We start from the raw sequence: 254,221 nt of genomic DNA, 5'->3' as shown, positions 1-254,221 counted from the left end.
GTTAGGCTGGGCTTACACCAATAAAGGGTTAGGCTGGGCTCACACTTGACCAAAATCCCGCGGAATGACCACACAGAAATTCTGTGAGAATTCGGCGGGAGAAATGCAGCTTCAAAACCCGCGGGCTTTCCCTGTGGATTTTGGAACGGCTTTGCCCGCCTGCATTCTGCTGCAGCCATCTCTCCCCATAGGAAGAAGAGAGGCCGCCGCGAAAAAGAATTGACATGCGCAATCTTTAAATGCCGCGCGTTGTGTCAATTTCAGTGCGGCTTGACCGCAGTGTGTGGACGAAATTTTCACAGAGTCCGCACAGAGATTTTCCGGAAATTACGCCCCGTGTGAGCACAGCCTTAATGTTACCTTTGATGTTGGAGCCTACTATGGTTTCGGTATACTGTATATCCTTTACCTTACCTGGGAACCGGTCTAGCGTTCACTCCTCCCTGCATCAATTTCTGGATTTGAAGTATTACTCTTCTATTAAATTGCAGTGAGCTGATTTTCATTTTTGCTTATTTATGAATGTAATGTGACTCCACCAGCAGAATAGTGAGTGCAGCTCTGGAGTATAATACAGGATGTAACTCAGGATCAGTACAGGATAAGTAATGTATGTACACAGTGACTCCACCAGCAGAATAGTGAGTGCAGCTCTGGAGTATATTACAGGATGGAACTCAGGATCAGTACATGATAAATACTGTATATACACAGTGACTCCACCAGCAGAATAGTGAGTGCAGCTCAGGATGTAACTCAGGATCAGTACAGGATAAGTAATGTGTGTAAACAGTGACTCCACCAGTAGAATAGTGAGTGCAACTCTGGAGCATAATACAGGATAGCACTCAGGATCAGTACAGGATAAGTAATGTATGTACACAGCGACTCCACCAGCAGAATAGTGAGTGCGGCTCTGGAGCATAATACAGGATAGCACTAAGGATCAGTACAGAATAAGTAATGTATGTACACAGTGACTCCACCAGCAGAATAGTGAGTACAGCTGTGGAGTATAATACAGGATGTAACTCAGGAGCAGTACAGGATAAGTAATGTATGTACACAGTGACTCCACTAGCAGAATAGTGAGTGCAGCTCTGGAGTATAATACAGGATGTAACTTAGGATCAGTACAGGATAAGTAATGTATGTACACAGTGATTCCACCAGCAGAATAGTGAGTTCTGCTCTGAGGTATAATACAGGATGTAGCTCAGGAACAGTACAGGATAAGTAATGTATGTACACAGTGACTCCACCAGCAGAATAGTAAGTGCAGCTCTGGAGTATAATACAGGATGTAACTCAGGATGAGTACAGAATAAGTAATGTATGTACACAGTGACTCCACTAGCATAATAGTGAGTGCAGCTCTGGAGTATAATGCTGGATGTAACTCAGGATCTGTACAGGATAAGTAATGTATGTACACAGTGACTCCACCAGCAGAATAGTGAGTACAGCTCTGGAGTATAATACAGGATGGAGCTCAGGAGCAGTACAGGATAAATAATGTAATGTATGTACACAGTGACTCCACCAGCAGAATAGTAAGTGCAGCTCTGGAGTATAATACAGGATGTAACTCAGGATGAGTACAGAATAAGTAATGTATGTACACAGTGACTCCACTAGCATAATAGTGAGTGCAGCTCTGGAGTATAATACTGGATGTAACTCAGGATCTGTACAGGATAAGTAATGTATGTACACAGTGACTCCACCAGCAGAATAGTGAGTACAGCTCTGGAGTATAATACAGGATGGAGCTCAGGAGCAGTACAGGATAAATAATGTAATGTATGTACACAGTGACTCCACCAGCAGAATAGTGATTGCAGCTCTGGAGTATCATACAGGATGTAAAGTTTCGTTCACACCAGTGTCGATTTCCACTAGAAAACAGGATGAAATAGCCAGCAGCACTGTAAATTCCAGCAAAATGTCAGACTGCTGGTTGGAAATCAAATGCACCCTATTATAGTCAATGGGGGTCCGTTTGATGCCATTTGTTTCAGTCACAGGAGAGAATAATTTGGCCAGGGGATGCTGTTTTCCTGGTCCCCAAATGGAGCAGGGAAAGGGAACCCTCCTAATGCTGATATGAACAAGTCCTAATTTAGAATCAGCACAGGATAAATAATGGAATGTATGTACATGCTGACTCCACCAGCAGAATAGTGAGTACAGCTCTGGAGCATAATATAGAATGTAACTTAAGGTGCATTTATACACACAGATGATTGCTCAAGATTCATCAGAAACTGACAGTTCTGAGCGATCATAAATCAGCCCTCTAGTGCTTCATTGCATGTATTTAGAGAACAGCGGGTTTTTCTGTGATCACCAGCGGGGACTTTTTAATTACCACCACGGTACACCTGCGGCGTAAATCTGCAGGCGTATCCCGCTCCGTCTGTGGGCATGAGCCCTAAAACATTAACTTTATTAATAAGGTATAATATTGGGGCTACAGGGCAATCAACACCAACACAACGAGGCGTACATAAACCACACACAAGTTGGAGCCAAATGTATATTGTACACTGCTCAACAAGAGGATAATCTTCCCATGCTTCCACTTGTATGAAGACGGAGAGTTTAAAGTGTAAAAGGAACAATCTCCTTGAGTTCAAGCGACTGGAGCCAAAACATCCACTGTGACCAGTGTTATAATGAATCTGCATCCTTGGATGTTAATCAAAAAAGCTCCAAATAACACTCCCAAACCAAAGTGTCAGGCCAAGGGTCACAACTAATGATTGTTACTCAACTCTAAATCAAAGGATAGTAAACTAGGAAGATAATCCCAGTCAAATTTTAGGATTAGTTCTGATAGTTCTCAGTTCCTTCAGACAATTTAGAATCTATTATTTATAGTACACTCAAGACTCCGTCAGAATTTAGAGTAGATTCTGACCGTTCCTGGTACTTTCTGATAACTAAAGATCTGGTTCTGATAGTTTTGTATTCCTCTCAACGCGTTTCACCAGGAGGACCCTCGTTCATTAGGAGCCTGCTGCTCATAAACATTAAATGGTGGGAACCATAAGAAATAGATGTTCAGACCCTCAGTAAGTCACTGCACCCACAAGATCCACAACGTGAAATGAATAACACCATAAGAGATGACTTATCAAAGAAATAGAGGTAATTCAGAGATGTATCTTTTCTCCTTAGAGAGAGCACCTAGACAGTGAGGGAAAAGACTCAAATGGCCATGCACGCTCCTCTGGGTAATATGCAAATAAGGGAGATGGACTGTGAAGGCAGCATTCCAATAGGTGGCACCAAGTAATCTTGTAGATATGATGCCTTTTAATTGCTAACAAAAAGACATGATGTTACTGCAAGCTTTCGGATCCTCTCGAGTAACATAATGTCTTTTTGTTAGCCACTAAAAGGTATCATACCTGCAAGATTACTTGGTTTCTCTTACTGAGAACAATCACATTTTGCTCTACTAGCTAACACCGTACCAACCCCCTTTTTTCATAGTACCTAGTGAATAATGATCTAACAGTATCCTCTGAGCATTGAGATACTCTGATCAATGCCCTCAGTCTACCATCAGGGCTGCCAGCTCGTTTGTTATTTTCTGACATTGTGGCCAGCAGTATGGTTCTCATTGACGACTCCATATAGAACATTTTTATCTCCTGTTTCTTTTTTTACTATTGGTTTATATCCTCTGGTGTGAGGTCAGATTGGCTTGCATCAGATTGTCGTCAGATTGGCTTGCATCAGCAACTTGTGCCAGTTACACCCTTGGGGACTAGGAAACTGTCAGATCCTGATCTTTCGTTATCAGAAAGTACCAGGAGCGGTCAGAATCTACTTTAACTTTTGACTGAGTATTGAGTGCACTATAAATAATAGATGAGTCTGGATTATAGATTCTGAATTATCAGAAGGAGCACCAAAGATAGGTCAGGCCCTATCTTTTCTCGCACCACGGACCTTAGAGGCGAGCTTTGTCCTATCTTAGATTGGTGCGAGTATTTAGCATATCAAAAATTCCTTCATGTGAATGAACACTTCTATAGGAAACCATTGGTTCTAATAGAAGCGCTATTTTCACATACCTCTAATGTGCTAAAACATCTCTTATGTGAACGAGGCCTCATATAGGCAACTGGAGGTAAATGTATATATTTCCCAACCTTCCATTCAAAAATGTCCAGGAGGCCAGGACTGAAGGGTCAGGGCTCTTATTTTGAAGAGCGGCCTATATGTGGAAGTCTGAAAATTCCAAAAAGAACAATCGCTCCACAGACTCTTGAAATTGGATGCACATAAAAAGTCTTGGTTTTTTTGGTATTAAAGGTTCCGCAAACAGATCTAGACAAAGATGTAGCAACATTTCTGGCATCATTCTCTTATCAAGTTATTACAGATTTAGACAAAATATAATGGGGAACCCTGTTAGTGCCTGTCAGACTGGGAAAAATAGGATAGCAATGAGGAAAGTCCCAATCAAGTCCATGCAGCGAGCAGCCTGGGAACATCAGCAAAGTCCACAGAAATAGAAATGACCTGAAAACTAATGAGCGTGTTCCTGTTTAGTTAATAAAGCATCACAAGACCAAGAATTTTGCTGATAAGATTGCAAAATAGAACTCGCTGTCCACAAGATAGATGACAGCCCCAGTCTAAAACACAGGATGGTTTATAAAAAGTAATTTTGTACAAAAATCTAAAAAATTTGATCTACTTGATGATGTTATGTTATGATTACTATTATTATCCATGAATAATAGAGGGTTACCTTGGAAAATTGTCTGTAGCCGTTTCTCCTATTATATGCAATAGGTACACAGGTAACCTACAATAACGCATAAATGACCCCATAATTTTCTTGACATTGGGAAAGAGGGACAGTGAGTTGTGAAGCACATGCTCCATCTGTGTAATAGAGCCCATTATAAAGATGACAGTCATAGTGCCCATATTAAATACCAGTGATATATACATAAGCAATGGCAAACAGGGCTTCCCTTTATGGAGATGAGTTTTGTCATCTGGAACAGTGGGCCACCTCTTTTCCATGACACTTGAGCCAATTTCTAACCCTCTTGTAAGTAAAGATGCAGTTCCTCTGCAGAGTCTTATGTGGGCCACCTAATAGCAGAGGGAATAGGTGCAAAGATAGGGAACCCCCTCCCATCAACGAGTCCATAGCCACCATATGGTCTGTTTCTATGGTACATACACCCTTGTATAATACCAGTCATAATGTCCATATAATACTACCAGCCAATGTCCTATGGCAATTTTAGCCATAACTTCCCTACAGTACCACATTGCACTGTGGGTATTTGGCTCCACCAGAAGAAATTACTCTCAAAACCCACCCTCCATCTATACAGTATATATACTGTACATGGCCACTGTTAATTGCATTGTAAACTTTGTTCTTTGAACACACAGGATGTATCATCTATAAGATCTAATATGATACTTGTGGTCACCCCAGAAGAAATTGATCCTAGATCTAACTCCCAAGATGGTGCATGAAGCTCAAGCTCAGAAATGTGTCTGAAGATGAGAGCATATCAGAAGAACAAGAAAATGCTGGAACTCTATTTCTCGTGGCTTTCTGAAAGAGACTCTTATCAATTTAGTGGCCCCCATTTCCAGCAAGCTAGCTGATATCAAAACAGACATATGCCACATCGGAGGCAATAACACCAGGCTGTCATGTCTTTTAATGAGGCACTTAAAGTAAAGGTCTTCCTGCGATGCGCACACATTAACCAACAAAGAAGGACGTGTAGTTTGTGGGTTTCTCGGAAACCTAAGCCTAACTTTTCCTGCTACTACTATCCAAATCTTCACCAATCTACTGGGTACTAAGATAGTGACGTAAAGAGTCCATAGGGCTTTTTCACCACCTCCTGTGAAACAGGTTACCACGGGAGGTGGTGAGTTCTCCTTCAATGGAAGTCTTCAAACAAAGGCTGGACAAATATCTGTCTGGGATGTGAGCAGGGGGTTGGACCCGATGACCCTGGAGGTCCCTTCTAACTCGACCATTCTAGGATCTACTCAAAATTACCTGCCCAGGGATATCATTTGTTCGTCATTTTATGGTTTATGGCCAAGAAGCATAACAACATCATTCTTTCAGCTATTTCAAGATTTGGTCCCATCTACTGTGAAAAAGTGCCAAATGCAGAAGCCTCTGACTCGCCTCTTGCATACCAGGAAAATCCTGAATCACTGGCTTTTTCAATTTGGGATTGTGATAAAAGTATCTCGATTGGGGAAAAAGATTGTCATCAGGACACTGGAAGACCTTAAATCAGGCTGAGAATATCTAAGTCAGTTTAATAGATAGTATGGCTTGGTTACTCACAGCAGAAGATTATGACCTAACCAAGTTAGCCCAGCCAGACTCCGCGACCATAGTACATAAGCCCAAATTATCTAGGATAAAGAAAATGCAGAAGCGATCCATCAGTACCTGAATCCATATATGATCTTTCTACATATATATCCCCTACTTTTATAATGGTGACATTTTTTCACACTGCCCTAAAAGTCCCTACTATTTGGTAGCCCCCTTGCACTTCTATTGCTGTTATCATAAGCTTGTTTCCTCCCTTTCTCCATACAAGACCCCTTCTTTCCCTTGACAATTCGGAGATGAATATAGTCTATTGCTATGTAGTCTATATAAAGTACATATTTATTGACCTAATTTGTTGGCCTACTATTTTTTGATTGCTACAAATAAAGGTACAGTGTCTTGGTTTAAGGAGGTCCTACACTTAGGGCCCATTTACACAGAAAGATGATCACACAAAAATCGCTCAAATGGCAGTTTGAGTGACAATTTGGGGCGATCATCTTTGCCTAACATTTTAAGTAGCTAATTAGCTACTTAAGAGTTTATCAGCATGTAAATGAAGGTGACCGCTGTATGCAGAAGACAGCGGGAGTGCTGCTTTGTTCTTAAAGCTATCAGCTGGTATCCCGCTGAGTTGATAGCTCCGAGAACAGCAGGAGCGCTGACAGATGTTTTGTTCTTGGAGTTATCGCTGAGAGCTCCCAGCGGGATACCAGCTGAAAGAATAGTATCGAGAACTCAGCACAGGGCGCTGATAAGAGTCATTGCTGACTTTTAGCTTGCTAAAAGTTAGCGATGAAGGAAGGGTGCACAAAAAGTGCGCGATGGCTGCGCGTTAAGACACAACGATTATCGCTCAAAAGATGTCTTTTGAGCGAATTTTGAGAGATAATTGTTGCGTCTAAATGGGACTTAAATTGCTATTTTAATGGGAGGCCTTTCATTTTGGGGGGGTAGAATTTTTTGCATTACCTTAAATCCAATCTAGGACTTTTCAACTGAGTAATCAACCATGTCTTGAGTTATGTTCACATGGTCTTTTTTCAAGTCAGATTTTTCTAATGCAGGTTGTCACGTGTTTGAGCCAAGGATTCGCATGAAGATTTAGCCTAGTCAATGGCAAAATCCACATACCGATTTTCTGATGGGGAATTTGCGCTAAGAAGTGACATGTCACTTGTATCTCACAGATAGGATTCCCATTGAAGTGAGTGGGACACTAAGCTGGAGTAGATTTGATGTAGAACCCAAAGGGATTCCGTGCAGATTTCACATCAAATCTGTGGCAACATTCTGCTGTTGAACCTACTCTTACCATGCTCCTAGAAGTATACATTGTTTATCAGACCTCAGCCTAATCAACATTGTGGAGAAAAGAAGGAGGTGGAGCAAACCCAAAAAGTGTCAAAGGCTTGAGTCCCAGGTGTATGACCAGGATTCAATAAGCCTTGAGGAGGGTTATAGAAAGTAGGTGGTGGAGGTGCTGCAAGCCACATAGACCCACCAATGGTGAGTAGACTAGATATGCAGAAAAAAATCTGGCATCTTGGCACAACTCTCCAATGAAAGTAATGAGACAATATGATGAAATATCCAACTTCTCTTTCATTTAGTGAATTAAAAGGCAGCATTTTGTAGAAAACACCTTTATCAGTCAAGCTGGAAGAAGCCTCACTCTTGGGACTGCAGAGGTATGGACTCAAAGTGCTGGTGACACAAGGAGTGTAGAGGACCAGGGCTGTGACACCAAGAGAAACTCTTTTTTATATCTGGTGGGTCTGCCCTACCAATGTGGTCTTATGGAACTCCACAGAGGCTCATGTTAACAAAATTTGCTTATCTAATATTACTTTAACTCTACAACTAGTAAAGCCCCATTTAAACGCTAAGATGATCGCTCAAAATTTGGCAGAAACTGACAGTTTTGAGCGATCATTTTGCATTGGGTACTAATGAGTTTATCAGCTAACTAGGTTCATTTGCATGTATTTAGAGAACAGATGGTGGTCTGTTCTCTAAATATATCTGCTTTGTTTTGCTGCGGACTGCTGGCTGCATACAATGTTATCAGTGCTGCCTGCGGAGAACACAGCATGTCGTCCTTGTTACCAGGAATGAGAATTTTATGCTGACTTGAAGTCAGTGATAAACAAAGAGTGCCCAGTAAGTGCACGATGGGCGCACATTTACACGCAACGCCTATCGCTCAAAAGCTGTCTTTGGACGAATTTTGAGCGATAATCGTTGCATGTAAATCAGCCTTAATCCTCAAATGACCTGACCCTGATTGTAATTTGTCTAAACACAAGTTAACCTGTCTGCGGCTAAACTGCTTATTCCATCCAAGTGGCTATACAAAGACGTTTCCAATATTCTTCTTTGGATCTCCAAAGTTAGGCAAATTTTTAGGCTAGAGAAACTATCCAGTTGGGAACCAAAAGGCTCTCATACTCATTAGACTTTAGTTTTCCAAATCCACCAATTTCGTAGGAAATGGACAACTTGAATGTGTATGGGTGCTTCTTAACATTCCCCCGACAGATGATGTCAGGGAAAAGAAGGATCAGATGTATTCAATTTCAACATCTAATGCTTTTAACCCCCCTGGAGATAAACTGCTGCCAGAGTTGTTTGGCTGCGGCTTTCTCCATGAAACACAGGAATGTTTGGCTGAGTAGAAGAACTAGCCGTCATAAGAACTAGCTGTTTGGAGAGTCTGGAGAAATAGCTGTTGGTATTGAGAACGTGTGGGCAGCCTAAGTCCCATGAACTTATGGTCACTGTGGATTTCCTGGGTTTCAAGCAACTCATAAAGAGATAAGGCCCTTTTACATGGGACAAGGGTCGAGCAAACGATTTCCGATACTCGTCCCCATGTATACTCGCTCCCATGCTGTTACACAGCAGCGAGTATCGCTGGATCGCTGACAGCATGGCCATCAGGGAGGCTGGGTGGCTGGAGAAGAGTTCTCTCCCCATCCTCCCCCTGCCCCTCTCCATTCACTGTTAGAAGTAGCATTCAGTACTGAACGGCTGCTGTTTACACTGAACGATGTTTTTCGGATTTTAAGCATGCTGAAAACTGAACAACTAGACGATTCTTGTCCAGTTGTTCAGTTTCCATGCTTTTACATGGAAGGGTTATCGTGCAAAACCCTGCGGGAACGAATCATCCCATGTAAAAGGGCCTTTATCCTTGCTATCAAGTTCATCTTGGTTCATTGTGCTAAGAACCATGGGATTATACCTATGTATATTCATACGGCGATATTCAAAAAGCCTTGCATCATATTCCAGTTTATTGTACTTGACTGAATACCATGTATCACTCTCTAAAAGCTCCTTACACTACACAGCCCAATGATTGGACACACGCATTCGTAGGAACGTTTGTTTGCCCACTCATCAGGCCATTTGACGCTGCACCCAATCAGCCGACAAATGGCCAACTGCTCATTTTTTTTGCCAAGTGTTGCTATTGTGCAGCCAAAAAAAATAATTGTTGTCAGCAACATAGACCCATGTGTAAATGGAAGATGTGCGGCCAACAATGAGGTTACCTATTCGAGACAAATGATCGCATCAGCCATCCTTTGTTGGCCTGTGTAAAGATGATTTCAATGAGCTCTGATCTTGCTGATTGGCACTCACCAAATGGCTAGTTTCAGCCCACGTAGAAGGGCCCGAAGTATCCTATTCCTCTTATGTATCTGGTCTAAAGGAAACTGCTTTCTTCCAGGCCTTACCTTGTTTTCTATTTGCTTGTTTATTAATAATTGAGAATGGACGCCCCCAGTTTCTTTCTTCTTCTATCAAGCTGGACTTTATCCCATCACATTGTAAAGCCGATTTACAAACTATTGTTCTGGTCTGATAATAAACCCATCAAAATAAAGATTTGATTATAAGATTATCTTGCCCAAAACCCTTTATTCTTCAGATAGCTTATCATCCCATTCTAGGCTGCAGCTGAAACCTGTTCTGGGCCATTAGTCTCAAGTATCAAGCAGTCCGTTGATCTCCATAGAAAAAATATACTGGTCACAGTTGGCTCTTGAGTGACTAATAACAACGCCATGACCACTTGGAGGCACATATGCCAACTAGGAAATGACTTCAGGGAGATACGGTGGGCTACAAATGTTCATACATATGTCCTGTCCTTTAATATATAGGCCACACCCTTAATGCCCTTCATTCATAATCATCAGAAAATGTCGGGTCCAGCTTTCTTTCCTCTAGCGTACCACTTCCCGCCTCCTTACCCAGCTCCTCTTAAATATATAGTCTCAACATGAAACGTTAACATATAACTTCAATAAATAATAATATACTACACTCCCCTTACATGCCAATAAAAAAGTATGCCAGCTAACATTGGCCCTAATCAGGGGCGTAACTACAGGGGATGTGGTTGCACCCGGGCAAAAGACCCTTAGGAGTTCCATGAGGCCTATCTTCTCCATATAGGGAGCCTAGTAGTATGAATAAAGCATTATAGTTGGGGGGCCCAATTACAGATTTTACATTGGGACCACAAATCTTCAAGTTACGCCTCTGCCCCTAAAATAGTAATAACCGCATTGCTCCCATAAGTTTTCCAGCCACAGCGTCACCCATAATGCCCTATATAACAGGCAGTGCCTCTAATTTTAATGCCAGCTATATAGTACCCTTTTAAAGTACACCCCATCCTGTGATCCAAATTGGACCACTGACCATGCTGTCTGCCATCTTTCCTTTGGTCTTTCCTATGATCCTGCTGCCAAGTCAGCAAGGCCTTAATCTGAATTTACAATTACCAACCTCTACTGACGGCACCATATTGGTCTGCTTGTTACCAATCATCTGATGCCTACCTGGTGGCACATCACTTATATTGCAGATATTGAGGACTACTAAATATTGGCGTCCTATATGAGTACCTGTGTATGAAATAACCTTGGCTAGAGGTCTCGATTCGGATAGGTTCAGGATCAGTCTTACCTGTGGGGAGTTAGCAGAAGTGGCGGAGGCATCTCTTCTTAGTACTTTCAGCAGTTGAGGAAATTGGTCACAGGGTTACTGGGGACTGAGTCAGTACCAAGAATGATTTTAATACAGAACCACAACAATTATGAACAGAAACAGCAATTTGGAAATGTAGTGACCCAGTACATCATCCTGGTCTCCTCCATAAATGTCATACATGTTTGTCTTATGTAGATGCACTGTGCAAACCTGTCTTGTCATTTCCAGTGTGTGTGTTGCACAGCTGCAGCGCTTGAGAGGTTAACCTCTGAGACTTTATCCTGGAGTTACTCTGACCCTTTGTATTGGAATACTGGGATTCCAATTTCTCCTTTCATTTTATGGGAGAGCAGCAGGCTACGCCTGGACAACCCCTGCGGACACCGCTGAGGAGACTTGCTGTGTCCTTTCCAACTGTCATGGACACTGTATCAACTTCTTCTTCCACCAGCTCCATGAGACTGGAAGAGGATGAAGAACCAGCTGCAAGTAATCACTCCTTAATGGCTGGATCTGGTACGGAAGGTGAGAGCAGCCAGTGGTTTGAAAGTGTTGCCACCCAACAGTTTCCATTTTCAGTTCTAAAATGGACTTTATACAAAGAGACTCTGTACGTAAGAGACATTGTTCCTGGTCCCCAGTTAAGCCCTTTAACCCCTTCCCGCCCCATGACATAAGGGTACGTCATGGCAGGGTGGTACTTCCCACAAAATGACGTACCCTTACGTCATAGGAATAGCAGAGGATGCAGAAGACAAGCGGGGTGCCCCTGCTTGTCTTCTGCATCCAGCTGTTCCCTGCTCCGAGCGCCCAGCTGTTATACAGCCGAGTGCTCCGAATGGAGGATGCAGAAGACAAGCGGGGTGTCCCTACTTGTCTTCTGCATCCAGCTGTTCCCTGCTCCGAGCGCCCAGCTGTTATACAGCCGAGTGCTCCGAATGGAGGATGCAGAAGACAAGCGGGGTGTCCCTACTTGTCTTCTGCATCCAGCTGTTCCCTGCTCCGAGCGCCCAACTGTTATACAGCCGAGTGCTCCGAATGGAGGATGCAGAAGACAAGTGGGGTGTCCCCACTTGTCTTCTGCATCCAGATATTTTCTGCACTGAGGAGCCCATGCCCCAGGAGCCCATGAGCCATACCATCGTGTAGCGCATTCATGCCTTCCTATTCACGTACCGCTTTACTATATGTAAAAGGTGGGGGCTAAAAATGTATACTGCTCATTTCTGGGCAGCTGAGCACCCAGGAGGATACAGCGCTAATATATTTGTAGCATTAATAGTCTCATTGGACATCATCATTTTAGAGCACAACATATTCTTCCCCCAGCCGGGAGTATCTGAGGAGCTCATTCCAGCACCTCCACCCTCTGTATTGGACACTGGAGCCAACACTGATGTCATGGAGGTACCAGAACATGTTGGTTTAGTCTCTCTCTACTAATACACCTTCATTTCGATTTGAGTGTCCCCTATAGAAGTTGCCTCCACTTGCTATATAAGTACCCCCTATGCTGCACACACAGTATGTGAGTGCTGGGTTGTATGTTGCTGGGGATGACATGTGCAGGATGTGGGAGTGACCTCCTACATGTGCATTGTATCATAAGTTGTCAGACCCTGCAGAAGTCACCGGCAGTCCAACAGTCAGGATGAAGCTGTACATACGCTGGAAGGGGAGTCTACAAATTGTCATCCTCCTGCTCAGCGCAGGTAAGAACAAGGAATATGCCACAGTCCTGGAACTTGCAAGACGCCTTAAAAAAAACTTATAAATTACTGCCGTTTGGTTTAATTTCTAGGCTATTTATTTATATCATTGGAATGGTCACTGATGTAGCAGAGCTGAATTTGTTATGTTACCTTTTCTTGGTTATTCTGTATACAATGATATCACTCTGAATACGTTTAGCTGTATATAGAAGCATAGATCGCACTGTCATGGTGTAATTGGCTGAGATTGGCATACTCAGCTCTGCTACAGCTCTACTGTTTTGCATTATTTGTTATACTGTCAATTGACATATCCCTACACTTAATGACTTTGGATGGTAATTTAGTGTAGCAGAGTTGAATTTGTCATCCAACTTTCTTTTGCGACTCCTAAGTAATAAAAACAGTTTACTCAAGTCTAGATGCATGAATGGACTCAGCTCTGCTACATCTGTATATGTTTTGCTTGACAGCGTAATTAAATATTTCTAGAAGTCAAACTTTTGGAACGAATGATAATAGTTAAGAACTAGACTCGGGAGCCTTCACACAGGATGGAATTATAATTCTGATTTTGACGCGGAAGTGTCAGCAGATTTTCTGCCATTTTCAATTCCACATCAAAATCCGCATGTTAGACATATAGGGACTTTGTTCGGATTTTTCTTTACAGCGGAGTATTCTGCCCCGAGTGAAAGCACCCCTAATGTACTGGCACCCTGACCTGGGGAGGGACCCTTTGGGTCAGGATGCATGGTCTGCCAAGAGACATACGAAATGTACTGAGGTGTGCGCAAATGTGAGGCACTTTATATTAAGGGCGCCGTCAGACGGATGTATTTGCATGCATATTTGAACACCACATACCCCATAGATGTCTATGGGAGGTATGCAAATGCACACATTTGCAGAAAAGGCTTGTCTGAAGCTGCCCCAAGGGCTCCTTCAGACAAGCGTATTCCAAAATACGTTCGCTACTGCACAACTTTTTTGCCGGAGAATGTGCGTACTTTGCGCTTGTGACTGCGCAACTACTGTGCGTATTTATGCAGGCACCGCTAGTTCACATGGGTGGCGGAATCACCCACCCTGATGTAAATGGCTATTAAGCCGAGCGACATGCCAGTGTTCATGGGTATGCGCATTTGCACATCTCCCATAGACCTCTATGGGCCTCTTTGGTGCGCTAATGCGCACAACATCGAGCAGGCCCTATTTTTTTGCGCCCGTGAGAACCACGCCCACAAAAAAATATGAGAATGTAGCCATTGAAAGCAATGAGTTCTATTCTTCACGTTTTGCATGCAGAGTTTTTCCGTGCGCAAAAACACGCTAAAATATGCTCGTCTGAAAGAGCCTTAAGGCCGGTTTCACACGGGCTACAAAATCACACAGTAATCTGTTCACATGCAAAGGAGGATCTCTGTGCAGATTTCCAGCTCCACAGCTGAAAAAAATTGCTGACTGCTTATCCTGGATCTAAACCTCGTGCGAATCTGCTGTGGATCTGCTGAGTGTCGGTACAGACATCCAAGTGTCAACCTCAGAGCTCTGCTACACATGATACACATCGGACTCCAGATGCAACCTCAGCCTCCGCACTCCGTTAGAGCTACGCCCATGTTGCTCAGCACGTTGTCTTGGTATACAGAAAGAAATGTTAAATGACAAATTCAACTCTGCTACATCTGCATTCAGATTTGTTTAACCCCTTAAGGACATGGCCTATTTTGGGCTAAAGCATTTTGGTTCAGTTTTTTAGCATTTTTTTAACGCTTTTTTCCATGCACAGTCAAAAGCATGTGCAACTTATTGTACACGTCGTTTCGGATGCGACAATACCAAATATGTGGGATTTTAATTTTTTTTACCTTTTTTATGCTGATATGAGAAAAAGCATAAAAAAAGGGTTTTTTTTACATTTTTCTTCTTTGTTTGTTTTTATTATCTTTTTTTTTTACACAATTTGTGTCCCTCTGGGGCACTTACAATACAGGACGGATGATCCCTGTGATAAGGCATTGCAGGGCTACTGCCCTGCAATGCCTTATTGCTTATACAGCAATCACAGGCTATAGCAATACAGGACACCAGTATTTGGTGTCCTGTTGCCATGGCAACCAGCTGGGCTCTCTGTGATTATATCGCGAGAGCCCGGAGACGTCACAAAGGGAGCGCGCTCCCTCTGTGAACCCCTCCCATGATGCGATCTACATGGATCGTGGCAGGGAAGGGGTTAACAGCGGGGGGCGCATCTCCGATGCACCCCCACTGTTGCAGCGAGAGGCCGGTTTGACTGACAGCCGGCTCCCGCTGCGATATGGCGCAAGATCATAAGTGATCTCGCGCTATCCCAAGGACGTAAGTTTACTCCCTCTTGCGGGAAGTACCCCACTGCCAGGACGTAAACCTACGCCCTGGAGCAGGGAGGGGTTAAATTCTATCTGTCACAGCAAATTGTTTTAGGGTTTCCACAGATGAATATATGCGCAAATATGCTCACTGCAACAAAGCATATTTACACATGAACAAGGGTTGTCCGCAGGGTCATGCCTTTCACCTTGATTTTTTAAAAACCTGCCATAGACTTCAATAGCAGCTTTCTGTGTAACATGCAGAGAGATAGGGCAAGGCCTCATTAGAGCTTCTGCAGATATTTGGGCGATTCCTAACATTTGACTCACGCTAGATAGATAGATAGATAGATAGATAGATAGATAGATAGATAGATAGATAGATAGATAGATAGATAGATAGATAGATAGATAGATAGATAGATAGATAGATAGATAGATAGATAGATAGATATGAGATATATATGAGATAGATAGATAGATATGAGATAGATAGATATGAGATAGATACATAAATAGATAGATAGATATGAGATAGATGGATAGATAGATAGATAGATAGATAGATAGATAGATAGATATGAGATAGATATGAGATAGATATGAGATAGATATGAGATAGATAGATAGATAGATATGAGATAGATAGATAGATAGATAGATAGATATTAGATAGATAGATAGATAGATAGATAGATAGATAGATAGATAGATAGATAGATAGATAGATATGGGATAGATAGATAGATATGGGATAGATAGATAGATAGATATGGGATAGATAGATAGATAGATAGATAGATAGATAGATAGATATGAGATAGATAGATAGATAGATAGATAGATAGATAGATAGATAGATAGATAGATAGATAGATATGAGATAGATAGATATGAGATAGATAGATAGATAGATAGATAGATAGATAGATAGATAGATAGATAGATATGGAATAGAGAGTCTTATAGCAGGCTTGTAATAATAATGTTAACTTCTGTTGTGCAAGAGAAAGAAGCAAAATATTGGTCGGGGGCCATACAGGAATGTGTAATTTGCAAGGAAAGGGGGCAATGAGATAGATACATAAATAGATAGATAGATATGAGATAGATGGATAGATAGATAGATAGATAGATAGATAGATAGATATGAGATAGATATGAGATAGATATGAGATAGATATGAGATAGATAGATAGATAGATATGAGATAGATAGATAGATAGATAGATAGATAGATAGATAGATAGATAGATAGATAGATAGATAGATAGATAGATATGAGATAGATAGATAGATAGATAGATATGGGATAGATAGATAGATATGGGATAGATAGATAGATAGATAGATAGATAGATAGATATGGGATAGATAGATAGATAGATAGATATGAGATAGATAGATAGATAGATAGATAGATAGATAGATAGATAGATAGATATGAGATAGATAGATAGATATGAGATAGATAGATAGATAGATATGGAATAGAGAGTCTTATAGCAGGCTTGTAATAATAATGTTAACTTCTGTTGTGCAAGAGAAAGAAGCAAAATATTGGTCGGGGGCCATACAGGAATGTGTAATTTGCAAGGAAAGGGGGCCACAGTGAGGGGGTCTTGTGTTCCGGATAGGGGGATCTGGTAACAGCTTGACTTCATCACGCTTATGGGGGAGCTGGAATGCATTACTGACCCTCAGGGAGCCAAAAGGTTAATGTGCTAGAATTTGGGAGATGCAGATATATTGCAGTCTGGGATATTTCATGGACAGATGTAGCATAGCTGAGCTTGATACTTGACATGATGTGCAGTACTAGTACAGTTTATTATGTGGGGCTTTGAAGTGAATGGCCTTCAGTTTTTGGGATGTTGAGAGGTTTCATAACTTTTCGGATGAGTTGTCTCTTCTTGGAGGAATCTTAGTTCACACATTTGTCTGAATGATAACTGTTCTGCATAACAATTCTTGTTGCTAATGTATCATCCATGGAGAGTTGGAACGACTAGGCAATATAGTGGGGGGTCAGTTAGAATGCAATCAGTGTTCAGGGCAGCGGCATAAGATTTTGTATCTTCTTCCTTCATTCCGCTGGTTTCTGTAAATGCACATTCCCTCTCTCCATGCCTGCTGAGTGGGAGAGCTGTTGTGTGTCCTGACCAATCAGATGACTCCGCTTAACCATTCCCTATCCCCTTTTACAACATTTAGTCTCTCACTTAAGGTACCTTTACACGGACGATTATTGCCCAAATACTCATTCGAAAATCATCCCGTGTACACGTGGCCACCGACAGGGCAGTGAGCAAGAAATCGCTCATTGTCAGACCATGGACACAGGAACAGCTCAAGGTTCGAGCAAGTTTTGTTTATGGCGGCGACACACAAGCATATTGCCAATTACGCTTACTCCTGCGCAGTCAACAAGGGTACTTTGTGCGCATGCCTGGTCCTATTTTTGGCAGGTGTGCAAAAACACATTAATACTGTCCTTACTGTAAATGGAGGCTGGCAGGCTGGAACGATTCCCAGCAGCTCCACCACAATTTATATGAATGGAGTCGGGCAGTAGTATGTGGGAAGGCTGACAGTCATCCTGTGTAAAAGTACCTTTAGGACTCTATTACACGAGCGTGTTTGCGCAGAGAATAGATTCCATTATTTTCAATGGGTTCTTTCTCACTTTCGCTTTTACGCGCATGCTCTATTTTGCTGCGCATTTGCACACCAAACGAGTCTATGGCGTCCAATCCCCGCAGAATTGCGCAATTTTGAAGTAAAATTGATAACACCAGAGACTAGTTAGTCTGCACAGCCTTTTCAATCACAGGGCGGGTGTGTCCTGCATTGATGTGAACGGTCTCCGGCAGCGCACAAAGTACAATAAACAGCAGAAATATGTGTGCGATAGCTCAACCTTCACAGCGCAAAAGGTTGCGCTATTGCAAGTATTTCTGCGCCAAGGCCACCCCATACCCAGTGGCTACATCTGGAAGCCACTGCCAACTATCACAATCAAAGTTAGCTCCGATTGGAGCAGTTAACTATTTAGCTTCCACAGCCGAAACTGACCTGCGTGGAAACAACCAGCCAGAGGAAAACCCATATTAACCCCTCCATCCACTGTGATGGAATCGCAGGGTGCCAATGAGTTAGCATCAAAGGCCTAGTGTAGGCTTCCAGGGCTGCTAACCATGGATACCTATTAAGACCTACCTGTGGAAGGGCTTAATAAGTAACCATGAAAATGACTAAACACTGCAATACTGAAACATTGTAATATATAGTGCAATCAATCCAGTGATTGCAAGTTCAAGTCCTTTACGGGGACTAGAGAAATGTAGAAAAAGGTTTTAAATAAAAAATTAAAACAGTAAAACTATTTAAAAGAATATTAAAGGTTCAAGAAAACCCCTTTTCCCATTTTTCAAGTATTAAAATATCGCATAGTCATCTAGCACAGTGAACACCATAAAAAGAAAAAGTACAGAATGTCCGAATTGTGGGATTTTTTTGTGAGCACCTGCTCTCAAAAAGACTAAATAAAAAGTGATAAAAATGATATATGTACCCCAAAATGGTACTACTAAAGATTACAGATCGCCATGCAAATGACAGGCTCTTACATACCCCAACTGTCATAAAAATTTAAAAAGTTATGGGCCCCAGAATGGGAGGTCAAAAAGCAATTTTGACTTAAAAAAAAGTTTATTATGTTCACTTCAATTTTACTGCACCTTGAACATCGTAAAACTAACCTCCCCCATCAAAAACAATTGCACTTTACCATCACTTTTTAAATTTTTTTGGTACATTGTATGGCAAACCAAATGGTACCATTAAAAAATACAAGTTGTTCTGCAAATAACAAGCCATCATGAAAATGTCCGTCAACAGAGATATTAAATAAAGTCATGGCTTTTCAAAAAAGTGACAAAAAAAAAAGAAAATGAAAAATCTCTGGTCTTCAAGGGGTTAAGTGGACTTCTTGATATCAATATTGCTCAGGTCTCTCACCTCTTGACCCTTAACCCAAAGCTACAACCAAACTGCTAGCATGTGACAAAGTTTCTCTCAGATCAGGTCTTGCGGTCGCTGTTACTGTCGAGGCATTTTTGGCTTTTTTTTTTCTTTTGCAAATTTGTGAAATTTCCTAAAGGAAGTGAATTTGCTGATTTATACTTTCTCTTCTGCAGTATCCTCCCCAGGAAGTTGCTTTATTCACACAGTAGCCATAATGGAGCCACGATTCACTATGTCTTCACACTTTGTCACTTAGATTAGGTTCCTGTTTTTAAAATTTTTGGTTTTGAGATAATAATATTGACTATTTACAGTCCTCATTGTCCTTTATCTCATGATGAGCTCTATCATTGATACCATTATTTTGAATTTGGTTGACTGATGGATCCTATTATGACAATTTAGATTGTCGTACAGCCAAAAATGTAACCGTCACAGAATGATCATAATACTGGCCAAACATACAAAGGTCTAAATTGATATTCTGGACCAAATGATTGCAGTAATATGTCAATTGACCCGGCTGTATCCCGCCAGGAAGAGCACTGATGGGTGTGAGTACTATGGAGCTCATTAAGATTTTCTTAAGATGTCTTGTACTATTTTACAATGGCAGATAACATAAATTTCCAAGAGTTTTGTTTGAAATTTTGGAAAATCCAGTCACCTTATGATCAAGATTTACTTTTGTGACTCTCACCAAATGATGCTCCATGTCAGGGATCATGCAATAACTTGGCTAATCACACAAAGGTCTAAATTGATATTTTGTATAACTGCCTGTAGTTAGATGCCTATTGCCCTAATCCCTTACCATCAGGAAAGCGAATGATGGGACTCAGTACCATGGTGCTCGTTAATGAGAGGTTGATTACCAATTCAAGTTGGGCTCATGCCCTTTTACTATCCAAGGATTTAAAGCAGAGGTGTAACTTGAAGCTCCCGGGCCCTGATGCAAAACTTGTAACAGGGCCCCTAACTATAATGCTTTACTCATAGTACTGGGTTTCCTATATGGAGAAGAGAGGTCTTATGGGCCCCCTAAGGCTCCTGGGCCCGGGTGCAACCGCATCCACTGCATCCTCTATAGTTACGCCCCTGATTGGAAGGAAGGTATGAGGACCCACTAATGCCATCCCTTTTACAAGAATTGGAGGCCATACTGGGTATGGCTATTATGTCTTGGCACCTGAAAGTTTGGTGGCCAGTTAGCTTATTGCCCTGTAAAGGTGAAACTATAAAACAGTACTACCCATTTACCAAGATATTTTTTTAACTTCTCTTTCTTGCAGTGACTGTGCTATGTCAGAGAACAGTAACCGGAATCGAAGGACAACCCATTACTTTGCCATGTTCTTACACAGTTCGAAGACCCAGCGATCTCACCAGCATGTGTTGGGGACGTGGAAGTTGCCCAAGTTCAAAGTGCAGTCAAGAACTAATCTGGACGGATGGTCATAAGGTCACCGTTCAATCATCTTCACGCTACCAGCTCAACGATGCAATTACTGAAGGGATAGTGTCTCTGACCATAACTTCGGCAAGCCTAGAAGATGCAGGGACATACTGCTGCCGCATTGAACATCGGGGGTGGTTCAATGATGAGAAGATCAACATAAACCTGATGGTGGAAAAAGGTGCCTGTAAAAAATGTTAAAAAATTAATCAATGGGATTGATAGTATTGTATTGGAAATATAGGCTTGTTTTTGAAAAGAAAAAATGCCAGCTTGATTGGCTTCAATTACTCAACCTTTGGAACTTTCTCCTAAGGTGATGCAGAAGCTAATCTAGTTTCTTGGCTGATAACAATTCATATAATGGCTTTGATTAATGCAAATTTACAGCTTTTGTCTCTGGGACAATTAGAAGTGTCTAATGTGAAACTGTTGGGCCTCAGTGCAAATTCTCTAACAGGGCCCCCAATTATAATACTTAATTTCTAGGACTGGTCTTCTCATTTGGAAAAGAGAGACCTTAAGGGCCTTGTAAGGCTCTAGGCCCGTACCCTCTGTACCCACTATAGTTACGCCCCTGGAGACATTATGGTGCACCACCCCCAGATCTTGGAATCTCTGGTAGCCACCAATAAAAGTCAGTGGAATTGGCAACAGAAGAAACTGCTATTTTTTTTACTGGTTATCATTAGAGCTAGTCCTGCGATGTAAATGCATTTGCCGTGTCATACAGTAAATTACATTTAGAGTCCTACAATAATGTAATGCAATTTTTTTAGCACCAACAACAACAACTGTGAGAACTACTCTGACAACTACTACTCCAGTACCTACCACTATGAGGACAACTCACGCACCTACAACTGTGAAGACATCTACAACACCACAACCAGTTCAGACCACTCTAGAGCCTTTCTATGTCTGGACCACTCCATTAACTACAACAGTGGAGGTAACTACTCAACCACCTATATCCATTACTAATAATACATCACCACCACCAGTTATCTGGACAGAGACTTCACCATCTTCAATTGCAAGGTCTACAACTTCATCCCAAAATATCTTCCCTGCTGAGAACGCAGATTTAACAACACAAAGTGCAGGTAAGACCAGCAATATTTAATACTTCGCATGATAGTATATAGTTCATGGTGCATGGATCAAGAGGTTTATGACTATGTATACTCTGAGTTAAGGTACCTTTACACTGGCTGACAGTGACCCGAATAGTCCTCCCAGACTTTGTTTTGGAACGACTACCACCTGACTCTGGTAGCCAATCCTGGCATGTACGCTGTGATGCTGTGAATGGATATGACAGGAAAACGGCATCTGACTGCTCTGATTGGATGCAGTCGTTCCAAAACAATGACCAGCAGTACTTTGGGGCTGCAGCCCTGGATTGCAGGAGCTGAGGACTGGTAAGTACCGCCTTTCATCTGTCATCACAGTAAGGGTGGACATCCACTGGCGTTTTTTTCTATCTTGCGCTGCGAGAGCAAGTGAAAACACTTGCCTCGCAACGCAAGAAAAATGCTGAAAAATCGCTGGAACATCGCCTGTGACAGCTGTGGCAGGAGTTTTCTTTATCCCCGCGGGGGCCGCGGAGATGAAAAAATCTTCTGCCACAGCTGTGACAGAAGTGCTGCATGCTATCCCATTGCTTTCAATGGGATCGGCACTGCTGCCGGCCCCATTGAAAGCAGTGGTTTGGGGCAAGCCCCACATTATGATTTTCGGGGAAGGGCTTGAAATATAAGCCCTTCCCTGAAAATCATCCTTAACTGGTTAAAAAAAGAATTAAAAAATGAACTCACCTCTCCGCCGCTCAGACGCATCCTCCGGCTGGCTCCCCGACACTGCTGTCCAGCACTTTCAGCAGGCGGGGATTTAAAAATCCCCACCTCCTGAAAGGGCTGTGCTGATTAGCTGAGCGCTCAGGCAATTACAGCTAGTGCTTAGCTATTCATGAATGAATGAGCTGTAATTGGCTGAGCGCTCAGCCAATAGCTAAGCACTAGCTGTAATTGGCTGAGTGCTCAGCCAATCAGCACAGCCCTTTAAATCCCCGCATGCTGAAAGTGCTGGACAGCAATGCCGGGGAGCCAACCGGAGGACGCGTCTGAGCGGCAGAGAGGTGAGTTCATTTTTTTTTCTTTTTTTAACCAATTAATGATGATTTTCAGGGAACAGCTTATATTTCAAGCCCTTCCCCGAAAATCATGCTGCGGGGCTTGCCACAAACCACTGCTTTCAATGGGACCGGCAGCAGTGCCAATCCCATTGAAAGCAATGGGATAGCATGCTGCACTTCTGCCACAGCTGTGACAGCTGTGGCAGAGAATTCTTTCATATCCCCGCGGTCCCCGCGGGGATGAAGGAAACTCCTGCCACAGCTGTCACAGTTGTGGAAGAAGTCCGTGGCATTCTCCCTATGTTTTTAATGGGGCTAGCGCTGCTGCCGCTGGCCCCATTGAAAACACTGGCGATGTTCAAGCGATTTTCCAGTTTTTCTTATGCGCTGCGAGGCGAGTGTTTTCACTTGCTCTCGCAGCGCAAGATCGAAAAAATTGCCAGTGGGTGTCCACCCTTAAGGAGTGTAATTTCTTTCTGTGTTGAAAATGTTAATTTGAGAGAAAAGGGGAAATATATAAAGGCACAGTGCAATGACTCCCATCAGTGCAGGATTCCCAACAGTGATAACTGGATATTTTTTTTATTTTTGCTTTATGTGTATTTTATAGTTTTGTATATTTTCCCTTTTTTAGACATTCCTGGGTCTTTTCCTGATGACGAAATAATCACTTCTACTGAATCAAAAGCTGACGACGAAGAACACACCACACATTCTCTATGGAACGCAAGCCTTTCCCCAAATAATAATGGTAACATTATGCCCAGAGTTTTTGTGGTGATAAGGGCTTCATAGGGGACAATCAAAAGTGTTTCTATTTTTTAGTGTGTTCCAGGCATTTAGTAAAGTCAGTGCTGGCAAGATGGACATATCCAATCATACAATAGAGCTCAACGTTAGTGTTTACTGAGTAACATCTACAGTTCATATTCTTGAGTTGGCATGGATTATATGAGGTTACTAGTTTTTGGATTTCTCATTGAGATTTATTGTAATATTTGGTCACTTCACTAGAGATTATCCATATATAAATAATGCCCCGCAGTCGCAGTAGCTGATCTGATGTTTCCATACTTTTGTTTTGGACCCATGCCAATGGGGAACGACTGGTTTAACTCAGGATTATTTTCTTCATCTAATGCCAGGTAGCTTTACGGTGGCTTTAAACATAACAATTATTGTCTGAATAGTGTTTTTACAGAGTGATTGCTGTTGACTTGTTTTTCAATTTCGAGATCGGCGAACGACTTGTTAGAAGCATTTACACAAGCCAAAATATCGTTCATCGACTAATTAAGGGGTGTGAGGTTCTTTGGTGGGCGCATATCTGAAACTTCAACCACTCCCTAATGTTAGTTCATTGGTTGTGCAAAGCACATAAATACATGTAAGCACTGTCTTCGAGTGAACACTCACTGCTGCGGTCTCTCGCTTGTTCGATTCAACAGTCGGTGCTGCAGTGAGTGTATCTTTGATAACCAAAATTAGCAGGGAATGTTCACTCAAGAATCACTTGGACATATTTACATCTTTCAGGAACCAATGAGCATTAAATCGGGTGGGGGGGGGGGCAAAATGGACAAGTGCATATCTCCCTGCAAAGTTTCTGGCTAGTCATTGAAATACAACCCTTACCTGTTTACACCACATGCTGACGACAACCAGATCTACACCTCTTCCCGTGACATCTCTGCACCCTTCCTCCAAAACATCACTGACTGTCTCTCCGCTGTCTCTAACACTATGTCCTCTCTACCTAAAACTAAACCTCTCTAAAACTGACATACTGGTATTTCCACCCTTCACTAACCGACCTCCTCCTGACATCTCCATCTCAGTGTGTGGCACCACCATAACGCCCAGACAGCATGCCCGCTGCCTTGGGGTCATATTCGACTCTGATCTATCATTTACCGTCTACATCCAGTCTCTGGCCCGAACATGTCAGCTGCACCTCAAGAACATCGCAAGAATCCGCTCTTTTCTCACCGTGGACATGCTAAAACTGCTTACTGTTGCCCTCATCCACTCTCGGCTCGATTATTGCAACTCGTTGCTGATCGGCCTCCCCTACACCAGACTCTACCCTCTCCAATCCACCCTGAATGCGGCAGCCAGGCTCATCTTCCTGTCCACACGCTACTCGGATGCCTCTGTCCTGTGCCGGTCACTGCACTGGTTGCCCCTTCAATACAGAATTCAATTTAAACTCGCTACCTTCATCCACAAAGCCCTCCACAGTGCAGCGCCCCCGTATATTGCCTTCCTCATCTCAATCCATCACCCAGCCCGGGCTCTCCGCTCTGCTAACGAAACCAGACTGAGCGCCTCTTTAATTCGAACTTCTCATTTCCACCTCCAAGACTTCTCCAGAGCAGCACCTGTCCTCTGGTATGCACTACCAAAGGCTACCCGGGCAATCCAGGACTCGCAGAACTTCAGGTGTGCTCTAAAAAAGGCACCTCTTCAGGGAGGCATACCGCATTCCCTAAACAAACCCCTCTGTACTCCGCCTGATAACATGCTTCCTGACCTACTGACTGCAATCCCTGCTAGCCATCATAAACCACTCCTGCAGTCATACCGTTTCTGCCGTCACACGGCCAAATGTCTGACCATTGTCTATGTGTATAGCACCCCTCACTCTCCACCTCGCCATACCGTGCACATCTCCAGCCCTTTACCTTTCGTATCACCCCACTACTTGTAGTATGTAAACTCGTTGGAGCAGGACCCGCACCCCTATTGTTTCCATCAACTGATTACTATGTAACCGTGGTTCTGTAATTTTTGTACTTTTGCCTTTCTGTATTCCCCCTGTCTATGTAAGCGCTGCGGAATATGTTAGCGCTATACAAATAAAGATTATTATTATTACATGCTAATTAATCAACCAGCGACTAATTTAGATGAGCTGAAACAAAATGACTATCGGACACATTCTCACTCATCACCTGGTTGGTGGCCGTGTTTTACATGGAACAACCGTCACTTAAATTCGCTCAATTGAGCGACTATTTGGATAACAGTAGTTTCACGTAAAGCCACCCTCAGGTATCCTTGTTTCTCCAGGACATCTGGACCCTTGATCCAAATCAGAGGTATTCTATTAGGAAGTGCAAAGGTTGTAGCCACCCGTGGTGTCTGAGAGCCCTCTGAAACATAAGAGGACACTAGTAATGTAAATAGACCGTGATGGTATATTGTAGATTTTGCCCTAATACCTGAAAACTCAACATATTGTAAGCTAATGTAGAGAACAAGCACTACGTGACAGATTTTTATAAAAAATAGATATTTTTTACTTGTGAATTTTGTGTTGCCGTCCCATTGATTATTTTTTTACTTGTAGGAATAGCAGATTTGTTTCAAGGGAATGACACAACACCACTGATAAAGGTAAATCCGAGGGGGAAATTATTGACTATACAGAACTTAATATTATTCCAATAATCTTCAATGAGACAAAAATATCAATCCATACCGGATTGTAGTATAAACTACCTGATTGCCCCATGCTGGGACCTATACCTCTACCATGACATGGTGACACAACTCTACTGTCAATTTATGGCCACCATTGACTTGCTGCTAGAGATGAGCGAGTATACTCGCTAAGGCACATTACTCGAGCGAGTAGTGCCTTAGCCGAGTATCTCCCCGCTCGTCTCTAAAGATTCGGGGGCCGGCACGGGTGACAGGTGAGTTGTGGTGGGGATCGGGGGGGGAGAGAGGGAGAGAGAGATCTCTCCTCCCCTAAGTTTGGAGTCAATTACTTTGCAATATTTTTTCCACAGCAGCCTTAAACCCTAAGACTGGGTTCACATGGGGCGGATTTGCCGCGGAAATTCCGTGTGGAATTTCGCCGCAGCAAATCCACATGCGGCCGCTAATCCCGGGATTAGCCAGCCATGTGGACGAGATTTCTCAGAAATCTCCTCCATACGGGACAGCAAATCCGCTGCGGCTAAGCCAGCAGAAGCCGCTGCTGCGACGCGGATTTGCCGAACGCAGCATGTCAATTTTTTTTTTCCGCTGCAGCCACGCTCTCCTCTATGGGAGCGCCAGCCGCAGCGGAAGAGCGAGCGGCCGCGCCGCTTCAAAGCCGCCGCGGAAAAGGCCAAACCGCGACATTTCCGTCAGGAATCCGCCCCGTGTGAACCCAGCCTTACACAGTACTGTATATATGTATCTGTATGTATGTTTGCCTAATTGTGGTATTTCAATATCCGTTAATCTTGAATTTCTAACAATTTGGCGCCTTTGCATCCTTAAAGATGCCAAAGCATTGAAATTTCACCCAATTTAACATCATTCTCAAACAAATACCATCTGGAAATTCCAACAACCCCTATTTACTTCATTGGGACCTCATTGCAGTTCCAACATGACGCTTGGCAGGAGGTGTTGGAAAAAAAAGAGTAGAGCTCTTTTAAACTCAATGGGCGCCTACCAACTGGGATCAGACACCGATGGCAGAGATAGTCAATATGCCATCTAATCTTATTGTACGAAACCCCATAAACTAAAATATCTTTGGGTTTTAATGTTTTTGATGTACCAAGTGCACCAAGAGAGCCAAGGAAGCTTTGTACTCCTTAGACCATTGTTCTGACATGTCTTTCTCTTTTAGGATAGAAGTAGCATCATCATTGCTATTACCTTAACTGTAGTTGTGGTAGTAGTGATCTGTGTGATACTTCTGCAACTGAAAGGTGAGTCAAAAAGATGTAAAGTGGTTGTCTGGTTTAGAAAATATAAAAGGGGCTGTCTGATTTTTTTAAAATTTTTATTTCTCACCCCAATGCCCTAAAATATATATTTAATAGTATAGTTACTGTGGCGCTGTAGCACCACGGCATGTGACCCATGACGTCACCAGGTCTTCTAGCCTAGTGACATCCCATAAACATGTCACTTGGGCTTCTAATGCAGAGGTTCCGGCAGGTTTTACTGATGATGTCCATGTCGGGGTTTCCTATTGGCTGCAGCGATCACATGATTACACAACCACATGACCGCTGCAATGGATGTAAGCAGAAGACCAGAGCAGTGGCGGGGAGCAGAGCTTTTTTGTGCATGTATATTATATATATATATATATATATATATATATATATATATATATATATATATTTCCCCTGCTACTAATCCTATCATATACCGGAAAATCCTTTTAAAGTGTTTTCCACGACCAAATCTCATTTTCCCATAGAATTACACATTGGATTAAAGGAATTATCCAACTTTTTTTTACATGGCTGCAAATGGGGTTAAACAACAAAATAAACACTGCTCACCTATTCGTTCCTCTGCGCTGCAGCTCCCATGGCCTTCCCAGTATTTGTTTAAATTGACTACCACCTGACCACTGCAGCCAATCAGTGGCCAAAGCAGTCACATATGCCTTACTCCTGGCATCAACACTCATATTAGGAGCAATGAATCGAGAAGAATGGCACCTGACTGTTACAGACACTATTTTTTTTTTAATCTTAAGAGTTGGATAATTCCTTTAGTACACACTTTGTAATATACTTACTTGAAACTCAGGCAATTCTCCTCTCCACACTGGTCACATGATTCCAGACCCCCCTGACTGCTTTCATAATGATCAGATACAATGCTTTTGCAATCTAACTGATCATTAGGACCACCAACCCCCCACTAGGAAGTACTTTTTCTCATACCATAGCTCCTGGTCCAGCTGCCGCTGATCAGAAGCTGTGCCATATGATCCCCCCCCCCCCCCATGTCTGCACTGTGTACAGGACATTTGGTAATGCAGACGCTGGGGGGAAGGGTCAGAGTCTCTGATAATCAGCATTGGTTGGAACAAAGCTATGGAGTGAGGTAAGGTACTTCCTGGTTGGGTTGCTGCCCAGTTGGAGGCACTATTACTGGGGACCACTATTACTTCTGAGACAACTGGGGGCACTATTACCAGTGGGGGCAACTATTACTACTGAGGTCCACTTTTATTACTGGGGGCACTATTACTATTTAGGGCACTATTACTACTGGCTCCACTGGGACTCCTGGGGGCTATCCTAACTATTGAGAGCAATATTACTAATAATACCACTGGGGGCCACTATTACTGGGACAACTGTGGGCTACTATAACTACTGGGAACACTATTACTACTGATACTACTGGGGCCACTATTATTACTGGGACCTCTGGAGGCCACTATAACTACTTACCATTACTACTGGGGCCACTCATGATTAGTATAGGGCCCACTGAGAAGTGGAACAATTACTATAAGGCCACTGAGAGGGGGCACAATTACTATTGGGGCCACTGCAGCTATCCAAGTCCACTTGAGACTAAATCCTCCATTTCGTTAGTCCATCATGGTTGTATTAATTAGTATGAAATATCTTTATTCTATTTTCTGTTGTCCTAAGCTTGGGTGCATCTTATAGTACAAAAAATATGGTACTTCCATTTATGAAACTGAACATGATATATGTGAGGAATCAAATGCTCAAGTTCCTGATTTACTATAAGTTATTTATTTAAATGGTACCTCACCAAACCTCAGATAGGGAGGAAGAATCTCCCCACTGCAGGCTTCAGATGGATGCCCGTAGCTGTGCCCCTCAAAATCTAAATGGAAAAGCAATTTCTAATTATGCAACTATATCAAAAATTCTAAAACTTCTTTTTTTCTCTTTTAGGCCAGAAAAGAGGAAGTCACATTTTTGGCATGGACCCACAGTAAGTATCCGCTGAGAAATTGTGTTTACATTTTTACGGCAAAATGGAGAGTCCATGGGAGATGTTCTGGACTATCAGATAGCCTGATATACCCTGAGAGTAAATCCCTTCTGGATTTAAATTTAAGATTATGCTAGTTTATAAAACAAGAAATTACAGGTAATACCTGGGGAATCCAGCAGTGGGACATCATGTGATCATCTTATTGTTAGGGGGCCATATAATACAGAGGGATTCTTCAAAGTGAACAAGCATTTTAAACAATAAGGGAGCGAGCTGGAATAGCAAACCAGTGGGACTAGTGGGCGCTATTGTAGGTTGCAAAAGTCAATCCGATATTTGGTCATTTTTTCTAAAGGTATGGTATGAGATACTTTGTCAAATGCTTTATTAAAGTCAACATATACTATATCTACCTCATTTACCTGATCAACCCAGTCAGTGATTCTGTCATAGAAGGAAATTAGATTTATCTGGCACAACTTGTGTTAGATTGTGCTGCTGGGATCTGTTCTATGGATTTCCAGGAGCGCACCTTCATAGGTGTGGAATAATTGTGCTGGTTGGGTGTGGATTTCCCCAGCCAGCCAATCTTCACTGGTCTTCTGCATATATATATATATATACACCAGTCCCTGGTATCCCTCCGCTCTAGGGCTTGGTTTTCTTGCATGCCTGTTATGTGTTCTGTGTATAGGTGTAAACAGTGTCATGTTCAGTGTATATGTGTGTGAACAGTGATGTGTTCTGTGTGTCTGTACAGGTGGCCAGACATTAGGTATGAACAGTCCTTTTCTGTGTTGCATGCTGTGCCTAAGTGTGTTGGCGTGAACTGCGTCCTTTCCTGCTTTGGTTCGTTTTCCACCCTGGACAGTTAGCTCTATGGTGTTACGTCTGCTGGGCACACCAGGGCACCAAGCTTCAGCACGCACACAAGATGGTGTCCTAATAAAACTGCAACAACTCTTATAATGTTGCATAGACCAATTGCACCACTCCAGGCAAAGATAGAAAGATACATGTCCCTTACTAATCAGGAAAAGTGGGGAACCCCTACCTAAGGGCGCCCACCCACTGGCGTTTGCGATTTTCGTGCGTGAAAAACGCTGCGTTTTCACGGCGTTTTTCCCGCGTTTTCCGCAGCGTTTTTTGCAGCGTTTTCACGGCTTTTCCATTAATTTCCATTGACTTTCATGGGTGCATTAGGAGAAAAATAAGGACACATATGCAACTGACAGTTCCTATGTTAAAAATCGCAACGCAACGCAAAAAAAAACGCCAGTGGACAGGAGTACATTCAATTCTAATTGCTCTTGAGAAAAAACGCAAAACGCGAAGAAAAAAAAATCGCCAGTGGGTGGGCGCCCTAAAAGCGGGGTTATTCTCCTGATAAGGACGGTACTACTGTCTTCATCTGGGACCTCGCTATCCCTGATTAGGAACCTGGAGAGATGCACAAAACACAGGACATGACATGGTTCACACACACTGAACACAGAACACGACCGTTCACACCTCATGTCTGGCCATCTGCACAGACATACAGAACATGTCGCTGTTCACACCAACACACAAGGTAATGCAAACCACACAGAACAGGACCGTACATAGAGCACATGTCTGCCAGCTGCACAGACATACAAAACACGTCGCTGTTCACACCAACACACAAGGTTATGGATACCACATAAAACAGGAACCCCACCCAGAACTCACATACAGATAGTAAACCATAGCTAGTCCAAGTGTCCTGACACCAAAGGGGTAGAGAGATAGCCACCAAGCTGACATACAGGGAACAGTGTCAGGCATCACCCATCTACACACACATAAGATGTCAGACATCTGGAGGCCACACCTGCCAAGGGACAGAAAGAAACCTGCGGGTGTATGTTCCTGTGCGGTCACTATACTACACACACTACTCGATGCACGCACCCCAGAATGCAAGGAGGGGTGGGACAACAGGTGTCCAGACCATCTTCAGGGAAGGTAAGAGAGACACTTCAGACAAGCATGCATAATACCAGAATGCAAAGATAAAGATAAAATGACCAGCATTATCTCACAAGACAAGCTGGTATGTATGTGCAGCAGACCAGAGGGATTGACTGGTGGAGATTACTACACCCAGCCAGATCAATTAACCCACAGCTAAAAAGGTGTGCTCAAGGAATCTCATAGAACTACAGATCTCAGATGTTCCAGCGCGGGGCCATCCTTATTGGGACAATCGTCCCACTTGCGATGTCAGTGCTGATGCTAGGAGAACGACTGGTGATCCGAGGCTGCAGCAGTCATCTGACTTCCAGAGACATGATATGACTAGAATGACCTTGCACATGCATTAAGATTATGTTGGTATGAAGTGATTCAACCCAAAAAGTGTTATGCGTGGACTTTGAGAAATAAAAGACTTTTGCATTTCAACAGGATATTGGAAAAATGTCTGATCACTGGGGATTCAACTATTGGGACCTCCAGCTATCCTGAGACAAGTGTACCCAAATGCCCCATGTGAATGAAACAGCTGCTATAATCAGAGTTCAACGCGCTCAGCAATCTCCCTCTGTTCTATAGTAGTGAATGGAGTGATTGGTACACATGTGCACCGCCACTCCATTAACGTGAGGCATCCAAGTGTGCCAGTTTCTAGATTGTAGCGGTTGCACTTCCAGTGATAACACATTTATCCCTTAACCACAGAATGTCTTTAATAGGAAATCTCCTTTAATAAGGACTTGATTCCACTAAAGAGAGATAGCGCTCATGCCTGGTTCCAGTAATTGTGAAACATGGTTGGGAATGATTGTAGGGCCGTTACTATTTTTGAAGTCACAAAAGTCCAAAGTTTTTTAAAACTTTCCTCAAAATTTTGACGTCATAGGGTTACAGGTGCTAAAACATCCATCAATCACTAAAACAAAGGGAAAGAAATGCTCATCTGAGCGCTATGCCCCATTGGCTGTCCTTGGAGACAGTAAACGGGCTCAATAGAAAGTCTGTGAGTCTGTACAGCACTAACTGGGTGCAACCAAAGGGGCACACCACTCAGTTGAGCACTACAACCCATTTGTTTAGCGGTCAGTAGGGGTCTCAACACCAGGACCCTGACTGATCAAATCTGACATATCTATATGACATGCCAAATGTTTGATAAAATAGAAAAGTCTGTATAACTGTATACTGATTCCTTCATGTCTTGTCCTCAGTCTTGAACTTGTCACCCATGCTGAGGAACCAATGACCGAACTACAGGTTGAAGCAAAAGACCCCAACAGAGCGGAAGTGGACAAAGCTGAAAGCAAGCCTAATGCATGTACTGTTGGAAATACAATAAGTGAAACCAAAGGCTGATTCATAACCACTTTACAGGCCACTCTTCTATGGAAATCAACCACATCTTGGTTTCGTTCACCAACGCTCACATTTACGTCCAAGTTGGATCATCTGGAACCATAAAAAATCTGGGACATTCAATATGTACCAAATTGATTACCAGCAGCTCTGGTTAAATATAAACATTTTTCTACATGTGCTTTTTCCTAAGTAACAGTTTTATGGTTGGTAATATTAGTTAAAAGACTGAATGTGATCCCAAAGAAATAATACAAAATTAATTACTGGCCAGTAGGGGGAGACAATGAGCACAGAAAAAAGCTAGGTTAATAAGAATATGAAATGTATGCTCTATCCTGAGGCACCATGGGAATGACTTTCAGATTGTACAAAACAGTATATACATTTTTTAAAGTGCTTTTCATATAATGCCGGGGCATGTATAATTCAGTAGAATTGTTTATTGAAGGGATTGTCTTAAAAAAAAACATTTTTGAACAGAGTTTCCTGTCCAGGGCCCTAAACTACTAACCAAAAAGGCACAAAGAGTGTATCTGGCTTTGCAGCACCCAGCACATATATGCATTATATGGAAAGTCCTTGATTTCAATAGGAATTAGGTAATACTTTATTTCCCCTCTGGGGGCACTGCAGGGAAATTGAACCTTTTCTGGTGGATAGATTGCAGCTGATCATTGGAGGTTCACTAGCAGGACAGTCAGTGATCAGCTTATTTTTGGGAGACCCATGAAACGAAAAGGGATTATTTAAAGTGGACTACCTCTTTATAGGAGACCTGCTGACTGTACATATAGTGTATAAATCTATTCTTCAGGAAGTCCAGCCAATAGAGCCATGAATGAAACATTGGAAGTGCTTTATCTTCCAATACATTTATTAACCACATAGATTTTTTGCTTTTATTAGCTATAATCTAGGTACATTTTTTTAACATATCACACTGATATAGCAGTAAATGTATAATGCACACTGCGATGTCACAGCCTAAAGATAGTACACATGGTAGTGTCACAGTGAATGGATCATTGACTCCTGAATCCTTGCATTGGAATTGGGAAGTAATGCCACAGTACATGGATGATACGGACAATGATGGCTCAGTACATTCACAATGAACACTATGATGTCACAGTACAGGCATAATATACACGGTGATGTCACTGTACATGGATAATGCACATACTGATGTCCCAGTAGAGGGATAATGTATACAGTGATGTCATAGTACAGACATAGTATACACAGTTATGTCACAGTATAGAAATAATGCACATAGTGATGTCACAAAACCAGGATAATGCACACAGTGATATCACAGAACAGGAATAATGCACACAATTATGTCATAGTAATAATCTTTATTTGTACAGCTTATTACTATGACATCACCATGTGCATTATCCTGGTATCTGCAGAATAATGCACACAGTGATCTCACGGTACTGGAATAATGCACACAGTGATGTCACAGTACAGACATAATGCACACAGTGATCTCACAGTACAGACATAATGAACACAGTGATGTCACAGTACAGACATAATGCACACAGCGATACCATAGTACATGCATAATGCGTACAGTGATGTCACAGTACAGACATAATGCACACAGTGATGTCACAGTACAGACATAATGCACACAGCGATACCATAGTACATGCATAATGCATACAGTGATGTCACAGTACAAGATAAAGCAGATAGTGATGTAATATACAGGAATAATGCAAGAAGTGATGCCACAGAGGGCTCCATGACAAAACTTAGAATAGGGCCTCACTCCTTTTTTGTGTGATTAGGATGCTTTTTTTTTTGCTCCCAAAGAAAATAATAGTTGATATTGCCTCAAAATAGGACATGGTAAGATTTCTCTATCTTGAACTCTAGGTCTGAGAGAAAATTTGCCCATGAGTATAAACACATAAAAAAACAATGGGTTATTGTCTCGTGTGAGTTCCGTCCATATCGAAATCAGACGGAACTCGCGCAAGGAAGTCGCCCATGTAAATACAGCAATCCACCTTTGAGTGCAAATCGCCCCCCAAGCCCAAATTCCTTCGTTGTTTAGCCCAAGAGCATCTTCTATGTTTGCTATACTTGTAATGCATAAAACTAACAAAGCTGTTTTTAGGGATTGGCAAAAAGGGCAATTGACCAGGGTGCCATCTGCTAAACCCCCCAGACCACTGATGTGGCCACTTGAAGCAAAGCACATTGACCTCTTCACAGCTCTTGGTTGACTGAGAGTGGACAATTCAAACGAGAGTTATAAAACAATGCAGATGAGAAGTGGAGACGTTTCTTGCCGCAACCAATCACATCACTGCCAATTTCTGATCTACCACTGGAAACATATTTCTTTAGGCATTGTTATAATAATCAAGACATATCCTTGCACTGGTGAAATTCTGCCCCTTGTTTTCTAATGTATTCTTATGAATGTTATCGTTAAAATGAAGTATTAGAAGTAACTTTTTATAAAAAAAATTCTGATTAGTAATCCAGGCTTAGACATGGTCTAAATCAGTGTTTCTCAACTCCAGTCCTCAGGGACCACCAACAGGTCATGTTTTCAGGATTTCCTCAGTGTTGCACAGGTGATGTAATTATTGTCGGTGCCTCAGACATTGTCACAGGTGCTCTTACTATAGGATATCCTGAAAACATGACCTGTTGGTGGTCCCTGAGGACTGGTGTTGGGAAACACTGGTCTAAATCAGTGGGCTGGCCAACTGTTGCTGAACTGCAATTCCCAGTATGCCCTGACAGCCAGAGACCACAGGTGGAGGACCACTGCTGCCAAGCTAATTTCCCTCCATTGTCTGGTCAGTCACTGAGTTTTATGACCGTCTGGTTACTAGGGGTTCACTGCCTAACAACTACAGCATCTTAAATAATGTTGTCAGGCAATGCATCCATAGCAACCGGTTTGTCTAAGGGCTCTTTTACATTGGGGAACCTGTTGGATGCAGATGCCCGGGAGGTCGTCCCAGGATTGATCACTCTTGTGCTTTAACCCCTTCCTGCTCCAGGGGTACTTACCGCAACAGGGCGTAAACTTACGTCCTGCGGATAGCACGAGATCAGAAGCAATCTCGCGCTATCCGGCAGCGGGAGCCGTCAGTCAGTGATAGCTGGCCTCCCGCTGCAACAGAGATGCGCCCCCGCTGTTAATCCCTTCCCTGCCATGATTTATGTAGATCGCTGCATGGGAAGGGTTCACAGAGGGAGCGAGCTCCCTCTGTGAAGTTGCCGGGCTCTCACAATATAATGGCAGAGAGCGCGGCTGGTTGCCAAGGCAACAGGACGCAAGATACCGGCGTCCTGTGTTGCCAGTGCCTGTGATCGCTGTAATAAGCGATAAGGCATTGCAGTCCTGCAATGCCTTATCACAGCGATCATCAGTGCTGTGCTGTGAGTCCCCCAGGGGGACACAAATAGTGTAAAAAAAAAGATAATAAAAATGTACAAAAAAGAAAAATGTAAAAAAAAAATGTTTAAAAAACCCTTTTTAGGTGCTTTTTCTCATATTAGCATTAAAAAAGGTAAAAAAAAAATTTAAATCCCGCATATTTGGTATCGTCATATCCGTAACGACGTGTACAATAAGTTGCACGTGCTTTTTATTCCGCACGGCAAAAAGAGTTATAAAAACGCCAAAAAACCCAGGCAAAATGCAAATTTTTAGCATTTTGCCTCCCATAAAACGCAATAAAAGTGATCAAAAAAGCCGTATGTACCCCAAAATGGTATCAATAAAAACTACAGCTCGTCTCGCAAAAAATAAGCCCTCACAGCGCTCCATACATAGAAAAATAAAAAAGTTACTACAGGACTTTGAAAGCAACGATTTAGAAAAAAATTTTAAGATTTTCAAAAAAAAGGGTTTTTTTGCAGAAAAGTGGAAAAACCTCAAAAAAATATAAGAATTTTGGAATCGTTGTAATCGTTCCGGCCCGCAGAAAAAAAGGATTGTGTCATTTATGCTGCATGATTAACGCTGTAAAAAAAAAAATAAAAAAAAAATCTATGGCTGAATTGATACGTTTTCTCTCCCTGTTATCATACAAAAAATAATAAAAGTTTTACAATATAGTCTATGTACCTAAAAATGGCACCAATAAAAACTACAGTTCGCCACGCAAAAAACAAGCCTTGATACGGCCGCGTTGAAAAAAAAGTAAAAAAGTTATGGCTTTTAAAAAATAAAGATGAAAATCCGCCAAAAATCGTTGCGTCCTTAAGCCCAAAATAGGCCATGCCCTTAAGGGGTTAACACCGGAGTGATTCTAGCTAGAGAAAGGAGGCGGAGCGAGACTGGGATTGTTCCTGCCCACCTCCAAACACAGTAAACAGGTTGTTGTTTATAGATGACTGCCTGTTTACGCGGCCCGATCGGTCATTCAGTGTTTATATGCAGAAATTGAACGACATATGAATTTATCATTCGTCATTCAGTCATGCGTGTATTTAGTCCGAACAATAATTGTTCAGAATCTCGCGTGAATCTGAGCGTTTTTTCAGTCCGTGTAAAAGAGCCCTAAGGTTAATAAGCTGTACAGCTACAGGCCAAATTGTCCATGCAGATTTGCCCAGCCGAAATGTCACTTATAGCCATATGTAATCAGAAAGTGGACAATTCCTTAAAATTCCCGGCTATACAACCTGTTGCACTGAACATATCTCTTGATATCTTCTCCATTTTTTACATTGCTTATTGTAATTGTTTATGTTATAACAAAGCCGATGAACATTAAAATGTTGTTTCTAAGAGTGCAGTTCCTCATTCGCCATAACTACCTTAAAGCACACTGTCCAAATTTTTACGTTTTTTTACTGGGGAATGCAAGAAAACATCACACATATTTTAGCGGACATCCCCTTTCACAAACTATGTCCTCTTTTTGCAGGCTATGCCTCCTCTAAATGTACATTCGGGGACTAAGTTTGGTAATGCGATATGTTGGCGGCACACATTAATCCTTTCCAATCCACTGTCTGACATCTAAAGACATTCTGATTGAAGGCTGTACAGCTTTGATGCCTGAAGACGTCCGACAGGGTATTCTTACTGTAGATTACTGGCGCTTTGTTGTCAGGTCTTCTCCAGAATGTCCCATACCGTAGTACTGGCTCTAGCCAGCAGATGGAGGCATTGTATAATGGCAGAAAGAGAAAGCCCCCTAGGAAACCCTGAATCCAAAATTGGATTGCAAAGGGTTAAACATTCATGGAGCACTTATTCTAGGAGACTACTGCAGCGACTCAGAGATTTGCCAACTCTTCCAGCAGAGTGACAAGAGACTGAGAGCAAATAAGCAGAAAATGGTGGTTATCATGCACATAAGATGCAGTGGAGTTGGCAAAAAATAGACAAGTTGTGCTCGGAAGAAGTGGTCATGGCCGTCGAGGTCAGATGGAGAAGAAATGGAAAAATGAACTATTCTAGATGGAGAAGATGCCCTCTGTGATCAGGGGAGTGTACCAGCCAGCATTTCTGAGGAAGGGGTTGTGTCCCCAAAATGCATCAACATTTGCTGGTTTTAAATAAAAGAGAAGTCAGGTTTGACTCCCTGCTTATTAAAAGTAAAAAGGTGGCACCATTCCCCAGCATTGTGCACTGTTTCTTGCGTGTGTCTGATGTCTTTGCTGATGTAGTAGGTTCCGGGATAATAAAATATCAGGCAGTAAGTGCCTGGGCCACTGTCTACAATACTTTATAATTCCATGTCCCAGGGGCCAGGATCGATATCTGAGGGTGGATAAAACAGCAGTGCCACAAAGAATTTTTGCAAATAAGGAAGATGGAACAATACCTCTGCAGCGCCACCTATTGGATAACAGCATTCCTTCAAATCAATGTACGACTGTTTAAAATGTCAGAGTCCAACACATTTAGGCTGCCTGTCCCCGGGAGCAGGAGCCAGCAGACAGATCTCCGACGGTCAGCCTATCTGACAGAATCGCGGCAAATCGCAGCATGGACAGGGGGGAAGCGCTCTCCATAGCAGACAGGGTGACTAAAAAAGTGCATTTCTGGCGGGGTTTTTTTCCAGACAACGTTTACCACTGGGGGGTAAATAATGCGCTACTTTGATAGATCGGACTTTTACGGATGCGGCAATACCAAATATGTACTTTTTTTTTTACAATTAATAAAACTTTATTGATCTTATTTTGACTTTTTTTTAGCTCCCCCGGTGGACCACAACTAGCAATGCTTTGATCGCTCCTGCAGTATTATGTAATACTATAGCATGACATCATACTGCAATTTGACAGGCAGCCTATCAGGCCCTCCCACGGGGACGGCTTGATAAACAGTCTACCGAGACCCCGGCTGCCATGACACCAGTACAGCTCCCTGCGATGCATATATCTATATTCCACAACACTTCTGCTTGCACCAATCCAAACAACCAATCACTGTTAATCACCCAACCCAAACAACCAATTGCTGTTAATCACCCAACCCAAACAACCAATCACTGTTAATCACCCAACTGCTATGGAATCACCCAACCCGAGATATATGCATATGCCCCTGCGATCTCATGCGGGGTGGGGGGGCGTACGGGACCCCTGAACATCGTTCGAGGGATTTAAATGCTGTTGTAAAAATTTAAAGGCTTAATAGCTGCAATTGGCCACGCGGCTGATTGCAGCTATTGCCCGTGGCTATTGCGCCGCGATCTCTCTTCATACATACACCGATGTTGCAGGATGTAAATGTACGTCCTGGAGCGGGAAGGGGTTAAACACTGATTTTATTAACCTTAAATCCATACATACAAGTGTAGTAGAGATGAGCGAGCACCAAAATGCTCGGGTGCTCGTTACTCGAGACGAACTTTTCGCGATGCTCGAGGGTTTGTTTCGAGTAACGAACCCCATTGAAGTCAATGGGCGACCCGAGCATTTTTGTATATCGCCGAGGCTCGCTAAGGTTTTCATAGGGCAGGCGAGGGGCTACATGTTGGGCTGCATCTCAAGTTCACAGGTCCCACTATTAAGGCACAATAGCGGCAAGAGTGGGCCCCCCCCCCCCAACAATTTTTACTTCTGAAAAGCCCTCATTAGCAATGCATACCTTAGCTAAGCACCACACTACCTCCAACAAAGCACAATCACTGCCTGCATGACACTCTGCTGCCACTTCTCCTGGGTTACATGCTGCCCAACCCCCCCCCCCCCCCCTCACGACCCAGTGTCCACAGCGCGCACCAAATTGTCCCTGCGCAGCCTTCAGCTGCCCTCATGCCACGCCACACTCATGTCTATTTATAAGTGCGTCTGCCAGAGGAACCGCAGGCACACACTGCAGATGGTTGGCACGGCTAGGCAGCGACCCTCTTTAAAAGGGGTGGGGCGATAGTCCACAACGCTGTACAGAAGCAATGAGAAATCCAATCCTGTGCCACCTCCATCTGGAGCTGCACACGTGGGCATAGCAATGGGGAACCTATGTGCCATACACTATTCATTCTGTCAAGGTGTCTGCATGCCCCAGTCAGACCGCGTTTTTTTATAAATAGTCACAGGCAGGTACAACTCCGCAATGGGAATTCCGTGTGCACCCACAGCATGGGTGGCTCCCTGGAACCCACCGGCTGTACATAAATGTATCCCATTGCAGTGCCCTGGACAGCAGAGCTAACGTCAGATTAAATGCAGGTGGGCTTCAGCCCACACTGCATGCCCCAACCGGAGCAGGGTTTTTAATTCATAGACACAGGCAGGTACAACTCCCTATTGTGAAGTCCCTGTGGACCGACAGCATGGGTGGGTGCCAGGAAGCCACCGGCGGTACATAAATATATCCCATTGCATTGCCCATCACACCTGAGGGAATGTCATGTTTAATGCAGGTGGGCTTCGGCCCACACTGCATGCCCCAGTCAGACTGGGGTTCTTTAGAAGTGGACACATGCAGTTACAACTCCCTGTGGACCCACAGCATGGGTGGGTGCCAGGAAGCCACTGGCGGTACATAAATACATCCCATTGCATTGCCCAACACAGCTGAGGTAACGTCAGCTGTAATGCAGGTGGGCTAAAAATTAATTTGATTACACTGTAGGCGAGGGCCCCCAAAAATTGGTGTACCAACAGTACTAATGTACCTCAGAAAAATTGCCCATGCCCAACCAAGAGGGCAGGTGAAACCCATTAATCGCTTTGGTTAATGTGGCTTAATTGGTAACTAGGCCAGGAGGCAGCCCAGTTAAAATAAAAATTGGTTGAGGTGAAAGTTTCAACGCTTTAATGAGCATTGAAACGTATAAAAATTGTTTAGAAAAATTATATGACTGAGCCTTGTGGGCCTAAGAAAAATTGCCCGTTCGGCGTGATTATGTGAGGTTTCAGGAGGAGGAGCAGGAGGAGGAGGAGGAGGAATATTATACACAGATTGATGAAGCAAAAAGGTCCCCGTTTTTGATGGGGATAGAGAACGATGCTTCCATCCGCGGGTGCAGCCTACGTATTGCTTAGGTATCGCTGCTGTCCACTGGTGGAGAAGAGAAGTCTGGGGAAATCCAGGCTTTGTTCATCTTGATGAGTGTTAGCCTATCGACACTGTCGGTTGACAGGCGGGTACGCTTATCCGTGATGATTCCCCCAGCCACACTAAACACACTCTCTGACAAGACGCTAGCCGCAGGACAAGCAAGCACCTCCAGGACATACAGCGCAAGTTCAGGCCACGTGTCCAGCTTTGACACCCAGTAGTTGTAGGGGGCAGAGGCGTCACGGAGGACGGTCGTGCGATCGGCTACGTACTCCCTCACCATCCTTTTACAGTGCTCCCGCCGACTCAGCCGTGACTGGGGAGCGGTGACACAGTCTTGCTGGGGAGCCATAAAGCTGTCAAGGGCCTTGGAGAATGTTCCCCTGCCTGTGCTGTACATGCTGCCTGATCTCCACGCCTCCCCTGCTACCTGGCCCTCGGAACTGCGCCTTCGGCCACTAGCGCTGTCGTATGGGAATTTTACCATCAGTTTGTCCGCCAGGGTCCTGTGGTATGGCAACACTCTTGAACCCCTTTCCTCTTCGGGTATGAGAGTGGAAAGGTTCTCCTTATACCGTGGGTCAAGCAGTGTGTACACCCAGTAATCCGTAGTGGCCAGAATGCGTGTAATGCGAGGGTCACGAGAAAGGCATCCTAACATGAAGTCAGCCATGTGTGCCAGGGTACCTGTACACAACACATGGCTGTCCTCACTAGGAAGATCACTTTCAGGATCCTCCTCCTCCTCCTCCTCAGGCCATACACGCTGAAAGGATGACAGGCAAGCAGCATGTGTACCCTCACCAGTGGGCCAAGCTGTCTCTTCCCCCTCCTCCTCATCTTCCTCCTCCTCCTCACCGCGCTGAGATATAGACAGGAGGGTGCTCTGACTATCCAGCGACATACTGTCTTCCCCCGGCTCCGTTTCCGAGCGCAAAGCGTCTGCCTTTATGCTTTGCAGGAAACTTCTCAAGAGGCATAGCAGAGGAATGGTGACGCTAATGATAGCAGCATCGCCGCTCACCACCTGGGTAGACTCCTCAAACTTTCCAAGGACCTGGCAGATGTCTGCCAACCAGGCCCACTCTTCTGAAAAGAATTGAGGAGGGTGACTCCCACTGCGCCTCCCATTTTGGAGTTGGTATTCCACTATAGCTCTACGCTGCTCATAGAGCCTGGCCAACATGTGGAGCGTACAGTTCCACCGTGTGGGCACGTCGCACAGCAGTCGGTGCACTGGCAGATTAAACCGATGTTGCAGGGTGCGCAGGGTGGCAGCGTCCGTGTGGGACTTGCGGAAATGTGCGCAGAGCCGGCGCACCTTTCCGAGCAGGTCTGACAAGCGTGGGTAGCTTTTCAGAAAGTGCTGAACCACCAAATTAAAGACGTGGGCCAGGCATGGCACGTGCGTGAGGCTGCCGAGCTGCAGAGCCGCCACCAGGTTACGGCCGTTGTCACACACGACCATGCCCGGTTGGAGGCTCAGTGGCGCAAGCCAGCGGTCGGTCTGCTCTGTCAGACCCTGCAGCAGTTCGTGGGCCGTGTGCCTCTTATCTCCTAAGCTGAGTAGTTTCAGCACGGCCTGCTGACGCTTGCCCACCGCTGTGCTGCCACGCCGCACGACACCGACTGCTGGCGACGTCCTGCTGCTGCTGACACATCTTGATTGCGAGACAGAGGTTGCTTTGGAGGAGGAGGAGGAGGAGGAGGGTGCTTTAGTGGAGGAAGCATACACCGCCGCAGATACCACCACCGAGCTGGGGCCCGCAATTCTGGGGGTGGGTAGGTCGTGAGCGGTCCCAGGCTCTGACTCAGTCCCAGCCTCCACTAAATTCACCCAATGTGCCGTCAGGGAGATATAGTGGCCCTGCCCGCCTGTGCTTGTCCACGTGTCCGTTGTTAAGTGGACGTTGGCAGTAACCGCGTTGGTGAGGGCGCGTACAATGTTGCGGGAGACGTGGTCGTGCAGGGCTGGGACGGCACATCGGGAAATATAGTGGCGACTGGGAACTGAGTAGCACGGGGCCGCCGCCGCCATCATACTTTTGAAGGACTCCGTTTCCACAACCCTATACAGCAGCATCTCCAGGCTGATAAATTTGGCAATGTGCACGTTTAACGCTTGAGCGTGCGGGTGCGTGGCGGCGTACTTGCGCTCCAACACTTGCGCTAGCGACGGCTGGATGCTGCGCTGACAGACATTGCTGGATGGGGCCGAGGACAGTGGAGGTGAGGGTGTGGGTGCAGGCCAGGAGACGGTAGTGCCTGTGTCCTCAGAGCGGGGTTGGATCTCAGTGGCAGGTTGGGGCACAGGGGGAGAGGCAGCGGTGCAAACCGGAGGCGGTGAACGGCCTTCGTCCCACCTTGTGGGGTGCTTGGCCATCATATGTCTGCGCATGCTGGTGGTGGTGAGGCTGGTGGTGGTGGCTCCCCAGCTGATCTTGGCGCGACAAAGGTTGCACACCACTGTTCGTCGGTCGTCTGCACTCTCAGTGAAAAACTGCCAGACCTTTGAGCACCTCGGCCTCTGCAGGGTGGCATGGCGCGAGGGGGCGCTTTGGGAAACAGTTGGTGGATTATTCGGTCTGGCCCTGCCTCTACCCCTGGACACCGCACTGCCTCTTGCAACCTGCCCTGCTGCTGCCCTTGCCTCCCCCTCTGAAGACCTGTCCTCAGTAGGCGTAGCAAACCAGGTGGGGTCAGTCACCTCATTGTCCTGCTGCTCTTCCTCCGAAGCCTCTGTGCGCTCCTCCCTCGGACTTACTGCCCTTACTACTACCTCACTGATAGACAACTGTGTCTCATCGTCATCGGCCTCCTCACCCACTGAAAGGTCTTGAGACAGTTGCCGGAAGTCCCCAGCCTCATCCCCCGGACCCCGGGAACTTTCCAATGGTTGGGCATCAGTCACAATAAACTCCTCTGGTGGGAGAGGAACCACTGCTGCCCAATCTGAGCAGGGGCCCAAGAACAGTTCCTGGGAGTCTGCCCGCTCCTCAGAATGTGTCATTTTCATGGAGTGAGGAGGCTGGGAGGAAGGAGGAGCAGCAGCCAGAGGATTCTGAGTTGCAGCAGTGGACGGCGCAGAACTGTGGGTGGACGATAGATTGCTGGAAGCACTTTCTGCCATCCACGACAGGACCTGCTCACACTGCTCATTTTCTAATAAAGGTCTACCGCGTGGACCCATTAAATGTGCGATGAATGTGGGGACGCCAGAAACGTGCCTCTCTCCTAATCCCACAGCAGTCGGCTGCGATACACCTGGATCAGGAGCTCGGCCTGTGCCCACACCTGGACTAGGGCCTCCGCGTCCTCGGCCGCGCCCACGTCCGCTAGGCCTACCCCTACCCCTCAGCATGCTGTATTACCAGTAATGCAGAAACAGAGCGCTGTAATTAAATGTGCCGCTTATTGGCCTGTGGTTGGAGGCTGACTTCGCTTACGGAATGCCAGGAAATAATTTGGCGCAAGCCTGCTGTAACACTTAGCTGGCTGCGTATGATTTTGTAGAACTACTACACCCAGCACACACAGACCCAGAACACTGAGCACAGTGACAGGCAGGCCAAATAGATTTTTTGCCCAAATTTTTTTTAGCAAAGGCCCACTGCCTATATTCAATCAATAATATTAATATGTCTTCTGTCCCTGCCTACGCACTTCTGTCCCTGGAGTATTACTGCAGGGCGCAATGCTCTGCACGGCCGATATACAAAAAAAAAAAAAAGTGCAACACTGCAAAAAGCAGCCTCCACAGTACTGCACACGGTTAGATGTGGCCCTAAGAAGGACCGTTGGGGTTCTTGAAGCCTACAATAACTCCTAACACTCTCCCTATAGCAGCTCCAACACGATAGCACTTTCCCTGATCTCTGTCAGAACGCATCTGTGGCGAGCCGCGGGAGGGGCCGATTTATATACTGGGGTGACACCTTATCTCCCCAGCCACTCACTGCAGGGGGGTGGTATAGGGCTTGAACGTCGCAGGGGGAAGTTGTAATGCCTTCCCTGTCTTTCAATTGGCCAGAAAAGCGCGCTAACATCTCAGAGATGAAAGTGAAAGTAACCCGAACATCGCGTGGTACTCGTTAAGAGTAATGAGCATCTCGAACACGCTAATACTCGAACGAGTATCAAGCTCGGACGAGTACGTTCGCTCATCTCTAAAGTGTAGTAATACATGACCCACTCTAACTACTTCCAGGTCACAAAGCTCCTGGCCACATGTTATGATATCATCTACATTCCTGATGCTACTACAAGGCCTTTGATCATTGCTATTGTCTGTCCTTGTGTGTACAGGAGAGGACCTGCACCCCAGGGGTGGGGGAATATGTGAGTGATCTCCAGTGTTATCAGCTGGAGGGGACTGATCCAGCCGGGGAGAAGGAGGACTGTGCAGCCGTGGTACGTATGGCTGCAGAGTTCTCCCAATGATCAGACAGTACACTGCCTGATGATTAAGGCAGGGGTCAGGGGTCTCTGGATCAATCAGACCCCCCTGCCTCTAGATGATAGACGATGTAAGAAGTGTGTTGACATCAGTGGAGAGTATGTGGAATAAATGTAAAGTTTCATCTTCCTATCTCATTTCTTTTTAGGTAAAGCCAAAGGGTTATCAGCAGCCCCTCGTATATACTTGCCTGTCCGCCACTGCCTTTTCCCTTGCAGGGATGAAGAACACATCTGCCACATGTGGCAGATGTTTTCTTCATCCATGCAGGGAATAAAGAATTCCCTACCACAGCTGTCACAGATGACAGCTGCGGTAGAGGATCTAGCTGCCAGCACCCCTTAATTGCTTTTCAGGGAAGGGGTTTAAATATAAGCCCTTTCCTGACAACGAGCCAAAGTAGTGTAAAAATTAAAAAAAAACACACCTATCTTCAGCTGTCAGTGCTCAGCCACATCCTGTTTGCGCAGTCCCTGACTCAGCAATAAAGTTTCTTGAGCAGGCTGGGAATTAAAATCCCCGCCTGCTGAAAGAGCTGCTTCTGATTGGCTAAGGCGCTCAGGCAATCACAGCAGCTCTCGCCTGTCATTCATTCAGCGAGAGCTGCCTGTGATTGGCTGAGCACCTCAGCCGATCAGAAGCAGCTCTTTCAGCAGGTGGGTATTTTAATTCCCCGCCTGCTGAAAAAACTTCAGTGTAGAGTCAGGGACAGCGAAGACAGGACGAAGCTGAGCCCAGGCAGCTAAAGAAAGGTGAGTATATGTTTTTTTTTATTTTTTACACTACTTTGGCTTGTTTTTGATGGAAGGGTTTATATTTAAAGCCCTTCCCTGAAAAACAATTAAGGAGTGCCACCATCTGGATCCTCTAGCCAGCTTCCATGGGGATGAAGAACTCCTTTGCCACATCTGTCACATCTGTGACAGGTGCAGCAGGGAATTCTGTATTCCCTGCGGGGATGAAGAAAACATCTGCCGCATGTGGCAGATATGTTCTTCATCCCCGCAAGGGACACGGCAGTGATAGATAGGTAAGTGTACACATATATATATATATATATATATATATATATTTTTTTTTTTTTTCCCCTACACTAAAATGGTTGATTTTTCAGGAAAGAGCTTATATTTAAAGCTTTTCCCTGAAAAACAATTAAAGGGTGCCGGCAGGTCATTGCTTTGTGCGATCATTTTGCATAAACTATTAAGTAGCTACTCAGCTACTTAATAGCTTATTAGTGTGCAAATAAAGCCTTAGCTGAATGCAGTTAAAAGCTGGAGGGCTCTTATGCTCCATGCAGCTCCTTTGTTCTCAGAGGGGTTAAATAGCTGAAACAATACTATCAGCACTACCACAGAGAACTCAGTGTGCGGTCCTGATAAGACCACACAATGATTTTTAGGCTGGCTTGAATTTAACGATCAACTAGCAGTGCACGAAGAGTGCAAGATGGCTGCACGTTTAGCTTTTGAGCGATTTTTGAGTGATCATCGCTCCGTGTAAATGGGCCTTTAGTGTGTCCTACACAACAAGAAACTAAGTTACCAAAAAATTACTTTTACAGGGTTCCTTTTTAGTTCATTGTGACTACTGAACAAACTGTCCAGCAGAGGGCAGACTTGTTCATACTTGGATTAAAAGGGTATGCACATCTCGGGAAATTACAAAGCAATGCACGCATTAGAGGTTTATTTCCAAAATGCTCTGTTCTCCAGATATTGTAGCTATTGTTTATTGCTCGTGGCCATGGAAACAGAAAACCTCTATTACAGACAGAAATGGCTGAGGGGCATAGCAACCTCGTGGCATGGTGGCTTCAACACAGGCCAAAGACCTGTTGTCTTGTTAAGCAGGCTAAAGGTTTATGCACCATGTACTGGGTTCTGCTGGGGCTGTCTACCTTTGCTGCATGGAAGTATGCTGGCTTAGCCATGCCTGGGAGTGGGCTAGAGGTGTGCTTTGCTATTTATGCTGCCAGTGTTCAGGTGCAGAGGAGCTATATATTCTATTGGAGTTTGGAGCTCTGCTGTGCTGGATGTTTCACAACCTGCAGATAAGTAGCTGCTGGTTTCCTTTCAGTTTGTTTTGTTGCTTTTCATTTCTGTTGTTTTGCGTGTCGGTGCATCTCTCCTAGGATTCCTATAGGGACAATCAGGGCCCTGAAAGAAGACCGCTGGGCCGCCTTTATCAAGGCGATGTCCCCGCTTTAGGCAGGGATCCATCCCCTCCCTGCTAGGTTAGGGCCAGGCGTCCTTCTCTCACCCTGCGTCCGTGCTGAGCTTAGTGCTCGTGTGCTGCACGGACGTGACACCAGGATGCTACTGCACACTGATAAGGGGCAAAAACCCTGAAATATCTGTCTGTGTATGGATTCTGGCTTGGTTTTAAATTCCCAATCATTGCTCTACAGACCTGTATAAAGGGTCATGCATTGATTTGAAATAATGCTGCCATCCAATAGTTGGCGCTGCAGAGGTACTGTTCCATCTCCCTTATTTGAAATAAATATCTTATGGGTGAGTGCATTGATTCACGATTTAGAAGACATTGAAATAGGATTCCTTTGATGGGAATACCACTTTAAAATGCAGCTCGTTATCTGGTCCCAAACACCACCATCAGGACTGCCTCTAGGTGAACTACAGTACTGTATTTGAGTGCTTCAGTGACAAGCTCATTGTGGGCCCTCAGCCTTTTCCACTCTATGCTAAACTAACATTAAGGCCGCCTGCAGACGGGCGGAAATTCCGCAGCAGGATTCCCCGCAGAATTTCCGCCCCTGGACGCCTGCATAGGATTGCATTACAGCACGCAATCCTATGCAGACGGCCACGGTTTGTCTGCGCAAAATCACACGCAGCAAAAAAAAGGGGCATGCTCTAATTCTGTGTGGGGCTCGCACAGCCCCGCCCAGAAACGTCACTTCCCGGCCGCCGGCTCCGCTCTGCGCATGCGCCAGCTGCCTGGCAGCAGGCACATGAAAGAGCCGGAGCTGCGGGAGCGGGTGAGTTCCTCGCTGCTCTCTGCAGGCGCTCGGGTCGGGTCCCGCTGCGAGAATTCTCGCAGCCGGAACCGACCCGGCCGTCTGCAGGCGGCCTAAAGGAGTTGTCCTGTGGAATTTATTTTTCTTCTACATGCTTGCATAGCTATAAAATAACAAACTAACCCAGAGGCGTAACTTGAAGCTCCTGGGCCACGATGCAAAACTTGTAACAGGGCCCCCAACTATAATGCTTTACTCATAGTACTGGGTTCCCTATATGGAGAAGAGAGGCCTTATGGGCCCCCTAAGGCTCTTGGGCCCGGGTGCAACCGCATCCCCTGCATCCTCTATAGTTACGCCCCTGAACTAACTGATACTGACCTTCTTAAGGTCATATTGTTTTGGTCCCTGTTTGTCTGCACTTTCGGGCAGTTGATCATGTAGCATCTAGAGATGAGCGAGCACCAAAATGCTCGGGTGCTCGTTACTCGAGACGAACTTTTCGTGATGCTCGAGGGTTCGTTTCGAGTAACGAACCCCATTGAAGTCAATGGGCGATCCGAGCATTTTTGTATATCGCAGATGCTCGCTAAGGTTTCCATTTGTGAAAATCTGGGCAATTCAAGAAAGTGATGGGAACGACACAGCAACGGATAGGGCAGGCGAGGGGCTACATGTTGGGCTGCATCTCAAGTTCCCAGGTCCCACTATTAAGCCACAATACCGGCAAGAGTGGGCCCCCCCCCCCCCCCGCCCAACAATTTTTACTTCTGAAAAGCCCTCATTAGCAATGCATACCTTAGCTAAGCACCACACTACCTCCAACAAAGCACAATCACTGCCTGCATGACACTCCGCTGCCACTTCTCCTGGGTTACATGCTGCCCAACCCCCCCCCCCCCCGCACGACCCAGTGTCCACAGCACACACCAAAGTGTCCCTGCGCAGCCTTCAGCTGCCCTCATGCCACACCACCCTCATGTCTATTTATAAGTGCATCTGCCATGAGGAGAAACCGCAGGCACACACTGCAGAGGGTTGGCAAGGCTAGGCAGCGACCCTCTTTAAAAGGGGCGGGGCGATATCCCACAATGCTGTACAGAAGCAATGAGAAATCCAATCCTGTGTCACCTCCATCAGGAGCTGCACACGTGGGCATAGCAATGGGGAACCTATGTGCCACACACTATTCATTCTGTCAAGGTGTCTGCATGCCCCAGTCAGACCGCGGTTTTTTATAAATAGTCACAGGCAGGTACAACTCCGCAATGGGAATTCCGTGTGCACCCACAGCATGGGTGGCTCCCTGGAACCCACCGGCGGTACATAAATATATCCCATTGCATTGCCCATCACAGCTGAGGTAATGTCATGTTTAATGCAGGTGGGCTTCGGCCGACACTGCATGCCCCAGTCAGACTGGGGTTCTTTAGAAGTGGACACATGCAGTTACAACTCCGTGTGGACCGACAGTATGGGTGGGTGCCAGGAAGCCACCGGCGGTACATAAATATATCCCATTGCAGTGCCCAGCACAGCTGAGGTAATGTCATGTTTAATGCAGGTGGGCTTCGGCCCACACTGCATGCTCCAGTCAGACTGGGGTTCTTTAGAAGTGGACACATGCAGTTACAACTCCGTGTGGACCGCTAGCATGGGTGGGTGCCAGGAAGCCACCGGCGGTACATAAATATATCCCATTGCATTGCCCTGCACAGCTGAGGTAACGTCAGATAAAATACAGGTGGGCTTCGGCCCACACTGCATGCCCCAGTCAGACTGGGGTTCTTTAGAAGTGGACACATGCAGTTACAACTCCGTGTGGACCGACAGCATGGGTGGGTGCCAGGAAGCCACCGGCAGTACATAAATATATCCCATTGCATTGCTCTGCACAGCTGAGGTAACGTCAGATAAAATACAGGTGGGCTTCGGCCCACACTGCATGCCCCAGTCAGACCGGGGTTTTTAATACATAGACACAGGCAGGTACAACTCCCTAATGTGAGGTCCGTGTGGACCGACAGCATGGGTGGCTCCCTGGAACCCACTGGCGGTACATAAATATATCCCATTGCAGTGCCCAGCACAGCTGATGTAACATCAGCTTTAATGCAGGTGGGCAAAAAATTAATTGGATTACACTGTAGGCGAGGGCCCTAAAGAATTGGTGTACCAACAGTACTAATGTACCTCAGAAAAATTGCCCATGCTCAACCAAGAGGGCAGGTGAAACCCATTAATCGCTTTGGTTAATGTGGCTTAATTGGTAACTTGGCCTGGAGGCAGCCCACTTAAAATAAGAATTGGTTCAGGTGCAAGTTTCAACGCTTTAATGAGCATTGAAACGTATAAAAATTGTTTACAAAAATTATATGACTGAGCCTTGTGGGCCTAAGAAAAATTGCCCGTTCGGCGTGATTACGTGAGGTTTCAGGAGGAGGAGCAGGAGGAGGAGGATGAATAGAATACACAGATTGATGAAGCTAAAAGGTCCCCGTTTTTGATGGTGATAGAGAACGATGCTTCCATCCGCGGGTGCAGCCTACGTATTGTTTAGGTGTCGATGCTGTCCGCTGGTGGAGAAGAGAAGTCTGGGGAAATCCAGGCTTTGTTCATCTTGATGAGAGTAAGCCTGTCGGCACTGTCGGTTGACAGGCGGGTACGCTTATCCGTGATGATTCCCCCAGCCGCACTAAACACCCTCTCTGACAAGACGCTAGCCGCAGGACAAGCAAGCACCTCCAGGGCATACAGCCCGAGTTCAGGCCACGTGTCCAGCTTCGACACCCAGTAGTTGTAGGGGGCAGAGGCGTCACGGATGACGGTCGTGCGATCGGCTACATACTCCCTCACCATCCTTTTAAAGTGCTCCCGCCGACTCAGCCTTGACTGGGGAGCGGTGACGCAGTCTTGCTGGGGAGCCAGAAAGCTGTCAAAGGCCTTAGAGAGTGTTCCCCTGCCTGTGCTGTACATGCTGCCTGATCTCCGCACCTCCCCTGCTACCTGGCCCTCGGAACTGCGCCTTCTGCCACTAGCGCTGTCGGATGGGAATTTTACCATCAGTTTGTCTGCCAGGGTCCTGTGGTATATCATCACTCTCGAACCCCTTTCCTCTTCGGGTATGAGAGTGGAAAGGTTCTCCTTATACCGTGGGTCGAGCAGTGTGTACACCCAGTAATCTGTAGTGGCCAGAATGCGTGTAACGTGAGGGTCACGAGAAAGGCATCCTAACATGAAGTCAGCCATGTGTGCCAGGGTACCTGTACGCAACACATGGCTGTCCTCACTAGGAAGATCACTTTCAGGATCCTCCTCCTCCTCAGGCCATACACGCTGAAAGGATGACAGGCAAGCAGCGTGGGTACCCTCAGCAGTGGGCCAAGCTGTCTCTTCCCCCTCCTCCTCATCCTCCTCATGCTCCTCCTCCTCCTCCTCCTCAACGCGCTGAGATATAGACAGGAGGGTGCTCTGACTATCCAGCGACATACTGTCTTCCCCCGCTCCGTTTCCGAGCGCAAAGCGTCTGCCGTTATGCTTTGCAGGGAACTTCTCAAGAGGCATAGCAGAGGAATGGTGACGCTAATGACTGCAGCATCGCCGCTCACCATCTGGGTAGACTCCTCAAAGTTTCCAAGGACCTGGCAGATGTCTGCCAACCAGGCCCACTCTTCTGTAAAGAATTGAGGAGGGTGACTCCCACTGCGCCTCCCATGTTGGAGTTGGTATTCCACTATAGCTCTACGCTGCTCATAGAGCCTGGCCAACATGTGGAGCGTAGAGTTCCACCGTGTGGGCACGTCGCACAGCAGTCGGTGCACTGGCAGATTAAACCGATGTTGCAGGGTGCGCAGGGTGGCAGCGTCCGTGTGGCACTTGCGGAAATGTGCGGAGAGTCGGCGCACCTTTCCGAGCAGGTCTGACAAGCGTGGGTAGCTTTTCAGAAAGCGCTGAACCACCAAATTAAAGACGTGGGCCAGGCATGGCACGTGCGTGAGGCTGCCGAGCTGCAGAGCCGCCACCAGTTTACGGCCATTGTCACACACGACCATGCCCGGTTGGAGGCTCAGCGGCGCAAGCCAGCAGTCGGTCTGCTCTGTCAGATCCTGCAGCAGTTCGTGGGCCGTGTGCCTCTTGTCTCCTATGCTGAGTAGTTTCAGCACGGCCTGCTGACGCTTGCCCACCGCTGTGATGCCGTGCCGCACGACACCGACTGCTGGCGACGTGCTGCTGCTGACACATCTTGATTGCGAGACAGAGGTTGCGTAGGAGAAGGAGGAGGAGGAGGGTGGTTTAGTGGAGGAAGCATACACCGCCGCAGATACCACCACCGAGCTGGGGCCCGCAATTCTGGGGGTGGGTAGGACGTGAGCGGTCCCAGGCTCTGACTCTGTCCCAGCCTCCACTAAATTCACCCAATGTGCCGTCAGGGAGATATAGCGGCCCTGCCCGCCTGTGCTTGTCCACGTGTTCGTTGTTAAGTGGACCTTGGCAGTAACCGCGTTGGTGAGGGCGCGTACAATGTTGCGGGAGATGTGGTCGTGCAGGGCTGGGACGGCACATCGAGAAAAGTAGTGGCAACTGGGAACCGAGTAGCGCGGGGCCGCCGCCGCCATCATGCTTTTGAAAGCCTCCGTTTCCACAAGCCTATACGGCAGCATCTCCAGGCTGATCAACTTGGCAATGTGCACGTTTAACGCTTGAGCGTGCGGGTACGTGGCGGCGTAGTTGCGCTTGCGCTCAAACAGTGGCGCTAGCGACGTCTGGATGCTGCGCTGAGAGACATTGCTGGATGGGGCCGAGGACAGCGGAGGTGAGGGTGTGGGTGCAGGCCAGGAGACGGTAGTGTCTGTGTCCTCAGAGGGGGGTTGCATCTCAGTGGCAGGTTGGGGCACAGGGGGAGAGGCAGTGGTGAAAACTGGAGGCGGTGAACGGCCTTCGTCCCACCTTGTGGGGTGCTTGGCCATCATATGCCTGCGTATGCTGGTGGTGGTGGCTCCCCAGTTGATCTTGGCGTGACAAAGGTTGCACACCACTGTTCGTCGGTCGTCAGGCGTCTCTCTGAAAAACTGCCACACCGTAGAGCACCTTGACCTCTGCAGGGTGGCATAGCGCGAGGGGACGCTTTGGGAAACAGTTGGTGGATTATTCGGTCTGGCCCTGCCTCTACCCCTGGCCACCGCACTGGCTCGGCCTGTGCCCACACCCTGACTTGGGCCTCCGCGTCCTCGCCCGCGTCCTCTAGGCCTACCCCTACCCCTCAGCATGGTGTATTACCAGTAGTGCAGAAACAGAACGCTGTAATTAAATGTGCCGCTTATTGGCCTGTGGTTGGAGGCTGACTTCGCTTACCGAACGCACAGCAGAGCCAGGAAATAATTTTGCGCAAGCCTGCTGTAACACTTAGCTGGCTGCGTATGAATTAGGAGGACAACTACCCCCAGCACAGACCCAGTACACTGAGGACAGTCACAGGCAGCCCAAATAGATTTTTTTCCCAAATGTTTTTGGAAAGGCCCACTGCCTATATTCAATAAATATGTCTTCTGTCCCTGCCTAACCACCACTGCTGGCCCTGGACTATGTATAATTACTGCAGGGCGCAATGCTCTGCACGGCCGATATACAAAAAAAAAAAAAAGTGCAACACTGCAAAAAGCAGCCTCCACACTACTGCACACTTGAAGCCTAAAATACTCCTAACACTCTCCCTATAGCAGCTCCAGCATCAGCAGCACTGTCCCTGATCTCTGTCAGAATGCATCTGTGGCGAGCCGCGGGAGGGGCCGATTTATATACTTGGGTGACACCTGATCTCGCCAGCCACTCACTGCAGGGGGGTGGTATAGGGCTTGAACGTCGCAGGGGGAAGTTGTAATGCCTTCCCTGTCTTTCTATTGGCCAGAAAAGCGCGCTAACGTCTCAGAGATGAAAGTGAAAGTAACTCGAACACCGCGTGGTACTCGTCACGAGTAACGAGCATCTCGAACACGCTAATACTCGAACGAGTATCAAGCTCGGACGAGTACGTTCGCTCATCTCTAGTGGCAACCCTATTCACACGAGCGAAAATGAATGATAATGATATAATTGTTCAGTGTAAACACAACCGACGATCAAAACGATGAATAAATTGTTTGCTTTTCATTCATTGGTTCGTTCGCTAATCGTTTGGTTTAAATGCCGATCGTTCATTCATTCTCATTCACTGGTACAATGAACGATTTCTCGTATGAACGAGCCAACGATGTATCTACCTGTATTATCAGGCTGCCTGAGTGAATTCTGACATTGTTCGCTCATTCAAATGACGAATCAGCAGGTCTAAATGAAGCCCTAGAGGGTTTTGCATTGGGGCCCAGAAGCTACAAGTTACGCCTCTGCCATAGTGTATCAATTCTGCATGGAGAATTCCTTTACGTGGAGGTAATAAACTGCCAATTGATGTGTCTCACCAACCTCCAGCTACGTATGTTCTCTCGATTCACTCAGTTGCTATATATTTGGTGTTACGGAAGTCAGATTCTAAAAGTCATGAGATTCTCGAGGTTTTCTTAAGAAACTATGAAAGCAGTAAGCCCCGGCTGAGTCACTTTGCAACCAAACATTACCACAGACTTCCTTCTGAAAGTAATACTTAGACATGGCAAGTATTACAAAGAGTAGTACCCGATTATACTGTCTGCATGCAGAGGACATCTGGCTGTTAGGCTGGATTCACAAATGCATTTTTTTTCATTCATTTTTTTTTAAGGAGTTTACTGTTCCTTAAAGGTGCTTACAGGATTCCAAAATGGGACTACTTTATTCCAAAATGGTGCCACACTTGTCAATAGGTTGGGGGTGGTACTGCAACTAAGGCCTATTCATTTCAATAGAGCTCAGTAACATTACCAGAAGCAACTCATGGTCTGGTGTCCTGCTGTTTCTGGGAGAAAGAAGCAATATCTAAGTGCAAAATGGTAAAGTGACCCTCCGGCCCTGGACAAACAAAGATGGCCGAACTTCTTCTCTGTATTTGAGATGCACACTGTGTATAAGCTTGTATCATTAGTCTAAGCCACTACATGCTGCTGTCATTACCAGTGCTGCCCACATGATCAGTGCTGACCAATCAGAGCATGTACTGTCTTAGACTACCGCTGTATACTAATACACAATATACATCAGGTAGTCAGGTGGTTTGGCCATCTCTGTTTGCCCACGATCGGAGGATTACTTTCAGCTCACATGACTACTGAAGTTTATTTTGTAGAATTGTACAGTCTGTGGGCCCCAATGGGGACAGAAAATATCAAGGGATGTACAGCGCTGCAGAATATATATATATATATATACATATATATATATATATATATATATATATATATATCAGTTACATAAATCTTTCAGCATTACATGTTAACAATCCCCTTCTACTTTACATCGTCAGCAGTTTTCCTTAATTGTTTCCCACTCTATCTACGACAGCAAAACGATTGAGCAACAACTTTACAAAGAGTGATTCCATCCACAATGTACGAAGGGGTGTCCTTCTGACCTGGTTGGGGAAGCTTGCATTTGGCTTTGGTGATTTTTTGTCAACAAGTTGTTCAGTTTTTCGCCTGTTTTGCGATGACTGATTCATATGAACAACGAGCACCTGTAAAATTTAGTTACCTTTTCCACTGCTCAAAACACAGAGTACGATCGGGTGAATACAGGGGGTGAGGCAGGGGTGTCATGGCATTTTTAGTCAGAAATTGCTTAACACTCAATAGTATGTGGGCAAACAGGTGACTGGTTCTTATAAAGACATTCAGAAGAACCAGTCACTTGTTGGCCCACAAAGTGTTAAGTAGTTTGCCAAAAAACGTCATGACACCCTTGCCTCACCCTCTGTATTCACCCGATCCTGCTTCATGTGACTATTCTTACGAGTGCTTTGAGCAGTGGGAAAGGAAATAACATTTCACAACTTAGTGAAAAAAAAACACTGGAGCCGAACGCAACCTTCCCCAACAATGTTGGCTGGTGCACCGACTCAGAAGGGTTCCATAGAAATTCACCTAGCAACAAAAGCCCATACTAAGAATGCCCTACCCACTATAAGAGTTCTGCTTCTTTTGAATACTCCCTCGTATTTCTGAAGGAATGCAATCCTACATAGTCAAACAATGCCATGAAAAAAGGATCTCCACTAGAGATGAGCGAACCTACTCTGCCACGCCCCTTTTTTGCCCGAGCACCGCGATTTTCGAGTACTTCCGTACTCGGGCGAAAAGATTTGGGGGGCGGGGTGGGTGAGTGGGGGGTTGCAGCGGGGAGTGGGGGGGAGAGGGAGAGAGAGAGGGCTCCCCCCTGTTCCCCGCTGCTACCCCCCGCTCCGCCACACCTCCCCCCGCCCCCCGAATCTTTTCACCCGAGTACGGAAGTACTCGAAAATCGCGGTGCTCGATCGAGTAATTACTCGAAACGAGTATACTCGCTCATCTCTAATCTCCACCTTTCTGATTTCTTTCATGTTTGTATATTTGTCACAATTATTCCAGATCTTCAAACAAAACCCTAGTATGCACAAAATACTGCTTTATTGAGGGCAAAAAGTTATCCAACACCAATGGCTCAGTGTGAAAAGGTAAATGCCCCCTCTAAAGTTAACACTGCGTGTGTCATGTTTTGCAGTAACAGCTACAACCATATACTTGCTTTACTCTTTGCAGAAATTTTTGAATTTAGTCACAATGTTGGGCTATTTGTATCAACAGTTCATTTAAAGGGAAAGTTGACTGAAGTCCATTTGTGAGACCCTGGATGGGTAGATTAAGAGACATTGTACACGTTGCAGTACACAGTCTTTATTTGGCATTTGAATTAGTGGTACAGTTACTCTTTAACTTTGCACACAGTTTCAGTAATTGGCAATGCTAACTCTAGAACTTGGCAACACAGTCCTGGCTTATCAGCCCTTGCGGGATCAAGATACAGGCCCTTTAAATGCTCAGCAGGCCTGTCGTGGCTCAGACTGAACTGTTAACAGTAGTACACACTCACAGTCTCTATCGTGTGAAGTCTTCTCTCTCTCAGCAATGCAGCAGGTCATTAAACATCCCTGATTGAGGGCACTCTCAGCTCCAATCAGGAGGCTTCAGGGCCTTCTCCCAGCTAGCATTTCCGGGCTGCACCCAACCTCTGAGCAATCTCCAGGGCTCTCTCGCAGACTGTGGCCATAAGACTTCACGCCACACCCAACCTTACAAGACCTCTCCTACTTGCTTGCTGGTCAAGCGTTGCCATTTGTACCAAATACAGAAACCACCCTGTGGGGCAAGACATGCCCTACCATTCATTTACATGCCTTGGCCACTATGGTGACCAGTAGTGTAAGCCCTAAAGTGGCCACTGAAGGGATGGAGACCATGAACACAGTGTCTACAGGGGCCGAGTCAGTGGCTGTTACATCAATTAGACTAAACATTTACATAGTAAACATTAGCAGTTCTGCAATAGGCATCAGCAACTACACAATGTTATTATTTTCATCCTCTTTACATCTTGGCAATAAGCAAATGACAAAGTATCACCTTGCTGGAACCTCTAGTGATCAGCTACAATCCATGGAGAAACCTGTCAGCAAGTGTTTAATATCCCTGCAGCACCTCCACAGGTGGAAATAAGTATTGCACAATGCTCTTTGAAATCAGTGGTCCACCCATGTATTACATGGATGTGTTGGGTCCTCCAGACAGATACTCTTTGTAGCACCTTTTTCATTCTATAATAGACAACCCAATCTCAGACTCCCCTAATAGCATTTTTGAAAATGTGTTTTCTTAGTATGAAGAACCTGTTAATACTAATGACACGTATACCTGCATTGTGACAGTCTGTATGTGACACTCACTATAGTTTTTGTTTTATTATTGAGGTATTTTTTAATGTCACCCATGTATTCTTTTCTTTATTCCAGGTGACATAAATATCAGTTCTCAGCCTTCTGTTAGAGAATGAGCAAACAGTGCGATAAGATGATTCATGTGTTTATTACACAGTGGTTACTGATGATCGTTAGAACTGAGAACATTTGCGGGGGGGGGGGGGGGAGTTTGGTAATTATGGGTACATTTCCAATGTCTTTTGCAATAGTTTATTTTATAAATGAGCCCTCACTGTTACCAAGCAAAACAAAAAAGTTTGCCAAATAGTCTTACAAAGAGAATTTTTTTTAGCAGACTTGTTTCTTAACCCCTTAAAGGGGTTCAGTCATAAGAAAAAAGAAAATTCAATATTCACCTATTCCTCCCCAGGCAGTCTTTTTACCAGATCTTCTCCTTGCTGATCTTCTCCTGTCTCCTGCAGTCCCCGGGTCACCTCACCTCCAGCCTCTTCTTCTTCCTGTGCTGAAGCATACATTGCCGGCATTCTCCTTCCTGCAGGGCAATATACGCTACGTTACTAGTGTATGTCACATGCGCAAAATACGCAGTATACAGCAGATACACATGTAATATGTACATTTGCTGATATGTTAAATCCCCATAGCTTACATAGGTGCTTAGTACTCACTAAAATAGGACATGTGTTTTTTTTCACACACATAATTCATGCGTGAAAAGGATGTGAGGGGCCCAATTGAAAACAGTGGGCTTTTAGCAGCGTATTACGTGTGCATAATACGCAGTGACAATACAACCGTGTGACTGAGCCCTAAATGATGGATGGCTCTAAGGACAGATCAGGAATCTATTTAGTTGATGTAGGAGGAAAGCCCAGCAAACTGTGATAGAGCGAAAACCTTGTTGTTCCTTGAGCTAAGGTCTACTATCAATTCTATAAGTTATATAGTAAGTGAAGGCTATCTGGTGAGAAGTGTCAGGCTAAGATACTGAGAAAGGTCACACTTACGGTGCATTGACATCGCATGAGCAGTGTCAGCGGCAACCAGTGAACTTTATCTGAAAGCACATTTATGTAGGTGGAAGGCTGCTGAAACAACCCACAAACCCGAGCGTGCCGAATCGTTAGTGGTTACCGTTCATTAATGCTCCACCACAGAATGTGTCTAAATATCTGTTTATTTTCAGGTATGAGTAATCATATATATCTACATACACGGTACATACAGAGGCCGATATCTAGAGGAGCGAAGCTGTGATGTGTTCTGTATTCATCACATAACTCGGTGGGTTTCTCACGGATGGTTAGTAGAGTTCTCCTCTGGTCACTGTGGAGATTATAATCTACGTGATTTATTTACAAGAAGTTTCCTTTCATTTCCTTCTAAAAAAGCAGAACCATGTAAAGGCGTCAGCACATATAGGAGACCAGCGGAGAGGTCAGATGTACTGGGCTGCAGGCAAGAAATGAGACACTTGTGGAGAAGACTCGGCTTCTATGTCCTACTAGCCACAGGTCTGTAGCTGCTCGGACTCCATGTATAAAAGGCTATTTGGATTATTTAGTTATCTATCTATATGTAATAATTTATCTCTCTGTCTTTATCTATCTAAGTATCCTATATCCGTCTATTTATCTGTGTAACTTTGTATCTTTATATCTCCAATGTATTTAATTATCCACCATATGTACATAAGAGTGAATTTTCCCAACCCTTTTCCACTTTATCCATATTGGGTGATGCTGATCTATCTATCTATCTATCCATCTCATATCTATCTATCTCCTATCTATCTATCTATCTATCTATCTATCTATCTATCTATATCTATATATCTCATATCTATCTATCTATCTATCAATCTATCTCATATCTATTTATCTATCTGTATCTCTCTATCTCATATCTATCTATATCTATCTCATATCTATCTATCTATCTATCTCATATGTATCTATCTATCTATCTATCTATCTCATATGTATCTATCTATCTATCTATCTATCTCATATGTATATATCTCTCTATCTCCTATCTATCTATCTATCTATCTATCTATCTATCTATCTCCTATCTATCTATCTATCTCCTATCTATCTATCTATCTATCTATCTATCTATATCTATCTCATATGTATCTATCCCTCTATCTCATATCTATCTATCTATTTATCACTCTCATATCTATCCGTCTATCTCTCTCTCATATCTATCTCATATCTATCTATCTATCTCTCTTTCATATCTATCTCCAATCTATCCATACCTATCTCATATCTATCTATCTATCTATCTCCTATCTATCTATCTATCTATCTATCTATCTATCTATCTCTATTTCATATCTATTTATCTCTACTATCTATCTATCCATCTATCTATCTATCTCCTATCTATCTATCTATCTATCTCATATCTATCTATCTCATATCTATCTATCTATCTCTCTCTCATATCTATCTATCTATCTATCTATCTATCTCTCTCATATCTATCTATCTATCTATCTATCTATCTATCTATCTATCTATCTATCTCTCTCATATCTATCTATCTATTTCATATCTATCTATCTCTCTCATATCTATCTATCTATCCATCCATCTATCTATCTATCTCTCTCATATCTATCTATCTATCTATCTATCTATCTATCTATCTATCTATCTATCTCATAACTATCCTAGAATGTACTGTACAGCGTGATAACTGGAAATCTTCATAGTTCTGTGTTTTCTGCTGTTATCACTGGCGGCTGTCTTCTGTAGATGTAGGGCTGCTGACAAGCACTTATTTTGCAGTTTGCTCCCTGTTAGCGACATGCTGCTGCCTCTTCTGTTAGTCCTGTATCTGTGGATCTCCAACATCCTGCTCACGATTTATAATAATTTATGTTACTATATCCATGATAAGATGTCATCTGGCCACCCCTGTCCATGTGAGTGAAGTATCCTGGGACATGTAGTTTGTGCCAGTAGACTGTGATTCCTACAATCAAGATGGCAGACAGTAGCTGAAGTATTCTCTTATAGAATGGGCCAGGATAGGGGGTGGTAGGAATTATTTCATGTTCTGCAAGTCTTTCTTCGTGAAGTTATTAACAAATTTCTATTTTTATATGTATTCTTATATTGTCTCCACAATTTGCAGGTCTGGTGGCACCAGCAGAACCTGTGACGGGTCCACTGAATGGCAGAGTCACATTACCTTGTACATATTCTTTAGCTCCTACCTCAATGTGCTGGGGACAAGGCAGTTGTCCATATTCTAAGTGTAATGATGCGATCATCTGGACTGATGGACACAAAGTGACCTGGAGGAAATCGGACAGATACGAGTTATTGGGGAACATCAGCCATGGGGACGTGTCTCTGACCATCACCGGGGCCACCAAAGAAGATGAAGGAACTTACTGCTGTCGTGTGGAGATCCCTGGATTGTTCAATGACAAGATTAAGGAAGTAACAGTACAGATACATGAGAGTGAGCAGACGTTTACAAGCAAATAGTCAAATATGTTCCACTCACATAAAAATAATTGTCTCATCGCAGGCAACCCCTTTAATAATGACGCTTTCCTGAAAGCCTCGTGTTACCTTATAGTTCTGCTGTTGCGCCTACTGTAGGAGAAATGTAGTACTGCATTTAATGGTTCTTTACTCTGACTGCTTTAGGTAGGTCTACAGTGGCAGACCCCGCTTTATGATGTCCATATGTCTTAATAGCGTATATAGCGGTTGTTTCCCCATTGGAACAATCCCTTTAAGGAAGTATTAGTGCACAGAATTCACACCTCGTTGTTTTGTCTATTTTCACAAGGATAAAACCAAAGCGAAAGGATATTTCTAGAACTGAAAAACCACATAATGATTCGACATGAAAAAGTCACTATTTCTATGCTTTGCAATTTACTCCATCAACCCGTCCCGACCCACGATGAACATGTACATCATAGGAGGGAGGGGGCTCCTGCAAAATGCTGTACATGTAAAGTAGTGTTCAAAAAAAGTAGTATGTGTGCCTCCACCATTCTGCTCCCAATGCCTTTCGCTTACTCCCAGGTTGACCAGTGACATACCCTTCTGAGGCCAGTGATTGGTCACAGTAGTCACGTGCTTAGACTGACACATGACTGCTCAAATTGGAAGCAAGCAAACTCCGGGGGACAGCCCTATGGAGAGTGCAGACTGCTAGATTAGGAGAGTTTGAGTTTTTATTATATCTTAAAGTAACCCTCCGATCCCGGGACCGGAGGGGTGAGAGTATATTACCTGCAGTAGCTCTTATCCTTTCGATTCACCGGTTCCAAGCCATTCTTTTCGGTCATCCAAGATGGTCACCACAATTTTTTAAGTGCCTAATGTAAACTGTGCAGTAGCCTGTAGTGTCGGAGACCTTTTTTGTCAGAGTGGAAGACACATTTGAGGTTTTATGTAATAGTATATGAGTAAATTGAGTCAGCTAATGACTATATGACTGCTGTTAATTTTGTAATTAGAGATGAGCGAGCGTACTCGGTTCGGGTGTTTTTGCACTCGAGCACCGCTTTTTCCAAGTAACTGACTACTCGGACGAAAAGATTCGGGGGGTGGCGTGGTGGAGCGGGGGTAGCAGTGGGGAACAGGGGGGAGCTCTCTCTCTGTCTCCCACTCCCCTCTGCAACCCCCCCGCTCACCCCCGGCGCCCCCCCAAATCTTTTCGTCCGAGTAGTCAATTACTCGGAAAAAGCGGTGCTCGAGTGCAAAAACCCCTGAACCGAGTACGTTCACTCATCTCTAATTACAAAATTAACAGCAGTCATATAGTCATTAGCTGACTCAATTTACTCATGTACTATTACATAAAACCTCAAATGTGTCTTCCATACATAGTTGTAATGTTTTTTGTACTGTACGTACAGAAATATAAATAACAAATAATATGGTTATGGCCGCCTGCACACGAGCGGGTCGGATCCGGCAGCGAGAATTCTCGCCACGGGACCCGACCCGAGAGCCTGCAGGGACGAGCGTGTACTCTACCGCGCCTGGCGGCCCCAGCTCTTTCATGTGCCGGCTGCGGCGCAGCCGGCACATGTGCAGACCGGAGCCGGCGGCCGGGTGAGTGCGTGCCCCGCACAAAAATAGGACATGTCGCGGTTTGTTTGCCGCGCGAGATATTGCGCAGCCAAACCGCGGCCGTCTGCATAGGAGTGTGTATCGTAATGCACTCCTATGCAAACTTTCAGTGGCGGAAATCCCGCGGGAAATCCCGCAGCGGGATTTCCGCCCGTGTGCAGGCGGCCTATGATGTTTCATGTATTTTGGTTTTAATTAATAATAAATAACAAATAAATATGGTTTCTTTTATTTTGGGCATACAATAAATAATAAACAACATAAATAAACATAAAATATGAAAATTATTGATACAAATATAATTTTTCAGTGTAAATAGGGAGGTGTTCTGTTTTTTTAGAGAATTTTTTTTCGTCTTGATTTTTTAAAATCAGCATACTCGATTACATAACACCTGAAATGTGCCTTCTATTCAGAGAAAAAAGGTCTCTGCCACTACAGGCTACTGCACAGTGCTCTGTGATTGGCTAGTACTGATCACATGAGAAAAGCTTCCCAATCAGAAAGCTGGTGTAGTGCATTGCTAGTTTAACACCTACCAATATTCTGTGCGGATTAGGCAGTCTGAATGGACTGCATTGGGCGACTGAAAATGGAAACTGGAACCGGCAGATCAGAGTTACTTCAGCACAGACAACCAACAGCAAGAAACATAACTGGCCCCTCCCACTCTAAGACAAAATTTTGTCCAAGGACTGGAGAGTAGCTTTAAAGACACAAAACTGTTTTTAAAACCCCTTAGACAGGCCATCAAAGTTACCTTTAAATCGTATTCGCTTCATAGGTCTTTGTTACTCAAAGAGCTCAAATGTTTTTACTAAAGTCTGATTTCTATTTTATCCGCAGCTACAAGTCCTCCTGAACCCACCGACCAGCCATTTCACACTCCTCATGGTAAGTCAGAGGTGCTAAATTAAACCACGAGCCAATGGGCATAACTAAAAGATTAGACACAACGGGTGCTGTGGGACCCTTATCAGGGCACATGAACGTCATATTATAAGGAACCCCTCAATGATCCACGGAAAGAGAGCTGCTCCCAATTTTTGGAGGACTCCCGGTCTTGTATGGTTGCTGTCAGTCTAGCTACATTTGGAAAATGACTTAATCAGACAGGATCAGTGGCGTACATACCATAGTAGCAAGGGACATGACTACTATGGGGCCGTGGTGGGAGGTAGCCCAGCATTATACAGCTTCCTATGCTTCCAATGACATTATCATAACAGCTACCTGCAGCCACCACTAGCAGAGCTCACCGAATATAAAAGGGTTTGTGCCATGTTTATAACTTATCGCATTATCCAGAGGGGTCTAGTTAGGGGTCTGACAGCTGGGACCCCACTAATCATGAAAATGGATGTCCTGCGAATAAACAGAGCAGCTGTCCAGATATGTACACTCCCGCTCCATTCATCTCTATAGGACTGATGGACATAACCCAGTACAGCGGACAGCAATCTTTGGAGTGGCAGCGCACATACTTAATTGATGATTAGAGATGAGCGAACGTGTTCTTCCGAGCTTGATATTCGTGCGAATATTAGGGTGTTCGGGATGTTCGTTATTCGTAACGAACACCATGCGGTGTTCTGGTTACTTTCACTTCCTTCCCTGAGACGTTAGCGCGCTTTTTTTGGCCAATTGAAAGACAGGGAAGGCATTACAACTTCCCCCTGTGACGTTCAAGCCCTATACCACCCCCCTGCTGTGAGTGGCTGGGAAGATCAGGTGTCACCCGAACATAAAAGTCGGCCCCTCCCGCGGTTCGCCTCAGATGCGGTGTGAGTTAGATGAGGGACAGTGCTGTTTGTACCGGAGCTGCTGTAGGGAAAGAATTGGTAGTTAGTGTAGGCTTCAAGACCCCCCAAAGGTCCTTATTAGGGCCACTGATAGCTGTGTGTTGGCTGCTGTTAGCAGTGCCATTTTTTTTTTTCTCAAAATCGGCTCTGCAGAGCGTTGCACCCGGCATTAGGGACAGAAGTGCTGCATAGGCAGGGAGAGTGTTAGGAGTGAGTGTAGCCTTCAAGAACCTCAACGGTCCTTTCTAGGGCCATATTTATCCGTGTGCAGTACTGTCCAGGCTGCTGTTAGCTGTGCTGCATTTTTTTTTGGCTTCTCAAAATCGCCTCTGCAGAGCATTCCACCCTCCATTGATACTGCAGGGAAAGAATTGTATAGGCAGGGCCACAACACAGTTATTATTCATAGAATATACGCAGTGCTGCCTTTTGCTTGTAAAACAAGTGAAAATAATTCTATTTGTCCTGCCTCTGTCCGTCCTAAGGGCGGTGGACACGTGTCGGCTGCGTCTGCAACCTGTAAAAATCATACGCACCCAGCTACGTTTTACTCCTGGCTTCGCCATTTGCTTTCCTTAATTGGGAAAAAAAATACCTGCTCTGCCACAGTTAATAACTCTGCTACCCTCACGTTCTGTGACACATTAGCAGGAAAACAGCACAGTTATTAAACTTCTCATGTTCATAGAATATACGCAGTGCTGCCTTTTGGTGCAAAAAAACGGAAAATAATTCTATTTGTCCTGCCTCTGTCCGTCCTAACGCCGGTGGACACGTGTCGGCTGCGTCTGCAACCTGTAAAAATCATACGCACCCAGCTACGTTTTACTCCTGGCTTCGCCATTTGCTTTCCTTAATTGGGAAAAAAAAAACCTGCTCTGCCACAGTTAATAACTCTGCTACCCTCACGTTCTGTGACACATTAGCAGGAAAACAGCACAGTTATTAAACTTCTCATGTTCATAGAATATACGCAGTGCTGCCTTTTGGTGCAAAAAAACGGAAAATAATTCTATTTGTCCTGCCTCTGTCCGTCCTAATGCCGGTGGACACGTGTCGGCTGCGTCTGCAACCTGTAAAAATCATACGCACCCAGCTACGTTTTACTCCTGGCTTCGCCATTTGCTTTCCTTAATTGGGAAAAAAAATACCTGCTCTGCCACAGTTAATAACTCTGCTACCATCACGTTCTGTGACACATTAGCAGGAAAACAGCACAGTTATTAAACTTAGATTATTCATTCACTAGAGGCAGTGGGGCCTTTCGTTTTCAAAAAAGGGAAAAAATTATATTTGGCCTGCAGTCTTGCACCAATTTATTTCCTGCCTGTGAAATCAAATCACTGGTAATACAGCATGCTGAGGGGTAGGGGTAGGCCTAGAGGACGTGGACGCGGCCGAGGACGCGGAGGGCCAAGTCAGGGTGTGGGCACAGGCCAAGCTCCTGATCCAGGTGTGTCGCAGCCGACTGCGGCGCGATTAGGAGAGAGGCACGTTTCTGGCGTCCCCACATTCATCGCCCAATTAATGGGTCCACGCGGGAGACGGTTATTAGAAAATGAGCAGTGTGAGCAGGTCCTGTCCTGGATGGCAGAAAGTGCTTCGAGCAACCTATCGTCCACCCGCAGTTCTGCGCCGTCCACTGCTGCCAATCCGAATCCTCTGTCTGCTGCTCCTCCTTCCTCCCAGCCTCCTCACTCCACTACAATAACACCTGCTCAGGAGCGGGAACACTCCCAGGAACTGTTCTCGGGCCCCTGCTTAGATTGGGCAGCAGCGGTTCCTCTCCCACCAGAGGAGTTTATCGTCACTGATGCCCAACCATTCGAAAGTTCCCGGGGTCCGGGGGAAGAGGCTGGGGACTTCCGCCAACTGTCTCAACAACTTTCTGTGGGTGAGGAGGACGATGACGATCAGACACAGTTGTCTTGCAGTGAGGTAGTAGTAAGGGCAGTAAGTCCGAGGGAGCAGCGCACAGAGGATTCGGAGGAAGAGCAGCAGGACGATGAGGTGACTGACCCCACCTGGTGTGCAACGCTTACTCAGGAGGACAGGTCTTCAGAGGGGGAGTCAAGGGCATCAGCAGGGCAGGTTGCAAGAGGCAGTGCGGTGGCCAGGGGTAGAGGCAGGGCCAGACCGAATAATCCACCAAGTGTTTCCCAAAGCACCCCCTCGCGCCATGCCACCCTGCAGAGGCCGAGGTGCTCTAAGGTCTGGCAGTTTTTCACAGAGACGCCTGACGACCGACGAACAGTGGTGTGCAACCTTTGTCGCGCAAAGCTCAGCCGGGGAGCCAACACCAACAGCCTCACCACCACCACCATGCGCAGACATATGATGGCCAAGCACCCCGCAAGGTGGGACGAAGGCCGTTCAGCGCCTCCGGTTTGCACCCCTGCCTCTCCCCCTGTGCCCCAACCTGCCACTGAGATGCAACCCCCCTCTCAGGACACAGGCACTACCGTCTCCTGGCCTGCACCCACACCCTCACCTCCGCTGTCCTCGGCCCCATCCAGCAGTGTAGTTCAGCGCACCGTCCAGCCGTCGCTTGCGCAACTGTTGGAGCGCAAGCGCAAGTACGCCGCCACGCACCCGCACGCTCAAACGTTAACCGTCCGCATAGCAAAATTCATCAGCCTTGAGATGCTGCCGTATAAGGTTGTGGAAACGGAGTCCTTCAAAAGTATCATGGAGGCGGCGGCCCCGCGCTACTCAGTTCCCAGTCGCCACTACTTTTCCCGACGTGCTGTCCCAGCCCTGCACCACCACGTCTCCTGCAACATTGTACGCGCCCTCACCAACGCGGTTACTGCCACGGTCCACTTAACTACGGACACGTGGACAAGCACAGGCGGGCAGGGCCACTACATCTCCCTGACGGCACATTGGGTGAATTTAGTGGAGGCTGGGACAGAGTCAGAGCCTGGGACCGCTCACGTCCTACCCACCCCCAGAATTGCGGGCCCCAGCTCGGTGGTGGTATCTGCGGAGGTGTATGCTTCCTCCACTAAAGCACCCTCCTCCTCCTCCTCCTCTGTCTCGCAATCAAGATGTGTTAGCAGCAGCATGTCGCCAGCAGTCGGTGTCGCGCGGTGTGGCAGCACAGCGGTGGGCAAGCGTCAGCAGGCCGTGCTGAAACTACTCAGCTTAGGCGATAAGAGGCACACGGCCCACGAACTGCTGCAGGGTCTGACACAGCAGACCGACCGCTGGCTTGCGCCGCTGAGCCTCCAACCGGGCATGGTCGTGTGTGACAACGGCCGTAACCTGGTGGCGGCTCTGCAGCTCGGCAGCCTCACGCACGTGCCATGCCTGGCCCACGTCTTTAATTTGGTGGTTCAGCGGTTTCTGAAAAGCTACCCACGCTTCTCAGACCTGCTCGTAAAGGCGCGCCGGCTCTGCGCACATTTCCGCAAGTCCCACACGGACGCTGCCACCCTGCGCACCCTGCAACATCACTTTAAGCTGCCAGTGCACCGACTGCTGTGCGACGTGCCCACACGGTGGAACTCTACGCTCCACATGTTGGCCAGGCTCTATGAACAACGTAGAGCTATAGTCGAATACCAACTCCAACATGGGCGGCGCAGTGGGAGTCAGCCTCCTCAATTCCTTTCAGAAGAGTGGGCCTGGTTGGCAGACATCTGCCATGTCCTTGGTAATTTTGAGGAGTCTACCCAGGTGGTGAGCGGCGATGCTACAATCATTAGCGTCACCATTCCTCTGCTATGCATCTTGAGAAATTCCCTGCAAACCATAAAGGCAGCTGCTTTGCGCTCGGAAACGGGGGCGGGGGAAGACAGTATGCCGCTGGATAGTCAGGGCACCCTCCTGTCTATTTCTCAGCGCGTACAGGAGGAGGAGGAGGAGCATGAGGAGGATGAGGAGGAGGGGGAAGAGACAGCTTGGGCCGCTGCTGACGGTACACCGGCTGATTGCCTGTCATCCTTTCAGCGTGTATGGCCTGAGGAGGAGGAGGAGGAGGAGGATCCTGAAAGTGATCTTCCTAGTGAAGACAGCCATGTGTTGCGTACAGGTACCCTGGCACACATGGCTGACTTCATGTTAGGATGCCTTTCTCGTGACCCTCGCGTTGCACGCATTCTGGCCACGACGGATTACTGGGTGTACACACTGCTCGATCCACGGTATAAGGAGAACCTGCCCACTCTGATTCCCGAAGAGGAAAGGGGTTCGAGAGTGTTGCTATACCACAGGACCCTTGCGGACAAGCTGATGGTAAAATTCCCAGCCGACAGCGCTAGTGGCAGAAGGCGCAGTTCCGAGGGCAAGGTAGCAGGGGATGTGCGTAGATCGAGCAGCATGTACATCCCAGGCAGTGCAACAGTCTTTAAGGGCCTGGCCAGCTTTATGGCTCCCCACCAAGACTGTGTCACCGCTCCCCAGTCAAGGCTGAGTCGGCGGGAGCACTGTAAAAGGATGGTGAGGGAGTACGTAGCGGATCGCACGACCATCCTTGGTGACGCCTCTGCCCCCTACAACTACTGGGTGTCGAAGCTGGACACGTGGCCTGAACTCGCGCTGTATGCCCTGGAGGTGCTTGCTTGTCCTGCGGCTAGCGTCTTGTCGGAGAGGGTGTTTAGTGCGGCTGGGGGAATCATCACAGATAAGCGTAGCCGCTTGTCAACCGACAGTGCCGACAGGCTAACACTCATCAAGATGAACAAAGGCTGGATTTCCCCAGACTTCTGTTCTCCACCAGCGGACAGCAGCGATACGTAAGCAATACGTAGGCTGCACCCGCGGATGGAAGCTACGTTCTCTCTCACCATCCAAAACGGGGACATTTCTGCTTCATCAATCTGTGTCTAATATTCCTCCTCCTCCTCCTCCTGCTCCTCCTCCTGAAACCTCACGTAATCACGCTGAACGGGCAATTTTTCTTAGGGCCACAAGGCTCACTCAAATAATTTTTCAGAACAATTTTTATAAGTTTCAATGCGCTTAAAAGCATTGGAACTTTAACTTGAACCAATTTTTCGTTACACTGGGCTGCCTCCAGGCCTAGTTACCACTTAAGCCACATTAACCAAAGCGATTAATGGGTTTCACCTGCCCTCTTGGCTGGCCATGGCCAATTTTTGGGATGTACATTAGTACTGTTGATACAGCAATTTTTGTGGGCCCTCGCCTACAGTGTAATCAAATTAATTTTTAGCCCACCTGCATTACAGCTGACGTTACCTCAGCTGTGTTGGGCAATGCAATGGGATATTTTTATGTACCGCCGGTGGGTTCCAGGGAGCCACCCATGCTGTAGGTGCACACGGAGTTTTTAATACATCTGTACACTTCTAAAGAACCCCAGTCTGACTGGGGCATGCAGTGTGGGCCGAAGCCCACCTGTATTACGCACGACATTACTACCTCAGCTGTGTTGGGCAATGCAATGGGATATTTCTATGTACCGCCGGTGGCTTCCTGGCACCCACCCATGCTGTGGGTCCACAGGGAATTATAAATGCATCTGTTTCCACTTATAAAGAAACCCAGTCTGACTGGGGCATGCAGTGTGGGCCGAAACCCACCTGCATTAACCCTTTCCAGTCCACTGTGTGGCCTGTGAAGACATTAGGGTTTAAGGCTGTACAGCTCCGTTGTTGGTAGACGTCCGTCGGGGTTCTCTTACTGTATATTGCCAGCCTCTCTGCTGTCGGAGCCTATCCTACGTGTCAGCTCATGCAGTACTGGCTTTAGCCAGCATATAGCGCCGTTGTATAACGGCAGAAAAAGAGTAAGCCCCCTAGGAAAACCATATACAAATTGGATTGGAAAGGGTTAAGCACAACATTACTACCTCAGCTGTGTTGGGCAATGCAATGGGATATTTCTATGTACCGCCGGTGGCTTCCTGGCACCCACCCATGCTGTAGGTGCACACGGAGTTTTTACTACATCTGTACACTTATAAAGAACCCCAGTCAGACTGGGGCATGCAGTGTGGGCCGAAGCCCACCTGCATTAAGCACGACATTACTACCTCAGCTGTGTTGGGCAATGCAATGGGATATTTCTGTGTACCGCCGGTGGGTTCCAGGGAGCCACCCATGCTGTGGGTCGACAGGGACTTCACAATAGGGAGTTGTACCTGCCTGTGTCTATGAATTAAAAAGCCCGGTCTGACTGGGGCATGCAGACACCTTGACAGAATGAATAGTGTGTGGCACATAGGTTCCCCATTGCTATGCCCACATGTGCAGCTCCTGATGGCGGTGGCACAGGATTCTATTTCTCATTGCTTCTGTACAGCATTGTGGGCTATCGCTCCGCCACTTTTAAAGAGGGTCGCTGCCTAGCCGTGCCAACCTCTGCAGTGTGTGCCTGCAGTCCCTCGTCATGGCAGACGCAATTCTAAATAGACATGAGCGTGGTGTGGCATGAGGGCAGCTGAAGGCTGCCCAGGGACACTTTGGTGTGCGCTGTGGGGGGGGGAGGGGGGGGCGGTTGGGCAGCATGTAACCCAGGAGAAGTGTCAGTGGAGTGTCATGCAGGCAGTGATTGTGCTTTGTTGGAGGTAGTGTGGTGCTTAGCAAAGGTATGCCATGCTAATGAGGGCTTTTCAGAAGTAAAAGTTGTTGGGAGGGGGGGGGCCCACTCTTGCCGGTATTGTGGCTTAATAGTGGGACCTGTGAACTTGAGATGCAGCCCAACACGTAGCCCCTCGCCTGCCCTATCCGTCACTGTGTCATTCCCATCACTTTGTTGAATTGCCCAGATTTTCACACATGAAAACCTTAGCGAGCATCGGCGAAATACAAAAATGCTCTGGTCGCCCATTGACTTCAATTGGGTTCGTTGTTCGAAACGAACCCTCGAGCATCGCGGGAAGTTCGTTCCGAATAACGAGCACCCGAACATTTTGGTGTTCGCTCATCTCTATTGATGATCTATTCCTTCAGCGATACAGGCGACTCTCAAACTTGTGACCGGTGGGGGTCTAATTAGTTATACCTAACATATACTTATGCTCTAACATGTACATAGGAGACAAATTTTAAAATTCGCACAATCCCTTTAAATTCAATACTGCCTATTCATTTAGCGCCCTCTAGTGGTGGCTACATGTAACCAAAATTGTATCATTTATCAAACTCCTCTGGATAGATATAAAATAAATCCAAATAGATTTTTTTTACCTAAAAACTGAACAGTAAACATTAAGAAAGGTGTGGTGCATATCTATTAATTGCTTTGTGTGTCTCTTTAAAGAATTCCCCTTACCGACGGGCTCCGAATCTCCATTTATCAACCCAAAGACAACTTCTGCTAACCTTATTCCCTTCACCACGGAGCAAGAAAATCAGGTACAGTACATTCTGGTAACATTTTAGTGGAAAACTTCTTTAATCCAGCATCAAAGGAACTTGATGGATGATGAAGTATTCTGGATTATGAGCGGCTGATCTCTGGAGGTTATTTCACAACTAATCTATTACTTCTTCTTGTCGTTATGACCCAGGTGTCATATTCCAAACCCCATAACTTTTTTTAATGCTTCCATTGATGGCGTTGTATAAGCACTTTTTTTTTGTTTATGGGCGAGCTATAGTTTCTACTGGTACCGTAATAGGGTGCAAAATCTCTTTTTTTTCAATTTCTTCTGGGAGGTGTGACCAAAAAAAAACACAAATCTGTCATTGTGTAATTTTTTTTATTATTTTTATTTTTTACGGCATTCACCGTGCAGGATAAATAATGTGATATTTTAATAGGTTGCATTTTTACAGACACAATGATGTAATTATGCTTAATTATTTTATTCTTTAGTGTTATTTTTCAATGAGAAAATGATTTAAAATTTTTAAAGAGTTTTTATTTATGTAATATTTAAAAAAAAATTATTACATTCATTGTTACAATCTTTCTTAGTCCCCCTAGGAAAACTTAAACTCGCTATAACAATATACTGCAATACTTATATTTCTGTAAATATTATATATTGCAATATATTATACTTTTCACGTTCGTCTATTAAGCCCCGCCATGTGTTCTTTAGGGCTAAATAGGCTTGATTTCATGGCAGCCCAAGGAGCCTTCACTAGGTCCCGGGCTGCCGTGGGAACCATCGCCTTAAACCGCATCTAATGGGTTATATGGTCACAATCAGCGCTAGCACCGATCATAGCTGTTGTGATTAGCTTTGCCCCGTCTCACCCACTTCTATTGAAAACAGCCGAAAGTGTAGGAGAGAGGCAGAGAGACGGTGAGGGGTAGGGAAAGGGGGAACTGCTCAGATGGAAGCGTATATCGGCTGTCCGTGAAAACGCTGGTCGATATACGCTTGTGTAAATAAGCCCTATAACTGACACACTATATAGTATATTTCCTATGTGTACATGAAGCTGCTGAAAAAGGGAATATAATTCATGGTTTTTAACTTCTGTAGAAACTTCTCTCGATCAGAAACTATGCAAGGTCTGAGTATGTTCTGATCTTGGTTAACCCTTTACATCAACATTTTACTATTTCCTTCCCATACCTAGCTACCACACTGTAGTAACTGAAGGGAGACAACGTCCATCTAGTTCAGCCTGTTTCCACCCCCACTTGTTGATCCAGAGGAAGGCAAAAAAAAAACCAATGAGGCAGAAGCCAATTAGAACATTTGGGGGAAAAAAATTCCTTTCTGACTCAATAATGGAAGTCAGAACAATCCCTGGATCAATGTTTGAGTTCCTACTTTACTCCAAGACCCGGATTAACAGCCAGCTGGTCACCCAATGTCTATATCCTGTAATATCATAGCGTTCTAGAAAGACATCTAGTCCCCTCTTAAACTCCTCTATGGATTTTGCCATCACCACATCCTCAGGCAGAGAGTTCCACAGCCTCACTGCTCTTACAGTAAAGAACCCCCTCCTGTGTTGGTGATGAAACCTGCTTTCTTCTAAACATAGCGGATCCCCTCTTGTTACCGTCACAGTCCTGGGTATAAACAGATGATGGGAGAGATCCTTGTATTGTCCCCTCATGTATTTATACATAGTTATTTGATCGTCCCTTTGCCCTCTTTTTGGGTAAATAATACCAATTTTGAGAGCCTCTCTGGGTATTCCAGTCCCTTCATTCCATGTATTAGTTTAGTTGCCTTTTTTGAACTCCTCCAGCACTGTAACATCTTTCCTGAGCACCGGTGTACAGAACTGTGCGCAGTATTCCATGTGAGGCCTGACAAGTGCCTTATATAGTGGGAGGATAATGTTCTGGTCCGGCTCCCCTATACCTCTTTTAATGCATCACAAGACTTTATTAGCTTTTGCAGCAGCTGACTGGCATTGGTTGCTCCAGTTTAATCTACAAACCACTAGTACCCCCAGGTCTTTTTCCATATCACTTTTCCCTAGCAGTACCCCATTTAGTGTATTTTGGTGACATCCGTTTCTCCTGCCCATGTGCAGAACCTTACATTTATCGGTGTTGAACTTCATTTGCCATTTTTCTGCCCAAGCCCCCAGCTTATCTAGGTCCGTTTGTAGCCGCACATCTTCCTCCATTGTATTAATTATCTTGTATAATTTTGTATCGTCTGCAGATATTGATATTTTACTGTGCAGTCCCTCTATCAGGTCATTGATAAATATATTGAACAGTATGGGGCCCAGTATTGAGCCCTGTGGGACCCCGCTTGCGACTGTGGCCCAGTCAGAGTACTATCCATTTATTACCACCCTCTGCTTTCTATCTCCGAGTCAGTTCTTTACCCATATACACACGTTTTCACCCGATCCGAGCTGCCCCATTTTGTATATCAACCTATTATGCGGCATGGTAACATAGTACGTAAGGCCGAATGAAGACAATGTCCATCTAGTCCAGCCTGTTTAACCTCCTTGTTGATCCAGAAGAAGGCAAAAAACCCCAAGAGGTAGAAGCCAATTAGCCCTTTTGGGGGAAAAATTCCTTCCCGACTCCATAATGGCAATCAGACTGTTCCCTGGATCAACCCCTAATAGTTCCTACCTGTCTGTAGACCCGGATCAACAACCCACTGGTCACCTAAAATTTATATCCTGGAATATCCTTACGAAAGACATCTAGTCCCTACTTAAACTCTTCTATCGATTGTGCCATCACCACATCCTCAGGCAGAGAGTTCCACAGTCTAACTGCTCTTACAGTAAAGAACCCTTTTCTGTGTTGGTGATGAAACCTGCTTTCTTCTAAACGTAGTGGATGCCCTCTTGTTACCGTCGTAGTCCTGGGTATAAACAGATCATGGGAGAGATCCTTGTATTGTCCCCTCATGTATTTATACATAGTTATTTGATCGTCCCTCAGCCGTCTTTTTTCCAGGGTGAATAATCCCAATTTGGATAGCCTCTCTGGGTATTCCAGTCCCTTCATTCCATGTATTAGTTTAGTTGCTCTTCTTTGTACCCCCTCAAGCACTGTGACATCTTTCCTGAGCACCGGTGTCCAGAACTGTGCTCAGTATTCCATGTGGGGCCTGACTAGTGCCTTATACAGTAGGAGGATAATGTTCTCGTCCCTCGCCCCTATACCTCTTTGAATACACCCCAAAGTGTCAAATGCTTTAGAGAAATCCAGATATATAAGATCAATAGACTCCCCCAGATCCAGCCTAGAGCTTACTTCATCGTAGAAGCTGATCAGATTGGTCTGACATGATCGGCCCCTCATGAACCCATGCTGATGAGGGGTTATGCTGTTGTTTTCCTTGATGTATTCCAGGATGGCATCTCTCAGAAACCCCTTGAATATTTTTCCAGTTATTGAAGTAAGACTTACTGGCCTGTAGTTACCAGGCTCTCTACTTAACCCCTTTTTGTATATTGGAACCACACTGGGAATTTGGCAATCCAGTGGTACAACCCCGGTCTCAATGGTGTCCCTAACTATAAGAAATAGCGGTCTAGCTATCACGTTACTTAGTTCCCTTAGAACCCTTGGGTGTATTCCATATGGGCCCGGCCATTTGTTGATTTTAATCGTTTTCAACTGGCTCTGTACTTCCTCCTGCGTTAGACGGGTGATATTTAGCGGGGGGTTCGTTTTATTCCCCTGCATCTCGTGTGACATTTCTTTTTTATTCGTGAATACACTTGAGTGCCTTATACAGAAAACGTAATTTCACTTTCTCATTCAAATATGACTGTCATTGGTTTACATGTTATCACATGGGGCCCATGTTAAGAGGGGCCCAGTGTGGAACTGCTTTCCTTGCTATTCACCACAGCATTTGCCTGCAGTCACCACTAGGGGCAGTGCACAGCACACAGATTTTACAGTTCCACTAGGTGTAGTAATCATTATGCCATTGGTGCTGCCAGAATGACACTTCAGCTACGCTCTGTTTTCTGTTCCTACATAACAACTAATGTCTTTTGTCCTTCAGAAGAATAATGAAATTGAAGACACCTTTACCAAACCTGCCTACATTGTCGCAGGTGTCGTCGCCGTCATCATCCTGATTTCATTGGCTGCACTTTTATATAGTTGTAAGTTGCTTTTAATATCATCATTACTTATACAGTTCCTGCACAGTCATAGAATCAGCTACTTCAGATCATAACATAATCAGAATCAGCTGCTGTAGAACCTCATAATGCACACCTCAGCTGCTGCAGAACCTCAAAACACACCATAGCTAGTGTTGAAGACCATTTAAAAAACCTTTCTGCGGAACCTAATAATAGACATCTCAGCTGCTGCAGACATTCTTTTATTGAAGGTGAGTAAGAATCTTTTCTCCAACAAGCAGCTGCTTATATCATAAGGCATAATGTGTCCCTTATTATCAATTATAACAGCTATCAGAAGTCACTTTAGTGTTGTGTGATTTGGAGAAAATCCTCATGTTATTACATGGTCACAGAACCCCTTAGTGATCTCTAATGCAGTATTCCTATAACTTATAATAAGGGGAGGAGGCATTACTCCATATGTATAATGTACAGGTTATGTAAAGCCCGCACAGTTCCACAACCTTCTTCTTGTATTTTCAGACAGACATTGTAAAAGGAAAAATAAAGACATATCAAGGTCAGTAATAAAACTGCATAAACTAATTAAAAGCTGGTCATAGAATGAGTTTGTATGAGCTTCGTGGAGCTGCACGCTCTGGGTCCAGTGAGTGTTCCCTGTGAAGTGTGCTCTCCCGAGTCCCTCTCTTCTCTCCCCCAGTCCCTCTCTTCTCTCCCCCAGTCCCTCTCTTCTCTCCCCCAGTCCCTCTCTTCTATCCTTCAGTCCCTCTCTTCTATCCTCCAGTCCCTCTCTTCTATTCTTCAGTCCCTCTCTTCTCTTCCCCCAGTCCCTCTCTTCTCTCCTCCAGTCCCTCTCTTCTCTCCACCAGTCCCTCTCTTCTCTCTCCCAGTCCCTCTCTTCTCTCCCTCAGTGCCTCTCTTCTCTCCTCAAGTCCCTCTCTTCTCTCCTCGAGTCTCTCTCTTCTCTCCTCCAGTCCCTCTCTTCTCTCCCCCAGTCCCTCTCTTCTCTCCCCCAGTCCCTCTCTTCTCTCCCCCAGTCCCTCTCTTCTCTCCTCAAGTCTCTCTCTTCTCTCCTCAAGTCCCTCTCTTCTCTCCTCCAGTCCCTCTCTTGTCTCCCCCAGTCCCTCTCTTCTGTCCCCCAGTCCCTCTCTTCTCTCCCCCAGTCCCTCTCTTCTCTCCCCCAGTCCCTCTCTTCTATCCTCCAGTCTCTCTCTTCTCTCCCCAAGTCCCTCTCTTCTCTCCCCCAGTCCCTCTCTTCTCTCCCCCAGTTCCTCTCTTCTCTCCCCCAGTTCCTCTCTTCTCTCCCCCAGTCCCTCTCTTCTTTTCGCCAGTCCCTCTCTTCTCTCCCCCAGTCCCTCTCTTCTCTCCTCAAGTCCCTCTCTTCTCTCTTCCAGTCCCTCTCTTCTCTCCCCAAGTCCCCCTCTTCTCTCCCCCAGTCCCTCTCTTCTCTCCTCCAGTCCCTCTCTTCTCTCCCCCAGTCCCTCTCTTCTCTCCTCCAGTCCCTCTCTTATCTCTCCAAGTCCCTCTCTTCTCTCTCCCAGTCCCTCTCTTCTCTCCTCAAGTCCCTCTCTTCTCTCCCCAGTCCCTCTCTTCTCTCCTCCAGTCCCTCTCTTATCTCTCCAAGTCCCTCTCTTCTCTCTCCCAGTCCCTCTCTTCTCTCCTCAAGTCCCTCTCTTCTCTCCCCAAGTCCCTCTCTTCTTTCCTCCTGTCCCTCTCTTCTTTCCTCCAGTCCCTCTCTTTTCTCCTTCAGTCCCTCTCTTCTCTTCCCCCAGTCCCTCTCTTCTCTCCCCCAGTCCCTCTCTTCTCTCCCCCAGTCCCTCTCTTCTCTCCTCCAGTCCCTCTCTTCTCTCCTCCAGTCCCTCTCTTCTCTCCCCCAGTCCCTCTCTTCTCTCCCCCAGTCCCTCTCTTCTCTCCTCCAGTCCCTCTCTTCTCTCTCCAAGTCCCTCTCTTCTCTCCCCCAGTCCCTCTATTCTCTCCCCCAGTCCCTCTCTTCTTTTCGCCAGTCCCTCTCTTCTCTCCCCCAGTCCCTCTCTTCTCTCCCCCAGTCCCTCTTTTCTCTCCACCAGTCCCACTCTTCTCTCCACCAGTCCCTCTCTTCTCTCCACCAGTCCCTCTCTTCTCTCCACCAGTCCCTCTCTTCTCTCCCCCAGTCCCTCTCTTCTCTCCCCCAGTCCCTCTCTTCTCTCCCCCAGTCCTTCTCTTCCCTCCTCCAGTTCCACACTTCTGTCCCCTAGTCCCTCTCTTCTCTCCGTCTCTTGCTCTCACACGTAATAGCCGCCTACATTAGAACTACTGTAGTTTAAGAAACCCTTGGCACTTTCTAAAGATCTCCATTTATCTGTCGACCGGACCTGCTTTTACACGTAGGAAAGTCCCAACGTTCACAAATATTTTGGCTCTGAGACAACCTCAACAAAAAAAACAAACAATAAGACACCAGAGAAAACTCCAGCGGGTGGCTTCAACGGTTACAGACATAAATGTCTATGTTGCACTATGATTCGTTTCACCACTGCATTTAGAGGGGTTGTCCGGGACTTCTACTATTGATGATCTGATGACCATTTGGATGCCCACTGATCAGCTGATTCCCAGCACTGCTGTCAAAGCGGACAGCACAGGAAGCAGATAGTGCTGTCCATATTGCAGTGGCCTGGTTTAGTACTGCAGGCACAGCTCCCATTTACTTCAATAAGTGCCTGTACTACCAAACCATCCAAATCAGTTGATCTTCAGGTATCCCGTGCGGTGGAACCCACCAATCAACTACTGGTGACCTAACCCAAGCATAGGTCATGAGTAATAAAAGTTCTGGACAACCCTTAATGTCCAATATGGGAGACAACTTTTTAAAGTGGTTTCCTGGGACTAAAAAATTGATGAGTCATCTTCAGGATAGGTCGTCATCATCCGATCAGTGATAGGTCAGCAGCTCGTAACCGCTGTTTGAAGAGTAGGTGGCGCTCCAGCGAGCTCTGCAGCTTCTTCTCAGGCCAGTGACGTCATGTTCATTAGTCACATGACCTCAGATCAGATCAGTCCCATTCAAGTGAACACAGGCTGCTATCAGTGAGGATCCCAAGCACTGATAGCCCCACTGATTGAGTAATGATGACCAAGTCTGCAGATTAGTCATCAATATTTTGGTCTCAGAAACCCCTTTAATGCAAAATATCCCCTTAAATGCAGCCATAAAGGGGTATTCAATCTTGGCTTTTTATGGCTGAGATGGGAAACCGCTGCTATAGTTTCTGACCATCTGGCTGAAAAATACAAACGCACCCGAGTACTTCATTCACTTCAATGGGAGCTACGGAAACAGCGATGTGTGCCGTGCTACGTTATTTCCATCGCTCTCATTCACTTCAGTATGAGCTACACAAACAGCGCAGCGCTGAAGCACTCGGCCGTTTCTGACAGATGGTGGGAAACAGAGGAGCCATGAAAGGCCCAAATGGGAACACCCCTTTAAGTATATAATGTATTTGATAAAATGTAAAGCTGGAGTTCAGTATACGGACCACACCAGACAGGAAGTGAGTCAAAGTTTAAATAAACGGAGATACAAAATCAAAATTACATTTTTCGGAACATTGGGGCACATTTATGACGCAGTCTTTGTTGTCTGCAACAACCAATCACGGTGCTCCTTTCATTTTGTTAGAGCACTCTGTGAAATGGAAGCTGAGCTGTAATTGGTTGTTATGGGGAGCAAAGACAGTTTCTCTTTTAGACAGTTTCATGAATTTGCCTATAGAGCTGCAAGATACTAATGTCCACAAAATGAAGTATACCCTCTGACTATAATTGCAGTTGGCCACATTTCCCAGGCCGTATATAAATGGTTCGAATCGCTAAAATGAAGTAAGATTTATTGGATGCATTGGCCTCTGTTCACACGTCCGTCGTGGGTCCCATCAGAAAGGACAGAACCAGAAAGGAGTTCGCCATAGTCAATGGATTCTGTCCGGCCGCACTGGTTTTGGATGCAGTGAGCCTTGTTTTCTGTTCCTCTCTTCCATAATGGAACAGAAGACAAAAATTTGAACAGAGCCGCAGAGTATGATCACACATAGTGGAAATGCTGCATCAAAATCTGCACCATTGGTGTGGATTATGACTCGGATCTGCAGCTGATTTCAGCTGTAAGTACAGAGTGCTGCCAGTAGCAAGAGCGCAGCACACACCATCACAACCGCTACTGAGCGCCGCCTTCCTTCATTAGGTGATGTGCAAGTAGTCTGCCTATCACCCAGGGAAAGATGACAGCGCTTAGAAGCGGTTGCCGGTGTCCGCTGCGCTCTTTGTACTGGCAGTGCTCAGTATTTGGAGGTGAGATGAGCACCATGCAGGCTGAAATCAGCTATAGATCCGCAGCTGAACCCAAGTCAGAATCTGCAGAAATAGTGCAAGTTTTAATGTGGAAATGCTGCAGATTTTGCCAATGATTTTTCACTGCTGAATATCTACAGCATTTCCATAACGTCTGATCGCACCTTCAACAGTGTTTTAAAAACTATCTTGCAAAAGTTTTCTTTGAAGAAAAAAGCTCCCGCGTGCCATCTTGTGGCCATTACCTAATACTACAATCCACCAATTATACTGTGCATTAAAGAACACTGATGACCTCTAGCGGAAGTTGCTATATTGATTTATATGTAGTGAATTAAGGGTACCTCTAGTGGTTAAAATCTACCCAACTTTCGCGACATTGAAAAGTGCCTTTTAATACATTGGATTTCTTGGCTATGTGCAACATATTCACGAACTGAAAAAACCCTATTCCCTGTGTATCTCACCCCTTCCTTGGGCTTTTTTTGCCCATAAATACGCAGCATATGTACGTGCACAGAGGCGTAACTTGAAGCTCCTGGGCCCCAATGCAAAAGCTGTAACAGGGCCTCCAACTATAATGCTTTATGCATAGTACTGGGCTCCCTATATGGAGAAGAATGGCCTTATGGGCCCCCTAAGGCTCCTGGGCCCGGGTGCAACCGCATCCCCTGCATCCTCTATAGTTACGCCCCTGTACGTGCACAAAAAGAAGGGCGCCCCTTTTTTATGCACAAATACAGGCGCTCCGCAGTCTCCGGGGCAAGAAATGAAATGAATGGAGCCACGGTGTGACCTCCCCTCCATTCTTACAGAGGCCTTCGGGAACCCAGTTCTCAGGATCACAGGAGGTCCAGATGGTTGGACTTCCATCAATCATAAAGTTATTCTCTATCCTTAGCTTTATATCATGGCACTGCCCCTTTAAATGGGTCCATTCCAAAAGATTATAGCCTAGAGTGAAAATGGTTTGTAAATCTGTTTTAGATGCTATGGGGAAATAGTTCTTTCTCTAAATATCTTTTAAGAGTTTTAATAGTTGTAATTTGGTCTAATGAGTATCTATACCTATCAAACAAAGTAAAGGTGCAAGACCATATGTGAAATCCAAAATGTATTATGCCTTATCAAAAATGAAGCTGGAAACATAGAGATAAGACATTAAAAACAACAAATAAGGCCGAGCTCACACAACACCTCCCCGCATGAGACACAGTAATAAAGCTCAAATAATACAACATTCCAAAATGGGACCTTAGAAATGAATACCAAATAATAATAAATAATTGTAAATATTTGTTATTATTTGGTATGAATTTCTGGATTTACATTTTTGTATTATTTGGGGTGGTTTCATATCTGCCCCCGGGGTTTCGCTTTCCTGCTCCATTTCAGGATAGAACGAACAGCACTGAGCGGCCGCCATTAAATATAATGAGGTCCGTTCGGTTCCGCTCAGCTGCCCGGCTTCTGGACAGAAGGAAAAGTGCGTCATGCAATGATTTTTCTTCCGGTAATTTGAGCCGGATCTGTGACAGAAGCCGCGACCGGAGGGTCCAACGCAGATGTGAAACCATCAGGGCACTTTATTTTTGTGCCTCATGCGGAGAGGTGTGGTGTGACCCATCTTATCTGTATGTTTCCAGTTTGTTCTTGATAAATCCGGGCGCCTTAGGTACGTAATTTCATCTCCCCTCACAGCTATGATTCGTAAGGGGAGACGAAACTTAAACTTTTTTTTACACTTCTTTTTTTTACTTTAAATGATCGCCGTTATCCGTTGCATAATACATTAGGGATTTTATATATGGTATCTCTTGAGTCTTGCGCCTTTGGTTTGTGTGTGTGTATATATATATATATATATATATATATATATATATATATATATATATATATATATACATATATACCCTGTGTTCCTGAAAATAAGACATACCCTGAAAAATTTTGGGGATGCAAAAGGATTTTTCAGGCTTTTTGAGGATGCTTGAAATATAAGCCCTACTCCAAAATTAAGCCCTGCTAACAGTTAATTTTAAAAAAGTCAATTTAAATAGTGTCCAGGCGGCTATAGATGTAAAAAAGTTATATATGTGTATATAGCTATAATTGGTGCTTTTTGACTCCTTATTTTTGGCCTTCATATTGGTACAAATTTATTGGCCTGATAAGTTTTTCTCGGTGACCTATAACCTTTGACCTTGTAAACTTTGGTTGACCACCAGGTACCCCTATAGAGTTATGACTGCAACACTTACCTGTTGAAAAATCGAGTTCCTATTTGAAACATGTTGTAAAGGGAATATATATATCTAAAGACTCATGTCATGGGAAGAACCAAATTGTTGGCGGTTAACACGAATCTACACTCTCACACGACGACTTGGCTGTAGTAACCACATCCTGACACAAGTAGGTGCCATCAGGTGAACACAAATCCTGCAGACTCCGTCACTGGAAAAAAGAGATACAATAAACATGACTCCTTACTACCAAAAACAGCACCACTCTTGCCTGTGCAGCTCTGTCCCGGCCCCATTATAAAGGATGCAATACCAATCACAGCCTCTGGAGAAGAGTGGCACTGTTTTTAGAACAAAGTAGCTATTTTTTCCTACTCTCATACAAGCCCTTTAAGTAAATACTAAGGTATCAGTCACATGGTGATTTGTGTACTTATCGTTATGTATATAACCCATGTTTTAATGTGTTTTACAGGAGTCCCGCCATCGTATCACTGGAAGGCCTGGAAAGAACTCAGGATCGAACAGAACCAAATATTTATTTGATAGATTAGCTTTTGTATTGGTATATATAAATATGGCCCTAAATCAGGGGTGCAGAGCATGCGTTGTCTCCTCCTCTCTGGAGGGCTGATTTGGGGGGAAGTGATCCCTATTCTCCCAATAGGTGGGAGTCCCAGGAGTGGAACTTCGATTTATTATGGCATCTACTAAGGATAAACCATTAATGTCCTAGATGGGAATACACTTGTGACCCTTGGAAGAGGTTCAGTATGGCAAAGTGGCCCTCAGACTAGAAAACGTTGTGTACCCCTGCTCTAAATCAGTCCATTTGGGGACATGCTGATGATTCTTCATCTGCACATGACAATTCCATTCCTACAGAACTAGTGGTCGCTACTAGGATGTAGCCGTCTCTTACACACTCATCCTCAGGTTAATTTCACAAGGGCAAGCGAGATATAGGGCCGAGAAAATCGTCCCGATATCACACTTGTCAATGAGCGCTTTTACACACATGTGAGGCGTTTTTAATTAAAAAACACGTTGTATCACTTCTGTGAAATTGCATTCCTCAGGTGCGTGTTTCATATGCGCATGCAATCCCACTGTCCCATGTCACAGTGTAATGCAGCAGTCTCTATAAGGCCTTGTCTTTACCCAGAACGTCACCTGATTGCATTGGAAATGGGGTTCACTTGGAGTCTAGCTGGCAAATTTTAGACTTGTGGCACTGGCCTATGAAGTGATGAAAGCTGAGGAAAGGTATCCTGAGGCTTTCCATTCCAGGAACCACCTCTGAAGAGTGAGAGAAGAAAGGAGTCCACCGTGCAGTGTTCATGCTACAGAGAACAAGTTAGTGTCAGTGGAGTGTTCCCTTTCCCTGTCCTCTTCTAGAGTTTTCTCTTTCCAGGAGTGGAACCTTAGAGATAACTTAGCCTGAAGGTCCGATGTCATCCTGTGTTATCCTCCCTAACCTTGCCTAAATGTAATTCCTGCATCAGTGTGTGAAGCTTACTTTTGCAAGAATTAAAGTTCCAGTCACTGCCCGTTCTCAGTGATTGAGGTATTCAAAGTTAACTGTGTGTGGACTCCCTGATTTACCCGCCGGAGAATCATAAGTGTGGACAGAACGGTGGCGTCACGCGTGACAACTTTAAGTACACTACACTTGTTCAGGTAACCGCCAATCGGTGTTGCCTGGAAGAGGCCTAGCAGTGCCTTGCCGAGGTTCTGTGTGTCCCTCTGGGAAGGAGTCTGGTAGAGCCACCGTGACAAGTGACACCTCTATCCCCGTCAGCTCCTCAGCATGGACCTCGTGTCTTGGTCGCCGTGGGGCACCATGCCAGCACTAAAACGGACCCGAGTATATAAATCCAGAACCAGAACCAAGAACTATATTTCTTTCTATAAAGCCATTTTCAAACAAGTGACCCAGCCTGACTGCGGGTCTACAGTTATCAAAAATGTACTTGAATATTACCTCTATACGGTCATAGTGATTACAGTGCAGTTATCACCAGTGATCACAGTTGATGTCTCTTTTTGGAGCCTTCATTTTTCTTGTCTCTGGTTCCAGGCCACCGAAATTTCTTCAAGCCCTGACTCGCTTTTGAACACTCTATCTATCCTGCTTCCGCAAGCTCTAATGATACATCCTTATAGTTCTAGTGCCCTCACTGTTGTCCCACCAAGCAATAGTGCCTCCGTGGCCGTCCCACTAAGTAATAGTGCCCCCGCTATGGTCCCACTAAGTATTAGTCTCCCTGCTGTGGCCCCACATAGTAACAATACCCTCTCTGTGGCCCCAATTAGTAATAATGACTCTTCTGTAGCTCCAATAAATAATAGTGCCTCAATAAGTAACAGTGACCCCTCTGTGGCCCCCATTAATAGTAAGACTGTTCTTTGGCCCCAATTGTTGCTCCAATTAGTATCAAAACTATTCTGTAGACCAAATTAGTAATAAGGCCTCTGCTGTGGAACCAAAAACTATGGGTGAACCTTTTAGACCTCCAATTAGTAGGAAGATACCCCTCTATGCTTCCTTCCAATTAATGTAAGACCCCCTCTGTGCACCACAAAATGCAGCAGCTGGCAAGTTTACACTAGCTTCTTAACATACACACAGCACACTCCCACAGGACCTTACGTACAATACTGTATGTGCTATTGTCATGCAGCATAATCTCAGAGCCGGGGGAGAGGTGAGAGGTTATACTATGTGAGGATAGCGTTCGCAGCATCAGACGTAAGGAGCGCAGCTGGATTGCTGGTTTACCCCTTGCGTTGTCGATGAGGTATCCGACACCCAAACAGAATGAGTAGTGTGTAGACACATAGATTCCCCATTGCTATGTCACTCGCAGCACCTTGGGCCACACAAGGTGTTTGCTGGGACAGAGGCTGACCCAGGGCCCGCTCACATACTTCCCACACAGAGTATTGCTGCATTGTGGAGATGTGTAGAAGTGCTGGGCTGGCACCTGAGTCCCCTTTATGCCCATGTTTGCAGCTCCTGACGCAGGTGGCAAAGGATTAGAATGAAGATGGAACGTCAATCTATTATCAATTCTCAACAGCATTGTGGGCTATCACCCACACTTTCAAAGAGGGTCGCTGCCTGGCCCTGCCAACCCTCTGCAGTGTGTGCCTCCGATTCCTCCTCATGGCAGACGCACTTATAAATAGACATGAGGGTGGTGTGGCTGGGAGGGCAGCGTGTGGCATGAGGGCAGCTGAAGCCTGCGCAGGGACACTTTGGTGTGCGCTGTGGACACTGGGTCGTGCGGGGGGGTTGGGCAACATGTAACCCAGGAGAAGAGGCAGTGGTGTATCCCGCAGGCAGTGCTTGTGCTTAGTTGGAGGTAGTGTGGTGCTTAGCTAAGGTGTGCCTTGCTAATGAGGGTTTGTCCGAAGTAAAAATTGTTGGGAGGGACCCACTCTTGCCGCTATTGTGGCTTAATAGTGGGACCTGGGAACCTGAGATGCAGCCCAGCATGTTGCCCCTCACCTGCCCTATCCGTTGCTGTTTCGTTTCCATCACTTTCGTAGGTTTTGCAGATTTGCACAAATGATAACCTTAGCGGAACACCGGTCATATACAAAAATGCTCGGGTCGCCCATTGACTTCAATGGGGCTCGTTATTCGAAACGAACCCTCGAGCATCGCGGAAAGTTCGACTCGAGCAACGAGCACCCGAGCATTTTGGTGCTCGCTCATCTCTAGTTCTCAGCCTTCTGTTAGAGAAGGAGGAAAAGGTGCGATAAGATGATTCATGTGTTTATTACACAGTGGTTACTGATGATCGTTAGAATTGAGAACATTTTTTGGGGGAAGTTTGGTAATTATTGGTACATTTCCAATGTCTTTTGCAATAGTTTATTTTATAAATGAGCCCTAAACTGTTACCAAGCAAAACAAAAAAGTTTGCCAAATAGTCTTACAAAGAGAATGTTTTTTAGCACACTTGTTTATTAACCCCTTAAAGGAGTTCAGTCATAAGAGAAAAGAAAATTCAATATTCACCTATTCCTCCCCAGGCAGTCTTCTTACCAGATCTTCTCCTGTCTCCTGCAGTCCCCGGGTCACCTCACCTCCAGCCTCCTCTTCTTCCTATGACGAAGCATACATTGTCGGCATTCTCCTTCCTGTAGGGCAATGTACGCTATGTTACTAGTGTATGTCACATGCGTAAAATACGCAGTACACAGCAGATACACATGTAATATGTACATTTGCTGATATGTTAAATCCCCATAGTTTATGTAGGTGCTTAGTACTCACTAAAATAGGACATGCTGTGGTTTTTTTCACACGCATAATACATGCGTGAAAAGGATGTGAGTGTGAGTGGCCCAATTGAAAAAAGTGGGCTTTTAGCAGCGTATTACGTGTGTATAATACGCAGTGACAATACAACCGTGTGACTGAGCCCTAAATGATGGATGGATCTAAGAACAGATCAGGAGTCTATTTAGTTGATGTAGGAGGAAAGCCCAGCAAACTGTGATAGAGCGAAAACCTTGTTGTTCCTTGAGCTAAGGTCTACTATCAATTCTATAAGTTATATAGTAAGTGAAGGCTATCTGGTGAGAAGTGTCAGGCTAAGATACTGAGAAAGGTCACACTTACGGTGCATCGAGATCGCATGAGCAGTGTCAGCGGCAACCAGTGAACTTTATCTGAAAGCACATTCATGTAGGTGGAAGGCTGCTGAAACAACCCACAAACCCGAGCGTGCCGAATCGTTAGTGGTTACCTTTCATTAATGCTCCACCACAGAATGTGTCTAAATATCTGTTTGTTTTCAGGTATGAGTAATCATATATATCTAGATACACGGTAGATACAGAGGCCGATATCTAGAGGAGCGAAGCTGTGATGTGTTCTGTATTCATCACATAACTCGGTGGGTTTCTCACAGATGGTTATTAGAGTTCTCTTATGGTCACTGTGGAGATTATAATCTACGTGACTCATTTACAAGAAGCTTCCTTTCATTTCCTTCTAGAAATGCAGAACCATGTAAAAACATCAGCACATATAGGAGACCAGCGGAGAGGTCAGATGTACTGGGCTGCAGGCAAGAAATGAGACACTTGTGTAGAAGACTCTGCTTCTATGTCTTACTAGCCACAGGTCTGTAGCTGCTCGGACTCCACATATAAAAGGCTATTTGGGTTATTTAATTATCTATCTATATGTAATGATGTATCTCTCTGTCTCTATCTATCTAAGCATCCCACATCTGTCTATTTACTATGTAACTTTCAGTCTTTATATCTCCTGCGTATACAATTATCTGCCAAATGTACATAAGAGTGAATTTTCCAAACCCCTATCTATCTATCTATCTATCTATCTATCTATCTATCTATCTATCCATCCATCTATCTATCTATGTATCCATCTCATATCTATCCATCTATCTATCTATCCATCTCATATCTATCCATCTATCTATCTATCCATCTCATATCTATCCATCTATCTATCTATCTATCTATCTATCTATCTATCTATCTATCTATCTATCCATCTCATATCTATCTATCTATCTATCTATCCATCTCATATCTATCTATCTATCTAGCTATCTATCCATCTCATATCTATCCATCTATCTATCTATCCATCTCATATCTATCCATCTATCTATCTCATATCTATCTATCTATCTATCTATCTCATATCTATCCATCTATCTATCTATCCATCTCATATCTATCCATCTATCTAGCTATCTCATATCTATCTATCTATCCATCTCATATCTATCCATCTATCTATCTATCCATCTCATATCTATCCATCTATCTATCTATCTATCTATCTCATATCTATCTATCTATCTATCTATCTATCTATCTATCTATCTATCCATCTCATATCTATCCATGTATCTATCCATCTCATATCTATCTATCTATCATCTATCTATCTCATATCTATCTATCTATCTATCTATCTATCTATCTCCTATCTATCTTCTATCTATCCATCTCATATCTATCTATCCATCCATCTCATATCTATCCATCTCATATCTATCTATCTATCTATCTATCTCATATCTATCTATCTCATATCTATCTATCTATCTACTTCTATATATCTCATATCTATCTATCTATCTACTTCTATATATCTCATATCTATCCATCTCATATCTATCCATCTATCTATCTATCCATCTCATATCTATCCATCTATCTATCTATCTATCCATCTCATATCTATCTATCTATCTATCTATCTATCTATCTATCCATCTCATATCTATCTATCTATCTATCTATCTATCTATCTATCTATCTATCTATCTAGCTATCTATCCATCTCATATCTATCCATCTATCTATCTATCCATCTCATATCTATCCATCTATCTATCTCATATCTATCTATCTATCTATCTATCTCATATCTATCCATCTATCTATCTATCTATCTATCTATCTATCCATCTCATATCTATCCATCTATCTATCTATCCATCTCATATCTATCTATCTATCTATCTCATATCTATCTATCTATCCATCTCATATCTATCTATCTATCTCATATCTATCTATCTATCCATATCATATCTATCTATCTATCTATCTATCTATCTATCTATCTATCTATCTATCCATCTCATATCTATCTATCTATCTATCTAGCTATCTATCCATCTCATATCTATCCATCTATCTATCTATCCATCTCATATCTATCCATCTATCTATCTCATATCTATCTATCTATCTATCTATCTCATATCTATCCATCTATCTATCTATCTATCTATCTATCTATCCATCTCATATCTATCTATCTATCTATCTCATATCTATCTATCTATCCATATCATATCTATCTATCTATCTATCTATCTATCTATCCATCTCATATCTATCCATCTATCTATCTATCTATCTATCTATCTATCTATCTATCTATCTCATATCTATCTATCTATCTATCCATCTCATATCTATCCATGTATCTATCCATCTCATATCTATCTATCTATCATCTATCTATCTATCTCATATCTATCTATCTATCTATCTATCTATCTATCTCCTATCTATCTTCTATCTATCTATCTATCTCATATCTATCTATCCATCCATCTCATATCTATCTATCTATCTATCTATCTATCTATCTATCTCATATCTATCTATCTCATATCTATCTATCTATCTACTTCTATATATCTCATATCTATCTATCTCATATCTATCTATCTATCTACTTCTATATATCTCATATCTATCTATCTCATATCTATCTATCTATCTACTTCTATATATCTCATATCTATCTATCTCATATCTATCTATCTATCTACTTCTATATATCTCATATCTATCTCATATCTATCTATCTATCTATCTACTTCTATATATCTCATATCTATCTCATATCTATCTATCTCATATCTATCTCATATCTATCTATCTCATATCTATCTATCTATCTATCTATCTATCTATCTATCTATCTATCTATCATCTATCTATCTGTATGCATTTTCACTTGTAATCCTGTATTTCATGTAACTTCTGTCTCTTGGGTTTCAAAGTTATAAAATATTAGTCAGAAACTACCTGAACCATAGCGTCAATCCTATAATGTACTGTACTGGGTGACAACCGGAAATCTTCACAGCTTTGTGTTTTCTGCTGTTATCACTGAATCTCCAGGAGGCTGCCTTCTGTAGATGTAAGACTACTGACAAGCACTTATTTTTGCCTCTCGCTGCAGGGAGTTGCAGTTTGCTCCCTGCTTGCGACATGCTGCTGCACAGAGCGCAGGCTGCTGCCTCTCCTGTGCCGTAGTACTCCTGTATCTGTGGATCTCCAACATGCTGCTCAAGTATTTCTTCTTGAAGTAATCTTTAACCCTTTCAGGACCAGAGATTTTTAATTTTCTTTTTTCGTCCCCACTGACCAAGCTGTATGAATAATTGTTTTCTTGCAGGATAAGTTGTATCTAAATTGTACTTTTATGCACCATATAATGTACTGAAAAACATAAGTGGGGTCAAGTGCAAAAATAATTGTGCCTGTTTTTGAATGTTTTGTTTTTACATTGCTCACGCTACAGTAAAATTAGCATGTTCACTTTACTCTGCGTGTCAGTACAATTATGGCAATACCAAATTTACAACTTTATATAGTTTTCTATATCGCACTTCTTAAAAAAAAGTTAATTGTTTGGTTAAAAAAAATAAATATATCTTACCGCTATATTTTAAGACCCATTACTTCTTTTTAATAGACAAGACTGTGGGAGGGCTTGTTGCTTGCATGGCGAGCTGTTGTTTCTATTGGTACAATTTTTGGGTACATATGACTTTTCAAGAACTTTTTATTCAATGTTTTTAGGACACTGGGAGCCCAAAACACTGAAATTCTGACATTGTGATTTTTTTCGGTTAGAGTAGTCACCATGTGGGATAAATTGTGCAATGTTTTACTAATTTTAAATTCTATCGCTATGACAATGCCAATTGTGCTTTTTAATTGTTTACATTTTTAATTAGATAATTTGGAAAGAGCAGCTTTTTAAAACTACTATTTTTTTTCATTTTATTAAACCCAATGTCACATCCTTTCTAGTCCCCACAGTGGGCATGAACTTGAGATTATTTGATCATTTGTACCATATACTGCAATACTTCGGAATTGCAGTGTATAGTACTTTTTATTGTTGCCCATTAAGCCCTGCAACCAGCATGGCTTGACCACTGACTGCTTAGAGAGAGAAATCAGTATTGACCATAACATCTAAGTAGTTGACAGCTATCGACAACTTTGGACTTTGATGACAGCTGACATCCACGGGGCATGGAGTGGGCTTGGCTCCTGAGCCAACTTCATACATTCTTCACTACTACAGGACGTACATTTATGTTATGGAGTCGGGAACGGGTTAAGACTTATTTAGCATGTCATAACACTGATTGGGAAAGGTGACACCTACCCTCAAACTACCTAGATGCAGCAGTTAGTACTGGCCACAGCATCTAAGCAGTCAACGGTCATGACTGGAGCTAACAATGACTGTCAACTTTTTCAGTGGCTGTCAGCTGTTGAAAATAGCTGACACCTACTGGGTATGGAATGGGCTCGGCGTGGAACCACATGACGTATATTTATGTTATGCGGTCAGGAAGAGGTTAAGACTTATTTAGCATGCCATAACACTGCTTTGATTAATCATTAAACAAGTTAACAAATTCCTATTTTTACATATATTCTTATATTGTCTCCACAATTTGCAGGTCTGGTGGCACCAGCAGAACATGTGACGGGTCCACTGAATGGCAGAGTCACATTACCTTGTACATATTCTTTAGCTCCTACCTCAATGTGCTGGGGACGAGGCAGTTGTTCATTGTTGAAGTGTAATGATGCGATCATCTGGACTGATGGCCACAAAGTGACCTGGAAGGAGTCGGACAGATACCAGTTATTGGGGATCATCAGCCATGGGGACGTGTCTCTGACCATCACCGGGGCCACTAAAGAAGATGAAGGAACTTACTGCTGTCGTGTGGAGATCCGTGGATTGTTCAATGACAAGAAAAAGGAAGTAACAGTAGAGATACATGAGAGTGAGCAGACGTTTACAAGCAAATAGTCAAATATGTTCCACTCACATAAAAATAATTGTTCCATCGCAGGCACCCCCTTTAATAATGACACTTTCCCAAAACCCTCGTGTTACCTTATAGTTCTGCTGCTGTGTCCACCGCAGGAGAAATGTAGTACTGCATTTAATGGTTCTTAACTCTGGCTGGCTTAGGTAGGTCTACAATGGCAGACCCCGCTTTATGATGTCCATATGTCTTAGTTAGGCATATAGACGGGAGTTTTCCCATTGAAACAATCCCTGTAAGGAAGTTTTACTGCACTGAGTTCACACATTGTTGTTTTGTCCACTTCCACAAGGATAAGACCAAAGCAAAACGATGTTCCTATAACTGCTCCAATGGAAAACCACATCACGATTTGGCATGAAAAAAGTCACCATTTGTATGGTTTGCAATTTACTCCATCAACCCCGTCCCGACCCACGATGAACATGTACAGTAGTGTTAAAAAAAATAGCATTCCAACATTATTAACCTGATAATTCACTGTTTTTGGTAGAAGTAATATTTCTACACAGCAAGTAATTTCCTTCTAAGGTCACACTCACACACGCATTCAGAAAACACTGCTTGAAATCGAGGCAATTTTACCACACTCTTCAGCAGCATTTTTGTACACGTTACAGCATTTGACTGCACTTATTAATGCACCCCATCATTGTGATGGGCGATGAGGAGCTAAAATGCGTGAAAATAGAACAGGTATAGTACCTGTATAGTATGGGTATAGGTGAGGGAGGCCTGAGCTGAGTTTTTGCACCTGGGTCCCTGAGCCTTTAGCTACTCCCCTGGTTGCAGACAAAAAGGATTGAGGTAATGGAGTGACCAGCCCAATCCCTGACCTCAGTCCCATAGAGAGCTTGGGTGGTAAAATAAAAAATGCCATCTATGAGGCCACTTAAAAAATAGTGAACCAAGATATTTTAATTTCTCTGCTCCCCATGTTCTTCTCTTACTTCCAGGTTGACCCACACCCTTCTAAGGCCAGGGATTTGTCACCTGCTGCTCAAATTGGAAGCAAGAAAACACTGGGGACAGCCATATGGGGAGTGTAGACTGCTAGATTAGGAGAGTATCAGTTTTTATTATTTCTTGAAGTAGCCCTCCGATCCCGGGACAAAATTCCCGGGACTGTAGGGGTGAGAGTGTATTACCTGCTGTTGTTCTTGTCCTTTCGATTCACCGGTTCCAAGCCCTGTTTTTGGTCATTCAAGTTGATAACTGCAATTTTTTAAGTGCCTAATGTACACTGTGCACTACTCTCTGATTGGCTAGTACTGATCACATGAGAAATGCTACCCAATTAGGAAGCAGGTGTAGTGCATTGGTAGTCTAACTGCAGATTGGGCAGTCTGAATGGACTGCATTGGACGACTGAAAATGGGAACTAGAACCGGCAGATCAGAGTTACTTCAGCACAGACAACCAACAGCATGAAACATAACTAGCCCCTCCCATTCTAGGACAAAATTGTGTCCCAGGACTGGAGAGTAGCTTTAGGACACAAAAAACTTTGGGAATGGAGGGGGTAGAGGTGACAATATGGGGGACCCACTGATGACAAACATGTACTGGATCACAAAGGTATTAATGAATTAAAAAGCCCTGGGATAGGCCATCAAAGTTATAGCCCTGGTAATACCTTTAAATCATATTCACTTCATAGGTCTTTGTTACTCAAAGGGATCAAATATTTTTACCAAATTCTGATTTCTATTGTATCCGCAGCTACAAGTCCTCCTAAATCCACCAACCAGCCATTTCACCATCCTCAGGGTAAGTCAGAGGGGCTAAATTAGGTTAAACCACAAGCCAATGGGCGCGAATAAAAGGTTAGAAAACACACCGGGTGCTGTGGGACCCTTATCAGCCTACGTCATATGGGGAACCCCTCAATGAGCCAGGGAAGGAGAGCTGCTCCCAATCTTTGGAGGACTCCCAGTCTTGTATGGTTGCTGACTGTCAGTCTAGCTGCATTTGGAAAATGACCTAATCAGACAGGATCAGTGGCGTACATACCCTAGTGGCAAGGGACATGACTACTATGGGGCCGTGGTGGAAGGTAGCCCAGCATTATACAGCTTCCTATGCTTGCAATGACATTATCATAACAGCTACCTGCAGCCACCACTAATGGAGCTAACTGAATATAAAAGGGCTTGTGCCATGTTTATAACTTATCCAGAGGGGTCTAGGTAGGGATCTAACCGCTGGGACCCCACTGATCATGAAAATAAATGTCCTGTGAATAAACAGAGCAGCTGTGCAGACATGAACACTCCTGCTCCACTCATCTCTATAGGACTGACGGACATAACCCAGTACAGCGCTCAGCAATCTTTGAAGTGGCAGCGCATATACTCGAGTGATGCTCCATTCATTCAGCGATGCAGGGGACTCCTGATCTCGTGATCAGTGGGGTCCCATTAGTTATACCCACGCCCATAAGACACTTATTCTCAAACCCGTGGATAGGAGACAAGTTTTAAACTTCACACAATCCCTTTAAATTTACTACTGGCTGCATATATCCATATACATTTAGCGCCCTCTAGTGGTGGCTACATGTAACCAGAATTGTATAATTGATCAAACTCCTCTATATAAAATGAATCCACATAGAATTTTGAACCTAAAAACTGAATAGTGAACATTACCATGTAGGGCATATCTATTAATTGCTTTGTGTGTCTCCCTTACAAATCCCTTAAGAATTTCCTTTACCCACGGGCTCTGAATCTCCATATATCACCCCAAAGACAACTTCTGCTAACTTTATTGCTTTCACCGTGGAGCAAGAAAAACAGGTACAGTACATTTCGGTAACATTGTAGTGGTAATTTTATTTAATCCAGCATCAAAGGAACTTGATTCCGGATTATGAGTAGTTGATGACTTGTTGCTGGAGGTTATTTAAGAACTAATCTTTTCATTCTTCTTGTTGTTATGACCCATATGTCATACACTGAGCCCCATAACTTTTTATGTTTCCATTGATGGAGTTGTATAAGCGCTTGTTTTTTGGTTTGAAGGCAAGCTATAGTTTCTACTGGTACCGTTATGGGGTGCACAATCACTTTTTATTCATTTTCTTCTAAAAAGTGTGATTAAAAAAACCCGCAAATCTGTCATTGTGTAATTCTTTTTACGCCGTTCAACATCCAGGATAAATAAATGAGTCAGAGTTGTCTCATTTTACATATTAGCCTATCATGCGGCACAGGATCAAATGCTTTAGAGAAGTCCAGACATATGAGATCAATAGACTCTCCCAGGTCCAGCTTAGAACTTACTTCATTGTAGAAGCTGATCAAGTTGGTCTGATATGATCGACCCCTCATAAAGCCATGCTGGGAGTTATACTGTTGTTTTCCTTGATGTATTCCAGGATGGCGTCTCTCAGAAACCCCTTGGATATTTTTCCAATAAGTGAGACTTACCGGTCTGTAGTTACCAGGCTCTCTTCTTGATCTCTTTTTGTATATTGGAACCACATCGGCAATGCGCCAATCTAGGGGTACAACCCCGGTCTCAATAGAGTCCTTAATATAAGAAATAGCGGTCTATCTATCACGATACTTAGTTCCTTTAGAACCCTTGGGTGTATTCCATCTGGGCCCGGCGATTTATCGATTTTAATCCTTTTTCACTGGCTTTACACTTCCTCCTGTTAGGCAGGTGATATTTAGCGGGGGGTTCATTGTATCCCCTGCATCTCGTGTGACATTTCTTTTTCATTCGTAAATACACTTGAGTGCCTTATATAGCAACATGTCACTTTCTCATGCAAATATGACATGCTATGATTGGTTTGCATGTTATCACATGGGGCCCATGTTAAGAGGGGCCCAGTGTTGAACTGATTTCCTTGCTTCTCACCACAGCATTTGCCTGCAGTCACCACTAGGGGCAGTGCACTGCACACAGAATTTACAGTTTTACTACCGTAGGTGTAGTGACCATTATGCAGTTGGTGCTGCCAGAATGACATTTCAGCTACGCTCCATTTTCTATTTCTACATAACAACTAATGTCTTTTGCCCTTCAGAAGAATAATAAAATTGAAGACATCGATCCCAAACTTCCCTACATTGTCGCAGGTGTCGTCACCGTCATCATCCTGATTTCATTGGCTGCACTTTTATATAGATGTAAGTTGCTTTCAATATCATCATTATTAATATAATTCCTGTGATACATCTGCACAGTCATAGAATCAGCTGCTGCAGATCATAACACACATCTCAGCTGCTGCAGAACCTCATAATGCACACCCCAGCTGCTGCAGAACCTTATAATGCACACCTGAAGTGCTGCAGAACCTCATAACACACCATAGCTGGTGTTGAACACCATAATATACAACTCTTCTGCAGAACCTCATAATAGACATCTCAGCTGCTGCAGACAGTGATCTCTAATATTCCTATAACTTATAATAAGGGGGGGGGGGGGGCATTACCCCATATGTATGATGTACAGATTATGTAAAGCCCGCACAGTTCCACAACCTTCTTCTTGTATTTTCAGACAGACATTGTAAACGGATAAATAAAGACACATCAAGGTCAGTAATAAAACTGCATAAACTAATTAAAAGCTGGTCATAGAATGAGTTTGTATGAGCTTCGTGGAGCTGCACGCTCCGGGTCCAGTGAGTGTTCCCTGTGAAGTGTGCTCTCTCTCAGTCCCTCTCTTCTCTTCCCCACTCCCTCTCTTCTCTCCCCCAGTCCCTCTCTTCTCTCCCCCAGTTCCTCTCTTCTCTCCCCCAGTTCCTCTCTTCTCTCCCCCAGTCCCTCTCTTCTCTCCCCCAGTCCCTCTCTTCTCTCCCCCAGTCCCTCTCTTCTCTCTCCCAGTCCCTCTCTCCTCTCTCCCAGTCCCTCTCTCCTCTCCCCCAGTCGCTCTCTCCTCTCCCCAGTCCCTCTCTCCTCTCCCCCAGTCCCTCTCTTCTCTCCCCCAGTCCCTCTCTTCTCTCCCCCAGTCCCTCTCTTCTCTCTCCCAGTCCCTCTCTTCTCTCTCCCAGTCCCTCTCTCCTCTCTCCCAGTCCCTCTCTCCTCTCTCCCAGTCCCTCTCTCCTCTCCCCCAGTCGCTCTCTCCTCTCCCCCAGTCCCTCTCTCCTCTCCCCAGTCCCTCTCTCCTCTCCCCAGTCCCTCTCTCCTCTCCCCAGTCCCTCTCTTCTCTTCCCCACTCCCTCTCTTCTCTCCCCCAGTTCCACTCTTCTCTCCCCAGTCCCTGTCCTCTCTCCCCCAGTCCCTCTCTTCTCTCCCCCAGTCCCTCTCTTCTCTCCCCCAGTTCCTCTCTTCTCTCCCCCAGTTCCTCTCTTCTCTCCCCCAGTTCCTCTCTTCTCTCCTCCAGTCCCATTCTTCTCCCCTCCAGTCCCTCTTTTCTCTCCTCCAGTCCCTCTCTTCTCTCCCCCAGTCCCTCTCTTCTCTCCCCCAGTCCCTCTCTTTTCTCCCCCAGTCCCTCTCTTCTCTCTCCCAGTCCCTCTCTTCTCTCTCCCAGTCCCTCTCTCCTCTCTCCCAGTCCCTCTCTCCTCTCTCCCAGTCCCTCTCTCCTCTCCCCCAGTCGCTCTCTCCTCTCCCCCAGTCCCTCTCTCCTCTCCCCCAGTCCCTCTCTCCTCTCCCCAGTCCCTCTCTCCTCTCCCCAGTCCCTCTCTCCTCTCCCCCAGTCCCTCTTTTCTCTCCCCCAGACCCTCTCTTCTCCCCCCCAGTCCCTCTCTTCTCTCCCCCAGTCCCTCTCTTCTCTCCCCCAGTCCCTCTCTTCTCTCCCCCAGTTGCTCTCTTCTCTCCCCCAGTTCCTCTCTTCTCTCCCCCAGTTCCTCTCTTCTCTCCTCCAGTCCCATTCTTCTCCCCTCCAGTCCCTCTTTTCTCTCCTCCAGTCCCTCTCTTCTCTCCCCCAGTCCCTCTCTTCTCTCCCCCAGTCCCTCTCTTTTCTCCCCCAGTCCCTCTCTTCTCTCTCCCAGTCCCTCTCTTCTCTCTCCCAGTCCCTCTCTTCTCTCTCCCAGTCCCTCTCTCCTCTCCCCCAGTCCCTCTCTTCTCTCCCCCAGTCCCTCTCTTCTCTCCCCCAGTCCCTCTCTTCTCTCCCCCAGTCCCTCTCTTCTCTGCCCCAGTCCCTCTCTCCTCTCCCCAGTCCCTCTCTCCTCTCCCCAGTCCCTCTCTCCTCTCCCCCAGTCCCTCTTTTCTCTCCCCTAGACCATCTCTTCTCCCCCCCAGTCCCTGTCTTCTCTCCCCCAGTCCCTCTCTTCTCTCCCCCAGTCCCTCTCTTCTCTCCCCCAGTCCCTCTCTTCTCTCCCCCAGTCCCTCTCTTCTCTCCCCCAGTCCCTCTCTTCTCTCCCCCAGTCCCTCTCTTCTCTCCCCCAGTCCCTCTCTTCTCTCCCCCAGTCCTTCTCTTCTCTCCTCCGGTTCCACACTTCTCTCCCCTAGTCCCTCTCTTCTCTCCGTCTCTCGCTCTCACACGTAATAGCCGCCTACATTAGAACTACTGTAGTTTAAGAAACCCTTGGCACTTCCTAAAGATCTCCATGTATCTGCGGACCGGACCTGCTGTTACACGTAGGAAAGTCCCAACGTTCACAAATATTTTGGCTCTGAGACAACCTCAACAAAAAAAACAAAACAATAAGACACCAGAGAAAACTCCAGCGGGTGGCTTCAACGGTTACAGACATAAATGTCTATGTTGCAATATGTAACACTACTGCATTTAGAGGAGTTGCCCAGGACTTCTACTATTGATGACCTGACGACCTATGCTTAGGATAGGATAGGTCATCCGTAGTTGATCAGTAAGGGTCCACCATTTAGGATGCCAACTGATCAGCTAATTCCCAGCCCTGCTGTCAAAGCGGACAGCATAGGAAACAGATAGCGCTGTCCAAATTGCAGTGGCCTGGTTTAGTACTGCAGGCCCATTAACTTCAATAAGAGCTGTGACTAGAACTACCAAACCGTATGCTGCGATGTTGACAGCACTATCGGCTTCTAGCACTGTGCACATTGACAGTGGTGCTGAAAATCATCTTATCGTTAGGGATCCCGAGCGGTGGAATGCACCAATCAACTACTGATGACCTAACCCAAGAATAAGTCATGAGTAACAAAAATCCTGGACAACAATGAGAGGCAAAGTTTCTAAAGTGGTTTTCTGGGACTAAAATATTGATGAGCTATCTTCAGGATAGGTCGTCATCATCCGATCATAATAGGTCAGCGGCTGGTAACCGCTGTTTGAAGAGTAGGTGGCACTCCAGCGAGCTCTGCAGCTTCTTCTCAGGCCAGTGACGTCATGTTCATTAGTCACATGACCTCAGATCAGCTCAGTACCATTCGAGTGAACACAGGCTGCTATCAGTGAGGATCCCAAGCACTGATAGCCCCACTGATTGAGTAATGATGACCAATTCTGAAGATTAGTCATCAATATTTTGGTCTCAGAAACCCCTTTAATGTAAAATATCCAATTAAATGCAGCCATAAAGGGGTATTCCATCTTGGCTTTCCATAGCTGAAATGGGAAACTGCTGCTATAGATTCTGACCATCTGGCTGGAAACAACGAACACAGTCTCGGAAACAGAGGACTAGGTTTTATACCTTTTGGCCCTGAAAGGCCCAGATGGGAACACCTTTAAGTATATAATGTATTTGATAGACGGTAAAGCTGGAGTTCAGTATACGGACCACACCAGACAGGAAGTGAGTTAAAGTTTCATAAACTGAGATACAATATTAAAATTTCATTTTTCGGAACATTGGGGCACATTTATGACGCAGCCTTTATTGCCTGTAACAACCAATCACGGTGCTCCTTTCATTTTGTAACAGCACTCTGTGAAATGGAAGCTGAGCTGTGATTGGTTGGGGAACAAAGACAGTTTCACTTTGAGACAGTTTCATGAATCTGCATATAGAGCTGCAAGATACGAATGTCCACAAAATGAAGTAAACCTTCTGACCATCACTGCAGTTGGCCACATTCCCCAGGCCGTCCGTCGTGAGTCCAATCAGAAAGGACAGAAACAGAAAGAAGCTCACTATAGTCAGTGGATTCTGCCCGGCCACACTGGTTTCGGAGGCAGCATGCCTTGTTTTCTGTTCCTCTATTCCATAATGGAATTGAAGACAAAAACCTGAACAGAGCCGCAGGGTACGTTCACACATAGTGGGAACGCTGCGGATATTTCTGCATCAAAATTCGCACCATTGGTGTGGATTTTGACTCGGATTCAGCGGTAGATCAGCAGCTGATTTCATTCTGCGCGGCGCTCCTCTCACCTCCGAATACTGAGCACTGCCAGCACAAAGAGCGCAGCACACACCGCTACAACCACTACTGAACGCCCCCTACCTTCATCAGGTGTGTGCAAGTAGTCTGCCTATCACCCAGGGAAAGATGACAGCGCTCTGTAGCGGTTACCAGTGTGCACTGCGCTTTTTGTGCTGGCAGCCCTCAGTATTCAGAGGTGAGCAAAGCGCCGTGCAGGATGGAATCAGCTATAGATCTGCAGCTTAATCTGCACCAATAAAGCAAATTTTGATGTGGAAATGCTGCAGATTTTGCCAATGATTTTTCACTGCTGAATATCTGCAGCATTTCCACAACGTCTGATCGCACCCTCAACGGCGTTTTTAAAACTATCTTGCTAAAGTTTTCTTTGAAGAAAAAAGCTGCCGCGTGCCATCTTGTGGCCATTACCTAATATTACAATCCACCAATTATACTGTGTATTAAAGAACACTGATGACCTCTAGTGGTGGCTGCTATATTGATATTTTATGCAGTCAATTAAGAGGACCTCTAGTGGTTAAAAACTACCTAATTTCCAAAGCATTGAAAAGTGTCTTTTTATGCATTGGATTTCTTGGCTATGTGCAGCATACTCATGGACTGAAAAAAACCCTATTTTCTGTGTATTTCATCCCTTCCTTGTGCTTTTTTGCCTGTAAATACACAATATACGTACGTGCACAAAAAGATATGCAGAAGGGCAACTTTTTTATGCGTCTCCAGGGCACAAACTGCAATGAATGGAACCACGGTGCGACCTCCCCTCCATTCTTACAGAGGCCTTCGGGAACCCAGTTCTCAGGATCACAGGAGGTCCAGATGGTTGGACTTCCATCAATCATAAAGTTCTTCTCTATCCTTAGCTTCAGGGGCGTAACTATAGAGGGTGCAGGGGATGCGGTTGCACCCGGGCCCACAAGCCTTAGGGGGCCCATAAGGCCTCTTTTCTCCATATAGGGAACCCAGTACTATGAATAAAGCATTATAGTTGGGGGCCCTGTTACAGGTTTTGCATTGGGGCCCGGAGGTTCAAGTTACGCCTCTGCTTTGCTTTATATCATGGCACCACCCCTTTAAATGCGTCCATTCCAAAAGATTATAGCCTAGAGTGAAAATGGTTTGTAAATCCGTTTTAGATGCTATGGGGAATTCGTTTTTTCTCTAAATATCTTTTAAGAGTTTTAATAGTTGCGCCCGGGGTTTCGACTTCCTGCTCCATCTCAGGATGGAACGAACAGCACTGAGCGGCCCCCATTAACTATAATGGGGTCCGTTCGGTTCCGCTCAGCTGCCCGGCTTCTGGACAGAAGAAACAGTGCTGCATGCAACGATTTTTCTTCTTGTATTTTGAGCCAGATCTGCGACAGAAGCCGCGACCGGAGGTTCCAACACAGATGTGAAACCATCAGGGCACTTTATTTTTGTGCCTCATGCGGAGAGGTGTGGTGTGACCCATCTTATCTGTATGTTTCCAGTTTGTTCTTGATAAATCCGGGGGCCTTAGATACGTAATTTCATCTCCCCTCACAGATATGATTCGTAAGGGGAGATGAAACTTAAACTTATTTTATACTTCTTTTTTTTACTTTAAATGATCGCCGTTATCCGTTGCATAATACATTAGGGATTTTATATATGGCATCTCTTGAGTCTTGTGCCTTTGGTTTGTGTGTGTGTGTGTGTGTGTGTGTATGTATGTATGTATATATGTATGTATGTATATATATATATATGTGTATGTATGTATGTATGTATATATATATATGTGTGTGTGTGTGTGTGTGTGTGTATGTATGTATGTATATATGTATGTATGTATATATATATATGTGTATGTATGTATGTATGTATATATATATATGTGTGTGTGTGTGTGTGTGTGTGTGTGTATATATATATATAGCTATAATTGGTGCTTTTTGACTCCTTATTTTGTAGTGGCCTTCGTATTGGTACAAATTTATTGGCCTGATACGTTTTTCTCGGTGACATATAACCTTTGACCTTGTAAACTTTAGTTGAGCACCAGGTACCCCTATAGATTTATGACTATAACACTTACCTGTTGAAAAATCAAGTTCCTATGTGAAACATGTTGTAAAGGGAATATACATATCTAAAGACTCATGTCATGGGAAGAACCAAATTGCATGGCAGTTAACACGAATCTACACTCTCACACGACGACTTGGCTGTAGTAACCACATCCTGACACAAGTTGGTGCCATCAGGTGAACACAAATCCTGTAGACCCCGTGATTGGAAAAAAGAGATACAATAAACCTGACTCCTTACTACCAACAACAGCACCACTCTTGGCTGTGCAGCTCTGTCCCAGCCCCATTATAAAGGATGCAATACCAATCACAGCCTCTGGAGAAGAGTGGCACTGTTTTTGGAACAAAGTAGCTATTTTTTCCTATTCCCATACAAGCCCTTTAACTAAATACTAAGGTATCAGTCACATGGTGATTTGTGTACTCATCGTTATATATATAACCCATGTTTTGATGTGTTTTGCAGGAGTCCCGCCATCGTATCACTGGAAGGCCTGGAAAGAACTCAGGATCGAACAGAACCAAATATTTATATGATAGATTAGCTTTTGTATTGGTATATATAAATATGGCCCTAAATCAGGGGTGCAGAGCATGCGTTGTCTCCTCCTCTCTGGAGGGCTGATTGGGGGGGGGGGCCCTATTCTCCCAATAGGTGGGAGTCCCGGAAGTGGAACTTCGATTTATTATGGCATCTACTAAGGATAAACCATAAATGTCCTAGATGGGAATACACTTGTGGCCCTTGGAAGAGGTTCAGTATGGCAATGTGGCCCTCAGACTAGAAAACGTTGTGTACCCCTGCTCTAAATCAGTCCATTTGGGGACATGCTGATGATTCTTCATCTATACACGACAATTCCATTCCTACACAACTAGTGGTCGCTACTAGGATGTAGCCGTCTCTTACACACTCATCCTCAGGCTAATTTCACAAGGGCAAGCACGATAAAGGGCCGAGAAAATCGCCCCGATATCACACTTGCCAATGTGCGTTTTTTACGCAGATGTGAGGCGTTTTTAAATCAAAAATACCTTGTATCACTTTTGTGAAATTGCATTCCTCAGGGGCGTGTTTCATGTGTGCATGCAATCCCACTGTCCCATATCACAGTGTAATACAGCAGTCTCCATAAGGCTTTGTCTTTACCCAGAATGTCACCTGATTGCATTGGAAATGGGGTTCACTTGGGGTCTGGCTGGCAAATTTTAGACTGGGGGGCAAGCACTGGCCTATGAGTAGTGGCGCCCCCTAATATGTTCACATGGCAGAATCTGACGAGGAATCTTCCATGCAGATGCCGCCTCTAAAACTACAGCAGAAATCCACATGCAATCTCTCTCACTCTCTCCCCCGCTATCCCCCCCCCCCCCCCCCCCCGCCCCCCGAGCACGCTCGGACCAGTAAGCAGTTAATCGAGAAGAGCAAGGCTCGCTGGAGTAACTGACTTATCTGAGCATGCTATGCTCGCTCATCTCTAATGTCATGTCCTTTATGTGGATGCACTGTGCACTGTGTCTGTTGTAATGTGTATTACAAGTAGCTGGGATATGTCTGGAAGATGTAACAAGTTTGTCCTGCCATGTGATGTGATCAGATAATTGTGATTGCAAGGAGTGAGTCTGGGTCCATTTTCTTCCGGTTGCCTTGAGAGAGAGTGCTAGCCACATAGAGGTACCTTCAACCCTCATGTGGTGAAGTGATGGAAGCGGAGGAAAGGTATTCTGAGGCCTTCCATTCCAGGAATCACCTCTGAAGAGTTAGAGAAGAAAGGAGTCCGCCGTGCAGTCTTCTTGCTACAGAGTACAAGTGAGTGTCAGTGGAGTGTTCCCTTTCCTCATCCTCCTCCAGAGTGTTCCCTTTCCAGGAGCGGAACCTCACAGATATCTTAGCCTGAAGGTCCGATGTCATCTGTGTTCTCCTCCCTAACCTTGCCTAACTGTAATTCCTGCATTGGTGTGTAAAGCTTACTTTTGCAAGAAGTAAAGTTCCAGTGATTGAGGTATTCAAAGTTAACTGTGTGTGGACTCTCTTATTTACCCGCCAGAGAATCATTGGTGTGAAAGGAATGGTGGCGTCACGCATGACAACTTCAAGTCCACTACACTTGTTCAGGTAACTGCCACCCGGTGTTGCCTGGAAGAGGCCTAGCAGTGCCTTGGCCGAGGTTCTGTGTTTGCCTCTGGAGTCTGGTAGAGCCACCGTGACAAGTGACACCGCTACCCCCGCCAGCTCCTCAGCATGGACCTCGTGTCTTGGTTGCCGTGGGGCAGCACACCAGCACTAAAACGAACCCGAGTATATAAATCCAGTACCAGAACCAGGAACTATATTTCTTCCTATAAAGCCTTTTTGAAGTGACCCAGCCTGACTCCTGTTCTACAGTTATCATAAAATGTACTTGAATATTACCTCTATACTGTGATAGTGATTGCAGAGCAGTTATCACCAGTTTATGTCTCTGTTTGGAGCCTTTGTTTTTCTTCTCTCTGGTTCCAGACCACAGAGATTTCTTCAAGCCATGACTCGCTTCTGAACACTCTATCTATCCTGCTTCCACAACCTCTAATGGTACCTCTAATCCTTAAAGTACTAATGCCCTCACTGTTGTCCCACCAAGCAATAGTGCCTCTGTGGCCATCCCACTAAGTAATAGTGCCCCCTCTATGGTCCCACTAAGTATTACTCTCCCAGTTGTGGCCTCACGTAGTAACAATAGCCACATATAGTAACAAGACTCTTCTGTAGCTCTAATAAATAATAGTGCCCCAATAAATAACAGTGACCCCTCTGTGGTCCCCATTAATAGTAAGACTGTTTTGTGGTCCCAATTGGTAATAGGACCCTGTTGTCGCTCCGAATAGTACCAAGAATATTCTGTAGACCAAATTAGTAATAAGGCCTCTGCTGTGAAACTAAAAAGTAAGGGTGAACCTTTTATAGCCCCAATTGTGCCCCCTCCCAATTCTCATGCAGCATAACCTCGCAGCCAGGGGGGAGAGAAGAGAGGTTATGCTATGTGAGAATAGCGTTCGCAGCATCAGACGTAAGGAGCGCAGCTGGATGGCTCCAGACAATTGTTGTGGGCCCGGACCAGAGAACCCATGCCCCCTGCCCAGACCACCCCATTATTGATCAGAAAGACACAAAGATCTGTAACACATAGCAAAAAATATGACCCTGTTCCATAGCAAAGAAATGGCTATGACATAATCAGGGAACCTGTAGGTGATCTGGCCAATTGTTTGAGTTATTGAATGCTGGCGGCATATATAAAATTTAAAAAAATCTTGTTATTTGTATAGCAACTTATTCCACAGCGCTTTCAGGTAATTTATTTATTACCCCCATCAAGCTGGGGACTCATTTTACCAACCTGAGAAGGATGAGTCAACCTTGAGCCAGCCACCTGAACCATGTGGGGATTAAACTTACAACCTTCAGGTCATGAGCAAGAGCTTAGGACTGCATTTCTGCTGCTTTAGCACTCTGCACAACACAGGCCTCTATATATGATAGGTGCTACCAGAGGCCATTATATCTGGAGAGATTACTAGTAGAGATGAGCGAATGTACTCGTTTCGAGTAATTACTCGATCGAGCACCACGATTTTCGAGTACTTCCGTACTCGAGTGAAAAGATACGGGGGGCGCCGGGAGGCGGGGGGAGGCGTGGTGGAGCGGGGGGTTGCAGCGGGGAACAGGGGGGAGCTCTCTCTCTCTCTCCCACTCCCCGCTGCAACCCCCCACTCACCCACGGCACCCCCCGAATCTTTTCACTCAAGTACGGAAGTACTCGAAAATCGCTGCGCTTGGGGCGAAAAAGGGGCGTGTCCGAGTAGGTTCGCTCATCTCTAATTGCTATCTTTAACATTCTGATATCTTGAAGATACCTAACCACCAGTTCTGTATAATATAAGCCTTTATGAATGCCACTCTGAGGGCTCAGTCACACGGGCACCGATCTGCCCATGTTTCTGGACGATAAGACGGACACACTGCAAGTGCAGACGACTCTCTGCACCGGCCGGAAAAAAGAACACATGGCTGGCAATGGAGCCTGTCATGCGGAGATTCGGCCGCACGCGGTGCGGCCATCTTATCGTCCAGAAACATGGGCGTATCGGTGGCAGTGTGACTGAGCCCTGACATTGTGTGCTTTATTTGTAGGTTGAAATCTCTTGCAGTTGTAATACTCACTAAATGGCTGGATGCACCTAATAATTATCTTTTATTTATACAGTGCATATTACACAGCACTTAACATGACTAGATATTGGCTTCTGTCCCCATTCGAGATCACAATATACAAGGGTCACGTAAAAATTATTGGCAACACCCTGCTACATTTGCCATATTACAAAGTCAGAGAAAATGTGGTACGTGATATAAAAATATAGGTCACGAGTGATATGTATAGTGTCATTCATTCTTCTTCTGCCAAATGGAAGCACCCTTCTAATGATGCCGTCTCCCCAAATACCACCCTATAACATAAGTAGGTTTATTTAGTGAAAGTGTGGTGTTCAAGCAGAGATCCGAGGTTGCGGTACAGACCACAGGGTAAACTAGGATGGTTGTCACTGGTGGCTCTGCGATCTCTCCCTGCAATGGCAGAAATGCGGCCGAGCTCGGTCAGCCGCAGTGCAAAAGAACAGGCAAAAGTTAATGGTAACAAAAGTCCTTAATGGTGTTGTCACGTGACGCCAGTACCTCTTCACGAGCAGTCAGTTGCTCAGTTTTAAATAAAGAGTCCACAAACAGAAAAATAGTTTTCAAAACCGGAGGTACAAGGTTTTTTCTTTACTCACAAAATCCACTTTTTTTTCTTCAGAAAAAAAGTACATTGACAGACTTAGACATAACACTTCTGGCAGGCTCTCCTTTCAATTCCACTCTGTTCCACACACACGCTTTCCAAGAGCAACTCTTCTTCCCGTTATCTAGACACTCCTGACCTGGTGGGAAACACACAACTCTGCATTTCCTTACTTGCTAGTTATTCTCTCCAACTTGTGACAGCAGGAACCATTAACTCGGAGCTTCGGTCCCTGGAAGGGATATTTCCCATGGCAAGTGAGATAGGCCCACAGCTCTGTGCAGGCGGAAGCTTCAGCCTCCTGCTGACACATCCTCCTCCCTTGACTACATCTCTGCACTTTTTTCTTCTCTCCCTTCTAACTCCGACCTCCTTTATACCTATTACTGCATCACACACACCAAGTTAGAGGAGACAGACTTACCACAACCAAGCTTGTTAGCACCAACATGTAACACAGACCAACACAAGTGCACACAAAGGTAAAAAAGACAGCTTGCCTAAAACAGACATACACATACTCCTAAGACACCCCAACTCTGGGCCATTACAAAAGTTCAGGTTGCTCGTGGTAGGAATAGACAAAAGCGTCACCAAGGCCTTCAAGGAGCAATTGGGGAACAGGCACGGTCATACCAGAGCGGAGAGAACATTATGTTATACATTTAGCAGTTTTTGCCACACAGGCAAAGTCGCATGAGGTTTTACTGCAAATTGCCATGGTTTGCTGATGTGGCTCAAAAACCCAGACAGGACTGGAGCAGGGCCATAGGCCTTCAGCAGAGGCCCTAATGACAGGGTTGGCAGGCCAGGAACAGGTTAGTTGGAGGTGAAGTTCAGAGCAAAGAGAGGGGTTAAAGGAGAACTGCCTCCCAGTGGGCAGGAACAGCAGTCGTTAGCTGGACAGCAGGGAAAGTGAGAGAGGAATTCCAGCAGGGAAAGTGCAGATTAGACCTCTACACAGCAGTAGGCTTACCACAGCAGAGATCTTTGGCATCTTACAGCAGCTGCAGGCTGCTGCTGGTGTCCTCAGGACTGACTGGCTGAGAGTTCAGGGAGCCCTTACTGGTATGATGGTTGCGCCGCCTACACAAGAGCACCACATTCAGTGTAGGCCTCCAGTTCAGCTTAGCCATGAAGTGGTCCCCCGAACTTGGTGGTGGTCATTGGAGCCCCTCCAGGGGCAGGTGCGCAGCCTACCCTGACGGCAGTGTTTAGGCCTGGTTCCACCAAGGGGGTGGGGCCTGGCACGACCAGGACTCCCAGCGACTGCTGCACAGTGCTCCAGTCCTTGGCATCCTGCATAGACTGCTCAGCAATGCCCTCCATGGCCTCTGCTGTCTCTTGTGCAGCGACCTAGACATGGGCTGCTGTCCACTAGCCCTAAAGCAGCTTCACCTGATGCCTCCAGGCCTAGTTCCCAGGCCTTGACTTCGACTGCTTAATACAGGGAGCCAAATGGGAGTAGGCCTGTGGGTCCAGCACATGACATGAACCAGATCACCGGCAGCAGCATGAACGGGTCAATTGGTCCTCTGAAATCGTTTGAATCTTTGTTCCGTTCTGTCATTCCCTTAGCTAACGAAATTAGAGAGGTGGGTGGGGGTGGTTAGTCAAGATTCAGTTTTCCCTTCATTGGGGGAAAGGGGTAACCACTTGGGGTGGACCTGCGAGGATTATTGGGAAATATCCAGGATTTGCTGGTCCAGTGTGAATGGGGCAACAGTGGGGGAGAGGCAACATCCTCATCCCCTGTAGCGGCTTGGGTGAGTTTTGAGGAGGCTACCACGGAAAGGGGGATAAAAAGGGAGCCAACCTCAAGGGGGACGATCAGTGGCGGGTGAGACCCAGGGGTTAGGTGTGACGGTCGTGGTGCAGACTGCAAAGGAGGTGACAGGATTTGTTTAGACGACAAGGGGTTCAGGGATGCTACGAAAGATTTCCTCATCTGCCAGGCTCTGTAAGGTTTTAGAAGAGGCCAGATTATGCGAGATAGGAGGTGTCCATTTTCGTTTTCTTTACTGCAACGTTTGGGGTTCTGTTGTTCCTTCTATCTTCAAAGCTGTTTTGTTTCGTTTAGTATTTTCATTAGCATTCTTTGGGGTCACCCAGCACCAGAGCAGTGGGGGGTCTTTTGGAAGAGGATGTGGTCTGTTTCGAGGGTAGAGTCGAATTTTGGCTGAGTCGGTCAAAAACTGATTTTTTGGGCGATGATTGGTGGGTTGAGCTAGGTAAAGTTACAGGAACAGACATGTGCCTGGTACAATGTCTAATAGCCTACAAAGCGCTGAGTTCGGCTGGACAAGGCCCGCTATTAGGTCACAAGAACGGGTCGTTCTTGTCACGATACCAATTTATTGTGTTTTTAAAGAGATTCCTATATGTTTATATTGGCGCAGTGATTGAGGCCGCAAGGTGGGGTTTGCGTTCAGAGGTGGTCAAGCAGATTGGGCATTGGGAATCATGGCAGTATTTGGTGTATGTTCATTCGCATTTGTTATAATAGTGCTTGGGGTTATACTGCGGGAGACAGATTTGTTTTATTTGTTGCACCTTATTAGCAATATATTGTTCTGCTGTTTAATTCTAGAGCAGCATCCGGTGCTATTTTGGGTACTCTTTCATACACTAGGGGGACAGAAAGAGCAAGGCTGCATCCTAACGGCAGACAGATCGGATTTGGAGTGTGGCAGTTGTTCGTTGGCTTCGTTTCCAACGTATGATTTGGGGGTTTCCCTGAATTTAATAGCTTTCCAGGGTTGAACAGGCCCACCAATATCTTAGTTCTGCATGCTAGGGGAAACTAATTGGGGGCCAGACCTTTTAGAGAACTCATCAAATATATTAAATTGCACGATGAACTTTAGTTTTTATTGGTAACATTTTTTGGTATATATAATGATTTAACCACGGAGGGACGATGACATCACAGAGGGGGTTAATATTGGGGATCGCTGTTCTTATTGATTCCTGCTGTTGCAGCAGAAGGCCAGCTATTGGTCACAGCTGGTTCCTAATGCAGGATGGAACGGGCTCGCTTCTAACCTCCCACCATCCACAGGATTTAAGTTTACGTCCTGTTGCATTAAGTGAACCTCCAGCCAGTACATAATCTTACATTCTGTAGCATTAAGGGGTTAAAGGAGTTCTTGGCTTTGGCCAACCCCTACTTGTTAGAAGTGTCCCTTCACATTAACCCCTTAAGGACCAGGCTGTTTTGTATCTTAAGGACCAGACACTTTTTAGGGATTTTACCCATGTGGCGGTTTTACTGCTCCAGTTTTTTCCCTTTAGCTACCAAAATTATTTTTGCTGCGTTTTTTTTTCCCGTGACATATAGGACTATTTTTTTAATACCTTTTTCACTGACTTTTTTTCCAGTTTTTTAGTTTTATTGGGGGTAAAATGCTAAAAAAATGATTTTTTTTAACATTTATAGTTTTTTTAAAAATTATTTTTATATTTACACTAAAATAAAGTATGGGAATGGGTTCCTCTATTTGTTTCGGACCTTTTGATATATAGTATGTATGGTTTTGGTTTATAGGGCGCATACGGCAACGGTTTTTGTTGGCATCTGCTTTGTGTTATTCTTTTTCTCGTGTGTATATTGTTGTTTTATTCTGTTATTTTGCTTTACTTATTTATGTAATTGTGTTTTTTACTATCTGTGTCCCCCATGACGTCATATAAGACCTCTGGGGGACATTCACTTTTTTTTTAACTTTATTTGACACTTTCCCGCTATAGCTAGGGCGTCCATAGGAGCCCTAATTATAGGGGAAAGCAACACCTGTGGTGACATTAGTCACTTGCAGAGCTGCCAGGGTCTAGTCTGACCCTCCAGCTCTGCATAGCAGGGAATCCCGGGAGGTCACATGACCCCCCGAGGCTCCTGTACTGAAAGTAAATGTTACTTTCAGTTTCCCCATACAGTGCTCATTGAGCACTGTATATCGGGGAAGCAGAAGGCAGGAAGGGTTAAAAACCCCTCCTGCCTTCTGCTCCGGGTTATCACCTGTCACTAACAGCTGATAACCCGTTCCTGACTCTGACTGATTGCAGAGGCAGGAGGCTTAGAGCACCGCTGTATGTTTACTATCGGCGGTCCTCTAAGCCCAGGACCAGCCGCCGTATATATACAGTGGCTCATCCTAAATGGGTTAAAGGGGTTGTCTCGCGAAAGCAAGTGGGGTTAAGCACTTCTGTATGGCCATATTAATGCACTTTGTAATATACATCGTGCATTAAATATGAGCCATACAGAAGTTATTCACTTACCTGCTCCGTTGCTGGCGTCCCCATTGCCATGGATCCGTCTAACTTCGGTGTCTTCTTGCTTTCTTAGACGCGCTTGCGCAGATCTATCTTCTCCATTCGGCTCGGCTCAGCATCACCGGCATTTTGGCTCCGCCCCCCTTGTACGCGTCATCGCGAAGCTCCGCCCCGTCACATGTGCCGATTCCAGCCAATCAGAGGCTGGAATCGGCACATGTGACGGGGGCGGAGCTTCGCAATGATGCGTACAAGGGGGCGGAGCCAAAATGCCGGTGATGCCGAGCCGAATGGAGAAGATAGATCTGCGCAAGCGCGTCTAAAAAAGCAAGAAGACACCGAAGTTAGACGGAGCCATGGCAACGGGGACGCCAGCAACGGAGCAGGTAAGTGAATAACTTCTGTATGGCTCATATTTAATGCACGATGTATATTACAAAGTGCATTAATATGGCCATACAGAAGTGCTTAACCCCACTTGCTTTCGCGAGACAACCCCTTTAAGCTGATCATAAAGTGTCCCCCCGCTGGGACACCAGCAATCTGCTGTAATTTGTGGGGAAACCTGGCCGTAAGTGTTCAATTTCTCTACAGCACAACCACAAGTGAAATGACGCATTACATAGTGCCCACTTATAGTCAATGGTTTGTTTGCATAATACAGTATAGGACAGGTGCAGCGTCCGTGGAGCAGGCCCACAGCCAAAGAGACAGCGGGGTAAAGAAAAGCCTTGTCACGGGGCTCTACCATATCCTTCACTGGGTGTAGCTCGGGACCCAAGCAAGTTACTGCTGGGGAAAATCACAGTGGTTGTAGCCGTGGGTTACGTTAAGTCCAATTATCACTCATGACGCCACCGTTCCGTCCTCTGAGGCGGATCTTCCAGATGAAATAAAGTAGTCCACACACAAATTTCTGAACAAGAATCAGGAATGGCTTCGTCTGTTTACTGCCAACTCTTGAACGTAATTCTGAACAAACATTCTGAACAAATACAACCAGCCAAAGTGGTGCAACAGGGAGGAATCTCGGGACATTCGGTCAATCCACAGTTCAAGTTATCTGTGTGATTCCCACTCCCGGCAAACTCTCACTCTTTCTACCGGTCAACACTCACTCTGCTGTTTCTGCGTCCTTTTGCTATGGAGCGGTTCCTTTCACTCCCTACGCTCACCAGAATCGCTGAGGATTCCTGGGGTCATTAGGCCTAGGCTGAGCATCCGACCATTGCTCAGCCTCCTCCATGTTACACACACAGACCGACTTGTCTGGTGTGTGAGTGTCAGACTCTCCTAGACTCCTCGCTTCTCTAAGACTGACTAGACTCCCCGCTTCTCTTAGACTTACTAGACTTCTCCGCATTGCTTTCTTGCAAAAATATATAAAACATAGTCTTATGACTCAGAAAACGTTACATTTTTCAGACAGGACATCACATACCAGACATTAACTCTTGCAGTCCTGCAGCCATGCAATCCACATAAATCAAATACACTCCACAATTAAGACGCTGACAAAAATTATTTTTGCTGCATTTTGTTTCCGTGACATATAGGACGATTTTTAAAAATATCTTTTTCTCTGACTTTTTTTTCAGTTTTTTAGTTTTATTGGGGGTAAAAAGCTAAAAAAAGTTTTTTTTACATTTATAATTTTTTTTTTTTAATTAGTACATTTATGCTAAAATAAAAGTATAGGAACGGGTTCCTCTATTTGTTTCAGCCGTTTTGATATATAATATGTATGGTTTTGGATTACAGGGCGCTTATAGCGGCGGTTTTGGTTGGCATCGGTTTTGGGTTATTTCCATTCTTATGTATATATTGTTGTTTTACACAGCGCTCACTAAGGAAGTTTCCCCCGGTTCCTTAGTGAGCGCTGTGTATTCGGGGAAGCAGAAGGCAGAAAGGGTTAAAAACCCCTCCTGCCTTCTCCCACAGGTTATCAGCTGTGACTAACAGCTGACAACCCGTCCTGTCTCTGATCAATTGCAGAGGCAGGAGGCTTAAAGCTCCGCTGTAATTTTACTATTGGTGGGACTTTAAGCCCAGGACCAGGCGCCGTATATTTATTGTGCCTAGTCCTTAGTGGGTTAAAAGAGTGAATATACAGTATATACAGTGTAGTACAAATGCAGAGAACACAAAAAGGTAAGAAGCAAACACAAAATGTGGAAGATGGGGAATCTGAGCCTAAATCCTCAGATATGAGAAGACCCTACCTACCAATTGAGCACTCGCCCTGATGGGGGTGACGGCACATCAGAAACCTGGGGCAACCCTAACGTTCCCAAGATGGTGACAGGGAATAGTGCTAAAGTTAAGATGACACAACATGCAATACCACACGTGTACAAGGGAATGATGTACAAACACCCCAAATTAATAACTAATAAACCAGCAGACTTATCTTAACAGAAATGTAGGTCAGAACCAAGATCCATCGACTGGACCAGAAATACTTTCAGACTGAGTATAACCAGCGTCCATGTAAACGTCAAACTGGAACATGAACACTCTGCAGAGTCTTACTGGTACGTGAACTGCAGAACTGCAAACTGGACACAAAACTCGCCAACAGGCGAACTCAGAAATAGCGGACATAACTCACAGACAGGCATTACACAACAATGACAAACGCTCAAAGCACTCACCTGCATACCTGCACACATAGCCAGATGGAATAACTATAGAATGTATAAGATATTGGTTCATATTTTGGCCAAGATATTTAAGCCCGCAAGCCCAACGTCAAGGGTCCTCATTGTCTTGCGGGTCTCTACACTAACAAGACAACTAACACCAGGAAATCTGCCTGCAATGCGGAGAGATCATCCCAATAGGGTCGACCCCGCGCTGGAACCGAGGGACCTACCTTGTCCTAGATTATAAAGGACCCTCAGCAAGACACAGTTTATACTACATGTACCATAAGCTGCACAGACACGCAGGAGCATGACACTTGTTACAATGAACATCCTGAATGCTAAACAGACACTTTATGTCCAGCCACATGCACAGACATGCAGGATCACGACACTGTTCACACCAGAACATACCAGAATAAAAAAAAGGAGCATGATACAGTTCAAATAGAGCAGAACCCGCACAGAGAAGCAGGAACATGACACTGCTCACACCAGAACAGACAGGAGAAAGACCAGCAGACACTGACAAAGGAGCTGGAATATATAAGCAACGGATCTGTGAGATTGGCTGACTGCAGCAAACCACACCTGTGGAGCTGTGCTGCTAGAAACACTGTGGTGCAACAGATCCTAGCAAGCACAACCCTAACATCCTTTTGTGAGGAGGAGCCGGAAAAAGATATGCTCAGACTGGCTGGCAGGTATAGCCATCTCTGAGCCAACCAATCAGTCCACATACAGACAAATAATGTCTCTATCGGTGTTTAGCGCCACAAAGACCGTGAGCATGCACTGGAACGATGTTGTGTCTGTGTCACCTAGTCCTGATCCCCCCAAATGGCCAACAAGCCCTGACAATAGCATTATGCACTAATCACAGGATAGGGAAAATCATTATGATCGGAGGAGGCCTACCTGCTGCAACCCCGAGAAAATGGGTATGGTAAACTAGATAGTCCATTTAAAGAAACAGTCTAGGCAAAGCTAAAATACTAAATATGGATTCAAATCCAACCAGCAGGTTGTGTGATGGGAACTAATGTGGGAACAAGATTGGTACTGGATTTTTCTAGTTTTTGTCCTGAAGCTGCTATAGATTTTGTAGCATTTTAAATTTTTGGAAAGGGGGAGGGGAAAGCATGGACTATGCATCTCTAGGGACAAGAGCGTATGTCACATGCGTAAATACATAGTACACTGCAAAAATGCATGTAATATGCGTATTTACTACATATGTTATATCCCTGTAGCCTATATTAGTGCGTAATACTGGCCAAAACAGGAGTCTCATTAGTTGATGTAGAAGAAAAGCCAAGCAAACTGTGATAGAGCAAAAGCTTTGTTGTTCCTTGAGCAAAGGTCTACTATAAAAGTTCAAGATAATCCTGGATATATAGTAAGTGAAGGCTATCTGGTGAGAAGTGTGAGAAGTGTCAGGTTAAGATACTGAGAAAGGTCACACTTATGGTGCATCGACATCGCATGAGCAGTGTCAGCGGCAACCAGTGAACTTTATCTGAAAGCACATTCATGTAGGTGGAAGGCTGCTGATACAACCCACAAACCCGAGCGTGCCGAATTGTTAGTGGTTACCGTTCATTAATGCTCCACCACAGAACGTGTGGTACAACACAGGACATACAGAGGCTGATATTTATAGAAGCGAAGGCGTGATGTGTTCTGTATTCATCACATAGCTCGGTGGGTTTCTCACAGATTGTTATTAGAGTTCTCTTATGGTCACTGTGGAGATTATAATCTACGTGACTCATTTACAAGAAGCTTCCTTTCATTTCCTTCTAGAAATGCAGAACCATGTAAAGGCGTCAGCACATATAGGAGACCAGCGGAGAGGTCAGATGTACTGGGCTGCAGGCAAGAAATGAGACACTTGTGTAGAAGACTCTGCTTCTATGTCTTACTAGCCACAGGTCTGTAGCTGCTCGGACTCCATGTATAAAAGGCTGTTTGAATTATTTAGTTATCTATCTATATGTAATGATTAGAGATGAGCGAGTATACTCGCTAAAGGCAATTGCTCGAGCGAGCATTGCCTTTAGCGAGTACCTGCCCGCTCGAGACAAAAGGTTCGGGTGCCGGCGGCGGGCAGGGAGCTGCGGGGGAGAGGAGGGTGGAACGGAGGGGAGATCTCTCTCTCCCTCTCCCCTCTCTCCCCCTCCGCTCCCTCCTGCTGACTGTCGCTACTCATCGCTCCCCCGCGCCGGCACCCAAACCTTTCGTCTCGAGCGGAAAGGTACTCGCTAAAGGCAATGCTCGCTCGAGCAATTGCCTTTAGCGAGTATACGCGCTCATCTATAGTAATGATGTATCTCTCTGTCTCTATCTATCTACGAATCCTATATCTGTCTATATATCAATGTACTTTTCTGTCTTTATATCTCCTAAGTATACAAATATCTGCCAAATGTACATAAGAGTGAATTTTCCCAACCCTTATCTATCTATCCATTCATCTCATATCTGTCTATCTGATATCTACATGTCTATCTCATATCTATCTCTCTGATATCTACATGTCTATCTCATATCTATCCATCTTATATCTTTCTATCTATCTATCTCATATCTATCTATCTCATATCTATCTATTTATCTATCTATCTCATATCTATCTATCTATCTATCTATCTATCTCATATCTATCTATCTCATATCTATCTATCTATTTATCTATCTATCTATCTCATATCTATCTATCTCATATCTATCCATCTATCTATCTATCTATCTATCTATCTATCTATCTATCTATCTATTTCATATCTATCTATCTCATATCTATCTATCTCATATCTATCTATCTATCTATCTATCTCATATCTATCTATTTATTTATCTATCTATCTATCACATATCTATCTATCTATCTATCTATCTATCTATCTATCACATATCTATCTCATATCTATCTATCTCATATCTATCTATCTATCTCATATCTATCTATCTATCTATCTATCTATCTATCTATCTATCTATCTATTTATTTATCTATCTATCTATCTCATATCTATCTATCTATCTATCTATCTATCTATCTGTCTGTCTGTCTGTCTGTCTGTCTATCTATCTGTATGCATCTTCACTTGTAATCATGTATCTCATGTAACTTCTGTCTCTTGGGTGTCAGAGTAATAAAATATTAGTTAGAAACTACCTGAACCATAGCGTCAATCCTAGAAAGTACTGTACTGGGTGACAACTGGAAATCTTCATAGTTTTATGTTTTCTGCTGCTATCACTGGAGGCTGCCTTCTGTAGATGTAGGGCTGCTGACAAGCACTTATTTTGCCCCCGCTGCAGGAAGTTGCAGTTTGCTCCCTTTTTGTGACATGCTGCATGCTGCTGCCTCTCCTGTGCCGTAGTATTCCTGCTGACGAGCGTAGGTGTAGATACACTCTTGATAGATCGTGTGTATCAGCGCAATTTACTGTACTTTTTTCCGCTGCCGAGACAGTTCACGTTCGCACAGGAAACACCCACACCGTGATTTAACGGGCTGTGCAGCCTAATTACTCCCCGGGATTATCGATTTCCCTTCAAAATCACGCAGTTCAGTGCGTAATTTTGTGCACATCCTATGGGGCCTTTGGTGTACAATTGCACACTAAAATAGAACATGTCAGGCATATTTTCGCATGCGAAATTTGTGAGCAAATATGCATAATGTGAAGAAGACCATTGAAATAAATTGGTTCTACTCTCTTTTGTGCGCAGAAATTTGCACACAAGGAAACATGTGCAACTACGCCCGTCTGCAAAAGCCCTAAATTCTGCATCTGTGGATCTCCAACATGCTGCTCACAGTTTGTAATAATGTATGTAACTATATCTGTGATAAGATGTCATCTGGCCACCCCTGTCCATGTATCATGGGACATGTAGTTTGTTTCTTCTTGAAGTTATTATATTCATAATTAGAGATGAGCGAGCACCAAAATGCTCGGGTGCTCGTTGCTCGAGTCGAACTTTCCGCGATGCTCGAGAGTTCGTTTCGAGTAACGAACCCCATTGAAGTCAATGGGCGACTTGAGCATTTTTGTATATCAGCCATGCTCCGCTAAGGTTTTCATTTGTGAAAATCTGGAAAACCCAACCCGGACAAACGCTCATTAGCAAAGCATACCTTAGTTAAGCACCACACTACCCCCAACAAAGCACAAGCACTGCCTGCGGGACACTCCGCTGCCACTTCTCCTGGGTTACATGCTGCCCAACCCCCCCACACGACCCTGCGTCCGCAGCGCACGCAAAAGTGTCCCTGCGCAGCCTTCAGCTGCCCTCATGCCACACGCTGGCTGCATAGCCGCACCACCGTCATGTCTATAAGCGCGTCTGCCATGAGGAGGAACCGGAGGCATACACTGCAGAGGGTTGGCAGGGCCAGGCAGCGACCCTCTTTAAAAGGGGCGGGGCGATAGCCCACAATGCTGTACAGAAGCAATGAGAAATCCAATCCTGTGCCATCTTCGTCAGGAGCTGCACACGTGGGCATAGCAATGGGGAACCTATGTGCCACACACTATTCATTCTGTCAAGGTGTCGCATAGCTCAATCCACACTGCAAGGGGAAAGCCGTCTGCACTCTGCCCCCTACCCAAGTCAGTCAGTGCCTTTGTGCCAGACAGGTCAAACACCGCGATGGGAACTAAGTGGGCACCAACAGCATAGGTGGGTCCTAGGCAACCCAAGACATGAACAATTAATAAATCTGAGCGGCCAAACATGGCAGACTTGCACCGCGCCCACGACATAGGCCTCGCCCTACAGCTTCAGCAATCGTAGGCAGGAAGCGGACTTTCACTGCACCCAGGACATAGGCCTCTGCACAAACCCTCAGCAATCGCGTGCCTACAGCGGACTCCTATGCTAGCGTAGCTGTGCACGTCTCATTAGCGCTGTATTGCTCCTGTAGTTTGTCCCAACGCAGTGCCCTGGATAGTAGAGCTAACGTCAGATTAAATACAGGTGGGCTTTGGCCCACACTGCATGCCCCAGAAAGACCGGGGTTTTTTATAAATAGTCACAGGCAGGTACAACTCCGCAATGGGAATTCCGTGTGCACCCACAGCATGGGTGGCTCCCTGGAACCCACCGGCGGTACATAAATAAACCCCATTGCATTGCCCAGCACAACTGAGCTAACATCAGATTAAATACAGGTGGGCTTCGGCCCACACAGCATGCCCCAGTCAGACTAGGGTTTTTTATAAGTAGACACAGCCAGGTACAACTCCCTATGTGAATTGCGTGTGCACCCACAGCATGGGTGGGTCCCAGGAAGCCATCGGCGGTACATAAATAAACCCCATTGCAGTGCCCTGCACAGCTGAGCTAACGTCAGATTAAATGCAGGTGGGCTTTGGCCCACACTGCATGCCCCAGTCAGGCTGTTTTTTTTTTAAAATAGTCACAGGCAGGTACAACTCCCCTATGGGAATTCCGTGTGCACCCACAGCACGGGTGGCTCCCTGGAACCCACCAGCGGTACATAAATAAATCCCATTGCAATCCCAGTATTAGTGGGATTTCAGTAGTAAGAGTATAGACAGATAGACAACACCTATGTGGAAAAGCTAGTATTTTCTGAGACAAGAGAGGGGCATTTGATTGCAATGAAAAGTATATTCAAGGTACTGAAAGTCTGCACTCCTCCTCATCTCAACCTGAAAAATGGAAAGGCTTCATTCCTACGTTTTCTGTTGTCCATTTCAAAGTGATAGCAAATAGCAATTCAAGTTTCCGGCTACTACCACGCATCTTTCTTAGGAATTACCAAAGATGATCACAAGTAAGGGCCTCATCATCGGTCAGTCCAAAATCATTTAGGGAGTATGTGGTTCTCAGCTGGCCTGCTTCCATCAAGGATCGGTGCCTGCTGCTACTCTGTCCCTTGCCCTGCAGGGATGCTGTGTTTTATAGTCACCTGTATTCCGACCTCAGCTGTACGCTTATCTTTGGACTTAGCAGTACCAACAAGTTGGAAGCCACCATTGCTCTACCAGTCGGCTGAAAGCTTCAGCTAGGGATAACGGACTACTACCGCGGTTTTATGTAGTTGGTTTTTGGAATGTGGCCAGGATGAAGTTGTGGAGTGTGGACATAGTAGCGCGGCTTTATTTAGTTGGTTTTCGGAATGTGGCCAGGATAAAGTTGCGGCGTGTGGACCTATTAGCGCGGTTTTATTTACTTGGTTTTCGGAATGTGGCCAGGTTTAAGTAGGCTGTGGCGGGGGTGGGCGGGGGTGGGGGGGTGGGGGGGCTTTCTTATTGTGTCGTTTAAGGTGAGATTCTTGGACTGCCCCCAGACGGACCACTGCGAAAGCATTTGCCATGAATGTTTTCATTGTTTGAGGAGGAGGAGGGGGATGTTTTTGAGGCAGTACGTGTCGTGTTCACGTGTCCGTGGTTATATGCACGTTCCCAGTAACCGCGTTGCTGAAAAATTGTCGTGCCTGGGGACCTAGTAGCGTGGCCTCGCCGCCATCATGTCTTTGGGAAGCCTCAGTTTCCACAACCCCGTAACATAGCAGTAGCAGCAGTATAGGCAGAGCCCAGAATTAGTAACATTTCAGTGGTAAGAGTATGGACAGACCCCAGTAACATTTCCGTAGCAGCAGTATAGGGAGAGCCCAGTATTTGTAACATTTCAGTAGTAGCAGTTTAGACAGGCCCCAGTAACATTTCCGTAGAAGCAGTATGGGCAGAGCCCAGTATTAGTAACGTTTCAGATGTAGCAGTATAGACAGGCCCCAGTAACATTTCCGTAGCAGCAGTATAGGGAGAGCCCAGTATTAGTAACATTTCAGTAGTAGCAGTATAGACAGGCCCCAGTAACATTTCAGTAGCATCAGTAGGGACAGACCCCAGTAGCATTTCAGTAGCAACTGTAGGGACAGACCCCAGTAACATTTCAGTTCCAGCAGTGCAGACAGACCCCAGTAACCTTTCAGTAGTAACAGTATAGACAGACCTCAGTAACATTTCTGTAGAAGCAGTATAGGGAGAGTCCAGTATTTGTAACATTTCAGTAGTAGCAGTATAGACAGACCCCAGTAACATTTCCGTAGAAGCATTATTGGCAGAGCCCAGTATTTGTTACATTTCAGTAGTTGCAGTATAGACAGGCCCCAGTAACATTTCCGTAGCAGCAGTATAGGGAGAGCCCAGTATTTGTAACATTTCAGTAGTTGCAGTATAGACAGGCCCCAGTAACATTTCCGGAGAAGCAGTATGGGCAAAGCAGCAGATTAACATTTCCGTTGCAGCAGTATAGGGAGAGCACAGTATTTGTAACATTTCAGTACTTGTAGTATAGACAGACCCCAGTAACATTTACGTTGAAGCAGTATAGGCAGAGCCCAGTATTAGTTACATTTCAGTAGTAGCAGTATAGACAGGCCCCAGTAACATCTCCGTAGAAGCAGTATGGGCAGAGCCCAGTATTAGTTACATTTCAGTAGTAGCAGTATAGCCAGGCCCCAGTAACATTTCCGTAGAAGCAGTATAGGCAAAGCAGCAGATTAACATTTCCGTTGCAGCAGTATAGGGAGAGCACAGTATTTGTAACATTTCAGCAGTAGCAGTATAGACAGGCCCCAGTAACATTTCCGAGGAAGCAGTATGGGCAGAGCCCAGTATTAGTTACATTTCAGTAGCAGCAGTATAGACAGGCCCCAGTAACATTTCCGTAGCAGCAGTATAGGCAAAGCAGCAGATGAACATTTCCGCTGCAGCAGTATAGGGAGAGCACAATATTTGTAACATTTCAGTAGTAGCAGTATAGACAGGCCCAAGTAACATTTCCGTAGAAGCAGTATAGGCAGAGGCCAGTATTAGTAACATTACAGTAGTAACAATTTCAGGTAACAATTCCAAGGTAACATTTCAGGAGCAGAAGTATCGGCAGATCGAAGTTACACTTCTGTTGCAGAAGTATAGGCAGACCCCTCTAGCATTACAGTGGGAGAAGCATAGGTAGGCAGAACAGAGTTACATTTCTGTAGCAAAAGTGTAGGCCAACCCCAAACACATTGGTGTACCATGAGTGCAGGCGAAGCCCATAAAAATTACTTGGATTACATTGTAGGCGAGGGCCCAAAAAATTGGAGTACCGGCAATACAAATGTACCCCCAAAACATTGCCCATGCCCAACCCAGGGGGCAGGTGAAACCCAATAATCGCTTAGCTTACTGTGGCTTAATTTGTAACTAGGCCAGTTAAAATAAAAATTGGTTCAGGTGGAAGTTTCAATGCTTTAATGAGAATTGAAAAGTATAAATATTGTTTACAAAAGTTATATGAGCCTTTTGGGCCATAGAAAAATTGCCCGTTCGAGGTGATTACGTGAGGTTTCTGAAGGAGGGGCAGGAGGAGGACGACGAATATCATACACAGATTGACAAAGGTAAAGGTCTCCATTTTTTACGGTGATAGAGAACAATGCTTGCATCCGCGGTTGCAGCGAAAATAATTCTTAGGTACCACTGCTGTCCGCTGGTGGAGAAGAGAAGTCTGGGGAAATCCAGGCTTTGTTCATCTTTATGAGTGTAAGCCTGTCGGCACTGTCAGTTGACAGGCGGGTACGCTTATCCGTGATGATTCCTCCAGCTGCACTAAACACCCTCTCTGACAAGACGCTAGCCGCAAGGCAAGCAAGCACCTCCAGGGCATACACCGCGAGTTCGTGCCACGTGTCCAGCTTTGACACCCAGTAGTTGTACAGAGCAGAGGCGTCACGGAGGATGGTCGTACGATTGGCTACATACTCCCTCACCATCCTTTTACAGTGCTCCCTCTGACTCAGCCGTGACTGGGGAGCGGTGACACAGTCTTGCTGGGGAGCCAGAAAGCTGGCAAAGGTCTTGGAGAGTGTTCCCCCGCCTGCGCTGAACATGCTGCCTGATCTCTGCGCCTCCCCTGCTACTTGACCCTCGGAACTGCGCCTTCGGCCACTAGCGCTGTCGGATGGGAAGTTTACCATCAGTTTGTCCACCAGGGCCCTGTGGTATTGCATCACTCTCGAACCCCTTTCCTCTTCGGGAATGAAAGTGGAAAGGTTCTCCTTATACCGTGAGTCGAGCAGTGTGTACACCCAGTAATCCGTAGTGGCCAGAATGCGTCTAACGCGAGGGTCACGAGAAAGGCATCCTAACATGAAGTCAGCCATGTGTGCCAGGGTACCTGTACGCAACACATGACTGTCCTCACTAGGCAGATCACTTTCAGGATCCTCCTCCTCCGCCACAGGCCATACACGCTGAATGGATGAGAGGCAAGCAGCATGGGTACCCTCTGCAGTGGGCCCAGCTGTCTCTTCCCCCTCCTCCTTCTCAGGCTCCTCCGCCTCCTCAACGCGCTGAGATATAGACATGAGGGTGCTCTGACTATCCAGCGACATATTGTCTTCCCCCGCCTCCGTTTCCGACCGCAAAGCATCAGCCTTTATGCTTTGCAGGGAACTTCTCAACAGGCATAGCAGGGGAATGGTGACGCTAATGATTGCAGCATCGCCGCTCACCATCTGGGTAGACTCCTCAAAGTTTCCAAGGACCTGGCAGATATCTGCCATCCAGGCCCACTCCTCTGTAAAGAATTGAGGAGGCTGACTCCCACTACACCGCCCATGTTGGAGTTGGTATTCCACTATAGCTCTACGCTGCTCATACAGCCTGGCCAACATGTGGAGCGTAGAGTTTCACCGTGTGGGCACTTCGCACAGCAGTCAGTGCACTGGCAGATTAAACCGAAGTTGCAGGGTCCGCAGGGTGGCAGCGTCCGAGGTGGACTTGCGGAAAGGTGCGCTGACCCGACACACCTTGCCGAGGAGGTCTGACAAGTGTGGGTAGCCTTTCAGAAACAGCTGAACCACCAAATTAAAGACGTGGGCCAGGCATGGCACATGCATGAAGCTGCCGAGCTGCAGAGCCGCCACCACGTTATGGCCGTTGTCACACACGACCATGCCCGGTTGGAGGCTCAGCGGCGAAAGCCAGTGGTTGGTCTGCTCTGTCAGACCATGCAACAGTTCGTGGGCCGTGTGCCTCTTCTCTCACAAGCTGAGAAGTTTCAGCACTGCCTGCTGACGCTTGCCCACCACTGTGCTGCCGCGCAACACCGACTGCTGGCGACGTGCTGCTGCTGACACATCTGGATTGCGAGGCAGAGGTTGCGTAGGAGGAGGAGGAGGGGGAGGAGGAGGAGGAGGGGGAGGAGGAGGAAGGTTTAGTGGAGGTGGCATACACCACCGCAGATAGCAGCACCGATCTGGGGCCCGCAATTTTGGGGGTGGGTAGGACGTGAGCGGTCCCAGGCTCTGACTCAGTCCCAGCCTCCACTAAATTCACCCAATGTGCCGTCAGTGAGATATAGTGGCCCTGCCCGCCTGTGCTTGTTCACGTGTCCGTTGTTAAATGGACCTTGCCAGTAACCGCGTTGGTGAGGGCGCGTACAATGTTGCGGGAGACGTGTTCGTGCAGGGCTGGGACGGCACACCGTGAAAAATAGTGGCGACTGGGGACAGAGTAGCGCGGGGTCGCCGCCGCCATCATGTTTTGGAAAGCCTCAGTTTCCACAAGCCTGTACAGGAGCATCTCCAGGCTGATCAATTTGGTTATGTGGACATTTAAAGCCTGAGTGTGCGGGTGCGTGGCGGCGTATTTGCGCTTTTGCTCCAACGATTCTCTTAGTGACAGCTGGGCGCTGCGCTGAGAGACTTTGCTGGATGGGGCCAAGGACAGCGGAGGTGAGGGTGTGGGTCCAGGCTAGGAGACGCTCGTGCCTGTGTCGTGAGAGGTGGGTTGGATCTCAGTGGCAGGTTGGGGCCCAGGGGGAGAGGCAGTGGTGCAACACAGAGGCGGTGAACGGCCTTCGTCCCACCTTGTGGGGTGCTTGGCCATCATATGCCTGTGCATGCTGGTGGTGGTGAGACTGTTGGTGGTGGCTCCCCAGCTGATTTTGGCGCGACAAAGGTTGCACACCACTGTTCGTCGGTCTTCCGCGGTCTCAGCGAAAAACTCCCACACCTTTGAGCACCTTGGCCTCTGCACGGTGGCTTGGCGCGAGGGGGTGCTTTGGGAAACAGCTGGTGGATTATTCGCTCTGGCCCTGCCTCTACCCCTCAGCCACCCAACTCCCTCTTCCAACCTGTCCTGCGGCTGCAATTGCCTCCCCCTCTGAAGACCTGTCCTCAGTAGGCTTATCACACCAGGTGGGGTCAGTCACCTCATCGTCCAGCGGCTCTTCCTCCGAATCCTCTGTGCGCTCCTCCCTCGGACTTACTGCCCTTACTACTGCCTCACTGATAGACAACTGTGTCTCATCGTCATCGTCCTCCTCACCCACTGAAAGCTCTTGAGACAGTTGCCGGAGGTCCCCAGCCTCATCCCCAGGACCCCGGGAACTTTCCAAAGGTTGAGCATCGGTCACGACAAACTCCTCCGGTGGGAGAGGAACCATTGTTGCCCAATCTTGGCAGGGGCCCGAGAACAGTTCCTGGGAGTCTGCCTGCTCCTCAGAATGTGTCATTTTCATGGAGTGAGGAGGCTGGGAGGAAGGAGGAGCGGCAGCCAGAGGATTCAGAGTTGCAGCAGTGGACGGCGTAGAAGACTGGGTGGTCGATAGATTGCTGGATGCACTTTCTGCCATCCACGACAGGACCTGCCCACACTGCTCGTTTTTTAATAAAGGTCTACGACGTGGACCCAAAAATTGTGATATGAAGCTGGGGACCCCAGAAACTTTCCTCTCTCCTAATCCCGCAGCAGCCGGCTGCGATTCACCAGGACCAGGAACTGGGCCTATGCCCACACCCTCACGTGGAACTCCGCATCCTCGACTGCGTCCACATCCTCTACCCCTACCCCTACCCTTCAGCATGGTGGATTAAGAATCGAGCAGACACTGAGCGGTGTAAAAATTTTTGTGAATTATTGCCGCGGAGTTGGTGGCTGCCAACGGTTATACAACGCAAAATGAAGCCAGAGATAAATTATAAGGAAGGATGCAAGCAGGACTAGCTGTACAATATGAAATTGTGATGCACCTGAAGTCCCACAGGCCATGCAGTGAAATGCACTGAGTCACAAGCAGCCGTAAAAAGGATTTCTTTTTTTTTAAATTTGTTTCGGACTTTCCCTCGGTGTCTGTCACTGTACACTGTGCAGGCAGCTGACGACTAACACAGAGCGGTGAAAAGAATTTGTGGTTTCTTGGCGTGCACTTGGAGGCAGACAGCGCTTACGTTACGCTAACTGCACCCAGCAAAAATTTTTTACTGAAGGCTGAACGCAGGCCTTGCTCTGCACTATGCAGTTTTGATGCACCTCAAGTCCCACAGGCCACGCAGTGATATGCACTGGGTCACAGGCAGCCGTAAAAAGGATTTCTTTTTGTTAAAATTTTTTTTTTCAATGCAATACAGGCTATGGAGCGTGTATTGGACTTTCCCTCTATGGGTGTCTGGCACCATACACTGTGCAGGCAGCTGACGGCTAACACAGAGGGGGGGGGGGGGGAATTGGTGGTATCTTGGCGTGCACTTGGAGGCAGACAGCGCTTACATTACACTAACTGCACCCAGCAAAAAATTTTTACTGAAGGCTGAACGCGGGCCTTGCTGTGCAATACTGAGGTACTACAACTCCCAGCAACCACAGAGTTAAATGCACATGGTCACAGGTAGCCCTAAAAAGGACCGTTGGGATTGTTGTAGACAGGATTCCACACTACCACTGTCCCTGCCTCACCAATACTTCCCCTATACTACGTAGTACAGACTGCAGCCTGAGAACGCTATAGCTGTAATGGGGCTGCACGCCCGATATACAATAAAAAAAAAAAGTGCACAACTGCTCCCAGCAGCCAAAACAGTAGTGCACTAGGTGAGCTGTGGCCCTAAGAAGGACCGTTGGGGTTCTTGTAGACACTAACACTCTCCCTATAATAGCAGCAGCAGCACTGTCCCTAATCTCTGCCAGCGTGCATCTGTGGCGAACCGTGGGCGGTGCCACTTTATATACTCGGCGGTCACTTGATCTCTCCAGCCACTCACTGCAGGGGGGTGGGATAGGGCTGGAACGTCACAAGAGGAAGTTGTAATGCCTTCCCTGCATGTCTATTGGCCAGAAAATGGCGCAAATCTTTCAGGGAAGGAAATGGAATTGACTCGAACACCGCGTGGTGCTCGTCACGAGTAACGAGCATCTCGAGTACCCTAATACTCAAACGAGCATCAAGCTCGGACGAGTGTGCTCGCTCATCTCTATTCATAATATAAACCCTTTCAGGACCAAAAATTTTAATTTTCTTTCTTTTCATCCCTGCCTGCTAACAGACACAACTTTTTGATTTTCCTGTTGACACAGCTGTATGAGTTATTGTTTTTTTGCAGGACGAGTTGTATATAATGTACTGAAAAACAAGTGGGTGCAATTAAAAAATAATTGTGCCTTTTTTGAAGGTTTTACTTCTATATCATTCAGGGTGCGGGCAGACGAGCGTAGGCGTATTTACGTTCGCACGAGCGCAACGTATAATCGCCCGAGCGATCGTTTTTCACCGATCACGACCAGAGCTAGAAAGCGTATTTTCGTTTGTTCCTACTTTGCAAACGGTCTTTTCGGCGATCGAATATGCGTTGGCACGTATTTCGGTCGCATATGTTCCGTTTTTTTTCAAATTGCCGTTTTTACGCGCCGTAAAATCGCCCATGTGAACGAATACATTCGAAACCACTGCCTCAGATGGTCACGTATATACGTTTGGTCGCAAAAACGCGCCGTTTATGCGCTCGTCTGCCCGCACCCTCAAGGTGCAGTAAAAGTTCAGTTTTTGCGAGTCAGTATAATTATGGCAATACCAAATTTCCAAATTTATATAGTTTTTATATTGCATAAGTTAAAATATAAATGTTTGCTCTAAAAAATATATATTTTGCCGCCATATTTTGAGACCTATGACTGTTTTATATTTTTATAGATTAGGCTGGGGGGGGGGGGGCTTGTTTTTGACATGGCGAGCTGTTGTTTCTATTGGTATAATTTTTGGGTACATACGATTTTTTCGATCACTTTTTATTCAATGTTTTTAAGACACTGAGTGCCCAATGAACAATTGATGCAATTAATGCAATTCTAACATTGTGCTTTTTTTTTTACCTTCCAGCATTCACCATGTGGGATAAATAGTGTGATATTTTAATAGTTCACAATCCTATGGGTATGATAATGCCGATTCTGCATTTTTTATTGTTTACATATTTAATTAGAGAATTCAGAAAGAGGGATTTTTTTTAAACACTTACATTTTTAAATTTTTTTATTAATCCTGATGCCATGACCTTTTTAGTCCCCATAGGGACCGTATACTACAATACTTCAGAATTGCAGTAAATAGTACTTTTTATTATTGTCTATTAAGCCCTGCAACATACAAGGCTAGATAGGCATCCATGCATGATAGACCTGGGAGCATTCACTAGACCTCGGGCTGCCATGCCAATACACTGACACCCTACGTCCGCATAGCAAAGGAGTACTGATGGGAAGACAGACGGGGGCTACCACCACTGACTGCTTAGATGCAGAAGTCAGCATTGTTCACAGCATCTAAGTAGTTAACAGCTGTGAGTGGAGCTATTGCCAACTTTGATGGCAGCTGACACCTATGGAATATGTAGCCTGCTTCATACATTCTTCATGACCACACGATGTACATTTAAGTTATGGGGTCAGGAAGGGTTTAAGATTTATTAAGTGTGTCTTAACCCTGATTGAGCAAAAGAGGTGGGCAACCTCGCCACCAACTGCTTAAATGCAGCAGTTAGTACTGGCCACAGCATCTAAGCAGTTAATGGCCACGACTGGAACTGACGCTGACTGTGGACTTTGTTGGCTACTGTCAGCTGTTGAAAACAGCTGACACCTACTGGGTATGGAATGGGCTCGGCTCCAAGCCTTCTCCATGCATTATTTGCTACCGCATAACATATATTTATGTTATGCGGTCAGGAAGAGGTTAAGACTTATTTAGCATGTCATAACACTGCTTTACGTAATCTTTAAACAAGTTAAGAAACTTTTATTTTTACATATATTCTTATATTGTCTCCACAATTTGCAGGTCTGGTGGCCCCAGCAGAACCTGTGACGGGTCCACTGAATGGCAGAGTCACATTACCTTGTACATATTCTTTTGCTCCTGCCTCAATGTGCTGGGGACGAGGCAAATGTCCATTGTCTAAGTGTAGTGATGCGATCATCTGGACTGATGGCCACAAAGTGACCTGGAAGAAATTGGACAGATACCAGTTATTGGGGAACATCAGTCATGGGGACGTGTCTCTGACCATCACCGGGGCCACTAAAGAAGATGAAGGAACTTACTGCTGTCGTGTGGAGATCCGTGGATTGTTCAATGACAAGAAAAAGGAAGTAACAGTAGAGATACATGAGAGTGAGCAGACGTTTACAAGCAAATAGTCAAATATATTCCACTCACATAAAAATAATTGTCTCATCGCAGGCACCCCCTTTAATAATGACGCTTTCCCGAAACTCTCGTGTTACCTTATAGCTCTTCTGTTGCACCCACTATAGGAGACATGTAGTACTGCATGACACATATTTAATAATGGTTCTTCAATCTGGCTGGTTTAGGTAGTCTACAGTGGCAGACCCCGCTTTATGATGTCCATATGTCTTAGTAAGGCATATAGACGGGAGTTTTCCCATTAAAACCATCCCTGTAAGGACGTTTTAGTGCACATAATACACACCTTTTGTCCACTTCTACAACGATAAAACCAAAGCAAAAAGATATTTTTATAACTGCTCCAATGGAAAAAAACACATCACGATTTGACATGAAAAAAGTCACCATTTCTATGGTTTGCAATTTACTCCATCAACCCAATCCCGACGCATGATGAACATGTACATCATAGGAGGGAGGGGGTTCCTGCAAAATAGCAAAATGTTTACAGCATGCACAGTAGTGTTTAAAAAATCGCAGTTCAATATTATTAATCTGATAATTCACTGTTTTTCGTAGAAGTAATATTTCTACATGGCAAGTAATTTCCTTATAAGTGCAGTAGAGCAATAGAAACAAACAACAGACCAGCAATTAGGACGAGCCGCTCATTAGTAGAAAGGTTTTTTTTTCCAAAATAATAGCAGTGAGGAGTTAAAGGGGTTGTCCCGCGCTGAAACGTTTTTTGTTTTTTTTCAATAGCCCCCCCGTTCGGCGCGAGACAAACCCGATGCAGGGGTTAAAAAGAAAACGGGATAGTGCTTACCTGAATTCCCGCGCTCCGGTGACTTCTTACTTACCTGGTGAAGATGGCCGCCGGGATCTTCTCCCTCGGTGGACCGCAGGTCTTCTGTGCGGTCCATTGCCAATTCCAGCCTCCTGATTGGCTGGAATCGGCACGTGACGGGGCGGAGCTACAAGGAGCCGCTCTCCGGCACGAGCGGCTCCATTCAGAAAAGAAGAAGACCGGACTGCGCAAGCGCGTCTAATCCGGCGATTAGACGCTGAAAATTAGACGGCACCATGGAGACGAGGACGCTAGCAACGGAACAGGTAAGTGAATAACTTCTGATAACTTCTGTATGGCTCATAATTAATGCACAATGTACATTACAAAGTGCATTAATATGGCCATACAGAAGTGTATACCCCCACTTGCTTTCACGGGACAACCCCTTTAAATTGGTTAAGTCATTAATTCTGTGGAATAACAGGGGTTAATTTTGGACCTTATTATAAGATGGGAGGGAGGCAAATGTCGCACATGTTGGCTATAGTACATTTCCTTCTGAAATACTAGAGAAAATGGGTCGCTCCAAACATGTGCTCACAAGGATATACTTTGATTAAAAAGTTTAATGGAGAGGAAAAAACTGAGAAACGCAGCAAATTCTAGGCTACTAATCTAAAGTAATCTCAAATGTCTTGAAGTGGCATCTCAAATCTGGAAGAATCATAGAATGGTTGAGTTGGAAGGGACTTCCAGTGTCATCTGGTCCAACCTGCTCGGTGCAGGATAACTAGGTTAAAACTAGTAATTATTAGGAAATTATAGTACCAGTGTTTCTGGTGGTGCAATGCGCCACACAGCTCTGGTATATGCACGCCACACACACAGCTCTGCTACATATATTGTTCATCCCACACAACAGAAATTGCAAGCTGCACACCAGAGTCGTGCACACAATGATCACCGCCTGGTCATGTGACCCCGAACTCCTCCCACACAGGTGACTTATGACATGATGGTGGCATCATCACAGGTCCTGTAAGCACATGGCCACTGTCCAACTGAAGCGGCTGGGGTTTGTAGGGAATGTAGTCTGCCTGTAATCTGCACAGGGACCTGTGATGACATCACTGTCATGTGATCAGGGGCAGAGCATGTAACTCACTCACGGACAAGCGGTCGCTAGTATTTTGATTTGCAAAGGAACACATTGACTGACCCAAATAGAAATGGTGCAACATTTCGTGGACCAATGAAAGTAAAATTGTTCTTTTTGGGTCTAGTGGTCGCAGACAGGATGTCAGACGACCTCCGAGAACTGAATTGAAGCCACAGAACACTGTGAAGACAGTAAGGCATGGTGATGCAAAAATCATGATAAGGGGATGTTGCTCATACCCCGGTGTTTGGCCCATGTACCACATACAAGGGATCACGGATCAGTTTGAATATACTGAAATCATGCTGCCCTCTGCTGAAGAAGAAATGCCCTTGAAATGGGCGTTCAACACATCAATGACCTGAAACACACCAGTAAGTGAACAACATCATCTACAGACAAACCGGGAAGGTAATGGAGTGGCCAGCCCAATCCCCGGACCCGAGTCCCATAGAGAACTTGTGGGGTGACATCAAAAATACTGTTTATGAGGCAAAACCCAAAAAATGGCAGAACTGTGGGATGTAGAACAATCTTCCTGGACTGGACTACCTGCTCCGAGGTGCCAGAAGTTGGTAGACTCCATGCAACACAGATGTCAGGCAGCTCTCAGATACAAGGGTTGTGCCACCAAATATTAGTTCAGTCATTCACAGTAAAATGAAATCTTGAACATTTCCCAGTTGATACATTTTTGAGTTTTTATAGAAAATGCTGACACTGCTATTTATTTGAACAGCCAAAATTCCCTTTTCTTTATTTTCATAAAGGATGAACACAAACTGGATGCGTGTTGTTACTGTTTTGATCTGGAATTGAATATGTAGGATTTCCAAGGTGTTTGCATTTATGGAAATCAAAGTTATCAGAACAGTTTTGTTATTTATTTGCTTTTCCAAACTCACTGCTATTTTTTGAACACTACTGTAGATGGCGCCGGCCTAGGAGTTAGTAGTCAAGTAAGCTGAGCATTGTCCAAGGGGGATTAGTCCAATTGATTGTTCATGTGAGATTAGTCTGCGGCATCTACAGCACCTTGGTATGTAAACAGTGGATTGCAGTACCTTTCTCTGCCTGGGTATCTGATAGAAACCCTAACTGACCAGGGTAAAAGATGAAAACTGACAGTAACTTAGGATACCAGAACAAAACTATGTCCCAAGAGCGGAGGGATGAGAGTATATTACCTGCTGCTGTTCTTCTCTGCTTTTATCCCACCAATTCGCGGTTCCAAGCCCTGTTTTTGGTCATTCCAATGGCATAATGTACACTATGGACTGCTCTCCCATTGGCTAGCACTGATCACATGAGTCAAGCTGGGAAATCAGAAAGCAGGTGTAGTGCATTGGTAGTCTAACACTACCAATATTCTGTGCGGATTAGGAAGTCTGAAGATTCCATTAGATGACCGAAAATAAAACCTCAGAACCGGCAGATCAGAAGTGCATCAGGACAGAGAAACAGCAGGAAGAAATAACTGGCCCCTCCAATCCTAGGACAAAATTTTGTCCCAGGACTAGAGAGTAGCTTTAAGACATGAACGTCATAGGTCTCCTTTGCCCCCCCATATCCAATCTCTTGCCCAAACATGCCACATGCACCTCAGAAATATTGCTAAAATACGTCCGTCCCTAACCACGGACACGCTAAAGACGCTCGTGGTTGCGCTCATCCACTCCCGGCTTGACTACTGCAACTCGCTACTCATCGGCCTTCCCCGCATCAGACTCGCTCCACTCCAATCCATACTAAATGCAGCAGCTAGACTCATTTTTCTATCCAGTCGTTACTCAGACGCCTCTGCATTATGCCAGTCGCTGCATTGGCTGCCCATCCACTGCAGAACTAAATTCAAACTCCTCTACCTCACTCACAAAGCTCTGCATGGCGCTGCGCCACCATACATCACCTCCCTACTGTCAGTACACCACCCGGCCCGCTCACTCCGATCGGCTAACACCCTCAGACTAAACACCCCTGTAATACGAACCTCACATGCTCGCCTCCAGGACTTCACCAGAGCAGCACCCATCCTCTGGAATGCTCTACCCCAAGGCATCCGGACAATTCCTGATACACGATATTTCAGACATGCCTTAAAAACGCACCTCTTCAGGGAAGCATACCAAATCTCCTGACCTAGTCCCCTGCCCCTCACTATGGTGCCCCACCCTGTTTGCCTTCTGATAAATGATCTGTACATAAAATTTCCTATTGCCTGTGTTCCCCACCCCTGCACCTCCTGTACCACCCTCAACCCATTTGTGTCTAACCCAATGTACCTTATATTGTAATTGTTGTATTGTTTTGCATTTATCCATGCCTGAAAGCGCTGCGGAATAAGTTGGCGCTATACAAATAAAGATTATTATTATTATATTATTATTATATAGGTCTTTGTTAGTCAAAGGGATGAAACATTTTTACTAAATTCTGATTTTTATTTTATTCGCAGCTACAAGTCCTCCTGAACCCACCGACCAGCCATTTCACACTCCTCATGGTAAATCAGAGGCGCTAAGTTGGATTAAATCACGAGCCAAGGGGCGTAACTAAAAGGGCACATGAACGTCATATACGGCATATCAATGAGCCAGGGAAGGAGAGCTGCTCCCAATTTTTGGAGGACTCCCAGTCTTATATGGTTGCTGACTGTCAGTTTAGCTGCATTTGGAAAATGACTTAATCAGACAGGATCAGTGGCGTACATACCCTAGTGGCAAGGGACATGACTGCTATGGGGCCGTGGTAGAAGGTGGCCCAGCATTATACAGCTTCCTATGCTTGCAATGACATTATCATAACAGCTACCTGCAGCCACCACTAGCAGAGCTCACCGAATATAAAAGGGCTTGTGCCATGTTTATAACTTATTGCCCTATCCAGAGGGGTCTAGGTAGGGGTCTGACCGCTGGGACCCCACCGATCATGAAAATTGATGTCCTGTGAATAAACAGAGCAGCTGTCCAGACATGTACACTCCCGCTCCATTCATCTCTATAGGACTGATGGACATAACCAGTACAGTGCTCAGCAATCTTTGGAGTGGCAGCGCATATACTCAAGTGATGCTCCAATCACTCAGCGAAACAGATGACTCCCGATCTTGTGACCGGTTGGGGTCCTATTAGTTATACCCATGCCAATCAGACACTTATACCCAAACCCGTGGATAGGAGAGAAGTTTTAAACTTCGAACAATCCCTTTATATTCAATACTGGTGGTATATATCCATATACATTTAGCGCCCTCTAGTGGTGACAACATGTAACCAGAATTGTATCGTTTATTTATCTCCTCTGGATAGATATGATATGAATCCACATAGAATTTTGGACTTTAAGGCCTTAGTCAGACGGGCGTTTTTTCGCGCGATTTGCGGATCGCATGACGGATGCGCATCCGCAAATCGCGTGACCGGTGCCCGAAAATCGCCCGAAAATCTGCTCCTAGCCGCGTTTCATTAGATGAGCCAATCAGGGGACAGGTCTGACTCACACCCCCTTCACACGCACTGCAGTACGGCCGCACGGAACTCCGGCTGCCGGGAGCAGGTGAGTATGTATATATTTTTTATTTTAACACTTTTCTGGATGAATTGCAGGGAAGGGCTTATATATTTAAGCCCTTCCCGACAATTCATCCTGCGCACGCCGGCAGCCCATTGCTTTCAATGGAGGCGGCTGTATTGCCAGCTCCATTGAATTCAATGGGCAAACATCGTTCTTCTCTGCCACAGCTGTTACAGCTGTGGCAGAGAAGAATGATTTGTCTTCTATATGTTCTCAATGGCGTCGGCGCTGCTGCCGCCGGCCCCATTGAGCGCATATAGAGAAGAGAACAGGAATCGCAGATCGCAGATAGGTGTCTGACTAAGGCCTAAAACTGAACAGTAAGCATTACCGTTAAGAAAGGTGTGGTGCATATCTATTAATTGCTTTGTGTGTCTCTTTCAGAATTTCCCTTACCGACTGGCTCTGACTGTCCATATGTCACCCCAAAGACAACTTCTGCTAACCTTATTTCCTTCACCATGGAGCAAGAAAATCAGGTACAGTACATTTTGGTAACACTTTAGTGGAAAACCTCTTTAATAGAGATGAGCGAACCTACTCGGCCACGCCCTTTTTTTGCCCGAGCACCGCGATTTTCGAGTACTTCCGTACTCGGACGAAAAGATTCAGGGGGCGCCGTGGGTGAGTCAGGGGTTGCAGCGGACAGTGGGGGGGAGAGGGAGAGAGACAGGGCTCCCCTCTGTTCCCTGCTGCTACCCCCCGCTCCGCCACGCCTCCCCCCGCCCCCCCGAATCTTTTCACCTGAGTACGGAAGTACTCGAAAATCGCGGTGCTCGATCGAGTAATTACTCGAAACGAGTAGGTTCGCTCATCTCTATTCTTTAATCAAGCATGAAAGGCACTTGATGGATGATGAAGTATTCTGGATCAAGAACGGCTGATCTCTGGAAGTTATTTCACCATCTATTCCTTCTTCTTGTCGTTATGACCCAGGTGTGCAATGGAAGCAATACAATTTAAATTGCACATGAACTAGCTTACTAGAGCCGGAGTATGTACACTGAAAATCCTTTAGCCCTTTATACTCCTGAGTAGAGATGAGCGAGTATACTCGCTAAGGCACATTACTCGAGCGAGTAGTGCCTTAGCCGAGTATCTCCCCGTTCGTCTCTAAAAATTCGGCGGGGGGCGGGGAGCAGCGAGGGAGAGCGGGGAGGAACAGAGGGGAGATCTCTCTCTCCCTTTTTCCCCCCCACTACTCACCTGTCACCCGCGTCGGTCCCCAAATCTTTAGAGACGAGCGGGGAGGTACTCGGCTAAGGCACTACTCGCTCAAGTAATGTGCCTTAGCGAGTATACTCGCTCATCTCTATTCCCGAGCCATTCTTCGTATTTGCATTCTCGTTTTTCAAGACCACTTTTTTCTTTTTGTTTCCATCGACATAAATTTATGAGGGCTTGTTTTTGTGAGACAAGTTGCTAAATGAAAGGGATTCTGTCAGCAGGTTCATGAAGTTTGACTCAGAGCTGAGCCCCAAGTCACAAAGGTGGGTCACACCGGCCTCAGGACACCCAACGCACGCAGAATGACAGCGCTCTACACAAAATGGGAGAGAGCAGTCAATCTGCATGATACAGGTGGGGAGAAGTCTGCATGGACCGCCTCCGTGACTCTGAGCTCAGCTCCTAGGCAAATGTTATGAACCTGCTGACAGAATCCCTTTAATGTACCGTATAATGTACTGAACGACTCTCAAATTTTAAATTGCGTGAAATGGGAAAAAAAATGCAGTTTCACAATAGTTCTATGGGTTTCACTTTTACAGCATTCATTGTGGATTAAAATGACTTTTTAAGGTTATTCTACAGGTCAGTGATAGCAAATTGTTATAGTTTTTTTTAATGCTTTACCACAAAAAAACACCTTTTTTTATTAAACAAAATTGCTTTTTGTTTTCATACTGAGCCCCATAACTTTTTTATGTTTCCATTGAGGGAGTTGCATAAGTGCTTGTTTTTTTTGGGGGGAGGGGGGTCAAGTTATAGTTTCCACTGGTACCGTTATGAGGTGCACAATCACTTTTTATTTAATTTCTTCTAAGAGGTGGTGTGACAAAAAAACCCGCAAATCTGTCATTGTGTAAATTTTTTTTTACAGCGTTCAGCATCTAGGATGAATAATGTGATATTTTAATAGTTTGCAATTTTACAGACACGACCATTATGCTTAAAGGGGTTCTCCCGCGGCAGCAAGTGGGTCTATACACTTCTGTATGGCCATAATAATGCACTTTGTAATGTACATTGTGCATTAATTATGAGCCATACAGAAGTTATAAAAAGTTTTTTACTTACCTGCTCCGTTGCTGGCGTCCTCGTTCCCATGGAGCCGACTAATTTTCGCCCTCCGATGGCCAAATTAGCCGCGCTTGCGCAGTCCGGGTCTTCTGCTCTCTTCAATGGAGCTGCTCGTGCAGAATGCCGGCTCCGTGTAGCTCCGCCCCGTCACGTGCCGATTCCAGCCAATCAGGAGGCTGGAATCGGCAATGGACCGCACAGAAGAGCTGCGGTCCACGGAGGGAGCAGACCCTGGCGGCCATCTTCAGCAGGTAAGTATGAAGACGCCGGACCGCCGGGATTCAGGTAAGCACTCTCCGTTTGTTTTTTTTAACCCCTGCATCGGGGTTGTCTCGCGCCGAACGGGGGGGGGGGGGGGGGTAAAAAAATAAAAAAAAACGTTTCGGCGCGGGACAACCCCTTTAATTATTTCATTCTTCAGTAGTTTTTTTAGTTAGACAAGGTTTTTTGGCTCTTGAACTCGCAATAGTTTGATCGCTTGTATAATTTACTGCAATACTTATTTTACTAAAAATATTGTATATTGCAATATATTATACTTTCACGCTCATCTATTAAGCCCTGCCACTGGCTTTGTAGGGCGTAATCATTTTCACTGAGGCAGAAAAAGTCTATTTCTAGAAAGCAGCCCTTCACAGGATAGACGTTATTAAAACTCAATTTTATTTAGGCAATTTAAAAAAAATAGGGCTGAAGACAGACAAGGATACCACATTAATCCTACTCGTGATGGTCAACGACTCATATAGTGATGAATAGAGGAGATACCTGGACAAACGTGTAACATTGATTTTTTGAAAATAGCTGACCCTACACGGACATCCACCAATATGGATTCTCCAAGGTGAATTCAATGAATGACTGAGCACTGCCTCTGATTGGCTGAGCGCTGTGACCAATCACAGGAAGCACTCAGCTATCATTCAATGAATGGTTGAGCACTGCCTGTGATTGGCTGACTGCTCAGCCAATCAGACTAGCACTGTCAAGAGGCTGGGATTTTTAAATCCCCACCTCTTGAATGTGCTTTAGATCAGTGCTGGGATTGTAGAGAGAAGGCGCACAGGAGCCCGGACAGCGCTGCTAGGTGACTAATGTTTTGGGTTTTTTTTTGCCTGTATCCCATTGTTTTCAATTGGGGCCAGCAGCAGCAGCGCTGGCCCCATTAAAAGCAATGGGCACGGAGCTATAGTCACGCACATTTTGCTAATGTGTGGAGCGCTTCTTTTTTGGACACATAGGTGTGCAAAACAAAAACGCTCGCCTGACTGAGCCCTTAGTAAGTGTAGTAACCATAATGCTGTTGGTGCTGCCAGAATGACACTTCAGCTACGCTCTATTTTCTCTTTCTACATAACAACTAATTTCTTTTGTCCTTCAGCAGAATAATGAAATTGAAGACATCGATAGCAAACTTGCCTACATTGTCACACGTGTCGTCATCTTTATCCTGATTTCATTGGCTGCACTTTTATATAGTTGTAAGTTGCTTTTAATATTATCATTACTAATATAGTTCTTGTGATACATCTGCACAGTCATAGAATCAGCTGCTGCAGATCATAACACACCTCAGCTGCTGCAGAACCTCATAATGCAGACCTGAACTGCTGCAGAACCTCATAATGTACATCTGAAGTGCTGCAGAACCTCATAATGCACATCTCAACTGCTGCAGAACCTCATAACACACCATAGCTGCTGTTGAACACCATAACATACAACACTTCTGCTGCAAGAACATGATAATACACATCTTATCCACTGCAATACATTATAATGCACACCTTAGCTGATGCAGAACCTCTTAACACATTGGGGCAGATTTATGAAACTGTCTAAAAGAAATACTGTCTTTGTTGTCCCCAGCAGCCAATCACAGAAAAGCTTACATTCTGTATTCTGCTCTGGTAACTTGAAAGCTTTCTTATGATTGGTTGTCAGGGGCAAATCCAACAATTTTTCTTTTAGACAGCCCAATAAGGGTTCAGTCAGATGGGCATTTTTATGTCTGTATGTTACCTGTGTTTGTGATCCGCATCTATATAGAACCAATGCTTTTCAATGGCAGCGGTCATATGCCCGATATTTACCTGCGCACAAAAACATGCAGCGGTAAATATAGGGCAGTGGATTTTAATTCGCAGGTAACTGCGGCATCCATCTTTTTCTAATGTGAAACCCCTGGATGCAACTTGTGGTCAATCGGGCCGGCAGCAGCAGCGCCGACCCCACTGATAACATACAGTGAAGATCGCGATCCTCTCGGACAGCTGTGGCAAAGAAGCGCAATGTTCTCCCATTAAATTCAATGGAGCTGGTGCTACAGCTGGCTCCATTGAAAGCAATGGGCTGCCAGAAAGCACTGCAGTAATTTTCAGGGAAGGGCTTTAAATATAAGCATTATAAATCATCCCTAAAATATGTAAAAAATAAATATATATATATATATTCACCCCTCTGCAGCTACCGGGGCTCAGGCGCATCCAGCCGGGCTCTTCTCCCTGCACTACTCTGAATGACAGCTGAAAGCTGCCTCTAATTGGTCACAGTGCTCAGCCAATCCGAGGCAGCCTTTTCAGCAGGCTGAAAGCACTTCAAAGCAGTTCAGGAGAAGACCGCGTAGACGCGCTTGAGCCCCAGCAGCTACACAGGTGAGTATATATATATATTTTACACATTTTAAGGATGATTTTTTAGGGAAGGGCTTATATTTAAAGCCCTTCCTTGAAAATCACTGCAGGGCTTGCCAGCAGCCCAATGCTTTCAATGGAGTCAGCTGTAGCGCTGGCTCCATTGAATTCAACAGGAGAACATCGTGCTCCTCTGCCACAGCTGTCACCGCTGTGGCCGAGGATTTCTTCATCTCCGCGGGGAGTCCCCTTGTCACTGGATATTGTGGCAGAGCTGTGGCAGAGGATTGCGATGTTCTCTGTATGTTAATGGGGCCGCCGCTGCTGCTGCCAGCCCCATTGCTAACAAGGTAAAGTCCCTGGATGTGACAGCATCAATGGGTTTCACATCCAAGGAATTTCCTGTCACAGCCGCAGCAATGGATTGCAGGCAGCGCACTTTATGTGCGCAAAAACGCGGCCAAGCGCCTCTTTTTTGAGCGTAACGCCCACTTTGGTCACACAATTTTTTTTTAGGCATGCATTTTTGCGCACATAAATTCGTACATAAAAACGCCTGTCTGACTGAGCCCTAAATCTGTCCTGGTTTACCTGGTGCAGAACATTATAATATACACTTTAGCTGCTGCAGAATATTACAATACAGAATATCCTAATGGAAACCTCATCTGCTGCTGGCTGTCATAATACACATCTTAGCTGCTGAAGATCCTCAGAATAGACATCTCAGCTGCTGCAGAACCTCATAATAGACATCTCAGCTGCTGCAGAACCTCATAATAGACATCTCAGCTGCTGCAGACTTTCCTTTATTGAAGGTGAACAAGAATCTCCCCCTTTTCTCCAAAAAGAGGTTCTACAGCAGCTGCTTATATGATAAGGCATAATGTATCCCTTATTATCAATTATAACAGCTATCAGAAGCCACTAGTGTTGTGTGATTTGGATAAATTCCTCATGTTATTACATGGTCACAGAATCCCTTAGCGATCTCTAATATTCCTATAACTTATAATAAGGGGGGAGGGGAGGCATTACCCCATATATATAATGTACAGATTATGTAAAGCCCGCACAGTTCCACAACCTTCTTCTTGTATTTTCAGACAGACCTTGTAAAAGGATGAATAAAGACACATCAAGGTCAGTAGTAAAACTGCATAAAGGCTCCTGCACACTTGCGTTTTTTTTTCACGCATTATAGCTTGCCTTTTTTTTCACACGATTGTCAATGGGACTTTCTAATGTTAAAAATGCACCAACTTGCAAAGCGTTTTTAACATTAGAAAGTCCAATTGATAATCGCGTGAAAAAAAGGCAGCTATAACGCGTGAAAAAAAGCGCAAGTGTGCAGGAGCCCTAAACTAACTAAAAGCTGGTCATAGAATGAGCTTGTTTGAGCTTCGTGGAGCTGCATGCTCCAGGTCCAGTGGGTGTTCCCTGTGAAGCGCGCTCTCCCCCAGTCCCTCTCTTCTCTCCCCCAGTCCTTCTCTTCCCCAGTCCCTCTCTTCTCTCCTCCAGTCCCTCTCTTCTCTCCTCCAGTCCCTCTCTTCTTTCCTCCAGTCCCTCTCTTCTCTCCACCAGTCCCTCTCTTCTCTCCACCAGTCCCTCTCTTCTCTCCACCAGTCCTTCTTTTCTCTTCCCCAGTCCCTCTCCTCTCCCTCCCAGTCCCTCTCTTCTGTCCCCTAGTCTCTCTCTCCTCTTCCCCAGTCCCTCTCTCCTCTCCCCCAGTCCCTCTCTTTTCTCCTCCAGTCCCTCTCTTTTCTCCTCCTGTCCCTCTCTTTTCTCCTCCAGTCCCTCTCTACTCTCCAACAGTTCCTCTCTTCTCTTCCCGAGTCCTGATCTTCTCTCCCCTAGTACCTCTCTTCTCTCCTCCAGTCCCTCTCTTCTCTCCTCCAGTCCTTCTTTTCTCTTCCCCAGTCCCTCTCTTCTCCCTCCCAGTCCCTCTCTTCTCTCCACCAGTCCCTCTCTCCTCTCCCCAGTCTCTCTCTCCTCTCCCCCAGTCCCCCTTTTCTCTCCCCCAGTCCCTCTTTTCTCTCCCCCAGTCCCTCTTTTCTCTCCCCCAGTCCCTCTCTCCTCTCCTCCAATCCCTCTATCCTCTCCCCCAGTCCCTCTCTTCTCTTATCCAATCCCTCTCTTCCCTCCCCCAGTCGTTCTCTCCCCCAGTCCCTCTCTTCTCTTTATCCCTTCACAGATATAGATTTAAAACTAATAAACTTTATTACAAAAATTCTTAAAAAGACTGGGCTAACATAGAACCCTCACAGACATGGACTAACAAATACTAAAAAATAATACACCGACCCTGGCGAGCGGGTCACTAGAGGTGGCTGGTCCCCTACTGATGTCAGGGGGACTAGATCTCTAGCCTGGTGACAATCTACACTTTGAGATGTCCTCGGAGAGTTAGATAATACCATACGAGGCTCCGAGGTGCCGCTACTCAACAGTAGATGGAGGATGTTGAGTAGCTTAATAAACACTACTGTAACTTTATGCTGTCAAGATGTTCACCCAACCCGATGTTTGAAATGTTGGGTGATGCTGTTGAAGTGTTTATATGGTACAGTAAATGTTTAAAGAGTGCTCGACGCGTTTCTCTGTCCTTATTGCGGACAGTTCCTCAGGAGCGGGGCTCAAGGTTGCCCAGAAGTGTGCTTGTGGATACTAATCACCAAGGTTAATGATTAAAGCATCAGTCAATAGTCAATAGTCCCTTGAACTTTTAAGTAGGACCCAATAACGGGAAGTCCTACCTCTAGCTCAACTCCTGCTAATCATTGACTTCCACGTGAGTCGTTGATTTATTACACAAGGTGGTGTCTTAGCTAGCGTTAACTAACTCCTATTGAAGAAGCAGTACGGGGAACTCGTATTGCGAGTATAGCAATAAGGAGCTCAACCCCAATAATTATATGGGTCGGTGCACCTGCTCTGCAGGTACAAGATAAGGGAAGAGCCGTCCCCCAGTGATAAGCTACAGTGGTGGGGTACAGTATCGATTCAGATCACCCTATGTATTGCTGGGGTGGCCTGATCGACAGGATCGATAGCACCTCAATACAGTGTGCTATCCCGATCGTATTCCTGTATCAGAGCCAAGTCCTCCTTAAGATCAAGCAATGCCGATCTCGGGATGGAGGTGCTGATACCCCCAATGTTCTAGACAAGAGGACAATACCTCATCTTTCTAAATATGCCTGAACGAAAGGCAAGTTAACAAATCAGGAGTGCGTTTAGCACCCTGATTTCTATCTGTAGCTGGGTTAGATAGGAGTAGAACGAGATATAGGAGAAGAGAGAAAGTGCCTGCGGCTCCAATGACAGCTGGCTGCTTACCATTGGAGCCGCAGGCGCTTTCTCTCTTCTCCTATATCTCGTTTGGCGCCTGCGAGAACTTTCCACTGTAAAACGTGGGCATTGAAAGGCATGCATTTTCGAATTTTCCTTCACACTCATGAACATGAATAGTGTATTCCGCTAGTGGAAGAAAAATCGCAGCTCTATTTTACCGCAGAATCCACATCGACGGCCTTCATTGATGTCATTCACATTGCATTCGGGCTGCAGGTACCTGTGTCATCGCTAAGTGGTGGCATCGGAAATACAAATGTGGCAGCCCGAGCAGGAGACCTACCATTGCAGGGAACACCACGGGGAAACTACGATGGCAGTCACGGGTGGCTCTATGATCTCTCCCGACAGCTGCGTTAGCATGGCTTACCTTGGTCATGCGCACAGTGAACATGAACTGAGGATCAAGACTTATGATGTTTCTGACTTTTAGCATAAAATATCACGTGACGCCAACACCTCTTCTAAGCCACTATTCACACGGCACAAAATAAAGAGTGCACAGTCCAAGAGTGAAGTTTCAAGAAAAGAACCAGAGGTGCACGGCTGTACTTTGCTTACATTTTTCTAGCGTTGATTTCCCCAATAAATCACTTGCATAGTACACTTTTTAAGTATAACATTTTCTTTACAAGATTTCATATCTTTTTCGTGCTTTTGTCGTGTCCCAGAACAACATCCTGGTTCCCTCCTTAATAGCTTCCATGTAGGTGAAGATGGAGGAAGAAGAGTGACTACACGTAGCTTCTGGAGAGTGGATATGAGAGGAGTGAGTCTCTTCCAGAGAGAGAGAGCACTACCCCAGTTTTCTAAAAGCGGTACCTATTCACAACACAGGCGTTTTTCCTGTGCGGCCATCCGTCATTAGGATCACCGCACAGAGGTACTTAATTGTGAAACCCACACGGATGTTCTGCGGGGTGCATCTAGGCTAAGCCGTCTTTCTGAGTAATTTGTCTGCCAGAGTGTTTGTGGAGTGACCCCTACCCTTTTCCTCCTCCGGAGTGCTCCCAATTCCAGGACCGGTGACATATAGATAACATGGACTCCCTATCGTGTATCCTCCCTACCTCTGAGCTCTAGCCTGTACTTTCTACAAGTGAAATATACCTGTAATTACCTGGTATACAAAGTTTATGGTAATTTTTGTGTGAGCCTAGTGTTTCTTTTGATATGCATTTTAATTATTTGATGTTACCTTTATTTGAACAATGAGGGCCTCTCACTACAACATATGTTCTGCAATTGAATTGTCACATCTAGAGATGAGCGAACGCGTTCGTCCGAGCTTGATATTCGTGCGAATATTAGGGTGTTCGGGATGTTCGTTATTCGTAACGAACACCATGCGGTGTTCTGGTTACTTTCACTTCCTTCCCTGAGACGTTAGCGCGCTTTTCTGGCCAATTGAAAGACAGGGAAGGCATTACAACTTCCCCCTGTGACGTTCAAGCCCTATACCACCCCCCTGCTGTGAGTGGCTGGGGCGATCAGGTGTCACCCGAACATAAAAGTCGGCCCCTCCCGCGGTTCGCCTCAGATGCCGTGTGAGTTAGATGAGGGACAGTGCTGTTTGTACCGGAGCTGCTGTAGGGAAAGAATTGGTAGTTAGTGTAGGCTTCAAGACCCCCCAAAGGTCCTTATTAGGGCCACTGATAGCTGTGTGTTGGCTGCTGTTAGCAGTGCCATTTTTTTTTTCTCAAAATCGGCTCTGCAGAGCGTTGCACCTGGCATTAGGGACAGAAGTGCTGCATAGGCAGGGAGAGTGTTAGGAGTGAGTGTAGCCTTCAAGAACCTCAACGGTCCTTTCTAGGGCCATATTTATCCGTGTGCAGTACTGTCCAGGCTGCTGTTAGCTGTGCTGCATTTTTTTTGGGCTTCTCAAAATCGCCTCTGCAGAGCATTCCACCCTCCATTGATACTGCAGGGAAAGAATTGTATAGGCAGGGCCACAACACAGTTATTATTCATTGAATATACGCAGTGCGGCCTTTTGCTTGTAAAACAAGTGAAAATAATTCTATTTGTCCTGCCTCTGTCCGTCCTAACGCCGGTGGACACGTGTGAGCTGCGTGAACAACATTGCTAAATCATACGCACCCAGCTACGCTTTACTGCTGGCTTCGCCATTTGCTTTCCTTAATTGGGAAAAAAATACCTGCTCTGCCAGAGTTATAATAACTCTGCTACCCTCACGTTCTGTGACACATAAGCAGGGACACAGCACAGTTATTAAACTTCTCATGTTCATAGAATATACGCAGTGCTGCCTTTTGGTGGAAAAAAACTGAAAACAAATCTATTTGTCCAGCCTCTGTCCGTCCTAAGGGCGGTGGACACGTGTGAGCTGCGTGAACAACATTGCTAAATCATACGCACCCAGCTACGCTTTACTGCTGGCTTCGCCATTTGCTTTCCTTAATTGGGAAAAAAATACCTGCTCTGCCAGAGTTATAATAACTCTGCTACCCTCACGTTCTGTGACACATAAGCAGGGACACAGCACAGTTATTAAACTTCTCATGTTCATAGAATATACGCAGTGCTGCCTTTTGGTGGAAAAAAACTGAAAACAAATCTATTTGTCCAGCCTCTGTCCGTCCTAAGGGCGGTGGACACGTGTGAGCTGCGTGAACAACATTGCTAAATCATACGCACCCAGCTACGCTTTACTGCTGGCTTCGCCATTTGCTTTCCTTAATTGGGAAAAAAATACCTGCTCTGCTAGAGTTATAATAACTCTGCTACCCTCACGTTCTGTGACACATTAGCAGGGACACAGCACAGTTATTAAACTTAGATTATTCATTCACTAGAGGCAGTGGGGCCTTTCGTTTTCCAAAAAGGGCAAAAATTATATTTGGCCTGCAGTCTTGCGCCAATTTATTTCCTGCCTGTGAAATCAAATCACTGGTAATACAGCATGCTGAGGGGTAGGGGTAGGCCTAGAGGACGTGGACGCGGCCGAGGACGCGGAGGGCCAAGTCAGGGTGTGGGCACAGGCCGAGCTCCTGATCCCGGTGTGTCGCAGCCGACTGCTGCGCGATTAGGAGAGAGGCACGTTTCTGGCGTCCCCACATTCATCGCCCAATTAATGGGTCCACGCGGGAGACGGTTATTAGAAAATGAGCAGTGTGAGCAGGTCCTGTCCTGGATGGCAGAAAGTGCTTCGAGCAACCTATCGTCAACACGCAGTTCTGCGGCGTCCACTGCTGCAAATCCGAATCCTCTGTCTGCTGCTCCTCCTTCCTCCCAGCCTCCTCACTCCACTACAATGACACCTGCTCAGGAGCGGGAAGACTCCCAGGAACTGTTCTCGGGCCCCTGCTCAGATTGGGCAGCAGCGGTTCCTCTCCCACCAGAGGAGTTTATAGTCACTGATGCCCAACCATTCGAAAGTTCCCGGGGTCCGGGGGATGAGGCTGGGGACTTCCGCCAACTGTCTCAAGAACTTTCTGTGGGTGAGGAGGACGATGACGATCAGACACAGTTGTCTTGCAGTGAGGTAGTAGTAAGGGCAGTAAGTCAGAGGGAGCAGCGCACAGAGGATTCGGAGGAAGAGCAGCAGGACGATGAGGTGACTGACCCCACCTGGTGTGCAACGCTTACTCAGGAGGACAGGTCTTCAGAGGGGGAGTCAAGGGCATCAGCAGGGCAGGTTGCAAGAGGCAGTGCGGTGGCCAGGGGTAGAGGCAGGGCCAGACCGAATAATCCACCAAGTGTTTCCCAAAGCGCCCCCTCGCGCCATGCCACCCTGCAGAGGCCGAGGTGCTCTAAGGTCTGGCAGTTTTTCACAGAGACGCCTGACGACCGACGAACTGTGGTGTGCAACCTTTGTCGCGCAAAGCTCAGCCAGGGAGCCAACACCAACAGCCTCACCACCACCACCATGCGCAGGCATATGATGGCCAAGCACCCCGCAAGGTGGGACGAAGGCGGTTCAGCGCCTCCGGTTTGCACCGCTGCCTCTCCCCCTGTGCCCCAACCTGCCACTGAGATGCAACCCCCCTCTCAGGACACAGGCACGACCGTCTCCTGGCCTGCACCCACACCCTCACCTCCGCTGTCCTCGGCCCCATCCTCCAATGTCTCGCACCGCACAGTCCAGCCGTCGCTAGCGCAACTGTTGGAGCGCAAGCGCAAGTACGCCGCCACGCACCCGCACGCTCAAACGTTAACCGTCCGCATAGCAAAATTCATCAGCCTTGAGATGCTGCCGTATAGGGTTGTGGAAACGGAGTCCTTCAAAAGTATCATGGAGGCGGCGGCCCCGCGCTACTCAGTTCCCAGTCGCCACTACTTTTCCCGATGTGCCGTCCCAGCCCTGCACGACCACGTCTCCCGCAACATTGTACGCGCCCTCACCAACGCGGTTACTGCCACGGTCCACTTAACTACGGACACGTGGACAAGCACAGGCGGGCAGGGCCACTACATCTCCCTGACGGCACATTGGGTGAATTTAGTGGAGGCTGGGACAGAGTCAGAGCCTGGGACCGCTCACGTCCTACCCACCCCCAGAATTGCGGGCCCCAGCTCGGTGCTGGTATCTGCGGAGGTGTATGCTTCCTCCACTAAAGCACCCTCCTCCTCCTCCTCCTCCTCCTCCTCCTCTGTCTCGCAATCAAGATGTGTTAGCAGCAGCATGTCTCCAGTAGTCGGTGTCGCGCGGTGTGGCAGCACAGCGGTGGGCAAGCGTCAGCAGGCCGTGCTGAAACTACTCAGCTTAGGCGATAAGAGGCACACGGCCCACGAACTGCTGCAGGGTCTGACACAGCAGACCGACCGCTGGCTTGCGCCGCTGAGCCTCCAACCGGGCATGGTCGTGTGTGACAACGGCCGTAACCTGGTGGCGGCTCTGCAGCTCGGCAGCCTCACGCACGTGCCATGCCTGGCCCACGTCTTTAATTTGGTGGTTCAGCGCTTTCTGAAAAGCTACCCACGCTTGTCAGACCTGCTCGTAAAGGCGCGCCGGCTCTGCGCACATTTCCGCAAGTCCCACACGGACACTGCCACCCTGCGCACCCTGCAACATCACTTTAAGCTGCCAGTGCACCGACTGCTGTGCGACGTGCCCACACGGTGGAACTCTACGCTCCACATGTTGGCCAGGCTCTATGAACAACGGAGAGCTATAGTCGAATACCAACTCCAACATGGGCGGCGCAGTGGGAGTCAGCCTCCTCAATTCCTTTCAGAAGAGTGGGCCTGGTTGGCAGACATCTGCCATGTCCTTGGTAATTTTGAGGAGTCTACCCAGGTGGTGAGCGGCGATGCTACAATCATTAGCGTCACCATTCCTCTGCTATGCATCTTGAGAAATTCCCTGCAAACCATAAAGGCAGCTGCTTTGCGCTCGGAAACGGGGGCGGGGGAAGACAGTATGCCGCTGGATAGTCAGGGCACCCTCCTGTCTATTTCTCAGCGAGTACAGGAGGAGGAGGAGCATGAGGAGGATGAGGAGGAGGGGGAAGAGACAGCTTGGCCCACTGCTGACGGTACCCATGCTGATTGCCTGTCATCCTTTCAGCGTGTATGGCCTGAGGAGGAGGAGGAGGAGGAGGATCCTGAAAGTGATCTTCCTAGTGAGGACAGCCATGTGTTGCGTACTGGTACCCTGGCACACATGGCTGACTTCATGTTAGGATGCCTTTCTCGTGACCCTCGCGTTGCACGCATTCTGGCCACGACGGATTACTGGGTGTACACACTGCTCGATCCACGGTATAAGGAGAACCTGCCCACTCTGATTCCCGAAGAGGAAAGGGGTTCGAGAGTGTTGCTATACCACAGGACCCTTGCGGACAAGCTGATGGTAAAATTCCCAGCCGACAGCGCTAGTGGCAGAAGGCGCAGTACCGAGGGCAAGGTAGCAGGGGATGTGCTTAGATCGAGCAGCATGTACATCCCAGGCAGTGCAACAGTCTTTAAGGGCCTGGCCAGCTTTATGGCTCCCCACCAAGACTGTGTCACCGCTCCCCAGTCACGGCTGAGTCGGCGGGAGCACTGTAAAAGGATGGTGAGGGAGTACGTAGCGGATCGCACGACCATCCTTGGTGACGCCTCTGCCCCCTACAACTACTGGGTGTCGAAGCTGGACACGTGGCCTGAACTCGCGCTGTATGCCCTGGAGGTGCTTGCTTGTCCTGCGGCTAGCGTCTTGTCGGAAAGGGTGTTTAGTGCGGCTGGGGGAATCATCACAGATAAGCGTAGCCGCTTGTCAACCGACAGTGCCGACAGGCTAACACTCATCAAGATGAACAAAGGCTGGATTTCCCCAGACTTCTGTTCTCCACCAGCGGACAGCAGCGACACGTAAGCAATACGTAGGCTGCACCCGCGGATGGAAGCTACGTTCTCTCTCACCATCCAAAACGGGGACATTTCTGCTTCATCAATCTGTGTCTAATATTCCTCCTCCTCCTCCTCCTGCTCCTCCTCCTGAAACCTCACGTAATCACGCTGAACGGGCAATTTTTCTTAGGGCCACAAGGCTCAGTCAAATAATTTTTCAGAACAATTTTTATAAGTTTCAATGCGCTTAAAAGCATTGGAACTTTAACTTGAACCAATTTTTCGTTACACTGGGCTGCCTCCAGGCCTAGTTACCACTTAAGCCACATTAACCAAAGCGATTAATGGGTTTCACCTGCCCTCTTGGCTGGCCATGGCCAATTTTTGGGATGTACATTAGTACTGTTGATACAGCAATTTTTGTGGGCCCTCGCCTACAGTGTAATCAAATTAATTTTTAGCCCACCTGCATTACAGCTGACGTTACCTCAGCTGTGTTGGGCAATACAATGGGATATTTTTATGTACCGCCGGTGGGTTCCAGGGAGCCACCCATGCTGTAGGTGCACACGGAGTTTTTAATACATCTGTACACTTCTAAAGAACCCCAGTCTGACTGGGGCATGCAGTGTGGGCCGAAGCCCACCTGTATTACGCACGACATTACTACCTCAGCTGTGTTGGGCAATGCAATGGGATATTTCTGTGTACCGCCGCTGGCTTCCTGGCACCCACCCAGGCAGTGGGTCCACAGGGAATTATAAATGCATCTGTTTCCACTTATAAAGAAACCCAGTCTGACTGGGGCATGCAGTGTGGGCCGAAACCCACCTGCATTAACCCTTTCCAGTCCACTGTGTGACCTGTGAAGACATTAGGGTTTAAGGCTGTACAGCTCCGTTGTTGGTAGACGTCCGTCGGGGTTCTCTTACTGTATATTGCCAGGGTTAAGCACAACATTACTACCTCAGCTGTGTTGGGCAATGCAATGGGATATTTCTATGTACCGCCGGTGGCTTCCTGGCACCCACCCATGCTGTAGGTGCACACGGAGTTTTTACTACATCTGTACACTTATAAAGAACCCCAGTCAGACTGGGGCATGCAGTGTGGGCCGAAGCCCACCTGCATTAAGCACGACATTACTACCTCAGCTGTGTTGGGCAATGCAATGGGATATTTCTGTGTACCGCCGGTGGGTTCCAGGGAGCCACCCATGCTGTGGGTCGACAGGGACTTCACAATAGGGAGTTGTACCTGCCTGTGTCTATGAATTAAAAAGCCCGGTCTGACTGGGGCATGCAGACACCTTGACAGAATGAATAGTGTGTGGCACATAGGTTCCCCATTGCTATGCCCACGTGTGCAGCTCCTGATGGCGGTGGCACAGGATTCTATTTCTCATTGCTTCTGTACAGCATTGTGGGCTATCGCTCCGCCACTTTTAAAGAGGGTCGCTGCCTAGCCGTGCCAACCTCTGCAGTGTGTGCCTGCGGTCCCTCGTCATGGCAGACGCAATTCTAAATAGACATGAGCGTGGTGTGGCATGAGGGCAGCTGAAGGCTGCCCAGGGACACTTTGGTGTGCGCTGTGGGGGGGAGGGGGGGCGGTTGGGCAGCATGTAAGCCAGGAGAAGTGTCAGTGGAGTGTCATGCAGGCAGTGATTGTGCTTTGTTGGAGGTAGTGTGGTGCTTAGCAAAGGTATGCCATGCTAATGAGGGCTTTTCAGAAGTAAAAGTTGTTGGGAGGGGGGGGGCCCACTCTTGCCGGTATTGTGGCTTAATAGTGGGACCTGTGAACTTGAGATGCAGCCCAACATGTAGCCCCTCGCCTGCCCTATCCGTCACTGTGTCATTCCCATCACTTTCCTGAATTGCCCAGATTTTCACACATGAAAACCTTAGCGAGCATCGGCGAAATACAAAAATGTTCTGGTCGCCCATTGACTTCAATGGGGTTCGTTGTTCAAAACGAACCCTCGAGCATCACGGGAAGTTCGTTCCGAATAACGAACACCCGAACATTTTGGTGTTCGCTCATCTCTAGTCACATCCAGTTCCAGCTCATTCAGTTGTCTTCTCCTCCTGTGTATGTTTTTAAGTCTTTTAATACTTTCCAATGTATAAATAAGGTTTGACACTTTATATTTAGCTCTATGTGCTGACCTATTTACTTGATTGCGTTAGAGCACCTCAATTAACCCCTTGAGTGGCACGCCCAGAAATTTTCCGGGACGAGCTCCACTGCTCATAGCGACATAGCCCGGAAGATTTCCGGGCTATGTATCACTATGGGATCTGCAGAGCACAATGCCACAAGCTGTGACAGTGTGCTCTGCCTGCACAGCCCCACACAGAGCAGTGCAAGGGCTTTGAAAAAACAGCAGAAGATATTGCCGATCAGCCGGCAATCTCCTGCTTTGTTTACAGGTTGCCATAGAGACCATCGGCTTGTCAGAAGCAAGCCGATGGTCTCTGTGGCAGGGAGAGCTGGTTGTTAGCTGTCAGAGGACAGCTAGGTACTAGCTCTTACAGCAGAGATCAGAGAAAACCTCCGATCTCTGCTGTGTTAACCCTTTACATGCTGCAGTTTATGTGACTGCAGCATGTAAAGGGCTGTCACTGCAGCATGTAAAGGGCTGTCACCATCGGACCCCCGGAATGTGCGGAAGACAAAAAAAAATAAAAAATTTAAAAAAAAAAGTTACAAAATTATAAAGAAAATAATAAAAACACTTGTCTCCCTTTACTTTGTAAAAAAAAATCAAAAATACAATCACACATGTGGTATCCATGCGTCGTAATGACCCAGAGAAGGAAGTTAATGCATTATTTAACCCCTTAATGACATGGCCCCTTTTTTTCTTTTTTCCCCATTTCTTTTTTTCCTCCCCCCTGTTTAAAAAATCACAACTTGTCCCGCAAAAAACAAGCCCTTATATGGCCATGTCAATGGAAAAATGAAAAAGTTATGGCTCTTGAGACGCAACTGCAAAATTAGTTGAAATTCAATGATTAGACCATTTTAAAAAACCTGCCCTTGTGGGCACGACAGGGTGGTAGGAAACCCGCCACTCAAGGGGTTAATACAGAGTTACGCCATTTTGACATATAGAGTCTTTACAGCCAAAAGGACTTTTAGCCTCTGTTCACACGTCCGTCGTGGGTCCCATCAGAAAGGACAGAAACAGAAAGGAGCTCACTATAGTCAGTGGATTCTGTCCGGTCCCACTGATTTCGGATGCAGCGTGCCTTTTTTCCGTTCCTCTCTTCCATAATAATTGGAATTTATTATTATTTGGTATGATTTTCTAGATTTACATTTTTGCATTTTGTATTACTTAGGGTGTTCCGCTTTCTTGCTTCATCCCAGGACGAAACCGAACAGCACCGAAGGAACCCATTGACTATAATGAGGTCCGTTAGGTCTCCGCTGAGCTGCCCGGCTCTTGAACAGAAGAAAAGGTGCTTTTTCTTTTGGTATTTTGAACCGGATCTGCGACAGAACCTCCGACCGGAGGCTCCAACGCAGATGTAAGGCCAGCCTTAGGCACTTTATTTTTGTGTCTCATGTGGAGAGGTGTTGTGTGACCCATCTTATCTCTATGTTTCCAGCTTTGTTCTTGATGCATAGTACATTTTGGATTTTATATATGGCATCTCTTGAGTCTTGCACCTTTGGTTTGTTTGATGGGTGTATATATCTCTAATTGGTGGCCTTGTTTTGGAACAGATGTATTGGTCTGTTAAATTTTTTTTTGGTGGCATATAACCTCTGACCTTCTAAACATCGTTTGAGCATCAAGTGATCCTAAAGATTTATGACTAAATCTGTGACACTTACTGGATGAATAATTCAAGTTCCTGCTTTTAAAAGAAAGTAGCTATTTTTTCCTACTCTCATACAAGCCCTTTAAGTAAATACTAAGGAATCAGTCACATGGTGATTTGTGTACTCATCGTTATATATATAACCCATGCTTCTATGTGTTTTACAGGAGTCCCACCATCATATCACTGGAAGGCCTGGAAAGAACACAGGATTGAACTGAACCAAATATTTATATAAACTAGCTGATATACCCGGCTTCACCCGAGTTAATTTGGTACTGGTGTTTACCTTTTGTTCGAACAGAAAATTTTAAGGAGTCAGGATTACTTAAGAGGAACCGAGTAATAAAATATGCATACACATAGAGGAGCGTTAATTCTTCTCAGGCTGCATGTACTGATGTCTCAAGGTCCAGATAAGGGTATGGGTACAGATGTAGGGGACCAGCTCAACTTTTGCACCCGGGCCTCTGAGGCTTTTACTTACGACCCTGGTCCCTATATATTTGGACTGGTACTGAGAGTGCACTGTGTAGCCATATCTGGGTCCCCTAAATATATTAGGAGAATAAATTCTCTTGACCCGTTTGGCACTCCAGAAATGAGTATATAAGTTAGAGGCATTATATATGCAGGCAGTTCTCTCTATTGTAGTTACCTCGACATTCATCAACTACAATGGAGAGAGTCTCATGCGTTGTCTCCTCCTCTCTGGAGGGCTGATTGGGTAGGAGGTGACTGCTATTCTCCCAATAGGTGGAAGTCCTGACAGTGGAACAATAATTCCATTCCTACAGAGCTAGTGGTTACTACTACTATGATGTGGCCATCTCTTAACCACTTAACGCTATAGGACGTACAGTTACATCCTGCACGTTTGGAGGAAGTATGAAGGAATATCGTGGGGCGATCTCGCTCCATACAACGCAGGTGCCGGCTGTTTTTTACAGTCAGCACCCGCCCATAACAGCGCCAATAAGCCACGCACCCACCCGCAACAGCTACAATAAGCCACGCGGCTCATCAGAGCTATTAACCCTTTAAATGCCACAGTCAATTCTGACAGCGGCATTTAAATCCCCCGACCGATGTTCCGAGTACCGGTACGCCCCCCCGCGATAAGATCATGGGTTTCTGTGCGGGTATCATGGCAGCCGGGGGCTTTCTGATCTGACAAAAACACATATATGGTATTGCTGCGTCCGTAAGAGTCTGATCTATCAAAATAATGCATTACTTATCCGGCATGGTGAACATCATCATCAAAACAAAATAAAGAAAGTCAGAATTGCGCTTTTTTGGTCACCCCGTTTCCAGAAAAAAATGTAATAAAAAGCAATCAAAAAGCCGTATGTACTCCAATGCTACCAATGGAAACTACAGGATGTCCCACAAAAAATGAGCGATCGCACAACTATGTCGACGAAAAAATAAAAAAAGTTCTGGCTGTCAAAAGATGGCGGCAGAAAATAATTTAAAAAAATTAAATATCTTTAAAAAAAAAATGAAAGTACTTTAGCAAAAAAAAACCTATATAAGTTTGGTAGCGTAGTAATCGTACTGACCCATAGAATAAAGTTATCATGTCGTTTTTGTTGCAGTATATACACTGTAGAAACAATACACACCCAAAGATGTGGGAATTTAGATTTTTTTCATTTTACTCCTCTTAGAATTTTTAAAAAGTTTTTCAGTACATTATATGGTATATGAAATAGCACTATTGAAAAATACAACTCGGCCCACAAAAACAAAGCCTCATATAGCTATGTTTATGGATAAATAAAGGAGATATGATATTTTAATGGGGGGAGGAAAAAACGAAAACGTGGGGAAAAAGGGCTGTGTCCTTAAGGGGTTAAACACTCACACTTGGCCTAATTTCACACGGGCAAGCGCGATATTGGGCCCGTAAAACTCGGCCCGATATTCTGCTCAGGAATATGTGATATATACCCACGGACACGAGGCGTTTTTTGTGTCACTTCAGTACAGTTGCGATTCTCTGACACGGCTGTTTTCAATAGAACAGCTTGCGTGCCCTTCGCACGCAGTGCAATGCATTTACCAGCCCTATGGAAAACAATGGGCGAGGTGTTCCAAGAAAACGCCCAAAGATAGGACACGCCGCAATTTTTTCAAAAGAATGGAGTTCATATTCATGCGAGTTTTGTGCGCCTCGCAGTACACAAATCTCACACGATTTTCTCGGCCGTGTTAAAGCGGCCTCACAGTTATACGGGCAATGACATTACCTGCAGTAATCATGATTTAGTTCAGGTACTGCTCGGCAGTGCTGGCCTTAACTTAGATAGCACCCTGTGCAGAATATGTTTTGGTCCCCCTCATCATGAGAAAATATATGTTGCACTAACAGGCAGTCTAATAGGCTTGTGCAGAAAGCAGTAAGATTGCATCGCACCCAAACCAGAACAGCTCAGTGAATAAATACAGCACCAGAAGCAAGCTCATAACATAAATACAGCACCAGAAGCAAGCTCATAACATAAATACAGCAAAAAGAACAGAGCTCATAACATAGATATGGCACCAGAAGGAAGCACAGTACATAAATACAGCATGAACCAAACTAATAACATAAAGCACCAGAACCCAGCTCATAACATAAATACAGCACCAGAACTAAGCTCATAACATAAATACAGCACCAGAACTAAGCTCATAAGATAAATACAGCACCAGAACTACACTCATAAGATAAATACAGCACCAGAACTAAGCTCATAACATACATATACTAAGCACCAGAAACAAGCTCATAAAATAAATACAGTAGCAGGAACTAGCAATTGTGTTGCATGGGCACTGATAGAGGTACCTCAGAACATCAGAGTGGAGGAGACAGATCCAGGAGGATGATGATTCGTGTATCTCCAGAAGATACTGCCGCACAGAGGAAGAACATCTAGACAGGTGGACCAAAGGTGGGCGATTGCTGCAAGCCTGGTTCTAGCCCTGCAAGCTGGTAGCCGGAGCCCTGTGCTGCACATCTCTCAGGCCAAGCAGCGTGTCAGTTTTTTTGGGGACATTTTTTTGTCAGTCTAGTGCCCTCTGTTGGGGCTTTGTTTTCAAATATCTGCCCAATGTGCTCACCATAGATTTCCAACTCTACACATGTATGGTGGATGATGTGGTCGAAGGGATATACTATACCCCATATACATCAATTTGGGGAGTACCTTGGTTAGCTGAACTAAACTGTCTGTTGGGGTTTGATCAGCTTCAAGGAGAGTTTGAGCTTCCGCATTCACAGTTCTTTAAAGATCTACAATTTAGACATGCCTTTCAAGCTGAGACATTATCATCCAATTTGCAGATGACACGATTGACCCCAGCAGAACTCATAGATGATGCAAGTTTACCAGTGGGGAAGAATCAGCCCTGTATAATCTTTAACTGAATACATTTCTTGATGTGTCGCCCTCTGCTTTGAAAGAATAATGGGAAGGGGACATAGGTCCTATTGAGCGGGCCACCGGATAGAAGTCCTGCAGTATATTCCCAAAGCATCGCTACGTGAGGCACACCATTTACCCGGTCTTCATATGATCCACAGCGTATATAGAACACCAGAAGTTTATATAATATTGGGATGCGAGGTAATCCATCATGTAATTGTATCTCACTAACTCTTAGGCTGTAGGCCCTCTCATCAGACGCTGCACGTGTATACCAGCTTTTCATCTTATGTGTATTGATGGGTTAATGGAATACAATAAAACAGTTGGGGTGGTAGGGTGAGGAGGGGGGTGTTTTGATTTTGTAAACTGTGTGTTTATTGAAAAAGAAATTTAAAAAAAGGTTTAACCAAATTAAAAAAAAATATGCACCTGCCCAGGACCGAACATTGCATGTAGAGATGAGCGAACGTACTCGGTAAGGGCGATTTCGCAATCGAGCACCACGATTTTCGAGTACTTCACTACTCAGGTGAAAAGTACTCGGGATCGCCGGGGGGCAGGGGGAGGCGCGGCGGAGCGGGGGGTAGCAGTGGGGAACAGGGGGGAGCCCTCTCTCTCTCCCTCTCCCCCCCACTCCCCTCTGCAACCCCCCGCTCACCCACAGCGCACCCGAGTACTTTTCACCCGAGTAGTGAAGTACTCGAAAATCGCGGTGCTCGATTGCGAAATCGCCCTTACCGAGTACGTTCGCTCATCTCTAATGTCAATGCTTCAAGACCACATTCTATAGTTGCTGAAAACTAATGGTTTTCTTTCACTTTTGTTGCTGTGCTCTACTTCCATGCAAATAAATTCTGACACCAGAGTTTCTTCCGATGATGTCATCAGGACAGACTGTTTAAACCCAGCTAGGTCTCTCACTCATTGAGTATCGATTTCAATACATAAACTTTATATGTCTATAGTAACTACCTGTTCTTCGTGGGATTTTGAGTACTGCAGTACTCACATCAGTACCAGTCACATTTCCGCAAGTGGAATTTGCCCATTGACACGTCTAATTCCACACGTGGATCTGCTGCAAAAACCACGTCCGAAAGACGCATATTTTGCAGCAGTTTTTAGAGGTGGAATTCATGTGGAAATTTCCGCAGCGAGTTCTGTCGTGTGACAATACTTTAGGGCAGTGATGGCGAACATTTTAGACACTGAGTGACCACACTGCCACCTGAAACCCACTTATTTATTGCAAAGTGCCAACACAGCAGTGGGCGAATCTTATCATGACGTATGATTTTACCCCCACTGATATAAAAAGAACAGGGCCATTTTAAAATAAACAGGGATCAACGACTTGTGCTGAAGTGCCATTGGTGAAGATTTTGACTGGAAATCAGCTGCGTATTCGTAGCTGATTTCATGCTATGCGGCGCTCCCCCTCACCTCCTCTGTAGGCTTCTCCCTCTTAGCGCTTCCCGGATTCTGGTTGCCAGTGGCCTGTAGTGGCCTCACCTGACCAGCGGTGCCTCACTAGCATCACCTCACCTGACCAGTGGCGCTTCACCTTACTAACATCACCTCACCAGAATCATCGCACCTCAAAATCTCAATGTGTCTACCAGTCACTAAAAAGGTTACAAAACAAAGAAAAACAAGCGGTTTCATGTGCAGACTCACTAAGTATAAAAATCCTGCTGTAAGCAAAAAGCTGTTCACATGACCAAATTAGACATTAACTGAAAATGGCTGGAGGCTGTATTGTAGTATACTTTCCATTATTACAAGCATTGTAATATACAGTGGGTATAAAATGTCTACACACCCCTGTTAAAATTTAATTTTTTCTCATATTAAAAAATCAGACAAAAGATTAATTATTTCCACCTTCCATGTGACCCGTTATCTGTACAATCCCATTAAAAAACAAACTGATATCATTTAGGGTGGACAATTAAAAAAAAGACTAAAATAATCTAGTTGCATTAGTTTACACACCATAAAAATAATACTTTGTTCATGTACTCTTTAAGTTTATGACAGCATTCAGTCTTTTTGGACCCTCCAGGTGCTGACTTGGGCAGCCCTTTCTCCAATAGCACAGGGAAGATCAGTTGATGTTCCATCTACTTTCTGAGAGAAAACAGATACAAAATAGGAATTTAAAAGTTCAGCCTTCTCAACATCATTCTTAACCAATTCACCATTTTCATCTTGTAAGCATCCAATAGCATCTTTGACTTTTCTTTTGCTTTTGACATACCCCCTTTTTATTGCTTTTGGCCTCTGTTAATAATTCATTATTAGCTTTAGCTTTTCTGACGCTTACTAAAGCCCAAACTTTACCGCTAGCCGCCAGCAGCAGTAGCAGCTAATATGACATGACTTTGCAGGGTAAAGGACCTTCAATGAAAGAGAGTCACGTGACTGGTCGCGCAGCGCGAATGGCCGGTCACATGACTGTCACACAAGTTAAGGAAAGTCCTTCGGGCCCCAGGAACAGCAGTGCGGCAGAATATTTCAGCCTGTCCTACAGTATATGGAGCCGTGTTAATGCTGCAGTAACATGTATTGCAGGGTAAAAAGATTCTGCTGGGGCTTTTCTTAGGTTCCTAAGTATACAGTATATAGTGCAGCAATGCGTGGGATAATACTTTTTCTAAAAATCTTGCATCCACATTCTGTATCCAAGGGCCAGTTCACACGGACATAAGCACATTTCAGATGCCTAAATATGCTGCATATTTATACGACCAAAAATCGCTTACACCCACGTATTTTGCCTGCTGCAGCGTGTTTTTGTGTGCACAAATACTCCGCACAGGCAAGAAAACCCACCCAAAATCGCATTGATATTCTGCGTAAATATGCTGCAGGTTTTCTAGATCTTTAACGCTTATTTACGCACACCCATTGATATAAAGATAGGCCAAGCCACGCATTTTTTAACACGATGTGAAACAATACACTCGTGGACAAACCCATTGAAATCAATGGGTTCTATTCACTGATTTTGGGGGGATTTTCATCTCCACTTTTCAAAAACCATAACATTTTTATTTTTCCCTCGACATGGCCATACGAGGGCTTGTTTTTGCGTGGCGAAATGTAGCTTTTGTTGGTACCAATTGTGTGTGCATATAATGTATTTTAAAACGTTTTAAAATAATTTTTTTGGAAGGCTTGTAAGAAAATACATCAATACCAAAATTATATTATATTTTTAGGCTTTTCCTTTTATGCGCAATAAAACCCCTTTTTCTTTTTAAATTATTATTTTTTTGCATCGCTGCATTCAGAGTCCCAAAACTCTATCACGGCTTGCTTTTTGCGTATGCGTGACGAGCTGTAGTTTCTATTGGTACCATATTTGGGTACATACTTTTTTTTATCACTTTTAATTGCGTTTATTTGGGGAAGTCAATTAAACAAAAAAAAGTATTTTTTGCAGTTCATAGTTTGTTTAATTCATTGTACGGGTCGATAATACAAAATATGTGGAATTTTTTTTATACCAATATTAGGAAGTCCATAAAAAACTTTTTTTTTTGTTACAATTTTACTTACGTGTTTTTTTTTCTACTATTTCTATTCTTTTATATTTATACTAGCGTACCCGTCGCGCGTTGCTGCGAAGACAGACAGACATACATACATTCGTTTTTATATATCTAGATGACGGCAGCAGCGACCACTGAGGTTTTGTAGGCCGCTGCTTCCCCCTTGCGGGCTGAATAAAATAGCCGTTGTGTGGAACATCCAATTTATCCGGCTGCTGTGGCTTCTTGGGAAGATATCCTAGTACATGTTTGCCCACTTCCAACTCCAATGGAGACTGACTGTAAATGGCTGGCGTGCTCTAGTATTTATGGTTCCAAGCTGTACGTGTCATTGCATACAGTCTATCTATCTATCTATCTATCTATCTATCTATCTATCTATCTATCTATCTATCTATCTATCTATCTATCTATCTATCTATCTATCTATGACATCAGGAAATGAGAGAATTAGATTCCGTACGTAAAATTTGAACGCTAATTCTTTGGCGCTTTGAATTGAATAATCGAGTTGGGACCCATTAACTTTTCCTATTTATGACATAATCAATGCTCGAGCCAAATTTCAAGTTTCTATGACATTGGGAAATGAGAGAATTAAATTCCGTACATAAAATTTGGACGCTAATTCTTTTGCGCTTAGAATTGAATAATCGAGTTGGGATGAGACATAAGGCCTTGCCCATAAGCATTCCCCAACCTCCAAGAACTGAACCTACCTACCTGAATGAGATTTTGTAGGCCGCTGCTTCCCCCTTGCGGGCTGAATAAAATAGCCGTTGGGTGGAACATACAATTTATCCGGCTGCTGTGGCTTCTTAGGAAGATATCCTAGTACTTGTTTACCCACTTCCAACTCCAATGGTAATTGGCTGGCGTGCTCTAGTGGTTCCAAGCTGTACGTGTCATAATAGAGCCTTAATGACATCACAATGCAGCTTATGAGAACATGTTGGGGCATGTTCGCGCGTTGCTGCGAAGACAGACATACATACATACTACGTTTTTATATATCTAGATGACGGCAGCAGCGACCACTGAGGTTTACCGCTGGGGTATGTCACTCTTATTACTAATGGGGGGAGTGTCACTATTATTACTGCTGTGGGATGTCACTATTATCGCTGGGGTGAAGGTGTCACTATTACCGCTGGGGTATGTGTACATGTGGCAGAAATGGGCAGGGCTCTTTCAGAATAGACCGGGTGCAGATTTTGACTGCTTTTTAGGTGCGGAAATGCTGCAGAATTTTCCACAGAAATCTCCGCTGAGGACATTCTGCAGTATTTCCGCGTCCAAAAAGCAGTCAGAATCTGCACCCGGTCTATTCTGAAGCAGCCTTGTCCTTTTTAGAACGACGGGGGTAAAATCATACGTTGTGATAAGCCCCGCCCCCTGACGTGTTGGCACTTTGCGATACATAAGTGGGTTTTGGGTTGTAGTTTGGGCACTCGGTGCCTAAAAGGTTCGCCATCACTGGCCTAGTACATGTTTGCCCACTTCCAACTCCAATGGAGACTGACTGTAAATGGCTGGCGTGCTCTAGTATTTATGGTTCCAAGCTGTACGTGTCATTGCATACAGTCTATCTATCTATCTATCTATCTATCTATCTATCTATCTATCTATCTATCTATCTATGACATCAGGAAATGAGTGAATTAGATTTTGTAGGCCGCTGCTTCCCCCTTGCGGGCTGAATAAAATAGCCGTTGGGTGGAACATACAATTTATCCGGCTGCTGTGGCTTCTTAGGAAGATATCCTAGTACTTGTTTACCCACTTCCAACTCCAATGGTAATTGGCTGGCGTGCTCTAGTGGTTCCAAGCTGTACGTGTCATAATAGAGCCTTAATGACATCACAATGCAGCTTTATAGAACATGTTGGGGCATGTTCAAGGGCGTCCGATGTTGATGACATCAGTGATGACATCACAATAGCAGGTGGCTTACTTATTCGATCTACGTGGGGGGGGGCGTAACTTTCGACGACGCTCGCGCGCCATTTATCGTAGGATATTTGTACTATGCCTATAATCTTCCCAGGAGTGTACTCAACAACTTCCCAAAGTTTCATGGCGATCGGATGAATGGTGTAGTAGCGCATAAAGGACAAACACGCACGCACGCACGCACGCACGCACGCACGCACGCAGACAGACATACATTCAATTTTATATATATAGATATAATCTTTTATATTCTTTTTAATGCCCTTTTAGGAGACTTGCATCAGAAAACCTATGATCGCTATGATAATGCATTGCAGTACTTCTGTACTGCAATGCATTATCACTTACAATAGCGATCACAGGCCATGGCAGGCTCAGAAGCCATTGTCTGGCATCCGGTTGCAATAGCAACTCATCAGCTCTACGCGGTTACATTGCAGAGGGCTGATGACATCACAAAAGGGCCAAGCTCAATGTAGATCACGGGGTAATGACATAGTAGTTACATAGTATGTCAAGTTGAGAAAAGACATATGTCCAGTCTATTATCCTACAATCCAGAGGATGGTAAAAAAAAAAGCCCAATGGGATAGAAGCCAATTTTCTTTATTTACTCCAAGTCTGGAAGGAATTTTTTTGACAGCGGGAGGCTGTTAGCCACAGTCGGCTCCCTCTGCCGGATGGCGTGAGCTGACATCTGAGCCTGAGCCATCCACAGGAAGTTAGTTTATTCCCTGTTGCGTTAAGTACCATGCACCCCATACATCAACTTATGTCCTATGTCAGTGATGGGCAACCTTTTGAGCTCAGTGTGCCAAAATTCAGCAAAAAACCGAGCATAACTCGGTGGTGTGTCACTTCGAGAAAAAAACCATAAATTTGCGATATTTATAGTTTAAATAACAAATATGTATAACTGTAATGTACACCCATAGCACAGGCCCTTCGCCTCCCCCATGCTCCCCTCTCACTTATCTCAGCAGTGACAGTGGCCCCCACAGCAGCTCCCAGCAATGACAGCGGACCCCCAGCAGCGACAGCGCCCCCGCACAGCGGTCCCCCAGCAGTGACAGCACCCCCAGCAGCGACAGCACCTCCAAGCAGCGACAGCACCCCCCACAACGGGCCCCCAGCAATGACAGCGCCCCTCCTCCAGCAGCGACAGTGCCCCCCACAGCAGCCCCCCGGCAGCGACAATGCCCCCCCCAGCGGCCCCCCAGCAATGACAGTGGCCCTCCAGCAGTGTCCGCAGCCCCCCACAGTGGCCCTCCAGCAGTGACAGCGGCCCCCCCAGCAGTGAAAATGCCCCCCACACAGCCTACCCAGCAGTGACAGTGCCCCCAACACAGCCTCCCCAGCAGTGACCGTGCCCCCCGAGACCCATGTACTTACCCCATCCACGTCCTGGAAGGTCTGCTCCTCCGCTGGCCTCCGCGCTGCAAGCAACGATGATCTCCGGCACACACTAACGTCAGTGTGCTGCCATACTCCTGTTCCTCCGGACGCTCTCACGGAACCAAGTGGTAAGAGACGTCGGGGGAGGGGGGAGGAGGATCCTGGCTGCACACTGACACAGTGTGCGTCGGGATCAGCGTTGCTACCTGTAGTAGCGCTGGTTAGTGAATACCAGCAGGGGAGCCACGGCCCCTGCTAGTATTCACTAACGGCTGCGTGTCAGCGACTATGGCCACGCGTGGCAGTGCTGACATGCGTGTCATAGGTTCGCCATCACGGTCCTATGTCATTATGGGGTTAAACCATCTCTGTAATTGCTGGCTTAACATAATGGAATTAGATGTCCAGCATGAATCGTTAAGATGTTAGAGAGGTTTTAGTAAATGTAGTTCCAAGTATAATCACTAGGTGGTAGCAAAATACAGTCTCTTATTAGAGTTAGCAAAAAAGATCCATTAGTATACATCGGAACATTAAATGGAGCGGAGCATCATCCTTTTTATGTTCGAACTCTCTAAGGTTCAACCTTTATAATCTTGGTTTGTAGATAAAGCTGACGAGACATCCAGGAGTTATGTTAATAGCAGTGGAGATTCAATCCCAAACCCTCTGGCTGGAAGTGATCTGCTTGCCGAGTAAGGGCAGCTGGTTTACCAGGGTGTAGACCCACATATTGCCTGAGTGCAGCGTCCCATAGGGAGACCCTGGACACCTGATATACTTGGGATGCTGGGAGGGTAGAGTGCTGGCTTGTCACAGCGGCACTTACCAAACTCCTTCCCGGAGTGAACACACACAGCCAAGGCTAGAGTATCACTTCAGGCCACCTGGGACAACCCTGGGACAAGCCTAGGATAGGGAGATGCCCACTAAACAGAATAACAGGGGTTGTAGTTGTCACGGGTAATGCCACCATTCCTTCACCAACCGATATGACCCTCGGCAGAGAATAAGTGCAGCCACAATCAGTTCTTGAGTACTACTGGTCTCTGGGAATGGTTAGAGCCCAGTATAAACTTTACTTGAAAACTTGAACAGATAATACAAGGCAGTTCAATAAGAGATGTTACAGTGCGGGCAAATGACTTCAAAACGTAGTATCTCCACACGGCTCTCATTAACTCAAAGACCCACATGTGTAAACAAAGATTATTAGCCTGCAGTACCTCCCCCCGACTTGAAGAGGCGTCGGTTTGACAATTAAAGGGTGTACCTCTATGCGATGATCCTGGCTCTAGACGGCCGCATAGGAAACTGAGACGATGAGATTGTATCTCTGCACTTGCCTTGAGAAGTAGTTACTTACAATTGCTCTCTCACTCTTGGAGGCTCACTCCACTAACATCCAAAACACAAGTGGCACAGGAAATCTCTCCTCCTCCTCCATCTTTACCACAAGGAGGCTGATGGTGCCTCCAAGTGGCTCTGTGTTTGGTGGAAGCCAAGATGGAACACAGGTTGATGATGAAGACTCTTTTCCCGCTCTCAGCACACACATTTATACCTTCTCTCATACCACATGACATGACAGATTTGATAGATTTACATGCAGGCTTTGGATTTTATTAAACATTTAACCCTTCTAGCGCTGGAGCTGTGCAACACACACACTGGAAATAACAAGACAGCTTTGCACAGTGCATCAACATAGCACAAACATGTATGACATTTATGGAGGGGACCTGGATGGTGTTCTGGGCTACTACATGAGCATGACAGCGTATCTCACGCTCAGGCTTCCTGGTTAAATTTTCCACTCTGTCGCTGACAATTTCTAAATGCTGAGAGTTGTGGTGTGATTAGGTGAACGGTCGTGTAACCTAAGGCCCTAAAAGTGCTTTACCCTTGGCCTATAAAAAGGCTCTCAGAAGTTTACCTCCACCCAACGGTCCCAGGCTTCAGGACACTTGGGCGTGAACAATTAAAAGAACTTAAAAAGAGTACGCCTGCACTGGGCCTTGTGTAGAAAAGACTTAGGACTGGCTCCCGCTCTCACTCTCTGGGGACTCACTTACTCATCATGCTGATTCTTGCGCTTGGGAAATCTCTCCTCCTCTTCCATCTTCAACACATGAGGGCTGAAGGTACCAGCATGTGCCTCTGTGTTTTCTCTCTCAGATGGAACTCAAGATGGAAGACCAGATTGAAGACAAAGACCCTTTCCCACTCTCAAGCACTCACATTTATACCTTCACTCATTCCACGTGACAGGATAGAATTGTTACATTTACCAGTCAGCTCACACCAGACATTAACCTCTCATTTGCTGCAGCTGTGCAATACACATAACAGAATGACAAGACACTTTTGCACAGTGCATCTACATAAGACATACATGTATGACATTATGGAGGGGGCCAGGAAAGCCTGTACTTTCCTTTTTGTATAGAAAAACCAACAAATTTATAAGCTTCCATGATTGTACCCTACGGGGTGGCTATCACCGAGTCAGGCTCTAAGCGTCTCCAAATATGGTACCCCATTCCAATTTTTATATGAAGTTCACAGGGTATTATTCTGCATCCGGTCCCAGAGTCACATTACTACATAAAATCAAGCCCTAATACCATAAAGTTGGGGGAGGAGATAAAGAGAAAAAGGGGGAGAAAACACACAGAGGGTTGTTGTAAATAGTAAAGGAAAGCGCTGTGCGGTTGTTTATATCAATTTTTGTTTTTTGTATCTGTGCTCCCCTGTTTTGTAAGCGCTGCGGAATATGTTGGCGCTATATAATTGAAGATTATTATTATTATGCATGGGATCATCTGGGACACCAACTTTGAAAGTCTACTATTTGCAGGATCTAGAGACTCATTTACAGTAAATGAAAGACCAATATGTCACAGAATACCAGAGGGAACCTGTATACCTCTATGCCCGCCTGTATCACATCTTGTATCCAAGCTAGAGGCGGTACAACAGGGTACTAGAGCCTGCATGCCGACCTGTATCACATCTTGTATCCAAGCTGGAGGTGGTAGAACAGGGTACTAGAGCCTCCATGCCCGCCCATATCACATTTTGTATCCAAGCTAGAAGTGGTACAACAGGGTACTAGAGCCTCGATGCCCGCCCATATCACATCTTGTATCCAAGCTAGAGGTGGTACAACAGGGTACTAGAGCCTCCATGCTCGCCCATATCACATCTTGTATCCAAGCTAGAGGCAGTAAAATAGGGTATTAGAGCCTCAATGCTGCTCGTATCGCATCTTGCATTCAAGCTAGAGGCGGCCCAATAGGGTACTAGAGCCTCTATGCCTGCCTGTATCACATCTTTCTTCAAGGTAGAGGCAGTACAACTGGGTACTAAAGCCTCCATCCCCACCGGTATCACATCATGCATCCAAGCTAAAGGTGGCCTAATATGGTACTAGAGCCTCCATGCATGCCTGTATAATATCTTTCATTCAAGCTAGAGGTGGTACAACAGGGTATTAAAGCCTCAATGCTGCTTACATAACATCTTGCATTCAAGCTAGAGGCAGCCCAATAGGGTACTAGAGCCTCCATGCCTGCCTGTATCACATCTTTCATCAAAGTAGAGAAGGTACAACAGGGTACTAAAGCCTCAATGCAGCTCATATCACATCTTGCATTCAAGCTAGAGGCGGTACAACAGGGTACTAAAGCCTCAATGCTGCTCATATCACATCTTGCATTCAAGCTAGAGGTGGCCCAATAGGGTACTAGAGCCTCCATGCCTACTGGTATCACATCTTGCATCCAAGCTAGAGTTGGCCTAATGGGGTACTAGAGCCTCCATGCTGCTTGTATCACATCTTGCATTCAAGCTAGAGGCAGCCAAATAGGGTTCTAGAGCCCCTATGCTTGCCCATATCACATCTTTCATCAAGGTAGAGGCAGTACAACAGGGTACTAGAGCCTTCATGACTGCCCATATTACATCTTGCATCCAAGCTAGAGGCGGTACAACTAGATACTAGAGCCTCTATGCCTGCCCGTATCACATCTTAAATTCAAGATAGAGGAGGTATAACAAAGCACTAGAGCCTCCATGCCCGCCCGCATGATATTTTAAAACCAAGCTAGAGGCGGTACAACAGGGTACTAGAGCCTCCATGCCCGCCCATATGATATTTTGAATCCAAGCTAGAGGCGGTACAACAGGGTACTAGAGCCTCCATGCCCGCCCGTATCACATCTTGTATCAAAGTAGAGGTAGTGCAACAGGGTACTAGAGCCTACCTTCAAGTGTTCAGTTTTCCGCAATAAATTCTACGCGGCAGCAAGTGGGTCTATACACTTCTGTATGGCCATAATAATGCACTTTGTAATGTACATTGTGCATTAATTATGAGCCATACAGAAGTTATAAAAAGTTTTTTACTTACCTGCTCCGTTGCTAGCGTCCTCGTTCCCATGGAGCCGACTAATTTTCGCCCTCCGATGGCCAAATTAGCCGCGCTTGCGCAGTCCTGGTCTTCTGCTCTCTTCAATGGAGCCGCTCGTGCAGAATGCCGGCTCCGTGTAGCTCCGCCCCGTCACGTGCCGATTCCAGCCAATCAGGAGGCTGGAATCGGCAATGGACCGCACAGAAGAGCTGCGGTCCACGGAGGAAGAGGATTCCGGCGGCCATCTTCACCGGTAAGTATAGAAGTCACCGGAGCGCGGGGATTAAGGTAAGCGCTCCGGTAAGCTTTCTTTAGGTCCCTGCATCGGGGTTGTCTCGCGCCGAACGGGGGGGGGGGTTGAAAAAAAAAAAAACCCGTTTCGGCGCGGGACAACCCCTTTAAGCCTGGGATGAAACACCGTATATTTACAGTACTTGGTCCTAAATGGGTTACATGTAGAGATGAGCGAGCGTACTCGTCCGAGCTTGATACTCGTTCGAGTATTAGGGTGCTCGAGATGCTCGTTACTCGAGACGAGCACCACGCGATGTTCGAGTTACTTTCACTTTCTTCCCTGACAAATATGTGCGCTTTTCTGGCCAATAGAAAGACAGGGAAGGCATTAAAACTTCCTCCTGTGACGTTCCAGCCCTATACCACCCCCCTGCAGTGAGTGGCTGGGGAGATCAGGTGACACCCAAGTATAGAAACTGGGGCAGGCCGCGGCTCGCCACAGACACAAGCTGAGAGAGATCAGGGAAAGTGCTGCTGATGCTGCTGCTGTTATAGGGAGAGTGTTAGGTGTTATTTTAGTCTTCAAGAACCCCAATGGTCCTTCTTAGGGCCACATCTGACCGTGTGCAGTACTGTTGAGACTGCTTTTAGCAGTGTTGCACAATTTTTTTTTTTTTGTATATCGGGCGTGCAGACCATTGCGTTCTCAGTCTGCAGTCATTTTACATAGTATAGGGCCAGTAGTGGTGAGGCAGGGACAGTGGGAAAGGTGAAAGAGATATACTGTCTATATAGGCAGTGGGCTTTTTCAAAAAAATTGGGGAAAAATACTATATTTGGGCTGCCTGTGACCATCTTCAGTGTACTGCGTGTCTGCTGGGGGTAGTAGTCGTAATTAATACGCAGCTAAGCGTTACAGCAGGCTTGCGCAAAAGTGTTTCCTGGCTCTGCTGTCTCCGTTAGATCACCGCCGTCATAGCGCCAGAGGGAAACAGTATACATAATATACGCTGCATACAAGGTCTGTCTGGTGTTTCAGCTCACCATTTAAAAAATTAGAAGCAAAATACTTAAGGCCTACCACTGGCCTTTGGCCACTTGACTGCTTCTGCGCTGTGAATTCCACTAGCTCAGTCATACGCACCTACGTCTCACTACAGGCGTGCGCAAAATTGTTTCCTGGCTCTGCCTTGCCCGTTACATCACCGCCGTCATAGCGCCAGAGGGAAACAGTATACATAATATACGCTGCATACAGGGTCTGTCTGGTGTTTCAGCTCACCATTTAAAAAAATTGAAGCAAAATACTTAAGGACTACCACTGGCCTTTGGCCACTTGACTGCTTCTGCGCTGTGAATTCCACTAGCTCAGTCATACACACCTACGTCTCACTACAGGCTTGCACAAAATTCTTTCCTGGCTCTGCTGCGCGTTCCGTAAGCGAAGTCAGCCTCCAACCACAGGCCAATAAGCGGCACATTTAATTACAGCGTTCAGTTTCTGCTCTACTCGTAATACACCATGCTGAGGGGTAGGGGTAGGCCTAGAGGACGTGGACGCGGGCGAGGACGCGGAGGCCCAAGTCAGGGTGTGGGCACAGGCCGAGCTCCTGATCCAGGTGTATCGCAGCCGACTGCTGCGGGATTAGGAGAGAGGCAAGTTTCTGGTGTCCCCAGATTCATCTCACAATTAATGGGTCCACGCGGCAGACCTTTATTAGAAACTGAGCAGTGTGAGCAGGTCCTGTCGTGGATGGCAGAAAGTGCATCCAGCAATCTATCGACCACCCAGACTTCTACGCCGTCCACTGCTGCAACTCTGAATCCTCTGAATGCTGCTTGTTCTTCCTCCCAGCCTCCTCACTCCATTAAAATGACACATTCTGAGGAGCAGGCAGACTCCCAGGAACTGTTCTCGGGCCCCTGCCCAGAATGGGCAGCAATGGTTCCTCTCCCACCGGAGGAGTTTGTCGTGACCGATGCCCAACCTTTGGAAAGTTCCCGGGGTCTGGGGGATGAGGCTGGGGACTTCCGGCAACTGTCTCAAGAGCTTTCAGTGGGTGAGGAGGACGTTGACGATGAGACACAGTTGTCTATCAGTCAGGTAGTAGTAATTTCAGTAAGTCCGAGGGAGGAGCGCACAGAGGACTCGGAGGAAGAGCAGCTGGACGATGAGGTGACTGACCCCACCTGGTTTGCTAAGCCTACTGAGGACAGGTCTTCAGAGGGGGAGGCAAGTGCAGCAGCAGGGCAGGTTGGAATAGGCAGTGCGGTGGCCAGGGGTAGAGGCAGGGCCAGACCGAATAATCCACCAACTGTTTCCCAAAGCGCCCCCTCGCGCCATGCCACCCTGCAGAGGCCGAGGTGCTCAAAGGTGTGGCAGTTTTTCACTGAGAGTGCAGACGACTGACGAACTGTGGTATGCAAGGTTTCACCACCACCAGCATGCGCAGACATATGATGGCCAAGCACCCCACAAGGTAGGACGAAGGCCGTTCACCGCCTCCGGTTTGCACCACTGCCTCTTCCCCTGTGCCCCAACCTGCCACTGCGATCCAACCCCCCTCTCAGGACACAGGCACGACCGACTCCCGGCCTGCACCCACACCCTTACCTCCGCTGTCCTCGGCCCCATCCAGCAATGTCTCTCAGCGCAGCATCCAGCCGTCGATAGTGCAACTGTTTGAGTGCAAGCGGAAGTACGCCGCCACGCACCCGCACGCTCAAGCGTTAAACGTGCACATAGCCAAATTGATCAGCCTGGAGATGCTGCCGTATAGGCTTGTGGAAACGGAGGCTTTCAAAAACATGATGGCGGCGGCGGCTCCGCGCTACTCGGTTCCCAGTCGCCACTACTTTTCCCGATGCGCCGTCCAAGCCCTGCTCGACCACGTCTCCCGCAACATTGTACGCGCCTTCACCAACGCGGTTACTGCCAAGGTCCACTTAACAACGGACAGGTGGACAAGCACAGGCAAGCAGGGCCACTATATCTCCCTGACGGCACATTGGGTGAATTTAGTGGAGGCTGGGACCGAGTCAGAGCCTGGGACCGCTCACGTCCTACCCACCCCCAGAATTGCGGGCCCCAGCTCGATGCTGGTATCTGCTTCCTCCACTAAACCACCATCCTCCTCCTCCTACGCAACCTCTGTCTCGCAATCAACATGTGTCAGCAGCAGCACGTTGCCAGCAGTCGGTGTCGCGCGGCGTGGCAGCACAGCGGTGGGCAAGCGCCAGCAGACCGTGCTGAAACTACTCAGCTTAGGAGAGAAGAGGCACACGGCCCACGAACTGCTGCAGGGTCTGACAGAGCAGACCGACCGCTGGCTTTCGCGACTGAGCCTCCAACCGGGCATGGTCGCGTGTGACAACGGCCGTAACCTGGTGGCGGCTCTGCAGCTCGGCAGCCTCACGCACCTGCCATGCCTGGCCCACGTCTTTAATTTGGTGGTTTAGCGCTTTCTGAAAAGCTACCCACACTTAGACCTGCTCGGAAAGATGCGCCGACTCAGCGCACATTTCCGCGCAAGTCCAAGACGGACGCTGCCACCCTGCGCACCCTGCAACATCGGTTTAATCTGCCAGTGCACCGATTGCTGTGCAACGTGCCCACATGGTGGAACTCTACGCTCCACATGTTGGCCAGGCTCTATGAGCAGCGTAGAGCTATAGTGGAATACCAACTCCAACATGGGCGGCGTAGTGGGAGTCAGCCTCCTCAATTCTTTACAGAAGAGTGGGCATGGTTGGCAGACATCTGCCAGGTCCTTGGAAACTTTGAGGAGTCTACCCAGATGGTGAGCGGCGATGCTGCAATCATTAGCGTCACCATTCCTCTGCTATGCCTCTTGAGAAGTTCCCTGCAAAGCATAAAGGCAGACGCTTTGCGCTCGGAAACGGAGGCGGGGGAAGACAGTATGTCGCTGGATAGTCAGAGCACCCTCATGTCTATATCTCAGCGCGATGAGGAGGAGGAGGAGAAGGGGGAGCAGCATGAGGAGGAGAGGGAAGAGACAGCTTGGCCCACTGCTGAGGGTACCCATGCTGCTTGCCTGTTATCCTTTCAGCGTGTATGGCCTGAGGAGGAGGAGGAGGAGGATGATCCTGAAAGTGATCTTCCTAGTGAGGACAGCCATGTGTTGCATACAGGTACCCTGGCACACATGGCTGACTTCATGTTAGGATGCCTTTCTCGTGACCCTCACGTTACACGCATTCTGGCCACTACCGATTACTGGGTGTACACACTGCTCGACCCACGGTATAAGGAGAACCTTTCCACTCTCATACCCAAAAAGGAAAGGGGTTCGAGAGTGATGCTATACCACAGGACCCTGGCGGACAAACTGATGGTAAAATTCCCATCCAACAGCGCTAGTGGCAGAAGGCGCAGTTCCGAGGGCCAGGTAGCAGGGGAGGCGCGGAGATCAGGCAGCATGTACAGCACAGGTAGGGAAACACTCTCCAAGGCCTTTGACAGCTTTATGGCTCCCAAGCAAGATTGTGTCACCGCTCCCCAGTCAAGGCTGAGTCGGCGGGAGCACTGTAAAAGGAGGGAGTACGTAGCCGATCGCACGACCGTCCTCCGTGACGCCTCTGCCCCCTACAACTACTGGGTGTCGAAGCTGGACACGTGGCCTGAACTTGCGCTGTATGCCCTGGAGGTGCTTGCTTGTCCTGCGGCTAGCGTCTTGTCAGAGAGGGTGTTTAGTGCGGCTGGGGGAATCATCACGGATAAGCATACCCGCCTGTCAACTGACAGTGCCGACAGGCTTACACTCATCAAGATGAACAAAGCCTGGATTTCCCCAGACTTCTCTTCTCCACCAGCGGACAGCAGCGGTACCTAAACAATACGTAGGCTGCACCCGCGGATGGAAGCTACGTTCTCTCTCACCATCCAAAACGGGGACATTTTAGCTTCATCAATCTGTGTATTATATTCATCCTCCTGCTCCTGCTCCTCCTCCTGAAACCTCACGTAATCACGCCGAACGGGCAGTTTTTCTTAGGCCCACAAGGCTCAGTCATATTACTTTTGTAAACAATGTTTATACGTTTCAATTCTCATTAAAGCGTTGAAACTTGCACCTGAACCAATTTTTATTTTAACTGGGCTGCCTACAGGCCTAGTTACAAATTAAGCCACATTAACCAAAGCGATTAATGGGTTTCACCTGCCCTCTTGGTTGGGCATGGGCAATTTTTCTGAGGTACATTAGTACTGTTGGTACACCAATTTTTTTGGGCCCTCGCCTACAGTGTAATCCTAGTAATTTTTATGGGCTTCGCCTGCACTCATGGTACAGCAAGGTGTGTTGGGTTGGCCTACACTTTTGCTACATAAATGTAACTGGGGCCTTGTTTATACTGCAACTACTGAAATGTGAAAGAGACTGTTATCTCCCTAAACTGCTGCAACAGGAATGTTACTGTGGCCTGTCTTGACTGCTACTACTACTGAAATGCAACTAATACTGTGCTCCCCCTATACTGCTGCTTCGGAATTGTTACTGGGGCCTGTCTTGACTGCTACTACTACTGAAATGGAACTAATACTGTGCTCCCCCTATAATGCTGCTAGTGATATGTTACTGGGGCCTGTCTCTAATGCTACCGCTGAAATGTTACTAATTCTGGGCTCTGCCAATACCGCTGCTAATGCTATGTCACTGGGGTGTGGAAACGGAGGCTTCCCAAAAACATGATGGTGGCGAGGCCATTTCCCACCAACGTGGTTACTGTTAAGGTGCATATAACCATGGACACGTGGAGAGGACACGTAGTGCCTCAAAAACATCCCCCTCCTCCTCCAACAATGAAAACATTCTTGGCAAATACCTTTGCATTGGTCCGTCTGGTGGCAGTCCAAGAATTTCACCTTTACCGACACAACAAGAGAGCCCCCCCACCATCCCCCCACCACGGCCCACTTAATCCTGGCCACATTCCGAAAACCAACTAAATAAAACCGCGCTACTAGGTCCGCAATCGCCACCACATTCCCACCAACGCGGTTACTGTTAAGGTACATATTACCACTCTGACTGGGGCATGCACTGTGGGCCGAAGCACACCTGTATTGTATGTGACGTTAGCTCTGCTGAGCAGGGCACTGCAATGGGATATATTTATGTACCACCGATGGGTTCCAGGGAGCCACCCATGCTGTGGGTCCACAGGGACTTCACATTAGGGATTTGTACCTGCCAGTGTCTATGTATTAAAAACCCCGGTCAGACTGGGGCATGCAGTGTGGGTCGAAGCCCACCTGCATTTAATCGGACGTTACCTCAGCTGTGCTGGGCACTGCAATGGGATATATTTATGTACCGACGGTGGCTTCCTGGGACCCACCCATGCTGTGGTTGCACACGGACTTCACAATAGGGAGTTGTACCTGCCTGTGTCTATGAATTAAAAACCCCGGTCAGGTTGGGGCATGCAGTGTGGGCCGAAGCCCACCTGCATGTACTCTGACATTAGCTTTGCTGTCCAGTGCACTGCAATGGGATATATTTATGTACCGCCGGTGGCTTCCTGGGACCCACCTATGCTGTCGGTACACACGGAGTTGTAACTGCATGTGTCCACTTCTAAAGAACCCCAGTCTGACTGGGGCATGCAGTGTGGGCCGAAGCCCACCTGCATTAAACCTGACGTTACCTCAGCTGTGCTGGGCACTGCAATGGGATTTATTTATGTACCGCCGGTGGGTTCCAGGGAGCCACCCATGCTGTCGGTCCACACGGACTTCACAATAGGGAGTTGTACCTGCCTGTGTCTATGAATTAAAAACCCCGGTCAGGTTGGGGCATGCAGTGTGGGCCGAAGCCCACCTGCATGTAATCTGAGGTTAGCTTTGCTGTGCAGGGCACTGCAATGGGATATATTTATTTACCGCCGGTGGCTTCCTGGGACCCACCCATGCTGTCGGTCCACACGGAGTTGTAACTGCATGTGTCCACTTATACAGAACCCCAGTCTGACTGGGGCATGCAGTGTGGGCCGAAGCCCACCTGCATTAAACCTGACGTTACCTCAGCTGTGCTGGGCACTGCAATGGGATTTATTTATGTACCGCCGGTGGGTTCCAGGGAGCCACCCATGCTGTCGATCCACACGGACTTCACAATAGGGAGTTGTACCTGCCTGTGTCTACTTATAAAAAACCCCAGTCTGACTGGGGCATGCAGTGTGGACCGAAGCCCACCGGCATTTAATCTGATGTTAGCTCTGCTGTCCAGGGCACTGCAATGGGATACATTTATGTACAGCCGGTGGGTTCCAGGGAGCCACCCATGCTGTGGGTGCACACGGAATTCCCATTGCGGAGTTGTACCTGCCTGTGACTATTTATAAAAAACCCCGGTCTGACTGGGGCATGCAGACACCTTGACAGAATGAATAGTGTGTGGCACATGGGTTCCCCATTGCTATGCCCACGTGTGCAGTTCCTGATGGAGGTGGCACAGGATTGGATTTCTCATTGCTTCTGTACAGCATTGTGGGCTATCGCCCCGCCCCTTTTAAAGAGGGTCGCTGCCTGGCCCTGCCAACCCTCTGCAGTGTGTGCCTGCGGTTCCTCCTCATGGCAGACGCACTTATAAATAGACATGAGGGTGGTGTGGCTATGAGGCCAGCGTGTGGCATGAGGACAGCTGAAGGCTGCGCAGGGACACTTTGGTGTGCGCTGTGGACACTGGGTAGTGCGGGGGGGTTGGGCAGCATGTAACCCAGGAGAAGTGGCAGCGGAGTGTCATGCAGGCAGTGATTGTGCTTTGTTGGAGGTAGTGTGGTGCTTAGCTAAGGTATGCCTTGCTAATGAGGGTTTTTCAGAAGTAAAAATTGTTGGGAGGGGGGGGGGCCCACTCTTGCCGCTATTGTGGCTTAATAGTGGGACCTGGGAACTTGAGATGCAGCCCAACATGTAGCCCCTCGCCTGCCCTATCCGTTTCTGTGTCGTTCCCATCACTTTCTTGAATTTCCCAGATTTTCACAAATGAAAACCTTAGCGAGCATCGGCGATATACAAAAATGCTCGGGTCGCCCATTGACTTCAATGGGGTTCGTTACTCGAAACGAACCCTCGAGCATCGCGATAATTTCGTCCCGAGTAACGAGCACCCGAGCATTTTGGTGCTCGCTCATCTCTAATTAAGATCTATTGTATCGAGAGCGGTTCCGATTTTACAGGGGAATCTGAAGTAAACGCAGTTGTTCTTTTGCGTAAAGCCTTGCATCAGGCTTACTATGTGTAGATTGGCTACAGTGAATGAGGCTAAAATCCGCAGCCGAATCCACATTTCTGCCATGGTTTTTAGAGATAAGCGAGTATACTCGGTAAGACGATATACTTGAGATAGCATCGCCTTTTTCGAGTACCTGCTGGCTCGCCCCTGGCCGCGGGGGGTTGCAGAGGTAATTGGGAGGGAGAGAGAGAGGAATCTCTCTCACACTCCTCCCCACTCCCCCTCGCTGCCCCGCACCACCCCCGACCCCCGCAGCCCCCTGAATCTTTGGGGACGAGCCAGCAGGTACTCGAAAAAGGCGATGCTCTCTCGAGTATGTCGCCTTACCGAGTATGCTTGCTCATCTCTAATGGTTTTCTAATATGAATTACGCCAAGTGAATATAGAGTAAAGGATAAGTTTAGCGGACTGGTCACTATATCATGCTGCGCTCACACAGGCCAGCCAGAACAGGGGGAGCGGTCCTCATTAATGTGTAATAATAGTATTATAACGTCGCTGACCAATAAATGTATGTTCTTGTTTTACAGGACGTTGAAAAGGGCGATGTGGAAAATCATATACCATTCTTGCTGCCCAAGGGGCGCGATGTATTTTCCACATTTCCAGACTTCTTATTTCTCCCCGATATTGTAAGTATCATGTGCTACGTACTTCCTTCTGCCATATTGTATATATGTATATATCACTTCAATGTTTATAACTGGGGATCACTACTTCATAGTTAAACCAAATCAGCTAAATGAAACCCAAGTAACAAGTTGGACTTTACATTGTATCTATCAGTGGAGCCGCTGTTACACGGGGCAGGTTTGCTGTGGATTTGGGTTGCAGTTTAACTAGTCTTTTATCCAATTAAATCCCTGCTCTTTCTGTTCTTAGTAGTCTGTGTTCTTACTCAGTGACTGACAGCCATCTCGGTAGTCACACGGAAGAAGGGATGGCGGTCCATCACTGATAGGACCGCCCACCACTGATAGGACCGCCCACTGGACTCCTAAGGATAGAAAGAGCAGGGCTTTAAATGCATAAAATACAAGTTAGACTCACTCCTTCTTGCTATCCATCTGCTCTATAACATGCCGCCCATAGAGGGCGGATCATGTCCAAGGGGACAGGTTCCCTTTAAGGACTGAAAAGATATAATAAGTGAAAGAATAAACATTACTGAAATATGTTTGCTTTAGTAATCGTTCCAGATAAATCTCTATTCTTCAATCCTCCCAGTATATTGCATGAGGCGTCATGTCATCTGTATCTCTTTGTCTTCTAGCTCTTTGGAATCATAATGTGGAGTATTTTATGTGCCACACCATTCGCATTAACCCTCTACATACACAGGTTTGTACTGGCTGTTTGCTACTTCTGCTTCCTGGGGACATTGGCCATCATGGTGGTGTACACGGTAGGAGCCCACAAGAATTCCAACGTGTGGACGCATCTGGTAAGTCTCTACAATGTAATATTTACTATTCCACAGATATAACAGCGCTAACGTGGATCCTCAGCAATAGGCGGCTGTTGTGAGTGACCACGGAATGGGACTTAAAGCGCAGCACTGATGATCGCTGTGATAAGGCATGCCATGCCTTATCGCTTATACAGCGATTACAGGCTCTGGCAACACAGGACACCGGTATGTGGTGTCCTATTGCCATGGCAACCAGCCAGGCTTTCTGCGATTATGTCGCGAGAGCCTGGTAACTTCACAGAGGGAACACGCTCCCTCTGTGAACTCTTCCCATGCCACGATCTACATAGATCTCGGCAGGGAAGGGGTTAACAGAGTGGGGGCGCATCTCCGATGCACCCCGCTGTTGCAACGGTAGGCTGTCTATGACGGACAGCCGGCTCCCGCTGCCGGATAGCACAAGATCTGTCATGATCTCGTGCTATCCCTATGACGTAAGGGTACGTCTTTCTGCGGGAAGTATCCCGCTCCCATGGTGTACCCTTACGTCATGGGGAGGGAAAGGGTTAACCTGTTTCTCTGTGTTTTATGTTCCATTAGTGTTTGTTATTAGTAATGTGTATCCTAATAGATGGCTAGTGACTCGTATCGGTCACTTTTATCCCCCTTCCAGCTGTGACCTTACTATAAACATCTAGTAAGATAAAATCTAAAGCTTCTGATTTTAGAACCTTTATGTTTCATTCCGGATACAAACTCGTGTACTTCTCTCTCTTCTACTAGGACGTGTACTACCACTTCATAGCAGCAGCCCTGTATATCAGCGCAGGGAGTATCAACGCAATCGGCACGCAGATATTAAAGTACCAGAACTCCCAATACGACGAACTCAACCAAACAGCCACTGTAAGTGCATAAATAACAAAAGCATCTAAGAGAAGTTTTTACTGTGTTTCCCTGAAGATAAGACCCTGTCTTATAATAATTTTTGCCGCACTAGGACATAGGTCTTATTTTCAGGGGCGGTCTTATTATAGTTACCTAGCAGGTCTTGGTCCAGGACCCTCCTGCTGCTCTCAGAGCTCAAACATACTTCCCGCAGTGCTTGGCCGCTGATGCAACATCACTTTCTGGTTATGGGATTCATAAATCCCGTCTCCAGTAGACGATGGCTGTGATTGGTTCTTTGACTGCTGCTCAGCCAATCAATGCAGCGCTGGATGAACCAATCTGATGGCTGTGATTGATTTATCACATTGTAGAGGCGGGATTTATGAATTGTCTGAGTGTGGCCAATCACAGCCATCGCATTGGCTCATCCAGCGCTCCATAGATTGGGCAGCAGTCGAAGAAGCAACCAATCAAAGCCATCGCTTCCTGGAGGTGGGATTTATGAATCCCGTAACCAGGATATGATGTTGTACGAGCGGCTGAGGACTGCAGGAACCGTGCCAAACCACTACAGAACAGCGGGAGGGACCTGGACCGAGTGTTCTAGGTAATGTTTTGATCTTTTTTTAATGTAGTATAACTAGGGCTTATTTTTGGAGTTGGACTTATATTTCAAGCCTCCCTTAAGAGAACATTTGTCACCCATGAATATTCCTTTGCATGAGAAACGTTTGGACACATGTTACATAACGCGGCCTCTACAATAAGAAGTGAATGCTCAGCTATGCTATACAAATACACTACGTTCCTGAGTCTGCTCCATCCAGATGCCTCTTTCTAACAGTCTTGCCGCCCCAATATATGTCTCTGACACAAGATGTTCAGCGCTGATCCCAATCCTTCCAGTGAATTAGGACATAATAGACATAGACGTCTCCCTCATTGTTTGTAATGTTATCCTGTAGCTCCTTCCATCTTCTGGAATAACCTTGTGGTTTTCTATAGGTCCTTGCATTCTATCTGGCCATCTTATATGCTGTGCATGCAGTCTTTTCCCTGAAGAGGAAACTACAAGAGTGGCCATCGGTTGTCCGCTTCCAGAGAGAACAGTAACATCATAAAAGGTTTATATTACATTTCCTGCATTTTAGATACATTTATAGAGTTAATCTTATTTCTGCATCTTCACTCAGACGTAGGGCGCCTGCACATGGCCGTATTTGTATTGTAATCCGGGACCAGTGTCCGCCCTTGGATTCCGCAGCAAATACCTGCTATAGCATGCTATGGCAAAACGCTATTTTATGTCCATGAGTAGAAATTGATTACGATTTTCCGCTCGCAGAGGAGAGATCGCACCATGCTGCGATTCTGTGCGGCTTCCACACAGATGGCCTCCATTGAAGTCAATGGAAAGCGTCTGTCCTGTGGCCCTTCTGCACTGAGCACTGTGCACAGGATCCTCGTCGGCGCAGGTAATCTGTACTGTACATGTGCGACGGCCGACCCATCTGCAGCACAGAGGCCACCTGCACATGAAGATGCCGGATATGTATACAGGGATCACCACCCAGGCACACGGCTGGATTCTGCTGCAGAATCCGATCTGTTCATGTGCAGAGTTGTGTTTCAATGAGAAAACCTCTTTAAGGTCTTTTACCCAGTAGAGTTTATTTTAACGCTGCGATATTGCTGCATTTTTTTCAATGGGACTTTCTAATGTTAAAATCGCATCACTCAAAAATCGTAGGCTTGTGCAATATTTGGGCGATGCGATTTTAACATTAGAAGGTCCCATGGAAAAAAAAGCAGTGATATCGCAGTGTTAAAAAAAACGCTAGTGGGAAAAAGCCCTAAGGGTGGACACAACTATATATATATATATTAGTTATAGTGATGGAAATATGCATCTATACTGTAATCAAGCAGGACATGTACAATGTGGATGATTTGGTAATACGGTATTTATGGATTTCATCACTTATGATTTTATTTTATCTCAATGACAGAAGGAAGATTAGGACATTTTACCATCTATCAACAACGGACCCCGACCTCTTCACTCAAGGACACATTTACTTGCGTATAAGTATAACAGGCTGTGGATTATGGTAGATAGTAAAGTATCAATTAATATAACAATCACTGAATGGATTTGAAGCGAAGCTGTTACTTTGTTGATACTGTGTAATATGAGGGCAGAATGAGGTAGTGACAATAATAAATGTCTTATCTGCAAACCATCATAGGGAGGAGGACAGAGGAGCCGACTAGTGTACAAAACGTATTAAGATCTATTGTATCGAGAGCGGTTCCGACATTACAGGGGAATCTCAAGAAAAAGCAATTGTTATTTTGCGTAAAGCCTTGCATCAGGCTTACTATGCGTAGATTGGCTACAGTGAATGAGGCTAAAATCCGCAGCAGACTCCACATTTCTGCCATGGCTTTTAGAGATAAGCAAGTATACTCGGTAAGACGATATACTCAAGATAGCATCGCCTTTTTCGAGTACCTGCTGGCTCGCCCCTGGCCGCGAGGGGTTGCAGAGGTAATTGGGAGCGAGAGAGAGAGGAATCTCTCTCACTCTCCTCCCCACTCCCCATCGCTGCCTCGCGCCACCCCCGACCCCGCAGCCCCCTGAATCTTTGGGGACGGGCCAGCAGGTACTCGAAAAAGGCGATGGTCTCTCAAGTATGTCGCCTTACCGAGTATGCTTGCTCATCTCTAATGGTTTTCTAATATGAATTACGCCAAGTGAATATAGAGTAAAGGATAAGTTTAGCGGACTGGTCACTATATCATGCTGCGCTCACACAGGCCAGCCAGAACAGGGGGACCGGTCCTCATTAATGTGTAATAATAGTATTATAACGTCGCTGACCAATAAATGTATGTTCTTGTTTTACAGGATATTGAAAAGGGCGATGTGGAAAATCATATACCATTCTCGCTGCCCAAGGGGCGCGAAGTATTTTCCACATTTCCAGACTTCTTGTTTCTCCCCGAGATTGTAAGTATCATGTGCTACGTACTTCCTTCTGCCATATTGTATATATGTATATATCACTTCAATGTTTATAACTGGGATCACTAGTTCATAGTTAAACCAAATCAGTTAAATGAAACCCAAGTAACAAGTTGGACTTTACATTGTATCTATCAGTGGAGCCGCTGTTACACGGGGCAGGTTTGCTGTGGATTTGGGTTGCGGTTTAACTAGTCTTTTATACAATTAAATCCCTGCGCTTTTTGTTCTTAGTAGTCTGTGTTCTTACTCAGTGACTGACAGCCATCTCGGTAGTCACACGGAAGAAGGGATGGCGGTCCATCACTGATAGGACCGCCAACCACTGATAGAACCGCCCATCACTGATAGGACCGCCCACTGGACTCCTAAGGATAGAAAGAGCAGGGCTTTAAATGCATAAAATACAAGTTAGACTCACTCCTTCTTGCTATCCATCTGCTCTATAACATGCCGCCCATAGAGGGCGCATCATGTCCAAGGGGACAGGTTCCCTTTAAGGACTGAAAAGATATAATAAGTGAAAGAATAAAAATTACTGAAATATATTTGCTTTAGTAATCGTTCCAGATAAATCTCTATTCTTCAATCCTCCCAGTATATTGCATGAGGCGTCATGTCATCTGTATCTCTTTGTGTTCTAGCTCTTTGGAATCATAATGTGGAGTATTTTATGTGCCACACCGTTTACATTAACCCTCTACATACACGGGTTTGTACTGGCTGTTTGCTGCTTCTGCTTCCTGGGGACATTGGCCATCATGGTGGTGTACACGGTAGGAGCCCACAAGAATTCCAACGTGTGGACGCATCTGGTAAGTCTCTACAATGTAATATTTAACATTCCACAGATATAACAGCGCTAACGTGGATCCTCAGCAATAGGCGACCGTTGTGAGTGACCACGGAACGGGACTTAACCTGTTTCTCTGTGTTTTATGTTCCATTAGTGTTTGTTATTAGTAATGTGTATCCTAATAGATGGCTAGTGACTCGTATCGGTCACTTTTATCCCCCTTCCAGCTGTGACCTTACTATAAACATCTAGTAAGATAAAATCTAAAGCTTCTGATTTTAGGACCTTTATGTTTCATTCTGGATACAAACTCCTGAACTTCTCTCTCTTCTACTAGGACGTGTACTACCACTTCATAGCAGCAGCCCTTTATATCAGCGCAGGGAGTATCAACGCAATCGGCACGCAGATACTAAAGTACCAGAACTCCCAATACAACGAACTCAACCAAACTGCCACTGTAAGTGCATAAATAACAAAGCACCTTAGAGAAGTCATTAATGTGTTTCCCTGAAGATAAGACCCTGTCTTATAATAATTTTTGCCCCACTGGGCACTAGGTTACCTAGCAGGCTTGGTCCAGGTCCCTCCTGCTGCTCTCAGAGCTCCAATGTGCTTCCCGCAGTGCTTGGCTGCTGATGCAACATCACTTTCTGGTTATGGGATTCATAACTCCCGCCTCCAGGAGACGATGGCTGTGATTGGCTTTTTTGAATGCTGCTCAGCCAATCAATGCAGCGATGACTGTGATTTATTTATCGCATTGTAGAGGCGGGATTTATGAATTGGCTGAGTGTGGCCAATCCTAGCCATCGCCTTGGCTTATCCAGCGCTCCATAGATTGGTTCTTCGACTGCTGCTCAACCAATCAAAGCCATCGCTTCCTGGAGGTGGGATTTATGAATTCCGTTACCAGGATATAATGTTGTATGAGCGGCTGAGGACTGTGGGAACTGAGCCAAACATCTAGAGAGCAGCAAGAGGCACCTGGACTGAGTATTCTAGGTAATGTTTTGAGCTTTTTTAATGTAGTGTATTTTTGGAGTAGGACTTATATTTCAAGCCTCCCTGAAAATTAGGCTAGGGCTTATTTTTGGGGTTGGTCTTATTTTGGGGGAAACGGGATAGAAGCCGCACAATAGTGAAGCCAAGTCTATATAGTTTTCTTCCGGGCCATCACTTCATTTATGTATAGATTTAATAATCCTTAAGAGAACATTTGTCACCCATGAATATTCCTTTGCATGAGAAACGTTTGGACACATGTTACGTAACGCGGCCTCTACAATAAGAAGTGAGCGGTCAGCTATGCTATACAAATACACTACGTTCCTGAGTCTGCTCCATCCAGATGCCTCTTTCTAACAGTCTTGCCGCCCCAATTTATGTCTCTGACACAAGATGTTCAGCGCTGATCCCAATCCTTCCAGTGAATTAGGACATAATAGACATAGACGTCTCCCTCATTGTTTGTAATGTTATCCTGTGGCTCCCTCCATCTTCTGGAATAACCTTGTGGTTTTCTATAGGTCCTTGCATTCTATCTGGCCATATTATATGCTGTGCATGCAGTCTTTTCACTGAAGAGGAAACTACAAGAGTGGCCATCGGTTGTCCGCTTCCAGAGAGAACAGTAACATCACAAAAGGTATATATTACATTTCCTGCATTTTAGATACATTTATAGTGTTATTCTTATTCCTGCATCTTCACTCAGACATAGGCGCCTGCACATGGCCGTATTTGTATTGTAATCCAGGGCCAGTGTCCGCCCTTGGATTCCGCAGCAAATACCTGCCATGGCATGCTATGGCCAAACGCTATTTTATGTCCATGAGTGGAAATCGATTGTGGTTTTCCGTTCGCAGAGGAGAGATCGCACCATGCTGCGATTCTGTGCGGCCTCCACATAGATGGCCTCCATTGAAGTCAATGGAAAGCGTCTGTCCTGTGGCCCTTCTGCACTGAGCACTGTGCACAGGATCCTCGTCGGCGCAGGTAATCTGTACTGCGCATGTGCGACGGCCGACACATCTGCAGCACAGAGGCCACCTGCACATGAAGATGCCGGATATGTATGCAGGGATCACCACCCAGGCACACGGTTGGATTCTGCAGCCGAATCCGACCTGTTTATGTGCAGAGTTGTGTTTCAATGAGAAAACCTCTTTAAGGCCTTTTACCCACTAGCGTTTTTTAACGTTGCGATATTGCTGCTTTTATTTCAATGGGACTTTTTAATGTTAAAATTACGTTGCTCAAAAATCGTAGGCTTGTGCTTTGCGATTTTAACATAAGAAGATCCCATTGAAAAAAAAAAGCAGTGATATTGCAGTGTTAAAAAAAAACGCTAGTGGGTAAAAGCCCTAAGGGTGGACACAACTATATATATACTAGCTGATATACCCGGCTTCGCCCGAGTTAATTTGGTACTGGTGTTTATCTGGTGTTCACACGGAAAATCTTATGAAGTCGTGGTTACTTTAGCGATACTGAGGAAAAACATATGTTCACCATTTTGCATAGTTCTCTGCGTTACCCAGGAAACCCCACGTGGAGGCAACCATGCAACGTTTCCTTTATATAAAATGACATCAGGAAGTGAGAGAATTAGATTACGTACATAAAATTTGGACACTAATTCTTTTGCGCTTAGAATTGAACAATCGAGTTGGGACCTATTAACTTTTCATAGTTAGGACACAATCAATGCGCGTGCCAAATTTCATGTTTCTATGACATTGGGAAGTGAGACATTAAGATTATGTACGTAAATATTGGATGCTAATTCTTTTGCGCATAGAACTGAATAATTGAGTTGGGACCCATTAGCTTTTCCTATTTATGACATAATCAATGCTCGTGCCAAATTTCCCGTTTCTATGACACCGGAAAGTGAGAAAATTACATGCCGCACGTAAAATTTGGACGCTAATTCTTTTGCGCATAGAATTGAATAATGGAGTTGGGACCCATTAGCTTTTCCTATTTATGACATAATCAATGCTCGTGCCAAATTTCATGTTTCTATGACACCGGAAAGTGAGAAAAATACATTCCGTACGTAAAATTTCGACGCCAATTCTTTTGCGATAGAATTGAATAATCAAGTTGGGACCTAAGAACTTTTCATATTTATGACACAATCAATGCGCGTGCCAAATTTCATATTTCTATCACATTGGGAAGTGAGAGATTTAGATTATGTACGTAAAATTTGGACGCTAATTCTTTTGCGCATAGAATTGAATAATGGAGTTGGGACCCATTAGCTTTTCCTATTTATGACATAATCAATGCTCGTGCCAAATTTCCCGTTTCTATGACACCGGAAAGTGAAGAAATTACATTCCGTACATAAAATTTGGACGCTAATTCTTTTGCGCATAGAATTGAATAATCGAGTTGGGACCGATTAGCTTTTCCTATTTTTGACATAATCAATGCTCGTGCCAAATTTCACGTTTCTATGACACCGGAAAGTGAGAAAATTAGATTCTGTACGTAAAATTTGGACGCTAATTCTTTTGCGCATAGAATTGAATATTCGAGTTGGGACCCATTAGCTTTTCCTATTTATGACATAATTAATGCTCGTGCCAAATTTCCCGTTTCTATGACACCGGAAAGTGAAAAAATTACATTCCGCATGTAAAATTTCGACGCCAATTCTTTTGCGCTAGAATTGAATAATCGAGTTGGGACCCATTAGCTTTTCCTATTTATGACATAATCAATGCTTGTGCCAAATTTCCTGTTTCTATGACACCGGAAAGTAAAGAAATTACATTCCGCACGTAAAATTTGGACGCTAATTCTTTTGCGCATAGAATTGAATAATCGATTTGGGACCCATTAGCTATTCCTATTTAGGACATAATCAATGCTCGTGCCAAATTTCCCGTTTCTATGACACCGGAAAGTGAAAAAATAACATTCCGCACGTAACATTTTGACGCCAATTCTTTTGCACTAGAATTGAATAATCGAGTTGGGACCCATTAGCTTTTCCTATTTATGACATAATCAATGCTCGTGCCAAATTTCATATTTCTATCACATTGGGAAGTGAGAGATTTAGATTATGTACGTAAAATTTCGACGCCAATTCTTTTACGCATAGAATTGAATAATGGAGTTGGGACCCATTAACTTTTTCTATTTATGACATAATCAATGCTCCTGCCAAGTTTTAAGTTTCTATGACACCGGGAAGTGAGAGATTTAGATTATGTACGTAAAATTTCGACGCCAATTCTTTTGCGCTAGAATTGAATAATCGAGTTGGGACCCAATTACTTTTCCTATTTTGGAGATAATCTATGCTTGTGCCAAATTTCATGTTTGTATGACATCGGGAAGTTGGAGAACTTTTGGCGAGTCAGTCAGTGAGTGAGTGAGTGAGTGAGTCAGTGAGGGCTTTCGTCTTTTTATATATAGATTTATTAGCTATAGTGATGGAAATATGCATTGGTACTTTATACTGTAATCAAGCAGAACATGTACAATGTGGATGATTTGGTAATACGGTATTTATGGATTTCATCACTTATGATTTTATCTCAATAACAGAAGGAAGATTTGGACATTTTACCACCTATCAACAACGGACCCCGACCTCTTCACGTAAGGACACATTTATTTTACCACCACGAGCAGTGGGCCTCCACTTGCTCAAGACTTTAGCCAAAATAAGTAGCAGGACTCCGCTTGCTCAAGACTTTAGCCAGAATGAGCAGCAGGACTCCGCTTGCTCAAGACTTTAGCCAGAATGAGTAGCAGGACTCCGCTTGCTCAAGACTTTATCCACAATGAGTAGCAGGACTCCGCTTGCTCAAGACTTTAGCCAAAATAAGTAGCAGGACTCCGCTTCCTCAAGACTTTAGCCAGAATGAGCGCAGGACTCCGCTTCCTCAAGACTTTAGCCAGAATGAGCGCAGGACTCCGCTTGCTCAAGACTTTAGCCAGAATAAGTAGCAGGACTCCGCTTGCTCAAGACTTTAGCCACAATGAGTAGCAGGACTCCGCTTGCTCAAGACTTTAGACAGAATGAGTAGCAGGACTCCGCTTGCTCAAGACCTTAGCCACAATGAGTAGCAGGACTCCGCTTGCTCAAGACTTTAGCCAGAATGAGCAGCAGGACTCCGCTTGCTCAAGACTTTAGCCAGAATGAGTAGCAGGACTCCGCTTGCTCAAGACTTTAGCCACAATGAGTAGCAGGACTCCGCTTGCTCAAGACTTTAGCCAAAACAAGTAGCAGGACTCCGCTTGCTCAATACTTTAGCCACAATGAGTAATGGGACTCTGTTTGCTCGTGAGTTTCGCTGAAATGATCATCGGATATCCGTATGCTCAAGACTTTTGTCACAATGATATGCCTTCAAACTTTGGTGCTGGAAGAAGCTCCTACGATTTCCTTGGACCACCAAGATCACAAATAAAGCAGTCCTGGACCGCATCAAACCAAAGTTTTCATTGGAAGGCAAAATTATGAAACAGAGACTCTCATGACTCAACCACATAATGCGAGATCATTCATTAGAAACATAATGCTTGTCGCCAAGACCCGGCCGCCAAAGAAGGCGCTGGCCTGATACCATCAAAGCCGACATGCAAATGATAGAACTGAAAGAAGCAGTTCAAAACAGAACCACGCAGGAAGGGCTGATCTATGAAGTGTCCCACAGTCGGCCCCAACTAAATGGATAAAGAACAGATTGTGAGCCCAACAGCGCCGTAACCTGAAGCTCCTGGGCCCCGATGCAAAACCTGTAACAGGGCCCCAACTATAATGCTTTATTCATAGTACTGGCCTCCCTATATGGAGAACAGAGGCCTTATGGGCCCCCTAAGGCTCCTGGACCCGGGTGCAACCGCATCCCCTATAGGTACCCCAGTGCTGTCGAATATGTATGCAATATGTATTTGAGCAGAATAAATACATAACAAATCAGGATTCTGAAGTTTTGTTTCTTCGAACTCTTTATTATGCCGTTCCTCTGTTATTCCTCCTGAAAATGTATGAATGAATACATTAACAACTGGGTGTCACCATTCCTCTTGTCAGTGGGGTTAGTCCCTATGAAGATTCCTCCTGATTTTATACTGGGTCTTGCAGTGTTTGTCGGAGGTACCTTATACATGCGGGCCTTACATTAGATTGCACCCTGGACTCCTTATTGTTGCCCTCTCCAAACAAAGCATTCACTTTTCTTCTCTAATATTGTTGCCATTTAAATGAACAATTCTGGATAAACTTCTATATCCTGTATATTAATAAGGGGACATTCACCTTAAGCTTTAGATTATGCCCCAGGCATCCGTACTAGGTTCCATCTGAATCCCTAAAGCCGGGATTCAGAACAATCCCCCAGATAGAGCCATTGACGTCTATTGGTAATGTGGAGATGAATACGTTCTCCATTTCCGCAGCTTTCACTTCTTTTCCAACATTTGTTCCACAAAGAATACTGCAGTTTTTAGTGTTACGGATTTTCTGCATGATCGCTGCAGCGAATCAGTCCCATGGGAATTACTCTGAGGCCAGGACTCACTGCATGGAGTTGGGGTCCAGCATTCTCTCCCCTCTCCAACAAAAAGCCCTATTGTAATTTTAACCAAAACCCAGTGCAGAGAAGGCATTCTGTCTGCTAAACTTACTTTCAGGCTGTTTCTGTAAGAGGAAGCCATAAATCTTTGGGAAATACAAACCCATCCACATTTCAGACAGTCTAAGTTTAATCTAAGACATAAAAGTGACCAGATTTCCCCAGGATCTAAGCGGGACAAAGGGGTGTGGTCAGGGGGCGGGGCTTATCACAATGTATGATTTTTACCTCTGTCATTATAAAAGATACAGGGCTTGTTCAAAAAAAGACTGGGAGCAAATTGTGCAGCATTTCTGTATCCAAAAAACAGTCAAGATACGTACCATCGCTGCAGATTTGGACTGGAAATCAACCACATATTGGCAACTGATTTCATACTATGCAGCGCTCCCCCTCACTTTCTCCATAGGCTTCCCACTGCCATGTGTAGAGTAGCCCCAGTAGTAATAGTGACCCTCACAGTACACCAAGTAGAATTACTGCTCCCCTACACCAGCCCCAGCAATAATAGTGACCCCCACAGTAGCCCCAGCAATAATAGTGGCCCCCCACAGTGGCCCCCAACAGTAATAGTGACCCTCCAATAGCCTCACTAGTAACACAGTGACCCCCACAGTAGCCCCAGCAGTAATAGTGCCCCCCCCCACAGAAGCCCCAGCAATAATGGTGACAGCCTCCACAGTAGCCCCAGCAATAATAGTGACCCCCTCACAGTAGCCCCCTTCCTTCCCATTTGCGATGTTTTCACTGATGTGATGCTGAGAGAACAAAAAAGCAGCATGCCCTATCTTTCTGCGATGTACAATTTTTTTTTTTGCTCCCATGTTTCCCTATGGAGCCTGCTTTTCATTGCATCACAATGCAACAAACTTGCTTTGTGATGCGATTTCAATATTAGAAAGTCCTATTGACTTTCACTAAAAAATAGCAACTAAATCCTGCGATTAAAATGTACAAGAAAATCTCAAACATCAGCGATGATTTTGCGAGATAAAGCAGCGCTGACACATTAAAAAAGTGTGGTAAAAAAAGACGCATTTCTGTGTGATTTTCTCACCATAAAATCGTGATTCCCTGTGTGTAACTAGCCTTATAGTGAGGCCTCATTCACACGAGCGCTGTTTAAGCGCAGTATAGGCATGTAATAAGATCACGGCTATACTGCACTAAAGATCTCGTGAAATGGTTAATTCCAGCTATTTTAATTAGCTTGAGAGAGGTCAGAATTCGGAGTCATAGTTAGGGCTTATTCCGACGTGCGTATATCGGCTGATATACGCTGTCTCTCTGCAGGGGGAGGAGGCGGGCCGGGAGCAGTGCACTGAGCTCCCCCCCCTCATTTATATATGCACTGGGGAGGGGCGTGATGGGCAGAACTTAGCCCCACCCCTATCCCGCCCCTCCCATTGCAAACAGTGTCGAGGGGCGGGAGCTCAGTGCACTGCGCCCCGCCAATTTCCTCCCCCTGCAAAGAGGGACAGCGTATATCGGCCGGGCGTGAAAACCAGGCCAATATATGGACGTCTGAATAACCCCAAAGGCTGTCTGTCCACGGCTGTGACGGAATACCACTAACGATATTCCGCTGTGGGGGAGGGGGGGAAAGCACTGACAGGCGATTTATCGCAAGCAGATCATTGCCCGCGGACCGGCAGCCTATGGCCTCCTTCCCACGAACGGATTTCCGCCGCGTAATTCGCGGCGAAAATCCGCTGCGTTGCCCGCAGCTATTAGGTTCTATTGAACCTAATAGCACAATGCTCACGATGCGTAATTCCACCGCGGAATTACGCACCGCGATTTCTCCCGTCCTCACCCGCAGCATGCTCTATTTTCTGCGGGTGAGGACGGGCTGTACGCACTGACGGCTTCCATTGCAGTCAATGGAAGCCGTCCATTCACGCTATCTCCCGCTGTAACCAGCGGGAGATAGCGTGAAAAAACGCTTTCCCGCCCACCGCCGAGCGTCATATGACGCCAAATGACGCGGTCCGGCCGCGTCACGTGACACGGCCGGCCGTGCACGTGACACGGCTGGTGACGCGAGGGCGGTGGGCGGTGACGGGCGGTGACGCGCGGTGACGCGGCGGCGGTGGGCGGGGAAGCGATTTCACGCTATCTCCCGCAGGTAAGTATAGGGGCTCTGGGGGGCGCCGTGACGGGCTTCACAGCGTAATATTACGCGGCGGAGCCCGTCACGCTCGTGGGAAGGAGGCCTAAAGCTCTTAGTGCACAAACCGTAGGGACATGAAACGCTCCCATAACACAGGTGCATGCAAATTAATATATCGCATGAAATACTATTAACCCCTTATTTACAGTACATAATACATAGTAAGGTCTTTAGTCTTATATAAGACATACAATGTATAGAAAATAAATATATCTCCAAGAGATATACATCAAATCAGTATGAAGTTCATACCACCGGGATACCGGCTATCTGAGGCCAAAATCCACAATGCCTCTTAATTTCCTCTGCCCGTCACCACCTCAAGAGGCCTTAATAACCCTTTCAATGCCCATTATCTTGAATGAGATAAGATTTCCCTTATGAGCTGTAATAAAATGCTGGGAAGCCATTGACATTGAGACTCCGCCTGTGCGTCACCCCTGACTACGTATAAAGTAGCGGTAAATGACGACTCCCCCTGTGCGTCACCCCTGACTACGTATAAAGTAGCGGTAAATGACGACTCCCCCTGTGCGTCACCCCTGACTATGTATAAAGTAGCGGTAAATGACGACTCCCCCTGTGCGTCACCCCTGACTACGTATAAAGTAGCCGTAAATGACGATCTCAGGTGTCTATTTGAAAACAAGAAGATTTAACAATATTTAGCAATTAATTTAGACTTTTTTAATAAAGTTCCTGATAATTCTTCTTTCTGATATTTGTCCCGGTAGCAGGGTATACGGAGTGCAGTACAACGGGTTGTGTTATGTACCTGCACGGTCACTACCCATTACGCACAGAGACATTCAGTGCTAATTATTAAGTAAACAGTAATGTGTCCCCATAGTAATAAGCCCTTTGTGTCCCCTATAGTAATAAGCCCTTTGTGTCCCACAGACGTAGTGCCCCCTTTATAGACCTTACAGTAATGGGTCCCCTTTGTGTCCCCTATAGTAATAAGCCCTTTGTGTCCCCTATAGTAATAAGCCCCTTGTGTCCCCTATAGTAATAAGCCCTTTGTGTCCCCTATAGTAATATGCCCTTTGTGTCCCCTATAGTAATAAGCCCTTTGTGTCCCCAACAATAATAGTATCCCCTTTGTGGCACCACTATAAACCCTTTTTGTGCCCCCTAAAGTAGTACTAATCTCTTTCTGTGCCACCCCCACCATTATCCTCTGTGAATATTAATGAGATCTCGCACACACTTCCTGTCCCATGGCATATTTTGGCGCCCGGCCTGACACTGTGTGCATCTTCTGTCGGGATCCCCTGCCTCCTGATCTTTCATGTGTTTTATTATGAGGCGCCGGAAGCAATATGCCAAGACTAGGAAGTGTGTGAGAGAAGGAGCTGATTCATCTAATATTCACAGTGCAGGCAGAGAATAATAGTGTGTGGGGGGCTGGCACGATGCGATCGCGGGACACTGTGCGGTTGCTAGGCAACCGGGGACCTCCTGAAAGGCCCCAGGGCTGCCTATGCAGAGTGCCCATCAAGCGCACGGCCTGATAGGCGCTGTGCATAGACAGCCCTGGGGCCTTTCAGGAGGTCCCCGGCTGCCTAGCAACCGCACAGCGTCCTGCGATCTGACCGGACAGGCTTCTATCAGGCTTATGAAGCCGGTCCGGTGCCTGCACAGTATGATGTATTGCCATAGCATTACATCATACTGTGCCAGAGCATTACATCATACTGTGCCATAGCATTACATCATAGTGGGCAGGGCAGATTGTTCGTATCTTGTGAAATTCGAAATTCATATCCATCTATCGATGAATAATTTCAGTTATTTCCACTTCCTACGTGACCCATTAACGGTACAATTCCATTGAACAAAAAAAAAGAAAAACGAAAACGGAGGGAAAAAGGGCCGTGTCCTTAAGGGGTTAAACACTCACAGTTAGGCTAATTTCACCCGGGCAAGCGCAATATTGGGCCAGGAAACTCTGCTGATATTCTGCTTGGAAATGTGTGATATACCCACGGACACGAGGCGTTTTTTGTGTCATTTCAGTACAGTTGCGATCCTCTGGCGCGTCTGCTTTCAATAGAAAACCCCGCGTGCCCCTCGCACTCTGTGCGATGCGTTTACCGGCTCCATTGAGAACAATGGGCGAGGTGTTCCAAGGAAACGCACAAAGATGGGACATGCCGCGATGTTTTCAAAAGAATGGAGTTCATAATAATGCCAGTTTTGTGTCAGGCAGCGCGCAAATCTCACGTGATTTTCACGATCGTGTGAAAGCGGCCCCCTGTTATGCGGGCAATGACATTACCTGCAATAGTCAGGATTAAGTTCAGGTATTGCTCGGCAGTGCTGGTCTTCACTTAGATAGCACCCTGTGCAGAGTATTTTTTGGTCTCCCACATCATGAGAAAATATATGTTGCACTAATAGGCAGTCTAATAGGCTTGTGCAAAAAGCAGTGCGTAAATACAGCACCAGAAGCAAGCTCACTACATGAATACAGCAAAAAGAACAGAGCTCATAACAAATACAGCACCAGAACTAAGCTCATAAGATAAATACAGCACCAGAACTAACCTCATAAGATAAATACAGCACCAGAACTAACCTCATAAGATAAATACAGCACCAGAACTAAGCTCATAACATAAATACAGCACCAGAACTAACCTCATAAGATAAATATAGCACCAGAACTAACCTCATAAGATAAATACAGCACCAGAACTAACCTCATAAGATAAATACAGCACCAGAACTAAGCTCATAAGATAAATACAGCACCAGAACTAAGCTCATAACAAATACAGCACCAGAACTAACCTCATAAGATAAATACATCACCAGAACTAACCTCATAAGATAAATACAGCACCAGAACTAACCTCATAAGATAAATACAGCACCAGAACTAAGCTCATAACATAAATACAGCACCAGAACTAACCTCATAAGATAAATACAGCACCAGAACTAACCTCATAAGATAAATACAGCACCAGAACTAACCTCATAAGATAAATACAGCACCAGAACTAAGCTCATAAGATAAGTACAGCACCAGAACTAACCTCATAAGATAAATACAGCACCAGAACTAAGCTCATAAGATAAACACAGCACCAGAACTAACCTCATAAGATAAATACAGCACCAGAACTAACTTCATAAGATAAATACAGCACCAGAACTAAGCTCATAACATACATACAGAACAAAATCCAAGCTCATAATATAAATACAGTAGCAGGATCAAGCAATTGTGTTACATGGACACTGTTAGAGGTATCTCAGAACATCAGAGGGGAAGAGGCAGAACCAGGAGGATGATGATTCATGTATCTCCAGAAGATATTTTAAAGAGGGTCGCTGCCTGGCCCTGCCAACCCTCTGCAGTGTGTGCCTGCGGTTCCTTCTCATGGCAGAAGCACTTATAAATAGACATGAGGGTGGTGTGGCTATGAGGCCAGCGTGTGGCATGAGGGCAGCTGAAGGCTGCGCAGGGACAGTTTGGTGTGCGCTGTGGACACTGGGTCGTGGGGGGGGGGGGGGATTTGGCAGCATGTAACCCAGGAGAAGTGGCAGCGGAGTGTCATACAGGCAGTGATTGTGCTTTGTTGGAGGTAGTGTGGTGCTTAGCTAAGGTATGCATTGCTAATGAGGGCTTTTCAGAAGTAAAAGTTGTTGGGAGGGGGGCACTATTGCCGCTATTGTGGCTTAATAGTGGGACCTGGGAACTTGAGATGCAGCCCAACATGTAGCCCCTCGCCTGCCCTATCCGTCTCTTTGTCGTTCCCATCACTTTCTTGAATTTCCCAGATTTTCACAAATGAAGACCTTAGCGAGCATCGGCGAAATACAAAAATGCTCGAGTCGCCCATTGACTTCAATTGGCTTCATTACTCGAAACGAACCCTCGAGCATCGCCGGAAGTTCGGCTCGAGTAATGAGCACCCGAGCATTTTGGTGCTCGCTCATCTCTAAAAATGCATCAATACCAAAATTATATTATATTTTTAGGCTTTTCCTCTTATGCGCAATAAAACCCCTTTTTCTTTTTAAATTATTATATTTTTGCATCGCTGCATTCCCAAAACTTTTTGTATTTTTCCATGGAGGGAGCTCTGTCAGGGCTTGCTTTTTGCGTGACGAGTTGTAGTTTTTATTGGTACCATATTTGGGTACATACGTTTTTTATCACTTTTAATTGCGTTTATTTGGGGAAGTCAATTAAACAAAAAAAAGGTGGGTTTTTTGAGTTTACACTTTTTGCAGGTCATAGTTTGTTTAATTTATTGTACAGGTCGATAATACCAAATATGTGGGATTTTTTTTTATACCAAGATTAGGAAGCCCATAAAAAACATTTTTTTTGTTACAATTTTACTTACGTGTTTTTTTCTACTATTTTTATTCTTTTATATTTATATATAATCTTTTATATTTTTTTTAATGCCCTTTTAGGAGACGTGCATCAGAAAACCTATGACCACTATGATAATGCATTGCAGTACTTCTGTACTGCAATGCATTATCACTTACAATAGCGATCACAGGCCATGGCAGGCTCAGAAGCCATTGTCTGGCATCCGGTTGCAATAGCAACTCATCAGCTCTACGCGGTAACATAGCAGAGGGCTGATGACATCACAAAGGGACGAAGCTCAATGTACATCATGGCGTAATGACATAGTAGTTACATAGTATGTCAAGCTGAGAAAAGACATATGTCCAGCCTATTATCCTACAATCCAGAGGATGGTAAAAAAAAAGCCCAATGGGATAGAAGCCAATTTTCTTTATTTACTCCAAGTCTGGAAGGAATATTTCTGACAGCGGGAGGCTGTCAGCCACAGTCAGCTCCCTTTGCGGGATGGCGTGAGCTGACATCTGAGCCTGAGCCATCCACAGAAGTTAGTTTGCGCCCTGTTGCGTTAAGTACCATGCATCCTGTACATCAACTTATGTCCTATGTCATTATGGGGTTAAACCATCTCTGTAATTGCTGGCTTTACATAATGGAATTGGATGTCCAGCATGAATCGTTAAGCTATTAGAGAGGTTTTAGTAAATGTAGTTCCAAGTATAATCACTAGGTGGTAGCAAAATACAGTCTCTTATTAGAGTTAGCAAAAAAGATACATTGGTTTACATCGGAACATTAAATGGAGCGGAGTATCTTCCTTTTTATGTTCAAACTCTCTAAGGTTCAATCTTTATAATCTTGGTTTGTAGATAAAGCTGAAGAGACATCCAGGAGTTATGTTAATAGCAGTGGAGATTCAATCCCAAACCCTCCGTCTGGAAGTGATCTGCTTGCCGAGTAAGGGCAGCTGATTTACCAGGGTGTAGACCCACATATTGCCTGAGTGCAGCGTCCCATAGGGAGACCCTGGACACCTGATATACTTGGGATGCTGGGAGGGTAGAGTGCTGGCTTGTCACAGCAGCACTTACCAAACTCCTTCCCGGAGGGAACACACACAGCCAAGGCTAGAGTATCACTTCAGGCCACCTGGGACAAGCCTAGGATAGGGAGATGCCCACTAAAGAGGATAACAGGGGTTGTAGTTGTCACGGGTAATGCCACCATTCCTTCACACACCGATATGACCCTCGGCAGAGAATAAGTGCAGCCACAATCAGTTCTTGAGTACTACTGGTCTCTGGGAATGGTTAGAGCCCAGTATAAACTTTACTTGAAAACTTGAACAGATAATACAAGGCAGTTCAATAAGAGATGTTACAGTGCGGGCAAATGACTTCAAAACGTAGTGCCTCCACACGGCTCTCATTAACTCAAAGACCCACATGTGTAAACAAAGATTATTAGCTTGCAGTACCTCCCCCCGACTTGAAGAGGCGTGAGTTTGACAATTAAAGGGTGTACCTCTATGCGGTGATCCTGGCTCTAGACGGTCGCATAGGAAACTGAGACGATGAGATTGTATCTCTGTACTTGCCTTGAGAAGTAGTTACTTACAATTGCTCTCCCACGCTTGGGGGCTCACTCCACTAACATTCAAAACACAAGCGGCACAGGAAATCTCTCCTCCTCCATCTTTACCACAAGGAGGCTGAAGGTGCCTCCAAGTGGCTCTGTGCTAGGTGGAAGCCAAGATGGAACACAGGTTGATGATGAAGACTCTTTTCCCGCTCTCAGCACTCAAATTTATATCTTCTCTCATACCACATGACATGACAGATTTGATAGATTTACATGCAGGCTTTGGATTTTATTAAACACTAGCGTACCCGTCGCGCGTTGCTGCGAAGACAGACATACATACATACATTCGTTTTTATATATATAGATGACGGCAGCAGCGACCACTGAGATTTTGTAGGCCGCTGCTTCCCCCTTGCACGCTGAATAAAATAGCCGTTGTGTGGAACATCCAATTTATCCGGCTGCTGTGGCTTCTTGGGAAGATAGCCTAGTACATGTTTGCCCACTTCCAACTCCAATGGAGACTGACTGTAAATGGCTGGCGTGCTCTAGTATTTATGGTTTCAAGCTGTACGTGTCATTGCATACAGTCTATCTATCTATCTATCTATGTAGGTTATTGCATACAGTCTATCTATCTATCTATCTATCTATCTATCTATGACATCAGGAAATGAGAGAATTAGATTCCGTACGTATAATTTGAACGCTAATTCTTTGGCGCTTTGAATTGAATAATCGAGTTGGGACCCATTAACTTTTCCTATTTATGACATAATCAATGCTCGTGCCAAATTTCAAGTTTCTATGACATTGGGAAGTGAGAGAATTAAATGCCGTACCTAAAATTTGGACGCTAATTCTTTTGCGCTTAGAATTGAATAATCGAGTTGGGATGAGACATAAGGCCTTGCCCATAAGCATTCCCCAACCTCCAAGAACTGAACCTACCTACCTGAATGAGATTTTGTAGGCCGCTGCTTCCCCCTTGCGGGCTGAATAAAATAGCCGTTGGGTGGAACATACAATTTATCCGGCTGCTGTGGCTTCTTAGGAAGATATCCTAGTACTTGTTTACCCACTTCCAACTCCAATGGTAATTGGCTGGCGTGCTCTAGTGGTTCCAAGCTGTACGTGTCATAATAGAGCCTTAATGACATCACAATGCAGCTTTATAGAACATGTTGGGGCATGTTCAAGGGCGTCCGATGTTGATGACATCAGTGATGACATCACAATAGCAGGTGGCTTACTTATTCGATCTACGTGGGGGGGTGGTAACTTTCGACGACGCTCGCGCGCGCGCCATTTATCGTAGGATAGTTGTACTATGCCTATAATCTTCCCAGGAGTGTACTCAACAACTTCCCAAAGTTTCATGGCGATCGGATGAATGGTGTAGTAGCGCATAAGGGACAAACAGACAGACAGACAGACACGCACGCACGCATACAGACATACATTCAATTTTATATATATATAGATTTAACCCTTCTAGCGCTGGAGCTGTGCAACACACACACTGGAAATAACAAGACAGCTTTGCACAGTGCATCAACATAGCACAAACATGTATGACATTTATGGAGGGGACCTGGATGGTGTTCTGGGCTACTACATGAGCATGACAGCGTATCTCATGCTCAGGCTTCCTGGTTAAATTTTCCACTCTGTCGCTGACAATATCTAAATGCTGAGAGTTGTGGTGTGATTAGGTGAACAGTCGTGTAACCTAAGGCCCTAAAAGTGCTTTACCCTTGGCCTATAAAAAGGCTCTCAGAAGTTTACCTCCACCCAACGGTCCCAGGCTTCAGGACACTTGGGCGTGAACAATTGAAAGAACTTAAAAAGAGTACGCCTGCACTGGGCCTTGTGTAGAAAAGACTTAGGACTGGCTCCCGCTCTCACTCTCTGGGGACTCACTTACTCATCATGCTGATTCTTGTGCTTGGGAAATCTCTCCTCCTCTTCCATCTTCAACACATGAGGGCTGAAGGTGCCCGCATGTGCCTCTGTGTTTTCTCTCTCAGATGGAACTCAAGATTGAAGACCAGATTGAAGACAAAGACCCTTTCCCACTCTCAAGCACTTACATTTATACCTTCACTCATTCCACGTGACAGGATAGAATTGTTACATTTACCAGTCAGCTCACACCAGACATTAACCTCTCATTTGCTGCAGCTGTGCAATACACATAACAGAATGACAAGACAGTTTTGCACAGTGCATCTACATAAGACATACATGTATGACATTATGGAGGGGGACAGGAAAGCATGTACTTTCCTTTTTGTATAGAAAATCCAATAAATTTATAAGCTTCCATGATTGTACCCTACGGGGTGGCTATCACCGAGTCAGGCTCTAAGCGTCTCCAAATATGGTACCCCATTCCAATTTTTATATGAAGTTCACAGGGTATTATTCTGCATCCGGTCCCAGAGTCACATTACTACATAAAATCAAGCCCTAATACCATAAAGTTGGGGGAGAGGAAGAATAGAAAAAGAGGGAGAAAACACACGGAGGGTTGTTGTAAATAGTTAAGGAAAGCGCTGTGCGGTTGTTTATATCACTGATTACTACAGGTTACCGTGGTTTTTGTATTTCTGTTATTTGTATCTGTGCTCCCCTGTTTTGTAAGCGCTGCGGAATATATTGGCGCTATATAATTGAAGATTATTATTATTATGCATGGGATCATCTGGAACACCAACTTTGAAAAGTCTACTATTTGCAGGATCTAGAGACTCATTTACAGTAAATGAAAGACCAATATATCACAGAATACCAGATGGAACCTGTATACCTCTATGTCCACCTGCATCACATCTTTCATCCAAGCTAAAGGCGGTACAACAGGGTACTAGAGCCTCCATAGCTAGGCCGCTATACCTAATATTTCTAGACACTATTAAGACCGGAGTAGTACCATTGGACTGGCGCATTGCCAACGTGGTCCCAATTTACAAAAAAGGGAGCAAAAGTGAGCCTGGTAACTACAGGCCAGTAAGTCTCACTTCAGTAACGGGAAAAATTTTTGAGGGGATTCTGAGAGACGCAATCGATGAGTACCTCAAGGAGATTAAGGGAATAACTCCTCACCAACATGGATTCATGAAGGGTCGCTCATGTCAGACAAATCTGATCAGTTTCTACAATGAAGTAAGCTCTAAGCTGGACCAGGGAGAATCTATTGATCTTGTATATCTGGACTTCTCTAAAGCCTTTGACACCGTGCCTCATAATAGGCTAATATACAAAATGAGGCAGCTCGGACTGGGCGAAAACGTGTGTAAGTGGGTAAAAAATTGGCTCAACGATAGAAAGCAGAGGGTGGTAATAAATGGTTCGTACTCTGATTGGACCACAGTCGCTAGCGGGGTGCCACAGGGTTCAGTATTAGGCCCCATTCTGTTCAATATATTTATCAATGACCTGATAGAGGGGCTGCACAGCAAAATATCAATATTTGCAGATGACACAAAATTATACAATATAATTAATGCAACGGAGGACAATGTGTGGCTACAAACGGACCTGGATAAGCTGGGGGCTTGGGCAGAAAAATGGCAAATGAAGTTCAATGTTGAAAAATGTAAGACTATGCACATGGGCAGGAGGAACGGATGTCACCAATATTCACTTAATGGGGTACCACTAGGGAAAAGTGATATGGAAAAGGATCTGGGGGTACTAGTGGATAACAGACTAAACTGGAGTAACCAATGCAAGTCAGCCGCTGCAAAGGCAAATAAAGTCTTGGGGTGCATTAAAAGAGGTATAGGGGCGAAGGACGAGAACATTATCCTCCCACTATATAAGGCACTTGTCAGGCCTCACATGGAATACTGCGTACAATTCTGGACACCGGTGCTCAGGAAAGATGTCACAGTGCTTGAGGGGGTTCAAAGAAGAGCGACTAAACTAATACATGGAATGACGGGACTGGAATACCCAGAGAGGCTGTCCAAATTGGGACTATTTACTCTAGAAAAAAGAAGGTTAAGAGGCGACCAAATAACCATGTATAAGTACATGAGGGGACAACACATGGATCTCTCCCACGATCTGTTTACACCCAGGACCACGACGGTAACAAGAGGACATCCGCTACGATTAGAGGAAAGTAGGTTTCATCACCAACACAGAAAGGGGTTCTTTACTGTAAGAGCAGTTAGACTGTGGAACTCTCTACCGGAGGAAGTGGTGATGGCAAAATCCATAGAGGAGTTTAAAAGGGGACTTGATGTCTTTCTGGAGAAGGATATTACAGGATATAAATTTTAGTTTAAGTGTCAATCCTGGTATATAGGCAGGTAGGAACTATTAGGGGTTGATCCAGGGAACAGTCTGATTGCCATTAGGGAGTCGGGAAGGAATTTTTTCCCCAAAAGAGCCAATTGACTTCTGGCCTTGGGGTTTTTTGCCTTCCTCTGGATCAACACAGTAGGATAGACAGGCTGGACTAGATGGACAATGTCTTCATTCGGCCTTACATACTATGTTACTATGTTACTATGTATAGCTGCTCGTATCACATCTTGTATCCAAGCTAGAGGTGGCCCAATAGTGTACTAGAGCCTCTATGCCTGCCTGTATTACATCTTGTATCCAAGCTAGAGGCGGTACAACAGGGTACTAGAGCCTCTATGCCCGCCTGTATCACATCTTGTATCCAAGCTAGAGGCAGTACAACAGGGTACTAGAGCCTCTATGCCTGCTCGTATCGCATCTTCCATTCAAGCTAGAGGCAGTACAACAGGGTACGAGAGCCTCAATGCTGCTTGTATAACATCTTGCATTCAAGCCAGAGGCGGCCCAATAGGGTACTAGAGCCTCCATGCGTGCCTGCATAACATCTTTCATCAAGGTAGAGGTGGTACAACAGGGTACTAGAGCCTCAATGCTCCTTGTATCACATCTTGCATTCAAGCTAGAGGCAGCCCAATAGGGTACTAGAGCCTCAATGCATACCTGTATCACATCTTTCATCCAAGCTTGAGGCGGTAGAACTGGGTACTAGAGCCTCAATGCTGTTCGTATCACATCTTGCATTCAAGTTAGAGGCAGGTCAATAGGGTACTAGAGCCTCCATGCCCACCGGTATCACATCTTGCATCCAAGCTAGAGGTGGCCTAATAGGGGACTAGAGCCTCCATGCTGCTTGTATCACATCTTGCATTCAAGCTAGAGGCGACCCAATAGGGTACTAGAGCCTCTATTCCTGCCCATATCACATCGTTCATCAAGGTAGAGGCAGTACAACAGGGTACTAGAGCCTTCATGACTGCCCATATTACATCTTACATCTAAGCTAGAGGAGGTACAACAAAGTACTAGATCCTGCATGCCCACCCGTATGATATTTTGCATACAAGCTAGAGGCAGTACAACAGGGTACTAGAGCCTCCATGCCCACCCGTTTCACATCTTACATCAAAGCTAGAGGAGGTACAACAAAGTACTAGAGCCTGCATGCCCACCCGTATGATATTTTGCATCCAAGCTAGAGGCGGTACAACAGGGTACTAGAGCCTCCATGCCCACCCATATCACATCTTGTATCCAAGCTAGAGGCGGTGCAACAGGGTAACAGAGCCTGCCTTCAAGTGTTCAGTTTTCCGCAATAAATTCTACTTTTGCTCTGTTATTGTAATTACTTATATCCACGTTACAATCACACAGAGAAAGTGTCATTCCACTCCGACAACTTTTAGGTGCTTGATTTTTTTTACATTGAGGGCAGATGGGTTCCTATATATGTTTCTATATACAAAATGGCATGTATATATGCTCAGTGTATAGTATCTACACCCTTTTGTGACATAACACATTTATGACATCATCACACTCTATTAGAGATGAGAGAACGTACTCGTCCGAGCTTGATGCTCGGGCGAATATTAGCGTGTTCGGGATGCTCGTTACTCTTAACGAGTACCACGCGATGTTCGGGTTACTTTCAGTTTCCTGTCTGAGACGTTAGCGCGCTTTTCTGGCCAATTGAAAGACAGGGAAGGCATTACAACTTCCCCCTATGATGTTCCAGCCCTATACCACCCCCCTGCTGTGAGTGGCTGGGGAGATCAGATGTCACCCGAGTATAAAAGTCGGCCCCTCCCGCGGCTCGCCTCAGATGCCTTGTGAGATAGCTGAGGGACAGTGCTGCTGGTGCCGGAGTTGCTGTAGGGAGAGCGTTAGGAGTTAGTGTAGGCTTCAAGAACCCCAACGGTCCTTCTTAGGGCCACATCTAACAGTGTGCAGTGCTGTGGAGGCTGCCTTTTGCAGTGGTGCACATTTTTTTTTTTTTTTGTATATCGGCCGTGCAGAGCATTGCGCCCTGCAGTAATTATACAGGGACAGAAGTGGTGGTTAGGCAGGGAGAGTGTTAGGAGTGAGTGTAGGCTTCAAGAACCCCAACGGTCCTTCTTAGGGCCACATTTAACCGTGTGCAGTACTGTGCAGGCTGCTGTTAGCAGTGTTGCATATTTTTTTTTTTCAAAATCGGCTGTCTGCAGAGCATTGCGCCCTGCAGTAATACTACAGGGACAGAATTGTGTAGGCAGGGCCAGAAGACATATATTATTGATTGAATATAGTCAGTGGGCCTTTTCTTTAAAAAAAAAAAGGGAAACATTCTATTTGGCCTGCCTCTGACAGTCCTCAGCGTTCTGGGTACGTGTGTGGTGGGTGCAGAACGTAAATAAATCATACGCAGCCAGCTACGTTTAACAGCAGGCTTGCGCCAATTTATTTCCTGCCTGGGAAAAATCACCGCTCTGCTGCACTTCATATAACACTGCAGTTCTGTGGAACACATTTCTTATCTGATTGAATATAGTCAGTGGGCCTTCCCTTTAAAAAAAAAAAAGGGAAACATTCTATTTGGCCTGCCTCTGACAGTCCTCAGCATTCTGGGTACGTGTGTGGTGGGTGGAGAACGTAAAGAAATCATACGCAGCCAGCTACGTTTAACAGCAGGCTTGCTCCAATTTATTTCCTGCCTGGGAAAAATCACCGCTCTGCTGCACTTTATATAACACTGCAGTTCTGTGGAACACATTTCTTATCTGATTGAATATAGTCAGTGGGCCTTCCCTTTAAAAAAAAAAGGGAAACATTCTATTTGGCCTGCCTCTGACAGTCCTCAGCATTCTGGGTACGTGTGTGGTGGGTGCAGAACGTAAATAAATCATACGCAGCCAGCTACGTTTAACAGCAGGCTTGCGCCAATTTATTTCCTGCCTGGGAAAAATCACCGCTCTGCTGCACTTTATATAACACTGCAGTTCTGTGGAACACATTTCTTATCTGATTGAATATAGTCAGTGGGCCTTCCCTTTAAAAAAAAAAAAAGGGAAACATTCTATTTGGCCTGCCTCTGACAGTCCTCAGCGTTCTGGGTACGTGTGTGGTGGGTGGAGAACGTAAATAAATCATACGCAGCCAGCTACGTTTAACAGCAGGCTTGCGCCAATTTATTTCCTGCCTGGGAAAAATCACCGCTCTGCTGCACTTTATATAACACTGCAGTTCTGTGGAACACATTTCTTATCTGATTGAATATAGTCAGTGGGCCTTCCCTTTAAAAAAAAAAGGGAAACATTCTATTTGGCCTGCCTCTGACAGTCCTCAGCGTTCTGGGTACGTGTGTGGTGGGTGCAGAACGTAAATAAATCATACGCAGCCAGCTACGTTTAACAGCAGGCTTGCGCCAATTTATTTCTTGCCTGGGAAATCAAATCACTGGTAATACAGCATGCTGAGGGGTAGGGGTAGGCCTAGAGGACGTGGACGCGGCCGAGGACGCGGAGGGCCAAGTGAGGGTGTGGGCACAGGCCGAACTCCTGATCCAGGTGTATCGCAGCCGACTGCTGCGCGATTACGAGAGAGGCACGTTTCTGGCGTCCCCACATTCATCGCACAATTAATGGGTCCACGCGGGAGACCTTTATTAGAAAATGAGCAGTGTGAGCAGGTCCTGTCATGGATGGCAGAAAGTGCTTCGAGCAACCTATCGTCCACCCACAGTTCTGCGCCGTCCACTGCTGCAAATCCAAATCCTCTGTCTGCTGCTCCTCCTTCCTCCCAGCCTCCTCACTCCACTACAATGACACATGCTCAGGAGCGGGAAGACTCCCAGGAACTGTTCTCGGGCCCCTGCTCAGATTGGGCAGCAGTGGTTCCTCTCCCACCAGAGGAGTTTATCGTCACTGATGCCCAACCATTGGAAAGTTCCCGGGGTCCGGGGGATGAGGCTGGGGACTTCCGGCAACTGTCTCAAGACCTTTCAGTGGGTGAGGAGGACGATGACGATGAGACACAGTTGTCTATCGGTGAGGTAGTAGTAAGGGCAGTAAGTCCGAGGGAGGAGCGCACAGAGGATTCGGAGGAAGAGCAGCAGGACGATGAGGTGACTGACCCCACCTGGTTTGCAACACCTACTCAGGACAGGTCTTCAGAGGGCGAGGCAAGGGCAGCAGCAGGGCAGGTTGCAAGAGGCAGTGCGGTGGCCAGGGGTAGAGGCAGGGCCAGACCGAATAATCCACCAACTGTTTCCCAAAGCGCACCCTCGCGCCATGCCACCCTGCAGAGGCCAAGGTGCTCTAAGGTCTGGCAGTTTTTCACAGAGACGCCTGACGACCGACGAACAGTGGTGTGCAACCTTTGTCGCGCCAAGATCAGCCGGGGAGCCACCACCAACAGCCTCACCACCACCAGCATGCGCAGACATATGATGGCCAAGCACCCCACAAGGTGGGACAAAGGCCGTTCACCGCCTCCGGTTTGCACCGCTGCCTCTCCCCCTGTGCTCCAACCTGCCACTGAGATCCAACCCCGCTCTGAGGACACAGGCACTACCGTCTCCTGGCCTGCACCCACACCCTCACCTCCGCTGTCCTCGGCCCAATCCACCAATGTCTCGCACCGCACCGTCCAGCCGTCGCTAGCGCAAGTGTTTGAGCGCAAGCGCAAGTACGCCGCAACGCACCCGCACGCTCAAGCGTTAACCGTCCACATAGCCAAATTTATCAGCCTTGAGATGCTGCCGTATAGGGTTGTGGAAATGGAGTCCTTCAAAAGTATGATGGCGGCGGCGGCCCCGCGCTACTCAGTTCCCAGTCGCCACTACTTTTCCCGATGTGCCGTCCCAGCCCTGCATGACCACGTCTCCCGCAACATTGTACGCGCCCTCACCAACGCGGTTACTGCCAAGGTCCACTTAACAACGGACACGTGGACAAGCACAGGCGGGCGGGGCCACTACATCTCCCTGACGGCACATTGGGTGAATTTAGTGGAGGCTGGGACAGAGTCAGAGCCTGGGACCGCTCACGTCCTACCCACCCCCAGAATTGCGGGCCCCAGCTCGGTGGTGGTATCTGCGGCGGTGTATGCTTCCTCCACTAAACCACCCTCCTCCTCCTCCAACGCAACCTCTGTCTCGCAATCAAGATGTGTCAGCAGCAGCAGCACGTCGCCAGCAGTCGGTGTCGCGCGGCGTGGCAGCACAGCGGTAGGCAAGCGTCAGCAGGCCGTGCTGAAACTACTCAGCTTAGGAGATAAGAGGCACATGGCCCACGAACTGCTGCAGGGTCTGACAGAGCAGACCGACCGCTGGCTTGCGCCGCTGAGTCTCCAACCGGGCATGGTCGTGTGTGACAACGGCCATAACCTGGTGGCGGCTCTGCAGCTCGGCAGCCTCACGCACGTGCCATGCCTGGCCCACGTCTTTAATTTGGTGGTTCAGCGCTTTCTGAAAAGCTACCCACGCTTGTCAGACCTGCTCGGAAAGGTGCGCCGGCTCTGCGCACATTTCCGCAAGTCCCACACGGACGCTGCCACCCTGCGGACCCTGCAACATCGGTTTAATCTGCCAGTGCACCGACTGCTGTGCGACGTGCCCACACGGTGGAACTCTACGCTCCACATGTTGGCCAGGCTCTATGAGCAGCGTAGAGCTATAGTGGAATACCAACTCCAACATGGGCGGCGCAGTGGGAGTCAGCCTCCTCAATTATTTTCAGAAGAGTGGGCCTGGTTGGCAGACATCTGCCAGGTCCTTGGAAACTTTGAGCAGTCTACCCAGATGGTGAGCGGGGATGCTGCAATCATTAGCGTCACCATTCCTCTGCTATGCATCTTGAGAAGTTCCCTGCAAAGCATAAAGGCAGACGCTTTGCGCTCGGAAACAGAGCCAGGGGAAGACAGTATGTCGCTGGATAGTCAGAGCACCCTCCTGTCTATATCTCAGCGCGTTCAGGAGGAGGAGGAGGAGGAGGAGGAGGATGAGGAGGAGGGGGAAGAGACAGCTTGGCCCACTGCTGACGGTACCCATGCTGCTTGCCTGTCATCCTTTCAGCGTGTATGGCCTGAGGAGGAGGAGGAGGAGGATCCTGAAAGTGATCTTCCTAGTGAAGACAGCCATGTGTTGCGTACAGGTACCCTGGCACACATGGCTGACTTCATGTTAGGATGCCTTTCTCGTGACCCTCGCGTTACACGCATTCTGGCCACTACGGATTACTGGGTGTACACACTGCTCGACCCACGGTATAAGGAGAACCTTTCCACTCTCATTCCCGAAGAGGAAAGGGGTTCGAGAGTGTTGCTATACCACAGGACCCTGGCGGACAAGCTGATGGTAAAATTCCCATCCGACAGCGCTAGTGGCAGAAGGCGCAGTTCCGAGGGCCAGGTAGCAGGGGAGGTGCGGAGATCGAGCAGCATGTACAGCACAGGCAGTACAACAGTCTTTAAGGCCCTGGACAGCTTTATGGCTCCCCAGCAAGACTGTGTCACCGCTCCCCAGTCAAGGCTGAGTCAGCGGGAGCACTGTAAAAGGATGGTGAGGGGGTACGTAGCCGATCGCACGACCATCCTCCCTGACGCCTCTGCCCCCTACAACTACTGGGTGTCGAAGCTGGACACGTGGCCTGAACTCGCGCTGTATGCCCTGGAGGTGCTTGCTTGTCCTGCGGCTAGCGTCTTGTCAGAGAGGGTGTTTAGTGCAGCTGGGGGAATCATCACAGATAAGCGTACCCGCCTGTCAACCGACAGTGCCGACAGGCTTACGCTCATAAAGATGAACAAAGCCTGGATTTCCCCAGACTTTTCTTCTCCACCAGCAGACAGCAGCAATACCTAAACAATACGTAGGCTGCACGCACGGATGGAAGCATCGTTCTCTCTCACCATCCAAAACAGGGACATTTCTGCTTCAATCTGTGTATAATATTCCTCCTCCTCCTGCTCCTCCTCCTGAAACCTCACGTAATCATGCCGAACGGGCAATTTTTCTTAGGGCCACAAGGCTCACTCATATAATTTTTCTTTAAAATTTTTATACGTTTCAATGCTCTTAAAAGCGTTGAAACTTTAACTTGAACCAATTTTTCGTTAAACTGGGCTGCCTCCAGGCCTAGTTACCACTTAAGCCACATTAACCAAAGCGATTAATGGGTTTCACCTGCCATCTTGGTTGGGCATGGCCAATTTTTTCTGAGGTACATTAGTACTGTTGGTACACTAATTTTTTTGGGCCCTCACCTACAGTGTAATCATAGTAATTTCTATGTTCTTCGCCTGCACTCATGGTACAGAATGGTGTGTGGTGTTGGCCTACACTTTAGCTACATAAATGTAACTGGGGCCTTGTCTATACTGCAGCTACTGAAATGTGAAAGAGACTGTTATCTCCCTAAACTGCTGCAATGGGAATGTTACTGGGGCCTGTCTTGAGTGCTACTATTACTGAAATGGAACTAAGACTGCGCTTCCCCTATACTGCTGCTAGTGATATGTTAGTGGGGCCTGTCCCTAATGCTACCGCTGAAATGTTAATAATTCTGGGCTCTGCCTATACCGCTGCTAATGGTATGTCACTGGGGTGTGGAAACAGAGGCTTCACAAAGACATGATGGCGGCGAGGCCATTTCCCACCAACGCTGTTACTGTTAAGGTGCATATAACCACGGACACGTGTAGAGGACACATAGTGCCTCCAAAACATCCCCCTCCTCCTCCAACAATGAAAACATTCTTGGCAAATACCTTTGCATTGGTCCGTCTGGTGGCAGTCCAAGAATTTCACCTTTAACGGCACAACAAGAGAGCACCACCACCATCCCCCCGCCACGGCCCACTTAATCCTGGCCACATTCCGAAAACCAACTACATAAAACCGCGCTACTAGGTCCGCAGTCACCACCACATTACCACCAACGAGGTTACTGTTAAGGTACATATTACCAGTCAGACTGGGGCATGCAGTGTGGGCCGAAGCCCACCTGTATTAAGCACGACATTACTACCTCAGCTGTGTTGGGCAATGCAATGGGATATTTTTATGTACCGCCGGTGGCTTCCTGGCACCCACCCATGCTGTGGGTCCACAGGGAATTATAAATGCATCTGTTTCCACTTCTAAAGAACCCCAGTCAGACTGGGGCATGCAGTGTGGGCCGAAGCCCACCTGCATTAAGCACGACATTGCTACCTCAGCTGTGTTGGGCAATGCAATGGGATATTTTTATGTACCGCCGTGGCTTCCTGGCACCCAACCATGCTGTGGGTCCACAGGGAATTATAAATGCATCTGTTTCCACTTCTAAAGAACCCCAGTCTGACTGGGGCATGCAGTGTGGGCCGAAGCCCACCTGCATTAAACATGACATTACTACCTCAGCTGTGATGGGCACTGCAATGGGATATTTTTATGTACCGCCGGTGGGTTCCAGGGAGCCACCCATGCTGTCGGTCCACAGGGACTTCACAATAGGGAGTTGTACCTGCCTGTGTCTATGAATTAAAAAGCCCGGTCTGACTGGGGCATGCAGACACCTTGACAGAATGAATAGTGTGTGGCACATAGGTTCCCCATTGCTATGCCCACGTGTGCAGCTCCAGATGGAGGTGGCACAGGATTGGATTTCTCATTGCTTCTGTACAGCATTGTGGACTATCGCCCCGCCCCTTTTATGGGGGGGTCGCTGCCTAGTCATGCCAACCCTCTGCAGTGTGTGCCTGCTTTTCCTGTGGCAGACGCACTTATAAATAGACGAGAGTGTGGCGTGGCATGAGGGCAGCTGAAGGCTGGGCAGGGACAGTTTGGTGTGCGCTGTGGACACTGGGTTGTGCAGGGGGGGTTGGGCAGCATGTAACCCAGGAGAAGTGGCAGCGGAGTGTCATGCAGGCAGTGATTGTGCTTTGTTGGAGGTAGTGTGGTGCTTATCTAAGGTATGCATTGCTAATGAGGGCTTTTCAGAAGTAAAAATTGTTGGGAGGGGGGGGGGCACTCTTGCCGCTATTGTGGCTTAATAGTGGGACCTGGGAACTTGAGATGCAGCCCAACATGTAGCCCCTCGCCTGCCCTATCCGTTGCTGTGTCGTTCCCGTCACTTTCTTGAATTGCCCAGATTTGCACACATGAAAACCTTAGCGAGCATCGGCGAAATACAAAAATGCTCGGGTCGCTCATTGACTTCAATGGGGTTCGTTACTCGAAACGAACCCTCGAGCATCGCGATAATTTCGTCCTGAGTAACGAGCACCCGAGCATTTTGGTGCTCGCCCATCTCTACACTCTATATATTCCACAGCCGCACCACAATACAGTTTAGTTGTGTGATTTAACTAGAGCCTCAATGCTGCTTGTATAACATCTTGCATTCAAGCCAGAGGCGGCCCAATAGGGTACTAGAGCCTCCATGCGTGCCTGCATAACATCTTTCATCAAGGTAGAGGTGGTACAACAGGGTACTAGAGCCTCAATGCTCCTTGTATCACATCTTGCATTCAAGCTAGAGGCAGCCCAATAGGGTACTAGAGCCTCCATGCATGCCTGTATCACATCTATCATCCAAGCTTGAGGCGGTAGAACTGGGTACTAGAGCCTCAATGCTGTTCATATCACATCTTGCATTCAAGTTAGAGGCAGGTCAATAGGGTACTAGAGCCTCCATGCCCACCGGTATCACATCTTGCATCCAAGCTAGAGGTGGCCTAATAGGGGACTAGAGCCTCCATGCTGCTCGTATCACATCTTGCATTCAAGCTAGAGGCGGCCCAATAGGGTACTAGAACCTGTATTCCTGCCCATATCACATCGTTCATCAAGGTAGAGGCAGTACAACAGGGTACTAGAGCCTTCATGACTGCCCATATTACATCTTGCATCTAAGCTAGAGGCGGTAGAACTGGGTTTCAGAGCCTCCATGCCTGCCCATATTACATCTTACATCCAAGCTAGAGGAGGTATAACAAAGTACTAGAGCCTGCATGCCCACCGTATGATATTTTGCATCCAAGCTAGAGGCGGTACAACAGGGTACTAGAGCCTCCATGCCCACCCGTATCACATCGTACATCCAAGCTAGAGGAGGTACAACAAAGTACTAGAACCTGCATGCCCACCCGTATGATATTTTGCATCCAAGCTAGAGGCGGTACAACAGGGTACTAGAGCCTCCATGCCCACCCATATCACATCTTGTATCCAAGCTAGCGGCGGTACAACAGGGTACTAGAGCCTCCATGCCCACCCATATCACATCTTGTATCCAAGCTAGAGGCGGTACAACAGGGTACTAGAGCCTCCATGCCCACCCATATCACATCTTGTATCCAAGCTAGAGGCGGTACAACAGGGTAATAGAGCCTACCTTCAAGTGTTCAGTTTTCCGCAATAAATTCTACTTTTGCTCTGTTATTGTAATTACTTATATCCACGTTACAATCACACAGAGAAAGTGTCATTCCACTCTGACAACTTTTAGGTGCTTGATGTTTTTTACATTGAGGGCAGAAGGGTTCCTATATATGTTTCTATATACAAAATGGCATGTATATATGCTCAGTGTATAGTATCTACACCATTTTGTGACATAACACATTTATGACATCACACTCTATATTCCACAGCCCTCTGGGAGGCTTTTGTGACATAACACATTTATGACATCATCACACTCTATATATTCCACAGCCGCACCACAATACTGTTTAGTGCGATTTACCTTTTACTAGAGAGAAGTGCTATTGTTGTTCGGATTCTTTCAAGCCATCCATAATTATTATAATGGTGAGTAACAGGAGGAAATGTATCCTACAGAACCTCTTAGCCCCTTAAGGACCAGGCAGTTTTGTACCTTAAGGACCAGACACTTTTTAGGGATTTTAGCCATGTGGCGGTTTTATTGCCCTATTTTTTTCCTGTAGCTACCAAAATTATTTTTGCTGCGTTTTCTTGTGAAATATAGGGCGATTTTTTAATATCCTTTTCACTGACTTTTTTTTTCAATTTTTTAGTTTTATTGGGGGTAAAAAGCTTAAAAAGTGATTTTTTAAAAACATTTTTAGTTATTTTTTTTAAATACTATATTTACGCTAAAATAAAGTATGGGAACGGGTTCCTCTATTTGTTTTGGACGTTACAATATATATAATATGTATGGTTTGGGATTACAGGGCGCTTATAGCAGTGGTTTTGGTTGGTGTCAGCTTTGGGTTATTTTCTGTCTTATGTATATATTGTTGTTGTATTCTGTCATTTTTTAAACTTATGTATGTAATTATGTTTTTTACTATCTATGTCCCCTATGACATCATATAGGACCTCTGGGGGACATTCACGTTTTTTTTTAAATTTAATTTGATACTTTATCACTGTAGCTGAGGCATCCATAGGAGCCCCAGTTACAGGAGAAAACATCCCCTGTAGTGACAATATTAACTGGCAGAGCTGGTCAGGGTCTGCAGGGTCCCTGCAGCTCTGTTATAGCCCTGGGCTTCCGTAGTGAAACAAATATTTTACTTTCACTTTTAGTACATACCGCTCATTGAGGGTTCAATCCCATTCTCCCTCCTCCTCCAGGTTATCAGCTGTGACTAACAGCAGACAACCCGTCCTTCTTCTGATTGATTACAGAAGCAGGAGGTTTTAGTCCCCAACATAATTTTACATACGTCTGGGCTTAAAGCCTGGGACCAAACACCGTATATTTACAGTACTTGGTCCTAAATGGGTTACATGATCTTTAATCTACAGCTTTGCTTGGAATTAGTAATATTGCCAGTCAGACATTTCCCTAATACGTCTGATTACCGTACACTGGAGAAACTGGTTTCTAGTCTACACACATCTCTTCTATACATGCAGTAGTTCTATACTTACTCTGTGTATATGAGACAATGTACCTCCCACTGTAAATTATAAGAATATTACAAGTCACCACGTTTTGTTACCATTTAAAAATTAGATCCCCCAGTTGGATGCGTTTCTGCAGGTCGCTGGTCTTGGAGGTGACATCCAGTATTCTCTATAACAGAGATCATAATGTACCCTCCACTGCCGGCAGCCGCTTATTCCTCTCTCCTTATTGAAAACACATAGACGCTCAGACTAGCATGCACTTATATGGTGGAACCAGGAATAATGGCTTTTGGCTCTAGAGAGTATGGCATCTTCAGATGGGGGCGCTGTTATATAGTCATAGTAGCCAAAACTACTCCCAACTGTAAAGACATAAAGCTGCTGGGCGTAAGAGGGAGCGTCAACCTATAACAAAAGCCTACGGATATGATACAGTGCATACCTGGATACTTTTATAGCATTTCTACACATATACCGTTACCTATAAGGCCAACCATGTGACTAGAACTTTCATGTGGAATTGTAGAATACGGAGGAGACAATGAGAACAATTGTTTCCATGACTACAAGGCACAGTTCTCATTTATGCTTCTCCTACATCACTAATGACATCATCATAGTTATGACATCATCAGATGTTCTATTCCATCCACATCATACAAGTGTTTTAGCCTACACATGGTTACTCCACTAGACTGATCGGATAGTAGAAGTGTTTCTGTATAACAGGCTGTGGATTATGGTAGATAGTAAAGTATCATTTGTAATATAACAATCACTGAATGGATTTAAAGCGAAGCTGTTACTTTGTTGATACTGTGTAATATGAGGGCAGAATGAGGTAGTGACAATTATAAATGTCTTATCTGCAAACCATCATAGGGAGGAGGACAGAGGAGCCGACTAGTGTACAAAACATATTAAGATCTATTGTATCGAGAGCGGTTCCGATATTACAGGGGAATCTCAAGAAAAAACAATTGTTCTTTTGCGTAAAGCCTTGCATCAGGCTTACTATGTGTAGATTGGCTACAGTGAATGAGGCTAAAATCCGCAGCAGAATCCACATTTCTGCCATGGTTTTCCAATATGAATTACGCTGAGTGAATATAGAGTAAAGGATAAGTTTAGCAGACTGGTCACTATATCATGCTGCGCTCACACAGGCCAGCCAGAACAGGGGGGACCGGTCCTCATTAATGTGTAATAATAGTATTATGACGTCGCTGACCAATAAATGTATGTTCTTGTTTTACAGGATATTGAAAAGGGTGATGTGGAAAATCATATACCATTCTCGCTGCCCAAGGGGCGCAAAGTATTTTCCACATTTCCAGACTTCTTATTTCTCCCCGAGATTGTAAGTATCATGTGCTACGTACTTCCTTCTGCCATATTGTATATATGTATATATCACTTCAATGTTTATAACTGGGATCACTAGTTCATAGTTAAACCAAATCAGTTAAATGAAACCCAAATAACAAGTTGGAGTTTACATTGTATCTATCAGTGGAGCCGCTGTTACACGGGGCAGGTTTGCTGTGGATTTGGGTTGCGGTTTAACTAGTCTTTTATTCAATTAAATCCCTGCTCTTTCTGTTCTTAGTAGTCTGTGTTCTTACTCAGTGACTGACAGCCATCTCGGTAGTCACACGGAAGAAGGGATGGCGGTCCATCACTGATAGGACCGCCCACCACTGATAGGACCGCCCACTGGACTCCTAAGGATAGAAAGAGCAGGGCTTTAAATGCATAAAATACAAGTTAGACTCACTCTTTCCTGCTGTCCATCTGCTCAGCCACTGCTGCTCTATAACATGCCGCCCATAGAGGGCGCGTCATGTCCAAGGGGACAGGTTCCCTTTAAGGACTGAAAAGATATAATAAGTGAAAGAATAAAAATTACTGAAATATGTTTACTTTAGTAATCGTTCCAGATAAATCTCTATTCTTCAATCCTCCCAGTATATTGCATGAGGCGTCATGTCATCTGTATCTCTTTGTCTTCTAGCTCTTTGGAATCATAATGTGGAGTATTTTATGTGCCACACCAGTGTTATTAACCATCTATATACACGGGTTTGTACTGGCTGTTTGCTGCTTCTGCTTCCTGGGGACATTGGCCATCATGGTGGTGTACACGGTAGGAGCCCACAAGAATTCCAACGTGTGGATGCATCTGGTAAGTCTCTACAATGTAATATTTAACATTCCACAGATATAACAGCGCTAACGTGGATCCTCAGCAATAGGCGACCGTTGTGAGTGACCACGGAATGGGACTTAGACTGTTTCTCTGTGTTTTATGTTCCATTAGTGTTTGTTATTAGTAATGTGTATCCTAATAGACGGCTAGTGACTCGTATCGGTCACTTTTATCCCCCTTCCAGCTGTGACCTTACTATAAACATCTAGTAAGATAAAATCTAAAGCTTCTGATTTTAGAACCTTTATGTTTCATTCCGGATACAAACTCCTGAACTTCTCTCTCTTCTACTAGGACGTGTACTACCACTTCATAGCAGCAGCCCTGTATATCAGCGCAGGGAGTATCAACGCAATCAGCACGCAGATATTAAAGTACCAGAACTCCCAATACAACGAACTCAACCTAACAGCCACTGTAAGTGCATAAATAACAAAAGCATCTAAGAAAAGTCAGTACAGTGTTTCCCTGAAGATAAGACCTTGTCTAATAATCATTTTTGCCCCACTAGGCACTAGGTTCTATTTTCAGGGGCGGTCTTATTATAGTTACCTAGCAGGTCTTGGTCCAGGACCCTCCTGCTGCTCTCAGAGCTCCAACATACTTCCCGCAGTGCTTGGCTGGTGATGCAACGTCACTTTCTGGTTATGGGATTCATAACTCCCGCCTCCAGGAGACGATGGCTGTGATTGGGTTTTTTGACTGCTGCTCAGCCAATCAAGGCAGCAATGACTGTGATTTATTTATCGCATTGTAGAGGCGGGATTTAGGAATTGGCTGAGTGTGGCCAATCATAGCCATCGCATTGGCTCATCCAGTGCTCCATAGATTTGTTCTTCGACTGCTGCTCAACCAATCAAAGCCATCGCTTCCTGGAGGTGGGATTTATGAATCCCGTAACCAGGATATAATGTTGTATGAGCGGCTGAGGACTGTGGGAACTGAGCCAAACCTCTAGAGAGCAGCAGGAGGCACCTGGACTGAGTATTCTAGGTAATGTTTTGAGCTTTTTTAATGTACTGTAACTATGGCTTATTTTTGGAGTAGGGCTTATATTTCAAGCCTTCCTGAAAATTAGGCTAGGGCTTATTTTTGGGATAGGTCTTATTTTGGGGGAAACGGGATAGAAGCTGCACAATACTGAAGCCAAGTCTATATAGTTTTCTTCTGGGCCATCACTTCATTTATGTATAGATTCAATAATCCTTAAGAGAACATTTGTCACCCATGAATATTTATTTGTATGAGAAACGTTTGGACACATATTACGTAACGCGGCCTCTACAATAAGAAGTGAATGCTCAGCTATGCTATACAAATACACTACGTTCCTGAGTCTGCTCCATCCAGATGCCTCTTTCTAACAGTCTTGTCGCCCCAATTTATGTCTCTGACACAAGATGTTCAGCGCTGATCCCAATCCTTCCAGTGAATTAGGACATAATAGACATAGACGTCTCCCTCATTGTTTGTAATGTTATCCTGTAGCTCCTTCCATCTTCTGGAATAACCTTGTGGTTTTCTATAGGTCCTTGCATTCTATATTGCCATCTTATATTCTGTGCATGCAGTATTTTCATTGAAGAGGAAAGTACAAGAATGGCCATCGGTTGTCCACTTCCAGAGAGAACAGTAACATCATAAAAGGTATATATTAAATTTCCTGCATTTTAGATACATTTATAGAGTTAATCTTATTTCTGCATCTTCACTCAGACGTAGGGCGCCTGCACATGGCCGTATTTGTATTGTAATCCGGGGCCAGTGTCCGCCCTTGGATTCCGCAGCAAATACCTGCTATAGCATGCTATGGCCAAACGCTATTTTATGTCCACGAGTAGAAATCGATTGCGATTTTCCGCTCGCAGAGGAGAGATCGCACCATGCTGCGATTCTGTGCGGCCTCCACATAGATGGCCTCCATTGAAGTCAATGGAAAGCGTCTGTCCTGTGGCCCTTCTGCACTGAGCACTGTGCACGGGATCCTCGTCGGCGCAGGTAATCTGTACTGCACATGTGCGACGGCCGACACATCTGCAGCACAGAGGCCACCTGCACATGAAGATGCCGGATATGTATACAGGGATCACCACCCACGCACACGGATGGATTCTGCTGCAGAATCCGACCTGTTCATGTGCAGAGTTGTGTTTCAATGAGAAAACCTCTTTAAGGTCTTTTTCCCACTAGCGTTTTTTTTAACGCTGCGATATTGCTGCATTTTTTTCAATGGGACTTTCTAATGTTAAAATCGCATCGCCCAAAAATCGCCCAAAAAAAGCAGTGATATTGCAGCGTTAAAAAAAACACTAGTGGGAAAAAGCCCTAAGGGTGGACACAACTATATATATATATTAGTTCTAGCGATGGAAATATGCATTGATACTGTAATCAAGCAGAACATGTACAATGTGGATGATTTGGTAATACGGTATTTATGGATTTCATCACTTATGATTTTATTTTATCTCAATAACAGAAGGAAGATTAGGACATTTTACCACCTATCAACAACGGACCCCGACCTCTTCACTCAAGGACACATTTATTTTACCACCACGAGCAGTGGGACTCCACTTGCTCAAGACTTTAGCCAGAATGAGCAGCAGGACTCCGCTTGCTCAGGACTTTAGCCAGAATAAGCAGCAGGACTCCGCTTGCTCAAGACTTTAGCCAAAATGAGTAGCAGGACTCCGCTTGCTCAAGACTTTAGCCAAAATGAGTAGCAGGACTCCGCTTGCTCAAGACTTTAGCCAAAATGAGTAGCAGGACTCCGCTTGCTCAAGACTTTAGCCAAAATGAGTAGCAGGACTCCGCTTGCTCAAGACTTTAGCCAGAATGAGCAGCAGGACTCCGCTTGCTCAAGACTTTAGCCAGAATGAGCAGCAGGACTCCGCTTGCTCAAGACTTTAGCCAAAATGAGTAGCAGGACTCCGCTTGCTCAAGACTTTAGCCAGAATGAGCGCAGGACTCCGCTTGCTCAAGACTTTAGCCACAATGAGTAATGGGACTCTGTTTGCTCGTGGCTTTCGCTGAAATGATCATCGGATATCCGCATGCTCAAGACTTTTGTCACAATGATATGCCTTCAAACTTTGGTGCTGGAAGAAGCTCCTACGATTTCCTTGGATCACCAAGATCACAAATAAAGCAGTCCTGGACCGCATCAAACCAAAGTTTTCATTGGAAGGCAAAATTATGAAACAGAGACTCTCATGACTCGGCCACATAATGCGAGATCATTCATTAGAAACATAATGCTTGTCGCCAAGACCCGGCCGCCAAAGAAGGCGCTGGCCTGATACCATCAAAGTGTTCCATAGTCGGCCCCAACTAAATGGATAAAGAAGAACAGATTGTGAGCCCAACAGAGCCGTAACCTGAAGCTCCTGGGCCCTGATGCAAAACCTGTAACAGGGCCCCCAACTATAATGCCTTATTCATAGTACTGGGCTCCCTATATGGAGAACAGAGGCCTTATGGGGCCCCTAAGGCTCCTGGGCCCGGGTGCAAGAGCATCCCCTATAGGTACACCAGTGCTGTCGAATATGTATGCGATATGTATTTGAGCAGAATAAATACATAACAGATCAGGATTCTGAAGTTTTGTTTCTTCGAACTCTTTATTATGCCGTTCCTCTGTTATTCCTCCTGAAAATGTATGAATGAATACATTAACAACTGGGCGTCACCATTCCTCTTGTCAGTGGGGTTTGTTACTATGAATATTCCTCCTGATTTTATACTGGGTCTTGCAGTGTTTGTCGGAGGTACCTTATACATGCGGGCCTTACATTAGATTGCACCCTGGACTCCTTATTGCTGCCCTCTCCAAACAAAGCATCCACTTTTCTTATCTCATATTGTTGCCATTTAAATGAACAATTCTGGATAAACTTCTATATCCTGTATATTAATAAGGGGACATTCACCTTATGCTTTAGATTATGCCCCAGGCATCCGTACTAGGTTCCATCTGAATCCCTAAAGCCGGGATTCAGAACAATCCCCCAGATAGAGCCATTGACTTCTATTGGTAATGTGGAGATGAATATGTTCTCCATTTCTGCAGCTTTCACTTCTTTTCCAGCATTTGTTCCAGAAAGAATACTGCAGTTTTTAGTGTTACGGATTTTCTGCATGATCGCTGCAGCGAATCAGTCCCATGGGAATTACTCTGAGGCCAGGACTCACTGCATGGAGTTGGGGTCCAGTATTCTCTCCCCTCTCCAGCAAAAAGCCCTATTGTAAGTTTTAACCAAAACCCAGTGCAGAGAAGGCATTCTGTCTGCTAAACTTACTTTCTGGCTGTTTCTGTAAGAGGAAGCCATAAATCTTTGGGAAATACAAACCCATCCACATTTCAGACAGTCTAAGTTTAATCTAATACATAAAAGTGACCAGATTTCCCCAGGGTCAACGCAGGACAAAGGGGTGTGGTCAGGGGGCGGGGCTTATCACAATGTATGATTTTTACCTCTGTCATTATAAAAGATACAGGGCTTGTTCAAAAAAAGACTGGGAGCAAATTGTGCAGCATTTCTGTATCCAAAAAACAGTCAAAATACGTGCCATCGCTGCTGATGTCATACTATGCGGCGCTCCCCCTCACTTTCTCTGTAGGCTTCCCGCTGTCAGCACTCCCCGCCTTCCGGATCCCAGTGGCCTGTAGTGGCTTCACCTGACCAGCATCACCTGACCAGGCTGCAGGCAACCAGAAGCCAGGGTGCACCGACAGTGGGAAGCCTTCAGAGGAGGTAAAGGGGAGTGCTGCATAGTATGAAATCAGCTGCGGATATCTATATCAATGGTACAGATTTTGACTGTTTTTTAGATCCAGAATTTGCTGCGGAAATTTCTGCTGAAGACAGTAGTAATAGTGACCCTCACAGTACCCTAAGTAGAATTACTGCTCCCCTATACCAGCCCCAGCAATAATAGTGACCCCCACAGTAGCCCCAGCAATAATAGTGACCCCCACAGTAGCCCTAGTAGTAATAATGGCCCCCGACAGTAATAGTGACCCTCCAGTAGCCTCAATAGTAACAGTGACCCCCACGGTAGCCCCAGCAGTAATAGTGATGCCCCCTAAGTAGCCCTAGCAATAATAGTGACCACCCCACAGTAGCCCCAGTAATAATAGTGTCCCCAGCCCACAGTAGCCCCAGCAATAATAGTGACCCCTCACAGTAGTCCCCTTCCTTCCCATCTGTGATGTTTTCACTGATGTGATGTTGAGAGAACAAAAAATTGCGGCATGCCCTATCTTTCTGCGATGTACAATTTTTTTTTAATCTCCCATGTTTCCCTATGGAGCCTGCTTTTTATCGCATCACAATGCAACAAACTTGCTTTGTGATGCGATTTCAATATTAGAAAGTCCTATTAACTTTCACTAAAAAATAGCAACTAAATCCTGCGATTAAAATGTACAAGAAAATCTCAAGCATGATTTTGAAAAAAAAGCAGCGCTAACACATTAAAAAATCGTGGTAAAAAAGACGCATTTTTGCATGATTTTCTCACCATAAAATCATGATTGCCTGTGTGTAACTAGCCTTATAGTGAGGCCTCATTCACACGAGCGCTGTTTAAGCGCAGTATAGGCGTGTGATAAGATCACGGCTATACTGCACTAAAGATCTCGTGAAATGGTTAATTCCAGCTATTTTAATTAGCTTGAGAGAGGTCAGAATAAAATACAAAACTCCCCAAGATATAGAGGGGGTCAGTTAACAGCTTACAGCGGACAACCATATTCTCAGTATACAGTTCGGAGTCATAGTTAGGGCTTATTCCAACGTGCGTATATCGGCTGATATACGCTGTCTCTCTGCAGGGGGAGGAGGCGGGTCGGGAGCAGTGCACTGAGCTCCCGCCGCCTTATTTATATATGCAATGGGGAGGGGCGTGATGGGCAGAACTTAGCCCCACCCCTATCCCGCCCCTCCCATTGCAAACAGTGTCGAGGGGAGGGAGCTCAGTGCACAGCGCCCGGCCCATTTCCTCCCCCTGCAGAGAGGGACAGCGTATATCGGCCGGGCGTGAAAACCTGGCCAATATATGGACGTCTGAATAACCCCAAAGGCTGTCTGTCCACGGCTGTGACGGAATACCACTAACGATATTCCGCCGCGGGGGAGGTGGGGGGAAGCACTGACAGGCGATTTATCGCAAGCAGATCATTGTCCGCGGACCGGCAGCCTAAAGCTCTTAGTGCACAAACCGTAGGGACATGAAACGCTCCCATAACACAGGTGCATGCAAATTAATATATCGCATGAAATACTATTAACCCCTTATTTACAGTACATAATACATAGTAAGGTCTTTAATCTGACATAAGACATACAATGTATAGAAAATAAATATGTCTCCAAGAGATATACATCCAATCAGGATGGAAGTTCATACCACCGGGATACCGGCTATCTGAGGCCAAAATCCACAATGCCTCTTATTTTCCTCTGCCCGTCACCACCTCAAGAGGCCTTAATAACCCTTTCAATGCCCATTATCTTGAATGAGATAAGATTTCCCTTATGAGCTGTAATAAAATGCTGGGAAGCCATTGACATTGAGACTCCCCTGTGCGTCACCCCTGACTACGTATAAAGTAGCGGTAAATGACGACTTCCCCTGTGCGGCACCCCTGACTACGTATAAAGTAGCGGTAAATGACGACTCCCCCTGTGCGTCACCCCTGACTACGTATAAAGTAGCGGTAAATGACGACTCCCCCTGTGCGTCACCCCTGACTACGTATAAAGTAGCGGTAAATGACGACTCCCCCTGTGCGTCACCCCTGACTACGTATAAAGTAGCGGTAAATGACGATCTCAGGTGTTTATTTGAAAACAAGAAGATTTAACAATATTTAGCAATTAATTTAGACTTTTTTAATAAAGTTCCTGATAATTCTTCTTTCTGATATTTGTCCCGGTAGCAGGGTATACGGAGTGCACTACAACGGGTTGTGTTATGTACCTGCAGGGTCACCGCCCATTAAGCACAGAGACATTCAGTGCTAATTATTAAGTAAACAGTAATGTGTCCCCATAGTAATAAGCCCTTTGTGTCCCCTATAGTAATAAGCCCTTTGTGTCCCCTATAGTAATAAGCGCTTTGTGTCCCCTATAGTAATAAGCCCTTTGTGTCCCCTATAGTAATAAGCCCTTTGTGTCCCACAGACGTAGTGCCCCCTTTATAGACCTTACAGTAATGTGTCCCCTTTGTGTCCCCTATAGTAATAAGCCCTTTGCGTCCCCTATAGTAATAAGCCCTTTGTGTCCCCTATAGTAATAAGCCCTTTGTGTCCCCTATAGTAATAAGCCCCTTGTGTCCCCTATAGTAATAAGCCCTTTGCGTCCCCTATAGTAATAAGCCCTTTGTGTCCCCTATAGTAATAAGCCCTTTGTGTCCCCTATAGTAATAAGCCCTTTGTGTCCCCTATAGTAATAAGCCCTTTGCGTCCCCTATAGTAATAAGCCCTTTGTGTCCCCTATAGTAATAAGCCCTTGTGTCCCCTATAGTAATAGTATCCCCTTTGTGGCACCACTACAAACCCTTTTTGTGCCCCCTAAAGTAGTACCAATCACTTTTTGTGCCACCCCCACCATTATCCTCTGTGAATATTAATGAGATCTCGCACACACTTCCTGTCCCATGGCATATTTTGGCGCCCGGCCTGACACTGTGTGCATCTTCTGTCGGGATCCCCTGCCTCCTGTTCTTTCATGTGTTTTATTATGAGGCGCCGGAAGCAATATGCCAAGACTAGGAAGTGTGTGAGAGAAGGAGCTGATTCATCTAATATTCACAGTGCAGGCAGAGAATAATAGTGTGTGGGGGGCAGGCACGATGCGATCGCGGGACGCTGTGCGGTTGCTAGGCAACCGGGGACCTCCTGAAAGGCCCCAGGGCTGCCTATGCAGGGTGCCCATGAAGCGCACGGCCTGATAGGCGCTCTGCATAGACAGCCCTGGGGCCTTTCAGGAGGTCCCCGGCTGCCTAGCAACCGCACAGCGTCCTGCGATCTGACCGGACAGGCTTCTATCAGGCTTATGAAGCCGGTCCGGTGCCTGCATAGCATGATGTATTGCCATAGCATTACATCATACTGTGCCAGAGCATTACATCATAGTGCGCAGGGCAGATTGTTCGTATCTTGTGAAATTCGAAATTCATATCCATCTATCGATGAATAATTTCAGTTATTTCCACTTTCTACGTGACCCATTAACGGTACAATTCCATTGAACAAAAAAAAAAAAAAAACGAAAACGGAGGGAAAAAGGGCCATGTCCTTAAGGGGTTAAACACTCACAGTTAGGCTAATTTCACCCGGGCAAGCGCAATATTGGGCCATGAAACTCTGCCGATATACTGCTTGGAAATGTGTGATATACCCACGGACACGAGGCGTTTTTTGTGTCATTTCAGTACAATTGCGATCCTCTGGGGCGTCTGCTTTCAATAGAAAACCTCGTGTGCCCCTCGCACTCTGTGCGATGCGTTTACCGGCTCCATTGAGAACAATGGGCGAGGTGTTCCAAGGAAACACACAAAGATGGGACATGCCGCGATGTTTTCAAAAGAATGGAGTTCATAATAATGCCAGTTTTGTGTCAGGCAGCGCGCAAATCTCACGTGATTTTCACGATCGTGTGAAAGCGGCCCCCTGTTATACGGGCAATGACATTACCTGCAATAGTCAGGATTAAGTTCAGGTATTGCTCGGCAGTGCTGGTCTTCACTTAGATATCACCCTGTGCAGAGTATTTTTTTGGTCTCCCTTATCATGAGAAAATATATGTTGCACTAATAGGCAGTCTAATAGGCTTGTGCAGAAAGCAGTCAGTAAATACAGCACCAGAAGCAAGCTCACTACATGAATACAGCAAAACGAACAGAGCTCATAACAAATACAGCACCAGAACTAAGCTCATAAGATAAATACAGCACCAGAACTAAGCTCATAAGATAAATACAGCACCAGAACTAAGCTCATAAGATAAATACAGCACCAGAACTAACCTCATAAGATAAATACAGCACCAGAACTAACATCAGAAGATAAATACAGCACCAGAACTAAGCTCATAAGATAAATACAGCACCAGAACTAACCTGATAAGATAAATACAGCACCAGAGCTAAGCTCATAACATACATACAGAACCAGATCCAAGCTCATAATATAAATACAGTAGCAGGATCAAGCAATTGTGTTACATGGACACTGTTAGAGGTATCTCAGAACATCAGAGGGGAAGAGGCAGAACCAGGAGGATGATGATTCATGTATCTCCAGAAGATATTTTAAAGAGGGTTGCTGCCTGGCCCTGCCAACCCTCTGCAGTGTGTGCCTGCGGTTCCTTCTCATGGCAGAAGCACTTATAAATAGACATGAGGGTGGTGTGGCTATGAGGCCAGCGTGTGGCATGAGGGCAGCTGAAGGCTGCGCAGGGACACTTTGGTGTGCGCTGTGGACACTGGGTCGTGCGGGGGGGTTGGGCAGCATGTAACCCAGGAGAAGTGGCAGCGGAGTGTCATGCAGGCAGTGATTGTGCTTTGTTGGAGGTAGTGTGGTGCTTAGCTAAGGTATGCCTTGCTAATGAGGGTTTTTCAGAAGTAAAAGTTGTTCGGGGGGGGGGGGGGCACTCTTGCCGCTAATGTGGCTTAATAGTGGGACCTGTGAACTTGAGATGCAGCCCAACATGTAGCCCCTCGCCTGCCCTATCCGTTTCTGTGTCGTTCCCATCACTTTCTTGAATTTCCCAGATTTTCACAAATGAAGACCTTAGCGAGCATCGGCGAAATACAAAAATGTTCGGGTCGCCCATTGACTTCAATGGGGTTCATTACTCGAAACGAACCCTCGAGCATCGCCGGAAGTTCGGCTCGAGTAACGAGCACCCGAGCATTTTGGTGCTCGCTCATCTCTAAAAATGCATCAATACCAAAATTATATTATATTTTTAGGCTTTTCCTCTTATGCGCAATAAAACCCCTTTTTCTTTTTAAATTATTATTTTTTTGCATCGCTGCATTCCCAAAACTTTTTGTATTTTTCCATGGAGGGAGCTCTGTCAGGGCTTGCTTTTTGCGTGACGTTCTGTAGTTTTTATTGGTACCATATTTGGGTACATACGTTTTTTATCACTTTTAATTGCGTTTATTTGGGGAAGTCAATTAAACAAAAAAAAGGTGTTTTTTTTGAGTTTACACTTTTTGCAGGTCATAGTTTGTTTAATTTATTGTACAGGTCGATAATACCACATATGTGGGATTTTTTTTATACCAAGATTAGGAAGTCCATAAAAAACCTTTTTTTTGTTACAATTTTACTTACGTGTTTTTTTCTACTATTTTTATTCTTTTATATTTATATATAATCTTTTATATTTTTTAATGCCCCTTTAGGGGATTTGCATCAGAAAACCTATGACCACTATGATAATGCATTGCAGTACTTCTGTACTGCAATGCATTATCACTTACAATAGCGATCACAGGCCATGGCAGGCTCAGAAGCCATTGTCTGGCATCCGGTTGCAATAGCAACTCATCGGCTCTATGCAGTTACATAGCAGAGGGCTGATGACATAACAAAGGGACGAAGCTCAATGTAGATCACGGCGTAATGACATAGTAGTTACATAGTATGTCAAGCTGAGAAAAGACATATGTCCAGCCTATTATCCTACAATCCAGAGGATGGTAAAAAAAAGCCCAATGGGATAGAAGCCAATTTTCTTTATTTACTCCAAGTCTGGAAGGAATATTTCTGACAGCGGGAGGCTGTCAGCCACAGTCAGCTCCCTCTGCGGGATGGCGTGAGCTGACATCTGAGCCTGAGCCATCCACAGAAGTTAGTTTACGCCCTGTTACGTTAAGTGCCATGCATCCTGTACATCAACTTATGTCCTATGTCATTATGGGGTTAAACCATCTCTGTAATTGCTGGCTTTACATAATGGAATTGGATGTCCAGCATGAATCGTTAAGATGTTAGAGAGGTTTTAGTAAATGTAGTTCCAAGTATAATCACTAGGTGGTAGCAAAATACAGTCTCTTATTAGAGTTAGCAAAAAAGATCCATTAGTATACATCGGAACATTAAATGGAGCGGAGCATCATCCTTTTTATGTTCAAACTCTCTAAGGTTCAACCTTTATAATCTTGGTTTGTAGATAAAGCTGAAGAGACATCCAGGAGTTATGTTAATAGCAGTGGAGATTCAATCCCAAACCCTTTGGCTGGAAGTGATCTGCTTGCCGAGTAAGGGCAGCTGGTTTACCGGGGTGTAGACCCACATATTGCCTGAGTGCAGCGTCCCATAGGGAGACCCCGGACACCTGACATACTTGGGATGCTGGGAGGGTAGAGTGCTGGCTTGTCACAGCGGCACTTACCAAACTCCTTCCCGGAGTGAACACACACAGCCAAGGCTAGAGTATCACTTCAGGCCACCTGGGACAACCCTAGGATAGGGAGATGCCCACTAAACAGAATAACAGGGGTTGTAGTTGTCACGGGTAATGCCACCATTCCTTCACACACCGATATGACCCTCGGCAGAGAATAAGTGCAGCCACAATCAGTTCTTGAGTACTACTGGTCTCTGATATTGGTTAGAGCCCAGTATAAACTTTACTTGAAAACTTGAACAGATAATACAAGGCAGTTCAATAAGAGATGTTACAGTGCGGGCAAATGACTTCAAAACGTAGTGCCTCCACACGGCTCTCATTAACTCAAAGACCCACATGTGTAAACAAAGATTATTAGCTTGCAGTACCTCCCCCTGACTTGAAGAGGCGTGAGTTTGACAATTAAAGGGTGTACCTCTATGCGGTGATCCTGGCTCTAGAGCAGTGTTCCCCAACTCCAGTCCTCAGGGACCGCCAACAGGTCATGTTTTCAGGATTTCCTCAGTATTGCACAGGTGATGTAATTATTGTCGGTGCCTCAGACATTGCCACAGGTGTTCTTACCATAGGATATCCTGAAAACATGACCTGTTGGTGGTCCCTGAGGACTGGAGTTGGGGACCCCTGCTCTAGACGGTCGCATAGGAAACTGAGACGATGAGATTGTACCTCTGTACTTGCCTTGAGAAGTAGTTACTTACAATTGCTCTCTCACGCTTGGGGGCTCACTCCACTAACATTCAAAACACAAGCGGCACAGGAAATCTCTCCTCCTCCTCCATCTTTACCACAAGGAGGCTGAAGGTGCCTCCAAGTGGCTCTGTGTTAGGTGGAAGCCAAGATGGAACACAGGTTGATGATGAAGACTCTTTTCCCGCTCTCAGCACTCACATTTATACCTTCTCTCATACCACATGACATGACAGATTTGATACATTTACATGCAGGCTTTGGATTTTATTAAACATTTAACCCTTCCAGCGCTGGAGCTGTGCAACACACACACGGGAAATAGCAAGACAGCTTTGCACAGTGCATCAACATAGGACAAACATGTATGACATTTATGGAGGGGACCTGGATGATGTTCTGGGCCACTACATGAGCATGACAGCGTATCTCATGCTCAGGCTTCCTGGTTAAATTTTCCACTCTGTTGCTGACAATATCTAAATGCTGAGACCCTTTCCCACTCTCAAGCACTCACATTTATACCTTCACTAATACCACGTGACAGGATAGAATTGTTACATTTACCAGTCAGCTCACACCAGACATTAACCTCTCATTTGCTGCGGCTGTGCAATACACATAACAGAATGACAAGACACTTTTGCACAGCGCATCTACATAAGACATACATGTATGACATTATGGAGGGGGACAGGAAAGCCTGTACTTTCCTTTTTGTATAGAAAATCCAATAAATTTATAAGCTTCCATGATTGTACCCTACGGGGTGGCTATCACCGAGTCAGGCTCTGAGCGTCTCCAAATATGGTACCCCATTCCAATTTTTATATGAAGTTCACAGGGTATTATTCTGCATCCGGTCCCAGAGTCACATTACTACATAAAATCAAGCCCTAATACCATAAAGTTGGGGGAGAGGAAGAATAGAAAAAGAGGGAGAAAACACATGGAGGGTTGTTGTAAATAGTAAAGGAAAGCGCTGTGCGGTTGTTTATATCACTGATTACTACAGGTTACCGTGGTTTTTGTATTTCTGTTATTTGTATCTGTGCTCCCCTGTTTTGTAAGCGCTGCGGAATATATTGGCGCTATATAATTGAAGATTATTATTGTTATGCATGGGATCATCTGGAACACCAACTTTGAAAAGTCTACTGTTTGCAGGATCTAGAGACTCATTTACAGTAAATGAAAGACCAATATGTCACAGAATACCAGATGGAACCTGTATACCTCTATGTCCACCTGCATCACATCTTTCATCCAAGCTAAAGGCGGTACAACAGGGTACTAGAGCCTCCATAGCTGCTCGTATCACATCTTGTATCCAAGCTAGAGGTGGCCCAATAGTGTACTATAGCCTCCATGCCTGCCTGTATTACATCTTGTATCCAAGCTAGAGGCGGTACAACAGGGTACTAGAGCCTCTATGCCCGCCTGTATCACATCTTGTATCCAAGCTAGAGGCAGTACAACAGGGTACTAGAGCCTCTATGCCTGCTCGTATCGCATCTTCCATTCAAGCTAGAGGCAGTACAACAGGGTACTAGAGCCTCTATGCCTGCTCGTATCGCATCTTCCATTCAAGCTGGAGGCAGTATAACAGGGTACGAGAGCCTCAATGCTGCTTGTATAACATCTTGCATTCAAGCCAGAGGCGGCCCAATAGGGTACTAGAGCCTCCATGCGTGCCTGCATAACATCTTTCATCAAGGTAGAGGTGGTACAACAGGGTACTAGAGCCTCAATGCTCCTTGTATCACATCTTGCATTCAAGCTAGAGGCAGCCCAATAGGGTACTAGAGCCTCAATGCATACCTGTATCACATCTTTCATCCAAGCTTGAGGCGGTAGAACTGGGTACTAGAGCCTCAATGCTGTTCGTATCACATCTTGCATTCAAGTTAGAGGCAGGTCAATAGGGTACTAGAGCCTCCATGCCCACCGGTATCACATCTTGCATCCAAGCTAGAGGTGGCCTAATAGGGGACTAGAGCCTCCATGCTGCTTGTATCACATCTTGCATTCAAGCTAGAGGCGACCCAATAGGGTACTAGAGCCTCTATTCCTGCCCATATCACATCGTTCATCAAGGTAGAGGCAGTACAACAGGGTACTAGAGCCTTCATGACTGCCCATATTACATCTTACATCTAAGCTAGAGGAGGTACAACAAAGTACTAGATCCTGCATGCCCACCCGTATGATATTTTGCATACAAGCTAGAGGCAGTACAACAGGGTACTAGAGCCTCCATGCCCACCCGTTTCACATCTTACATCAAAGCTAGAGGAGGTACAACAAAGTACTAGAGCCTGCATGCCCACCCGTATGATATTTTGCATCCAAGCTAGAGGCGGTACAACAGGGTACTAGAGCCTCCATGCCCACCCATATCACATCTTGTATCCAAGCTAGAGGCGGTGCAACAGGGTAATAGAGCCTGCCTTCAAGTGTTCAGTTTTCCGCAATAAATTCTACTTTTGCTCTGTTATTGTAATTACTTATATCCACGTTACAATCACACAGAGAAAGTGTCATTCCACTCCGACAACTTTTAGGTGCTTGATTTTTTTTACATTGAGGGCAGATGGGTTCCTATATATGTTTCTATATACAAAATGGCATGTATATATGCTCAGTGTATAGTATCTACACCCTTTTGTGACATAACACATTTATGACATCATCACACTCTATTAGAGATGAGAGAACGTACTCGTCCGAGCTTGATGCTCGGGCGAATATTAGCGTGTTCGGGATGCTCGTTACTCTTAACGAGTACCACGCGATGTTCGGGTTACTTTCAGTTTCCTGTCTGAGACGTTAGCGCGCTTTTCTGGCCAATTGAAAGACAGGGAAGGCATTACAACTTCCCCCTATGATGTTCCAGCCCTATACCACCCCCCTGCTGTGAGTGGCTGGGGAGATCAGATGTCACCCGAGTATAAAAGTCGGCCCCTCCCGCGGCTCGCCTCAGATGCCTTGTGAGATAGCTGAGGGACAGTGCTGCTGGTGCCGGAGTTGCTGTAGGGAGAGCGTTAGGAGTTAGTGTAGGCTTCAAGAACCCCAACGGTCCTTCTTAGGGCCACATCTAACAGTGTGCAGTACTGTGGAGGCTGCCTTTTGCAGTGGTGCACATTTTTTTTTTTTTTTGTATATCGGCCGTGCAGAGCATTGCGCCCTGCAGTAATTATACAGGGACAGAAGTGGTGGTTAGGCAGGGAGAGTGTTAGGAGTGAGTGTAGGCTTCAAGAACCCCAACAGTCCTTCTTAGGGCCACATTTAACCGTGTGCAGTACTGTGCAGGCTGCTGTTAGCAGTGTTGCATTTTTTTTTTTTTTCAAAATCGGCTGTCTGCAGAGCATTGCGCCCTGCAGTAATACTACAGGGACAGAATTGTGTAGGCAGGGCCAGAAGACATATATTATTGATTGAATATAGTCAGTGGGCCTTTTCTTTAAAAAAAAAAAAGGGAAACATTCTATTTGGCCTGCCTCTGACAGTCCTCAGCGTTCTGGGTACGTGTGTGGTGGGTGCAGAACGTAAATAAATCATACGCAGCCAGCTACGTTTAACAGCAGGCTTGCGCCAATTTATTTCCTGCCTGGGAAAAATCACCGCTCTGCTGCACTTCATATAACACTGCAGTTCTGTGGAACACATTTCTTATCAGACTGAATATAGTCAGTGGGCCTTCCCTTTAAAAAAAAAAGGGAAACATTCTATTTGGCCTGCCTCTGACAGTCCTCAGCGTTCTGGGTACGTGTGTGGTGGGTGGAGAACGTAAATAAATCATACGCAGCCAGCTACGTTTAACAGCAGGCTTGCGCCAATTTATTTCCTGCCTGGGAAAAATCACCGCTCTGCTACACTTTATATAACACTGCAGTTCTGTGGAACACATTTCTTATCTGATTGAATATAGTCAGTGGGCCTTCCCTTTAAAAAAAAAAGGGAAACATTCTATTTGGCCTGCCTCTAACAGTCCTCAGCGTTCTGGGTACATGTGTGGTGGGTGGAGAACGTAAAGAAATCATACGCAGCCAGCTACGTTTAACAGCAGGCTTGCTCCAATTTATTTCCTGCCTGGGAAAAATCACCGCTCTGCTGCACTTTATATAACACTGCAGTTCTGTGGAACACATTTCTTATCTGATTGAATATAGTCAGTGGGCCTTCCCTTTAAAAAAAAAAGGGAAACATTCTATTTGGCCTGCCTCTGACAGTCCTCAGCATTCTGGGTACGTGTGTGGTGGGTGCAGAACGTAAATAAATCATACGCAGCCAGCTACGTTTAACAGCAGGCTTGCGCCAATTTATTTCCTGCCTGGGAAAAATCACCGCTCTGCTGCACTTTATATAACACTGCAGTTCTGTGGAACACATTTCTTATCTGATTGAATATAGTCAGTGGGCCTTCCCTTTAAAAAAAAAAAAGGGAAACATTCTATTTGGCCTGCCTCTGACAGTCCTCAGCGTTCTGGGTACGTGTGTGGTGGGTGGAGAACGTAAATAAATCATACGCAGCCAGCTACGTTTAACAGCAGGCTTGCGCCAATTTATTTCCTGCCTGGGAAAAATCACCGCTCTGCTGCACTTTATATAACACTGCAGTTCTGTGGAACACATTTCTTATCTGATTGAATATAGTCAGTGGGCCTTCCCTTTAAAAAAAAAAGGGAAACATTCTATTTGGCCTGCCTCTGACAGTCCTCAGCATTCTGGGTACGTGTGTGGTGGGTGCAGAACGTAAATAAATCATACGCAGCCAGCTACGTTTAACAGCAGGCTTGCGCCAATTTATTTCCTGCCTGGGAAAAATCACCGCTCTGCTGCACTTTATATAACACTGCAGTTCTGTGGAACACATTTCTTATCTGATTGAATATAGTCAGTGGGCCTTCCCTTTAAAAAAAAAAAAAGGGAAACATTCTATTTGGCCTGCCTCTGACAGTCCTCAGCGTTCTGGGTACGTGTGTGGTGGGTGGAGAACGTAAATAAATCATACGCAGCCAGCTACGTTTAACAGCAGGCTTGCGCCAATTTATTTCCTGCCTGGGAAAAATCACCGCTCTGCTGCACTTTATATAACACTGCAGTTCTGTGGAACACATTTCTTATCTGATTGAATATAGTCAGTGGGCCTTCCCTTTAAAAAAAAAAGGGAAACATTCTATTTGGCCTGCCTCTGACAGTCCTCAGCGTTCTGGGTACGTGTGTGGTGGGTGCAGAACGTAAATAAATCATACGCAGCCAGCTACGTTTAACAGCAGGCTTGCGCCAATTTATTTCTTGCCTGGGAAATCAAATCACTGGTAATACAGCATGCTGAGGGGTAGGGGTAGGCCTAGAGGACGTGGACGCGGCCGAGGACGCGGAGGGCCAAGTGAGGGTGTGGGCACAGGCCGAACTCCTGATCCAGGTGTATCGCAGCCGACTGCTGCGCGATTACGAGAGAGGCACGTTTCTGGCGTCCCCACATTCATCGCACAATTAATGGGTCCACGCGGGAGACCTTTATTAGAAAATGAGCAGTGTGAGCAGGTCCTGTCATGGATGGCAGAAAGTGCTTCGAGCAACCTATCGTCCACCCACAGTTCTGCGCCGTCCACTGCTGCAAATCCAAATCCTCTGTCTGCTGCTCCTCCTTCCTCCCAGCCTCCTCACTCCACTACAATGACACATGCTCAGGAGCGGGAAGACTCCCAGGAACTGTTCTCGGGCCCCTGCTCAGATTGGGCAGCAGTGGTTCCTCTCCCACCAGAGGAGTTTATCGTCACTGATGCCCAACCATTGGAAAGTTCCCGGGGTCCGGGGGATGAGGCTGGGGACTTCCGGCAACTGTCTCAAGACCTTTCAGTGGGTGAGGAGGACGATGACGATGAGACACAGTTGTCTATCGGTGAGGTAGTAGTAAGGGCAGTAAGTCCGAGGGAGGAGCGCACAGAGGATTCGGAGGAAGAGCAGCAGGACGATGAGGTGACTGACCCCACCTGGTTTGCAACACCTACTCAGGACAGGTCTTCAGAGGGCGAGGCAAGGGCAGCAGCAGGGCAGGTTGCAAGAGGCAGTGCGGTGGCCAGGGGTAGAGGCAGGGCCAGACCGAATAATCCACCAACTGTTTCCCAAAGCGCACCCTCGCGCCATGCCACCCTGCAGAGGCCAAGGTGCTCTAAGGTCTGGCAGTTTTTCACAGAGACGCCTGACGACCGACGAACAGTGGTGTGCAACCTTTGTCGCGCCAAGATCAGCCGGGGAGCCACCACCAACAGCCTCACCACCACCAGCATGCGCAGACATATGATGGCCAAGCACCCCACAAGGTGGGACAAAGGCCGTTCACCGCCTCCGGTTTGCACCGCTGCCTCTCCCCCTGTGCTCCAACCTGCCACTGAGATCCAATCCCGCTCTGAGGACACAGGCACTACCGTCTCCTGGCCTGCACCCACACCCTCACCTCCGCTGTCCTCGGCCCAATCCACCAATGTCTCGCACCGCACCGTCCAGCCGTCGCTAGCGCAAGTGTTTGAGCGCAAGCGCAAGTACGCCGCAACGCACCCGCACGCTCAAGCGTTAACCGTCCACATAGCCAAATTTATCAGCCTGGAGATGCTGCCGTATAGGGTTGTGGAAATGGAGTCCTTCAAAAGTATGATGGCGGCGGCGGCCCCGCGCTACTCAGTTCCCAGTCGCCACTACTTTTCCCGATGTGCCGTCCCAGCCCTGCATGACCACGTCTCCCGCAACATTGTACGCGCCCTCACCAACGCGGTTACTGCCAAGGTCCACTTAACAACGGACACGTGGACAAGCACAGGCGGGCGGGGCCACTACATCTCCCTGACGGCACATTGGGTGAATTTAGTGGAGGCTGGGACAGAGTCAGAGCCTGGGACCGCTCACGTCCTACCCACCCCCAGAATTGCGGGCCCCAGCTCGGTGGTGGTATCTGCGGCGGTGTATGCTTCCTCCACTAAACCACCCTCCTCCTCCTCCAACGCAACCTCTGTCTCGCAATCAAGATGTGTCAGCAGCAGCAGCACGTCGCCAGCAGTCGGTGTCGCGCGGCGTGGCAGCACAGCGGTAGGCAAGCGTCAGCAGGCCGTGCTGAAACTACTCAGCTTAGGAGATAAGAGGCACATGGCCCACGAACTGCTGCAGGGTCTGACAGAGCAGACCGACCGCTGGCTTGCGCCGCTGAGTCTCCAACCGGGCATGGTCGTGTGTGACAACGGCCATAACCTGGTGGCGGCTCTGCAGCTCGGCAGCCTCACGCACGTGCCATGCCTGGCCCACGTCTTTAATTTGGTGGTTCAGCGCTTTCTGAAAAGCTACCCACGCTTGTCAGACCTGCTCGGAAAGGTGCGCCGGCTCTGCGCACATTTCCGCAAGTCCCACACGGACGCTGCCACCCTGCGGACCCTGCAACATCGGTTTAATCTGCCAGTGCACCGACTGCTGTGCGACGTGCCCACACGGTGGAACTCTACGCTCCACATGTTGGCCAGGCTCTATGAGCAGCGTAGAGCTATAGTGGAATACCAACTCCAACATGGGCGGCGCAGTGGGAGTCAGCCTCCTCAATTATTTTCAGAAGAGTGGGCCTGGTTGGCAGACATCTGCCAGGTCCTTGGAAACTTTGAGCAGTCTACCCAGATGGTGAGCGGGGATGCTGCAATCATTAGCGTCACCATTCCTCTGCTATGCATCTTGAGAAGTTCCCTGCAAAGCATAAAGGCAGACGCTTTGCGCTCGGAAACAGAGCCAGGGGAAGACAGTATGTCGCTGGATAGTCAGAGCACCCTCCTGTCTATATCTCAGCGCGTTCAGGAGGAGGAGGAGGAGGAGGAGGAGGAGGATGAGGAGGAGGGGGAAGAGACAGCTTGGCTCACTGCTGACGGTACCCATGCTGCTTGCCTGTCATCCTTTCAGCGTGTATGGCCTGAGGAGGAGGAGGAGGAGGAGGATCCTGAAAGTGATCTTCCTAGTGAAGACAGCCATGTGTTGCGTACAGGTACCCTGGCACACATGGCTGACTTCATGTTAGGATGCCTTTCTCGTGACCCTCGCGTTACACGCATTCTGGCCACTACGGATTACTGGGTGTACACACTGCTCGACCCACGGTATAAGGAGAACCTTTCCACTCTCATTCCCGAAGAAGAAAGGGGTTCGAGAGTGTTGCTATACCACAGGACCCTGGCGGACAAGCTGATGGTAAAATTCCCATCCGACAGCGCTAGTGGCAGAAGGCGCAGTTCCGAGGGCCAGGTAGCAGGGGAGGTGCGGAGATCGAGCAGCATGTACAGCACAGGCAGTACAACAGTCTTTAAGGCCCTGGACAGCTTTATGGCTCCCCAGCAAGACTGTGTCACCGCTCCCCAGTCAAGGCTGAGTCAGCGGGAGCACTGTAAAAGGATGGTGAGGGGGTACGTAGCCGATCGCACGACCATCCTCCCTGACGCCTCTGCCCCCTACAACTACTGGGTGTCGAAGCTGGACACGTGGCCTGAACTCGCGCTGTATGCCCTGGAGGTGCTTGCTTGTCCTGCGGCTAGCGTCTTGTCAGAGAGGGTGTTTAGTGCGGCTGGGGGAATCATCACAGATAAGCGTACCCGCCTGTCAACCGACAGTGCCGACAGGCTTACGCTCATAAAGATGAACAAAGCCTGGATTTCCCCAGACTTTTCTTCTCCACCAGCAGACAGCAGCAATACCTAAACAATACGTAGGCTGCACGCACGGATGGAAGCATCGTTCTCTCTCACCATCCAAAACAGGGACATTTCTGCTTCAATCTGTGTATAATATTCCTCCTCCTCCTGCTCCTCCTCCTGAAACCTCACGTAATCATGCCGAACGGGCAATTTTTCTTAGGGCCACAAGGCTCACTCATATAATTTTTCTTTAAAATTTTTATACGTTTCAATGCTCTTAAAAGCGTTGAAACTTTAACTTGAACCAATTTTTCGTTAAACTGGGCTGCCTCCAGGCCTAGTTACCACTTAAGCCACATTAACCAAAGCGATTAATGGGTTTCACCTGCCATCTTGGTTGGGCATGGCCAATTTTTTCTGAGGTACATTAGTACTGTTGGTACACTAATTTTTTTGGGCCCTCACCTACAGTGTAATCATAGTAATTTCTATGTTCTTCGCCTGCACTCATGGTACAGAATGGTGTGTGGGGTTGGCCTACACTTTAGCTACATAAATGTAACTGGGGCCTTGTCTATACTGCAGCTACTGAAATGTGAAAGAGACTGTTATCTCCCTAAACTGCTGCAATGGGAATGTTACTGGGGCCTGTCTTGAGTGCTACTATTACTGAAATGGAACTAAGACTGCGCTTCCCCTATACTGCTGCTAGTGATATGTTAGTGGGGCCTGTCCCTAATGCTACCGCTGAAATGTTAATAATGCTGGGCTCTGCCTATACCGCTGCTAATGGTATGTCACTGGGGTGTGGAAACAGAGGCTTCACAAAGACATGATGGCGGCGAGGCCATTTCCCACCAACGCTGTTACTGTTAAGGTGCATATAACCACGGACACGTGTAGAGGACACATAGTGCCTCCAAAACATCCCCCTCCTCCTCCAACAATGAAAACATTCTTGGCAAATACCTTTGCATTGGTCCGTCTGGTGGCAGTCCAAGAATTTCACCTTTAACGGCACAACAAGAGAGCACCACCACCATCCCCCCGCCACGGCCCACTTAATCCTGGCCACATTCCGAAAACCAACTACATAAAACCGCGCTACTAGGTCCGCAGTCACCACCACATTACCACCAACGAGGTTACTGTTAAGGTACATATTACCAGTCAGACTGGGGCATGCAGTGTGGGCCGAAGCCCACCTGTATTAAGCACGACATTACTACCTCAGCTGTGTTGGGCAATGCAATGGGATATTTTTATGTACCGCCGGTGGCTTCCTGGCACCCACCCATGCTGTGGGTCCACAGGGAATTATAAATGCATCTGTTTCCACTTCTAAAGAACCCCAGTCAGACTGGGGCATGCAGTGTGGGCCGAAGCCCACCTGCATTAAGCACGACATTGCTACCTCAGCTGTGTTGGGCAATGCAATGGGATATTTTTATGTACCGCCGTGGCTTCCTGGCACCCAACCATGCTGTGGGTCCACAGGGAATTATAAATGCATCTGTTTCCACTTCTAAAGAACCCCAGTCTGACTGGGGCATGCAGTGTGGGCCGAAGCCCACCTGCATTAAACATGACATTACTACCTCAGCTGTGATGGGCACTGCAATGGGATATTTTTATGTACCGCCGGTGGGTTCCAGGGAGCCACCCATGCTGTCGGTCCACAGGGACTTCACAATAGGGAGTTGTACCTGCCTGTGTCTATGAATTAAAAAGCCCGGTCTGACTGGGGCATGCAGACACCTTGACAGAATGAATAGTGTGTGGCACATAGGTTCCCCATTGCTATGCCCACGTGTGCAGCTCCAGATGGAGGTGGCACAGGATTGGATTTCTCATTGCTTCTGTACAGCATTGTGGACTATCGCCCCGCCCCTTTTATGGGGGGGTCGCTGCCTAGTCATGCCAACCCTCTGCAGTGTGTGCCTGCTTTTCCTGTGGCAGACGCACTTATAAATAGACGAGAGTGTGGCGTGGCATGAGGGCAGCTGAAGGCTGGGCAGGGACAGTTTGGTGTGCGCTGTGGACACTGGGTTGTGCAGGGGGGGTTGGGCAGCATGTAACCCAGGAGAAGTGGCAGCGGAGTGTCATGCAGGCAGTGATTGTGCTTTGTTGGAGGTAGTGTGGTGCTTAGCTAAGGTATGCTTTGCTAATGAGGGCTTTTCAGAAGTAAAAATTGTTGGGAGGGGGGGGGGGGCACTCTTGCCGCTATTGTGGCTTAATAGTGGGACCTGGGAACTTGAGATGCAGCCCAACATGTAGCCCCTCGCCTGCCCTATCCGTTGCTGTGTCGTTCCCATCACTTTCTTGAATTGCCCAGATTTGCACACATGAAAACCTTAGCGAGCATCGGCGAAATACAAAAATGCTCGGGTCGCTCATTGACTTCAATGGGGTTCGTTACTCGAAACGAACCCTCGAGCATCGCGATAATTTCGTCCTGAGTAACGAGCACCCGAGCATTTTGGTGCTCGCCCATCTCTACACTCTATATATTCCACAGCCGCACCACAATACAGTTTAGTTGTGTGATTTAACTAGAGCCTCAATGCTCCTTGTATCACATCTTGCATTCAAGCTAGAGGCAGCCCAATAGGGTACTAGAGCCTCCATGCATGCCTGTATCACATCTATCATCCAAGCTTGAGGCGGTAGAACTGGGTACTAGAGCCTCAATGCTGTTCATATCACATCTTGCATTCAAGTTAGAGGCAGGTCAATAGGGTACTAGAGCCTCCATGCCCACCGGTATCACATCTTGCATCCAAGCTAGAGGTGGCCTAATAGGGGACTAGAGCCTCCATGCTGCTCGTATCACATCTTGCATTCAAGCTAGAGGCGGCCCAATAGGGTACTAGAACCTGTATTCCTGCCCATATCACATCGTTCATCAAGGTAGAGGCAGTACAACAGGGTACTAGAGCCTTCATGACTGCCCATATTACATCTTGCATCTAAGCTAGAGGCGGTAGAACTGGGTTTCAGAGCCTCCATGCCTGCCCATATTACATCTTACATCCAAGCTAGAGGAGGTATAACAAAGTACTAGAGCCTGCATGCCCACCGTATGATATTTTGCATCCAAGCTAGAGGCGGTACAACAGGGTACTAGAGCCTCCATGCCCACCCGTATCACATCGTACATCCAAGCTAGAGGAGGTACAACAAAGTACTAGAACCTGCATGCCCACCCGTATTATATTTTGCATCCAAGCTAGAGGCGGTACAACAGGGTACTAGAGCCTCCATGCCCACCCATATCACATCTTGTATCCAAGCTAGCGGCGGTACAACAGGGTACTAGAGCCTCCATGCCCACCCATATCACATCTTGTATCCAAGCTAGAGGCGGTACAACAGGGTACTAGAGCCTCCATGCCCACCCATATCACATCTTGTATCCAAGCTAGAGGCGGTACAACAGGGTAATAGAGCCTACCTTCAAGTGTTCAGTTTTCCGCAATAAATTCTACTTTTGCTCTGTTATTGTAATTACTTATATCCACGTTACAATCACACAGAGAAAGTGTCATTCCACTCTGACAACTTTTAGGTGCTTGATGTTTTTTACATTGAGGGCAGAAGGGTTCCTATATATGTTTCTATATACAAAATGGCATGTATATATGCTCAGTGTATAGTATCTACACCATTTTGTGACATAACACATTTATGACATCACACTCTATATTCCACAGCCCTCTGGGAGGCTTTTGTGACATAACACATTTATGACATCATCACACTCTATATATTCCACAGCCGCACCACAATACTGTTTAGTGCGATTTACCTTTTACTAGAGAGAAGTGCTATTGTTGTTCGGATTCTTTCAAGCCATCCATAATTATTATAATGGTGAGTAACAGGAGAAAATGTATCCTACAGAACCTCTTAGCCCCTTAAGGACCAGGCAGTTTTGTACCTTAAGGACCAGACACTTTTTAGGGATTTTAGCCATGTGGCGGTTTTATTGCCCTATTTTTTTCCTGTAGCTACCAAAATTATTTTTGCTGCGTTTTCTTGTGAAATATAGGGCGATTTTTTAATATCCTTTTCACTGACTTTTTTTTTCAATTTTTTAGTTTTATTGGGGGTAAAAAGCTTAAAAAGTGATTTTTTAAAAACATTTTTAGTTATTTTTTTTAAATACTATATTTACGCTAAAATAAAGTATGGGAACGGGTTCCTCTATTTGTTTTGGACGTTACAATATATATAATATGTATGGTTTGGGATTACAGGGCGCTTATAGCAGTGGTTTTGGTTGGTGTCAGCTTTGGGTTATTTTCTGTCTTATGTATATATTGTTGTTGTATTCTGTCATTTTTTAAACTTATGTATGTAATTATGTTTTTTACTATCTATGTCCCCTATGACATCATATAGGACCTCTGGGGGACATTCACGTTTTTTTTTAAATTTAATTTGATACTTTATCACTGTAGCTGAGGCATCCATAGGAGCCCCAGTTACAGGAGAAAACATCCCCTGTAGTGACAATATTAACTGGCAGAGCTGGTCAGGGTCTGCAGGGTCCCCGCAGCTCTGTTATAGCCCTGGGCTTCCGTAGTGAAACAAATATTTTACTTTCACTTTTAGTACATACCGCTCATTGAGGGTTCAATCCCATTCTCCCTCCTCCTCCAGGTTATCAGCTGTGACTAACAGCAGACAACCCGTCCTTCTTCTGATTGATTACAGAAGCAGGAGGTTTTAGTCCCCAACATAATTTTACATACGTCTGGGCTTAAAGCCTGGGACCAAACACCGTATATTTACAGTACTTGGTCCTAAATGGGTTACATGATCTTTAATCTACAGCTTTGCTTGGAATTAGTAATATTGCCAGTCAGACATTTTCCTAATACGTCTGATTACTGTACACTGGAGAAACTGGTTTCTAGTCTACACACATCTCTTCTATACATGCAGCAGTTCTATACTTACTCTGTGTATATGAGACAATGTACCTCCCACTGTAAATTATAAGAATATTACAAGTCACCACGTTTTGTTACCATTTAAAAATTAGATCCCCCAGTTGGATGCGTTTCTGCAGGTCGCTGGTCTTGGAGGTGACATCCAGTATTCTCTATAACAGAGATCATAATGTACCCTCCACTGCCGGCAGCCGCTTATTCCTCTCTCCTTATTGAAAACACATAGACGCTCAGACTAGCATGCACTTATATGGTGGAACCAGGAATAATGGGTTTTGGCTCTAGAGAGTATGGCATCTTCAGATGGGGGCGCTGTTATATAGTCATAGTAGCCAAAACTACTCCCAACTGTAAAGACATAAAGCTGCTGGGCGTAAGAGGGAGCGTCCACCTATAACAAAAGCCTATGGATATGATACAGTGCATACCTGGATACTTTTATAGCATTTCTACACATATACCGTTACCTATAAGGCCAACCATGTGACTAGAACTTTCATGTGGAATTGTAGAATACGGAGGAGACAATGAGAACAATTGTTTCCATGACTACAAGGCACAGTTCTCATTTATGCTTCTCCTACATCACTAATGACATCATCATAGTTATGACATCATCAGATGTTCTATTCCATCCACATCATACAAGTGTTTTAGCCTACACATGGTTACTCCACTAGACTGATCGGATAGTAGAAGTGTTTCTGTATAACAGGCTGTGGATTATGGTAGATAGTAAAGTATCATTTGTAATATAACAATCACTGAATGGATTTGAAGCGAAGCTGTTACTTTGTTGATACTGTGTAATATGAGGGCAGAATGAGGTAGTGACAATAATAAATGTCTTATCTGCAAACCATCATAGGGAGGAGGACAGAGAGGAGCCGACTAGTATACAAAACGTATTAAGATCTATTGTATCGAGAGCGGTTCCGATATTACAGGGGAATCTCAAGAAAAAACAATTGTTCTTTTGCGTAAAGCCTTGCATCAGGCTTACTATGTGTAGATTGGCTACAGTGAATGAGGCTAAAATCCGCAGCAGAATCCACATTTCTGCCATGGCTTTCCAATATGAATTACGCTGAGTGAATATAGAGTAAAGGATAAGTTTAGCGGACTGGTCACTATATCATGCTGCGCTCACACAGGCCAGCCAGAACAGGGGGGACCGGTCCTCATTAATGTGTAATAATAGTATTATGACGTCGCTGACCAATAAATGTATGTTCTTGTTTTACAGGATATTGAAAAGGGTGATGTGGAAAATCATATACCATTCTCGCTGCCCAAGGGGCGCAAAGTATTTTCCACATTTCCAGACTTCTTATTTCTCCCCGAGATTGTAAGTATCATGTGCTACGTACTTCCTTCTGCCATATTGTATATATGTATATATCACTTCAATGTTTATAACTGGGATCACTAGTTCATAGTTAAACCAAATCAGTTAAATGAAACCCAAATAACAAGTTGGAGTTTACATTGTATCTATCAGTGGAGCCGCTGTTACACGGGGCAGGTTTGCTGTGGATTTGGGTTGCGGTTTAACTAGTCTTTTATTCAATTAAATCCCTGCTCTTTCTGTTCTTAGTAGTCTGTGTTCTTACTCAGTGACTGACAGCCATCTCGGTAGTCACACGGAAGAAGGGATGGCGGTCCATCACTGATAGGACCGCCCACCACTGATAGTACCGCCCACTGGACTCCTAAGGATAGAAAGAGCAGGGCTTTAAATGCATAAAATACAAGTTAGACTCACTCTTTCCTGCTGTCCATCTGCTCAGCCACTGCTGCTCTATAACATGCCGCCCATAGAGGGCGCGTCATGTCCAAGGGGACAGGTTCCCTTTAAGGACTGAAAAGATATAATAAGTGAAAGAATAAAAATTACTGAAATATGTTTACTTTAGTAATCGTTCCAGATAAATCTCTATTCTTCAATCCTCCCAGTATATTGCATGAGGCGTCATGTCATCTGTATCTCTTTGTCTTCTAGCTCTTTGGAATCATAATGTGGAGTATTTTATGTGCCACACCAGTGTTATTAACCATCTATATACACGGGTTTGTACTGGCTGTTTGCTGCTTCTGCTTCCTGGGGACATTGGCCATCATGGTGGTGTACACGGTAGGAGCCCACAAGAATTCCAACGTGTGGACGCATCTGGTAAGTCTCTACAATGTAATATTTATCATTCCACAGATATAACAGCGCTAACGTGGATCCTCAGCAATAGGCGACCGTTGTGAGTGACCACGGAATGGGACTTAAACTGTTTCTCTGTGTTTTATGTTCCATTAGTGTTTGTTATTAGTAATGTGTATCCTAATAGACGGCTAGTGTCTCGTATCGGTCACTTTTATCCCCCTTCCAGCTGTGACCTTACTATAAACATCTAGTAAGATAAAATCTAAAGCTTCTGATTTTAGAACCTTTATGTTTCATTCCGGATACAAACTCCTGAACTTCTCTCTCTTCTACTAGGACGTGTACTACCACTTCATAGCAGCAGCCCTTTATATCAGCGCAGGGAGTATCAACGCAATCAGCACGCAGATATTAAAGTACCAGAACTCCCAATACAACGAACTCAACCTAACAGCCACTGTAAGTGCATAAATAACAAAAGCATCTAAGAAAAGTCAGTACAGTGTTTCCCTGAAGATAAGACCTTGTCTAATAATCATTTTTGCCCCACTAGGCACTAGGTTCTATTTTCAGGGGCGGTCTTATTATTATTACCTAGCAGGTCTTGGTCCAGGACCCTCCTGCTGCTCTCAGAGCTCCAACATACTTCCCGCAGTGCTTGGCTGGTGATGCAACGTCACTTTCTGGTTATGGGATTCATAACTCCCGCCTCCAGGAGACGATGGCTGTGATTGGGTTTTTTGACTGCTGCTCAGCCAATCAAGGCAGCGATGACTGTGATTTATTTATCGCATTGTAGAGGCGGGATTTAGGAATTGGCTGAGTGTGGCCAATCATAGCCATCGCATTGGCTCATCCAGTGCTCCATAGATTGGTTCTTCGACTGCTGCTCAACCAATCAAAGCCATCGCTTCCTGGAGGTGGGATTTATGAATCCCGTAACCAGGATATAATGTTGTATGAGCGGCTGAGGACTGTGGGAACTGAGCCAAACCTCTAGAGAGCAGCAGGAGGCACCTGGACTGAGTATTCTAGGTAATGTTTTGAGCTTTTTTAATGTACTGTAACTATGGCTTATTTTTGGAGTAGGGCTTATATTTCAAGCCTTCCTGAAAATTAGGCTAGGGCTTATTTTTGGGATAGGTCTTATTTTGGGGGAAACGGGATAGAAGCTGCACAATACTGAAGCCAAGTCTATATAGTTTTCTTCTGGGCCATCACTTCATTTATGTATAGATTCAATAATCCTTAAGAGAACATTTGTCACCCATGAATATTTATTTGTATGAGAAACGTTTGGACACGTGTTACGTAACGCGGCCTCTACAATAAGAAGTGAATGCTCAGCTATGCTATACAAATACACTACGTTCCTGAGTCTGCTCCATCCAGATGCCTCTTTCTAACAGTCTTGTCGCCCCAATTTATGTCTCTGACACAAGATGTTCAGCGCTGATCCCAATCCTTCCAGTGAATTAGGACATAATAGACATAGACGTCTCCCTCATTGTTTGTAATGTTATCCTGTAGCTCCTTCCATCTTCTGGAATAACCTTGTGGTTTTCTATAGGTCCTTGCATTCTATATTGCCATCTTATATTCTGTGCATGCAGTATTTTCATTGAAGAGGAAAGTACAAGAATGGCCATCGGTTGTCCACTTCCAGAGAGAACAGTAACATCATAAAAGGTATATATTAAATTTCCTGCATTTTAGATACATTTATAGTGTTATTCTTATTCCTGCATCTTCACTCAGACGTAGGGCGCCTGCACATGGCCGTATTTGTATTGTAATCCGGGGACAGTGTCCGCCCTTGGATTCCGCAGCAAATACCTGCTATAGCATGCTATGGCCAAACGCTATTTTATGTCCACGAGTAGAAATCGATTGCGATTTTCCGCTCGCAGAGGAGAGATTGCACCATGCTGCGATTCTGTGCGGCCTCCACATAGATGGCCTCCATTGAAGTCAATGGGAAGCGTCTGTCCTGTGGCCCTTCTGCACTGAGCACTGTGCACGGGATCCTCGTCGGCGCAGGTAATCTGTACTGCACATGTGCGACGGCCGACACATCTGCAGCACAGAGGCCACCTGCACATGAAGATGCCGGATATGTATACAGGGATCACCACCCACGCACACGGATGGATTCTGCTGCAGAATCCGACCTGTTCATGTGCAGAGTTGTGTTTCAATGAGAAAACCTCTTTAAGGTCTTTTTCCCACTAGCGTTTTTTTTAACGCTGCGATATTGCTGCATTTTTTTCAATGGGACTTTCTAATGTTAAAATCGCATCGCCCAAAAATCGCCCAAAAAAAGCAGTGATATTGCAGCGTTAAAAAAAACACTAGTGGGAAAAAGCCCTAAGGGTGGACACAACTATATATATATTTATTAGTTCTAGCGATGGAAATATGCATTGATACTGTAATCAAGCAGAACATGTACAATGTGGATGATTTGGTAATACGGTATTTATGGATTTCATCACTTATGATTTTATTTTATCTCAATAACAGAAGGAAGATTAGGACATTTTACCACCTATCAACAACGGACCCCGACCTCTTCACTCAAGGACACATTTATTTTACCACCACGAGCAGTGGGACTCCACTTGCTCAAGACTTTAGCCAGAATGAGCAGCAGGACTCCGCTTGCTCAGGACTTTAGCCAGAATAAGCAGCAGGACTCCGCTTGCTCAAGACTTTAGCCAGAATGAGCAGCAGGACTCCGCTTGCTCAGGACTTTAGCCAAAATGAGTAGCAGGACTCCGCTTGCTCAAGACTTTAGCCAAAATGAGTAGCAGGACTCCGCTTGCTCAAGACTTTAGCCAAAATGAGTAGCAGGACTCCGCTTGCTCAAGACTTTAGCCAAAATGAGTAGCAGGACTCCGCTTGCTCAAGACTTTAGCCAGAATGAGCAGCAGGACTCCGCTTGCTCAAGACTTTAGCCAGAATGAGCGCAGGACTCCGCTTGCTCAAGACTTTAGCCACAATGAGTAATGGGACTCTGTTTGCTCGTGGCTTTCGCTGAAATGATCATCGGATATCCGCATGCTCAAGACTTTTGTCACAATGATATGCCTTCAAACTTTGGTGCTGGAAGAAGCTCCTACGATTTCCTTGGATCACCAAGATCACAAATAAAGCAGTCCTGGACCGCATCAAACCAAAGTTTTCATTGGAAGGCAAAATTATGAAACAGAGACTCTCATGACTCGGCCACATAATGCGAGATCATTCATTAGAAACATAATGCTTGTCGCCAAGACCCGGCCGCCAAAGAAGGCGCTGGCCTGATACCATCAAAGTGTTCCATAGTCGGCCCCAACTAAATGGATAAAGAAGAACAGATTGTGAGCCCAACAGAGCCGTAACCTGAAGCTCCTGGGCCCTGATGCAAAACCTGTAACAGGGCCCCCAACTATAATGCCTTATTCATAGTACTGGGCTCCCTATATGGAGAACAGAGGCCTTATGGGGCCCCTAAGGCTCCTGGGCCCGGGTGCAAGAGCATCCCCTATAGGTACACCAGTGCTGTCGAATATGTATGCGATATGTATTTGAGCAGAATAAATACATAACAGATCAGGATTCTGAAGTTTTGTTTCTTCGAACTCTTTATTATGCCGTTCCTCTGTTATTCCTCCTGAAAATGTATGAATGAATACATTAACAACTGGGCGTCACCATTCCTCTTGTCAGTGGGGTTTGTTACTATGAATATTCCTCCTGATTTTATACTGGGTCTTGCAGTGTTTGTCGGAGGTACCTTATACATGCGGGCCTTACATTAGATTGCACCCTGGACTCCTTATTGCTGCCCTCTCCAAACAAAGCATCCACTTTTCTTATCTCATATTGTTGCCATTTAAATGAACAATTCTGGATAAACTTCTATATCCTGTATATTAATAAGGGGACATTCACCTTATGCTTTAGATTATGCCCCAGGCATCCGTACTAGGTTCCATCTGAATCCCTAAAGCCGGGATTCAGAACAATCCCCCAGATAGAGCCATTGACTTCTATTGGTAATGTGGAGATGAATATGTTCTCCATTTCTGCAGCTTTCACTTCTTTTCCAGCATTTGTTCCAGAAAGAATACTGCAGTTTTTAGTGTTACGGATTTTCTGCATGATCGCTGCAGCGAATCAGTCCCATGGGAATTACTCTGAGGCCAGGACTCACTGCATGGAGTTGGGGTCCAGTATTCTCTCCCCTCTCCAGCAAAAAGCCCTATTGTAAGTTTTAACCAAAACCCAGTGCAGAGAAGGCATTCTGTCTGCTAAACTTACTTTCTGGCTGTTTCTGTAAGAGGAAGCCATAAATCTTTGGGAAATACAAACCCATCCACATTTCAGACAGTCTAAGTTTAATCTAATACATAAAAGTGACCAGATTTCCCCAGGGTCAACGCAGGACAAAGGGGTGTGGTCAGGGGGCGGGGCTTATCACAATGTATGATTTTTACCTCTGTCATTATAAAAGATACAGGGCTTGTTCAAAAAAAGACTGGGAGCAAATTGTGCAGCATTTCTGTATCCAAAAAACAGTCAAAATACGTGCCATCGCTGCTGATGTCATACTATGCGGCGCTCCCCCTCACTTTCTCTGTAGGCTTCCCGCTGTCAGCACTCCCCGCCTTCCGGATCCCAGTGGCCTGTAGTGGCTTCACCTGACCAGCATCACCTGACCAGGCTGCAGGCAACCAGAAGCCAGGGTGCACCGACAGTGGGAAGCCTTCAGAGGAGGTAAAGGGGAGTGCTGCATAGTATGAAATCAGCTGTGGATATCTATATCAATGGTACAGATTTTGACTGTTTTTTAGATCCAGAATTTGCTGCGGAAATTTCTGCTGAAGACAGTAGTAATAGTGACCCTCACAGTACCCTAAGTAGAATTACTGCTCCCCTATACCAGCCCCAGCAATAATAGTGACCCCCACAGTAGCCCCAGCAATAATAGTGACCCCCACAGTAGCCCTAGTAGTAATAATGGCCCCCGACAGTAATAGTGACCCTCCAGTAGCCTCAATAGTAACAGTGACCCCCACGGTAGCCCCAGCAGTAATAGTGATGCCCCCTAAGTAGCCCTAGCAATAATAGTGACCACCCCACAGTAGCCCCAGTAATAATAGTGTCCCCAGCCCACAGTAGCCCCAGCAATAATAGTGACCCCTCACAGTAGTCCCCTTCCTTCCCATCTGTGATGTTTTCACTGATGTGATGTTGAGAGAACAAAAAATTGCGGCATGCCCTATCTTTCTGCGATGTACAATTTTTTGTTAATCTCCCATGTTTCCCTATGGAGCCTGCTTTTTATCGCATCACAATGCAACAAACTTGCTTTGTGATGCGATTTCAATATTAGAAAGTCCTATTAACTTTCACTAAAAAATAGCAACTAAATCCTGCGATTAAAATGTACAAGAAAATCTCAAGCATGATTTTGAAAAAAAAGCAGCTCTAACACATTAAAAAATCGTGGTAAAAAAGACGCATTTTTGCATGATTTTCTCACCATAAAATCATGATTGCCTGTGTGTAACTAGCCTTATAGTGAGGCCTCATTCACACGAGCGCTGTTTAAGCGCAGTATAGGCGTGTGATAAGATCACGGCTATACTGCACTAAAGATCTCGTGAAATGGTTAATTCCAGCTATTTTAATTAGCTTGAGAGAGGTCAGAATAAAATACAAAACTCCCCAAGATATAGAGGGGGTCAGGTAACAGCTTACAGCGGACAACCATATTCTCAGTATACAGTTCGGAGTCATAGTTAGGGCTTATTCCAACGTGCGTATATCGGCTGATATACGCTGTCTCTCTGCAGGGGGAGGAGGCGGGTCGGGAGCAGTGCACTGAGCTCCCGCCGCCTTATTTATATATGCAATGGGGAGGGGCGTGATGGGCAGAACTTAGCCCCACCCCTATCCCGCCCCTCCCATTGCAAACAGTGTCGAGGGGAGGGAGCTCAGTGCACAGCGCCCGGCCCATTTCCTCCCCCTGCAGAGAGGGACAGCGTATATCGGCCGGGCGTGAAAACCTGGCCAATATATGGACGTCTGAATAACCCCAAAGGCTGTCTGTCCACGGCTGTGACGGAATACCACTAACGATATTCCGCCGCGGGGGAGGTGGGGGGAAGCACTGACAGGCGATTTATCGCAAGCAGATCATTGTCCGCGGACCGGCAGCCTAAAGCTCTTAGTGCACAAACCGTAGGGACATGAAACGCTCCCATAACACAGGTGCATGCAAATTAATATATCGCATGAAATACTATTAACCCCTTATTTACAGTACATCACACATAGTAAGGTCTTTCATCTTACATAAGACATACAATGTATATAAAATAAATATGTCTCCAAGAGATATACATCCAATCAGGATGGAAGTTCATACCACCGGGATACCGGCTATCTGAGGCCAAAATCCACAATGCCTCTTATTTTCCTCTGCCCGTCACCACCTCAAGAGGCCTTAATAACCCTTTCAATGCCCATTATCTTGAATGAGATAAGATTTCCCTTATGAGCTGTAATAAAATGCTGGGAAGCCATTGACATTGAGACTCCCCTGTGCGTCACCCCTGACTACGTATAAAGTAGCGGTAAATGACGACTCCCCCTGTGCGGCACCCCTGACTACGTATAAAGTAGCGGTAAATGACGACTCCCCCTGTGCGTCACCCCTGACTACGTATAAAGTAGCGGTAAATGACGACTCCCCCTGTGCGTCACCCCTGACTACGTATAAAGTAGCGGTAAATGACGATCTCAGGTGTCTATTTGAAAACAAGAAGATTTAACAATATTTAGCAATTAATTTAGACTTTTTTAATGAAGTTCCTGATAATTCTTCTTTCTGATATTTGTCCCGGTAGCAGGGTATACGGAGTGCACTACAACGGGTTGTGTTATGTACCTGCACGGTCACCGCCCATTAAGCACAGAGACATTCAGTGCTAATTATTAAGTAAGCAGTAATGTGTCCCCTATAGAAATAAGCCCTTTGTGTCCCCAAGAGTAAGGCTGGGTTCACACAGGACGTATTCCCGTCGGAAATCTCGCGGTTTGGCCGCAGCAAAAACTGTGAGATTTCCGCCGGGAGAACCGCCGCGGTTTAAGCCGCGGCAGCTTTGAAGCGGCCCGGCCGCTTGCTTTTCCGTTGCGGCTGCGCTCTCCTCTATGGAGAAATATGTTTATGAAAATAAACAAAAAAGAAAAGTAAATAGACATGCTGCATCTTTTGAAACAGCGGCTGCGGCGGCCGCAGCCACGGTTTCAGATAGACCTACCACAGCGGTCCCGTGTGGACGAGATTTCTCAGAAATCTCGTCCACATGGCTGGCTAATCCCGAGATTAGCAACCGCGGGCGGATTTGCCGCGGCGAAATTCCGCGTTGCAAAACCGCAGCAAATCCGCCCTGTGTGAACCCAGCCTAATAGTATCCCCTTTGTGGCACCACTATAAACCCTTTTTGTGACCCCTAAAGTAGTACCAATCACTTTTTGTGCCACCCCCACCATTATCCTCTGTGAATATTAATGAGATCTCGCACACACTTCCTGTCCCATGGCATATTTTGGCGCCTGGCCTGACACTGCGTGCATCTTCTGTCGGGATCCCCTGCCTCCTGTTCTTTCATGTGTTTTATTATGAGGCGCCGGAAGCAATATGCCAAGACTGGGAAGTGTGTGAGAGAAGGAGCTGATTCATCTAATATTCACAGTGCAGGCAGAGAATAATAGTGTGTGGGGGGCTGGCACGATGCGATCGCGGGACGCTCTGCGGTTGCTAGGCAGCCAGGGACCTCCTGAAAGGCCCCAGGGCTGCCTATGCAGAGTGCCCATGAAGCGCACGGCCTGATAGGCGCTCTGAAAAGACAGCCCTGGGGCCTTTCAGGAGGTCCCCGGCTGCCTAGCAACCGCACAGCGTCCCGCGATCTGACCGGACAGGCTTCTATCAGGCTTATGAAGCCGGTCCGGTGCCTGCACAGTATGATGTAATGCCATAGCATGACATCATAGTGCGCAGGGCAGATTGTTCGTATCTTGCGAAATTCGTAAATCGAACGTTCGCAAGTAGGGGACTATCTGTATTCACAGTGCAAGCAGAGAATAATAGTGTGTGGGGGGGGGGGGGGGGGGCTGGCACAAAGGGGAATATTCTGAGACCACAACACCCGGGAAACATATCAACTTCCTTTTTCATGAAGCCTCCCAAATAACCCGAGAGAGTTGGCAATTATCTATCTATCTATCTATCTATCTCATATCTATCTATCTCATATCTATCTATCTCATATCTATCTATCTATCTATCTATCTATCTATCTATCTATCTATCTATCTATCATCTATCTATCTCATATCTATCCATCCATCTATCTCATATCTATGGATGAATAATTTCAGTTATTTCCACTTTCTACGTGACCCATTAACTGTAAAATTCCATTGAACAAAAAAAAAAAGAAAAACTAAAACGGGGTGGGGGAGGGCCGTGTCCTTAAGGGGTTAAACACTCACCCTTGGGCTAATTTCACTTGGGCAAGCGCGATATTGGGCCATGAAACTCGGCTGATATTCTGCTTGGAAATGTGTGATATACCCACGGACACGAGGCGTTTTTTGTGTCATTTCAGTACAATTGCGATCCTCTGGCGTGTCTGTTTTCAATAGAAAACCTCGTGTGCCCCTCGCACTCTGTGCGATGCGTTTACCGGCCCCATTGAGAACAATGGGCGAGGTGTTCCAAGGAAACGCACAAAGATGGGA

At 45.9% G+C, this 254,221-nt stretch overlaps 3 protein-coding genes across 4 annotated transcripts; all 3 read left to right on the top strand.

Annotated features, from left to right (window-relative positions):
• The first annotated feature begins 12,915 nt into the window (after window positions 1-12,915).
• Window positions 12,916-37,912, top strand: LOC136611191 (hepatitis A virus cellular receptor 1 homolog). Of its 2 annotated transcripts, XM_066590507.1 has the most exons (8): window positions 12,920-13,077; window positions 20,750-21,094; window positions 21,693-22,019; window positions 23,685-23,801; window positions 26,403-26,449; window positions 27,684-27,765; window positions 29,737-29,776; window positions 32,989-37,912. In XM_066590507.1, exons 1-8 carry the CDS (start codon window positions 13,017-13,019, stop codon window positions 33,131-33,133), a joined length of 1,164 nt encoding a protein of 387 aa, XP_066446604.1. In that variant the 5' UTR covers window positions 12,920-13,016; the 3' UTR covers window positions 33,134-37,912. The 2 variants fall into 2 exon arrangements, with proteins under 2 accessions (XP_066446605.1, XP_066446604.1); XM_066590508.1 differs by lacking the exon at window positions 27,684-27,765 and having other exon boundaries at window positions 12,916-13,077.
• Window positions 37,913-60,370: 22,458 nt separating this feature from the next.
• Window positions 60,371-85,507, top strand: LOC136611190 (hepatitis A virus cellular receptor 1 homolog). The gene is made up of 7 exons (XM_066590506.1): window positions 60,371-60,478; window positions 62,115-62,447; window positions 64,928-64,975; window positions 73,114-73,208; window positions 77,261-77,363; window positions 77,871-77,907; window positions 84,402-85,507. Exons 1-7 carry the CDS (start codon window positions 60,430-60,432, stop codon window positions 84,478-84,480), a joined length of 744 nt encoding a protein of 247 aa, XP_066446603.1. The 5' UTR covers window positions 60,371-60,429; the 3' UTR covers window positions 84,481-85,507.
• Window positions 85,508-88,211: 2,704 nt separating this feature from the next.
• Window positions 88,212-155,583, top strand: LOC136609916 (uncharacterized). Its single transcript, XM_066589202.1, has 16 exons — window positions 88,212-88,839; window positions 88,942-89,069; window positions 93,214-93,546; window positions 95,314-95,361; window positions 96,298-96,392; window positions 97,634-97,736; window positions 98,116-98,152; window positions 105,882-106,043; window positions 117,474-117,601; window positions 130,812-131,144; window positions 135,567-135,614; window positions 137,069-137,163; window positions 140,367-140,466; window positions 142,725-142,761; window positions 154,611-154,730; window positions 155,264-155,583. The coding sequence occupies exons 2-16, from the start codon at window positions 89,021-89,023 to the stop codon at window positions 155,310-155,312; spliced, it is 1,737 nt and encodes a 578-aa protein (XP_066445299.1). The 5' UTR covers window positions 88,212-88,839; window positions 88,942-89,020; the 3' UTR covers window positions 155,313-155,583.
• The last annotated feature ends 98,638 nt before the right edge of the window (window positions 155,584-254,221 follow it).

The sequence above is a fragment of the Eleutherodactylus coqui genome, chromosome 2 (genome assembly GCF_035609145.1).
Source record: "Eleutherodactylus coqui strain aEleCoq1 chromosome 2, aEleCoq1.hap1, whole genome shotgun sequence".
Taxonomy (NCBI): Eukaryota; Metazoa; Chordata; class Amphibia; order Anura; family Eleutherodactylidae; genus Eleutherodactylus; species Eleutherodactylus coqui.
The sequence above is the reverse complement of the archived record's forward strand: the minus strand, read 5'-3'. Positions and strand labels throughout refer to the sequence as shown.

Bases quoted from the DNA above. Each gene is read 5' to 3' on its own strand.
- LOC136609916 (XM_066589202.1), top strand. From the start codon at position 89,021: ATGAGACACTTGTGTAGAAGACTCTGCTTCTATGTCTTACTAGCCACA. The intron at 96,393-97,633 runs GTACAGTACATT...TTTGCCCTTCAG, and splicing joins CCGTGGAGCAAGAAAAACAG to AAGAATAATAAAATTGAAGA. The intron at 140,467-142,724 runs GTAAGTTGCTTT...TTGTATTTTCAG, and splicing joins GGCTGCACTTTTATATAGTT to ACAGACCTTGTAAAAGGATG.
- LOC136611190 (XM_066590506.1), top strand. From the start codon at position 60,430: ATGAGACACTTGTGGAGAAGACTCGGCTTCTATGTCCTACTAGCCACA. The intron at 62,448-64,927 runs GTGAGCAGACGT...TTTTATCCGCAG, and splicing joins AACAGTACAGATACATGAGA to CTACAAGTCCTCCTGAACCC. The intron at 73,209-77,260 runs GTACAGTACATT...TTTGTCCTTCAG, and splicing joins CCACGGAGCAAGAAAATCAG to AAGAATAATGAAATTGAAGA.
- LOC136611191 (XM_066590507.1), top strand. From the start codon at position 13,017: ATGAAGCTGTACATACGCTGGAAGGGGAGTCTACAAATTGTCATCCTC. The intron at 13,078-20,749 runs GTAAGAACAAGG...TCTTTCTTGCAG, and splicing joins CATCCTCCTGCTCAGCGCAG to TGACTGTGCTATGTCAGAGA. The intron at 26,450-27,683 runs GTAAATCCGAGG...TTTCTCTTTTAG, and splicing joins ACACAACACCACTGATAAAG to GATAGAAGTAGCATCATCAT.